The following is a 279958-nucleotide window of genomic DNA, read 5'->3' as shown; positions in this document are numbered from 1 at the left end:
AAAAACATCCACCTTTTCAAAATCCTCTGTGTGCTTCACACTTAATAACTTAAGCTCTACAACTCAGTGGCTTAATTAAAAACACATTGTGTTGCTTAATTATTTCAGGAGGACCCAGCCTACTTTGATTTCCAGTCAAAGCCTGCAAAACCTCTGTGAAAGCTCGACTGTCACAAAAAAATTCAATTAATAAAAATGTAATGACTGTGAAGTGTTGTAAAGCAACGTCACAGTGAGTGCAGGAACATGACTGCTAAAATAACTGTAATACATTATTAAGCAACTCTTGCCATGGAATTTGCCTTCCTTGTAGTTATTGATTAGCAATCATATTCCCGATCACTTAGTCGTAAGCCGTCTGAGGACCTCCCCATTTGATCCGGCCTAAAATTATCCACACCTCTTGCTATTGCCCACACCATATATCACCCAGGAAGCTTCCTGAGCCATCACCTGTCTCTCTCGCTCTCCAGTCATCTTCTCTGGCTATCTTTAAATAGCTCTTCAAAGCTCTCAAAGTCTCTGCTTCTCAATGTCTCTGCATTTTTATCAGCTGCTGCGACTGCACTCTAAAAAAGCTTTAACCCAGCCCTGCTAACTACAAGCAAGGCAAGAAACTCCACTGGTGTTGACTAAGGAAGACTTCCAGAACTTATCTTAGCAAAAGCTGTGATGCTTTGTGGAATATTCTGAATGCAAACACTGAGATGTTTCATTGACAGTTACTACGTGGGGTTTTCTTCCTTCAGTAGGCTTCCCACCCATCCCCAATGCCCGAACTCTCACCATTGAAGCCATATTTGTCCAGGTTCTTCTTGAACTGGTCAGGAGTGAGACCAGTGTTCTCGTTCACCGAGAAGTAGGCCAGGCATTCTACCGGGGTCTTCGCGTGTGCGTTCTCCATCTTCTCTGGATAGACAAGGGATTGGCCGACTAACCGTGTCTAGCCCCGCTCTTTGACTTCTTTGTTGTTCTCTGCTGTTTTCACCCTTGTTCCACCACCCTCACCTAGACGTGTGGCACCCTCCAATTCAGGAGTGCTGGACTGACAGAAAGAGCGAATAAGTGCATGCATGTTCAGGGATTTATATGACTACAAGGCCGGTGATTGGTCGGGACCCAGTTATTACACGCCTCCAAATTCCAGCGTGTGTGCTCATGGTAAGGGGTGTGAGGGTGGAGCTCGGGGTGGAGCAACGGGGAGGTGAGATGGTGGACTTGGACAGAAACTCGGGAAAAGGCTTGGATCTGGAAAGGAGGCAGTGCAAGAGAGAGAGAGAGACGGTGCAGGGGCTTGCGGGGGAGTGGGGGTGAGGGTGGAGGCGATTTGTACCATGGATGAAAATGAGATCTGTTTTTGGAACATGCATGGTCAGTGGAATAAGACGAAGGGAGAAGGTGAGAGAGCGAGACAGCAGATCATCCAGAGGGGTGCAGGGGAGGGGGGGGGGGTGCACATTGAGTGACGGCTCAACTGGTTTTTGCTGAGGAAGGTGGACGAGCCAGAGACACACAGGCTGAGACATTGAAGAAGGGAGATGGTAGACAAATAATTTAGCACAAAAATTAGCTTGCATTTCTACCAACAGAATAAAAGTCAGACAAGTTGGCACATTTACGCTTCACAGTTCCACCGGGCGAGCTCCGTACACCAGAGCTGCATCATCTGCTGCCACCAACATGTGCACAAGCATGTGAAATAACACAGACACCAAGCCTGATGATCGACCTGGTTGAGTAAGACATGGGAACGATAGTGGAATGAAGAAAGTGAGCGTGTAGTAGAGGAATGGGCGCTGAATGCCAAGAGGACGGCCAGTGTGTCATACTATCCCGCCACAGAGGAGAAGCCCCGGCTGCAGATACAGGAGGATCGAGTTTTATTTTCTCTTTTTTTATGAGCAATGGTTGGCAGCAGGTTGATACGGCACAGCTTAAGTAGATGTGTGGCTGATGATCCCACCACAACTGTTATTCAGTGAGTCACAATGGCCTCTTGTGGTGGAAGCAGAGCATCAAGTTTATTACAGCTAATATGCTCCTTTTTTTTTTTTCCCACCTCATGGTTGAGGGAGATCAGCTCATACATTTTTAAGCCATAAATCTGCAGGTTAAATGAGGATGTGTATATATTTCTTTTATCATTTGTTTGCCTGCCTCTGAAAACAGCACGTCACTACGTCTTTATATAATGAAAACCTTTTCCATAAATCTGAGTGTTACGATGCTGAGCACAGATCTATTGATTTACTGTTTGTTATAACAGCAGTTATTACTTCTGTGGACAGGAATCTGTGCTGCTATTCATAATCAATAAAATGACAGGTGCTGGAGTGCGAGCAGCAGTAATCATTGCTCAACATGTTTAACAGCTACTGCAGAACTGCTTTAGAGTAAACAAAAATAACCAAAAGATTTTTGTTTTGTTTGATATTTTAAAAGATGTTCATGAGTTGTGCATATGATTTCTTTATCGCTATGCAAAGACACAAATTGACTCCTGTATTTGTGCGTGCATTTTGCTACCTCAGTTACAAAACACACAAAACATCCTCGCTGATTTACATTTAAATAAAACAGAATCCAATCATTTGCAAATCTTATAAACCCACATTTCATTCACACTAAAACATAGAAAAGATTTCAAATGTTTAAACTGAGACGATGTATTATTTCATGAAAAATATTAGCTCAACACATCTCAAAAAAGTTGGGACACAGCCATGTTTAGCACTGCGTAGCATCCCAGCGACTTTAACAACAGTCTGTAAACATCTGGGAACTGAGAAGTTGGTGGACTTTAGGGAGAGAAGTGTTGTCTCATTCTTGTCTGATAGTGCAGCGGTCCCCAACCGCGGTACCCGTCCGTAAGCCGTTTGGTAGCGGGCTGTGAGAGTTGAGGCTAGGGTGTGAAATTTATGGTTTTCAGGGTTTTATCGTTAACTCGGTTTCCCTGGGTTTTTTGCTGTGTGTTTTGAATAAATCTTCCTTTTTTTGGTACTGGTACTGGTTTTATTTTGTTGTATTTATCCGCGACACCTTAAAGGCCAGTCCGTGACAATATTTTCGGACATAAACTGGTCCGTGGTGCAAAAAAGGTTGGGGACCGCTGTGATAATGGAATTTAGCTGCTCAACAGTCCTGGGTCTTCTGTCTTTCATCATCGACTTGTTGAAGTACATAAGGCATTCCCCGAAATAAGATGGGAGCATATGTTGCTCTGATACCAGTTATAGACTTTCCAGATGTGCTAGCTGCACGTTCCATAGACACCAATGCACCTCATACCTCATACCATCAGAGGTTTTGAACTGAGTGCTGATTATAAGCTGGAAAGGCCTGGAAATTACGGGCATCCAAATTTGATCTTCTGCCATCTTTGTTGCACACAGACATTTCTTCCACAGTGATATTATGTTCAGTAGATGGTAAAATATTCAAGCATTCAAGGCTATTTTACTTTGATGAACATTATTCTGAAATTATTCCACCGTTTTAAGACAGTGTTTTGCAGATTGGTGAACTTTTCCACTAAGTTTGCTGCCCCCGTCCCGACTTTTAGGAGACAATAATAAAACGTCTCAGTTTAAAGTTTCATACGTTTTCTATGTTCTACTGTGAATTAAATGTGCGTTTAAGATATCTGCAAATTATTGGATTCTATTTTTATTTCCAGATCACACAGTGTCCCAAGTTTCTGGAGTTGGGATTATATATAAATCCCTTTATATAAATATAATACAGTTATATACATTTTATAATTAAATGTCAGTAAAACTTCCTGTTTGTGTATGACATAATCACAAGGTCATATGTACTGTCTTCAGCATTAACCCTTTTTATTGGTTAGCTTCTGTTGCTGCTTCACAGACAACCTGTGAAATTGGAATCCGTTTCCCATCAGCTTCTGGTGGCCACCTGCCACGTGGACTTCTTATATGCTGCCCAGAGTGCACATAATTCAAATGTTAATAATATTTATTTTCTAAAGTGTGATGACAAATATGAGAACTTATGTTTAGACATGTAGAAAAATCCAATGAGAAGAAGGAAAGTCTTACCAATGAAGTTAAACTAACTAACAGAGGGATTATTTTCATGTCATATTACATTTTGTTTTGCTTCTGGACATATTCAAAGACATTGTATTTGCTCGGATCTGCCAGCGTCTTATATCCGCTTCAGCAAGTCGTTCACTGAGCCTCAGCTGTCATATTCTCATCGTGACCTCTGAGATTTCGGGGTTGCAATAGGGGTCGGCCTGTCAGTGTCTTCCTCAGGCAGAGCAGTGACATTTAACTCAATATCCCAGAAGGATAAGGTTTCTCCTTTGCTCCCTTCCATCTTCCGCCTCTGTCCACGACTGCGTGTGCAGGGACTACTACAGCGTAAACCCTGAAAGCTGGGACACCCATCACCTCAGACTCCCACTGTGGCGCTCGCACGCCACGCCCATGTGCCAGGCGGAGGGATCACCATGTGCTAGGCTTAAACCATCAAGCCCCCGCCTCTGACCTCCTCCACTTGTGAACTCTATACATGTTCCCAGATCTGTAGTGTTAAGCACCGGGGTGGTGCAGCTGGCCATCTTATGCAACTAAGTCTGTCTCTGCTGACTTGCACGCCACAAGCAAAGGGAAAGGGACAAGGTGATGTTTGTCACCTAAAGATATGGAGCCAGGAGACACCGACATGCCTCCTAAAGAAGGTTACTGCCATTAACACGACATTCTGTGGAGTGCACACTGTATGCTGATAAATATCATGCATCTGGGAGACATAATGAAGTGAACCAAACATTTTCACAGACGTCATAACAATCCTTTAATGACTGACTGGAAAGGCAGGGTAATATCAATGAGATTTTTTTTTATATAACTTACTATAGTGTACCCTGAAGTTCTTTGGACAACTTAAAATGTAATAGTACGGGGCATGTGTGGTATTGACAGCATGGACATAATTAGTGCTGAGCAATAAGACTCTTGATAAAAGAGCTACAGCGTGGGTGTTAGGTGGATACTTGTTACAGCATTAGCTAATAGTAATAATAGAAGTGGCAGCTGAGTCTCTGAATCCGGAATTCCTCTTGGGATATAAATAGAGCAGGTGACACTGTGCTGCTGAGCATGGCACCACTACAGCTTTGCTGCTTTTTCATTTCAGAACACCGGATCTTCGATTTGGGCTTGTTAATCAAATTTTTGGCAGGAGAAAAACATGAAAAATGGGAGTGTCGGGACACACTTCGACTCTGCAGTGTGATCAGTATCTATGAGGTAAACTGGGCCAAAGAGTTCCCGGTTGTTCGCACCATTCCACACACTTAAGGCTGTACTATATAAGCCACAGGGGAGCTAACAGGAAAGTGAGCCTGTTGATCAAAAGTGGCTTTCATTTTACTGGAGTCACGTACATGGCTGGTGATGCATTTTTAGAAGCCAAATGGCCCAATTTTACTGGGACATTTAGGAGTACCCAGCACATGACCCCATTAGTTTTGCAGATTTAACTTGATAATGATATAGAATGGGTTCAAGTGCGATCCACTGTTTATCCTCGGGTAAGAATCTTGTCACGCTTTTCTGTGTTAGATCATATACAGCATGAATGCAAAGCTTTAAACTACACTGGTTTAATAGGAGAATACTTCATTTCCTCTTAATTTGATACAATAGAGGAGAAAACAAGTTAATGTTAATTTTATACAAGCCAAAATCCACCGTACAGCTTTCAATACTTTTTCAAGCTCTTCATTCTGTTTTTAGTGGTGACTCAAAAAAAACTGAGCTGCAGATCTGCACTTCTACAACTACTATTACTGATTCACATTTCAAAGTAATCATATGTAACTCGTACTCAATCTCGGTGCAGCGTTTCAATTGGCCCACTGTCTGAAAGAAGCTGCTTCCTTTCCTTTTAGCCAGATTGCTTCTGATTGGCTGCCCCAGGCAAACAAGTTTAAGGTGCAGGTGGGCGGGGCTTCTGTTCTACCAGCCAGAGCTTTGCGCTTGAGATGTTCATACTATGCATATGTCCCCTCTCTCTCTGTCCTCGTAATGAGCACTGAGCTTCTGGCTCACTTGCATATATGCCGACTCATTAATCAAAATAACATTTTTATTGCTAAAATATAATTAATGTCGTTATTCATCAATTTTCAGATTTACTGTTTTACCAATAAAAAGGAAGAAGAAGAAAATAGTAAAGCATGTCATGTTAACTGCAATCCTTGTATAATTCCTGACTTAAATTTGGGTTAAAAAAAACGTGAATTCAGTAAATTTTTTTATTCACAGATTTTTGTGTTGTTAAGCACATTATAACAACAACTAAGAGGGAAAAAAAACGGTAACATCCCCTTTAAAAAATATTATTTTGGGGGTTTAAAACAGTGGCACTTTTTCAATGTAAGTGAAGACCACTATCAATTTAAGGAAGCATAATTTTTAAGTTATACAGGCATACTTTTATAAATGGCAATTCCTTTTCATTTTCATAACAGTTTAAACAGAGTTTTACTGCTGTCTCGTAAACAAAATCCTTCTGGAGTTTTATAGTAGGACCCATAAATTAAACAGGTTAGTATTCCAGGCCAGCATAGCTGCATGAATGAGTATGTACAGTATTTGATATCATCTGAAAGATGAACTCTTAAAATCCATAACACCTTCAACATCTCATCTATTTTGAGGAGGGGACTCTTATCTCACCAAGACACTATTTTTGAGTTGACTGCTGCAGCCAAAAAGAAAAAGGGTCCTTACCTATAATGTACGAGTATTTTTTAGCTTTTTTATTTATTTATTTATTTTAACCAACACGCATCAGGAACAAGGTCACATTCTGTTCTCAAGGCTCATTGACCAACAGAGAACTCGGAAACATAATCTTACACAAGCAAAGTCGTTAGAACCTGAGACCACACAGCTACTGACAGATTAGGACGACCAGGGGTGACCTTAAATCTCCATCATCCTGCTATAAATGTACGGACGATTGTCCTGAAGAATTTCTACAGGCGGAGAACTTGATAAACTTAAGATATATATTTCAGCCCTATGCACAACCTTTAGTCTCAATCTTAAAATGTTCAACTTTCTTTAAATACAAAAAATATATAAATGTATTCCTTTTATAGTCTAAATTCTTAAGCAATGTTTGGAAATAATTCACTGAATTGTTCCGTTTCTGTTACGAAAAAGATTAAGTATGTAACAAAATAACAGGATGTCAACTGAAACTAAAAAGGTTCTCTTTCTTTCAAGCCCAGACCGAACCCCCTCACACTTGCCCTTTGCCCCTAAGCTCACTTGCGACGTACGAAGAGGGCAAAATGGACAGAGCGTCTTGGAGAAGGGTGCTGATGACAGGAAGACGAATGAATGCAAAAAGATCCTGAGAAATGTCCAAGTAAGAAACAAGATCCTTTTTTGATAAATATAGAATGAGGTCTGACAACGGAGATACGGTTTAACACAGCCTCTGTCCTGAAACACAGGGTACATATTACTGTTATTAAAAATGATTTAATGGTTACCACATTTCGAACACAATACCCCTACTACAGAAACTGCAAACCACCACAGCTTCCTTCTATGAGGAGCACTGAACTAAACCAGGAATGAGCTGCTAAACTTCCCTTTGATGAAATGTAAAGCATTTTTTTAACCACTCAGTAATATGTCTTTGTGTGTCTGGGTGGCTGTGTCTGCTCTCAGAGGAACTTAACACTGCCTCCCTGTGGGTAACTGCTGATATGTCCAGACAAATGCACAGGAAAATGAGTGATAGCAGCAATTTGTGCACCAGAACATGACACCGCATTATTTTTGAAAGCAAAAGTGGGAATATTGGGCCACCATACTACTATCCTTTGTGTATGACTTCGTTTTTTGTTGTAATAAGTTACTTTCCCAATATAAATAAAAAATATTACCATGAAATTATAAACTAACGCAGAACTATAAGCTACAGTTATACAACTACTGCATGAATTTGTTTTAGGAAGCTGGGCAATATTTTTTTTACTATTTCTTAAAGTTATCACCAATTCTCTGGGATTAAAGCTGGGCATAATGTTTTCAGCACAGTTGAACAAACAAATTCATACTAACCTGTCAGAATATTGAAAGTCAAGCGATTCGAGAAAAACCTAGACTCCTAAAGCTCCCCTGGGATCTTTTCAGGCCTTAAAAAAAGAATCCAAGTGGCAGGAGACTTTCACAGGTCCTTTTAAAGAAGATTAGGTGAATAGGATAAAGACGGTTAAGAATCAATGTAGAATGCAATGTCTAAGCAGTGGATTTTGACCTAGGAGAGTGACGTTTGAAGCCTTTTGATTTTTGTCTAATGGTACATTCTATTCTTGACTGATGGGAGAGGATTCGAACAGAGATGGAATAACTAGCTTTTTTCTGTCTATCACAGCTTATATAAATGTAAAAAAATGGATAGATACGTTTTTGCAACCTAACTTAATATTTCTGCATTGTGACTACGTGTATAAGCAAGCTAAATTTAACACTTTTAAGACTAATTCAAACTGGGTTAAGATTTGTAAGTGAATTTCTTGATAGAAGCTTGAATTCACTGCTCCCTCAGTGAGGGAAAACATCTCGTCCTGAGGTAGCAAACCGGCACCAAAGCACGAGGTTATCATTTTTTTCCCCCCGGTAATCACAGATCTTTACCAGGAAGTCGAACTTTTGTGTCATTTATCCACAGAACATTTTCCCATATTTGTTTCGCCACATCCAAGTGGCCTTTTGCTGCAGGTGTTTTGTTATTTCGGTTCAGGATTACACGCTGGTATCTGCCTCGTATCATTTTTACATGATGCCTTCTCCCAGAGAGATAATTGCTGATTTTGTAGACATAAAACAAATCTTTTTAGTCTTCTTTTTAGGTTCTGTAATTTTGTAGTGAAGCACTTTGTGATATTTCTTTTAAAAAGGTATCATACAAATACAATTTTACTTTTGTCACATGGGTGTTTAAAACATTTCTGCAGTATCTTCTAGCTTTACACACCTCTGTCATGATTAGTTGTAAGCTCGTGTAAAAACATTTGTGATACAGACAAACAACCTCTCATGCAATACTAGAAGACCACGAGACTTTGTACACCTTTATTTACATAAAGAGTGACCTTTATGACCCACGCCTCTAATCTCATCTCCTTTATAGTTTTTGGAGAAGTAAATAGCACTGTGAGTGATTATTGAGCATATTCAGTAAAGATACGGGCAGACAACTGTGGAGCCTTATTAGTTTGGTGAGACTGTGTTTATCTTTAATTCTATGAGAGATTAATGCACAAATCCTGGAAACTCACAGTTTTCTTGTACATAATGTACAATGTTTAATGCTCATTGTTTAATCGGGCAGTGTTTAGTCACTGTAACTTCAACAGTAATTACAAAAAATAGGACAAAAAAGGTGTCTGATCTTCAATAATTTTCAGTGAATAATACAGTTTTTGTCAGTTTCTGCCCTCACTTCAGACGACAAAGGCGCTACCAAGATTTTCAAAAAGAAACTAGAGTTTAGCCTGTTAATGTTAAAACACCTGCAGCTTTTGTAAAATTATCACAGGATTTTAAAAAAAGAGCTCTCTACTATTCAGACTTAGATACTTTAAGATAATCCCGTACTACGACCACTGAGTGAATATCAGTTTAAAGCCTGGTAATTTCATGTAGTCCACTTGGCTTCTCTTTTATTTTTCAGAGGCCAGATATCCCTAAAACAAAATCACACATCAAGCACTAGAAAACTGTGCAGTAAAACAGTTTTCTGAGGTGTTAGGAGCGGTGTGGGTTTTCCATCCAGATGGCAGATTAGTGGCCAGACTTTTTCATGACCAGAAAAAACAAAAAACGAAAACAGGAATAGCGGTGTATGTTTTTTTGTTGTTGTTTTTTTAACTAAAGCACTTCAAGAAATTGATTTTATTAAATATTACTTGCCAACACAAGAGAAAATGGCATTGATGAACAGAGATGATATACTTCCCCCCCTTTTTTCTAGGTTTTTTTTTGTTTTTTAGCTCTAGGAAATGTTACAATTAAAGTGAATAATGCAATATTGCACTCATATTGACAGTAGCTGATCTCAGAATAGCAACATAAGAGATTAAACAGTAACACAGCATCTGACAAAGAGACACTGACGTGTAATTTCATCTGCATTTAGCTTATTTTGTCTTATTTGTGTTTTTTTCTTTAACGGTATTTCTATTTTCTGTGGTAAAATTATGCTGACTGTCTGCTGCTGAGTTCATCAAAGCAAAACAAATTGTGTTAACTTTAAGCTAGTTAGTACAGATTAGTTAGTACTTACCCCAAAAAGTTGATTCTGTTCATCTGGACGTGTTTCCAGTGGGAGAAACGTTTTGTCACTCATCCATGTGACTTCTTCAGCTGACTGCAGGTTTCCCTAATCTTATAAACAGTACCTTTGCACAATAACTGAAACCAGCCCACTAGCTAGTACTTACCTCGCTCACCTGATTGATTACTTAATAGAAAAAGCTGTGAGTAACTTCTTTACAACAGTTAACAGTTATTTACACATTAAAATTATTTACAGTTAAAAACAAGTTGGGGAAAAAGCGACACAAACCCTCTAAATTAACTAAATTGGAAGTATTTGTAAGGATGGACGAGATGACCGTCACAGAGTAGAGCATGCGCACAACGGTGATACGTTAATAGTAATCCACATACAGATTACATTTGGTCTGGGAGCTCTTTGATTTGGCAAAGAAATGATTAAGGAGGGTTTACTGCTTCACTATGTTTACTTATGTTTAAAAATGCTGAAATTTCTACCCTAAAAGATGTTCATATAGATATGAAGATATAGATACTTTTAAGTATATGCAACTAACTTTAAATAATGTAATAGTGCCTCTCACACAAACATATCTATGCTACATACTCACTTCCCTTTAAGTAATGGTATCACTTAAACTAGTCAGCTGGAATATAATATTTGTGGTATGGGAAATCAGGCAAAAAGCATTCAAATAATGGACTACCTCAGCAGACTTCAAGCAGACATGTGTTTATGACAAGAAACCCATTTAACTGGTGTGAAAATCACAACACTGAAGTCACCTCGGGTTTCCCATGTATCTTTGTCAACTATAACTCCAGGAAAACAAGAACTGCTGTCCTCGTTCATAATACAATTACAGTCACTCACAACAGTACAATCGCAGACACAGATGGATGTTTTGTAATGTCAATACTTATTCCCCCCTGACAATAGTGAATTTCACATAAATTCTTCTCTATACTTAATAACCTACCTGGCTCAGAACACATAATAGGAGGTGACTTTAATGCTGTGCTCATAAATATGGACATTAAGATTATAAGCAAAACTCTAAACAAGAAATAAGTGACTGTACCTGGCAAATGTACAACATAAGAAAAAAAAAAAGTATTGTACAGTTGATAAAAATAGCCTAACCAGATTCAAAGAAATGTGCAACTGAGTAGGTTGATTTTTTTTTTTTTTGCTAGGGCACTAGAGTTTATTGATGAGAGAAGTAGCAGGATGAATTCATGAAGTGTACAGGGCTATCCTCTCTGCTCAGGTTCAGCAAAAAGCTTCTTTCAGCTTCTTCAGAAAGCTGAACTTACTTATGAATATGCATGAAAAAAACAAACCCCAATGACACCACAACACAAGAAAGCAGTTTAAGGCACTTACAATGGAAAAAAATCAAGCACTGCAATAAATTCACTCAAAAACTCAATACTTGTGTGTGGGCTGTCTATGTATGATCTTCATCTGAGCATGTAGCATGAAATTATTATTATTTTTTTGCTACAGTATCTGTCTGCACAGACAAAAATCAGCATAACCTGCATTTAAAGTGACGAATCGGGATTTCATGTATGACATACAACATAATTGAGGAGGCAGCACAGCTATTTCACTGTGTACATAAATGTTTAATGTATATTTGTGTATGTGTTGTGTGTGTGTCCTTTGCCCACCCGCTGCCTATTCTTTCTTAAATTTTATTTTTGCATTTAAATTAAACATAACATGCTTATACAAAATCAACCAAGAACAATTACTGTTTTTAACATTTGTGAACTTATAAGCATGAAAGGAAAAAAAAAAAAAAAAAAAAAAAGAAAGGAAAAAAGAAGAAAAAGAAGAGGAAGAAAAAACAAAAAAAACCAAAAAGAAAACAAATAAAATAATTCACGCGGAGTGTGAGGCATGAATTATGATCAGTTATTTTTTTAAGAATTCTAGAAATGGTTGCCAAATCATACAAAAACTCGCCAGTTTCCCCTCTCTATCAAATCTTATCTGCTCCACCCTGGCTACAGACACCATCTCATTAAGCCACTTGTTAAAACACGGGGCCGAAGAAGACCGCCACTGTAAAAGAATAAGTTTCTTTGCAGCCAGCATACCCATTGTAATTATCTGTTTTTGTGAAAAGGAAAAAGATTCGACTGATGCAAATGATCCAAGTATAGCCAATGTACCATCACGTGGTACTTTTTTCCTAAATTGGTTTGAAAACCACATAAAAATCCGGCTCCAAAAAGCATTCAAAACCGGGCAATGCCAAAATAAATGTGCAAGGGAACCTTCACCGACTTTACATCTGTCACATAAGGGGGATACAGAATTATAGATCCGGTTAAGTTTAAGTTTAGAAAAGTGTAGTCTATGAATGACTTTAAACTGGATTAGTTTATATCTGGCATTTATTGAGCCTTTCTGAATATTGGACAAACAATTTGACCATTGGTCTTCAGACAGAGGGACCCCGAGGTCTTCAGCCCATGTTTTCTTAATTCGGTCGGAATCAACTGGGATTGTAAAGCACTTAACAAACTGAGATATCAAATGTTTAAAATCTGCTTTCCGAATTATATCAAAGTAAGTATAACTTCGTGGCTTCAGTGGAAAGTCTGAAAAGTTTTGTTGAACAAAATTCCTTATTTGAAGATAACGAAAAAAATGTGATTGAGGTAAGGTTGATTTTTTTTTTTTAAATGTACCAAAAGTGCTGCATACTTATGCTTTAAAAACAACCACAGACTATTTACAGAAAATGAAAAAAAGTGTACCAATAACAGCAGGGATTTAAACAATTTATTGTGGAGCAGTGAAGGTTAAAGTCTAAAGTGTAACAGCTGCTGGGAGGAAGGACCTGCGATAACACTCCTTTGTGCACCTAGGACGCAACAGTCTGTCATTAAAGGAGCTCTGCAGTTCTGCAACAGCTTCATGCATTTAGTGGGAGACATTGTCCAAAAATTGTGTTATTTTTGCCAAAGTTCTTCTATTTCCTACCACCTGCACTGGGTCGAGGGGGCAACCTAGAACAGAGCTGTTCTTCCTGATGACCAAACGCTTCTAAACTGCTGTAGATAAGCGTCTGTTCTAACAGACAACTTGGAAATCAAGCTAATAAATGTGTTGGAGGAGAATGGGTAGGATACACACCTTTGGCAGGTCTTCATTATAAACCACGCTTAGTAAATTAATACAGATTAAACATTCATTAACCAATGGCCACCTGATAAATACGCTCTCTCTTTAGGGTCTGGGGGATATTTTGTGTTGTTTGGCGATGCTATGTTCTGGAGAGCTCTCTCCGATCAGGTCAGGGAGCGATTCAGAACCTGAGAAGTCAAAATAATAACCTGCTATACCAAGAATCATCCATGCTCTCATTAGATATGCTTGATTACTCTTCCCCCCTTTCATTTATCAATTTTTAGATGCGTGTGTATATATATATATATATATTATATAGTCATTTTCTTCCTTTTCTTATGTGCATCTATATTTGCTATAATTGTATCACTGTAAGTGTGTTGATATAATTATTGCTGCTGTTGTCACCTATTTTATCTTTCACCCGATCCATGAGGGATTTGGTTAGAAACACTTCCCATGTGGAGGTTCCTTGGACATTATGCGCACTCCACTCGCCCCGTGTTTCAATTATTGTATCGTCTGTGTTTGTAAGTTGACCATGTCCTTGTCCTGGATCTGTCTCCAAGTTGCTGTCTTGTTTTGTTCGTAAATAAAACATTTTAAAAAAAAAAAAAAAAAAAAAAAAGGATATATTCCCCTGGTGTAGATGAAGTATAATAAAGACTAAAGAATCAACCTTTAGAACAGGTAAATGGAAGAAAATTTAAAGTCTAACAAATATTTTCATATCCAGTAACATAAACATAGTTTATCTTGTCTTTTGTATCTCATGCCCTTTACCCTATTACCTTGTGCCCTCTCTTATTCCCAGTTTGATAGCCATTGCTGATAATATTTAAATACTTTCACCCTCTGCTGCCTTTACTCTTTAACAACACTTCACATATCTGTTTCAAATTAAAAGCCCTCCAGAATTTCAGTGCACAGAAACCTCTTTTTGGAAAAGACTTTTATTGTGAAACATTTACAGGAACATGTTTAAAAAACAAAACTTGCAACTTTTCTGTGATGAAATGCATTGTCTAAGATAATCTCCGGGTACAAGTATCTCCCTCTGCCAACCAGTTAGCCCATTACACCAGAGAATAAATAGAATATGACCAGAAAGAAATGAGACTGACAGATGAGTTTATAATCTGTTCATTCTTAATAAAAGGAAAATTCTAATAAGATTTGTTAATACATGCATTTATCATGTTTGAAATTAAAGTCACCTCCCAATTCATTTAGAGCCTTTAAAATAACCGCCCAAGCAACTAAGAGTACTATTGTATACCGAAGCAGATACGGAAAAAACGACTGAGAGACAGTACAGCTCAGATTCTCGCTTTATTGGTCAACTTGATGAAAGACTACAAAACGAATTCACAAAAAATCTTTCAAGTAATCAAATCTGTACAAACCTAAACTGGACTGTTTTTTTTATTTGTCGTTGTTTTTTTGTGGGGTTTTTTTTTCCTTCTTTTTTTTATTTTTATTTTTTTTTAAAACAGCTCTGGCTCATATGAATCTGACGAGTCATATGCACGTGTGTGGGCATGTGTGCAAATGTGCGCTCGCTCTGATAAGGTGACAAACTCCTCCCTGTTCAAGCATATTGTGATCATACTCCAACAGGCAAGACACAGCATGCACACACACGCACACACCTGTGTTTTCGATTTTACAGTACAGAGGACAGGGGAAAAAATAATAATATATATTTTAAAAAAAAATAATCCCCCTTCCACAAGTATGTACGTACACACCATCTGCTAACAAGAGCTTGCTGCCAAATTCATTACATCAGCAATCTCCCACCTTCTCCCAAACCCTGTCATTTCAGTCAAGTTACTGTACAGACAATGTGGTTTCAGCCTTTCAGTGGGAAGAGTGGTCAGAGAAAAGGGAGGGGGGGGGGGAGAGCAGGGATTATAAATCTCTAATATTCTCACACAGAATATACACGTGCACACATGATTTTAATGCTCACCTGCAGACGTTTGTAAGCCTGCACACGCGCACACTCACTCAGACCATCTGTAACATTAAACGTTTTAAGAAGTACAGATAAAAAAGGAAATAAAAGCCCTGGGTATAGGTTTGATTTCTGGCTGTTTGGTGAAAGAAAGGAGAAGAAGAGGTAGAGAGGGCAGGACAAGGGTCAAGGGCAAACTACTGGTGTCATTTCTTAGCTTTCCTAGGTGGAGTGACTGGGCGACCGGAGCCCATGCCCCCGCCCCCACCATAGAACAGCTTCTTATCTGCAGGTTTGAGGATCTGCACAAGGAAAATAAAGAAGAAGAAAAAAACCATGAGTGAAAAATGACAACAACCTTTAAGATTAGCAAGTTCAATCAGTGATCAGTTTCTAGTTTACCTGGAATGAACACATGAGGGTCTCATCTACACTCATCATAGCGCCGGCATTGTCGAACTCCCCGCAGTAGTTTGGGGCGGAGAACAGAGTCACAAGCTGCCTCTTTGCAAAGAATTCATATCCGTCCTCAACCACCTGAAAACCAAACAGGTTAGCAAACTCTCACACAGGATGAAGCACACAGCAGAACAATAGACTCTGCTACGGATGATAACACATGACATTATAAATGCCCCGTTACTAGCACAGCTTGACAAATAAGAAAATTACGCTAACACATCTAACTGCTGAACACAAACTAAGCGATAACTGCAGCCATGTAAGGCCAGCATCAGTACTGATGGAAACTACTCTAAATATCAACACATTAAAGATATTTTTAAGACTAAAATCAAAATTTAGCTGCTGAAGCTGGCCTGAAATCCAATTGTGCTTAAATGGTTAAAAAGGTTTTTAGCTGCTGTGTCACTGCCACTATCTAAACACTTCCCCCTGCAGCACTTCCACATGACATTTCTTAAAATACACAACAGCATCTGTAAAATTATTGTTTGATAAATGTTGCAGCCTTCTTGTAGCTTCAAGGAAGAGCCGCTTCAATGCTAATAGCTCCTTTACCCACATGACACACACGCCACGTGCACCTCGCCAGATGAAAACAATACCTGGTACCCTGCTGCAACTTCTAATAAAGACCAGACAACCCTCCAGCATCTTTAAAGGCAACCAAGGGTGGAAAAAAACATCCCCAATCAACTCCAAGCAGTTAAACACTTAACTATGAGGCTCAACCAAATCCTGTAAGTTATCAAACCCTTTCACTTGTGTTACTCATTTTTACTACCATGAAACTGAACCATTCAATTACATTTTTTGGTACTGACCTGATGGGCTCGACAAATGAGGTCCATGTCATGTTTGTGGAGGAACTTTGTCACCACATCTGCACCAAAAGTGAAAGAGACACCGCGGTCGTTCTCACCCCAGCCCAGCACATCTTTATCGGGGTCTGCCCACAGCAGGTCGCACAGTAGGCCCTGGTCAGGAACATCAGTGGGACGCATGACCCTTCTCACCTGCTCCATGGACTGGAGGTCTGGAGACAGACCTGGAAAATATAAATGTCCAAGAATTAAACTTCAGTAGTGGGGAAAAAAAAAAAAAAAAAAAAATCAGCATCTGATTTTAGAATTTGTTTTTGTAAAAAATGTTTGCATCCTGAAAAGATTCAAAGAGCAACCATAAAAAGAAAATGAATATCACATGCTGCAAAAACCCTGTGATATTCCTGGCGATGTTTAAAGGTAAATTTAGTGCTCAACTTTTAAATCAGAAGGTACAGAAAACAGAGAGGCCGGGCATCCGATGTTAACTTCACCCATATCCCAGCTAATAAGATAGCACCATCATGCAAGTAGACTGGATTGCTTCCTTTTAACAAAAGCCCATCACTGGAATTACAATCCAAAGCCACGACACTCCATGGTAGTTTTGCTCACACCGACTGTTTCAACGCACAAACACCACCTGAAACATCCTCACAAGATAAAGAACTTAGTTTTCTGAAGAAGAAATTTTTAAATGAGTACTTTCTATTGAATAATGTAGGATGTTTTTAATGAATGTAACCGTGGATATCTGACAGAGTGCCAACAGGACATGACTGCCTCTGCTGCAATAATTAGCCTAATTTCTCTTGTGAATAGAGCACAGCTGGCACATCAGTGTCTCCCTACAGGCCCTTTAATACAGAAAGCAGCATACGCTCTGAAAGCCATTCTTTTCTACGGCTTTTGCGGTGGAAAAAATTGTTTGCTGCTGTGTCGACTAAGAGCACTGACTGGGGAGAGCTTGCATGTGCCACGATGAAACGTACACTGGGGGTACAGAAATGCAGAATGACAGGGAGCGGGGAAATGCAGAACCTATGAAGACCTTGAGTGGCCACAAAAGATTACGCAGTACAAGCAGACTGCAGCGGTTTTTCGCTGGCTGCTCAACTTGGGTGTTAGCGCAGCACACGGCGCTTCCTTACCACTGACTTTGAGGACCTGTTGACAGGTCCTGACAGATTAAGAATTATTTAGTGTCTAAGATGTCTGAATGTTTAAGAAAATAAACTGCAGTAATAACTAAGAACTGTATCATATCATGATAATGATCCATAAGAAAATGTTTCATACGACGTTTTAAGAAAATGTCTAGTGTCAGAATGTGTTTAACTTTTTTTTTTTTTACATTTTGAACATAAATATGACAGCAAACAGATTACAAAGAAGTGCTTGAATTAATCAATAACATTTGGTAAATGATTAAAAAAAAATAACATCTACCACAGAGAGTGGTAGAAATAAAGCAGCAAGCAGCAAGTGTCCAAAGAAAAACTTTGAAAGACTGTCAAAGCCTGGAGAACTGTTTCTCAAGACCACTTTATAAAGCACAGGACATCCTGGCTCCTTTAATGCAAAATATAAAGAAATGACGGGTGGCTCAAGACCTTTGCACAGTACACGCTTATTACAAAAGGGATTGATGTATTAAATGACAGTCTGTTAAAGCTGTACCCGTTTTTAGCTATATCTGTGTACTGATCCAGGAGAAGGAATTACAAACACCGTCACCCCAAACGGTCGCAGCAGATGGCCGACCCTCCCTGAGCCTGGTTCTGTTGGAGGTTTCTTCCTGTTAAAAAGGAGTTTTTCCATCCCACTGTCGCCAAAGTGCTTGCTCATAGGGGGTCATATGATTGTTGTGCAATATAAAGCGCCTTGAGGCGACTGTTGTTGTGATTTGGTGCTATATAAATAAAATTGAATTGAATTAGTCTAACAAATTAAGATCCCGCAGTACTGCTAGACCATGACCATTATGTTGACAGATACAACAGAGCGGAGTCTAGTCTTTGTGTGTTCGCTCTGGATAGAAACCAAATTAACTGTTTGAAGAGGATACCTCCATGGCAACAGAAGATCTTCTCATCAACAATGGCTGCTACAGGCAAACAGTTGAAGCAGTCAGTGAAGGTCTTCCACAGTTTTATGTTGTATCGCCTTTTACCTGTGGGAGGAAATTACAATTACTCGGTCACAATCTCATCATAAGAGCTATAAAATCAGCAGCGCCACTTGTTTCAAGCTGAAAACACATTTTACATAAGCTGAGCTCTAAATAGAACAAAAAACATGTGACTGAATCACTGTTCCTACTGCCTGATCATGCTCCTTAGCCTGGAGCCCGGAGTACTGAGTGTTGCCCATGTTTCACCATCAATTTAAAGGAACTCACAAGGGAATAGATATCTTGTGTACACTGTGAATCTAAGAATACTTAATTAGTTAATAATCTACAGACAGGTTTCAAAGTGTCAGGTATATTTTCTTAATCGCAATTAAAAAAATAATAATAATAAAAAGAAACTGTAACCACCACACCTGTTGCAAGTGCTGATAAACATTACTTCACTAATTACTTGGCGTTTCTTTTGTTTTTTCCTCCTTATGTGTAAATCTGCCCTGTACAGTCTCTTCCTTCTTGTTTTTAATGTGTAAATCTGCATCTGCCTGTCACTTAGCTGCTGAAATACTTTCCTATTTTTCATTTCTATTCTATTTAGCTTTTGGTGTATTAAGATATAGACACATATACATCCATTTCTCTCACCCTACATCTATTTATCTATATTTTATATATTTCTATATATGATAAGTTTGATGTTGTGTACACGTGTTTCCTCTTTTTACAGTTTCGGTATCAACAAACAAAAAAGAAAAACCAAGGTGTCCTCTTGACCACACCGAGGTCTGCTGTGTTTTGGCCTACACTTTTCTATTCAACTGGTAACCACAGAGAGCAGTCGCACAACTTTCCAAATTACTGTCTGTATCTGTGTGCATATATCATGACTTACACTCGTCGTAGAAGCCGTATATTCTGTTAATAGAGGCGCACTCATGGTTTCCTCTCAGCAGAAAGAAGTTTTCTGGGTATTTGATCTTGTAAGCCAGCAACAGACAGATGGTCTCCAGGGACTGCTTGCCTCTGTCTACGTAGTCGCCCAGGAACAGGTAGTTGCTCTCTGGTGGAAAGCCTCCATATTCAAACAGCCTGAGCAGATCATAGTACTGCCCGTGAACATCACCTAGAGAAACAAGCAGTGTCAGAGTGGAAACAGCAATGTTGTTCAAAGGTGTGATTATCGTGCTCAGTATATGAGCACAACAAAGGCTGAGGGAGTTGGATGGAGGTACAACATGACTAGAGACCTTGAAGATTAGCACTTTATACCATGACTGACAAAGTGTTATTTTAAATAAACACTTATTACAGAGTTACCTTATGTGTGTGTTTTGTTATGAGGCTGCATTTAGTACGAGGATGCTTATGATTTCTACTGCAGTACAGACTGTTCCAGTTCCTGAAACCTGTTCCTTAAACTAACATTCAACGCAGTCAGTCAACGTTAAGGTACGGCAGGAAAACTCCAGGGAAACTTGAAGTACAAAACAGAATTGAACCAGCAAGTCAGTACCACTTTATCCCGTGAGCTGTTTATGTGGCAAGATTACAGCCATGAAGAATTAAACACTTCTTTTTTTTTTTTTAGAGCCAGTCTGTTTTTAATTAACTATAATAACTTAGCATTTGGTCATGTGAATACTAGAGCATAGTATGCACATAAGCTGACTCATAATGGTCCAGCACTCTAAGCTTCAACAGCTTGCTATGTTGTTTGACCACCCTCGAGAATTCCCTCGACTCCAAAGAACGCCACTTAAGCCTCACCACAAATCTTGAGGGGCGCCTCAAGTTCAAGCAGGATTGGCTGGCTGAGGAAGATCTCCCGGGATTTGAGGCAAAGACCACGGATTTCATTCTCTGTCAGCTGAACATTTTTGCCAGGTCTGGAGCCTTTCACTGTAAGGGGAAAAAATGAGTCAGAAAACAACAGCAGATTCTTACACTGTTTTTAATAAGAAAGGGGTAAATTATTACAAGTGGCTATTGGGTGATTATTCTCATTTCTCTCTGAATAAATGCAGCTTAAAGTGTAATTTGTAGGGCATACTGCCATGGACAGTTGGCTCATTTCATTTTGTGCACACTGTAGCAGTGAATCTGCTATGTTCTTGATTAGAAGCAACATAATTAGAATAAGATCTCTCAAAATAAAGGAGAACAAATCTGTGGATTACACATTTTACAGTGGTAATCAGAGCACTCATTTATAATCATAATCTGCAAATGTCACACACTTTTTCGTGAAGAATCTTGTATGGCTCCAAATACAGCCAAACCAAACATAAAGACAAAGACATTCAGAGGCATCCAGAGGTCGACCTATATATATAGTGAACAGTGATAGTTAACAAATCAAGACTCAGTAGCACCCTGGATGATTTTACTGGTGTTATGGAGCATTTGCTCTCTGTCCTACAAAACAATAAAAATGTGATTACAAGTAACAAAATAAAATGACCTCACCCTGCTAGCATAAAGGAGTGACCTTTTAAATTTAACCGTATAACCACTTCAGTGTGTACCCAAACGATGTCTGCACAAGTATAAAATGATGCATATTTCTGCATCATAGTATGTTTCAATGCAAGTTTAACGAGACCAACTCTCACAATACAAATGGTGCGAATACATAACTGTGTTCAAAAATATATATTCAACCCGTCTCTCTTTTGTATTCAATTTCCGTTGACAACATTCAAACAAATTAAATTTACTGAGAAGTGCTATGCTTCCTTTGCAAGAAGCGCCGGATGAACTGAACTTGTTTTTACGGCGTTGGCGGCTACCGTTCCCTAGCCGCAGTTGGCTAAAATGGCTACCTCTTTGAATAAATATCGAGCGAAATACTTGGTCTTACCTTCGAGGAGACGCTGTATAATGGAGTCGATGTTCAACTTGTCGGCTTCTGCCATGTTCTGCCCCTGTTCCGGCCGACTTCTAATAACTTCTACGAATTCAAGAGGTACTGGGTATTAACTGGTTGCCGAATTATAGTTACCTGAACTAGTTTAGTGTTAATCGGCTATCGTTAGCCCGCTAGCTAGCTAACCTTGGGGAAGAATCGGCTACCTCAAAATTTGAGGCGAGATTTTGAAATGTTAACGATGTGATGGCTGTCATGTACTTCGGAAATCACATTAATCGACTAATTCCATTTAGGCATTCGAATTTCGTTTAGTCTATTTGTATTTTCTCGACTACGTTATTGTGCGGCAGCTACTAGCACCATGCCATCGACAAAAAAAGCTGCTGGACGAGCGTTAGCTCAAAGCGGTGTTGAACGGAAGTGGGCTGACCGCTGTCGTGCCCCCATTGGTTAGCTTTAAAAATAGGCGGAGTTTGTGACATCCTATCTACTCCTTGATTGGTTGTTTTCCGTGTCTATCAGCATTTACTTATCTCAAACTAATTTGTAAAAAAAGGGCACTGTTTCTTGATTATGTTACGTTTAGGCTACTGTAAATTAAAGACTTTATGAGTGAAGACTAGAAAAAAGCACATTTTTCGCGTTTACTCAAACAGCGTGTTTGTATTAGTTTCGTATTTGTTGCGCAGCAAAAGCTACTCCCACGGAAGTGACCATGATTGGAAGAACAGGCGACGTATTTGGGCGCTGACGCAATGTCCCAGCGCCTGGCAACACGCAGCGAGTGATTCATTGTAAAGTTGGGAGATGGCTTGGCTAATTTGTTATTTCACTAAGAGATAAACATGTCCCTTAGCCGGACAGCTGCTAACCTATATATTTTACACTAATAATTCGGTTTGTATCATACAATCATCCAACCATGAAGTTGCTCCATAAAGATATTGAGAAAGATAATGCCGGGTGAGTGAGCGCTGATGGCTAATGCTAGTAGGCTAACCAGCTTGCTGTGTTGTAGCTGACTATACATGTGTCAGTGTAGTGAGTTGCATTCCCGTGTACACTCAGCGAACGGGAGAGGTGTGGGTTTTGTATTAGTAAGTCAACCGACCATTTAGTCTTAGTATGTGTTAAAACTGAACCTTTACTAACATGTTACAACTTCTGGTTTAGCTTTAGCTTTACAGACTGAATTGACAAACCACACCTTAGGGAGTAAACCAAACAAACTTGTGTAAATAAATATAGTAATACACACTATGTACTTTGGGAATTCCTGTGCCATTTTACCACCTTCGCATCTTAAATTGGGAGCATATCTATTTTTAAAAAAATTGTATACCAAAACCACACGAGTGCAGATCCTGGCTTATTGATCACCAACGCTTCATTCAGTCAGGTGACTCTGGTGCCCGAGGAGGCGGAGGATATGTGGCATACCTACAACCTGCTCCAAGTGGGGGACAGCTTAAGAGCCTCGACTATCAGGTAATAATCAATATATTACACAAAGACACAGGTGAAGCCCTGTAATAATGCAGATTTCTTCATTTTTTTCTTCATTTCATGGGTTTGTAAAATATGCTGGCAAAAGAAGTTAAAGATTAGACACTCACTGCAACAATTAAGTTGCAAAAGAAAGGTTGTGTGTGCAAGACTGCTTTGTAGAAATACTTTAGAAATATACGGTATTCATGTATCCTGATTATTGTATGAATTTTGATATTATCTAATTAAGGTAGATATTAATTAGACCACACGTCCTCCATTATGATAGTAAGTCACTCGGTCAAACTAAGCTAACATTGTCTCAGGATGGTGGCGCATGGGATCAGGCCTCTTGTTTGTAGTATTCCTAGAGTATCGGAATTTATTCAATAAAATATCACATTTAGTCTTCGTGTAACAATACAATATCACCACGTCAATTTTTCCCCTCCACCTATAATCTTTAATAAAAGTTCTAGTTATATCTGCGGTGCAAGTTTCCATTTTTGAGTATTTGTATCGGTATTCCATTCAGTGTTGGTGGGATCATTGTAGTTGATATACCACAATGTTCAAGCAAACAAACAAACAAAAAAACACCCACATCCCTCAGGCAGCATTGATGTAGCTGTAACTCAAGTTTATGCCTCTTTGTGACTCAGTGTGTGGAGCGATGCTCTGACACCGGCGTGAAGTTGTGTTTATTATAGTCATTCTGTGTTATTCAAGGATTGTTATAGCTTTCAGCATTACTCTTCTACCTTAGTGTTTTGTTCTGAAAAATACACAGCTCATCATCAGTGCAGCAACTAAAGCTTCGGCTTCTGTCCTTTTCCTACAGAAAGGTGCAGACCGAGTCCCCTACAGGAAGCGTGGGCAGCTCGAGAGTCCGAACTACTCTGACGTTGTGTGTGGAGACTATCGACTTCGACACCCAGGCCTGCCAGCTGAGAGTAAAGGGAACTAATATAGAGGAGAACCAATATGTCAAGGTCTGAGATTTATAAACACTCTGGTAAATGGGCTGGGTGAAATATTTACTATTTTTATTTTCTGTTTCCTATATGAACCTGTCTGAAATTTAAAAAAAATGCACTTGCCCTCCGTCTGTGGACAATACAACGACATCATTGGCACCTTTTACATATTCTGCACGTTGTAGCGAAGAACAGTAGGATCAGCTGGCTAGCAATAGCAGGAGTCAATGCAGCCTTTGGAAAATGGTTTAGACCAGACTCCATACTTATTTTCCAGCATCTGAGTGAAGACTGGTTGTTCCACTGTGTCAGTGGGGTTATGTCAGGACTGACATAAAAAGCATCGTCTGTCTTTTATTATAAGTGACACCAAAATGTCTGGAGATGTCTGGAGCCTTGAGCTCCTCCATACCTGTTTCATGCCCTGGAGGTCAGGGCTGTGGCTCCCCACACCCTCTAGCACATAGGTGTCAAACTCTGGCCCGCGGGCCAAGCCATACCAAATTACTATTAGAGCTGGCCTACTGGTATTATACAGCTAATATATATATATTGTTTAGTATTAAGCTTTGCTTGTTCCATATTCAGTTTTTCAGCAAAACGTGTTTGAGTCTATAAGAAAAGATTCATTCTTATATCTGGAGGAATAAATATATTTCAATAAATATTAGCGTTAGCCCGCGACTTTGTTCCAGTTTTGAATTTTGGCCCACTGTGTATTTGAGTTTGACACCCCTGCTCTAGCAGATCATTACATGAAGGAACCTTTTAAATACAAGCGCGCTCATTCTCACAGGTGTACACACAGGTGCTCACAGACACAAAATACACCCTTTTTGGCTCCTATCTCAAAGAACACTGTGTGCTGTAAATCTTACGTGCTGCATAATAATGATATATTATTATGATATATTATCCAGATGATATATATATAGAGATATGTATTTTTTTTGCCCCCCCCCCCCTCTTTTCTCCTTTCTTTGCCCTTCATCACTATTCCTCTTCCCCGCTGTCTTTGTTTCCCCCCCCCCCCCCCGGTCATGTCTGTCCTGTCTGTAACAACTGAAAATAAAATAAAATAAATAAATAATAACAACAAAGGTCAATCAAATGGACCAATACGGCAAGGCAGGGATGGTCCACTTGGTAAAGTAATTCCGTTGGGCTTCTCTTTTTGCCTTCAGACAATAATTCTGATGGCAAAAGAGCCAAACGGGACAGGCAAAAAAATTATAAAAAAATAAGTGACACCAAAACGAAGCAACTAATGTCAGCTGCTTTTCTGCTGTGGTTTTCTTCTTGACACCAGATCCATTACCGGTATCTGATTTTTAGGTTGTGTTTTGTTTTTTTGTTTTTTTACTTTTATAGAGCATCGTAGGTTTGTCTGTTTACTTTTCACCAAGAAAGCTCCCCCATCAACAGCTGTCTCAAGAACCAATGTTTCTGTCTTTTACGGTCTCTGATTTTATAACTTTGTCATGTTGCACAAAAGCAGAAATTAACCGATTTAATCTGACGTACCACCCAACCCTGGGATGCAGGCTAACTTGTGTTTGAAATGAAAAGTAGTTGTGATTGTGTTGTATTTTTTTGCTCTTCAGATGGGGGCTTATCACACTATTGAGCTTGAGCTCAACAGGAAGTTCACTCTGGCTAAAAAGAACTGGGACAGCGTCGTGCTGGATAGAATTGGTAAGCAGATGCTACCTCAGTACTCCGACCACCAAAACAACTATAAACTGTTTACTGCTACTGTTTAAAGCATGTACTTCCTACTACAACTAATCACAAAGACTCTTAAGCTGTATATAAATACATACATATAGTGTATATATATATATATATATCTTACTTACCTTTCTTAAAATCTCTCAAAATCTTGTTTTCTGATGAACATGGCTGCCCCTCATTGAGCCTGGTTCTGCTGCAGATTTCTTCCTGTTAAAAGGGAGTTTTTCCTTCCAACTGTCACCAAGTCCTTGCTCATAGGGGGTTATCTGATTTTTGGGGGTTTTCTCTCTAATATTGAAGGGTCTTAACCTTACAACATAAAGGTGACAGTTGTTGTGATTTGACACTAAATAAATAAAATTGAACTGATTATAGCAGATAGAAATTTCTTGGCTTTGGTAACTGTTCTCAAAATTTCTGCAGCTGTTTGGCTAGTTTTCTCATTTTATTCAGATTTGTTCAAATTCAACAGGCTGTCAACAGTTCTCTTATAAGATATACTTTGAGTTAATCGTCCATTACAAATTTTACTCCATAGTGTAGGGGTTTACACATTCACGCAACAAGGGTCCACAGTTCGATCTCAGCAGGCGAATAAAAGATCAGCTCAAAGTAGCTTTTACTATTTTTATATCAACCTTTTTTATTCTTGAAATAAACAGTCATAAACAAAACAAAGACCTTTTCTTTTTAAAATTCTGGTCAAGCAGTGAAAAGCTTTTTCCAGATGGCAAAAATTGTAAGCCGAGTCAATAAAATCACCGAACACTTTATTTGGAAAACCACCATAGAAGATGTTGGAAATTTTGTCAATTACGTTTTAAATATAACTTCTTCTTTTTGTTTCCATTATATCATTGTCTACGTTTTAGATCAGGCATGTGACCCAACCCAGAGGGCAGATGTGGCTGCTGTGGTAATGCAGGAAGGCCTGGCCAACCTGGTGCTCGTGACACCTGCCATGACGCTGCTTCGTGCAAAAGTGGAAGTCACCATTCCCCGTAAGAGAAAAGGAAGCTGCACACAGCACGACAAGGTAAAAGTGATTTATAGGCAACTGATCAGCTGTTAGCGAATCGGGAGCTCTAAAAGCAAGCAAACGGGAATGAAGTGACGTTTTGAAAAGGGCACAGTGCCAAATCTGAATATGAAGATACAGCTAAAATGTACACAGTGTGCCAACCCAATTATAATTTTCATATTGCATGAGTGTTTTGGTGTAGATGTCATGGGAGTTAAGAGCTTACTGACTAAAACAAAGTAGGCAGATATACATATTCAAATACATTTAAATGTTTTTAAATGGGATTGAGTGGAGTTCAAGTGGATTACATTTCTCTTTAGCCTCAGGAAGTCAACCTCAGTTTTTTTGTTTGTTTTCTGTGATATTTCTGTGATAGTGTAACAAAAAATTTGGTTGTCCCCTTTCTTTGGGGATGTAACACTGAGAGAGTTTTTCATCCTGTGTGCTTACTGTCAAAGTGTCTGTTTGCAGGGACTGGAGAAGTTTTATGAAGCTGTGATGCAAGCCATTCTCCGTCACATCAATTTTGATGGTAAGGCTGTTGTGTGCACGTAGACACTTCTGCCTTTTTTTTTAACTTATTGTAACAGTTCCAGTTTAATGTTTGCTGTGAAGCTTTCATTCATGGTGATGTGCACCATTGTGTTTTGTTCCTGAAACTGTTTATTAATGTTATAACTTAAGAAGACTTTTCACTCTCACTGGATATTTTTCAGTGGGATCATACATGTTTTAGAGTAGTAACCTCTATTTTCCTGTAAACATAAAACCTTTTATTAAATTGCTTCTGTGTTTTACTACATATATAAATCTAGACAGATGTGGATGTAAACTGCTGGTTCAGGTAGTTTCTCTTTGCAGAAGATATCATTTAAAAAGAGTTGAGATTTAGATTTTTTTCTTTCTTACTTTCTGCCAGTTGTGAAGTGCATCCTGGTGGCCAGCCCGGGCTATGTGAAGGACCAGTTTACGACCTACCTCTTTAATGAGGCGGTACGGCAGGACAACAAGATCCTGCAGGAGAATCGGCCCAAATTCATGCTGGTCCACTCATCGTCAGGTCATAAGTACTCACTCAAAGGTAGGAGCTGCTGCCACTTGACAGCGAAATGAAATTGATCTCATCATAAGGTGCAAACTCACTGAGACAACGGTTGTTTTGCAGAAGTCCTTTCTGACCCCACTGTGACAAATAGGCTGTCTGATACGAAGGTGACTATGCATCCTGTGATTTAAGAGTTTGTGCATATTTGTGCATATGATTGCTAAACTGTGCACACAGCTTTTTAAACTCTGAGCAAAAAACACATTTTTTTATTATAAATTGTATTAATCTGTGTGGAATTATGAATTATTTTCACTGGAGACATAAATAATTTTGACCTGTTGTTTTGTATCTTGCTCCTCAGGCAGCCGGAGAGGTGAAAGCCCTGGAGGACTTCTATAAAATGCTGCAGCATGAGCCTGACCGAGCCTTCTACGGGTGCGTGCTTGATGATGGAATGTAACAGTTAACTTATATTGTTAACACTGATTATAAACAACCTGCATATCTTTGCATCCTCACAGCCTCGCTCATGTGGAGAAAGCTGCTGAGGCCCTCGCTGTCGACACCTTGTTGGTAAGCGACAAGTTGTTCAGGTAGGTGTGCATGAGGGATGCTTTTGACAGGCAGTGTTATTCTGCCTCGTTGCTGCTGTTGTTTATGTGTAACATGTTCACTAACATACTGATGAGTACGTTCAAAGAACTTTTCCTTTCTGTGTTTTTATTTTTGTCATATCAATATAACGTTACTAGGGTGGATGCACATACTGAACACAGCCAGGATCAAATAATGACGTCAGCATATGTACATGTATACGCTCCGAGCAGTCAGTCTTTAGACTGCTCTTCTTTAAACACTTGATTTATGACAGCTTTCTGGGACTTCTATGTTATAAAAAAAAAAGAGGATATCCTTAAAATCGTCATTACGGGCCCACCGTTCTCCCAATTTCAATGCTTAATTTGTTTTGTCAGGCATCAGGATATCCCCACCAGGAGTCGCTACGTTCGCTTGGTGGACAATGTGAGAGACAATGGTGGCACTGTCAGGTAACTTTGTAAATACTATGTTTGTAGACTTAAAAACTGAATTTTTGTTATGTACTATATGTGACAATTTTGTTAAAAGTAGAAATGCAGGCTCCTGTAGATTTACATGCTGGCTAGAACATGTTTAAAGTACTTTTTCTCTCTTTTCCATGCAGAATATTCTCAAGCCTTCACGTTTCGGGTGAACGTAAGTTATTGCTCCCTTCCTGTAGTTGAAGTTAACTCTTTAGCTCTCTCAGGCTCTAAGGAGCTGTCGTTTTTCAACTTGATGTCCTGTCACGTTTGTTTTCAATGCGTAAAAAAAATCCCCCATAGATTCCCATTACTATCACTACAGCCACAGTACTGATACCAACAGTGCCATCTTTACTTCCTCAGTTTGACAAGTAACTTCTCACAGTCCTGTCCCTCGCTAAAAGCTGAAGTAGTTGAAGTTCATGAACCTGAACAAGACTTTAGGAAAACTGCAACAGCACTAAAGTATTGAACTGCTGTCATTACGTTAACATTAGTCGGTTAACTGTTAGCAATTACTTGCGCCTAGGGGTGACAATCTGGTCTTCTTCTATTGCTGGTCCCAGATCTGGATATATTGGAGGGTTGGGCCACAACCTAAAAATGCTCTTGTTGTTCATATGTGAACCTTACAGTTGATGTTAATATACAGTTTTTGAACTACATCAGGCAACTTCTAAAAAAATGCCTCTTAACTTTTTTTAGCATTTTCTTCTGGATTTGATTTCTCATGAACATTTGCAATGGATTGCATAGGATTTTTTTTTTAATCTGATACCATCATGGTTTAAATCCATGTCTGCTAATTTGTTCTCCTCTTCTGCACTGGTTTTGTTGATGTATAGCTACATCACTTAAGCCTCAAAAAACTGTATCTGGCCTGTATGGTCATCCCTGTCGGAGCACCACTGAAACAAATGGGAGCATTTCTCTGCACCTTTTTTTCTGCAGGGTTTGTTACTTAACATGAAATCACTAATAAGAGTAAAATAATGAAAAATAAAGCGTAGGATTAATTTACCGCTGTCAGTTGGACTCAGTGAATTGATGACGCCACACACATAAAGTGATAATCTCACTCTTTATTGATGTCTTACTCAAATAAGAAGTCAAGAATTTGTGCTACAACTGCACCGATTGGATTTTTATAATTAAATATAAAGCCAGTCCGCAGTACAGGATGTGTCACCTTTTGATTTATTCTGGACTGTCTCACCAGAACTGACTCAGCTGAGCGGGGTGGCTGCCATATTGCGGTTTCCCATCGCCGACCTTTCAGACGCCGAGGACAACAGTAGCTCAGATGAAGACTGATCCACACAAACACCCCAGACTTCTCCCGATACCCACCCTCAGTTTTGCAGATAAACATGGGAATGTTCAATGTGTTATGAAACAACGAGTCGTGAGAAATTCCACCCCTGTAACAGCCACATCTTTTACAAATCAAATGAACATGCCTGATTTTCTAAAGTGGCCATAAATTCACTTAATTTTGATGCAGTTTTGATGGTTTTTAAGCTAAAGACCGAAAATCCTCAATTCACAAGAAGGGCAGTAAGATGAATCTAACATTTTTTTTTTTTTGCCAAGTCACAAAAACCCATTCATTTTAAATGATAGCAATAGCAAAATCAGTGACTTCTTGAGTCAAGTGTACATACAATATATCTTTCTTGCAATTAAACAGCAGAAGCATGCAACTACTCCTGTTATTGCTCTCGTTTATCACCATTCATGGGTTAAATACAGATTGGACCAAGATATAAAAATAGATATTTTCTTTCTCACAGTTATTTTTTTCTTTCATTTAAAAAACTATTTAAGGGCATTACACCCCAAACTACTGCATATCGACCTCTATAAATCAAGTATGTTCAGGATTTTCAATTAGATACAATGATGTGATTTACAGTTAGAACACTGTAGGTTCCTCTTATTCTTCTTTGGCAAAATGTCAAATTATGAACTTCCCCTGTGAAGAATTTCAGCAGCTAGGACTAAAGTGCATTTTTTTAAATGTAACTTTAAGAAAAAAAACACAATTTGCTTCTGTATATTAACTTCATATTTATTGACTTTCCCTTTTAATTTAGCTTTTTATGTAAACGTTACATTTAAGAATAGGGGTTTTTTGTGGGGACTTTTTTCCCCTTTGCATTTTTCAACCTTATTTTATACACATCAGTATTTAATTGTCAGATTTATTGAAGCACTTCTGCTTCATTATCTGAATAAGGGGCTGTGATTAAATAAGTGTGAATGTAACTTCTAACTAAAGCTAGCTACTTTAGATAGGCTAGCTAAGTTAGCTAACGTAGTTACGTTACCTAGAGTGGGGTTATCTAAAGCTAGCTAAACTAGTTAGCTAGAAAATTAAATAAATTGATAAGTTAGGTAATTAGAGAAATTATACATTGAAAATTAAATGGGAAGGTAAATAAATGGGGGAATACAAATGGAAATATGGAAATAAATCAAAACATTTATTTTTATATCTGATTTTATAAACGTATTAATGGCTATATTAATTTACAGTAGTTATTTTTGGGCAGTTAATGGCATATTTCTTTAATATTTTAATATATATATATATATATATATATATGAGTATTGATTTTGGCAGTTTCGGCCCTCCATATACTCCTCCCTCACTGAATGCTAAATTCAAGTGTAGCCTTGACTGCAAGCATGCGTGAACTAGCTGCACTTGGCATCACTCAGCAGGACACTGGTAGCTCTTAATCCAGGCTAAATCCTCCAGTGTGCCCCAGTGTAGGTAGATAATTGAACAGATAACCATGACATGCATTATCTGGTGGCTGTTGCCCCAGTTGTCAAACAATCCTGGTTTGAAGCGCTCAGGGATCTGGACAATGTTGACAAGCCCTCCCAGTAAAGCTAAACAGTCCATGATGACAAAGAGACGCAGGGAATTTGGGCTTCCTACCCCGCTGCCATAAACCCGAAACAGGAAGAGGCTGAAACGGAACAAGGCCTGCCAGACAAACGATTGCAGGCGCCGGACGTTAGTGCGGGCAGTGGTGGCACAGTAGATCCCGTGGGCTGACAGGAGGATATAGACCAGCAAGGCAGTCTGTTGCACGATTGGGTAGCAGAGGAGGGTGATATGAATGATAGGAATTGCCCCTGGAGAGATAATGCAAGGTTGCTGTTACTGGCATTGTTGTCAGCATGGTTATTTTTAGTCAACACTAAAAATTGTTTGGTATCTTGTTATTTTTGCTGTTGTTTTTCAGAAGAAAATGTTAACCATTAGGTCGAACTAAAGGAAAAAATCAGGAGTGATCCAGGGTTCCTCTGAAAAACACAAACTTTATGGCAATCAGTCTGATATTTATTGAGGTCTAGCCTTAAAGTTGTGGATAATCCCATGCACTGTTAAATGAGGCTTGACTTTGACTTTTTATGTAGGCTTGAACTATCTTTGCAAAAGACTTTACATGAGACTTTTAGGCTTATTGACCGACTTAAGTGATTCTGGGAGGAACTGTTTAATGTTTAATATCTTTAATCTGCCTGAAGACTTAATTGGTTGTTTTTAAGACCACCACAGTATTTTGTCCATTCTTATTCACGTTCACACTCCTGTCAGAGCTTTGAGGTCTGCTAATCAGACAATCCTCAATACTCCGACATCTAGACTAAAGGGTTAAAAACTTGGTCGTTGGTGGGACTACTGCTAGAGAGAGTTGCTACTCCACATCAAAAGAGGCCAGTTGATTTGGTTCAGGTATTTGACTAGCATGCCTCCTGGGGACCTCCTTGGTGAAGTGATTCAGGTATGTCCCACTGTGAGGAAGCTCTGAGGCTGACCAGAAAAGATTATCTCTTAGTTGGCTTAGGGAATGCCCTGGTGTCTCCCAAGAAGAACTGGAGGAGGTGGGTATCTACTAACACCGGTACCCCTGCAACCTGGACCCGGATAAGAATTAGAAGATATATGGATAGATTTTAAAAGAAAGAAATGTGGATGCAGGGGCACCCCTGAATTGTATCAAAACCATAGTATTCAGCATTTCTAAAATTTTGTTGTAACTTATCAATGCTTGTTAATGGCTTGAATTCCAGAAACTTAAAACTTGAAAACATCTTAGTTATGACCAGTAAGCCCCTCTGGTCCCGGTCTTAGCATCAGGAGCAATCTCTGCGGTTACATTTACTTTCTTTCATCAACCTACCGAGGGTGTTAACTAGGCAGACGCCGACCATGTCCAGGGAGAGCAGCGTGTCGTACACGTGTTCTCCTCCCACGTGGTTCATGAACAAATGGTAGACCACTGATCCCATGGTGGGACAGAGGCAGGCCAGATAGTGGACAACACATATCCAGATGCTGTCCACCTCCTTCCAGGGGATACTAAAAGGTAGCAGCACCAGGAAAAGGAAGAAAGGAATTCCTGAAATGACAGGAAGATGGAAAAAGAACATCATTATTTTTCTGAAATCTGCAGAATATAAAAATAATTTGTTGAGTATTTTGAGGTATGTGCCACTGCTGTAGGTTAGTGTCAGCTTAATTTATAGTGGCATTTTAAACACAGTACCTTAGTGCAACACATAGAAGTACCGCCTGTTGCAGAACAATATGAGGAATTCAATGGACCGAAACTGTTCCTCTGTCTAATTGTAATTTTTACTAGAAATGAGTAGTTGGTTACATACATAGAGAAGCTCGAGCAGCACTCTAATGCTAATACGCTTCACTTCCCCTTAGTAAGAGTGTTAGGCTTAATGAACTTATGGGATAGCCATGTTGAAAATGGGGCAAGAAGACGACAAGGCCTACTGAAGTTCAAGGCTATGAAGTTTCTAGTTTGTGCATGGACCAGTTTCCCTTTTTTGCAGTTTTTTTCCATGAGCCAGCCTTGAAAAGTTTCACATTAAAACCAGAAGTTTTAAAGATTTCTTAACACATATCTTATTCTACAGCAGCTCAGAATCTGTGCAAAGTCGTCTTTGGATGCTTCACTCAAGATCCGTATGGGCATTTACAGATCAGAGGTGTCGGTCACCTTCAACGGCCCAGTTAACCAGTGGACACTGTCAGGGCTCTGATTCCCAGGGCAGATTACAGCTAATACCCCATATCCTCATTACCCATCCTTATCAAGTGTGTTTGTATCTGGCCATAAGTGAGAGTTGACATGCGTGGCCTGTTTAGTTTGCGGGTTAATACGATTCAAGGTGAGAGAAACTTGCTTTGCGTATAAAGTGTAAAAATATATTTCAATGATGATTCAGGTATAGTAAGAACGGCTGCAATGGCATTTTCTTATTAAGTCCAGAATAAAGTTTAGGCATGTATGCACCAGTTGAAAGAAGCATAACTGCTGGACTTACCGTGTGTGTAGATGTTCCCCAGCTCATTGTGCATGTAGAAGAGGCTCCTGACGCACTCTTCAGCTGTGGACACCGGCCGGTAACCCGTCAGGACATATTTGTTGAACTGAAGGTGAGCAGGAGCCTTTGCAAAGTCCAAGAGCCGCGGTCCTTTGTAAAGCACCATCATGACTTCCTGTAGCCAGTGCCCTCACATTTAGCTTCCTCACCATTTAGATCATAAAAAGGGCGCACTCGGGACTCCCGGGCTGGTCTTGACTACGACCAGCCAGAAACTCTGGTCCTCAAAACCCATCATTGGACAGGTATAAGTCCATGCAAGCAACCTGTTGAGCTGGCTAAGTGGCATGATTTTGGACCAATCAGCGCACGGCCTTTATTCCTAAGCTGGGTAATCCCCCAGAAAAAGCCATGTGCACTTCTGCAGCTGCTCCTCCCTTGTAACTGACTCACACCTAACCAGCTTCATGGTTTACGTAACGCACTTTAACAAAACAGAAGTACTTCCCTTATGTACAGTATTGCATGTGTGCTTCTGTCACTCACGTTTGCCTACAACTGCACCAGGCTCAAGGATTACAAATCCTTACTGGGCGGTTGTTTTCTTCGTGACTCTTAACCAGCACTGACGATTCCTTATTGTGTCCACTTATTATTTGAAAACAGGTTTGCAAATTACAGAGCCAGCAGTGTGTGTAAAACATGCACAGGTCAGTAAAGAAACAACTTCCACATTGAGGTTCTTTTGGTAGTTTTAATAACTCAAATACTGTACAATAACAAACACATGATTGCCACAAGTAGTAAAAAAGAATTTCTCATGTAAAATAAATTAGATGGAGTTATTGTTTTTAGAAATATTTCAACTAATTTGAGGGGCTATTAAAAATGCTAAACAAAATTACATTTCAGTTGTAAGGATAACAGTAAACATGGGACAAAAACGTGAAGGACAAAACTAAACAAGACACCAAATTATCACTATTATATTATATCACATACAACAGCAACAATTAAGAGAGATTCAATTTGTTGTTCTCAGTAGAGCTAACCTGTGGGAGGGGGCAAGAATACAGGAGAAAGGTGAGCAGGCTGGTTAAGATAAATACAGCACATAGGAAAAAACAGGTCTGTTCTCACCTTGATGCCCAGTATCCCCAAAGAAGCCATTCAGTTCATATTTGTTGTCCTTTGCTCCTAAACAGACAGAAATATTCAATTTTATTATTTAATATGTAGTGATTCAACAGCCATGCAGCTGGTACACAGACTGAACTAAATAAATCGAATGCAGAAGGACTACAACTATGACGAAATGTACTTTTACAATTAGCTTCCACACTCCCTTTTTTTGATGACAGTGTGACAAAATGTCAACACTTGGGAGAAAGACAAGAGCAGAAATATAGACTGGATGGTCTGTGCAGAAGTGTCTAAAGCCTTCAGGCCTTACCTTGTGGCTGAAAATGCAGTTTGAGATGCTGCTGGATGTGTATCTGACGTGGCAGGTCATCGGGTTGCTCGGACACCTGAGTCGTACCCTCTGATTCTGTAGCGGGTGCTGAGTCGAGCGTGAGGCCGGCTGGCCCTTCTAGGTCGGGGAAGTGCCGAACATCACCGGGCATCGCGTCAGCTGTGAATGAAGACTCTGCAGGGAGACGGGAGTGGACAGACGGATAGGCCAGGTTGGGGCTGGGGGTGGGGGCTGCAGGAAACACAGCAACTATGAGACAGTGCCATAAAAGGGGGGAAGGGGCAGAAAAGATGCATGAAAAAAATATATATTAATGTAAACCTAAATATCAGAATTATTATTTATTTTTATTACCTTGTGGTTGCACTCGGCCATTTATGTAGCCCAGGTTTTCTGAAATTGTCAGATGAACAGTGACGTGAGCAGAGTGAAGCCACAACAGATACCAATGCAGAATAAGCTTTTATGCCCACCGTATCCATCAATGAATCTCCCCACGCCTTCAGCTGCAGGCCCTGGAGTGGCCAGCTCTCCTTTCACTGTGAGTAAAAAAGAAAACAAAGAGTAGATGAATGAAGCAGGTGATGTTGGGGTCCATATGTTCTGTGAATCTCTCAGAGATCAAATCCTTTTTCTGACGCACCGTAGGATTTTCTAGCTGAATTGGACTCAAGCGGCTGGGGCTCATAAATTAAACCTGCTGCACCTGTTTAAGCCAAAATGAAGATAAGTTATTTGTACACTTCAAGCCTGACTGGTCGGGTAATTAATGACAAGTTATGACCAGTTTTACCTTCAGCTGCAGTTTCAAGAGGCTGTGACTGGTAAGCTCCCTGATTATCTGTTAAGAAATTATCACCAAATCATCAAGTTGATCTTATTTTAAACAGTTAAAACAGAAAGCAAAAGAAAAAAACACATAAAACAGATATTATGTACCATATTTCCCAGAAGATTTAGCTTCACCATCAAAACCAACAGCCTGTGGTAGATAGGGACCCTCAGCGCCACCTTAAACAAAGATGAAAACATGAAGGTGATAATTAAACCAGATAAAAGCTGACAGGTACATGGTGGCACCATGTTTGCTCAGTCTCACCATATTTTCCTTTCACATTATGTCCAAGCCCGAGTGGGTCAGGTTGATATTGTGACACAGCCAGACCTGAAAAGAAAAATCATAAAAAGTGAAATACAATAAAAGAACAAATGCATGGATGTGTACGGTGGTTCCTCTCTGTGCACAGCCTGTCACCCTGTGGTTTTCACAGCTCTGGTTTATTTATTCTTTATTGTAGTCTGCATTTTTGTGGACTCATCATTGAGAGCTTCATTTAGAAAACCACTGCTGCTTTCATGTCTAAGCTACAGTCAAACTTCAGCCCAGCTTAGCATAAAGATTTCAAACAGGGGGAACACCTACCTTAAAAATACTGTATTAAATATTATAATCCTTTTCATTCCTGTATTTTTCCGCTTGTGTTTTACAGGAAGGTTTCATAGGTTTGCACTTGTGTTTGAGAGAAGCCATTTACCTGCTCTCTCTTTAAGACCCCATTCCCTAAAACAACAAAAACTTTCTTCTGATTCGCTGACTTCTGCAAGCTTGCTCAGGGGCACCACCCAGTGTTTGTAAGCTGCACGAGCTCTATGATGTTGGCGTGCCGCGTGTATAGGAGATGACTGCGGTAAGAAAAGCGATGAGGTGATACGAGGTCATTTCAAAAGTAGAGGAAAATGAATCATTAGTATCACATGCAAATGAACACATTATGCCGTTTAGTTAGCTTTTAGTTAGCCATCTGTTTGTGGCAACTAAATTCACCTTAACGACAAGCCAATCAGCATTTTTAAAAGGCTTTTTTTTTTTAAATGAATTTTATTTGTTTTAATCATATTTACCAGTAGATTTTGTTTCCGGGCCCAGTCCAGCTGGTTGAGCTTCATAAGGCAGCCTTCCATAACCTTCAGCGGAACACAAGAAACAGAAAAACAAAAATGGTTAGAGGATCGTGACTGAGGTTTAGATGTTTACCAGGTAATTCAAACTGAAGAGAACTTAGTGACTGTCATTACTCACCATATTTACCAGCTGTATTTCCAGCGTTGCCAAGGCCAAGTAGTTGTCCACCATTGGGGAACCCTCCATATCCTGGCATAGATGGAAAGAAAACTGTTTAAAACGACCACAACCTTTTTACGGGAAGCCTTTTCACAGCTAAGAGTAAGTTTTGAATTTATTTTCCTCTCCCCTTGGGTTCCTGGTTCATTTCTGGATAGACTAGAGAGTGTTTCCTGTTGGATTAGAAGAATGATTAGCCAGTCTCCAGGTATAGGATCCATGTGTAAGTTGGCACTAACAGTACCAGTAAGTGTGTTGAATTTATATAATTCAGAGGATGTTCTGAATCGCAGGAATGATGGAGAGAAACTGGAGCCTGGGCTAAATTTCAAGTGTTTTTGCAGAAGGTCCAAATACTTACGTAAATCAAATCCTAAAATCTGGTGAGTGTATGTTTTAAAGACTGCTTAAAAGAAATATGTTCTCACCATATTTTCCAAATGGCTTTCCGTCACCTGCAGCACCATAGGGGCTAAATCCATAACCTGGAAAAAATGGGACAAGTGTGGTTATACTTCCTCTTTGTTGTGCACAGTTTCAGCCAAGCCACAGCACGGTGACAGACGTACCATATTTTCCTGCACGATTAATTCCCGTACCAACAGGCTGCCCAGAAAACTGCAGCCCACCGATGCCAATACCTGAATCAGAGCAAGCAGAACACGTGATCAGATGGGACATAAGTAATGAGAGACAAATACTGTTGAAGGTTGAAGGTTGTGCATTGCAGAAAGGCACAATGTTATTAGATATAAACTCAAAGATGTGTGCTTTCTTTTTTCCCCCTTTCCCAGCACCCAGTTTCTGTCCACCAAGGGCAAATTCACTCATTCCTATAACAACAGGAAAAACTCTGCTGTTTATAGGTCTCTAAAATTTATTTTTTTGTGGATTTTAAACAAAGATTAGTTGTATTTTGTTAAAATAAAATACATGTGAACATGTTAAGTTTTACTAGGCACCATATGTATTGCCTAATTTTCCATTTGGACCAAGACCTGCCGACTGACGCTCAAACTGACTCATCCCTACACAAATGCATGAAAAATATTTCAATTTCAATCAAAGTTTTACTCCACGGGAGAAAGGAGACTTCTTCTCTGTCTGATATTCTACTCACACGTGCTTAGATCAGTTTTTCCCATGGTGACATGGTCTTACCATCTACTCCAGCAGCAACCACTGGAGCTCCATTGTATGGAATCTGTCCTGTGCTACCTGTCCAATCAGCATCACTGGAATATATTTACCTTTTGTGTCATATTTACCTAATATACTTCACGATTATCTTATATTTAGCTATAACTAACTACCCACCCTTATCTATTACTCATTACCATACCTGATTTGCCATCAGGAACAGGCACAACTTGTCCAATGCCTGGAAACACAGAGAAATGTTGCCGTTTACACAAAAATTAACTTCTGCAAAACAACATTTCTCAACTAAATGTCATAAAATGCTCTTACTTGCATAGTCAGGCTGTAAACCTGCACCGTAGCCATTTGCATAACCTGCAGCAAAACATAAACTATGTTAGCTGTTAATATCCAACAATGGCACTCAAAATATGGCCCAACAGTTCCAGAGAGAAACAGCAATTTCAGTAAAATTACAATGGCAGATTTTTAAAGATGCAAACTTCCTTACGCCTAACTACTCATCATCTTATACACTGATACAATGCACTAAATCTAACGCGTTTCCATTTAAAAGTTCACCTCCAAAAGTATGTCCGTTCCTATATTCACCTCCAAGGTAGCCTCCTCGTCCAAAACCTGAGTGAATACAGGAAAAATATCCTCACTTCAGCTGAGAACAAACCCCCCCCAAAACAAATACTCCAAATTCTACACAAATCAGATTGTACTTTAAAAATTACATCAAAATTTTTCTGTTTGTGATCAAGACATTTACTGCTAGCAAATATTACCTGCTCCGTATCCATTGCCAAGTCCAGGGAACATTTGGCTTCCTGCAATAAAACCTTTTGGAAAAAGAAAATTCAAATTCTGTGTGTGTGTGTGTGTGTGTGTGTGTGTGTGTGTGTGTGTGTGTGTGTACACCAAGGAAGAAAACACATTCATGTAAATGAGGAATTACAAAATAAACGCCTTGAAAATAAAGCTACGATTCCTGACATTGTTTTGTGAAACTAAAAACTAAGATCACTGTTAACAGATTTAACCTGTTAAAGCCTGACTCATGCAATAATTGTCAAAAAATGTTGACAGTTAAAAAAAAAGAAAGAGATTCACCACTTAAGCCCCAACGCCTAACCGATCTCCTGCCTTTTCCCCCGTATCTGGGGGCGTTAGGGCTTAAGAGGTTAAATAATAATTTGCATATATACATTATCATGTTTTAGGGAGAAAAATCACACTTATGATGTAAAACTCTCAAAGAATCAAAGATTTGACTATATGTCAAATATGATAAGTTTGGCTTTAAATGATTAACTGTTGAGTCAAAGAAGATTGCTATTTTGAATAACAGTCCTGGATGTAAGTAAATAAGTAGGCAAATGAAATAAATAGGTAGATAAATCAATAAATACACTAGATAGCTGATTGCAGCATTGGGTTGCACAGTGGGGATTGCAGATGCAGAGCAACCATCAGCTGGCAAAAGCTCATTTAATAGTGTAATGTACGAGATCACCTGAGCCTCCATCTCATACCTGGGACTCACCTTGACTTTGTGACCTGCCTGATCTAATGTTATGTTTTAAACCAATAAGCACACAGCTCCTTTGTAAGTATTACACAGACATTTAAACTTGAGGACAGTGTATTTCTCTCTGCGTTGGCACCATTTCCTTTTTGAGCATCTGCTCCTGCTTCATAACCTCAAAGCAACTTCAAGAAATCAATATGAACAACAAGCAAAGATAATGCTATACCTGTGCAAAATGGTCTTATTATTATTATATATTATTAGACATACCTTTGGTGTTTGTGCCCATAGATGCTCCAGCACCTGTGTTATAATCTGAAATGACATCAGAAACCAAAGTTAAGACTTGTTTTCACTCCCTTTAATATTTAGACTTTTTTATTTATGAGTGAAGAGGTTGCTGTAACAATTTAATTTCCTTTTGCCATACGTTTCACATGGAGAAACAGTGGAAATCTTAGCAAACATTTTAGAAAACAGAGAGCTTTAGAGCTTTAAATATAGTGCATGATAATCATATTAAGACACACTGGTACTATAGTAAGAGACTCTCAGTTTACCAGGTCTAGGGATTTTCATCCATTGCCCATTTGGTACTCCTGATGGTCCACAGTCTGTAACAGCATGTAGTATCATAAGCACAACAACCACCACACATATATGAACTTTAGACTTGAGGAATCTACCAAACAGGCAGACTTTGTGTTCGTAAAAGAGGATCAGTAGTAACACCAGCAGCTTAAATGACTGCTAAATGTAATCACGTTGGTGATTATTATTATTATTGATCAGTAACTGATTGTATTATTATTATTATTACAGTTTACTGATTATTAAACACTGATGTCTTTCAGTGCCTCATTGAACCTCTAACATGAGGAATTAAGGCAGTTCTGACAGAGCTGGAAGCTTTCTTTTTGTTACTCAAAGAAAAGAGAGAAATGTTTACCATGTTTGGTTGGTTTAGCTCCTTGACCCTTGGAGACTGAAGCTCTTCCACTCTCTGAAAAAAGGAAACCAAAAGGTCAGGGTGTGATTGGCATTGCTCCATCTACAGTCGCTCTTTCAGGTGTTGCGGCATCAACAGTTAGCAGTGAAAAAAAAAAAATCAGATTAGTGGGTTAAATTTGCAATTCAACTCATGCACTGAATATGCTGTAATTAAATTCGTAACAAAAGTTAAAATGTCACAAAACACCCTTTAATCTAAATGACATATTTTATATTGGTGAACTTTTCAGTCATGTACTTCCAAACAATTAAAGCATATATTGTATATTTGTATATGTATATTTGCTCCTGTAGCTGTACAGCTAGTTAAAATTAGCTTAGCATAAAGTCCAGAAATATAGCCTAACAGCTAATCAAAGGAACTAAAACCCACTAATCCTCACCAGCATGTCACACCTCAGCAGAAAGCTTTCAGTTGTAGCAAAACAGGTTTTTATTAAAAGTTGAATTAGGTGCACCGCCTGTCTTTCAATTTACCTCTGGGAGCAGTGAAAATATCAATAAAGCAAATAAACAAATTTCCCAAAACATTACTTTAAAACCATTAGATATCAATTTTTAGGTGAGGGGTTTGGCATTAAAAAGAGAAAAAGTCCAAACAAAAAGGTTGGTAATTTTTTGAAGTCAGCACTGAAGAAAACATGCAACACAACAACAATCATTTTTGAAACAGAACCAGGACCAGCAGCAACGATTCACTCTCAAACAAACGACTGGCATTTGTGTGTTTGTCACCTTGAGGGGTCTGGATGGTCTGTAAATGTTCATCGAGCCTAGTTTGAATTCAACTACTAACATGGTACAGAGTGAACAGTGCGGTCAACCCTGTGAGATCATAACAGCTATGATATCATCAGAATACTGAGAGTTAGGAAAAAAACACAGCATTCATTAGACATCTACGCATGCATTCCACGTCTAGTAATCACACCCACTTAGTTTGAGACTTAGTTTACCCGTTGCCCCAGTTTCCCCTGCAGGGTGACCTTTGACCCCGGGGTTATCAATCTCTGCCTCAGCCTCATGTTTGATGTTGGCTTCTTCTGGTGCGACTTCAGGCACAACAACAGTCGCTGTTTCCCGAGCGGCGGCGGTTTCTGTAATTTGAGCTGCCTCTGTTTCGGGAACAGCTTTGGTGCTTTCAGGGGCAGCGTTCCCCTCACCGGTGCTGTCTACCCCCAAAATAACCTCTGTCTCTGCAGCTTTTTGCTCAGGCACAGCACTCCCAGTCATATAACCTAGAGGTCATAAATGTCATCAGCATTTATGCAGATTAATCGACTAAACCTGCGACAATGAGCTTATCGTTTGTAGTGTAGAAAATGTCGAAAATCGATGTTTTTGTGTATCCACAGTGTGTGTAAACTAATGCAAACCAAACTAAATTATAAAAACTTTTTGTTACTCAGTTTTGTTAACCATAATGAAACTTCCAGTTCCATGAAAAAGGTTACTTGCAGTTCCAGTAATAACAGCGATAGCTTTGATAAGATTTCCCCTGAAGTTAAAGTACTACATTTATACATCTTCTTTTCTCTCTCTCATTAGGGTCACCACAGCGATATGTAATATGACATATTGGTGCTAGTATTAACCCTGGTAATGGTACTTGCCTTCTGGATAGACAGCTGCTGGGCCTGGTGCTGGTTTACTCTGGGAAACCCCCTGTGCAGGTCTGGCTATGGGGACCTTCTCTCCCTTGATCTGTGGACCTGTGGTTGAAGACTTTGAGTGTTTGGCAGGAAGTGCTGGGGCTGGTTCTGGTGGAACCTGAAGGACCAGCGGTGTCTGCTTGTAGTTTTTTTCTTGTGGCAAAGGGGAAACAAGCTTTTGGTATTTCTCTTTTGACACCTCAGCATGGACACCACCTGTCGGGGAAAAAGGCACTGCGCCACGAGTTATTGCTTGTCGGAGGGAAAGGCCCTCCAGCGGTGCTACACTTGGCTGCTCAGGAGAAAGAACTCCACCTTTGAGGATCTTTCCACTGAATTCACCTGCACCCTTTCCATCTTGGCCTTTTGTATTCGGCAGCATGTTGTAACCTTAAAAAAAAATAATAATAAATTTAAAACCCTAACAGTCAGATGAGCCCCAGTGATCAAACACTTGGCGACAGTGGGAAGGAAAAACTCCCTTTTAACAGGAAGAAACCTCTAAGACCATAAACTAAAATGTACAAATGTTCAAATGTACACACCCAGCATTTGTCTGCTTAAGTTTACAGAAGCATTTTTGTAGTGCTATCTAATGATATGGGATCTCAGCCTTGCACCGAACACATGCATAGGAGCATTTACCTGCATTGGCTGCTTTAGGCAACTGCCCTTTAGTTACACCAGCAGGACCACCATATCCTGTTTAAACAGTGCAGACATTAGAAACACATGAGGGGCCATCAACAGATGCAAAAAGAAAAAAACAATTGATTGTCCACAACTCAGTTGTTTGGTTCCCAAATGCTGTATGTGTTCTGCAGAATTCGTACCACTGTCGAGTGTTTTTACGCCTTCACTTGGTGCTCCAAGTCCTTTAGTAGTTTTCTGAGGTTTTGACCCTCGGTACCCTGCAGACAGCATCAGAATCAGAACAGCACTGAAGCTTGGGCCTAGCTGCTGGAGTTTCAAGTATGAATTTGCCATCTCATAACTCAAACTTACCGTACGGGTTTCCTCTGTATCCACCCAGTGCACCATTTCTAACTCCGTGACCTAGTGCGGAATTGAATAATAATTTCTCGAGGCTGATTTTTATGTTTAAAAATGACCATTTTGACGTGAATAGAAATTAGCAAATGATAAACAATAAACAGTAGCTTGTCACCATTGGGTTTGGCTGTGTATCCTTTGAGTGCATTAACTCCAGGCCCTGCCGCAGCTCCATAACCTTAGTCAAACATGAGGTTATATAAATACACCAATGGCATTAAACCAGAAACATTTACTATAGAGCACCAGAACAGAAAATAGTAATTGGTTACCACTGGGTTTGGGTCCATATCCATTGGCAGCAGGTCCTTTCCCATAACCTTGAGATCAAAAAACTCCTTAAAGAAACTTCAAAATTTAATTTAACCTTGTAAAGCCTGAAACAGGAAATGACTGCCAGGCAATTAAACGTTTTTGAAACTGGGATGTTTACTGAACATTCTGACAAGTTGAAAGTAAAGAAAAGAAACTATATGAGTTTTAATCTTTATGATTTTAAGTAAATCTGACATTTTTGTGTAATTTATTCAGGTTTTTCAGGGTAAAATAATCACAGATTTTTTAGAAGCAACAAAAACCCATGTGTAAGGTATGATATACTTAGCCTTACAGAGTTAACCACATTTATTTTGTGATGTGCGTACAAGTATTACCTGGTTGTGGTCTTACTGCACCTCCTCTGTAGCCTCCATATCCTGTCAAATGTTCATAAAAGGAATATTAGTAATGTTCAAATCGATATTTAAGATGTGCATCAACGTTTTGAATCGTAAATTGAAATCTGAAAAAGAAGGAATGGTCTCACCGTTGGGTTTGGCACCATACCCGTATGGAACATTTCCGAAGCCTAAAGAAATACACAGGAGAAAAATGACAGTTGTTCTGAAACACTATCCATGTTTCACTCATAGATCCTTTCATTCAAGTTAAAGCTAAAGATTTATTTTTTTTTGCACCTGGATCAAAATAGTCAGAAACCAATCCCCCTCTCTATAAAGTATTTGGGAAATATGGGGTGGGTAATTTCACATTTTTGATTTGGCAGAAAAAGAGATTAGTACTCCCTGCAAACCAGGGGCCTTCTTTTTGTTAGACGAATGTGTAAACCACTACACAATGCCAGCCTATGCACACATGAGTGTAAAAAAAACATAATATTTGAGGGAGAATAGCATCGTTGGCAATTGATAGCTTGATGCTAATGGCATGGAAAAGTTTTCTACCCTGTTTGAAAATCCTGTTGTTGTTTAGCATAAGTCACCTTTAAGAATAAAGCTTGATACTTATCTTGACACTGACTTAGGTTGAAATATAACATTTTATTGTGGATGCACAGTTACCTGGCTTTGCAGACTTGGGAGCTCCACCATTCTGGGATCCATAACCTCAATAGTTTCACAAGCAGAAATTCAATATTTAACTTCCATGTGGCAATAATATTTATTTGTCCATGTTAACCTACCATTTGACATGGCTCCATTGCTGAAAGGTGCTCTGGCCCCAGCATAACCTTTACAATGATGAATAACAATGATGAATAATGAATAATGAATTTTATTTTATAGCTTTTGATTTGTACACCAATATTCACTCTGTGATCTTTACCGTTGGGTTTTGCTCCTTGTCCATTGGAAGCACCAGCTGCTGCACCATAGCCTACAGTTTCAACATTGCAACATGAGTTCATTTATGTTTAGTGTATAGATGAAGACATAAAGTTGAAAAGCAGAGAAGCATGTTGTTATTGTCCTACCTGGCTTCGGTCCCTTCATCCACCCATTTCCATACCGATGCCCCAGACCCAAACCAGCACTGCCATAACCAACATTGTAACCTAAAAACACAGATAACCAGTACATTAGCCAAACACACCTGTAGGACTGAGCGTGTGACATCTATATGACTCACCTGCCATGGGCTGAGCTCCATAACCTTTATAACTTCCAGCAAACTGAGGCATTCCCAGACCTTTGAAGGCTCCCTTACCCGGTCCTTTATTCATGTAGATATACCAATGTTACATCACCGTTTTCACCTTTGTGGACAACAAAGCAACTGAAGTTGCATTACCTGCCCCATAAGGTGGTCGGCCATATCCTTTCATAGGTTTACTTCCAGCTCCTCCTTGGCCTGTTAAATATTTTGAGTATTTAACATATATGTGTGCTTTTAAAAGTCAAAGAGTCCAGCTGCCTGCTCCCAAATGACCCATTTACTTTCTTACCATTTGGTCGTGTCCCATAGCCAGTCGATGGACCAGCTACAGCTCCTTGACCTAAAGAGTGATGATAATATACAAAATTGTAAAACTATTTAATTTCCTTTTTTTAAATCTGCATGCATTGAACTTCATGTTTTGCAAACAATACCTTTGGTGTTAGGCACATTTCCAGTAGAACCAGCACCATAACCTGCAACAGATGTGAGGTTCTTAATTTAATTAACACCTTAATCATGACCCCTCCCAGTTTTAAAACATTGTTATGTTTTTATAATTCGGGTTCTTCACTAACACCAAATACACACCAAAAACACTAACCACCGATAAAAACATAAAGAAAATATAGTTATGTTAAAAAAGAAAAATTCACATGATTCTGTACAGTCCTGAAAAACTAAAAACACCCTTTCTGCAGGTTCTGCAGCAAATGTGAGCAGCACTCTAAAACATTTTGACAGTTTGTTGCTCTGGAGCATTCATGTGTGTGTAGACACAACTCAACATCTTCCTGTTTCACCAAATTCACCTCAAAATGAGATCATGCAATGCTCAGAGAATCTGCAGAAAATCCAAGAGCTGCTTCTCAGACTCTGCATCTCTCAGTTAGCATGTTCGATTTTGAAGTTCATGACGTGATGATGATTTAGATTTTGATCCCCAGGACACCAACCAATCTGCAACAGCACGGTCCATACCCCAACCCGATTGAAATGCTCTCATAAGATCTTAAGAGAGCTTTGAATAAACACAAATACCCTCAAATCTCAAAGAACAAAAGTGACTTAAGGAGGACCAAAATTCCTCCACAAAGATGTGAGAGACTTCATAGAGTTTATAGCTGCTAGAGGCAGTTCTACAAACTACTGAATCATGGGGTGTTCTGAGTTTTGAGGACTGTGAAGTGAGAGTCCTTTTTCATATAACTGTCTTACCATTGCCTTTTGTTCCATGTGCAGCAGCTGCATTACCTACAAATAAGCAACACAACAGATTCAGAAACCTTTTTAGTCCCAGTATCATCATCTTGCTCGTTATTCTGCCACATAGCCACCACAAGAAGGCTTTAATAATCAAGACAATAGCATAAATGGAAACTATGCTAGTTTTATTAAAGTAGAGCAGTGCTGTTGTATTGGTTTACATGTTCGTTACCATTGCCTTTAGGTCCTTGCCATCCATATCTGCCATCCTGAGCGCCATAGCCTGCAAAAAGAACAAAGTTAAAATCGAATGTGATTTAGTGTAGATGTGTGAGGCCTTAGTTATAAAACATGTGTTATAGCACCTTTAGTTTGTTGTCCATTGGTGAGACTGGCTTTAACAGGATATCCTGCAACAAAAAAATTCACACAGTGATTTTTATCGTGCCATTGATCATTAAGTGGATTTTAAAAGTGGAGAAATGTCTACCATTGGAGTTATCTCCATTTTGGTGGGATAAAACTGCAGGATATCCCCCTGAATTAGAAACACAGTGCCAACAGAGATCCAATGTTAGAACAAATGACTGATTCTGAGATGTAACATAACCACTGAATGTGCTTCAGTACCAGCATCAGAGAAAAATCTGTTGTAGGAATATGAGTAACCATCAGCAGAAAGATTTGGTAAATGTACACAGTAGGTGTATGGACACAGATTTACTGTTTGCATCTGTAACCTCAGTAACAGCAATGAAACTGTGTTATCACTGACCGACTCCTTTTGTAGGATAGCCAGCATATCCAGTTCGTGGCCCCATTGCCCGGCCCACACCTTACAAAAAGAGTAAAGAGGACCTCAAAATCAGGCAAACGGTTTACTTCATGGTTTTTGAATCTGTGAAGATAATTTACCTTTTGATGGCATCAGCACTGCTCCTACACCTCCACCATTCTGCGGTGTCCTTCCTAGAAATAAAAAGTGTGAGCCGGTGAACAAAAGCTTGTGACTTACATGGACATAATGCAACAAAGGTGACACAAAATGGACAGGATGTGATGGACTCACCGTTGGGCTGTGGAAGTTGTCCATTGTGTACTCCAGCCACAGCACCGTAACCTTAAACACAAGACGCTGAGTGTAAGACTACCAGTTTAAAATTAATAATAGTAAGAAAAACATTTGGATTAGCAAAATTATCCTCTGAACACACCAATTTTTAACCCACTAATACAAAGCATTGGTCTCAGCCATTTATTTTGCAATGTCGGACTCTGTAGTTTTCTCTGGTCCCTTCCCCAATCAGACCAGGAGTGACATGTTTAGCCGCATGTTCTCCTTAAATTGCTGGCTGTCTGAGTGGTGTCCCAGAAACGATGTGGGCTTCATAGATAATTGGCAAACCTTCTGGAGGAAACCTGGTCTTAGATGGAGCAGCTCTCATTTCTAGAAATATGGACAAATTTATTAAACCCCCCAAAATATGACTATCCAGAGTTGGGACCAGGAAGCAGAGTTGCAGTCTTACACGCCTCTCTGCAGCTTCTCTCCTCCTGCTACCCCCCAAAAACCCATCTCCATAGAGACTGTGTCAGCTCCCAAAAAGACAAAAAGCAAACTAAAAACCAGCAACAAACAACTTAAACATAAAAAATCACAAGAAAGAACAATACAGTATCCACATCTGAACCAAAGAGTAAAACAGTGAAATGTGGATTATTAAATATTAGCTCTCTCTCCTCCTGTAAAAGAACCCACCCACCACTTTAATCACACTCTAGATCTTGTTTTAACATACGGCATAGAAACTGAACATTTAACAGTGTTTCCTGAAAACCCTCTCCTGTCTGATCATTTCCTGATAACATTTACATTTACAATAATTGATTACTATTTTTCATCCTACAGCTCTTACCCACTATATTTTCTGCCAACATTTCCAAAGCTGAGTGTTTCTTCTTCACTCACTATGTGTTGATAGGCCTCTCTCCGTTTAATCATTAGTTATTATTAATCTCTGGCTCCCAAACCAATCACACCAGATGGCCCCGCCCCTCCCTGAGCCTGGTTCTGCTGGAGGTTTCTTCCTGTTAAAAGGGAGTTTTTCCTTCCCACTGTCGCCAGAGCGCTTGCTCATAGGGGGTCATATGATTGTTGGACTTTTCTCTGTATCTACTGTACAATATAAAGCGCCTTGAGGCGACTTTTGTTGTGATTTGGCGCTATATAAATAAAATAAAATTGAATTGAATATTTTGCATCCTTAAAGTGTTTCAGATAAAGTTAAGACTACAAATTCAGATGAAGCACACTCCAATTAAAACAAAATAAAACCAAGAAAGTTTCCATCTTTCATCACTATCATGGTCACCGCATTGATGATAACTTAAAGAAAGGAATCGAAAACATCACAGAAGATATCTGGCAATGGTGTTATATAAAACAAGCATAACTCTGACAAGTGAAGCGATTAGACAATACATTTTTACCCTGTTATATGATCGGTAAAATCATCTTGGAGTCTATGTAATGTAAGCAACATTAAGAAATTTGTATTTTCCATGTTTTTAAAGAGTGGGTTGTTTTTCCACAGCATGACAGATTTTAATTTTTATGACCCTGATGAAGGCCACAAGCCCAAACGCATTGGTCAGTTAATAAAGTTGTTCCTCTTTATTAACTTGCCAGCGCATTTTCGGCTAAGTGTTGCTGGAGTTTCTGCGTTGTAAGTGCCAGAAATCTTTGCTGCAGATTTTAATTTTTAATCAGATCATTTTTCATTTGCTTCAGAAAAGTTCACATTATTCAGTTACATTAGATGTTTTAGTGTTTATAGTAAAAATGTGTAATTCCACTTAGATGCTGTTAGTTAAAAGTATTTTTATGCTTTTAGTTGCTTTTGTTCACATATTAAATTAGCGTCCTCCTTTATTTGCATATAAGGATCCAAAATAACAACAAAAATGTTTAGATGTCTTCCCTTGTTCACTTTTATTTGATTTGCAGTTTAGCCCCTCTCCAAAAGAACGGAGAACCGACTGTGTCAGAGGTAAAACTATTCTCTTACTTTCTCACAGAGGGATGTTAAATTTAGACCGCCGCTGCCACAGCAGCTTTGATTTCACAAACCGAGTCTGCGAGTAAAGACAAAACTAAATACACAGCTCCCTCACATCATCACAAGGATACTTGGTAGAGGGTCGACCAGACGAAAGAGATTTACGGCTCATCTTGCTCAGATTTTGGTTTAACACGATTGTTAGAAATTTGGCAGGCAAGCCCGACTAACATAACCGACTTTATGTTATTTCAGGACTCCTCGGAGTCCGGATAACTTGATTCCTGAGATTTTTGGGAGTGCAGCCAGGATATTTTGAGAGTCTTGCAGAAAACATAACCACATGTACACTTTTATTTATTCTGAAAGAATTGAAAAAATGTCTTTCCTGCATTTCCTTCTCACATCGTTAAAGGAAATCTTAAATTCTCTAACTGATTTTGTATTAAATTGAAACACATGGCATGGTTTCACTGTCATTTTGAATCCAGCCCTCAAAGGGTTGATGTTTATACAATACAATACAACTTTATTTATATGGCACATTTAAAGACCATAGATACACCAAAGTGCTTCTCAATGATACAATAATATGAAATAAAATTAAAATGACATAAGGACGTGATAACAAAGTGCAAAATACACTACCAGATAACACAGAGCACTTTAACTAAGTTAAATAAATAAGTTAACAAACGTAATTTAAAGGATTGAATAAATTCAGACATGCAAATATCAACTGGAAGATTATTCCGGTAATACAATAATATAGGTTAAAATTACATATAGGTTCAATTGCAAAGTACAAAGAATATGGTTTCCACTGACCATGGAAACAAACTACACAGTGTATGTCAATAAAGACTTTTAACATGGATGTTTCATTCATTAAGATCCGATGTTTCTTTTAGGTGTTCAGTCTATGTTTTACTCATGCAGAGACACGGCAGTTAAGGAACAGATACAGTTACAGGTACGGTTCATCTATAGCAACAGAGCGAGTGCATTTTCCAGTATTGTTCTAAGAGCTGCAGTTTCCTGTTGGTGAAAGGAGACTTGTCTTAAAGCTTTACTGCCATGTCATTGACTGCAAAGCCAAATTCTAGATTTAGGAAGAAGTAATTTAATTAAACCAAAATTAGGAATAAATATTCTGATTGTCTGGTTTTTACTTTCAAACTAAATTTCCTTCTTTGATATCAGGAAATATGGACGTCAGATGCAGGAAAGGAAATGATGGAATACAAACTGAGACATGTCTGATGTACAGACACAGAGCGGCTCCTCTGTGCCAGTTACATCATCCTTGGCCATATACCAGCTCATAACTCAATCCCAGTTTTCCTCACACTAAACTACACCCCTGGAAATTTTCCAGCAACTACACTTACTCTGGCTATTTCCTGCAGCCTATATTCATTTACATTTATCCTAACATGGTTTACCTGTAAAACAATTTGGTGACTGTATTTTGAATTGTTACAACTAACACATGGCAAAAACAGACACACACAAATAAATGTAAATCAAGCGTTAAACATCCAAACGAGATGTTATCAGATAATCTGCGCTTCAGCACACTCACCCCCTGTGTGTGCTGCCTGCACCAGCCAAAGGATCACTGCACTGTGAAGAAGAAGTTGTCCCATCATGCTGGACCTAAAAGACAATGTTTTTGAGACCCAGCGGGAGGATGAAGATGTTCCGAAGTGGGGAACCTAACCTGATTACGAGGGCCTAATATACACTCAGCTCTGAGGCGTCCCTCCTCTCACCAGCTCTGTTTGTGGCGGACCCTCCCCCACTTACTGGCAGATGCATCAGAGGTGTGCACACACTAACTGAATAATTGGCCTCTTAAAGTACATTAACACTTAACAGAGAGAAGCAAAGAGAGGGAGATTACCAGATTGGACATTGACTGATGACCTGTGGAGGGTGCATTACACATACAGGCTGGGCCAGCTGATAGTTTGAAAACTATACGTATACACCATTTTTAAAAGTATAAAGTGAAAGAAAAGAATCAGAAATGATGTATGCAGGAAATTTCAGTAAAGAAACCCTCAGTTTCAGGACAGTGTCGTTTATTTAATACAAACTAAACAAAAATGGAGAAGCAGTGTGTGAAAAACACTGAAAAAAGTACACTGGGAAACGTTTTTGCCTTCATTTGGTTCTTTTTCAGTTATTCTGATGTAGATTTGCTGCTGTAGTTTGGATTATTGTCCTGTTGCTGATCCAATATGAGCCAAGCTGTCAGGCTAATGGACACATTAAACTCTAGAGTACTTTGGTATAAAGAGGAGTTCATGGTTGACTCAGTGACGACAAGGTGCCCAAATCCTGTGGCTGCAAAACAAGCCCAAACCATCACCCCTCTATGACCGTGTCTGACAGTTAATATGTGCTGTTTGTGTTTTTTTCTTTGCCAAACATGTCACTGTGCATTATGGCCTCCACTTTCCAAACAAGCCATACCGGTACTTAATTATTATAAATGTACTGTCAGGAACTTTAACATTTAACATGCTTCCTGAGACATGTGAGCTGTAGCTCTTGGTTTTTTCCAGTTTCCCTGAGTATTGCATGTCTGACCTTGAGGTAATTTTTTTTTTTTTTGGGGGGGGTCCACTCCTGTAAAGATTGGCAGCTGTCTTGAAACTACTTGTTCTAACTATAAAATGATGGACTTCACCAACAATCGCTGCTAATGTCTTTTCACCTTCCCACTGTGTTAACACGCACCTGAATGCTCCAGACGAGCAAAATGTCAAAACCTCTGCTTTCACACAGGTGCCCACACAAACTGATGATCTGTTAATCAAATGCATTTGATTATCAGCACCTGCCTGCAACATGAATTTCTTTAGAAGCAGAGAGGATGTATTTAAATAATAACACAGTGTTCATCTGAAGAGTTAAGACCTGCTTAGGACAACATGATATTTAATGTCCTAATATGTGAAATATTAGAACTTACAGAGGTGCACTTTCTTTTTTCCATGATTATATGGATGGAAGTTTTTATGAATTATAAATGTATTAGGATTAGAAACTTTTTTCCTACTAACATCAGTGACATTTCCAAAACTACTCTCAACCACATCTAATCCTTTAATAGTGACAAACATTCAGCTGTAGGCTTTAAGTCGCTCTATTTCCACAGTGCCTGCAGTTTTGCGATGTAAACGGGTGAACAGTCGTCAGTGCAGTTACTTATGTGTCTATAGCATGAATGATGTTTCCCTGAAGGTTTGTCAAAATAGTAGGTGGACGACGACACCGGTCACTCTTGGATTACAAAAGCACCGTCGTACAGCATAGAAACAACCATGAACAGGAACTGAGCCCCATCCGTGCAGCCAACTATGGAAGGACTGATTAATGTAAATATAATCCATCATTCAAATTGCTGCACCACAGTGACAGAACACAGCCAAACTAAAGCTATGCATGCAGTGACATGAATAGGCAGCATTATAGCTCTGTATTTAGATTAAAGAAAGAAAATACGGTTACTTCTGTAAATATTTCCACAGACCAAAACTTCTATAAGTCACAAACAGAAAGCTCAACATGCAGCCCCTCTGAATGAAGCCTTATTTTTGAATGGACAATAATGACATCACTTCCATATGCAGAGTAGGCAGCTGGGAGAGATAATGATGATGGAAACTTGAGTGAAGTGAGCTTGGTGCTTTTTTCACATCTCTTTCAGCCTAGAACGTCTTCACAGTCCTGGCCTCCACACAGAGCGGCTTCATGTGTGTTTAAAGTGACTAAAAAGAGAAAGATCTCTCACCTTTCGCACAGATTCCTCACCTAAAGTCCAAATCCTCTTCCTGTGGGGTCAAGAAGAGGTTAATGTCTCACTTCCCAGCCCACCCAGACCTCTCACATACTTGGCTTCTGGACAAACTGAGCCAGCTTTTCACCACCTGGTAATGAATGTGTCTTTCAGTTCATCACTGATCACTCAGCTACCAAAGCTTCACCTGTAGGTTCTTGTGATAAGTATTAGTAATAGCAAGGCCCTCATATGTTTTATATGATACCTATTTACATATTGTGTGTAAAGACAATTTATAACTGTTATAGTTATCAGCTAATCCACAAGTTTATTTATTTTACATTTATTTACTTTATCCACCATAAGATGTTAATAATTAATTCAATTTCATTCATATAGTGCTGATTCACAAAAAAAAACCAGTCACTTCAGGTTAAGTGATTCTGTATGATAAAGCCCTGGGGGACAGTGGGGAAGAAGAACTCCCTTTTAACAGGAAGAAGCATCCACTGGAATCAGGGTCAGGGACCGGCAGCCATCTGGAGTTGTCTCGTTAATTATCGGTTTCCCTGATGACTCCTTGTATTCTGATTCCTGGCTCCAGTTTTTGTACTCCTTGTTTGAGTTCAGCAGTAAATCGGGTTTTCTGAATCAATCCCTGTTTCCCCAGTATTGTTGGGGAAACAGGGATTACCAGAGATCATGTTAGAGATTATGGAGACACACCATGTGAGAGTGAAGAGAAACATTAATGATATGCTGCAGAGCTACATGAACAGCTGAGGAGTGACTAATGATGCAGAAGAAATGCTCAGTGGATGATGGGATGTCCTGCAGCAGTCTGAGCCTGTAGTGGTATAACTACGGGATAGTTCAGGGCCACCGATCCAGCCAGAATGTTTTTAGCTGCCTGTTTCCTGAATCCCAAACTGGGAGCTGGTTCGACAGGAGACCTGAAAGCTGAAGGCCCTGCCTCCCATTTTACTTTTACAAACTAACGTTTAAGACATTATTTTCACTGATTATTCAAGACTTTAGTTGTAAGGAGAAAGGTTTTTAAATCAGTTCTAGATTTAACTGGGACCCAGTGAAGAGAAGCCAGTATAGGGGAAATACGATCTCTCTCTCTCTCTTCTCTGGCAGTACCAACGCTGCATCATTTTGGATCAACTGAAGGCTTTTTAGATTATTAGACCCAACGTTTTCTAAAGCTTATTCACAGCTCAGAATCACCCGTATTTACCTTATACAGAGCCACAGTTCATCCACTGTTGGAAACTGTTTCCGCTCCTCTCCATATTAACGCCAACTTTCTTCTCATAGGCTGCCCCTCATAAAGAGAAGGTTTAAACAGAAGATGGCAAAAGCCCTTCTCTGCTCACAACCAGATCTGTGTGCTCAAAATGACCAAATTAAGGAGATCCCTGCACACTGATAACGTACAGAGCAACAAACTTGGGGAAAAAAAAAAAACTGTCAGAGACTCTTTTAGTAGTTTCTTCAGTCTCCTGATTGATTGCGGTTTCAGCACTTGTACCATCACAGCAAACAAATCCCTCTAAACACAGATGCCGACCTCTAGTTCATTCCTAAACTGCCTTTACTGCACTTCCGCGGTGGACTTTGGTTTGACACGGTGGTCAGGATGTTGGCGTCTTGCTCTGTGTGCCATTAAAAAAAAATAACAACTGTGATCGGGACCACAGAGCAGCTTTTGTTCAGCAGGGATTCTCTGACTGCACACACCCATGTCTGCCACATGCATTCCTGTCCAGATGTTGATCCTGCAGCTGGTAGAGGCAGCCTGGCCAGCGAGGATCAACGTCAGCGTTTGGTTAACAGCCAGGGAGGAGGAATCTTTGAACACGAGCATCTGACAGGAGTTGGTGCTGGTAATCCAGCCTCACCTTACATCACTGGCAACAGCTGTGAGAGGTCTGGAAAGATCAAATGTGAAATACATGAAATACACTCAAGCACTTAAAAAAAGAAAACAACCAGTTTTTAAAAAGTTTTAGAAGGCTTCTTCAATTAGATCAATGGATATCAAATAAAATAAAATGCGCTCTTAAAAACAAAAATATATGCAACAGTCCACTTCAGGTGTAATTTTAGGGCCAGTCTTAATAGTTTAGCTTTCTCTGATCTGCATACTCAAGACTGTAGAGATGGACGGTGCAGTGAGATCACCAACGATATGCAGAGCCAGCAGAAATGTCTAAAGGCAAGATAAATTAGCTTAGCCTATAAATGCTGTAGTGAGTCATCGTTCATGTTTCCTGCCCCCATCCATCCTAGTTAAATTAGAGAAAACCTGTGCTCGGTCAACAGGCCTCCACCTCCAGGAAACTGTCTAGGACTTGGCTAGTGCAACCACTTGCAAACAGTATTACCAGGAATAACAGCAAAACGTGTAATGCACATTATAATCACTTAGTTTGAGATGTGGTGTCAGCATCAATCAGCCAATCACTGTGCCTGGGAATCTCCTCCCACTGCTGTTAAATAATTTTTTATTAAAACTTCTTTAGGTGATATTTGAATTTACTCCATCAATCCGCCATTTTCCCCCCCCTATCAGGCTGCTACAAAACAGATTCTTTAAAAGTGTCTTTGATAAAACATGCAGATGTTACAATTACTTTGAATGTGTTAATGTAAAAGTACAGAGGCTGTCCAGAAGACATGACAGGCTGTTAAGCGAGGAACTGTGTGGTATGAGGAAGTCAGGAGTGACAGATGAGGCTGGATTACATCAGTAATCAGCTCCAAGCCCCTTCGTGTATGCATGGTGATGGACAGGCTGACACAGGAGGTCAGGTGGGAATGGCCCTGGGCTGATATTTGCAAACACCGATCTCCAGTGTGAGTATGTAACAGTAACACGGGTGACCGTGGCTCAGGGGGTTGGGAATCGCATCTGTAACCGGAAGGTCGCCGGTTCGATCCCTGGGCTCTCTGTCCTGGTCGTTGTGTCCTTGGGCAAGACACTTTACCCTACTTGCCTACTGGTGTTGGCCAGAGGGGCCGATGGCGCGATATGGCAGCCTTGCTTCTGTCAGTCTGCCCCAGGGCAGCTGTGGCTACAACTGTAGCTTGCCTCCACCAGTGTATGAATGTGAGTGTGAATGAATAGTGGTATTGTAAAGCGCTTTGGGTGCCTAGAAAAGCGCTATATAAATCCAATCCATTATTATTATAGCTGCAGGAAGCAGAAGTAGCAAATGTGGGTGACATTCAATACCTGGAACAAACCATCCAAAGCAACAGGCAGTGCACAAGAAAGGTGAAGAAGAGTGCAGGCAGGGTGGAGTGAGTGAAGAGGCGTGCCAGGGGCGATTTCTGACAATGATCGCAGCAAGAGCGAAAGAAGCTTTACAAGACTGTAACGAAATATGCCGCGATGTATGGTTTGAATACTGTGGCACTGGGAAGAAAAGACACAAAAAAGTAAGGGTGAGGTGGTTTGGACATGTCCACAGGAGGGAAAGTGGACATACTGACCCACAGAGATGCCAGGCAGGAGGAAAAGAGGAAGACTGACTCATGGGTGTAGTTAAGTGACATGCAGAGAGTTTGTGTGACAGGAGGATGCTGAGGGTAGGGTGAGAGAGGCAGACAGTCCACTGTGATGAGCGGACCATAGCCAGGGAGCATTTAAGAAGTCCAAGATAACACAAAGATGAGGTCTGATGAGAGCAGCAGGAACCATTAAGACTGCAAGGAGCACAAAAATAAATAAATAAATAAATCATTTCACTTCATTTCTACAGACTTGAGCAATTTCAAAGTTTTTTTATTTATATTGCAAGTGCTGTACAAAGGTGCAGTTTAAATTATTCTGTTTCCAAATGAATAAATAAAATCCCTCTTCATAACATAAACCTTCAGATAGAAATTTACAAATGTATCCTATTACGTTCATTACTAGTATAAACAATGCAAGCCCTTCAACAAAACCCCAAACTGCACGGCACATTGATGGGCCACGACAACGTCCTTAAATGGTTTTCAAATGGTCAACCTATTGGTTCAGCTGTACAATCATACACTACTATACAATCCACACCCTGGTCACCAAGTGTGAAACAGCACATTTAGAAGTGACTGAATCTAAATGTAGAGGTTTAAGGTCTAAATCGGGAAAATGGGAGGGTTGCGATTTCATTGTAACGCTGATGTAACCTACTGGAAACCAAAGTGAGGAAAGTCAGATGATCAGATAAAAGGAAAACAAAACAAAACAGGGAAACCGTTCAAGTGCAAAAAAATGTGAGGGAACGGGTGAGGGGAGGGAATAAGAATCAAAAAGGTCAAAGGAGATTAAATATACACATATATAGCGTCCGTTTCAATGAGCACCGAGGGGGGTTTGTGCCTCGCCTCCTTTCACTCTAGTGCTCACAGCATCCTGGTCATCAATAGAACACCAGCCACCGCTGTCCACCTTAAGATGGAAGAGCCAGGCATCCAGTAACAGACCTGAATGAAGATATTTGGTGATGTTTGCATCCACGTCCACAATAGTTCTATTAAAGCAATTTAAATTATCATCCTCTGAAGCAAAAAGAACCTACTCCATGTTGCTTTTCAGCTGATGCACCGTACGCTTGTCCAGGTAACGGCAGAAGAGAGTGAGCAGGTTTGAGGGCAGAAGGAGCGGCTCCACAAGCGAACACTGGGATAGTTGTCCTGCCACCTGGAATATGATGTCAGTCCTAAAAGAGAAAACATCAGTCTCAGGAGTAAGCTTAAACCCGTCACTTCATTTGATATTAAAACCTAAAAGACTCCCACCAGGTCTCAAAGTCCCCGATGCTGGGCTCTAGAGGAACACCCGAGGACAGCAGCTTCTCTCCTTGGGAGAGCAGAGCGTACAGCAAGGACAGTCCGAACTGAAAGGGAGAAGAGAAATCCACCAATAAGAACAAAGACCTGTACCACTATCCAGGCAACTTCAGGGTTAACCCTGGATTCACTGCCGTTAGCCTCGCTTACTCAAATATACACTAACGATATTGTGCTTGGTCAGATGCTACAACACCATGCTTCATGTAAATGTGCTCATAGTCACTGATGAACCGTGGCTTAACTTAACTATCAACAAGTTAAGTCACCGTGTCAGGATAAGTGAAGCCAGAAAATAGAATGTCATCCTGGGTAAGTTGAACTTTCAGGGCCTTGTAGGTCAGAACACAAAAACAAAAGCACAGACCTTGTTCTGACATGCCAGCTCAAGACACTTGTATGTCGTTAGAGACTCCAAAGAGGTCAGATCTTTGAGGACGCCAATGAGCTGACTGAACGCCAGCCCACCGATCACATTTCGAAGAGGTGGGTAAAGCACAGGAAGGGTCTGAAAAGACAAGATTAAGCCCAGTTATTTTTATAAAGACACTTGATGTTCGTCATTTATGTGCATAACTCCAGCCTTGTGTGTTTATAGGTGGAGCTGTGCCAAGTAGGCCTGTAGAAGACACCAATTGTTTTTTTTCCATTTGCAAATCTCTCCTGTAACTGGAATATATCAAGGCTCAATATATTCTTCAATCTCACCCCGTCTGTGTAGACTGTAAAACCAGCTGTAACTGGTAGAGGCTGAGTAACATCAGGAAACCAAACAAGAACCAAAAATAAATATATCACCAAGTGGTGTTGCTAAGCAGACCATTCAGCTTACATTTCCTTTTGCACAGCTATAAAGCTGCCCTACCTCGTCTGCGTCTCTGCTCATCAGTGTTGGTAGGTTAGTGGTGACAACATGCAAGATTTTTAGTGCAGAATCGTGTTTCAAGAACGGCAGCAGACGGGCGACGAGCTTTTTGCCTTTGGAGACGAGCAGAAAAGGAATGAAGTCCCCTTCCGATTCCCTGCATCAAAATTTTTTTAAAGTGTTTAAAATGATGAAGTCACATGTTAGGATGCATTAAATGACAAACTGCATGACTCACAGGGGATTGTGGTGCTGCAGCTGGGAGTAGATGTGCTCCACTTTCCTCTGAATCTTTTCCACCAACCTCCTTTCTTCTGCTTCGGACAACAATGGAGTTTTCATCCTCTCAGTTTCCTCCACCTCTAACAGAACCATGAACAACTGCAGGACAGAAGCCATTTTACAAGAAGGCAAAAAAAACAAAACAAAACCAAAAAAAAAAAAAAAAAAAAAAACCTCACTGCTGTGTCAAATCAAGTCATAATCAGGTACCGTTTCTATTTTGTTAAGGATGTCTAATCGCTGTAGTCTGGTGTCTTTCTGATCCTTAAATGAGAGGAAATAAAGGTCAGTAGCAGGAAAGGCAGACCGAAAACACTCAAACACAGGGAACCTCCAAAATACACAATCACCTCAAGCAGACCCTGAGGCTGGACTGCATGAACAGCACTGATGGCTCGGCGAGGAGAGTAACACGTGGAAACTGCAACTTGACCCAAAGAGCCTTCAATGTGCACCACTGCAAGAACAAGAGACGCTTAACACATAAGCAGAGCAACCCCTGTAGAAACAGATGCATTCAGAAGGATCAAAAATAAGGCATCTATGAGACAAATGTTTTAGGATGGAAGCATTTTAGGCCTCGTGCACCTCCAAAAACATTCAAAAAGGCAGGACTACCTGCATGCACTATTCACCGACTCAAACGAGTCCAACAGCAGCTGGAGGGAAAAATGTTTGTTAAATCAAAGCAGCGTGGAGATCATGTCTCTCCTACTCTCACGGGCAAATTCTGGTACAAGCATCTCAACAGTCAATGAGAAACGCAGCCTGTGCCTCACTAACCCGGTGTGTAGGAGTCTGTTTTTTTGACGTAAGGCGTGGTGAGCTTAGGTGGCTCCCTCTTGCTCCTGATGCCCAACTCTTCTTCGGCCATCTTTGATTCTATTCGACGATAGTACTCCTGTAACAGTTTAAAGGTTCACCGGCAATCAAAAATGAAATGCTTCTTCGCTTCCCCTCTCCCATCAAAAAATTAAAGAGCAAAGCTTTTATTTCCTACCTGATAGTAGTAGTCTTCAAGGTAAGGATTCTCACTTTGCAGCTGGATCATCTGCAGCCGGGTGATCCACTCCTTTTCTTTGGCCGTCATGAGGTTACAGTACGGATCCCAGCCCTCTGGCTTTCTATAAGCAGGTCAGATTTGGCCGTAAGTATAGCGAATGACCCAACACGATCAAACTCTTCACTCCATGCACCAACCTTTGGAATAGCCGCTGTTTTTGACTAAGCAGTCGTTTGTGTTGGGGATGGAGCTGCGTGGCTGGACCAGGATACCTACTGGTTAGAGAACTGTCTCATCAGTATGCATGAAATCTCAGACTGTGCTTGGTTATGAGCACATAAAGAGAAGATTCATTTATACATATGAAATCTCCATCTTTCATTTCCAGAAGGCTTATACATCCAAGAACATCTGCCTGTACCTTGCAGATAAACATTAGCACCACTCACTGATATTTATGCATGACCACACAATACTCAAACTTTTATTTAAACAGATTAAAAGTCTCTTTTTTAAAGAGTCCTAAACTATGAGAGGCAGCTTTAAACTAACATGTTCTCTGGTGCAAACCTCACACAGAAAGGGCCCCGCCCAGGTCACACCCAACACCTGTGAGCCACCGTGATGCTCGTCTTGGACTTTTGCATCTCAAACTTCATGAACTCAAAATTTATAGTCAGAGTTTAACAGACTATACATTTTGTTGACCAAACCTGTTTCAGCAACATTAACATCAAGCACCTGAAAGGCTGTACTGGATTAGAGGGGCTGTAAAAAGGGGATGGCCTTGGTGAGTTGGCTCCGAAGCGAAGTTGCATCATTTTGGGAGTCTGAGGCGTCGAGGGGCAGGGGTGGGTTGGAGGAAACATGAATGCCCTGGTCTGCTTTAGTACAAAATAAAAGTCAAGATCAAATCAGATCTGCATAAAAACACAGAAATGAAGGGGTGAGCAATACTGAAATCAACCTGATTGTAATGCTGGCGTGGGGTCAGTGGCTGACGTGGGAAGAGGGGGGATCTTGGTACTATGGGTGGGTACACCTGCATGAAAAGAAAAGTAGAACTTAAAAAAAAAGAGAAGAAGTCCACAATTTACAGTGAGTCAGCTGATTGTTTAGAAGCAGTGACACACATCAACAGCATCTATCCAGTTACACAAATATCCAGGTGGTAAGAAGCCAGTTGCCCACCTGAGTGGGTCCTCGATGGCCAAACTGTCTTCTGGAGTACAATCCTCTGGATTCCCCTCGCCTGACCCCATAAAGGGGCCCGGCGGAGTATGGCAAGTCAACAAAGTTGGAGTTCAGAGTCTGACCTCTACCTCTGTGCCCAATTACACACACTATAGCACTGTCCTACAGAACACAGGAAGATGCAAAGATAAAAATACAATGAACTTGTCATTATATGTATAACACATTCTTAAGTGATCATAACCTCAAGTATGGATCCTGAGGTTCTTCTGGTTTTTCTGTAAGAGGGCATCATCATCTAGGATGGAAAACAAACATGGAAGAGAAGCATTAGCACCACAGAAGAAAAACAAAGTGTAGTAAAAGGATTAAAAGTTGGCACTTACATCATCCTCAAAGGGACGCTGGTACATGGTGGTCCCGCAGTCCACTATGGCACTGTCAAGACTCTTAAAAGAGCAAAAAATGGATCAAACGGAGGATTTTAACGTTTTTAGTGCAATTTTCTGACAACACACAGATTCATCTTTGTCACCTTAAGGCTCGGTCGGCCCTCGATTATTCTCATCACAGCTGGGTCTTCAAACATCTGCCCCCTGCCCAGAGCTGCTCTCTGTCCCCTACTTCTGCCGCGCTGCCTCAAGGAAGCCCGCGGAAAATACTGCGGCTTCTGTCGGGGAGGCGACGGGGCTCTGCGGGGAGACCACGGGGCTCTGCGGGGAGACCGAGGTTTGGGCTGTGGGGGAGGGGGTGTTGCAGGTGGCGGCGGCGGCGGCGGCGAAGGCGGAGCCTCTCCAAACTGAAGGCTGCTGCTGGACTCTTCTGTGGTCTCGTTTGCATCCAAATCTAGACATGCAGGCAGGGAACAAAGAGAAACAGACGTGGAAACACTGCTTTCTGATAGGTTAACAGGTTAGACTCCCAGTAACCCTGTAAAAACAATGCAAAATGCAACTTCACATATTTCTTTTAAGTGGTCAGAACCACAAAAGTCCTCTAAAGGCTGCAGAGGTTTCCTGAAATCTTTTGTCCCCAAAAGTCAAGTTTTTCCTTTTTTCCTTTTAATCAACCAAGTGTTTTTTCAGTTTAACTATAATAACCTTGCCTATTACTCTAAGGTGTCGTATGAGTAAAAATGGCAGGGTTTGCGAACAGGTAAAGCTCTCCAACTTTTATTGGACCGGAGTCGATTCAGGCCCCTGGGCCGTATGTTTCACAACCCTGGGTTAGAGCACAGCAGCCAAACAAGCACACATTATCCAAGAAAGCCCGATTCAACCCTAAAGGCAGCACCTTATGAGCCGTCGTGCATTTAAGAAGTGCATTTAAGCTACGTCAAAGAGGACTGCGCACAATAAAAAGGGATCAAGGAGGCTGAGCTGGAGCTGAACATTTTAAGATCTTCACAGCTCAGGTTGAGCGGTTTGGAGACAAAGTTGCAGAGAGGAGACGCTGAGATGGTTTGGATGTTGAAGATGGAGCGAGGAAGAAACAACAAGAGGTTTTTGGATGTAGTGAAGGAGGTTGGTGTGACACCTAAAGGAGCAGCTGAAAGAAGAAGACTAATTTCTTTCCACTTAACCTTAATCCGACCTGTAATATAAACATTTTTAGTGTTATTAAGCCTCAGTTTTAAGTTAGAAAGCCAAATTATCATGCTGGATGCTTACATTATTTTTTGATAGTAAAAGCTCACGTTTAACACACAGACACGTGGGGGGGGGGGGGGGGCAAGAAGTTTAAAAGAAGAACACCTGTAAGCACAAGCTACACACCCATCCCAAACGTCTCCTCATTGTGGACGTTTATCTCCTCATCTTCCTCGGCCATGGCCTGCAGAAGCCCCGAGTCCATATCCGTCCCACCTTCTCCATCACTCCAGTCCTCTCCATTCTCAGGCCACTGCGGCTCGCACACCTGCACCACATCCTGGTGCGTGGAGACAGAGTGCTTTTTAAGATTTATTAATGAAGAGAGTGTTTCTAAACAGCAAATAGGCCAACAAATAAATAAATCACGCAACAACACGTGTGGAGTTTTCAATCCAACTTTCACCATCTGTTCATTCCGGGCATGCGATGGCTGCCTGATTAAAGCACACACATTAAAGAGCAGCAGGTTGAAGCAGACTTACGTGTTGCTGCTCTGAGTCACTCATAATTCATTTCACAACTTCTTTCCTCTCCTGATGAAGTCGACGGATCGCGACGACCTTCGCAGCGTTACCCGCGTTCTCTCGTTTGACAGCGCGTGACGCTCATTAACTTTTAAGCGAGCTCACCTGTGAGGTGACGCGTAGGCGTGGACACGTCACACGCGGCTCCCAGCAGCTGTCAAGTCGCCTCTGCCCACGTGCCGCCCACATGTCGTCTGGGTGATTTTTTCGTCTTTTCTTCGTTTCTTTCTGCGTTTGTGTTTACACCCTGCCTGTAACTACTTTACAATTAATTACACACGATCCTCAGTGAGCGAATAGTGACCTCTGGTGGCCAAAGTCAGTATTTTCCTCACACACGGAGCGTTTATTCGCCCTTCGCTTCTCTTAATGGTCCAGAAGAAGAGGGAAAAAAAATCCTTGCACAGTTTCTCACACACAGCAGACATGTTTATTTACTCCGTGTCCATTTTATTAGGTACAGCTGTACAGCTGCTCATTAACGTAAATATTCAGCCAATCATGTGGCAACATGCTTTTGTGAATGTAGACATATTCAACCCTCAAACTGAGGATCAGAATGACGATTTAAGTGACTTAGAACATAATGGGTTCGTCTGGGTGTTTCAGAAACTGATGATCTACGGGGTTTTTCCCACATAACTACCTTTAGGGCTCACAGAGAACAGTTTGAAAAAGAGAAAATTTCCAGTGAGGAGCCGCTTGTTGTGTGAAAATAACTTTATGCCTATTTTGATGTCAGAGTTCAGCTGTTGCAACTAAGGTATGCAGGTGAACAGATGGGCTATAGCAGCAGAAGACCACACTGGGTCCCAGTCTGGTCAGCTAAGAACAGGAAGCTTCAGTTTCAAGGTTCAAGGTTCTTTGTTCGTCACATGCATAGTTATACAGGTATAACACATAGGGAAATTTCTGCTGTGACATTCAGATGGTAGGGTCAGAATTTGGTGTAACTACCATGAAGGCGTGGATCCATCCTGCCTTCCATAAGTGATGCAGGCTATTGGTGTTGTAACGTGGTGGATATCTTGGAACATGTTAGGTCTCGTTTAAACATCACAGCCCACCTGAGTATCATTCCTGACTCCATCCTTTTATCACCACAGTGTACCATCTTCTGCATTCTGCTTCCAGCTGGTTATTGTGCCATCTCACAAAGCTAGGTGTACTTAATAAAATAGCTGGTGAGTGTATATTTCTCCTCTATTTATTGTAAAGGAGTCAAAAACTAAAGTATTTACCGTCTCACCCTGCACAGCAAATGACTTACAGTAATTCTGTATAAATCAACTGCTTATCATACACAAACTTATGACTGAAAAATAAAAATAAAATTATCAAACTGCCCTTTCAACATCCAATCGTATAACCTATCAATAATCTTTATCTTCTTATACCTGATGCTTGTAAATTTTCTCACCAGACTTTTATCACAACCAACCGGTCACAGCAGATGGCTGCCCCTCCCTGAGCCTGGTTCTGCTGGAGGTTTCTTTCTCTTAAGAGGAAGTTTTTCCTTCCCACTGTCACCAGGTTCTTGCCAGTAGTGGAGTAGATCAAATATTTCTTTTTGCAGAGGAGCTTTTTATTTTTAAAGCTGACTCATGTGAATTTAAAGAAACATCAACACTCAAAAACAAGTCGCGTTTGCTTTAATTTTATTCTTTGGAATCATTTTTGGCATTTTGCACAGCGCAATAGTGAATGAATAATGAAAAAAAACAAAAACAAATGTAGCAGTCAGCATACGGTATAAAAATGCAGTTGCAGTGACGTGGATAATTTCTGCAATACAAAGCAAATATATTAAAAGGGGATTTCCTTGCACAACAGGAAAAATTCTCAAATGATGTATAAATTTATGCTTCTTTTTACACCTGGTAGCAAAACGTAATTTTCATTTCATTTAAACACACTGTGTTTTTGTTTCTGAGCCGTGATAAAGTTTGTAACCTCGCACTGAAAGTCCATGGTTAAAATAAAATAGGGCTGGTTTGGGTTGGATGATTCTGTCTTCCTCCTCATCTCTCTGCTGACTCAGATATTCTTCAAAATTTACAAAGAGTCCAGCTCCGCCCTAACTCCCACAGTAGCAAAAAAATGAAAAAAAAAAGAGAGAACTGAGAGTCACATTAGGGCTTCTTCTCAGGGCAGGCCGGCGAAGACCTGCTGGGCCCTCAACCAAAGAGCTTGATGAAGCAGGGGTGGCAGTAGGGTTTGTTCTCCTGCTCCTTGAAGCAGCCTTTGCTCAGCGGCTTCAGGCAGAAGTGACACACGAGGTGATGCGGGTGGAATTTGGCCCCCATTGCGGTGACGCAGCGCCCCAGGATGGGCTGCTGACAGGCCTGACACATGCTGCCGCGGGACTGGTGGTAGTGGGCCTCGCACAGCGGCTTGCCCTCGTGCTCGAAAAAGCTGCCGTTGACGAAGGGGCTGTAGCACTCCTGGAAACGAGAGGAAGCGACACAGCGAGACTCCGTCACAGCGCTGACTCATGCAACTCTAATTACAGCGTTTTCATGTGAAATGACAACTTTCCCATGACATAATTCCAGCTTATTTGTGTTTTGATTTGTTTTTTGCATGAACTTCCTCATTGAGGTTTCATTGCACAGCCATCGTGATCTATTTGCCACGGAGCAGATTCAGTGTGTCAGCTGTGGGTTAGGAGACTCCTCAAAGGATAAATATGAGCTCACTGGTCTCATAGATGTTCAATCTGGGAAATTTAGAATCGGCCTTACAAAGAAAAAAATCAATCACTGAATCAACTCACTTCTATTTGAGGTGCTCCTAGGACAGGAAATATATCATTAAATGCATTTATTTTCACAGCAAGGTTGTGTTTAAGCTAAAAACAAAACAAAACCCTGTTTCGACACACGACCACGAACACACTGAATCTTTTCTAGTGATGCTCCACCAACAGGAGCAGTCTCCAAGCATTCATCCAAATTCAGCTGAAATCAGGCAAGAAGGAGAACAGAGAGCAGCAGCAAACATAGACGACATAAATGCATTTATAAAGGCAAATAAAGGTTAGGAGAAATAAGTAAAACTGAGGTACCGTTTAAGCCATGACATTTAGCAAGCTGTTATTTATAAATCCAGAAAAGCTTCCCTTTAATTAAGACGCCTTCGTCTGCCACATCTTTGTAGTAAAAGACAGATGTGGCCAGTGTTAATATAAAAGTCCTGGTAATGTCTTACCTGTGCATGTGGCATATTTGTGTTCTGCTATTCTATCACCAATAGTCTTTTTATTGTCTAGGTTAGACGTAACCTGGCTGTGAAAATAAAGGTATTTTAACTTTATTTTGAAAAGGGACTTCCTTGGTATTAAAGGATGTAAATTCCTCTTAATCTCCTCATAAACTCTCATGGTGTTCTCCAACCTTTCTGACCTTTTTCAGAGCAGATTAACCTGAAACGACCCGTAAGCCTAACGCATCAATTAATGCTGCAACTCTTGATCAAGTAAAATGCAACACTCACCCGACATACAAAGCACTGTGGGTGCCAGAGAGAGTTTAGAGCTGAGATGTAGTTTTCCAGGATGGGCTGGCTGCAGCCTTGACAGCGGGAAGCAAACAGAGTCAAGAAGCACTGCTGGCAGTACTGCTGGCCCTCACGGTCATGGAAACCTGCAGAGGACATCGCCACAGTTTGACTCAGCTCAAGAGCTCTTTTGATAAATGTCAGATTTACTGTATAATATCACAGATTTAAAAAGGAAAATCAGTCCAAACCTTCTCTATGTGACTGCGGTCTGTGCAACATTACATTTTATTGATCTGAACTAACAACAGCGGCTGTATTTTTCCATCTCAGAGCTCGTGCTGCTTTAAATTTGGCCATTTTCTTGCCAAGGAAATACAGAGACTCAGTGTTTTGCCTCGAAATTCACAGCAGAGTGAAACTGCCGATATAACCCCGATCCCAAAAAAATGTTAGGAAACCGTGTAAACTGGAAATAAAAGCGGAATGCAGAGATTTGCTAATGTTTTCGACCTCATATTTGAAAACAGCACAAAGACAAATTGTCAGATGTTGAAAGTGGTCATTTAAACCAATTTTCAAGCTCTTAACACTATCATGAACCAAATCACTGAGAACCTGCACAGACAATTTAGGAATAATGTATCCAAAGTTTTTACAAATTAAAAGGAATGTAAGGTTTTAATCAGTTAACTTGCACAATGTCAATAAAAAAACTCACAGAAGAAATCTCTGTGGGAAATGTACAACCTCAAAAACAAAGCGCTGTTATCTTCTGACCCTTAAGTAGTTCTGCCTTACAAAAATGACAAGATTGCTGCTTGGCTTCAGGAATACTTCTGAAAACTACTGTCAGTCCATCCCTGTCTCTGCAAATATATTTTAAAACTCTACCATGCCACGAAGCTCCCAGCACACAGGGTCAGTGCTGATGTTAATTCCAATCTGCAGTTACTGAGACAGCAGAGCGTCGCCGATCTTGTTGCTCCTCAGCAACTTTGCCTGATCTGCCAGTTCATGGCTGAGCTGCTGTGGTTCCTAAATACTTTCACTTTTAAATAAGCACCACGTAAACTCGATGGTGGAATATCTGAGGAGGGAGGAAATTTCACAATCTGACCTCTTGAATTCGACGAGTTCTTTAGAACGACGCATTCCTTTACAAATGTTGCAACGACAGACTGCATGGTTATACACCAGCATTCAAAGATTAAGAGGTGTGGCCTTAAGATAAGATAAGATAAGATAACCTTTATTAGTCCCACACGTGGGAAATTTGTTTTGTCCTTAAACCCTTCAGTTATATAACGTGATATGAACGTAGACACAAAAACATGGCCGCCTACAGTCATGGACACTGCAACTTTGTTATCTTTTCAAAAAATGAGTAAATTTGTGCAAATATCTGAATATCTGTCAAGACCCCACTAGTCATGAAACATTCAGACAGGATGTAGCCTTTTTTAATGTAAGGTTAAAATCAAATGTTTTAGGGTCTCTTATGGGAGAAAAAGCACCAATGAAGTGCAAACTGTAAGTTATTATAAACTCTGAAACTGGTTGTAATGTTTAAAATAATCTAAAAATTTAATAAATGAGATAAGATGTGCTTTATTTAGGTAGGAAAAGGTAGGAATTTCCTGAAATATATATAGTATAAAACTTTCAATAACATTATAAAATGCTGTCTGAATGCTAATGGATGTATGGTATAAAGGGCTTCATGTAAGTGTGGCCTGACTGCAACGTATTGTTACCCCTGACAGGAATTAACAGCACCACCCATTACCTTCCTCCCCAAAGGCGCGGCTGCACTTCACACAGCAGAAACACTCTGGGTGCCAGTTCTTGTCCAGAGCCGTGACCATTTTCTACACAACGATTAAAGTAAAAAAAAGAGAACGTTACAGAGCTTTAGGTGGGCTGGGATATCGATCTGAGCTCTTTAAATAAGCTCAGAGTTGAGTAACAGAAACATGTTCCCATCTCAGCGGCTCACGTTCAGTATGGGTTTGTTGCAGTGCGCGCAGTGCGGGGAGAACAGCGTGAAGTAGTCCGGCTCGCAGTACGGCCGCCCGTCCTTCTCGAAGAAGTTTCGACTGCCCAGCTCCGTCTCACACTCGGTGCACACGAAGTGCTCAGGGGTGCCACACCTTCCCCAGAGCTGTCACCACCTGCACAAACAGCCAGGTCAACTCAAGTGAGGGTCTTCCTCATCACATGTCTGACAGATATATTCTGACTGCTCACCTGTCCGACAACCGGCTTTTGGCAGGCTGAGCAGTTTCCCTTAGAGGACGTTTGCACTCCTTGTCGGGTCAGGTCTGATTGGAGGAGCCCCAGCATGCTGTCCAGTGAGCCTCCTGATGAAGGAGGCTGAGGAGGGGCAGCGGCCGGCTGCTGCGGTGATGCTGTAACGGGCGCTGGAGTGACAGGCGCAGCTGGCTGAGAGAAGACAAAGCACAGAGTCCTTGTGATGTTAATTCTTTGGGAGTTTATCATCACTCCACAGATGGTGGAAATGAATTTGTTTGGAAGAAACCAATGTGAGGAAAAGTCAAATCATAACAATACTGCACATAGTTTGAGCCAAGGCTCTACACATGTCTCTCTGCTCTGCCTGGAGACTTTAGCCTGGTTAGTCATGGATATGCAGTGGAGACGTTTCCCTTTTAAGACTCTGTTCCCACAGCAGTCTTGTTTATCACTCACAGCTGGACTGCATACTGAAACTAAACAGCCTTATAATGACAGAACTGCCTACTCTGCTCGCAAGCCGACTCACCAAAAAGGAGAGAACTAGATTATACGCTGTTCCAAAAGCTGATCTTTAAGCTGACTACCGACAATCTGAAGCTATTTTAGACTCTGGAAAAATTAAGACCAAGACTAATTTTCATCCACAAGCCATATCTGGTGACTGATCTGTACCAGCAGGCATGTGCTGTGGCCAGCAGGCTGCACAGTAACAGTGTAGCCATTATGAAGTCAACTCAACCTCTACAGGGATCCAACACTAATATTAGCATTCTGTAAAAGTCATATAGTGAGCGCTGCTGTGAATTTACAAGTAAAAAGTTGACAGGTTAGCATTTTCATGCAGCTGTGGGTGACTCTTACGGTGCTCTGGACTCTGAAGTCAGACAGCGAAGCCATCAGCTTGTCCAGTTCCAATGTGGCCGATGTTGCAGAAGGCTTCGCAGAGCTAAAACACCGAAATCAAACCCACAGATTACACACATGATCAGAAACATGCTAAAATGCTGCACACTCGCACATGTGCAAATATGGATTTTTACTTGCAATAAAAAAATAATACTGCAGGTTTTTAAATGTAAGCAGATTTTAAAGGGGTGTGTCTGCATAAAACAGACCTACTTCCTCAGTCGTATACAGTGATACTCAGACAGATTATACTCTTGCTGAGATATTTATTGTTAAAAGCTTAAAACTCTCTTATTTCCCTGTGGATTTGGTACCTGGAGGAGGAGGTTGGTGCTTTATCCTTGATATTATCCCTCTCATCTTTCTTAGAAGAAGGGAACTGAGCCAGGATCTCATCTGACAACAAAACAGGATCATAGATAAGAAATCTGATTTAAACACGAGGATTTAAAACACACGCACACATGCTAACCTGTGATGTTAAACTGGGTGGCGTTGAGTTCCTGTAGCAGATGGTCCAGTTCACTCAGACCTCCCCCCAGCAGCGAGGAGGAAGAGAAGGCCAGAGGAGGATCTGCGCTTCGGGGAGAGCGCGGTTTACACACTGTGCTGCAGGGAGACAGATAATATTAACAATAAAAGGCATTAAAAAAACAAAGTATAAACAATGTTGTTGGACTCGTTATGCGAGGAGGAGAATTCTCTCGCTTGCTTAAAAACCACACATTGCTTTGCAAAGAGTGATGTAAAGAAATGAATGAGATTCCTAACAGGGTTTGGGTTCATACATCAACATGCTGACACACCATCTCTCCGTGTAAAACACTCTATCCCAGTCCATCAAAACTTCACATGCCAGCTGTGCTCAAAATGTGCAACTCTGCAGCACATCCTGAGCTGCTTCCCTGAGACAGAGGGACACTTTAGGCACCCCGATTAAGTCCTGAGGGTCACCCAATGGAAAAGAAGCCATTACCATCAGCTAGCACATCTGGGACCGGCAGCTGCTGGTGGATTAGAACAAACACATTTTCATCAGATCATCACACCCAACTGGCGGAAACCAGTTGCTGTTGTGTTAGAGTCCTTGGGATATTTCATTATGCTAGAGGCTAACACCCGCCCAGGATTATTGCTTTGGTGGGTCTTTAAGAAGAAGCTCCCTAAGTACGAGCAGATAGCTGAAAGCAGGGAAGCTGCTGTCCTTGGATTTCATTACACTGGGCATCGAGGGAAAACTGAGGAATCTGCAACACCACACATGTGGTAGAGAGAGCCTCGAGATGGCTGTGGCAAGAGAGGAAAACCATGGAACAAACAGGTAGCAAGCCATCTGGACACAAGCTGAGGTCTGATCACCTTCAGCTGGGCAATTTAGAGGAAAGAGCCAAAACAATAATGATGATGTGTTGGCTTGTGGTATTTTGAACAAGGCTAAAAGCAGTAGGAAATTTAGATGCCTTAAACCTGGTTCAGAATTACATGTCATACAGTTAATTCTTCTTTTATTAGGTACTCCACGCTAGTTCAGGTCCTTCAGAACTGCTTCAGAAAGGTAGAAGCCTGGGGGATGCTAGTGTTAATTCTGTGAGGCGTAGATTTAACAAAGTGCTGGAAACATGTCTACATGCCAAAATACACTGAGTTGCTGCCGTGTGATTGGCTGTTTAGATATTTGTGTTTACAAACAGCAGAACAAGTAATGAATTTGCCGGTGATCCTGTGAGCAATGGAAAAAGACATCTAGGAAGGAGTTACCTGTATAATTTGTCTGGGGTGGAGTTCTGTGTAGTCTTCATTGCTGAAGAAACGGTCTAAGAGACAAAACAGACGAGTGATCAAACAAACTTTATCAAAGCCTCGGCATAATCAGGAAGAAAGAAAACTGGTATGAACGTGGCCCGGATTGACCACCTGCTGCGGGGTGTATGCAGGAGGCGGCGGCCGGCTCTGGGCTGGGTCCTGGGTGGTGGGATCGGCATTTTGAGGCGGGTCAGAGGTGAGCAGGACGGGACACCGAGGTAAAGGGGAGCCTGTGTTCTCCAGATCAGCAAGGAGGGCATCTGGAAGGGAGAGAGAAGTTTCTGTAGCACCACAGAAGCCACATTTCATGTCACAAACATTCATGGTCGTCACTAATGGTGCCAAGTTTATTTACCAAGTATTAAAAGTCAATCAAGAGATTCAAGTTAAGAAAGTAATTTAAAAAGCATGCAAAGTATTACGCTGCATGACAAGAAGGTATTAAGTTGAGTTAAACGACAGACGAGACGAAACACATACAAACGCATGCACAGGCAGCTACGTACCAAACACAACAATACGAGGACTGAGAGGGTAGTTAAGCGGCTCAGGCACTCCTGAGGAGACACAGACAGCCTTTTGTGACCAATACAGCAGCAGCAACTCAGCCCACACACCGAGACACAACACGGAGGACAGCGAGCGCTGGCGGACGCTCGTCACTCAGAGGACAGGACAGTCAGAACCGGCGCAGCTCAGAGATAGTCCACTGACGGTGAGGTCGCTCAGACGCTCAAGCGTTCCTGCATTCATATTCTAAACATGCCAGTGTGGAAAGGAAGCAGAGGAGGAAGAGTGTTTGGCAGCTGATATCTGAGTCCACTCCTCCGCCCACACACACTCACACACTCACTCTGAAGTAGAAGCTGCACAGAAACTAAACTCACTCAAGTGTTAGCATCTACAGCTGTGTGACATCACTTATCCTGACAAGTAACCGAAGCAGACTGAAGATGAAAAAGGACTTCATATGAGTAACAGTGGTTTACCATGTATGTGTAATGACATAGCAACCATTTATTGTGAGTCCTGAAAGGGTACCGGTCCCTTTTTTTTTAAAACTTTTATATTATCAAAATGAAAATTTTGGCCTTCCTTTCCAAGAAGTTAAAATAAATAAGAAAGGTCAGTCCAGTTGTAAGCTGGTTCCAGACTGACGCAGAAGACTTGTGTTACCTCAGGGTTACTGAAGTCAAGCACACAGGAGTGACACTTTTTACCAGACAGAGGCTTTTTGTACTGTATTTTAACACTTTAACATGATAGGAATGGAAAACAGACTTATAGATAGAATTCCTTAGCCAAAGCCAGACAACAAAATATCCCGACTTTTGATCCCGTGTACAAACAAATCCAATCATGTGGCTGACAAACATCCTGTCTCGAGTGCTTGAAGAAAGGCATCTGGACTTAGTTTGTGAAGATGTTTTGCCTCTCATCCAAGAGCTGACGGAGAGTCCCAGGTATTTAACAGCTACAGGGGAGGCAAAACATTCACCCTGTGGCAGCTGGGAGAGGCTAAAGGGCCCCCGAGACTCTGAACTGGATAATCGGAAAAGAATGGATGGATGGTAAAAAGTCCACTTGCTTTAATTTCTGGACCTGGATGCCTGAGAACTCAAACTTAATGTCCTCAATTTGTAAAGCCCAAGCTAACGTAACCATAACAACATCATTGTGACATCATCGGCAGATGTTAGAAATGTGCAGGTGTACGACGTGAGAGCGTGCAAAGTGTTCGAAAGCACTTTATCTAAAAAAACTTTGGAAGCTTGTAAATTAGGTCTGAGGATCCTGATAACAGATGGTGGATATTTAAAATTCCAAATTTCTTTAAAAGACCTTCAACTGTTTTCAGTAAACAGTTTACAGTGATGCAATATCTATTACATTTTGGTTAAAAGAAAAAAAAAAAAAGTACTTTCTTGGGGGGGTTCTGGTACTTCTGTATTATTACGAATCATGCAAGTCAGAGCTTTGTAGAAAACAATAAGGTTTTCCAGTCTTGATTACTACTTGGAAGCAGGTGAATGGTCTTTCCATGAAACCTCCTCCCAAAGCCACGGATGACACATCTCAGGCACTCCTCAGATGTGGAGTAACTGCTTCATCTAGTATTATCACACTCTTTCTTGTATTGCAGCTGTGACTCAGTGTGACAGACGAGCATTGCACAACTGGTTTTCTTAGTTATTGATGTAGAAAAAGAACAGCATTTAGTCACACTGCCAGATAATTCCGGCCTATTTAATGGATGAAATTTGACGTGTCCATTTTCTGCATACTGATTTACGAGCTGCAGGTCAGAGTTCATTCGTGGCTTTGGAGAAACCGTCACAGGGTGACTTCCCATCTAAAGCAGCTACGCAAGGCTCGTCACATTATGAATCATGAATTTCTAATTCAGAATCTGGTGAAGTGCTATGTTCTAAACCTACGCTGCTCGGCCATGTGTCACAAAACTTGAGTTTGCCCGGCCCGAGCGCACCGCTGTGGTCATTTCTACCCCCGGATGATTCACACTTCTGGTACGACCATGCGGTGAGAACCGTGTGCATATACTACTGGCCCTCCACCTCCCTGCTGTGCTGTGTGTCTCTCACACACACACACAGACACACACACACACATACTCGAAGAGGCTGAGCAGCACATATAAGGAGCTGAACTTCTCTCAATGGGAATTATGACCATATTTAGAGCGGCCTGCAGACTTGTTTGTCTTGGCCGTAGGCCTCTCTAACAAGTGGTCTCTCTCTCGCCGAAAGCCTCGCCAAATCCGATGCGTAAACTTACAACACTGTTGGACGACAGCGCAAGCCAAGACTCTCAAACATGGCGCTCAAGCCCAGCACCTCCGTGTCACCGTGTGCAATCCGATCCAGATGTGCCCAGATGTGTACACCATGCCATTTCCCCCCCCTCCTCGTGTTGCTTGAGAAGCACAAATGCTCCACTCTTGAAGCGTACTTGGTGAAAAAACAGAAGAAACTCCCAGAGAGAATGGGCAGCTGAGGCAAAAGCCATGTCTATTTTCCTTGAACTCTGTGGCTTTTACAAATAGCAGCATTGCCCCGGGCTATTTCAGGGCCTTTCCAACACACAGCTATTTTCTGACACAAAGAGTCAGCTTCCCATCATGTTGTTTTAGAGAAAAGAAGACATTTGCTTCCAGTATCATTCAGAAATGGGGGGGATGCTCTCTGATGCTGTCTTCTCTCATGTCTTCAATTCCTTCAAAATGGAAAACACTCTCTTCAACATTATGTGGCACTCCATCCATCCATAACTTGTTAATGTTAATGGACGGACATGCCTGCTCTGGACCCCTTTATATCTAATTTTCAGAGCTTTTTATTGTATTTGCAGGCCGTGCAGGAAGACCCGAGTGAAGGTCGGGCAGATGTAGAGCAGTGCACGGGTTCATGTGTTACCTGCATGTATTTGTGGGATATGTGCCCCTGCACAATGAAGGTAAAACACAGCTCTACAAACATCTAAAATATTGGCATGTATGAGTTATTATAAGAAATTTCCTCACTGTTGCTGACTGGGAACTTGTACCACTCATTTTTATTAAAAAGTATTTCCTACTGCTTTCCATTGCTCCTTATGTTACAGCCCCTCTTTTCTACATGTCCTTGTAAGCCAGGGATCTGTACTCTATGACTGCCAGAATCAACAGAGACCTTATTTCCTCTGTTTGGGCACACCACCCCTTCCCCACAGATCCCTTCAAGATATCTCAACATGTAGTTACAAGGCATGAAACGAAGAGCAGCTGTAATACTCACCCAAATCCTCCATGATAGGATCTCAGCCGACTGTTTCCCTCTTTGTGACACAGCGCAGACACCATTAATCAGTAGTGATGACCGTGGATCACAGCTGGATAGAAGGTCTCGGCGCTATTGTCTGCGTCGGTCCTGAATAACTTCTTGGGCACCGTTATCCGCCAACAGAAGGAGGAGGAGGAGGAAGAGGAGGAGGAGGGCGTCCCGTCTCTTTTTTTTCCAACACGGCTCTCTTCCTGTGTAATGCCTACCAGGACCTCAGAGCGAGGAAGGCGTAGTTAAATAAATGCGGTTACAAACTCGCATTCCCCGGACACGAGACGTCACCCTGGACATTCCTAGTCCATATTTGGGATCGAAAATTAAGGATTTAGTGGCTCTAAGAGAGGACGCGCCGCTGCTTCTGCTGCAAGCGTGTAGTTCTGAAAACAGAAAATATTGGAAATGACGCTCATTTCTCCGGTTTTGTTTTCGTTTTCAGGGTTTTAATAACAGGACCTTCCCATTTTTGGTTTCTTTACGTACTTGTTTCATTTCCGTGTGCGTGCATAGGACTAAAAATCCAACACAATATTAGTGAGATATTAGTGATTCACACTTTGAAAGGGTTTTTTTCTTTTCCTTTTGGGTGTGTGGGGTATTTTTTTTATAAGGCTATAGAAAAAGAACAGAAACTATTAGGCTCAAAAATACGCGTATCCCAAAGCCAGTTTTCAAAGTTTTCTCCGCTCAGTGTCAGGATTGGGATATATCCAGTTTTTTATTTTATTGAATTTTATTTCAATTCTTAAGTCAGACTTATTCGAATTAATACACACTAAAAATTTAAATTAGGAGAAACGGAAAAGTCACCTGAAATAAAAGAACTTAAGCGATAGTGTACAAAGCAATAAAATAAAATAAGAATGTGCAGGAAATGACTTTCGTTGTATCCTTTGTCAGCACAACCAGCCTGGTGAGGCTTTTTATTTATTGGAGATGTTGTCTCTGTCGTCTTACTCTGAAAGTAAAACTATTACTAAAACGTTTTCAAATAATAAAAACTTTTTTTATTAACTATTCTATTTTATATTTTGGCAACTGGATGCAGGGTTAGTCAAAGCGTTACAAAGCGTAAGTTGTAGAATTGACAGCAACCTGTTTACAGTGAAACTAACTTGGAAATAATTAAGATTTTTTTAAACTAAAACTCCCATCTTACTGGTTATATGGTTTTCACACTGAAACTGCACAGCTTATGATCATCTTGTTGCTGTATTTCCACTTTGACATGTATCACTCACCTTAATATCGCTGCAGACCAAATCCATTCCCAGCGCTCCCTGACAGCACCGGTCTCACCTAGCAGGACAGAAAAGGTGGCAGAACGGGACCAAGGTACAGAGGCCCAAACCAACAGCCCTTCCTAAAAATCATCACAGATCAAAACCTGGACTCCGTATGAGAGTGCTCCCTGACACCATTTTTGTGATTGTTTTATGACAAAAGCTTTATTTAGAAAAATAAAGGCTAAGAATGAATGTGTCAGACTTTTGAAGGAGCACGACACTGGTAAATTATGTTAAGGTTAGTGATGTAATGTTAACTATACTCAGATGGTGGTGGTGATGCAGAAACTTCTTTCACGGTTAATGTTTAGACGTGCCACTGCAGGGCGTAGTAACCTATGGTCGTATTACAGGTGGCGGTCTGGCAGCTGTGCATCAGCTGTGTTTCACTCTCATGGACCCTAAATAGAACTAAAATCATCTTTAATGCCATAATTTCTACTTGTGGTGTTTTCTGCTACGAAAAGTCCAAAGCCCTAATCCCTGCTGCATTCCTCTGGTTCCAGGTAAGCTTTTTACTCTTGCAGCTTCAGGTTGTTTTAACATGACAGTGATATGGTGAAAAACAACCCATTAAGTGACTCATTCCAGTCACTTAACTGGACCTCTACACTACATTTTTGCAGGCAATGCCTTTTGGAGAATTTTAATTAGTGTAGAAGTTAGGACCAAATATCAACAGCTTAAAATAAACCTGGTGCTTTTTGGATACCTCCTGGAGGTTTGAAGGGGGGCGTTTTTGTTGATTTGAGCTTTAATTTTACGGTGAATCTATATTATAAAAGAAAAACTGTCCATCCTGTTCTACAAATCCCAGAAAGAAAATAGCAGTTTCACAGTTTTTAACATATCACAGAATAAAAAGCACAAGTGTAAATAATACAATTTAAATATGACAATTTGTTATACCTGCTTACTGTGCATGCCGGCTCACATATGGGCTGGACAGAGGCATTGTTAACGTCACTATCACACCTGTATATGAGTTTTGTGACTTCTACATCATCAGTGATTTCGATTTTACCCCCAAAACAGAAACACATTTTTTGAGCGATACATAAATCAAATGAAAAAGCAAATATGATGCAAATTAGAACTCACATATGCAATTTAATATTTAAGTTCTCTTTTTTTTAATTTGTCAAGGATCAATAAACACTCCTTTGTCAAAAAGTTAAAATTTTCTGGAAATTATTTCATGGTTCAGGCTTTACATGGTTGTAAGAATCACTGCTACAGCCCTGCCCAGTGCCTCCAACACAGATCAATACACTGAATTACTGATTTATTCATTAAATACTGACACAAACTTAAAAAACATAAAAAAACAAACAAACCAAAAAGCAGTCAGAGTAAAAAACCAAACAGGAAAAACTTTTAATTAAGCAAGATCACAGTTACAGGCTATGCATGTGTAATAAGGGGAAGATGCCACGTAAGTGTTGGTGACTTGTGATGTGTGCATTTACAAAATGAAAAGTTTAACACAAGAAACGCTCCTCCTGTGTATATACTGTATGTCACAGACAGAATATCCTTTGACCAAACAACTAAAGAAGAAGAAAAATAATCCCTCTGCTGTCCAAGAGGTACCTGCCTTTGGTCTCAGTGCGTGAAACACAACAAGGGACTAACGCGTGAAACAAACCGAAGAAACAAAATGATGATGAAAACAAAAATGAACGCAACTATCTTACAGACATTCTTCCTGGTTTACGATCGAATCAGAAATGTACAACGAAAAGTGGGAATCAGACCAGAGAAACGAATCAGTGGTAGGTCTATCTGCTTCTGTGAATGTAAAGCCTTTGTTTTGAGTTTGTTCATGCATTTGCTGATTCACACACTGGACTTTTACCCATGCATGTTAATTCTAGAGCACTGTGACACACAACTACGCCTCCACCCTTTCCAAAATATTAATGATAATAATTAGAATAACTCAACACATACACACACACGCACGCATACACACAATCACACTTTCCAAACCAACTTCTTCACTCGGTGCTTAGGAGCAAATTCAAGGAGCTGAACTGCATGTGATGTGGAAATCAATAGAGTTAAAAAAACAAACAAACAAACAAACAAACAAAAAAACAACAAAAACGTGTGGGGGGGATGTTGAGATGACAACATGAAGGTAACATGGATAGGCTTGGTTACCTAAAACGTCCCCATCCAATCAAATGAAACTATTTTACACATCCTCCACCCCGCTACTTCTTCACCGCAGTTAATCTGCACACTGCCATTTCCATCCTTCCCGCCGATGCTCGCTTCCTGCCTCTGCCATCACTGCACTGCCTGTTCATTAGCAGTGCTACCAGAGTCCTGAGGCTTCATCACATCAGGGAGTTCCGGGGGGCTGGAAAAGGCCTCGATGTGCAGCTGCTCAAACATCTCATCTGCAGGGCACAGAGACAAGGAAGCATGAGCTCCATCGTGACAGCAGAGTTTAATGTGGCTGCACATAATAAAAGGTTGCTGAAATGAATCTTTACTGTAGAGCAAGTGTATCCAGGGGAAAATCCTTCAAAACAGATTCATGCTCATGTAACTAAGGACAAGCTTTGCTCAATGCACTTAAAGGTAGAAGTGCATAATTTGAGCCACAGCTTTAAGGCACGGGGACTCGGGTTACACACAACACATTTTAATGCCGCTGAGGGCCCTTTGTGTATGCTCTTAAATATAACTGCTGGTAAATCCACGCTGAAAATCTACAATGAGTCTTCTTGAGTTAGTTACAGAATAAAATCACACCTTAATTTTTAAGGAATGAGTTTTGAAGGAGAAGCTACCTTGAAGCTTTCTTTTAAGTGACACACAATACACTCATTCAGTGATGCGATTTACAGTACTGTGCAAAAGTCTCGAGCCACCTCTCATTTCTTAAATAAATACAGTATGAGAGGCAAAAAGACTAAAAAAATATATATATGTATTTTTAAAAAAATAGAAAAGTAGACATGTTGTTGTGCTGAAGACCACAGATTACAGTGCAAAAGAATGGATTAGTCAGTTATTCTTCATGGTTGTCTACTGAAAAACACTGTTGCTAAATGAGATCAGTGATGGTTTATTAAGAGAATAGCACAAACGTTTTCCACCACTCGTGCTACTAACATAAAAAAAAAAAGAGTCATACTTCTTGGTAAAACAGAAAACTACTCTTTATGACAGAGGAAAATTTAGTACACATCAGAACTGAGAACATCACTTGATTCTCAAATTGTATTCCTTCTCAATAATTACACTGTTTCCAGGATTACATGTAGCATATAACCTTTTATGAATCTTCAACTCAAATACTTTAGAACAGGGGTGGGGAACTCCGGGCCTCAAGGGCCAGTGTCCTGCAGGTTTTAGGTATCACCCTGGGTCAACACACCTGAATCAAATGATCAGTTCATTATCAGGGCTCTGGAGAACTTGAAGACATGTTGAGGAAGTAATTTAGCCAACAGAACAAGCAACAGTGCTTAAGTGTCTGTCTTCCCAGAATGATGCTAGGGCCAGTGCACTACTTATATAATGTAACTGTGCAAAAGAAAAGGAAAAATGCCTTTAATTTGGCACAGGACTTATCAGAGGAAAGCAGAGTTTCTGTGACAGTTTGAAGGAGATTGCACAATGTCAATTTCCAAGCATCACAACCTGGGGAATAAATAAAAACCCTTACTTGAGCTTCAGAACAAAAACTTCAAGATTCACCCTTCCTAAAGAAATAAAAAGATAGCTTGCTTGCGAATACTTTGAGTCCTTTCTTTGCTCAAATGGAATTAAATCTGTTAGGTTCACATAAAAACACCAGCGCGTCTGACATGAACAAAGCAGACTGCCAACATGACACATTAGTTCCTTAAGGAGAAAACAGTGAAACTATAAGCTGGCCAAGTATGTTGCCTGACTCAAATCCAAGAAAACACTACTGGGGTATTTTTAAGACAAAAGGAGAACAACACAGGCTCTCCATGTTAAAGAAACTGTCTCTAAAAAAAGGAAGAACATCTCTATATAAAAACAAGGAACAATGGTATCATCCACCAAATGTAAAGGTGGACATCTCAAATTATCTCAGTAATAAAAGGTGTGTTTCCTACAGGTGAGTTCCTATAGTGAAGCCCGTATTTTAATAAAGTAAACTGAGGTATTTTTAGCTGCTCCCTTATTTCCCAAGAAGCCGCCTTAATAGAGGGAGCCACATGTTTGATTTAGAACAGATTTTACACCAAATACCCTCCCTGACGTTACCCTCCCATTTATCTGGGCTCGCACTGGCAGTACACAAGCTTGCAACCCCCTGAGGCAGGATTTGTGTCTCCTCAGAAGGTCATTCACATGTCTTAACCACTACACCGCTACTTTAACACTGTAACTCTAAACTGTTCTAATTTTAAATAAAGAGTAAATACATGACAGTTCAACTCTGAGAACGATTTTTATACTAAGATATTTAAGCAATGGTTCATAGGACTGTACTCATTTTTGCTGTGTAGTGTACCTCTGATCTTTAAAACCAAACAAACAGCATAACCACAACATACCATTAATACGAAAGGCCAGACCGACTGTAGCTGGGGCTTGAGGTCTGGCAGTCTGGTTGGTGAATCCACAGTCACCCAGAGTTTTGCTATCCTCTAGCAGCTGATCATCCTGTAATACAAAAATATCATGACCTCAGAATATAAGAAGATAGTCCAACTAATATGCAGAGCGTGTTTCTGATAGAAAATATTTAAGTAAGCAATGTTTATTTACAGAGTTACAAATTACTGCACAGGAAAACAAGTGAAAACTGGGAATAATCACAATAAAATATATTAGATACTTAAAACATAGTTCAATAGCAATACAAAACCAAAAATATTACAACACAATCTAAATACTTAAACCAAAAAGGTTTCAACGACTTTTTCATGAAGTCTAAAGAGCGAGCTAAATATAGCTGGAGTGGCAGACTGATCCATAGTCTTGGCTGCCACAGACTGAAAGGCTCTATACCCCAGTCTACAATCTTATATGAGGAACAACTAATGTATTTTGAGCAAGTGAGAAGCAGTGTGTTTAATGAGAAACTGAGATTAGTAGTCTGAGCTTGATTTAGTGCTCTGTATGTAAATATGAGAATTTTAAAACGAATTCTAAAATCAACTGTGAGCCGACGTAAAGAGCATAAAACAAAGAGAATGTGAGCACATCTGTATTAGGGTCTGGATGCAGCATTTTGTATCATTTGGAGGTATGAAAGAGATGATTAATCTAAGCGGGTAAATAGGGTGTTCCAGTAATATAGGCACGGAGACACAAATATATGAACAATTTTCTCCAGTCCAGCATGGAAGACCATAGCTTACAATTTGGAAATCTTCCTTTAATGAAAGAAACCAGAAAATGACATAAAATATTACAGAGCGATTACAAACACTAGACTTCAAAGATGAACAAAAGGAGGCAATCGCTTGACAGGTTCTTGAATATATTTTAGGAGGAGTTATAATCCTGGTCTCAGTCTCACTGAAGATTAAAACAAGGTAACTGCTGGAAAGCCAGACATTAAATCATTATAAACAATTAGCTAGGGTGGACAGTCTATCCAGCTGGTGAGGCTTAAAAGACATTTCAGCATGGAAATGACAAGTAATGCCCCCGAAAGATTTGAATGATCCCAGCTAAAGGAAGGATGTAATAGGCCCAGGTTTGAGCCTTGTGAAACTCCACAGGTTAGAAAAGCTATTTGAGATCAAGCAATATGAGCACAGAACAATGTCCCACATCAGATGCCAGCTTTTAAAAACCTGCCTGAAAGGGATCAGAAATCTGTCATAGGTAAAAGAATCTAAATAGATTTTCCACAACTGCAAATTTTTCTAATAATTTCCTATTCAATGGTAATTTTGAAATAGGTCAATAATTACCAATATTTACCATGAGGTTGAAGTTTGTTGGGGTAATATTCAACTACTGTGAATGTTAACATTAACACTGGCTACATTCTGGCAAAATTAAAGTGCACATTTAGTCTTTCTGATGCTGTAAGCTCACTTTGTAGAGTCGCTGGTCCTCGGGTGGTCTTTTAAGTATTCCCTCGACAATACGCTTCAGCTCATAGACAGTGGTGGACTCCTTGGCATCTGTGAAGATTGTGGTCTTGTGACGCCGGATCATTAAGAACACGTCCTGAAAGGAAAAGAGGGGGGCACACAATGTAAAAACCAGCTACAGTTGCTCATTTACCAAGAAGTTGAGGATTGGGTTCTATGAAACGTTACTCCACATTAAGAACGTCTATCCACAAAGATATAGTTCTTGAGTAAATATACATTATGACCAACAATAACCCCGTTTTACTAGACAAAACATCTCATTAGGCCACGAAACTCGTTAATATTGCATGCCTATCCGGAAACTGCTTAAACACTTAACCTGACTGTACAGTAAACGCGAAGATTGTTAAAAGGTTATATTACATGAAAATTTGATAGCGGATTCTGTAATAGATATTCTGATAAGTGTCACTTCGTTTATTCATACGCTAGCAAATAACAGTGAACAGTGTGAAGCAGACGTAGCTCTGGGCTAGCGCGATATTAGCCGACACGTCAACTGTTTTGACAGTTCGGTGGAAAACAGCCCTAGATAACACACGGAATAGGTCTGACAAATACAGTACACACTCAGCTAACCACATGATATTGCCTGGATTAATTAGCTACCTAGCGTTACAGCATTTCCAAGGTTAGCCGAGCTAAGTTCCCTCGCTAGCTACACCCCCTCGGTTATGGATGGAAAGGCTAAGCTAGCAGAGCAAAAGTGAAATTAACATTTCTATAGCCAACAGTATCCGCTGTTATTATCACGTTAATACGTTTGAACACATCGCCGAACGTTAATAGAGTGTCGAAATCTACGTACGACTCTCCCGAACTAATCGGCAATAATATTAAAGTTACCATTTCAAGTGGTCAGCTAGCTAGCCAGTTACGCCAGCTCTGTGTTTTGCAGCAAAAGCCCAGACTGCACTGCTCTCGGATATTGCGCAATGTACATGCGCAACTCGTACATTCCGTATTCACGGAGACCAGCTACGCAGCGCTACGTGAGAGTTTCAGAATTTGGCGCGAGTTAGGTTGACGCTTGAAGGGTGTACGCGCAGGGTTTGGATAGAAGAACGCTGTTTTGAAACCTGTCGTCAAAAGTGGACTATGGTCTGCGAGGTAACGTTTTTTAATTCCGCTTTAACTAAATAGTTAAATATAAAATGTCAGTTAGAGTAAGTTATCTTCACGCGGGTTAGCCAGCTAATCAGGCTGTGTTGTCATGTTTGTTTTGTTCCGCCCGGGGTTAACGTTAGCCACAAGTGTTTAGCTGCGGTGACAGTTGTCATTGCTATAAACTAATGGACAGTATTTGTGCTTCGAGTAATGTTACGTTAACAAAGCGAAAAGTTATGTTGGAAAAATTAATCAGTTGTGTTTTATCAGCGGGTCTTTACTTTCCCCCTGACACCAGGGGCTGGGCTGGGCTGGGCTGGGAAAAGGAATACCTGTCTTCCTACAAATGGGTTTAGTATCAATGGATCGAGAGGACTGTGCCGATACCGATATCAGACAAAAGCTCTACAACCTGTCAAACCAGATGTACCAGGAGTAGTGCTAAATGGGTGGGGATCAGTCTACAAAGACCTATTTTTTTTTTTTGTTGTTGTTTTTAGTCTTCATAAATAATACCTTTTTGCCTTTGCTCTGTGGAGAACTAGATGAAAAGAAACCATTAAAACTGAGCACTAATTGTGAAAAAAAATCAACTTCCAGTTCTGGTGAGGAAATTTATAAATACCCAATGTGGGAATGAATACCATGTTGATTTGGAGCTTTTAATGATTTATTTGAACTGTTGTTTTTCCAGGGTGGAAGGATTGTGCAGCAAACATCTTTAATTACCAAAAACAAAAAACTGGGTGCACAAGTTTGAATTTATTTGGGATTTTCTGTAATCCTGTGTGTTCACTTGTGTTGTCAATGATCCCAATTACATATCAAAACTGGTTTAGGAATGGATAAAGCAGGCTAACCTGGAATGGCCTTCCCAAAGCTCTGACATCAACCCTGTAGAAAATGTACTGATTAGGCTTAAAAGCAGAGTCTGTGCCAGGAAACCAACTAATTTAAATGAATTCTGTCAAGACGAGTGGTCAGATATCCAACCACAATTATGCCAGATGCTTGTTGATGGGTACCAAGGGGGTCTAATCGAGGTGCAACTTGCTCAGGGACATTTAACCAAATATAAGTGGCGGAATATACTCTTGACCTTGTGTGTATTAGAGAAAATCTAAAATAAATCCAAACTCGTTTACCCAATTCTTCTTTTTTTACAGCCACTTAAGATGTACGCTGTTAAATCATTCAACTATGAAAAGAGAGTGTATGTAAAATTCTCACCACATCTACATATATGTAGCTGTATGTATTGCTTATGTTTACAATTTTTACTCTTGACTGTTACAGCTTCCTGTCTTTATAGTAAAGAACAGAAAAGGTTGACACAATGTCTGTGGCGGTGGAAACTACAGTGCCGAGGGTGGCTCTCCCTCTTCCAACCCACTTCTCCCACGCGGAGCAGTCCTTCTCTCTCAAAAAGCGCCGGCTGCCTTTTTCCTCGTCGTCTACGTCAAACTCATCCTATTATTCCCCTGCTCGTCTCTCAAATTCTTTGCCTCCGCTGCCACCATCTAAAGGATGCCCCCCGCTGAGCAGAATGTTTCCTCAGCATCAATCCCCCTGGACACCCCTGTCTAATTCCCTCAGTAAATCTCCAAATTCTGCGTATGATCCCAGCAAACAGCAGTCCTACTTCAATCAGTGCTTTACTAACTTGGGCCTGCTGGGGAGGGGATCATTTGGAGAAGTTTACAAGGTGAGCAAAACACAGATTTAAATAAAGAGAGTTATATAATAACATAATATATTTGGTGTTGCTGTTTCTTCACATCAATGAAACTGGAAAATTCAGGATTTTAAGTATTTGTTTGTTTATTTTTCCAAAAGTTGTAATTTCTGGATATTTTCTTTTCTCTCTCCAGGTGCAAAGCAACAGAGATGGTCGTCAGTACGCAGTCAAACGCTCTGCTCAGCGCTTCAGGGGTAACAGTGAGAGGAATCGGAGCGTCAGGGAAGCCAGGAATCACGAGCACCTGTGTCCTCACCCTCATATTTTGAACTTCGTGGCTGCCTGGGAGGAGTGCGGCCGACTCTACATCCAGACAGAGCTGTGCAGCACCAGCTTGCTGCATCACGCTGAGAACCAGCCTCCTGGCCCAGGTCTGCCCAAAAACAGTTTGTATCAGCTGTGATTTTGTATAAAACTTCTACATCCTCGTTCATGCTGACTTGTGTTTTTTGCTTGTAAACAGATGAGCCTGCTGCTTGGGCCTACCTGTGCGATCTCCTCTCAGCACTGCAGCACTTACACTCTCATGGCTTCGTGCATCTGGACCTCAAGCCCGCCAACGTCCTCATCACCGCCTCTGGTCGTCTGAAGCTGGGCGATTTCGGGCTGCTGCTTGAGCTCAAACAGATGGGAGCTGCAGGGGAGAAATCAAAGGACGATGTTCAGGAGGGTGATCCCAGATACATGGCCCCCGAGCTGCTGCGTGGGGAGTATGGACCTGCTGCAGATGTTTTCAGGTACATATGTGATTCATTATGTACAGATGTGACTGATCTGATTTGAAATAAGTGTCTAAATATTATCGCATCCTTTTTTATTTAGTTTGGGGGTTTCCATACTGGAGCTTGCCTGTAATATCGAGGTTCCAAATGGTGGCGAGGGGTGGCAGCAGCTCAGGCGAGGCTGTCTCCCCACAGAGTTTACCAACGGTGAGATCTGCTCTAGGAGGCCTCATCAATTTCCTCGTCTGATATAATGATTTTTCTTTTAAACGTCCATGTGTGATTGCAGGCCTGTCAGAGGAGCTTCAGACAGTCCTACAGATGATGCTGGCCCCAGAGCCGTCTGAGAGACCCACAGTCTCTGAGCTTCTTGCCCTCCCCTCTGTTAGGAAACGCAGGTGGAGGAGACGCATGTATCTTATGGCTGCTGAGACGATGCTGACACTGGCCTCCCTGTGTCAGGTAACAGAATCACTAAATCCTTTAAATATTAATCTTTTAGGATTGATTATTTTGATTAACAGTTTAGTAAAATGTCCTTGTAAGGATGCCACAGCATTAAAAATAGAATAACTTTATTGTCCACATAATGGGCAGCTGTTTTCGGTTCACCAAGCCACAAATCAACCAATCAGTTCATGAATCCTGGGAGATATTGGCCCACATTCATAGATATGCATATCTATAAATTCAATACAACTATAGAAATACACCACAGCATCTTATTATTTAGCATGCTGATTGCATTTGGTACAAATGATCCCTTATACCCCTTTAGCTAGAGGGACCCTATAAAGTTGTCCTGAGGGCATTAATTCAAAGTCAGAATAATGAGGGTGTTCACGGTCAGCAACAATAGACCGAGCTTTCCTGAAGATAGTCTGATGACACAGCTTAGCCAATAAAGTTTGTTGTCAACCAATCATTTTTCCAGAAATTCTGACAATCCTGTTTATTTTCTTACTGTGTTCCTGTTTGCCACAGTCAAGTTACCAAACCAGGCTGAGATACTGAACGTAAAATCAAGCTGACAAACTCTTTCCAAAACGTTGTGCCTAACTCTGAAACCTCTCGACGTCCTGATAACAATGAATCTCTGATTAGCTTCCTTGTAAATGGATAAAGCATTAATCATAAAGTTGATCTTGCCATCAATATATCAATATATATAAAGTGGAAAACCTGTCCATCGGGTCTGTGTTATTCAAGACAAACACGTGTTGTGGACATTAATCAACAAATAACAAGATTTAAACCTCTCTTTCAACCTATGAACCTGAACAAAATAGTTAGAGTTCCTATAAAAACAAAAGACAATCATCAGCATATTTTAACATTTTCACATTCCCTGCATGTCATTTAAACAGAAAATAACAATAGTGATCGAACACACCCTTGAGGATCCCCCGTACTAACAATGGTTTCACCAAATAAAACACGATTAATACAAAGCTTTTCAGATGATCAGTTAGAAAATCTCTAATCCAGTGAATCAGTCCTGAAGTTAATTTAGCCTGGCCAATTCCAAACTTTAGCCTTTAAAGTTTACTTTCCTCAACCTTGACAAATACATTTTTCTATATTTTCTTTTCTTCATAGATCGTAGTCTCCTTTGGGTGTAGATTCCTCTCCTTCTTTCGCTTGCCCTTCCTCCCTCATTGGAACAATCCAGCTCCCTGCACTCCTCCTAAAGACAGTTGGGACAGGGATTTAACCCTGCCTCTCAGTGCCATGCATACTGACTCCGGGACCCCAGAAGAGGATGCAGTGTTTTTTCATCCCACAGACCCAGAACTGTCCCCCACCTTCTCACAAAGGTAGAGAATTATCACATCAATAGGATGGAAGAAAAATTTTAAGTGAGTATATTTGTTCTGTTTAACTCTCCTTTTTTATCTTCCTTTGTTTTCATGTCACAGGGTAAAATCCAGATTGTCTGTAGAGAGCACATCCACGCCTCTCCCGGGCTCGCCAATGCGCTATCACCAGAGTCCTGCCCACACACCCACTCACTCAAACCTTAGTGGCTGGTTCTCATGTAAACTTGCTCAGACCCCTTCCAGCATCCACACTAATGGCTCCTGCCGCACACTGACACCCAAAGTGAGTCCCATACATGCCGAGCTGGACGCAGACCCCTTCCAGAGCTTACACTCTCCATCCACCAAGTCCTCACAGCGGCGTGGGCGCAACTGGGTCCAAGTGGAGGAGGCCGTACCTCCTCGACCCAGCTTGGAACCAAAGAACCTGCTCAGCTTGTTTGAAGAAACTGCTCTGGAGGGGGAACGATGAACACAACACTGCCTTTATCTCATTCATGAGTTTTTGTGTGAAAAATGTAATGTGACAAAGACCTAATGTATTAATGTAATAAGTTTACTAGCTTGTAAATATTTTTTTTGCCATTTTGTAACAGCTTCTTTTAATGTGCATTTGAAACAAAAAATGAATTTAGGGGAAAAGGGTTGGATGTGTACTCAGACCTTAGAACACTTTTCTTTCTTTTTTGGTTTGTGCCAGTGTAATCAGTTGCTGAAACGACTCGTGACTGTGACTCTGCGTTGTTTACCTCGTGAGATACAAAACAAAGCTAGCAGAGTTTGAACTTGTGGAGCATGTTGTGACTATAAAGCACCTCAAAATATGACATGACTGGTGTTTCTTTGTTCTCTAGACTTGTGTACATTACAGTTTGATATAACAGGCTATCCTTTGAGAGTAGTCATCTGTTCTCTGATTGGATAGTAAAATTTGTGATTGACAAGACATTGACCAATCAGCTGAAAGGAAGAAAAATCGGGTCAAAACTCGTACTTGTAAGTTGAAACTTGAGTGCAGTTTCCCACGTATTTTTTTTTTTGTGCTTTGTATCTGTAACCAGACCTTAACAAAAACAACTTGTAACTTGTGTAAATATTTTTACACACACAAATCTTTTTCTTACGCACACACAAATTCTTATCTACAGATGCACAAATATATATACGCATTCTGATTTACAAGTACAAAATATTTATGACCATAATTTGAGCCCATAGGACAGTCAACAGAAACACATTTTTCATAGTGCATGTTTGAGGTACAGTATATTTGAATTTTAGTAAACGCAGTACAGCTTTGTGGTGTTATGTTTTGAGCCCTTACCAGTAGGTGGCAGCAACGGGCCTCAGGAATGCTTCAAACCCATGAAGGGGACGCTGCCGCTTTATTGCTGTCGCGCTGTTTATTAAACCGTTTTAACACCTGACCCGGTTTACAGCAGGAAAAGCTTCACACAAAGATGTTCGGCGGACGCACTGGCTGCCATTTTTAATCTACCTGCAGGAATCATTTTAAAGGGAAACGATTACCTGCATGAGTGTTAATATTTTAAACAATTCACGATTGCAGTTTGAGCGGCTGTTGAGACTGCGCATGCTTCATGGGATCGCATTAAACTCAAGGTATGTGAGCATTCGGCTTGTTAATAACTGGTAGTAAAAATGCACTCCCGTTTTTTCTGCTTTCCTCTTAAATAATACATTCTGCTATTTTTTTTTTTTTTTTTGTTCTTTGTTGCATAAATATCCAATCGCCATTATTTCTTTCATTTATCTAAGTGGAAATGTGCAGAACACATGTTGCATCCTGCAAAAGTCTGTTAAATATGCTCCTTAATTTTTTGTCTTCTTAGTCCTTAAAGATGGCCAAAATTGAGCGCCTTAATGTTCGAGTGGAAAAGCTCCTGTCTAAAGTAGTACAGGAGGTTCTGGATGTGGTGAAAGAAACTGTGTGCGAGTATCAGGAGAAAACTGCCAGAACCCAGAGAGAGAATCAGAGCCTGAAGAGGAGACTGCAGGAGCTGCAAGACAGAATTAACCTGGAGAGCAATGGTAAGAAAACAAAGGATCCAGCTGTGAGTACAAGTGGTGAAACAGCTGGATTTAAACTTTTTTAAAGTAGTTTAATGTGTGTCTTCCTGCAGGATTGGTGCCAGAAATGTTTTCATCCATCCCAGCAGACATGAAAGAGAAAGAAGAGGTGGTCATCCCTGTTGATAAAGACACTGAGTCATTAGGTGCTTCCTGCTTTTCCCCTGACCGTGCAACAGAAAGCCTGGGAAATCTGAAAACAAAGACACATGATGGACAGTCAGCCTCACTATTAAACCACGAAAAACCCTTCATTGCACCTCTGCATTCTGAAAATGACCAGAAAACGAAAGTAGAGCCTGCATCAGATAACGATGGCTTGCGTATTGTGAATTATTTTTATTGCGATCCATCAACGAGCACTGCAGGACTCGGAGGTGAGTCTGCAGTTTTCTACATTGATTCAGAACGTGACGTACAGGAGCCAGCGAGACACATCAGTGCAAACGATGCCGGAGAAGAAAACCAAACCAACACAGAAGTGGGCTGCTCGTCCTCAGCAGAGAAACTGCAGAGAAACGTCCGAAAACACTACAGCTGCTCTCTCTGCGGTCGCACCTTCAGGCATGCAGGTGACTATAAGAAACACAACCGGGTGCACACAGGGGAGAGGCCGTACTGTTGCTCGGTGTGCGGCAAGCGCTTCAGCCAGTCGGGGTACCTCACAGTACACCTGCGCTACCACACAGGAGAGAAGCCGTTTGCCTGCAGCCAGTGCGGGAAAAGCTTCAGTCACTCAAGTAACTTAAAGAAGCACCAGCAGACTCATCTGTGAAGGCTGGTGGGTTTTTCAAGGTCAGCTAAAAACATATAAAGTGGTTAATGTGCCTTCTTCACAGAATAGACTGCCTCTTAGGGAGCACTTGTGTTTTCCTGAGCTGCTGTTGTTGGTCAGATTTTGTTTGTTCCATTACTAGATTTTGAAGCATGGAGTCTGTAGTGTGTTTCTGTATTGTGATCTCCAAATAAAATAATTAGCTGATCAAATTCTTTTGGTCCTTCTGTGTGGTCCATTGCAATATTTGAGACTGGTGCACAATTTCTTTTGAATCAGTCTCAAAACCAAAATTGTATTGTTCTGAATCATCAGACTTAAAGGCACCTACTGGAAGCCACAGCTCATTTCTAAAATATATCCACCAATGGGGATCTCTTCTACTTATTCAGTTCAGGGTCACTTATTTAATTTGATTACTCTGTGATGCTGTAACATATTTCTTTAGCAGGTATGGGTTATTAATGTTACCAAAGACCCACATGGGAAACTGAGACTGTTTTGGAGGACCTCAGCAATAGGATGAACTGAGTTCTCTTCAGAAAATAATTTGATCTCTTTATAATGTGCCACTGTTAGGAGTAGATTACAATTAGGGTCCTAATTTTGGCTTCTTGTAATAATTCTTGAGGTGTAGAGACAGTATTCATGCTTTTGTTGTGACTTCAGATATATATATGTGATATTTTATTTATTGGCTCTGTCATGTCACAAAACAATTAAGGGTTCAGGATGGCCTAATATAACAAAATAATTCACAATATCACAATTTATTGTATGATAAGAAGAAGAAGACAGAAGCGTTTCACTCGGACTTTTATTTTGAAAACAACCCCTCTGCACACGTGATCAGAGTTCTGCTTCCGGATGTTAAAGATTGTTTTTGCTGTTCGTGGATCTGCTTTGTTACATTTTGTCAGTTGTTTTTTTTTTTTTAAATAAATTATCTTTACAAGTTTGATAGGATAAATTACTTGTCATTAAAATCGATTTATTTATGTATATTTTTGCTAACACGATAACCTGATGACCAAGTGTTTGGACCTCTGGGATGTTTAAACGGAAAACATTGACATACGAAGCTAACTTCGGGACTAGCTTACAGGTACTCCTGGAGATTTAAAAATATTGTCGTATCTAAAACTGATATTAGTAACAGTTACAAGATAACACTGCCACGTATTTCAGGTTCTAGAAGATTAGTAACCATCATTTTACCTGTTTACAATGTTTTAAATCTCGGACCAAAATAAGGTGAATGTAGCTGAATGGAAGTGTAGTAGGAAATCATTTGATTGCGTTGCATGACGGTTTAATAACAGGACAGGTAATCACTGGTTTCTGAAAGAACAGGTGGCTCTAATTCGTTGTTTGAAATAACAGTTAACTGCACCCATCAGTGCTGTCATATACAATCACTGGGCACTTTATTAGGTACACCTTGTTTGCACCGGGTTGGACCCCCTTTTGCCTTCAAAACTGCCTTAATTCTTCATAGCATAGATTTTATTACCGGGTAGGCTGTAGTGTTTAAATTATGCTTGGTTGGTATTAAGGAGGTCAAAAAAATATTCCCCACAATGAGCAGTTAAGCAGGTGTACCTAACTAGGTGGTTGATGAGTGTAATCACCTAGCGGTAGCATCAACGGTATTGCTTATCATACATTTCTCCTTAATTAATATATAAAAACAGATGTGTTCTCATAAGTGGTGTTTCATTTCAGGATGTCTAAACTTGAGCGTTTGAACACCCGGGTGGCCAGACTCCTGACCGAAGCCGTGCAGGAGGTTCTGGAGGTGGTGAAGGAGACGGTGTCAGAGTACCAGGAGAAAACAGCCAGGACACAGAGAGAGAACGAGAGTCTGAAGAGGAGACTGCAGGAGCTCCAGGACAAGATACCAAAAGAAAGCACCCATGAGAACACATATAATTTTTGTGAGGAATTTATTATTACAGATAATGTAACATTTTTGTTCTGCTTAAGGTCTCTTATTCATGATTGCAAATTTCACAGCTGTCCTGACTACAAGTGGGCCATCAGCAGAGGAGTGCGACACAACAGCGAAGCAGGATCGGCGCATCATTCAGAAGCATGACTCGGATGTTGTTGCTCTCGCAGAGCAAAACAGCAACCAGCTCAACTATGTCTTGAAGCAGGAGACTAAAGAAAAAGACAGCCACAGCGGTATTCAGACACAAGCTGAGTCCAAGTTGGCGCAAACGTCCACAGACCACCACAAAGTACAGCTGGCAGATGCAACGCACAACTTAGAGGGGCAGCGTATGCCGTCTGAAACCAGGGACGCCGGCGCAGACCCTTACTCCAGCGCACTGTTTGGGTTAAACATGGCTGCTATCAAAAGTGAATCAGAGCCCACAGACTGCATGTCATCACAACAACCATGTCTTCAATCTCAGTACACCGGCTGCATGGATTTAAGCTGCAACTCCTCTCGTCACACCTCTACCGAGACCCTCAGGCCGCAAGCTAGCGCCGAGCCTTATGGACTCGTTTTTGTTCGTTCAAATCACATGGCACACAGGAGGCATGGATTAGCAAAGAACACCAGGGCCGGTTTGGACGGCAGACAGATCAGGATGGAGCACCTCAGGAGAGACGGCTTCCACTTGTGCGTGGTCTGTGGAAAGACGTTCAGCAGGGTGGGGAACCTGAGAATCCACCAGCGCTGCCACACAGGAGAGAAGCCGTACGGCTGCGTCCAGTGTGGAAGGCGCTTCAGTCAGGCGGGAGACCTGAAAAAACACAAAAGGGTCCACACGGGTGAGAAGCCGTACTACTGCAGCCAGTGTGGAAAGAGCTTCAGTCGAGGGGAGAACCTCAAAAGACACCAGAGGATCCACATCGGAGAGACGCTGCAGTTGCAGCAAGCGTGTCAGGAGCAGCGGTAGTGATTACAGCACGGAGTCGAGTGCACATCAATAAAATCAGCAGAGTTTTTTGTTTCTTTTTTAGAGATTTTTAAAGGTTGATTTTTGACCTGTGATCCTAGTTTTAGAAACAGTTGCAGTGTATTCAAATTGTTGCTAACTGGAGCTGTTGGACGGCTCCTTTGTTTGTCACGCTAAGCATGGAGAAGCCAGGCGTCTGTTTTTTACCCTCTTAACCAAATAGGGGAAGTCTTAAAAAAATGCATACTCTCTATATCTGATATATCTGGTATATCATATCCGTGCAGTGTTACTTTGGTGACACAACTCAACCGAGTGTTGAAATTGTAATAACAGACGGCAGCAGATGGGCTTCCATGCATTGTTGTAACTTGCAAGAATATATGTCAGTGCTCAAGAGAAGGATCTTAAACAGGAAGCTTCTGTCACCTTTCAGCTAATTACATTCTCAAGGTGCTACACAGGACATATAAATAAACACCGGGCATCAGTGTGGTTTACACAGGGTGTATCAAAAGAGTCATCCAATTTGGAAAGGCTGTATTTTTTAAAGAAACAGTGTTTCAGTCATTACAGGTGAACGACTGAACAGTTAAAGCACTTTGACAACAGATTATTCCTTTTGATACACCCTGTGTAATGAATAAAGCTAGAAATGTAAAAAGAAAGGCACAAAAGCATGCAGGTTTATATATAAATGTGAGCTTTTCATTTAGATCGAGAGATGTTAAGATTTTATTGGAGCTACATTTGAAACAGCTTGTAAAGAAACAAGAGTCTGTAAATCTTCAGCGATACATTTGTATGGCCTGTGAAATCTAATCGAACTTATGTATGCTAAAAATGTGTTTATATGTATGTCTTGTGAAGCTCCGAGGGAATGTGACTTCTAAAAGTTGGGTTGTACCCAAATGTTTCATAAACACTGCTGCTTCATTTAAAAAAATTTGATTATTTGCATTTTTTTTACATGTTTCTATGATATTATGAAGAACAATAATAAGCATTTTATAAGATTCAAATAGATGACCCCTCCCTGAACCTGGTTCTGCCAGCGGTTTCTTCCTGCTAAAAGGAAGTCTTTCCTCTCACCAAGTGCTTGCTCATCATGCTGGAAAATTGCCACCAGATTGCTCTTGGATCACGGGAAGAAGTTGGGCTTGGAGGACATTTGTAGGATAGTCAAAGTAATGATAATGATAATGGATTGCATTTATATAGCACTTTTCGAGACCCTCAAAGCGCTTTACAGTTCCTCTATTCATTCAGTCTGACATTCACACACTGGTGGAGGCAAGCTACAGTTGTAGCCACAGCTGCCCTGGAGCAGACTGACAGAGGCAAGGCTGCCATATCGCACCATCGGCCCCTCTGGCCATCACCAGTAGGCGGTAGGTGAAGTGTCTTGCCCAAGGACACAACGACCGAGGCTTGTCCATGAGTGGACAAGCAGAAGCCCAAAAGCTTTGATCGGCTTGAGAACTCTGATCATGCAGATCTCAAAAGCTGATATCCTGCATGCCACAAAGAATTGCAGAAGTTATGAAGAAGATGATGAAATGCTTGTGATTGTGCTTCTGTGCCATGGAAAACATGCAGGGGTTAAAGTTTCATTCCCACATCTTCGGTTAATGAGTAATGAATGTGCTGCAGTCTGGCGGTCCTTCCAGCTGATGCCATGGAGATACTTACTTAGGAAGAGTACTGTAGCATAAATGGAGTAACTGTGTTTAAAGTGGCAGGTAATTTCAAAGAGCTCAGCAATAAACACACAAACTGTCTGTGCAGCTTGGCTATGCAAGCTAAAGATACAGCTGCTATTTTTCAGAGAGAGAAAAAAGTGAATCTGTAATAAGATCACCCTCAGAGATGGAGAAAAATAATAAGAGGATGACGAGGTTATTTTCAAAAGCTATAAACTCAGAGAGCGACAGTTGACAAGCTAGAAATTTAAAGCTTTACATGTATTGTTACGTTAATGGTTCTTGTTCTGTTTTTGGTTTTTTTATCAGAAGCTAGATCTGTGCAGGATGTTTTGCTGTAGCTGAACGGTTATTTCAAGTTGTGAAACTTGAATTGGAATCATTTTGTGTTATGTAAATGGTATGAAAATATTACACAGTTCAGTGCAGGCTAAACTGCTATGTTAGCAGTGTTTACGTCCAGTGTACAGTACTGTGCTGTGTTGTGCTGCTGTAGAGCAGGCTGTGGTATTCGTGGCCACTTAAATTAGGTGAAGCAGTGGTGGAGATGGGTAACCAGGTGAAATATATGATATAAAACTCAGGTAAATTTACTTTGCTGATGCTTTTGCACTGATGAAATTCACCTTTATTTAAGTGAAATTTAACACAGTTTGATTTAAAAAAAAATGTAATTCTGAAGTTTAAAAACCACCAAGGTGGATCGAGGCTGATGATGCTGTTTAGCTTAAATTCTACCTTTCATGTTGCCTTTATACCGGCCAGGTGTTGAAATAACTGCTTCATAGGTCATGTTAAAATCACAAAAAACAGTTACTCTATCAGCTGACAGCCTGTACCCACAAAGAGAGAGGAACTCTAATGGCACTCACAATGAAAATTAATTTGTAACTTATTAGTAAGTGATTCATTAGCTCATGCTGCACTGCTTCAGTGGATCTTAGGGTTTTGCAGCCTGTAACCCATGGAAACATGTAAGAAATAATCTAAATAAGAAATGAAGCAGCAAAGTGTTTAAAACACAGAGTTTTGGCTATACAAAAAGGAAATAAATATGTTCTTGCAAGTTAGATGGTGTGCAGGAGCCTCTTTGTCTCCTATGGTACCAGCATTACAAATGCTATATTGATGTGTCTTCTAGGTCTGACTCCGTTATAACAGTTTCCTGTGAAACGTTGGTTTGAAAAGGAGGTTAACTCGACGAGTTGACCTCTTTCGGTCACCTGCAGAATGTGTCATCATTTCGGTAAATGTCAGAGAAACCTTTTAAAAATCTGAATTGCATGATTGTCATTAAAGCTACCCGACTTTCCAGACTGATTAAAGGCTTTCTGATGGTTGGACATATGTATTGCAAGTTAAACTTGGTTTGTGAAGCAAAGGCAATAAACTAATTTATTACCATTACCGATGGCTCAGTGAGTGACATTTTAAGCAAACTGTTCTTCAGCAGACTGGTCAGCAGCCACAGGTATATTGTGTAAGTAATTATCACATGCACCCACTTGGGTTTTTGCACAGCATGTGTCAGCAGGGTTTTTCTGCTAAAAACAACAGTGACCACATAACCTAAAGCAATCTGCACATCAACATTGTTTTCTGAAGCGGCGGTTCACTCAGAAGCGTTTGAGAAACCACAGGTGCTGGCACAAGTGAGATTCAAATGCCACGAGAGAATATGCATTATGTTAACACAGTACTGCAAAAAAGTCTTAAACCACCTCTCGTTTCTTTATGTTTTGCTTCCAAGCAGTCAGACTTTTTGTCATTTTTTAAATGGTCTTGAGTAAGAGTTCTCCAAGCTTTCTGGAGGTTTCTATTTGGACATTCGCTGCTTTTTCACTCCAGTCCAGTCTTTGTATTTGGACATTTTCACAGGAAATGTTTTCCTTTGTTTGTTAAGCCACTTAACACTGACCTATAAAGCGTAAAAATGTGCATAATTCAAGGGGTGAACCACACATAACAGACAACTTAGCAAAAAATCCGTTTTTAATTGTGTCTGTAGTTATTAGTGGCTTAAAAACGTCATATTTTTAACGGCATAAAATATTACCAAAGATAAAAGTTTAACAGGCATAAAATTGCATTTTTGTACCAGCCGGCTCATTCCCAAAGAGCTATTAGTCAAAACCCTGACATAACAGTGTGGTGTGCAGTGTGTCCTTAAACTGGACAAGTGGAGGAGAAATTAGGAAGTAGCAGACTTACAAAACTATCCACAGAAGATAAACAATATCTGAAAATGCTTTCCTTACATAAGAGGATTTATGGAGTGATGAATTAAAATGCTAAAGGTCAGGAGGGAGACACAACAGTGAGTCTTTACAGTCACTGAAACACGGTGGTGGCTCTGTCATGTCTGGAGCTGCATTTCCACAAATCACAACAACAGCTACCCCAAGCTGCATTATATTGTAAGGTAAAGGTCCTACAATAATATGGAGAAACCCCCAACAATCATATGATGGAATTATGGAAGCAGAAAAATACCATCAGATTTGATCCACCATAAAATGCCACGTGGGAAATATCAGCTTGGTAACAGCTTCACTTTTAAGCATGACAATGATCCAAACACACTGCCAACACAGTAGAAGCACCTGGATGGAAAAAACACAGTGGATTGGCCTCCCCGGAGCCTGGACCTCATTATTACTGGAGCAGTGTGGGGTCACCTTCACAGAGAATGTAACATCCAACATCCACAAAAGAGCTTTGACTGTGGATCAGGGGTGGCTCGAGACTTTTGCACAACACTATAATTTTGTTTATCGTTCATTGTGTGCATTTATGTTATCAAGTTTTCACCAATCAAGAAGACCATTTTCATTAATCAAGAAGGTCGATTTTTGATCCTCATTCGTATGAAATTTTAAAGTACTTTTAAATAAAAACAGCGTGAAGCAATGCAGGTTTTGTAAGAGGGCCCCTCTGCAAGACGAAACCGCTGAATTACACAACAGCAGTGCCAAACTTCAGCATTTGAATTGCTTTTAGCTGCATCAAAGGAGCCGATTTTACAAGTATGACACATTTACAACTGATTTGGGTAAACTAACAGGGTTTCTAGCCTAAGTGATAAAACCCGGGGACCAGCCCATTTATTTAAAGTGTTTACGTGTAGCTGCGCTCACCTTACCAGGAAGCGATTGATTGACTCAGACGCTCACAGAGGAACGGCTTCATTTTCCCATTTCACAGAGGTGAGTAAACAAGAACCATGTGGATATGAGAAACTCATCGGCCTCTCCGTTTCTCAACTTTTAGGCGTATTGCCAACGGAGACTGGTGTTGAGTAAGTTTGTGTTACTACAGGCGCGCATAAACGCCTTACTTAAAAAACTCGTCTTATTCATGGCGATCGCCATGTTTTCGGCTGAATACGAGCGAAACACGACTGTATTTAAGTTTCTGTTGTAGAAAAGAAAGCAGTCATTCTTATTGTTGAGTATGAACGCCGAGATATGAATGCATTTCCTTGTTTAAAACGCGGAAAAAGGGCGCTTATTTGGCCGCTGGGCGACAATGGGTCATTAAAATATTGTTAACATAACTTCTCCATAATTATAAATAGTCACAGCAATAACATGAGGAAGTACATAAAGTCTTTCTTTTTCTTTCTTTCGATCTGTGGTGTGTGCGTGGCAGATTTTGCTCCGGGCACACTGAGATGTTGAAATGAAGATTGATGAAAAAGTCCTCACCTATTTTGAATCTTGCAACTCACCTGTGGATAAGGAAGGGTACCTGTACAAGAAGGTAAGACGCCCTGGCTCAGGTTTACAGGGAACCTGATGAACGTATTGTTTTGAAAAACAAACAGAAGGGGTAGTGAGGTCATCTAAAGTAAATAAACTCAGAGGGGATTTTTTTTAAAACTGTTTTTAAGTCCAGCTTTCAAAATCTCTGTGACATTTCACCTCCCACTGGGTTGCCTGTTTCCTCAAATCAGTTATGTAAGAAATTGAGTACACAAGGCGTTTGTACAGCAGTCAGTAAAACACAACTGTCACACACAGGGTGAGATCAAGACTTCCTATCAGAAGCGCTGGTTCGTGCTGAAGGGGAACCTCCTCTTCTACAAAGACCGGCAGACCGACCGGGATCTGGTCGGAGTGATTGTTCTGGAGGGCTGCACCGTCCAGCTGTGCGAGTCCGAGGAGAACTTCGCCTTCTCGCTGGTGTGGAGCGGGCCGGGGCTGCGGACGTACAAGTTTGCCGCGGAGAACCAGGCCAGTCAGGAGAGCTGGATCAAAGCCCTGCTGTCAGCCAGCCACAGCTACCTGGCCCTGCTTGTAGTGGACATGGAGTCGAAGTACAGAGGTGAGGGAGGCAGAAAGATGGAGCGGGTTTATCTTTGTTGGGGAGAGGGGGGGGGGGGCTAAAGAGAGCAGCCTTTGTTCTGGAGGGCAGCTGCGAGAGGCGTTGCATCACTGTCTACATCAGACACCTGGTACACTGTGGTACATACTGTACACACGCACGCACGCACACACGCACACACACGCACATATTATGATCTCGCAGCATCAGTCGCATCATTATGATCACTACTGATGTTTTATCTATTAACAGAGTAGTAATGAGAGCACAGTTCATTTCAACCAAGTTTTTATTGTTAATATTTGTTATTGATCGTTCTGCTTTTGTTCTAAAGATCGGTCATAAATTTCTCATAGCCACCACAAAATCGACCTCATGTCATATACAGACACGTCTCATTAAAACAAAGTTGAAATGCTCTCACAGATTTGGGGGCGTTTTGCTTAAAAACTGGCTAAAATGACGGTTAGTTTCACCTGTTAAGTAGTAATTGACTTAAGTGGTAATTAAGTTAATATCAGTCATTGAATCCGTTTATGGACCTGATGTCCTGACCATGAGGTGTGAGCATAAAGCTCCCGTAAAACAGAAAGCGTACTAGATTTATGTTTGGTGCTAGAGCGGGCGTCCAACTGGGAGGTTGATGGTTCGATCTCCAGCTCCTTTAGTCTGTACACTGAAGAATCCTCGGGCGAAATACATTTATCAGTGTGTGTGTGTGTGTGTGAGAGAGAGAGGTACAGGACTAAAATAAAAACTAGATTTTTGAAAAGAAGTATAAGTAACTGAAATGATTTTGTGAATAAAAATGAAAATATAGAGGAAATATTCAGAGTTTCTGTGTGATAGAACTCTGTGACACACTTTGAGTCAACCACCACCTCTGACACGCGCCCTTCTTACAGCTATAATCAAAAAAAGACTAAAACTAAAACTGAAACTAATAAAAACTAAACTAAAACTAGACACAAAGATCAAGTTAAAGAGGTTTTACAAAAACAAAAAACTAAAGCTTTAGTTCAGGGGTGTCAAACATAAGGCTCAGGGGCCAGAATCGGCCTGCCAAAGACTCCTACCTGGCCCACTAGAGAACTTTGGAAAATGTGAAGGACAACGTTAAATGTTTTTAACTGTTTAAACTTTTAACTGTATTTTTTTTTTTTTTAAGTTTACAGCTTTTCCAAGTGATAAATACCTCCCCCATGGTCATTCCTGCAACACTACTGTCAATAAAGAAACAGATAAACAATTAAACAACATGGATTTCCTGGTTGGTTTTTTGGTTTTTTTTTATTGTATGCTATAGACATTAATGATTTTTACAGCAGGTTCACAGTAAAAAGAAAAAAAAAGACATTCTGTTATTTCCCCCAAATTTCCATTTTATAATTACAACACAGTCAGAGCTAATTTTACATATTTGTTTTTACAGTTTGAGCCTAAAGCAGCATTTCTTTTATCATGTAGAAAAACTGACAGAAAAAACTTGGATTAGCACCTGTTTGCTTAGCATGTACGACACAGTTCTTTATTTGTGTACATTTTCTGAGCATGTAGTGATCAGTAAGAGATTCTCAGTATTCCAGAGCCCACAGCCGGAATAGATCACCCACTGATTGTAGAGTTAAAGGTTAGATTAAAGCGTCATTGAGCAAGTGGATGGAGCTCTGCCATACACATGCAGCATGAGCAGATTTTGTCTTTCCCTTCATGTGCATTCAGCTCCTTAATTTCTATATTTCACTGTTTTTTTCTTCAGATGCACTTGGTGCACTCTCCAGTAAACCAAGCAAACCTTTTGTCATGCCAAATTTCAGCGCCATCCAGCCTGCTGCCGTCTTTGTGACCTCAAACACCTGCACCTCATCTGCGCTGGGAACAGCACCCAGCCCGAATTCCTGTCCAAACCTACAAGCTCTTACCATTTCATCCAAGACGGCCAGTAAGAAATCACCCAAACTGCGATCGAAGAAGAATGCCAACGCGGTGCCTATGTTTGATCCATTTCAGACGATTGGGGAGTACGACTTTAACCAGCTGCATGAAGATTATGGAAAGGAAGTAAAGGAACTGATTGTCATGTGGTCAAAGAAAGGACACGGCGGTGCGAATGTTCAGGAAGAAAACTTGATAGATTTTGAATGATAAAAGTTGGCTTTGTTTCTAACCCTTAACTTATAGAGAAGCTTTATCATTCATACGTGCACTGGATTAGAAATGTGTCGGTAATATATAGTTGACATAGTTATATTTGTTTTCTTCCAGAAACATGCTGTTTCTTTTTTACTTTTTCATAGATTAGTCAATAAATGATCTATGATCATCTGTTTTATTAACCTTTGTTTGTCACTGCAATGATGTTATTTCCTAAGTTGGCATTTTTATAAAGTCACACACCTAAAATATGACCTCCATCTGCTCCAGCTAGTCTACTGTCTCTATACTGGACATACTATGGCTAACCAGTTCAGGTGAAAACCTTCCTCTTAAGACATGGATGTCAAGCCTGTGTTACACTGTGGGCCACATACACCACATTTTGATTTTAAGGAGGCTGGATCAGTAAAACTGTTCTTTCTGTCCTTTAATGTTTAACTACACATTTACTAAAGAAATGCTGCTGTGGCAAATGAAAGAAATGTGTCCGCACGACTCTTTGGGATTAAACTGTAAGAAATAAATGTGTTAAATTACAGAAAGGATCCTGGTAGCTTAAAACTAGACTGAAATTTTCTGTTAATTCACAGAAAATGTAAATTTCTTTTGTTGATTTTTTTTACTGTGAACACATTGTAAAAACAGAGTTTTTCCTTCGCACAAAGCTTTCCAGTGGGCCGGATTTGAGTCTTTGGCAGGCCTTATGTTTGACACGTCTGTCTTAACATGCCCGAACAAATTTCACCGAGGACAGAGAATGAAAGAAACTGTGAAACGGTGATATAAAATTTGCTTATTAATAACAGCTTCATTACTTCAGAGCTGATAATACCTGGCGTGTTTATAAGAAATAAATCTGCCAGCCATTAAAAAGGCCTGAGTTAATCTGTAGCTGAAAGTTGGCCACATTTCCATTTTAAATCAGGAATTGTCCGATCGAGGAAACATTTCCCTTTGGGCTCTATTATTATTGATGACCTAATGAGTCCATTTTGCCTCACAGATTTAAACAATTTGACCAGTGACAAGGTAAAAAAGGACTGACAGTTGGCTGGGGGGCAACACAGGCCAAGAAGGGTGAAGTCCGCTAAATTTTAGAAGGGGGTCGAAATGGCTGAGAAACAGAATGGCAGGAGGGCAGCAGGGCTATTTCAGTCTGTACAGCTGTCTTGTCTTCGTAGTCTTTGCTCGGTCTTTCTCCTTCTGTGTCTGCATCGCTTCTTTTTTCAACCTTCGAGCCTACAGCTGAGCTGGCTGCTTATTGGCTTCACATACAACACATTTTTTGCCTCCTCCTTGCCAATCGGGCGCTTCGTTTTCCATCATTACAAAACATTGCAGATAATTTAGGTCATATTTTGCCACGTGAAACGCTACGCCCACGAGCCAGCTAAGACTCTGGATTGCTTCACGCCAGCGCGGGATACCAATACATACATACCTAAGCTGTACAGTTGTGTGATTGATGGCCAACCAATGATACTCATATATGGGGTTTAGTGGGTGGGTCACTGTCCTCCTATCCTAAAACAACTATACTGGGAACCTCGAGGAGGAACCCAAATTAGTGCACCCGTGGCGGTAAAGCTGGTCATTTAGTCCAATCATCATTTTGCCTGTTTCTTTTTTTTCTTTCTTACACTTGAATCAGTAAAACAGAAAATGATTCACTATCCTGGGTGTGAGCACCTGTTTTGTCTTTAGTCCCTGTAAAGGTGGCCTCTGTGATCTATTTTATTCCCCTCCCAGTCACACTTTCAATGTTATTCTTTCCACTGAGCATTTCCAGCTACTTGAGGCAGTATTAAAAGGACTGTTTGGATTTCTCACTGATGCACGGTCACTTTTTCCAGAGACCCAGTGGTCGTGTGTCATTGCTGGACCTGGACCAATGTCCGTCAGCCAACTGTTTTCAGGTTTCACAACTGTTTATACACCCTGATGGCCACTAATGATCTGGCCATGGCCACAAACCTCAGATCAAACCTATCATTTAGACAGGTGATGACTTCAGGAAATGTTAGCTGAAATATTGAGCAGCACTGGAGTATTAATTAATAGAAGGCAGCGGGCCGTGCTGACTGCGGGGTAACTGTCCCATCTGTGTTTGTATTAAAGCAGTAAAGCAGCGACACTTTGCCATCACGCACTGGGCTTTGAAGTCTCACAATAGATATATAAAGTTGACAGAAATAGCCACGACAAAGACTCAGTAAGTAAAATGGGGACGTTTCAGTTGTCCTTTACCGTGTCCCGTCTGTCCATATTAGTCCGCACATGACACCAAAGTCACTGTTGGCATTGAATTCACCTCATTCCAAGACTTCTGCAGCCTATTTTGGATCATCAGTAAACCGATCCCCCCAGCCACCTCCTTGCTCCTCCCTCTTTTTCTTACTATACTCCAGCTCTATTTTCCTGCCAAACCTGATGGTGTGGCTAAAGTTAGCCCCCTATGGGCTAGTATATAAGACCCCAGGCATTCAATACCTACATGTCAGTCACATCGGCTTGGTGTAGGCTTCTCTTCTTGACCAACAACAACCTCACAAACTTGAGAGATGGTGAGTGTGGCCACTTCATAGGGTTTAAAAAAAGTCTTTAGGATGTTGTCTACATTAAAATGATGAGATGGGCGTATCATTAAGATATTTGCTATCTGGACTACCAACATCCCAGGAAGTGAACTTGAAGGAGTGCCAGTGTCAGTGTTATCTGCTGCCTTGAGCTAAAGTTCGGGAGGACCTATTCCTTATTATTGTAGTCCTCAACACATTACATGGATTCTAAATTGGGTGATTGTTTCAAAGTTTATAATTTTTTTAAGAGGGGGAAAAATTCAGTCATTACCACAAAGATAGATTCAACTGGCAAAACTGCCAATCCAAGCTTAATTTATCAGGAAGAAATTTGATTTATTTATTTTTCTTCAGATGATGATTTTGAGAGTTAACCAGGATCTGCTTCTTTAGTTCATGTCATGTATGTATGGCTTTTCTTACACCTCACATCATATCACAGGCACCCAAGAAAGCCAAGAGGAGGCAGCAGCAGGGTGAGGGTGGATCCTCCAACGTGTTCTCCATGTTCGAGCAGAGCCAGATCCAGGAGTACAAGGAGGTAACCTTTTCCTCATCACACCTCAAGCTTTCTATCAGTACCTTCTAAGGTGGTGATGTAACCAAGCACTCTATCATATGACCTTGAATGTAACGTGAGAGAGCTGTCAGAAGATATAGATCTCGTCACTTTAGCGGCACAACAGCAAAAAATGCCTTCATCAGCACGGCAGGACAGTAAATTTCAGCTCTCCTGTTGACAGCAGTTACCTCTGCTCTATGCTAGCTTAGGAATTCTCCTTGGAGACACTCGCTCCGTGACTCCACTGGAATGTGGCCCAACAGCTGGTGCACAGGGGAAGGGGAGCTCAGGGTTGAAACTGAAGGAATTTGGGGGGTTTAGCACTGTGATCAACAAGGTAAATAGTGTCGTTATCAGTAGATTATAGAAATCAGGATTCATTTGTAGGGGTTTTCTTCAGTAACAGATCTAAATGAAAGACAATACAATGTCAACAGTAGCTTGGCAGGCCCTTAAGAGGCCTCAGAAGCAGAGAGAACATTGGTAACATGGTCATAAGATTTAGTCACAAGGCAAAAGGATGACAGCTGCAATCAATACCTTCTCCTTAAATGTCGCAAAGGGCTTGTCTCACATTCCCAAGCCATTTTAACACCTTAGAAAGACAAGTGGCTGACCAGCTGCCAAGTCCCAAAAGGTTTGCAATGCCATCTTTGGTTTCATTGGGTGATACGCCCTCCTATGTGGAAGGAGAAGGAGCTAACTGCTCCACATTTACACATTTACATTGGCAGAGTGCCTCGCACAAATAATCATGAAAAACAAGCTGGATAAAAAGGACTTGTGAGAAATGTGAGAATCTCAGTTTTCACTGGTTTTAATTAAGTGTTATTTTAGCTGAAGTTTGGCTGAACTCTGATCTAATCTCTGACTAATCTCCCGGTCTGTGCCAGGCTTTCACAATCATCGACCAGAACAGAGATGGCATCATCAGCAAGGACGACCTCAGGGACGTGCTGGCCTCCATGGGTCAGCTGAATGTGAAGAATGAGGAGCTGGAGGCCATGGTGAAGGAGGCCAGCGGCCCCATCAACTTCACCGTGTTCCTGACAATGTTCGGCGAGAAGCTGAAGGGTGTGTTGGCACATATCAGTTGTCCTTTGTATTCTATTTCATGAAATACTTGGTGCTGTAAGGTGATGGTTGTTATTTATCTAAACAGTTAATGTTATGTGATTAACATAATTCTGAATTATTATTTTTTTCTATGTCTTTCTTTTGATAGGAGCTGATCCTGAGGACGTCATCGTGAGCGCTTTCAAGGTCCTGGACCCCGAGGGCACTGGCAGCATCAAGAAGGAATTGTAAGCTTATTTGCGTTTATCTTCCATCTCTTCCTGCTGTAATCTTTCATCTTAATCTTAAATTTCCCGCGTTTTCCCTCTCCAGCCTCGAGGAGCTCTTGACCACCCAGTGCGACAGGTTCACCGCTGAGGAGGTGAGCTCATCGGACTTGCAGCGCGATTTGGCCCTTGTTTTTTGCCAGGCTGTAACGCATTTCTTCATTTCCTCTTCATCTGCAGATGAAGAACCTCTGGGCTGCCTTCCCCCCTGATGTGGCTGGCAACGTTGACTACAAGAACATCTGCTACGTCATCACACACGGAGAGGAGAAGGAGGAATAAATCCTCGACATCTCTTACCTCTGTTGAAACCCACACTTGTCCATACCCTTAATTCTTCCTCCTCTCCACCAATGAAACATCCTCCTCGCACACACTCGCGCCCGGGTCGGCTCTTTCTTCTTACGAAAAGACTTGTCTCCTCTATCGAGATGTTCAGTGAGAGGATGGGAGGCTGTGGGGGTGTTTGTGTGTGAGTACCAACAGGGGAACATGGGATTATTTTCAATAAAAAATAATCTTGTGACACCGAAACGCTCTCTCTATCTCTGTCCCTGCCTCTTCTTCCTCCATCTTTTCCCTCCCCTCCTCGCCCATGACTCATTCTGTCCTCCTGTGTTGAGGCCAACAGTGCATGCATCATACCTACATATATATGCATATGCAGTTCAGTGTGGTTGGTCAAAACGTCTCTTGGGTGCTGTGGTGCATGCACAGTCACTTGCTTGAAACAGGCGAGCAGTCTGGCCCCAGCGGTCTGTTAGTCTCAACCGGGCACAGAGTGTTTAATGGATCCCTCCTTCTGTTTGTACCGGCCAGGAGTGCACAGTAAAAGAGTGGGAGTACTGCGCTATAATAGTTTGCCTACCCCTCTCTTTTATTTTGTCACTCTTTAAACACAGGTACGAAAGGAAAGGTTACAGTAATAAGAGGAAAGCACGATTTTAAAAGTCTTGTAAATAGAGAAAGAGATGGTGAAAGACGGTGGTTGGATGGGCGGCATAAAAAAGCTAAACAAAAGCAAAACAGCTTTGTTTTTGATTTTTCTTTCCCCCCACCTCACCCTCACTGCTGTTTCCACTCCTGCTGCTGTGACTGTGTCTGTGTCTCCACTGTAACAAACAAAGAAGTACAAATAAAATCCACTATCTTTCGTACCACACTGTGTCTCTTGGTTTAAGTGGGAGCGCGGGTGAAAGGACTGCCGGGTGACTGTGGAGCACCGACTGACTGTATTATGCATATGGTGAAGCATTATCAGTGTGAACTTTATCCATCATCCCATTTCTCAATATAAATCTATGATCCCAAATCAGGGGTGGGTGCCACATTTTCAGGGTAAAGGTACAAACCAACATAGTAAGCAGAAGAACTGTAGTCTACCTTTGAATCTACTTCAATCCTTGATTCCAATAAATGTGACACCCTGTGAGTAGTAAAACCAAAAGTTGTTGGATAAAATAGCGACAAAATCAGATTTTCAAATGATTTAAACTCAAATATTAAATTTAAAATATTATACAGAAAGTTCCAGAATTTTGAATCGTTTTTCTTGAGACAGAATTGCAAAGAATTTGGGAATTTTGAACCCCCACCCCCAACCAGATCAAAAAGAACAAGATTTAGACGCCGGATCGGTTGGGGTCCAGGTTATTAACAACCACCTCTGGTGCTGTTGGCCAGTGGGGTGCCAGTAAAAATTGAGCCACTGATGGCCAAAGACAAAGGAAGACAACAGGGTGAAGGTGTTAGGAGGCAGCAGGGGGAGAAGGAGAGGCAGGAGTGTGGAGATGGTGAGTAGGGACTTTAAATCTAGGAATTAGGAGAAAGGGAGAGAGCTGGCTGATATATGATAGAGAGAATAAAGGCAGACATATTGTGTGTCATATATTGGATAAAGGATAGTGACTATGACGCTGCCAGCCAGGAGGAAAAAAGGGAGATCTATCGAGAAGGTTCCAATAAAAAGACATACAGAGGGTTGGGGTGTCTTAAGAGGATGCTAGCTTTAGGGTGAGATGGCAGCAGATGATCCATGGAGACACCTAAAGGGAAAAATGATGGTAGAAGAAGACTATCTACAGCTCCCAAAAGGTTGATTCTGTTCATCTGAACGTAGCGTCGTCAGTGGGAGAAACGTTTTGTAACTCATCCAAGTGACTTCTTCCGTCAGTTGCAGTCTCAGCTGAGACTGAAGAAGTCACTTGGATGAGTTACGAAACGTTTCTCCCACTGACGACGCTACGTTCAGATGAACAGAATCAACCGTTTGGGATTCACTAATCTGGTTGATTGAGCATGCATGAAGACAACATCTACAGTTATTTATATTATCAGAAGATTCAAAATATTTGGAGATAAGACCAAAAAACAAAACAAAATGCTGTGGCAAGCAGCAGACGTGATTTCCTTGTGAAAACCTTAATTAGAGAAATTATAAAACTAAAAATTGAAAAAAAAATGGTAACAAATGGTTAGTATTATATGCAATAAAATAAACATATTATTATTATCATAACAATTTTATATATTATACTTTACATTATTACTATATTACATTAATATTATTATTTAAAAATCAAAAGATCAATGGGTCACGTGACCTGGTGACGTTGCCGACTGAATCAGGATGTAAAGGTTTTTGCGACTAAACTTACCTCCTTCAAAATAAAAGCAACCAATCTTAAGATAGTAGCCAGAATTTATCAAATAAGCCGTATTACGACGTAGAAATTATGTTTATGAGAAGAATTTTGGTAAGTTATACTAGCTGAGACCTCTATGATATAGGCTACTACAACTTGAGTAAATACGCTTCCGGGAAAGTTGTTTTAATTTTGAAATGTCGACAGGAAACGCTGTTCGAGTTTGAAACTTGGCTGTGCTCAGGGGAGCAGAGGAAGAGTGGGCATTTCCCGGTCCATCAGCGGTACTGTAACACATTTCAGGCCTGGTTTGTCCGCACAAACTGGGGATGGCCCCGTGGTGATGCGCGCTGTAGGCTTCACGCCGCTGTCGTCCGGTCGTGCCTTCGTGAATCCTGACGGGCCCAGAAGAACCGCCATGGCCTCTGTGGTTTCACTCCGCGGCACATCTGTCACACTCCCCGCTGTGGTCACCGTCCTCTTGCTCCTGATGTCGGTGACCACTGTGCAATCCTCTCAAGGCGACAAGGAGCCGGTTTACCGAGACTGTGTGAAGCAGTGTATCCGCGCAAACTGCACCGGAGCTCGGCTAAACGGCTTCCTGTCTTCCCAGCCGCAGTACATGGCGCTGACAGGTGAGTTGCTCTTGTCGGCAGGTAAGTTAAGCTAACTTACCTTGCTAGCAATAGATTTTTCCATCAGTGCTTATCAATATTGTGGCAACTTGTACATGCATATATCTGTATAGCAACATTTGCTAACTGACCCCCATTAATTTGCTGTTTACATTCATTATATTCACTCGTGCATGCAGGTGCTTTGTACTGATGCCTACATGTGTGACTTTTAGTCTTCACATGCCTTTAAAAAGAAAACTGTGACCTTGTTTCATGGCCTTCAACACTAAAAACCAGATTTTCAGGCTGGTCAAGCTCTCCCAACAGCTCTATTGTCACCCCACCCTTCTGCCATTATTATCTTTTCTGTGCTGTGGCTACACAACTAGTTAGCCAAAAGGCAACCCCTTTAAATATTTAATTAATTGTTTTCTTTTACCTCTATGCTTAAAGTTGTATAAAATATCCAGGGAATGCCTTTTGTAGTTGCTTGTGTATTTAAGTTTATTCACTGCTATACAAGAATTGAAACCGCTTCCATGCTTATTTTATTGACAAAATACACCTCAAGTATGGGCTATAAATAAACCAAACAAAAAACGTGTGAATCTTGTTGTGTTGTCTGGCACGTCTATTTGATTTATAGCCTATAGCACATTTAAACAACAGACGCTGACCCAACGTGCTGTAGAGACAGGCACATTTGCATTCCAGGTTTCCAAAACACCTGGTTTCAAATTACATGAAAATCTGAAAGATGTCTTTTGTTGTGTCTGCTGGAGGTTTCATCCTGTTAAAAGGGAGTTTTTCCTTCCCAATGTCACCAAAGTGCTCATAAGGTTGATTGTTGGGGTTTTCTCTGTATTATTGTAGGGCGTTTACCTTACAATATAAAGCACCTTAATTCAACTGTTGTCGTGACTGGGTGCTACAAGTAAAGTTGAGTTTATTTGAATTGTGTTAACTAATTTTTGTAGAAATTTTAAAAAAATTACAGCGATTTAATGGTCATTAAACTGTGTTCAGAGTTTGCAAATTAATAATGATTCAGATATCGTTATTGGTGTCAACAATGCTGGCCCTGTATTTAGTTGTATCCGATCAATACCAAAATTTGCAGCTCTGACGTGCTTGCACTCGGCTCCTCTCTTTGTTCAGGTTGGACATGCCGTGATGACTGCCGCTATCAGTGCATGTGGACCACAGTCGGCCTTTACCAGGCTGAGGGGTACAGGGTCCCACAGTTCCACGGCAAGGTTTGTTGCTACCTACCCAAGGTTGATCAATAAAGGATATGCTGTCCACTTTTATGTATTCTGTGAGATTTCATTGATTTCAGTCAAATCTGAAATTATGGACGAATTATTTTTTTCCCCTACAGTGGCCGTTTGCACGCTTCTTGTGTTTTGAGGAGCCGGCATCCGCGTTGGCCTCTCTGCTGAACGGCCTGGCTTGCCTTCTCATGCTACTGCGCTATCGGAGCACGGTGCCACGACAGAGCCCCATGTACCACACCATCAACGCCTTCTCCCTGGTGAGTTGATTTCTGTATCCGGATGTGATGGAGAACATTAAAAAAGTGTGTGTTTGTGTTTATTGTACTTCAAAAGGGCAAAAAGTCAGTTATCTTTGTTATGCTTGATCACCTAAAGGACAAAGTTGTCTATATGCTGGCTGTGTCTGTACACCGATTGGATAGACTGATTTTATTTTGTGGCTGGAAATCCCTGATCTGAGTCTCCCATCACAGTACATCACAAAGGTGCTCTACTGGATTGAAATGTAGTAACTGTGAAGGCCATTTGAGAGGATTTGACCTTTGAGATATGTTGCACTATCTTGCTGGAAGCAGCTATGAGATGATGGTACACTGTAGCCATAAAGGGATGGACATGGACATGTTTATGCCAAATTGTGACCCTACCATCTGAATGTTGAAGCAGAAGTGGAGACTCATCAGAAAGGACAAAAGTTTTCAATCTTATATTAAATCTTCTTCTATAAATCGTAGCCTCAGTTTCCTGTTTTCAGCTGACAGGAGTGGCAGCCGGTGTGGTCTTGTGCTACTGTAGCCCATCTGCTTGACCCGTTATTTATTAACTGCCCAGCATTATACCTCAAGAAATAGTTACTAACTTAATAGAAAGCGCTTCTAGATTACCTGGCCAATAGGTTGCATTTAATAGGTTGTGTTTTTTAAAATGATAAACAAAAAATGCTTTCTATCAAAAACTTCTATGTCTGATGCAGAAATTATCCAAACAATGAGTTATTCAGACTTTAATATTTAAATCTTTGTGGGGGGTTTTCAGGTATCTCTCAATGCCTGGTTCTGGTCCACAGTGTTTCACACGCGGGACACCTATCTCACTGAGGTAAGGGCTTTTAAACCTCTAGTAACTTATTACCCTAAAAAGAAAAGAAAAAAAGAGTTGATTTGTGTGTATCCTACTGGGGATCTCCCACCTTTGAATCCCGTTTTGTTCCATTTACTTGTGTTCAGTCAGCTTGTTTTCTGCCAGAAACACTGTTTAAACAGTGTTTTACAGTTTGACATGCAGTCACATGATCTAGTTTTAATAATAATAAATAAAAGCTTTACTTTAATGTACACCGAGAGAGGAAAACTGCTAATGTACATTTCCACTTGCCAGACCACCTGTTGAGATGAGCATTCTGCTCTTTGATTGGTTAATGAGCTTAGCAAATGAGCAACATCCTAATGCCATTACTGATCAACCTTCGAGCTGTGCGCGGTGTAGTTTCTGTAAACAAGCACTGGTTGATCTTAAGTTAAGATTTTGTATGTTTTTCTTATAGAAAATGGACTATTTCTGCGCAACAGCAGTCATTCTTTACTCAATCTACCTGTGCTGCGTCAGGTAAGCAAACCTTCCACACCCATCTGGCATCCGAAACCACATTCTAGATGGTAATCATTAATCCTGGTTCAAATATCTTCTAGGATAAAGTTGGATTAAAAACGAGAGAGAATATTTGTCAAGTGTGGTCGTTATAACTCTTTGTCTTACTTCGCTGAATATGCTCACGTTACTTGCCTTCCTTCCTCTCTTTGCCAGAACGTTGGGCCTAAAGCGACCCGGTGTGTCCAGCATGGTTGGAGTCCTGCTCATTTTGGTCTTTACCTCACACGTGTCCTACTTGACCTTTGTCAGTTTTGACTACGGCTACAACATGGCTGCAAACGCCACAATCGGTAGAGTCCATTTCCACAAGTAACCTATAAGCCTGTATATGGTTGATATGTGAGGAATTCATTCCCTGCTGTCCTTCAGGCATCAGCTCTTTCAGATATCTGTGATTTAATGCTCTCTGCTCATCTTTTTTGGGCTTTAAAGGCATGGTAAACCTCTTGTGGTGGCTCTGTTGGTGCTGGCAGAACCGGCGGACCCTGCCGTACTGGTGGAAGTGCGGCCTGGTGGTGGTGCTGCTCCACGGTCTGGCCCTGCTGGAGCTTCTGGACTTTCCCCCACTGCTTTGGGTCTTAGACGCCCACGCTGTTTGGCACCTCAGCACCGTCCCAGTGCATTTCCTTTTCTACAGGTTTGTAAAAAATATGCGAGAGATGGAATTGCAGAGAAAATAAGTGTTTTGGCACTAATACTGAGAGAAATGTTAGGGGACTCAGATGCAACTACCTTATGGTGAATAATCGATACTTTGTTCTTCCTCCAGTTTCCTCATAGACGACAGCCTCTACTTACTAAACACAGAGAAGTTGGGTGTAAAAGTCGAGTAGGAGGAGCTCTTCGCCTCTTCACCTTGCCTACACCTTCGCACCTTTCCAGTCAGGGCAGCGGGACACCCGAACACTGAAGTAGCTCAGCCTCCCAGATGACATGCATGATATCTCCGCAACGTTCATCAACGCAGACTTTGTTTACATTTTTTTATTTTCTTATATTTATTTGGGGTAAATTCTCATTTTAAAAAAACAAAACAAAAAAAACCAACCACACAATGTGACGCTCACTCCACTTTGCCTTGTAATGATGATGCGTGCTACCTTTCTTTCACCGTCATTCGTAAGCGCACGACAGGATGAAGGAAAAAAGTATTTATTTCGACCCAGAGCAGACCCAACTCTTCACTCCAAACGCTCCTTGGGTTTTTGCGTAGTTGTGCGAGTTCCCAATCCCATAATTTTGACACTCACCAGCGTCTTTGGACATCCAAACAGCAGTTCGATGCGCTGACAATAGATGGCACCCTATCATTGGTCGGGCCTCTCGGCGTGGCGGAGCAACATGTGTTGGGTTCCGTGTGTGCCAAAAGTGGACTGGCAGACACAAGCGAGGTGCCCCCCGGTGAAGGGGGGCCGGCAGCTGATTGTTCCAGAGTGAGAGAAGCGGGGGGGGGGAGATGTTGGAGGCCATTCTAGCTGACTGTGTTTTTCTCCCTCCCCCCTCACACCTTTATTTTTGTGCCTCTCTTGTTTCCACTGTGCTTTTGTTTGTTGCCGTGTCCTTCATTGTCACTCAGACTTTTATTTTTGTTTTAATCACCTGCCTTTACGTCTTTTTTAAAAATTCTGATGTTGACCAATTTGTGCTTCAGTTTATTGGCAGTTTTGCTCACTTCGGTTGCTTGGTTTTTCTTTTTTTCTTTTACGTTTTGGTGATTTTTTTTTTTTTTTTTTTTTTTTTTTTTGAAGTATCGTAAGTGTTTTTAGTTTTATTCACCTGGATTGCCTTTTAGTGTGAGGAATGGTTGAGTTAGGAAAAATGAGCAATGCAACAGGAAGCTGTATGTTTTTGCTTTTTCTGTTTTTTGTTCTCATTTTTTCCAGCATAAAGTGTCTTATTCAGAGCTTAGTTGATGTGCGAGTGTGTGTGAGTGAATGAGTTGTTGTACACCCATTAATTTTGACTTGGTTGCATTTCTTTCTGCAGTATTTTAAACCTCCTCCATCCACAAATCAGCCTTACACACTGCATTATAACTTGGGTATCACTGAGCATGTTAAGCTTTGAATTCATTCCATGTACATCTTCGTCCTTCAGAGCGTCCCTTCCATGCGTGCACTTTACACGGGGGTGTGCGTGCACTTACTGTGCTTGTGTGTGTGAAACTGCGCCCATGCCTTTGTACTGCTGTGTGAGAATGTGAACAATGACCAGTATGTGTGTACATGTTGCCTTGACAGGACATTGTATTGTGGGTTTTTGTTTTGTTTTTTTTTTGTTATTGTTGTTGTTGTCGTTTTTTAGCATCATAAACTGGATCACCGAGTGTGAGCGAGCTAGATCACGCTGATGTGTGAGCGCATATATGTTGAAGGATTGCTGCATGAATGCGTGTGAGAAGACGGGTATATTTAGCTTCGCTGACAGCCTGCGATGGGGGTGGGGGAAGACAAGAGGACAAAATGCACAGAGAGGTTTGGGTGGGAAAAAGATTCCTGAAATCACGACAGAGACACTGAACAGTTATGAATAGAACAATCTATATATAATGCATAGAGTGTTTATCACTGCAGCAAAATGGTTTATATTCTCAGTAATGCAAGATCTGTCAGCCCCTTGAGCACTTTTAACACAAAATCTTTGCTTTTCTACCAAAGTCCCTTTGTCCACAGATGAGAAAATTGTGTTTTCACTGGAATTAAAATCTGTTTGAATAGCTTAAACATTTCCTGAAGAACTGGTAGAAAACACTCCAGTTTTTGCTGTGATTTCATTCCATTGTTCTGTTTCTTTCTTGCCAGTAACCGCATCCCTTCTGTCATTCGTCTGCTGCCCCCTGCCTGCTGCCCTGTGCACTGTCACCTCTCTAACCAAGTGTACTTTCCTCCACCTCACATCTGTTTGACCAAAAAAATAAAAAAAATCTTCAGTAATGGAATAAATAAAATTGTTCTTTGTTGAGAAGAAATTAAGCAGGGGTTGTTTTTTGTCTGCACCTAGGATTTATCCTGTCTTTATATTGCACAAATTCAACTTTACCCCATGTCAATTAAATATGAAAAAAAGAATAGTATTCAAAATGCTAACAAACAGAGTATGCGGTATGTGTGCATCGAGGAATGCAGTAAAATATGCCAATGGTATTTGCTCTCTAGCGTCTCGCTGCTCTGCGATGTGGCAAACGCCATTCAGCAGCTGTTGTCCAAGAGCTGCCGCTTCATAGCTGTCTTACAGAAAACATCTCTCCATCTGTAGACTGAAAACGTTTCAGCGGCAGAGGATTGTAAAGACACCATTTTTGGGATTTCTCTGCGTTATGCTGGTGTAAATGTTTCTAAAGTGGATGCATGAATGGTAAAAATGCACAAGCAGAAAACATTCAAAGTACTACAAGTGCTATCAGGTAAACACACTCTGGTGGATCACGTTACAAGCTTTGTCCTTAGTGAATACAGCTGAATGTTGCAAATGTTTATGTCCATGAGGGTAGGAAAAATAACTGAGAACTACTGTAAATGTTAATTACATAATATCGTATTTGATTCTTTGCTGAGCCCAAAGTCTCGTTGGTTAAAATCATGAAGTGTTATGATAGTGTTTGGACTTTTAGTGGATGTGTTCCTGTGAACTGTGGTGTGGTTTAGCTAGCACGGGTCCACAACCTGACCTAAGTCTTTGTACCGATAAATAACCTCTGCTCTGCACTCGCCTTCAGGGTTTTTGTTTTTTTTTTTGAATGTTGAATAGAGCAGTGTTTCAGTGACTGTGAAGTGCAGGGACAGAGGGGACATTACAACAAATCTGATATCCTTTTATAGTTCAGAAAAGATGTGATGTAAAGTCTCATATGATGTTATATTTTACAGTAAAAAGATGTTTAAGGGAACTCTAAAGTAGCAGTTTTAATGGCAAACAAACCTAAAGTTTTTTTAATAAGCACAGTGCAGTCATTTTTTACAGTAAGAGTTTGATTTTGTAAGTTACATTTGGAATAATCTTTTTTTTTTTAATGGTGGCAAATCCAGCTGTCAGACACACCTTCCTATTATACACTCTTTCCCCTTAATTCTTCATGGTATCAACTGAAAAAGGTGCTGGAAAAATTCCTTAGAGATTTTGGTACATATTGACATGACAGCATCGCGCAGTTGCTGCAGATTTGCCACATCAATGATGAGCATCTCACATTCATCCACATCCAAAAAGTCTATTGGATTGGAATCTGGTGATTGTAGAGGCCATTTGAGAACAGTGAACTCATTGTGATGTTCCAGAGACCAGTTTGAGATGACTGAACTTTGACACCTTAGGCATGTTGTCCTGCTGGAAGCAGCCACCAGACGATCACACACTGTGGTCATAAAGGGATGGGTATGGGTGGAAACAACAAGGAGGTAAGCTGCAACCTGAACTGTTGATACAAGACATGGTGAAATCATGGTTTCATGTTGTTTGCACCACATTCTGACCCTACCATCTGATTGTCAAAATAGAAATTTAGACTCATCAGACCCAGCAGCTCTTTTTATGCCTCTGTTGTTCAGTTTTGGTTTGCTTGCCTTCAGTTTCCTGTCCTTAGCTGACAGGAATGGCACCCGGTGTGGTCTTCTGCTGCTGTAGACAATGTGCTTCCAGAGATCCTGTAACTAGAGATTATTTTAGTTACTGTTACCTAGTTGTAATCTAGTTGTTCTCCTCTGACCTCTGACCCGAGCTGTCTACATGCCTAAATGCACTGCGCTGTTTATCCACTTCACAGGCCTGTGAGTGTCTCTTACAAAGCACTGATGTATTTCCATTTCCTCCCACGTATACTTATAAAAGTTCAAGTAATCCTTATTTTTTTCTTGTATTTAGGTGGAGGAGTGAAATGTTACGCTAAACCTGTGTTAAAATACATGAAATGTTCACAGCTAGAGGTATCAACAGAGCAGGAAAAGTGAGCAGAGAAGTGACATGTATAGTCTGTGGTTCGTCCCTCCCCTATTACACTGCAGTCTAAAGGGCTTGCTGACCTTGTACTATTTGTGCCAGTGATATATGCACAGATACCTTCATTGTGTCTCTGATATAATCAAGACAGATTCCTTTAGACTTGTATTTGGATTTATGAGCAGCAGTGGGAAACAATATGGTTTTCTTGTCCTTGAAGAGTCCCACACTGTATTTCTTATTTCTTCTCTCATGCCAAATCTAAATACCTGGCCGGTCAGGGGAACTGAACTATGAGTGAATTTATGATGTTCTTTGGTAATGACTTCTTTTCTGTATATTTTCCCTGGGTTTTACTGCAGTTGTCCTTGGACTCTCTCACTTGAACACATTATCTCTCACCCACTTCCTGGCCTCCTCACCTTTTAACCCATGCAGACCTCTTTTTTTTAACGCATGTTTTATGTGTCCCTGAGAATTACAGCCATGTTTTCTGAAGGGATTTCCACCATCGAGTGCGATGAAAATTGCTGACCACTGCATCAGGTTTTATTGTAGCACAGCTTGCTTTCAAATGCAGCTAAAACGAGGAGTCACATACAGAGCCAACAAACACTTAAAGTTTAAGACTTAAAGTTCACTGCTGGGAAAATCTTCCAACCAGAATACTGAACTGACTTTTTTTTCTGTGGGAACTAAATATTCCAGCCTCACTAGCAACACTCAGCTTTGCGAACGGTCCGCAACTTGTGGTCCGTGTGGCTCAGTGTGTAGCTTATTGTTGTTTTCTGATAGCTCTGTGCAGGAGGCTGGACTCTGACCCGGGCTTCTGTGGGTGGGGAGAGACGATAGATTGGGATGAATAGAGTTTATTCTTCCTCCTTCAACTCCTGATTTGTGACCGTGAATGAAGAGCATGAGAAAAGCAGAAGAAATATGAAGACACTCCAAGCTTGTATCACGCAAAGAATTCACCTTTTTTTTCCCTGATCTAAAATGTTGATTTGATTAATTCCTTAAATATTAATAAAGTTTTAATAGTCAAACATATTGATATACAAAGCAAGACTTAAATCTAAAAATTTGCCAGTTTGCAAAAATAAACACATTGATATCAGTCAGTGTGATTTATAATGAAATAATGCAGCTAAGAGTGTAATCGTTGCCTTTTCACATTTAATAAATCAGACAGGGAGTTTTTCAGCATCTGCAAAACTCAGTGAAATTCAAATTAAATATGTTTGAATTTGGCAATTATGTGTTTTGACACAGTTATTGTAAAATGTGTTGTTCTTTTAAACAGGCATTTAATACTACATGTTGATTTGGTGAAATATCGTGTTAGTGGGATAATTGTTAGGTAATGTTTCTAAATAAACTCTTGATGTGGGTCTATCCATATATGGTAATGCACATTTAATGTAATTTTAAAAAAAAAAAGGCAATTTAACTTTAACATTTTTCAAATATCCGGATGTCCCCTTTTAATCTGAAATGTATTCACATTGTAGGGTTTCATGGATGTTTGGGGATCAGTATTACATCATGGATGTGGTGTAACGAAAGTGACTTTATTTAAGTGCTCATCATAGAAAAATAGAAAAATGGGATGTACAACAGAAAAGACTAAAATACATTTTTAAAAAGTAAGTGTCAGAACAACCAATAAGAAGACACAATAAGACACAAAAATCACATGCGTCTAAGACTCCATGACAACTGTATAATGCCCAGCATTGGAAGAGAGCATGGACCTGTAGGAATCTATACAGTACAATGTAGCATTTTAAAACGAGTTACATTACATCCACTGAATTTTACCGTTTATATTACAGAAAATTACCAGGACATTGTCTGCTTTTTAATGTGTTTTTTTTTTAACTGTGTAACTTAGTACTTTACTCAGATAAAGTTCTAATGCACTTATATGTAAATGTTAAATATTATAATATCTACACCTTACCATTCATTTTAAATCTTAAGTTACTTACTTTTTTTTTTTTAGATAAATTGCATTATTATAGATCTGCCATGGTCCTGGGTTTTGGACCCAGTATTTTAAGTTGTCAGTTTATGTTTTCAGTTCAGGAGTTTCTTTATTTTCTTGTAATTATAGTATAATCTGGAGTTAGTCACTGTTTCTTTGAGATCTAGTTTCTTTTATTAATTTATTTTTTTATATCTCATTCCTTGTGCCTTAGTTTATTTTCTCCGGTGTTCATTTATGTTAATTTGCTGTGTAAATGTGTGTCTAGTCTGTAATTGCTATTTTCTTAGTTTCATAGATTCTGTTTACTTGTGCCTAGATTTCTTCCAGTAGTGTTCACTTCGCTTGATTAGCACTCAGTGTGTGAGTATTTATAGTCCTGTATTTCCTTTGTTCATTGTTAAATTGTCTGTTTGTTATCCCCTTGTGTTTCCAGTCGGATTTAGTTTCTCCTGTTATTCCTCTGTTATTTATGTTCTCCTCGTGGACTTCTGGAATGTGTTTTGGACTTTTCTTTACCTTTAATAAAGGTAATTTTCTGTTTTAAATCTGCCTGCCTCAGAGTCCTGCCTCCATCCACAACCTGCTTATCATAACAAGCTGCCCAGAAATATATCCGTAATTAAAATCATCCTGAGGTGCAACAGTGATATTTACATCAATTAGTAAATAATTATGATCAAATTTTTAATTTTATAATGTGTATGAATCTGAAAATGCATTCTACATAATCTGCACATTTACTGGAGGCGCTTTAAATGTATGATGGTTATACAGCCATTGCATTACTAAGTTACTTAACAATTATTACTACGTTTACATAATCAAATTAATGTTTTTAACTTTCCAAAATAATCGACCAACAGAAAATTATGTTTAAACTCTTGTAAAGCACCACTTTTCACGTTATACAGTCGTAATAGGGTTCAGGGACTGAAAATCACAGCCAGACTTTTCAAAGTCAATGCTCTATTCAAAAAACATTTACCCCCAAAATGCTAACTTTGAGTAATTTGATTACATGTAAATGTACAATGTAAAACATTTAATGCAATCTGGTGAATGAAACTTATTTGATTGGTATGTGGTCAGCTTATACCAAGCATACTTTCCTTAATGGTTAATTATTTGAATAAATAAACCTTTGAGTTTACATATTTCAAGTGCATTTTATTCAAAATTAACGCTTCATATTTGAGGGTCAAGAATACTTTTTGAGAGCCCAGATTTTGCTTCTCATAAACACAGGGTGCATCTAAAGAAATCATCCGATTCCAAAAGGCTAGGTATTTTTTTAAGCAATGGACAAAGATGTTAGTGGTATTTTTTTTTTAAATACATTACTGAAAATAAAGTTTAACATAACAAAACTTACAATGTTCACAAGTGTTTAATGCGTCCTCTTCTGGATGCATGGCACATGTTCATACGAAAGTCAAACTCGTCCCATACTTTTGCGGGCTTGTCTGTCCAGTGAAGGGCTGTGGAATTAAAACACTTTGAAATCAGAAGATTTTTTTTTGTTATTCTTTCTTGGATACACCCTGTATGCGGACCCCCACCCCTCTGTGGCACCCTACTGTAAAAAATCCCGGAAACGCCCCTGCATATAACCAATTTGACTTTTCCCCTTTACTTGCAAGCGATAGTAAGGGATACTGACATTTTTAAAAAAGGTGGTAGCATATTCACAGATTATGCATGAGCGGGGTAAATGGTTTAATTGCTTTAATTGTTCTCCATATTTTACACTTTGATCCACTTGAGCCCTCTGGGGAGAAATAAGCGCAATTAAAGTTTGAAGGTCATTTTTAGGCATAATTAGAATGAAACGTGTTATAGGTTAAATAAGTCAGACAGGAGTGAGGGCGGGTTGACTGAACCTGCCACTCCCCGTTCAGGCCTTCACGCCACGGGAGCGCGCCTGCGCTCCTGTTACGCGCTTACTACCAACAGGCAGGGAATTCATGGGAGGAAGTAACTGAGATTCGGACACGAACAACAACTCCACACGGTGCCAGAAACGACAGTTAGCTCTAAATGAGATGCAAAAACTTAATCTCTGTTTCCCCCAGATGGACTAGAAGCGCCGGGTCTGCGCAGATGGAGGCGGCGAGAAGTTTGCTGTTTGTCGGGGCCGTACTGCTCGGAGTGACGGGCGCTTCAGGCAGAGAAGGTGGGTAACTTTCAGCGCTTTCCCCCTGTCAATAATGCCTCCGCCGTTGGCAAAATAGACCCACGGAGCTTCGGGGAGATGGCACTGGAGTGTGCTCGCTGTAATTTCAGGAAATGCTGGAGGTTTTTTCTGGTCCGGAGGACTACATTCCTCCGTGACTCCTCAGCCGGGTCCTCTCTGCTCTCCTGGGATTTATGAAGGGCTGCTTATGAGGAAAAATCACACCTGTCACAAAACAGCCTCGCTTTAGATTTACAGTTTGGACCAAAAATAATAATAATTTAAAAAAAAGATTCAAAGACTAAACAAATATCTCCAATCTTGCAACACGTTGACTTGCTCAAATAAACACAGAGCAGAGACTCAGGTAAGAAATATGAGAACCTGCTTTACAGCTTTGCGACACAACTGACTTGTGCACTGCAGGCGGACGGTTCGTGGCTTTGCTGTAAACACAAACAAAAACAAGACACTAAACAGGCAGTGCATTGTGGGCCAAGGATCATGACGATGTCAATTATTCACTCCTGGCTCTAAAAGGGAGACATTGTGCGATAGAGGGGCCACTTGTCACACTTGGAGCTTGAGTACATGCCAGTAAAACAAGAGCTAACTGGAAGGTGCAAACGAGCTGCAAATCATATTTTTGCTTGTTTTTCATTTTATTATAGGTTTTGGGGGATAATAATAATTTATAATATGAAATTATATATATATTTAATGCTTGATCTGATGGGCAGTCTGTACTTGGGCTATTTAGTTTGTTAACTGAGAAAATGATTGATAGTGCAGATTAATGGGTGCATATGACCCTTTATAGATCGATTTTAGGTGTATTTGGGGAGATCAATAACCCCCAGCTAGCTGCTTTTAAAAGCAGTTTTATTGGCACATGCTAATGGCAAAAATGAATCTGAACTCAATAACAATTTATTCTGCAGTGCTCACTTTATTGACATGCAGCTGTTGGCTTTCATTGATGTGCACAAAATAAAGAAAGAGCCCCCTTTGGGGTTTTTCATTCATGTCAGCCTCACAACAAAAATGACTAATGTAAGTACAAACAACTGTCTGTTTTATTAGCTGCTCTCTCTCTCTCACACACACACACACACACACACACACACACACACACACACACACACACACACACACACAAACAAAGCCTTTAGTCACAGGTGAAGTGATTTTCATCTATGACTGCATTGTTGGTGGGAACTGGTTGGTGCACTTTACTCAATCTGTGAAGCATCAGTTCAGGGTGAGCGCTCCGACTGGCTCCAGAGTGAATCTCAGCTGTCTTACTTTCAGTTATGAAGTATTGTAAAAGTGTTATATCACGCACACACTCTTTCACCTCCCTGTCCCCGTGCCTGTGTGTGTGTCTGTGTTCAGTGGCCTTTCTATCCATAGAGTTCGTGCCCTTGTCACACTCCAGTGAAGCTCACTGTGTGGCGATTAAGTCTTACTGAACTGGCCTCAGTGATCGGCTAACTCAGCCTGCTGTGACTCACCAGTCTAGACCGCGTGTTAGTGATCTAACTCACCCGGAGAGGAGAGCGGGACCACCGGAGAGGCATTGTTGCCGTCCTCCGGGGAGACTTTCAGCCTCTTCTTCTGTTTATCTTCTCTTCACCCGGCTTTTAGTGGGAAAAACCTCTGAGGAAATAAAGTGTTAGATCTGTGAATCTGCACATCTTACATCAGTGTGACACTCAGAAATACTGCTGACATCTTCTAAACTCTCAGTATTTAAACGATTGCCTCAGCTACCTTGTTTGTGTTAGCAGAATGAAATCATGGGGAAATAATTAAAAAACAAACGTGTTATTTTCACTATTTATTAACTTCCCTGTAATTCATAAGAGGTCTGTAATAGTGATACTCAACTTGCGGCTCACAGGCCAAATCAGGCTCGGCATAGGGTGCTGGCCAGCTCTCTATAAAACTAAAGAGGTTGCAGTTATTTTTAATGTAGTGTAAACTTTCAAAGCATCCATAACTAAAATGCAGTGGCATCTCGTGAGCGCGTTGAAATTATTATGCATCACAAGAGCCAAAAAGCCCTTCCAACAAGGCCATTCATTTGAAAATAACTGATTTAAAAGAAAGGAGTTTGCTCTTTTTACTGCCCATTCATTCAGTCTGATAAATATTTAAAAAATTCTGCCTATTAAACGACCATTAGTTTGATGTGTTGTTTGTAAAAGTGCCCTCTAGGTAAAGCATGTAATGTATCCCATGTCTGCAGGACGTTGGAATTAAGGAGGTATGGGTAAAAATGCCCGTTTCAAACCCTCGATTCCAAACTTAGAAACAAAGAACCGTCTTGTATTTTTAGTACAATATAAACAAAAACCATAACATGTTTTTCAGGGTAATTTCTGAGCATCATAAAATAAGGAGTTGATGAGAGAGATCATTCAAATGAAAACTAGCACAAAATTGCTAACTGTGAAGCTAGCACATTCATCCTTAATGGAGAAGTAATTATATTTTGGAGTGGTGTGTGCAGGTGGGCGACAGATCAAAGGCAAAACCCAAATGTGCATTGGGAGGAAAGACTAATTCAAATGCTGCCACAGAGGTGCACCGCATGCTTACTATTGACCATTTGCAGCACGCGCGTGCTTTAAATGTCACTTCCACACGAGCCTCTCGGGACCAGCTGAATGTTTTTGTGGAGCAACTTTAGGATCATTAATGAACCTATGCACAATGTTATCTTCAAGCTATGAAACCTGAGTTACAAGCCCTTGAAGTACATAGGGATGGGTTGAAGTTTGCCTGCATTTTCAAGCCCTCATGACTTCAGCAAGTAGACACATTCATTTAAGCTCTGCAGCCTAGTTCATTTTAGAGTGCGTCCATCTAGAGACAAATTGCATTTCTTGGTGATGGGTGGCCGGTCAAAACGAATTAAAGTACCTAAATTTTGATATTGGGTTCATCCTCTGGCTGTGAATCATTCTGGTTCGAAATAATTTGCGATTAATTTTTTTTCTAAGTGTTTATTTGCAAATCTTTCAAATTCTCCTCTAAGGAAGTGACGTCGGAACGTGATCTAGACACTTCTGAATATCTAAATGTTTTGAAAGTAATTTAAGTATTTTTTTTTTTTAAAATGCTGGATTTTACGGGGTTCCACTGGTGGCTCTATAGTGATGTGATTTACCTGACTAATGAACAAAATATCCCAGTTTGATCCCGGGAGGGGACACTGATCCCTTTGAGGATGTGTCAGGAAGGACACTGGCCATTTTAAAAAAAAAAAAAAAAAAAGGAAAGTCAGATCCGGCATGTAGAGCTACCATCTGTGGTGACTGCTTGTAAATAAAGGAGCAGCTGAAAGCAGCTCAAGCTGGATTTTGTTACACTTGAACCTGTAGAAGATTTAGGACAGATGTGTTGGACCAACATCAGGAATAATGATGCTCGAACGCTCCAGCAGATTTCCAGAGACCTGGGAGAAACTGTCAGTGACTTTTCCTTTAATTTGTCATAAAACCCTTCTGGAATTCTAACAAAGAGTAACTGATTTGTACACAGCACTGTGTACACTATGTTAATAATGAAATGTATCCCATTCAATTTATCGATCAGTTATCCTTCTGTGGAACTCCTTCATTAACAGCACTTATCTTTTAGCCTTTTATTTGAAAATAATAGCAGAAATCGACTTCTTGATATTTATTTAGGCCAGTTTTGAATGGAAGATGTCCTAATTTTCCCTCCTCCTTATTCCAGCGCTCTAATCCAGATTCCTTCCTTTATGTGGTTAATGTGTAGAAAGAGGTCGGGACACTCTGAGATGTGGCGGTGCGTTCGTGTTTTGGTGGTTTTAGTCTGTGGCGGCGTGAGCGTACGAGGAGTTCGTGGCTCCAGCGCAGCACAGAGCCTGTTCTGCTTGTCTGTTGAGCAATACCTGTTTTTTTTCTTTCTCGACCGCAGAGTGAAGCGATAGAAAGAATGCGCTGTGGGGAGGCTGGGAGAAATGTGGAGTTTATGCAAGACGCGTTGCTAAGGATTAGGGCTGCGGTGCAATCAGGGCTGCCGTGTGAAAAATCTGAGCGAAAGTCCCGCTGGATCAGATCGCTCTGTTTGCGGAACTTTGGAGGATCTAATCCATTAGACGAGAGCACGAGGAGCAGGCTTTTCCGCTGTGATTCAGCCCTGTTCCCGCAACAGCGGCGGCAGCATCGCGTTCCTGTTGCTACACACACACGCACACACACTGGTAAACACACACGCACCTCCACACACTCCCTGTGCTAACTGGCATGCAGCCACACACAGGTGTGGCTTCAAGCTGGCTTTCAGTTTTCAGTCTCAAGCAGCCCGTTTGTACAAACACACACCGCAGCCTCTCAGGAAGCCTGATTCAGATCAAATCAGGAGTGATTTCTTACACACCGGCAGTACTTCATGTTCTCTCACTTTCCTTAGAGCTGAAACAACAAGTGCTGACATTTTAAATATCTTGCACTTCAAGTTATAAAACCTCCTCTGACTATATAAAAAGTGTTTGGATTGCTTGGCCACATGCACTTAAAAGTCCTGCAGTACTAACTGCATTCACTCATGAATTCATTTAGTCACTGCGTCAGCTCTCTTTTCCAGATAGAGCGTGACTTTGTGCTTAACAGGAATGCCACGTACTGTGTGTTGTTACAGGGACTGGACGATCAACTTTCTGTTCAATCAATCTTCACCAGCTGATTCACCAGCTCAGCAGTGTTATCTTTTTATGTGCTAACGACAGCCTTGGCCGGGGTTCGCTGTGTTTTCCAACTGCCCATCCGTACGCACGTCACGTACGCATTCCCAAGAAGCCGATAACCGTTTGAGGAAGTTTCTATAAACTGGGCGCAAAGTTCACTTGGACTCAAGGATGCACTGATTAGAATATGGCAGTCAAAGGTCACTGCGATCCAACAAAACATCTTTTTTTCTTTCTTTTGTTTTGGTTGTAACTCCAAAACTACTGTGCACAGTGACATCATACTGTCCAGACTTGCCCATCTGCTGGCTTCCTTCCTTTCATCACTACATTTGTGTTAAGTCTCGATGGAGGTGGACTTAACTAATGTTTGGCATACCACAGAGCTCAAGGTGGTAATACTAGTTTTCTAAAGTCAGAACTGGTAAATAAGCTGCTGTGCTGAAACTGCTAGTGGCGGTTAACCATGAAGTAAACAACGTGTAAAAGACAAAGTTGTTATTTCCACCACGTTTCACATGTTAACCTGACAGCAACTCTATCTTTAACAGGTTGTCCCCTAAGTGCGAGGCTTGTTTGACGTATACAGACACCTTAAGGATGCTTTGAGATTAATCTGCTATGCTAAACTGCTGTTACACAAATTAGGACATGTTAACAAACCTAAAAGTAGTTGGATGAATTTAAACAAGCAAAGGTAGAGTCACTGGCATGTAGAGCGTTGTTTTCCATTTTCCTGTCAGTATTCATGTTTACCTGTGCACAATTTCAATCCGATCATGTTGTGCATTTACATGCATCAACGGTTTGAACAGAGGAAGTCATCAGTTTCTCTCCTGTCTCGTGTGTTTGCCTTTTGCGTCATTTATCTTTTTCAAATGGACCCACGCTGTGTTGTCGTTGTGTTGACATATAGCAGGCATTCGCAGTAAGGATAAGGTACCTGTCCATACACACTGATTCGATTGAGGTCGGTATAACCTACCTGTGTCAATTGAAAGGAAATTTTGGTCCAAAGGAGCATTATCAGGTCATTGTGTTCACATGAAGCATTTTTATATCATTTAGACTTTTATTCCAGTTATTAGTGTCCTTGTAATCATGGCTAATGACTGAGCTGTGAGCAGATATGGAGCTAATGTGATTTATCTTACCCTTTTGAGAATAGTTGCTGAGCTCCTCTCCTATTATAAATGTATAAACACTGCACACTTCATTACATCTTGCTATTACCAGCTGGACTTCCTTTTGCTTTCAGCACTGCTGTAATTCTTTGTGGCATAGATTCAACAAGGTGCCGGAAATGTTCCTCAGAGATTTTGTTCCATATCGACATGATAGCATCACGCAGCTGCTGTAGATATTTTGGCTACACGGCTATCTAATGATGTGAACCTCTTTCACCACCATGTCCTGAGTGTTTTGGGATCTAGTGGCTCTGGAGGCCATTTAAGTACAGCGATCTAATTGGTCATGGTCAAGAAACCAGTTTGAGATGATTTGAGCTTTGTGACATGGTGTTTTATCCTGCTGCAAGCAGCCGTCAGAAGATGTGGTCATAAAGGGATGGCATCAATACTCAGACAGGCTGTGGAGTGTAAGCGATGCTCACATGGTGACCCAAAGAAAATGTCCCCTAGAGCAGGGCGACATGACCAAAAATATTTATCACAATATACATTTGAAAATTTGCGATAACGATATAACTGACGATATAATTGACACGAGACAAAATACTTTACAACTCCTCAACTGCCAAAAAAAACCCAAAACATCAATGTATTTTCACTTACACAAGCAGCTTTTTTAAAAGTGCATTAAAGTTATATAAAAAATTTGCAGTGCAAATGCAAATTCCTTGCTGACAGTTTAACCAAAAGGCATTTCCAGTGGAAACTGGCCGACACATCCTCAGCATAACCATGTATAATATCCACAAAACTTAAAAAGAGGTTGTCTGTGAAGGTTCTCAGTCATCCAGGTCATCGTAGTCAAAGGAGCTTGCAAAGAAAAGCGTCTGGACTTCTTTAAGTTGCTTGAAGACGTTTCACCTCTCATCCGAGAAGCTTCTTCAGTTCTAAGGTCAAATGGTGGAGAGTCCCAGATATAAACCTAGTGGGAGTAACCCCCCACACCTTGCTTTCAAAAACATACACTCCTCATCCTGAACCTACACAACCCAGAGAAGAAAACACACCTGAAGTCAGTCAGGAGAAATGGGTTAAGAACTTTTCAGACAGGATTCTCACCGAACCTGAAAAGAGAGTATTAGCCAAAGGACTCAATTTTGCCATTTCTCCACAACAGTTGCCCATAGTGGACCTCATCACAGCCACAGAATCTGCCATACGGATTAATAAATTATCACAGACAGAAGCAGAGCAAATCAGGATGAAAGTCTCAGCCACGCTCTCCAGTGCCAAAGTCCCTCCATCCAACCTCACAATACAGGAAAAGAAGGCCGTCGCTTCCCTGAGCAAAGACCACAACATCACTGTTTTACCAGCTGATAAGGGAAGATGCACCGTGGTCCTAAACACTACAGATTACCATACAAAGATCACTACTCTCCTCAGTGACAACAATACCTACGAAGCCCTAAAGCGAGACCCCACAAGCAGCTACAAAAAGAAAGTTATAGCTTGCCTTCAAGACTTTGAAAAGGACAAAATTATTGACCGCCTTACATAACACCGCCTTTACCCAGGGGATGCCATACCCTGCATCTATGGACTTCCTAAAATCCACAAGGAAGCTGTCCCACTCAGACCCATAGTCAGTAGCATAAACTCAGCCACTTATAACATTGCTAAACACCTTGCTACCATCCTTGCTCCTCTCGTGGGGAACACCCCACACCACATCAAGAACTCCACCGACTTCAGCGACAAGGTCCAGAAACTTACCCTGGATCCAGATGAAACCATGGTGTCCTTTGATGTAGTCTCTCTCTTCACTTGCATACCCACCACGGAGGCCGTGGAGACTGTCAGAAAACGACTACAAGAAGACAGCTCCTTGGAGGACAGGACCAACTTCACACCCGATCAGATTTGCACACTGTTAGACCTCTGCCTCACCACTACATATTTCAAGTACAACGAAGGCTTTTACAGACAAAAACATGGCTGTGCCATGGGCTCCCCCGTGTCACCTATTGTAGCCAACCTTTACATGGAGGAAGTGGAAAGGAAGGCTCTTGGCTCTTTCAAAGGAAGAGTACCCAGCCACTGGTACAGATATGTGGACGACACCTGGGTCAAAATCAAGACACAAGAAGTGGAATCCTTCACTGCGCACATTAACGCTGTGGATAAAAACATCAAGTTCACCAGGGAAGACACAAAGGACAACTGTTTGCCTTTCCTGGACTGCGCTGTGCACATTGAAGAGAACGGCAAACTCAACATCGAAGTTTACCGGAAGCCCACACACACGGACCAGTACCTCCTCTTTGACTCCCATCACCCTCTGGAACACAAACTTGGAGTAATTAGGACCCTACACCACCGGGCAGAACATGTTCCCTCTAAGCCTGAAGGAAAAAAGAAGGAACACACACATGTAAAGGAAGCACTCAAAACGTGCGGCTATCCTAAATGGGCGTTCTTAAAGTCAGCAAAGAGGCACAGAAAAGAAGATCAGACACCAGCGAGGGAGGATAAGAAGGACAGACGCAACAACATTGTCATCCCCTATGTAGCCGGTGTATCAGAGAAACTCAGGAGAGTTTTCTCCAAGCATGACATCCCGGTGTACTTCAGACCCAGCAACACGCTCAGACAAAAACTGGTTCACCCAAAAGACAAAACGCCAAAACACAGACTTAACAATGTGGTGTATGCTGTACAGTGCAGCGAGGAATGCCCAGACCTCTACATTGGAGAGACCAAACAGCCACTTCACAAGCGCATGGCACAACACAGAAGAGCCACCTCCACGGGACAAGACTCAGCAGTCCATCTGCATCTTAAGGATAAAGGACACTCTTTCGAGGATGCCAATGTTCACATTTTGGACAGAGAGGACAGATGGTTTGAAAGAGGAGTGAAAGAAGCCATCTATGTCCACTGTGAGCGACCATCTTTGAACAGAGGCGGGGGTTTACGACACCAACTCTCTGCCATCTATAATCCAGTTTTGAGATCCCTTCCCAGACGCCTTAACGCTCACTCACATCCTGGGCCATCTGACCTCAGGAATTCGCATGATAAGGTGGGGCCAGGTTTCACAATGAACATACCCGAAACTCTGGCTGATCGGGACCCACACCCAGTTTCACACCTTGGCTCAGGCGATTAGAGGATCATCAGGGGGTCCTTTTGTCCCTCTGTGGGGGGGAAACTCCCACTAGGTTTATATCTGGGACTCTCCACCATTTGACCTTAGAACTGAAGAAGCTTCTCGGATGAGAGGTGAAACGTCTTCAAGCAACTTAAAGAAGTCCAGGCGCTTTTCTTTGCAAGCTCCTTTGATTAAAAAGAGGTTACACACACACACAATACTGTAATATTATGTTGAAGCACAGTACGTATCACTCCGCGAGGCTCCTGACTACGATAGCTGTAATGCTCCGACAATCCATCAAGCAGTGCGGCTTCGTAGCTTAGCAAAGTCGTACTGAAACATTTGACAGATTTTCGAGCGCCGTGTACGACATAAAATTGTTTCGAAGTCAGTAAACACAACCAGAATTCATACATAAGGCACACGGGATTATAAGGGGCACTGTCGATTTTCAGAAAAATCAAAGGATTTATTTTCCAAAAAACACGGTAATAACGACGGCCCGCTAGCATGCTCTACCAAAAATAGTGCTTTGTTGTGTATCTGACGGACGAAAGCTAAACCAGTCCCACACCACTGAAGTTGCAGCATTTTTACAAACCAATTCTGGTTCATCTGTTTCATTCAATGATCCACTTTCGCTCTTCTCATTCTGCGTCGCTGCCATGTGCGTATGTAAACAAAGGCACTGCGCATGCGCTTTTTACCCATATTCTATCGCGATATTTCATTTTCTTATCGTTGCCCAACATACACCGGTATTACCGTGAACGGTATGATATAGCCCAGCCCTAATATCCCCACACCGCCTGAACTGGTGGTACAAGCCTGTCTCCACTCTTGTCAAGTTCTGGTGTGGCTGTGAGAGCTGTAGCCTCAGTTGCCAGTTCTTAGCTGACAAAAAGGGCACACAGTGCGGTCTTCTGCTTCAGGTTGGATGTTTTATGCATTCAGAGACGCTCTTCTGCGTACCTTGGTTGTAACGAGTGGTTATTTCAGTTACTGTTGCTTTCCTATAAAAAAACAAAACAGTTTGACTTCTGGCTCTGATAAAACACTTCCTCCACTAGATATAGTCTCGATTTTGAACCACTCTGTGTAAATCCTACTGATAGCAGATCAGCAGTTTCTGAAGTACTCAAACCAACAACCAGGGTCATTTAAATCATCTTTCTTTCCCATTGTGATGCTCAGTTTGAACTACATGCCTAAATGCATTGAATTGCTCCTGCTGTGTATGTGTATATATCTGTGTATCCATGCTGATTCAGTGTGAAGTAACTTTGAGGGGTGGCATTATTCAGGTGAATGTATTGAAGATTATAACATAATAGCACAGTTGAATCTATGGTTTTCATCATGCTTACGTAACAGGGTGTAGTTCAGACAAACTGGGTTTCAAATAAATCTCTGTGTGCACAGATTTGACTTAAATGTTACAGAGGGATATGTCAGTTACACTGTGTACTTATCCAGAAATAGCACTGCTGATGTTTCCATGGCTTCAACTGTAGTGCAGCTGCAGCTGTTTTAACAACAGAACTAATTAGAAATATCCGGCGGGTAATTACATCGCAGGGCTTCATTTAAATGATGTCCAAAATGCATCAACAGCTGTCTGCAGCGCTTCACTACTGAGTGAGCGCGTGAACAAGTGGGCAGTGGGAGAACAGGCATGGTCTCAGATAATCGGGATCCTTTTAGCCTCTGTAATTTGTGACCGTAATTAATTTAGACTGGAGAGAGCGTGAGTAGGGTCAGAACTCAGTGAAACAGACGGGAATGTAGGAAAAATACCTCCCTCGCTGTTGTTGCTCTCTAGCAAAACACCTGAGCAGTGGAAGTTTCCAGTGGCAAATTGGCATTACATGCTGTGCAGCAGGCAGCATTAATGCGTGTACACGTGACACGGCGCGCAATCACCTTGTGAACTGGAAGGTCACAGGTCACCGATGTAGCTTTGATCAAAACTCGGTGCCAGTCACCACAACATCCCCCTTTTTACTGGGAAAATCCAAAACTGTGTGTGTCATCTTCTAGCTATGCAACCACACACCTTTCTATTAAATTGCACTTCCCCAGAGGATGATTGCAGTTGAGCAACAGCTCAGAGAATTTAAAAGACACGAGTGATCAGAGAGGATGTGAGGACAATTTCTTTGATAACTGCTTAGATAAACCTTTGAAGAGGCAGGAAGTGAACTTCGAATGGGGAAAGTAAAGGGTAGCGTCTTGACCGCGGGCAGGCTGAGTAACGTGAGCGATAAAAGGGAAAGTATTTTAGGCCGGGAGCTCCTCACAAGTCCACGCACACACAGGCGTTGCTGAGAGACTTTTGGAGAGCAAACAATGAGGGAATAAAGGGAGAGGAAACTGAGGACGGGCTTTACGCACACTTTTCAGAAACGGATAATGTGCTCTGTTGAGCTCTGTGTTACAGCACATTTCCCTAATCCCCAAAGCCGGAGACATCCAGCTTTTTGCTTTTTGTCACACTCGGGGAAAGCTGTTTGTGTTTTAGAAGTTCTGTCTTATTGAAAATGATTAAAATGCCAGAGGATGAGAGTACATCTCCACTCTTGGCTTGACTTCCAAAACTATTTTCCATGATGACATAATTGAAGGAGTCGGCGATTAGTCATTTGATTTGTTATTTGACACAAGTGGCAGAGGCTGGGTGTGTATTTTTGGCAGCCGCACGGTTAATCATAGACACATTTACTGCAGTAGCTCGCTGTCGGATTATTGCGGCCTTTATTAATGCTTCAGTACTTCTTTAGCTGAGTTGCAGGAGGGGTAATATGGGTCTGTGCGCTCCGCCATCTCCAGGAATCTTTACACGTGGCAGACGCACACACATGATAAGACGTATCTCCCGAAGTCTGTTGGTAACCTCACTGTGTCATGAAAATCGGCCTTGTCCCGGCTGCCAGGACTTCCCGTTCTTCCTGTGGTGTGCCTGCTTCTGTGCTTTCCAAAATGGCAGGGAGAGAGATGGCTCAGTAGTGAGGTTGGGGGGCTTCAATGAAGAAAAGTGGGTTGACTGTTGAGGGGCTGCTGGAAAGGAGCCAAGGGAAGTCATTTATAACTTCGAGAGAGGAGGGACTGTTCACCGTGTGACTGCTTGTTAAGGCATGAGAGCTATGTGTCTGCAAATGCCCCTGTGAATTATAATGCTGTATGACCCCCGAATTCAATTCTGTGTGTGACCCACTGAGGGGAATCTGCTGCCAGGGGAAAATATATCATATATGTATACTAAGACGCAGACGGAGGCTGTGCGTGCGGCTCGTATTTCTATTTAGGCTGCTTGTGAATAGATGGAGTCAAGTTATGTGGAGTCCAAGCCTTACATTCATTACCACGTAGGTGTCTGTACACATGAAAAAAGGAACCAAAAAAGAAAGGACTGTTGTAAACGTTTACATTGAGATGTCCAAAAAAACCTCAACATTATTAAAGCAGTGTGGGATCGTCTTGAGAGAGAACAGAACAAAAGAAGCCAACATCCATAAAAGAGTTTTGCATGTCCCTCAAGAAGCCAGAAGAACTATTCCTGTAGACTACTTAAAGAAATGACAAGAAAGCTTGACCTAGAGAGTTCAGGCTGTATTGACTTGAGTTGACTTTCGAGCTTGTTAGAATTGTGCAAACTCTGTTTTTCCTTATTATACTGCACTGCATGTGTTTGCCCATGTTCCAATTTTCCAAGTGAAATAAAAATAAATGAAGGTTGGCTCACAGCTTTTGCAGACTACTGTATGTCATTTAGTTTTTTGTAGGGATGATATTTTAACCCATAAAATGCAAGAATTCTGCCGAATGAAAAGTTGAATGGCTTCATTCATTAAAGAAACTAAACGTTGCATTGAAGAAAAGTGTTGTTTTTTTTTTGTTTCTATATACTGTAGGTTGTAGTTCTTGACAGGTCATATAAATTGCCACTTTGTTTCTTTGCCTTGCAGTCTGTCGGGGTACAGACATGAAGCTGGCCCTGCCCTCCAGCCTGGAAAACCACTATGAGACTCTGAGGCTGCTCTACACCGGTTGCCAGGTTGTTCATGGAAACTTGGAGATTACACACCTCCATGGAAACCCTGACCTCTCCTTCCTGCAGGTATAGTTTGAATGGAAACGCAAAGAAAATGTTAATACAGTTAATAAGCTTGGTTAGCTCCAGTGTTCCTCACCTTTGTCTCTCTTCTTCACCAGGGGATTGTGGAGGTACAGGGTTATGTACTCGTTGCTCATGTTTCTGTGAGCCTGTTGCCCTTAGACAGCCTTCGGATCATAAGAGGCAGCCAGTTGTACAACTCCAGCTACGCGCTGGCTGTGCTGGATAACACTCACGCCGGTCAGGGGCTGAGGACGCTCCGGCTACGTAGCCTCACAGGTCAGAGGTTTTCCTCAAATCCGGTGTAATTTGATGTGACAAGTCTGGAGCTCAGACTCATTTTCTTATCCTCAGCCGCCAGCTTTAAAACACTGAAGTGTTTCACTGGAAGATTGGTCAGAACAGAGGCCCGTTTCTCTCAGCATCTGTTGTCTTCTATAAGTTGTGGAGTCACTTTTATGTATTATCTGTCCTGCAGAGATCCTGCTGGGTGCAGTGTATATTTGGGGGAACCCCCAGCTGTGCTTCCCAGACCCCCAGAACATCAATTTGACGGACATCTTGGATGAGCAGAATGGCCGTGCCAAGGAACACCGACTGCAGCCTCGGCCTCCTAACTGTGAGCAGCTGACTGACTCTAATAGTGAACAAAGAGAAACATCATGCAGCGATTTGTCGATGTCATAAAGTCATTTTACATGTCAGATGTTTCCTGGTTGGGAGCATATGTTGATCTAAAACCCGTGTATAGCTTTCAGCACTGATGGTGCCTTTCCAGATGTGTAAAGGCGCCATCATTACGTTGAGGAGCATTATTCCAAAATCTTTCCACATTTTGAAGACACAGTTTTTTGCAGATTAGTGAACCTCGGCCCGTCTTTATTCCTGAGAAACTCCTCTCCTCTCTTTTTATACCCAGTCATGTTAGTGATCTGTTGCCAGTTAACCTCATTAGTTGCAAAATGTTCCTCCAGCTGTTTTTTTTTTTTTTTTTTTTCTTGCTTTTCCCGCTTTTTGTTGCTCTGTCCCAATTTTTCGAGACATGTTGTTGCCACCAGCTTCAAAATATTTTTCATCAAATAGTAAAATGCCTCAGTTTAAACATTTGATGAGTTTTCTTTGTCTCACTGGGGATAAAATGTGGGTTTGTGAGATCATTGCATTCTGATTTTATTTTACATTCTAGCGCTGTGTCCCAACAATTTTGGAAGTGGGTTAATAAATCCTAATGTGGGCAAAAATCGTTTATGTTGGTTTTGGATACTTTACATAGATTTCTTTTATAGAGTTTGACCTTCCAGCAAACGGCTCTCATGAACCGTACTGGTGCCTTACATAACCACGGATCAGCCAGCATGTCTGCATGCTCTTGAATCTTTGTCTTTCTTGTAAAATTGTGGCTCAGCTTTCCCTGGTTTTTATTCCTGGCTTTCTTCTGGTGCAGGTCCAAGTTGTTCGCCTGCATGTGGGAAAAGATGCTGGGGAGAGACTCCTCAGGATTGCCAAACTCGTGAGTTAAAATCACACACACAGTCATGTTATGTAGTTTTATGTAGACAAAAGCAGAGCAGATGAAGTTTTGCTGAAATGTTGACTGTTTGTTTTGTGTGTGTGTGTGTGTATGTTTAAAGTGACCCGAGCTAAATGTGCGTCTGGCTGCCAGCGATGTAAAGGTCCTCTACCCAACGACTGCTGTCACCTGCAGTGTGCAGCTGGATGCACTGGACCCAAAGACTCAGACTGTCTGGTAAACAGTCCTGTTGTTTTTGTTTTCTTATCTACAGTGTAATCTCCTTTTTTCCTTTTCCTTACTGGAGAAACATGTTTCCTCCTCCTTCCTCTCTGCAGGCTTGTCGTCACTTCAACGACAGCGGTGTATGTAAAGAGAACTGTCCACTGCCCACCACCTATGACCCCGTCACGTTTCAGTCCCAATCCAACCCACATGGGAAGTTTAACTTTGGAGCGACCTGTGTCAAGACGTGTCCTTGTAAGAGTTTGCCTTAAAAAAAAATCTGCTTAACCAAGAAAGCTGTCACACGCTCGCTGATTTTTTTTTTTTTTTTTAAATCCCTGCCTCCCATCTTGGACACTTTGTCTCCTGCCCTGTAGATAACTATCTGGCGTTGGAAGTGGCCTGTACTTTATCTTGCCCCCCAAACAACCAGGAAGTTGTCGTCACCCAACCTGATGGGACGGAGACGCAGAAATGTGATAAGTGTGAAGGAGACTGTCCCAAAGGTGAGGTAGCCATTCTGTTTTCTCCTGGGAAATATCATTCTGTTTACAAACACACGCACACAGTGGCAGCTTTATTAGATTTACCTGCTAATTAGTGTGAATAAAAACATCCACTTGGAAGCGGAAGATGGTTCTAGATTTGAGTTAACTCGACAAATCGGAATGAGGTTCAGTAATCTGGTCCGCCTGTCTGTTCATGTCGTTAGTTTAGCTTGTTAGTTTCTCTGTCACCTTTATAACCTTGCTAGCATAATTCTCCTGTCTCTGCTTCCTCATACCAAGCCTCCAGGATCTATGGTGCTCATTTTCATCTTCATATTTTTATTCTTGGATTCTCCTGGAGCAGCTTTGCATGATTCAATGCTCGCAATAATTTTTAGTTATGTTATAATGGACCTTGGTGCAACCGTTCAGCTCACCCACTGTCTGAAAACAAGTTGTTATGGCTCCTGTTTTTCTGATTCACTGCCCATCGTAAACAGATTTAAAGATTTGAACAGCAGGTCGGTCCGGTCTGTGTGCAGGTGACGACAGTATCCACTCTCACTGACATCATACCAAGCCAAGAGCAGAAAAACTAAGTGTTCAGAGCTGGTTGAATGTTATTGTATACAGTACTGCTCAAAAAACTTCACATTGTCAATAAATCACCGCTGCTATTTCCAGTTTTCATAGCAAAATATAAGTAAATGAGGGGTGGCTTAAGACTTTGTTCCTTTAATGCAGTGCAAATCTGTTTCATTCAGCAATGATCACGTCCTAGTTCATGTTGCTGGGTGATTATTAGTCATTGTTGTTGTTAAACTTTAGTCTAATTAGAAATGCTGCTTCCAGTAAAGCTCTGGTTTGGTTTAACGTCTGTTGTTGTTTTGTTTTTTTTTCCCCTTCCTGGTTGGTATCATAGTGTGTTTCGGCCCGAGTACAGACAACAATGGTGTCACCGACAGCAGCAGCAGCATCGCCGTAGTAACGCCTTCCAATGTGGAGGAGTTCAACAAGTGCACGAAGATTTTCGGTAGCCTGGCCTTCCGCTCTGAGAGCTTCTCATGGTGAGAGACTTTTACATTTTTAGAAACGTGTAAAATTCAGTAAAGACAACAAGCAGCTTGACACCAGAGACTGTATTCCGCCACAGCGCCACATCCCTCCCATTCAGCACTTCAAATATTTAATTTTGCAGCAACAACTTGTACACAATCCTTTTGCCGCCCGAGCCTATCCCTGCACATGTAACCAGACCGGCTTTAAACTCAAGTGTTTTGACGTTGTGTCAACAGAGGACAAAACTGCTCCAATTTGTTTCTACACCAGTGTCATTCAAGAGCATTTCAAATAATGTAGCGAAATACCAACAGTTAATACAAAGCTTGTAGGTTTGCTTACATGACTTGTAACTTGCTGAGGTTGAGATACTACATGTTGATAAAATTCCCCGACAGCTGATTTAAGTGAACGCGTGTGTGGTTTCTGATGTATTGTTGAGGGTTGTCAATAATGGGTTAGTGTGATCTGAACCTGCACAAACAGGCTTGCATTCAGCATATTCCTCCTATTTCCTCCTGTGGATTGAATCTGTATCTCTGACTCAAGATCACCCAGACACATCGTCTCCATGACTTGTGTGGACTGGCGAAGGCATTTCTCACAAAATCCAAGCTTAACCTGGAGGAGATATTAATATTGAGGACAAGCCAAGAGAAAATGAAATTGTTCCCAATAATCAAAGTGGCTTTTAAGTCTTACTTAAATCTTACGCTGTCCAGGGATCCTGCGAAGAACACCTCAGGCCTGACTTTGGAGCAGCTGAGTGCCTTCAGGACTCTGGAGGAGATCACAGGTACCACAGTGTTTGTTAAACCCTATGTGAGCTATTTATGAAGTAACATTTTATCTGTTTCTCACACCGAAGTCTCCTCAGTTGGAATGTTTTCATCACCTCTGTGTGATCTTTAAACTTGCAGGTTATCTCTACATTGATGCCTGGCCAGAGCAGTGGACCAACCTCAGTGTGTTTGAGAACCTGAAGGTGATCAGAGGCACGATGCTCTACAAGTAAGACTTTTTAAAACTGCTCGTCTGTTGTTCTGCATGCTCTCCACTATTTCCCTTGTCATCCTGTTTGCACAATATGCCTGTTGTGTAACCATACTCAATCCACTTTACTGCAGTGTTTTTGTTTTGTTTTTTTCCCTTCTGTGGTGATTTTATTATCAGCTTTATTATCAATAAACTTACCAACGAGCTGGAAACAAACATTAGGTGTGCCTGCTAAGCGTATTTTTCTTCTCATGCAAGTGAGCACGATGGAAACGTGGATAAAAAAGTCAACTAAATGAAGAATAATAGTAAGTTTAAGTAATTTAAAGAATCAATAAACTCCACTTCACCATCCGGATCGTCTATATGTGCCTTGAACAGCTCTCCTGTAGTATTAAGATCGTTATATAGATGCAGCACGTTTAATTTTCTTTCCATGCGGTGCGTCACTACATGCCAATGTGTCCACCCAACACTGTGTCTTTGTTTGTGTTCAGTTTTTTTCGACTGTTTCTGCTTCAGTTGAGGCAGTCTGTTCATTTTCAGGGTAATAAATGCTAATTATTAGCTAGCACTGCTGCCCTGCTGGCCAGTGTCTGAAACTAGGTCACAGTTAGCACCATCTGATCACCGTGCTGGTGACGTGTGCAACGTTACGATCAATGTTCTCCAGGTGGAAGTGACCAATCACATTTTTGTGGAGGGAGTATGAGCAAGACAGGCTGTATAACACATGGTTGATGTTGAGAAAGAGTCTGTTTTAATGCAGCTTTTAGCTAAAGCTAAAAAAATTCCAACTGACAACTGTTTTATTATTTTCGATTGAAACGAATGTCTGAAAATGTTAGCTCCGCATTCACTTTTGGTTTCACACTGACCTCGGTCTCCATGGCCTCCGTTTGATCCCTTCATCCACAACAAGTGCGACTTCATGTGGACTTTGTCACTCAGCAGTTTGGCGACAGGACAGTTCAAGTCATGCTTGAGTACTTTTTTCCTCCCACTTGGAAGTCTTTTTTTTTTCCTTTTACACAGTTTTACAAACATGGAACATGATGTCAGGGACTTAAACAGATTAATAACATCATCCAAAGCCATCGAATACACTGCAGGAAAATATTTCTATCAGAGCTTTTACACTTGGATTATAAGCTGTTCTGAATCTTGTTATAACAAACCCATTTTTCCCCCCACTGTTAATCTCCTTGACTCTTAGTTTGAAGAGTCAGAGCCATCTTATCCATTGGTTGTTCTAGGAAAAGGTCGATGTTTGGTGGTGTTTTCTGAAGCCAGCATTTTTTTTTTTTTCCCTTTTTTACCAGCAGTCTAGAAGTCTACAGATGTTTTAAGGAATGTTTTGTGGATCCCGGGACAGAAATGTAGCATCCACTTTTACATCCAAAACCTCTGAATGGAAGGGCAGGATCAGAATATGTGGGCACGGTGTGGCATCATAAATTTCTCAATAAACTTTGTATTTTTTCCAGACTTGTACTCATCAGTGAACAACTGAATAATTCCTTATATATTCTCCATGTGGGAGAATTTTGCACTTGGATTTCTCAGGTTTTACACTGTAGGGCAGTTGTAGAGACGGTGCTGGAGCTACATTGATATGATGCTCTGCTTTGAGTCCCTCCAAAATGACCAAGATCCTTACTCTGCTCCGAAGAGCCCAAACGCTATTTGTAGGAAGCTTGTTTTCACAGAAAGATACCGGGATACAGCTGTGTCTCTTTTGCTGTTTGCTTCTTACACTCTTCTTTATTTAAAGCTTTGTTTACCACTCAAATTCTTCATCTTCTCCCTCTCCATCCATTCAGGGGTGTGTTTTCACTGGCCATCCAGAATCTGCACATCGAGTCTCTCGGGTTGCGGTCGCTGCGCAGCGTCAGTGGAGGTTTGGTCTTGATTTACAACAACACACAGCTGTGCTACACCAACTCACTGCCATGGCAGAATCTCCTCCATCCCACCCAGGGTCCGCACCGCATCGTCAGCCACAACCAGGACCCTGCAGTCTGTGGTAAGTAAAGCCACAGACCTTTTAGTCGTGCAGCTGTCTTAAGCTTTTTTTTTTTTTTTTTTTTTGTGGTCTAATGCAATAAAAAAACTACAGGGTGAATCATGCTGCATTGTCTCTATGTTTTCAGAGAAAGAGGGGAATGTTTGTCACCCCCTTTGTAAGGCGGGCTGTTGGGGTCCGGGGCCCAGCCAGTGCGTGTCCTGCCAAACTTTCCAACGTGGCACCGAGTGTGTAGAGCAGTGTGATCTCTATCAGGGGTAAGAAGGTTTGCGTGCGTTTGTAGAGGTGTGGCAAAACTAAATCAATGCGAAAACAACTGATAATGTTCTTTAATTGTTCAGTGTACTATTTGTTTTATTTGTAATAATTCCCAGAACTAGTTCCTCAGTAAATATATCAGAAAAACTAATGATGTTTAGTTTTCAGATTAAAAACGTTTAATTTAACGTGTGCCTTGAAGCAATTTAGGATCTATTATCAGCGATAACGGTGTGTTTGAGTTTGATATGACGTGCATACATGCACATACAAAAGCAAATGCAAGATGGCAGAGCAAATGAGAAAACACACTGGGCTGTATACATGCGCACAAAATGAACCCAGTACGACTATTAGATGGTACATTTGCTTAGTTAGGAATTTACGTCTGCTAAGTGCCTGGCAAAAGCAGGCTTAAAGTAAATGCTCAACCTAATTCAGTAACGCTATTATTGAACGTCGTACAGTCTTTGTTCGGTTAGACAAAAAAATTTACTCTGGATGCTGTCTGTGTTGAGCGCTCAGTGAATCTGCGTTCGACTACTCCGCCTAGGCTGCACTGTCGAGCCTAGGCGGAGTAGTCGAACGCAGATTCACTGAGCGCTCAACACAGACAGCATCGTCAGAAGGAAGAGCGCAGGGCAAGCTAGCAAGACAGAAGTTAAGCTCTCCTTGTAACATGGACCCTCATTCAGATCTGGCGTTTGGAATTATTTTGGTTTTCATGTGACGTATGACCCTGAAGGTAAGCGAGTCATGGACTAAAATAAAACAGTATGTTGGATGTGCCACGCAATGCTCAATTACATGGGTGGGAACTAGTGTGTTAGCGCAGTTAGCTCGTTAACGTGTTGGCCGTCTAGCCCCATGCACGGGGCGATCGGCGGTAGCTCGTTAACGGAGATTTGCCGTGTTGTGGCGTTAAGGTCATTTCAACGAGATTAACCTGAAAGCACTAGTGGGAACACAACGAATATGACTGCACATTTACGCTGACATCATCCTAGTGCAAAGACAAAAACAACAAGCATGCTACTAACTTTAGCCGAGTCATTTAGACAGCTGTTAGCACATGATTCTCCTTATATATGTTTAATATGCTGCTGAGAATATAGCCCAGAAGAAGCGTATAGTATAGCTTTTATTTTGGAAAGAGACATTTCTCTGTAATAAACTCTCTTTTCCAAAGATGAGTGATTCCTCAATCAGATACAGGGCTTGCAATATCGCTAGCCCGACGTCCCGGGGCTAGCGGTCGGGCTACCAAAATCTATCGCTGCCCTGCCCATAGGAAGGAACAATATATGTCAATGCTTTTGCATTCTTTCAGAAATGTAGCTGGGTAATTATGTCATTGGCATCGGTGAGCCACTGTCAATATGTGACATATTGCAATCGCGTTTGAATTTGCGCTTATTTTTTTGCTTTCACTTTGCAATCGCGCGAACTGTGTATAGAGAGCGACAGCACTGATCTGTGAGTGATGATAATTTGTGCACCAATTCCTCTGACATCGTCTTAGTAATCGTTAGCTTACTATGCAAACATGACAAGTGAAATCTCCCGCAGCAAGCTTAAACATGTGAGAGGTTGATCGCGCAGAGAATCGCTGAGCTTATGTGAGTGCGTGTATAAAAGCAGCAGGATATATATTTGACTACGATGACCTGGATGACTGAGAACCTTCACAGACAGATATATATTTTAGTTCTGCTGAGCCAAATAAGACAGGTCAGGGTGAAGAAGTGACAGCCAAAGAAAAGCTTACCACAAAACGGAGAAGTTATGACAAATCAGACTATAAGGCAAAAAGAAAGTGCAGCTTTATGGTTTCATGGACAAAAGAATTTCTGTGGCTGCAATATGATGAGCTAAATAACCAGGGCTGCACATAAGTGGTCCGCAGGTGCGCATTCGCTGTCAAAATAAAAAACACGCACAAGGGTTAGGGTTAAATTTAAAAACTGTACTTTTGAGTTAAAATATATATTTATAATTTTAATAAATGACAAATTAAAAAGGCATGAACATTTTTTTTGTATCGAAAAAATATCGAACCGTGACACCAAAGTATCGAACCGAACCGAACCGTGAATTTTGTGTATCGTTGCACCCCTACTAATTACAGTGTCTTTTAGTAAGACTCAAACAACAGAGGTTATTATTATTATTATTATTATACACTCCAAATTAAGCTAGTGATTTTGTTATTTACAATGCAACCAAATGCAAAATCATACCCTGCTCTCTTGCCTATTTTGCCTTGAATTGGATCGGATTTAAAAATTATCACCACACTATGGCTTGAATTTAGTCATCGCGACCATAACCTAACAAGGAAAGTAGAAATGTTATGTGTTTAGTTTCATAGAGTTTCTAAATAAAAAGATTAACAAATCTAACTGATTAAAGACATCATAGCCGTAAATACCTCTGAGGTCACCGTAGTATGGAGTGAGTGGTGTGCCATATATATTGCTCTATAACATATAAATGCGTTTATAAAATAAAAGCAGTAATACATGGAATATTCGGGAATTCATACATACAATTTCTATCTAGGTGTTAAATTAACATGTTTAATGTTGTTTCTTCAATGTAAAGCAGAACAAAAGTGTAAAAATTTAATTATTTTGAATCTGTGATGGAAATTGTATCCTGGACTGGAAATTTACAGTCCAGCATGATGTGATGTTTGCAGAAAGTTGGTGAAAGTTCATACGATACTTCACAATTGTGTATAGAAGAAGAAGAAATGTCGTTGAGCTCATCGGGTTACTTGCAGCTGGCGTCTGTTTCTGAAGTTGTGTCTTCTCAGGATGGTGTCAGATGCTTCAGATAAATGCATTTAATTTAATCCTGGGATGTTACCTTACGTGCATCTTGTGCTTGCTTTGCAGGTCCGTACGTGAATACATAGATGGATCTAAGTGTGTTGCCTGTGATCCACAGTGTCGACCCCTCAATGGCTCAGAGTCCTGCCACGGGCCGGTAAGAAACATAGACCAAAGTGTAATACGGCTAGATAGGATTTCTAACTCCTTAAACCCCCATTTGGAGCTCAAAAGTACTTGTATATGACAGTTTATTTAACCTGGAGATGTGTCATTTGTATGAATAAATACAAGTTTATGAGGTTCTGTTTTCCTTTTTCACTTTTCTCAAGATGCATGTGGCATCACTGCAGGATGCATATTGTCATTGCATAGCTTGTTTTTGATGGTTCATTGTAGAGCTGAGATTACTGAAGCATTTTTACACAGGGATAATGTTGCTTGCACCTTGCTTGCTTTAAAATAAATTATACTTTAAGCTATTTCTAATTACAAAAGTTCTTAAATTGGTCTAATTTTAGCTTAAATTGAATCCTTTTAGCTGCTGTGGTGCTGTAAGTAGGATGTCGACGTCACACTGGGCTGTAGAAACTCTGTTATTTTTTTATGTTAAATAAAAAAAATAAACATTGTTAAATATCGCTCTGTTTGCATCTCAGGGTGCTCAACATTGCACGGAGTGTCGGAATTTCCAGGACGGCGAGTATTGCGTGGATCGGTGTCCCAGTGGCGTCAAGGGCGATCTGCATACTGTGTGGAAATACAGCAATGCCACAGGACACTGTCTGCCATGCAAGACCAACTGCACGCCACCGTGAGTGACGCCACATTTAAGCCCCAACTCACACACACATACACAAGCACGCAGTGAGACTGACTTCACAGACGGTGCTTTTCTCTTCCAGCTGCACTGTGAAGGATGAACAAGGCTGCCCCATTGATACCAGGACAGGGTGAGCGCACTAAACAACTTATTTCAGTTAGCTTTTCTGGGAGCTGTTACAAATTGAACTTCGATTTTTATGGATGGGCGCAGCGTTAAACTTTCTGTGTCTGTGTAGACCTGGCACGTCCATCGCGGCTGCAGTGGGTGGGGTGGTGCTCTTCATTATCCTGCTGGCTCTGCTGGTCTTTTACTTGAGGAGACAGAAGAAGCTAAAGAGGAAGGAGACAATGAGGAGGATCCTGCAGGAGCACGAGGTGAGGGACGATGTGCCAAATTAAAATGTGTGTTTTGCTCTAGCGTGGAGTCTTTATCTGCTATTTTCCTCCTTCACGTGCAGCTGGTGGAGCCTTTGACGCCGAGTGGTGCTTCACCCAATCAAGCTCAGATGCGTATATTGAAAGAGACCGAGCTGAAAAAACTCAGGGTGCTGGGTTCGGGGGCCTTTGGCACTGTTTACAAGGTATGGTCATCACGCACATCCATAACCACGTTATTTGCTGTTTGTTCAGAGGGTGGTGAGCTTTGTTCGAGATGATTTTGATTACTGTTTCAGGGAATTTGGGCTCCTGATGGGGAAAATGTGAAAATCCCAGTGGCCATTAAGGTTTTGCGTGAGAACACCTCACCAAAAGCCAACAAAGAAATCCTCGATGTGAGTATAAGCCAGGCAGAAAACCTTGAGGAGTTACAGTGGACGGAAATGAAGTTCACACGCTCAGTACATCTGCTCTCTCTGCTTCCAGGAGGCATATGTGATGGCGGGCGTTGCCAGCCCGTACGTGTGTCGTCTCCTGGGGATTTGTCTCACCTCTACTGTGCAGCTGGTCACTCAGCTGATGCCGTACGGCTGCCTCCTCGACTACGTCAGAGAGAACAAGGACCGCATTGGTTCGCAGTTCCTACTCAACTGGTGTGTCCAGATTGCCAAGGTACAAAAACAGGAAACAAGGTGTTGCATTTCTGTTTTCATGCTTGTACTTGTGTGACCGCTTGCAGTGATATAAGCGGAAGTATATTTTGTTCATTTCTCTCTTATCTTACTTGTCTTTTCATATTTGATGTGGTTCCAGTTTGTTTATTTGTGGACACATGTAGGGTGATGGATCTGTGTGTTGGTGTATGTGTGTGTTGGTGTAGGGGATGAGTTACCTGGAGGAGGTTCGTTTGGTCCACAGAGATTTGGCAGCCCGCAATGTCCTGGTGAAGAACCCAAATCACGTGAAGATCACCGACTTTGGTCTGGCCCGTCTGCTCGATATAGACGAGACGGAGTATCACGCCGATGGAGGGAAGGTGAGATGGAAGCTGTGACTTGCAGAGCATGTTCTCTGCGGGCGTTAAGGATTTTGTTTATTTAAAAATGCTCTGGAAATCTGTGTTTCCAGGTGCCAATCAAATGGATGGCCTTGGAGTCTATCCTGCACAGGAAGTTTACTCACCAGAGTGATGTATGGAGCTACGGTAGGCATCAACCAGAGCTAGGAATTTTAAATTGATCCTTTTCTTATGAATAAATCATCAGAAAAATCTTATCAAATACATTGAAGTTTAAATGTGAACCAAAATATATTTGCAAGCAAGTAAAGTGGGATTTTGATTAAAATGTGAATCCAGAAATGATGTTTGCTGTTTGAGCCGAATCATATGGGTGGGACTTACGTATGCTGAGAGATGTAAGAAGCATCTCCATTGGCCAGTCTTAGCACTGGTTCATGTAGATGGCTTTTGTTTAACAATCTGTGGTTTTGTAATGGCTTAAAAGGATCCAAATTAGCTGATAGAGGGACACAAAAAAATGCAATTGGCATGAATGCCTGTTCAGACCTAAAGTTTTTGCCGTTACTAAGCTAGGTCTTCTCCAAAGATTCCATTCCTTGTTGGCCAGCTAAGAATTTTGCCCACAGTCAGTATAAAGCAAAAAAGGCTAGACAATTAATTTTGTCAAGGGGCCACGTGGGTCTGTTGTGTAGCACCCAGTTGGCCCGGCCCTCCACAACAGTACTATTTCTCATGGACCCAGATTCTGGGTTGGAAAAATCCAGTGCAAAGTCCCTTAAACCTGCAGTCTGTCTGAAGGCTATCAGATGGCAATAGCTGGTCACAAAAAGACTTCTGGTCCTGTAGAAGTCTATAGGAAAATGTAAACGGTTTCCTTCTGTTTTATGTTCTTTGTTATCCATTTCAGGTTGCATTCGATAGTCTAGGCTGTGCTAACAAGTTAGTGCTAACTAGTTGGATGAAAGATGAAATGTTTCTCCCACAGAATCAACTTTTTGGGATAGCCTAACTATTGTTTTACACCAAGCTAGTCATCTTAGCATAAATGTGTAAAGTAGCATCTCTGCCATAAAATCTTCCGCCATGATCCAGATACCTCAGTACTCGAATGCAGGAACTTTGAGAATGACATCACTCTTGAGTTGGCGCATTCCAGGAAAAGAGAGGAAAAACAGGACTTTTTTGGTTCTTAGCAAAGATAGAGCTGTTCAGGTATCACTAGCAATACAACATAATACTGTTTTCTTGTAAATAAAAACACAATCATGAATAGCACCTAATTGGTGCCCTGCGTATGGCTGATTTAGCAATTCAAAAATGGCCATCTTAGATTGCTAACTCAGGATATGTTGGTCTGCTCTGACCTTTGGAAATCTGAGTTGAGGGGGCGTTCCACAAAAATCTTACTGTCTTCAAAGTTTTTAAACAGCTAGTTAGCACAGCCTAGAGTTATCTGTCCTAATTTCTGTTTTGTATCAAATTAGTTAGCTTAGCCATGTGTGTTATAAGGTAGCATTTTTTCCTACATGAAACACGAAAAAAAGAATCTAATAACACTAGCATTAACAATAAACTCGTCTCACATTTACATACAGGTAGTTATTACAGTCTAATGCTAAGTAGCGCTAAATAGCCTAACTTCCATTTTGAATTGAGCTAAATACATTAGCATAAAGGAGTGGGGAAATTTGTAGAGTAGCATTTTGCTACATGCTACATTAAATAAAAATAAAAACACGCCTTGACATAACTGCTGTTATGATTTGGCTCTATATAAATAAAACTGAATTGATCTTCGTCGTGCTTTATTGCGGCTTGTCGGTGGTGTGAAAAGTACACTCACTGGCTAACAAGGTGTCAATCACAACAGTTAGATCTACCCTGAAATTCTCATCAAAGGGTATGATGCATGATGTCACAGTATCTTATATGCATAAATCCAGTTGAGACTGGCCAAGAGAGGTTCTTGTATGATTGAGTGATGGTCTCACCCATAGACTAAGCTTAACAGCAATCCAAAGTGTTTAACTTAAATTTTAACCATAAATATATTTCTTAAAACATTTAGAGTTCAGTGTTTCCATAGTTTTTCTGTTTTTCTTGAATGCATAATGGTTTTAAAACTAACTTCATTCACAGATAACTTGGTTTAAATCCTTATAGGTGATTTGTATTTTAGAGTAAATGTTGCGTTGTTGTTATTTAATTGCAGGGGTAACTGTCTGGGAGCTGATGACGTTTGGCTCTAAGCCCTACGACACGATTCCAGCAAGAGATATCCCAGAGGTTTTAGAGGGGGGCGAGCGGCTTCCCCAACCCCTTATCTGCACCATTGATGTCTACATGATCATGGTCAAATGTCAGTACCTCTCACTGCAGCAGTGATTTTTGCATTTTGTCTATGTTGTGATGTTGCCAAGATTTAAGCATTTAATGTATTTCCTGGTTAAAAACTGCAAATGAATCTGACTTTTATACACGTTGTAGTTTATCTCCCCGTCTGTCAAAGGATTTAATGTTGTTGAAGTGTTCAGTTAACCATTGTTTGGTTGGCAGGTTGGATGATTGATCCTGAGAGCAGGCCGAGATTCAAAGGCCTGGTCAATGATTTTAGTGCCATGGCTAGAGATCCTACTCGCTATGTAGTTATTCAGGTATGTAAATGTTTTACTCATGCTGTTAATGTTTTACTGTGTGTGTGCGTGTGTGAGAGAGAGCGGCACTGATAGTTATTGTGTCCATACTATACAATTATTTATCTAAAACTGCTACTTTTTAGATGTGGTTACCTTTTAAAGAGTGACACTTTTAATTCCATCCAAATAAATAAAGATGTACATTCCTAGAATGTTTTGGGGTTTTTTATCCTATGTTGTTCTTTCATCGTCTTTCAGAATGATGAAGAGATGAGCAAGTGCAGCCCAGTGGACAGTGAGTTTTACAGGATGCTTCTGAGGGAAGATGAAAATGGGGAAATGATGGATCCTGAGGAGTACCTGGTGCCAAATACAAGGAAAGGGGACGAGCCCCTGGCCAATGGACTATCCAGACACCAGTCATACAGGGTCAGTGGGGTGGGATGGGGTGGGTAATTTTGTCTTTGTCTATTTTATATAACTATATGTATCTATATCTATCATACATAGATAGATAGATGTTCTTTTTGATTGGTCCATTTGCTGGCTTTAATCACAGACAGACAGAATTTACCTGTTATGTGATGACAGTTGTACATGTTGGCCCTTACATCTCAAGTTTTACTTGATAGATCCCCTTCCACTCAGCACTATTTGGCCAGCTGTGGCATTAAATTTCCATATTTCTATTAAATCTCAAATTTCACCAGCGCTATAACGTGTTACAGTAAATTTTCTGCATGTCAGAATGAGAAAACTATGCACGTTGATGACTTTTTCTGCTTTCTGGCAAAGCTCCATCTGCAGTGTGTCAGTCGCAGACTTTCGAGTTAATCGAGTTAATAAATATGTGAAATTGACTCGGCTTGATTATGTGCTCTGCAGCAAAGTGTGCCGCAGGTTCCAAATTGTGATTAATGTAGTGAACGACTTTAAGGGTAGGTGTCCTATATTCATGCAGCATTGTGGCTGCTTCTCTGTTGCTTGTAACATTATACAAAGACGCCCTTTATAGCTACGGTTTCTAGCTATTAAAATTAGAAACTGTAACTCGCTATTAAAAATAATTTAGCAGAGGCAGGGACACGCAGACCAGAGGGTGGGGAATCCCCACCCCCAGATCAGATCAGTCTAAGATAATTTTCCTAATTTATTCTGGAGTGACAGATGAGAAGTTTTTAAGAGAGTGTCCATCCTTCAGCATGTGTGACATAAGAATTAAGAGTCCTGCTTTAATGTCTGTGTGTTTGAAAGAACTCATGAATTGTCTGTTTAATAAACAATGAAACCGATATGAACATATATTTGAGGATTTATATATATTATATGAGCAGTAAGTACCTGATACTGTGTGAGAGTGCGACTTTTTCTGTTAACATGCTGTCATATCGTACATTCCCAATATCTTAAAGGGTGGTTGTTTTTCTTTCCAGCAGAGCAGAGATCATAGCTTAGATATGGACCCTTCCAACACTGCTGGGCCTCGGAACCTTCACTCCTCCCTGACTGGAATCAGCCACGCCCAGTACCCAACCTTAACAATGGGAGCGAGCACCTCTAACAGTGTGTGGCCTCAGTATCCAATGCTGGCTCGCAGCACCTCAGCTGGAGGTCAGTCTGACTCTGTCTTCCTGGATGCACCTACAGACGGCCACTCCTTGGCACCAGCCAGCCCCGGACGCTACAGCAAAGACCCCACTTTCCCCAACGGGAGCAAGGATGACCTAGAAACTGATGGGTGGAATGGTTTTCCCCATCCTTATCTTCACCACTCACTACCCCGGCGGAGTCACGCCATTCAAAATCATCCCCTGCCAGGTGAGTCGTGGTCGTCATAAAGAAGGAAATGTCCGTAACTCTGATTATGTTCTGACTTTTCTTCTTCTATTCACCTTCTCAGAGTACGTCAACCAAGAAATTCAGGATCTCAGGCCAGGGTTCCCTGAGCGGCCCAGCACACTGCCTCGAAAATCCAGAATAGACCGCCGGCTTCCTAACGGCCTAAGTTCAGGTCACAGTGTGGAAAACCCAGGGTATTTGATCCCAGTGAACTCCACCTCTCCGGCCTTTGACAACCCATACTATCTGGACCTCGGGCCCAAGGCGATTCCCGGGGCTGTGGCGGGGGACGGCCCAGCAGGACTGGAAAGCAACGGAGGAGTAACCAGACATATGAACGGTTTTGTGACACCGACTGCAGAAAATCCAGAATACTTAGGATTAGCAGACACTTGGAGTGGGCATACTTGAGGGTAGGGACGGTGAGGCTATAAAGGAGACACAGACGGAGTCTCACTGAGGGAAACTGGAGAGTGGGAAGATGAACATTTACATAGCAAAAATAAGCGGAGCTGCGAACGTGCAACTGGAATCTTCTCACTCTGTCTGGAGAAGCAGCGGCATCCGAACTGATCGAGGTTGTCCCTAAATGCCACGTTATTAGTACCCAGTTGTAACACGCATGGACTCAACACAGTGTAGCATTCAAGTGGTGCCTGTGGCACCATTTGTATTCATGTCTTCCTCTAAACAATCTGTGACTGTTAACTGCCAAAAAGAAGTTTTTTCTTCTTTTGTAAATAACACCATAAACAAAAGAGTTCAAGAAGGTTATCATGATTGTTTTTATGGTCATCTTCTTTTAAGTTGTTTAATATCTGTAGATTTTCCACTATATGTGAAGCTTTTTTATTTTTGTGCATTTCCTTCAGTTCCCTGTGGATATGCTACTGAGTGCAGCTGAACAGTGAAGAAAGATGTATAACACTTTTGACAAAGTGAGCCGTGATGTGCGTTGAAGATGATGCTTAGTATTCTGGTCAGTTTCTCGCAGACCTGACGGGGGTCTCCAGCACTCTCAAAGCCATTTTGTTTTGGACAGAGAAGGCCCTGCAGCCCATCTGGCCTGTAGACATGCTCCCTGAAAGAAAGGCATCCTGTATGGAGAAGACAGAGGCATTGTGCCGCACTGATGTATGTGGTTGTTGGTGACCGTGGCTGTAGCTACTTTGTGGTACGAGTCATCAGCTATTGAGGTACGAGGAGACATTTTTAAGCTGCAGAAATGTCTAAAAAAAATGGGAATAAGTGGTTAACTGTTCAGGGATTTTAGTTTTTCTGAGAAATATGGAGAACTACTGACTTTGAAGTCATAATAAGAACACACTGTGTACATGTCAGACAACTCTGTGTGCACCCGCCAAGCGCAGTAAGCCTTTAGAGATTTTAGTGGCTTTTCACTGTGCAAGAAAGCTATCAGTAAATATCCCACAAGAAGTGAAGAATCTGCATAACATATAGACATAGCCTGTGTGTGTGCGTGCGTGCGTGCGTGCGTGCGTGCGTGCAAGCAATCCACTAGACCCTGGAGTGGATTCTGTGGAGGCGTTGCTTTTGAATAATCAATGCATGGCTCAAATTCCACTCACTGAGAGCTCACTGACATCCCAGTTAATAATAAGCAAGATTTTTTTTTTTTTCTTCATGTTAACTGGTGTAGGGTTGAGGAGGCGGGGGTGGGGTGGAGTGGGGTGTCAAACTGAGTCAATGGAGTCATTGTCTGACCCTCGTGTCTTCGTCCGAAAGCCATCGCTCTCCGAACTCGCGCACCCAGAGCGGCGACGTTTGAAAGGAAAGGAGTTGTTGTGGTTCACTGAGGCTTGTAATCCTGGAGCGGTCTTGAAACAAGCAGGCGAGGTCTCTCTCTTTTTTTTTTTTTCTTTTTTTTTTTTTTTTTTCTTCCTTCTCTGCCTAGCATACTAAACCAAACCGCATCCACCTTACAACTACTACTGAGTTTGAGGCTCTTTTCACATGTATAAACTGTCCACATAATGGCTGGAGCAGGACATCAGTGAGACTTTGTTCTGAAATGAGCACTGCCCCCTCATTCATGTCAGTTTTACTCTGAAAGTCTTTGCGGTTCTTGTTTTTTGTCTTTTATTTTGACGTTCTCATACGGGTTGTGAAGAGTTTTGTTCCAGAATAAGATCTCTATTAAATATTACGCCTGATTTTTAAACTACAGTTTCTTACACACACAAAAATGTATATACTGGATTTGTTTTAAACCCCTTAGCTATCATATTACACTAACCTGATTTAGAATTAAAGTTTTGAGTGAGGTTTTTTATTTTTTTTGTGGATATACAGTGTGGTGTTTTGGAATGAAAACCTTCATAGGTGTCATTGCGGTCATGTGGAAACCTCATATCTCCACTAAAAGATCTGATTAAGGTTTATTAGGAGCATTGGTCCTGTTGTATTTTTGTTAACCTAAACACTGATGTATACATTTGTATACAGTTCAGATTTTTAAGGAGGGCTGGAGTCTACCCCAGCTGCTGTGGAGATGGGATTGTAACCCGTGGATTGAACTCGTTCAGATCCACTGCCTGTGATGAGACTGGTGACAGGTCCAGGGTGTACCCCGCTACAACAGTCAGGATAGGCTGCAGGCCCCACCACAACCAGAATTCCATAACCAGAAGAAAATTAATGGACTTTCTGGAAGATTTGGAAAGAGTTTATGTTTATTTTAGATATTAAAACAAAAATCCTATAAAAGCAGGAGAATATGTTTTTGTTTGTTTGTTTTTTACCAAGCCGTAAGATGTGATAGCACCGCTCACAGATGTTCCTTCCTTGTTTATGAATGTATTATTTATCTGGTTGCCGTTAAACCACAATGATGGCACTCATAAATAATGAACTGTATCTGGATGACTCCGACTGCAGAATCTCTCAGATGACGAGGTGAATGTCGAAACTCAAAGCTTTTAGTCATAGTTGCTTTTCTGATTGGAAAAAGCTAAACGTACAGCACCAAATGGCAACAGCAGTTGCCTCAAACTTTGGTAAAGACTCGACAACAATACAGAGAAAACCCTAAAAATCAGACAAACCCCTATGAGCAAGTATTTGGTGACAGTGGGGAGGAAAAACTCCCTTTTAACAGGAAGAAAAGGCACAAAAGAAAATTTAGGCCTCTGCCTGTTTTTTATAGTTGTGTTAAACATCAACTCAAAGCCTGTTGATAAGTGTCCAGTGCAGCTGAAGCAAGAACCTGCACGTTTCATTGACAGGTTAACCAGAAAGGAAGGAACAGCTAACTAACCAGATTGTGCTGAAGGTTTTGTAAAATTAAATATCTGTATCAATATACATTTGGAGAGAAATATATCTTTTGTACTTTGCATTTAAGCAGATTTATCTTTCTGTTGGTCAGTAAATCAGTGGTAGCTAATTTGAATACATTGATGCTCTGCTGTGGGCAGGGAGCAGAGCAAAGTTATTTCAAGAAGAAATGGTCATTTTTTTATATGGAAATGTTTGCGTAAGGCGAAACAATAAAACATTTAGAGTGAAAAACGAGTCTCCTCTGTATCCAGTTTATTTATGGACCCACATTGAGCTGTGCAATCTGAACCAACATGTCAGGGGATCGAGAGTTAATAATAAGGGTGAAAAATGTCATTCAAACCCTTTTGTTGAAACATTGAATGCATTAAATTTGTCTATCAGCTCTAGAAATACTGAATGTTATTCACACGAGCTGTTCCTGCCACCTGGTGGTGGGGAGTGGAGCTGCTTTTGAGTCCCACGGGGACATGGTTTAATTTTGACAAATCAGAGCATTAAAAACTGAATAATTAATGTAATTTTGAGCTGTCTAAAGCAAACGTGGCATACTGGACCTGAGGTCTGCATTTTGGACTTTTACTGGTGAGCTTACGACCAAAACTAAAACACGATGGTAAGTTAAGATGTTTATGCTTGAGATATAGTGCAGTTACTTATGAGCTAATGACTATCACCTGGCAAAATGCAAAAACATTTATATTAAATGTTTCTTTAGTGACTTTCCTTTTTCCTGGTTATGTTGAGGAAATGGAAGCATTTTGTTCACACTTTATGGCCTTCAGGAAACTTTGCATATGTTGTGGCAAAGAAAAAACAAGGCTGTTACACACTAAAGTCTACCCTGACTGTCTGGTTTATACATATGTAATTCTTCCATTTTTATTTGATTTATTTAAAAGTTTCTTGATACTAACTTTTCCTAGATTCTTAGAGCAATCTGGGAAATTGGTGGAAGCTCATTTGGCACACTGGTGATACTGACTGTAAGCTAGTTTTTGGTTCTCGTGCATCACAGTGTGCTAAGTAGGGTTTGACCTTTGACCTGGAGAGGGATCGATTCTTTGTTGGAGCTGAAGCTTACAGCCCTCTTAACCTTGCTGCACCACGGGGGACTATCGTCCATCAGATGTTATCGGTGGTATGTCAGAAGGTACCTCACTGCTCTTCTTTTGTGAAAAGGCAAACCCGAGTGGGCACTGTAGATGGAGGTTCTTGCCTTCTCCTTCCTCGTGCATTATGTTCTGAGGGTTCCTCTTCTCCACTTAAGATTTCTTCCATTGTTTTCTGCTACCATCTTTTCTTCATAGTATGTTCAATTTCTCGTGTCTTCTGGACTCGAGTAGCATCAGTGTTTCCTTATCCTAACCCTAACCTTCCTTCTCAGCTGTTTTGTTCCAAATCTTTCTGCTCCATAGTAATAGATCTGATCACCCGTTTTCTCTAGTTTATTCTCCAGCTCCTATTTTGGATTCAGGAGACAGACACCTTCTCTACTTTTAAGATTAGGCTTAAAATTTTCCTTTTTTCACACACCTAGAGTTTTGATCAGGTGTGTCCTAATCCCAGATCTTACTATATTTTTTTGGACTTGACATTCATAGTTTTGTTTGCTCAAGAAATTTGAAGATCAACAATCTTTAGTTGTTGTTATAATTCAGTCTATAATTTACCCTCTTGTAACTTTGCTTCTACTCTGTAGTGTTATATTAATACAGTACTATATTACCTGTGAACATAATCCAAGAAGTTAATCATTTCACAGCACAAAGAAACTGGGAAGACGGTCAAGTAATATATAAACCCTAGAAGCATTGTTTTGGCTCAAAGGTAAAAGGGTTTAATGGCAGTAGTTTTATTCTCGTTGTTAAATACATAAAAATAATTTAACCTTATAAGTATAATCAGGAAGCTCTACCTAAAATGTACCATTGAGGTAGAAAGTTAAACGGCTTCATGGTCCAACCACTTTCTGCAGGTCTTCTACCAACAGGAATCATTAAACATGGAGAAAGTACAGTCTTTTAAAGAGAGATGTAAACATATAAAAACCTCACTGTAGCTGCAGGTAGGCCCACTTTACTGCTTTTTAAAAATAATATATTATTTCTTGTTAGATTGCCTGCTTATGTTGTACATTTGTTCTTTGTGAAAATGCTTTTATTGTGCATCAGCTTTGACTCGTTTACAAAATTATGTTTTAATCTGCTACATCTTTTCCAACTTTGATCACTCGAGAAAAGTTGATTAAGTTTGACCGACACGAGCTGTGACACTGGCACACAACGGCAAAAGTCACTGTATCCATGGACGAATAATGAAGAATAGTTATTTAAAGTAGTCTCCCAGGTAGGTCACACCCCTGACTTCTGACCTTTAACTATACCATGTGAAAGAAAGCTTCTTCTTTTTTTAAAGGTAGCCAGAGCATTTACTCTTGTTGCTGGTTAATAAATAGAAAACTCGTTCCTCTAATAACTGTTAAATCTGCAGGATCTAAGATCAGATGATTAGTCACTTAAAAAAATAATAAATCAGTCCATGCCAAGCTTGAAAAATGATCCTCGCTGTCACTTGCATATTCAAATAAGCATTTTCATAGGAGAAACAAATTATGTGCATCTACACAAAATCATTCCCAATAATAAGAACGCATCGTGAAGGTAAGATGACTTTGAAACTGGAAAAGCAAGCGTCTTCAGATTTTTGTTTCCTCGGGAGAATCTCATTCATTTCTGTTTCATTTCAGGCGCAGACGATCAGTGAGAACCTCTTACTGCTTCAAAATGCTCTCTCAGAATCTAACCTTCAACTCCAGCGAGCCTTTGGAGAGCAAGTGGGGACACTGCGCAGACGTAACACCAGGTATTATAGTCTGGGTGTTTTTCAGCGCTCTCTTCTCTCTGGTTGGATTTCCTGCATGTGCTGCTGTTCTCTGGGAGCTGTTTCAGAGACACAGAGCTGGAACCTCGATCACCCCTAATGATGTTTTCATGATCAACCTCACTGTCATGGGCCTGGTCTTCCTATTTTTTGTCCCACTTGGCCTGACTAACTTCCTCCTCTGGCGCATCATGTCTTTCCAGAGCTTCATCAGTTTTCTCTATGCTCTAAACCTGGCTGGACGACCTCTTCTAACAGCATGCATCTGTCTGGACTGCTACATGGCTGTGTTCCATCCCATCGCCTACAGCACAAAGAAGAGTCTGACTCCCCGGGTCCTTATGGCTGCTGCTGCGTGGACTGCTACGATGGTTCAAGGGTCCATGTCCATAGTTGATCAAGAGCTAAACCACAGTGCATGGGCCACATTTGTGTACCTCATTGCGCTCCCCATAATTGTAATCTGTGATGCTTCCATCCTCTGGACCCTGAAGAAGTCCTATCGCAGCGGGGGACATCTCCACCCCAGGAAGAAGAAGGCTCTCCAGATCATCACCAACAGCATGGTCATGACCATCACCTCATATTTCCCCCCAGTGCTGCTGTACGTCTTTGGGCATCTCATTGTCAGAGATGACAGCGAATACGAGTGCGTCTTAACAATACCTGCCTTGATCATCCCGACAGCAGGAAGTGCAATCATGCCTTTGCTGTATTTGGGCAATCTGGGGAGGTTGAATAATCTTTGCTGCTAGGAAGGATTTGCATATATAAAGGTGTAGTACAGGTCTGGCACGATAAAAGCAGAACAGATTTATTTTATTTTTAATCATTTTAAAATTATTAAAGCAGAAAATAATGGATTAAAAATAGAAGTTGCTGCAAAAATGGCAGAAGAATGAAGCAGAATAGTAATTCAGCAGATAATATATAATATAAAATATAATTTTATGCATTTGCAGTTGATTCCACAGACATTAAAAATAACTTGAGTTGTTCCATCTTAGTGCACTCAATGCATGTATCATCCAGACTGTTTCAAAGAACGAAAAAAGTTACTCCTCTCCACTGCTCACAGATGTAAAACACATATATCACATATAGCTTTTGATGCCTCTTGTTAATTTTAAATTATTACTTTTCACATTGTTACAACTATATTCCATTTTTTAAAATAAATATCTATGTATGATTATATATAAACATATGGATGTACTTTGTTGTGAACTGGAGAAATGCACCTTTGGTTTCGCTCGTATATTTGAATAATGCAAATATATACAATTTTCACATTACTTAACATGTTATTGTTTCCTACGACTTCTGCACTGAGTTATGAAAACGATGTTTGCTTATACCTGCACACCTGTGTGAAGATGAGTGTCATGAAAGATGACCTGCCTGCGTTCAAGATTTACATTTGTAACGTGATCATTCACCCGATGAAGCCCATGTAAATCAATCATGGAAAATAAGTTCTTGATTTCCCAAAGTTTTCCAGTCTATGGGCTTGTAAATGGGAGCAGGACCTTTTTTCATACCTCTTTATTGGACTTTTTCATTCAATTTATCAGATTAAAATCTCAGTCTGAGATTCTAGAGTTTGTTTTTCTCTGATAGTATCTGTATCTAAAAGCTAATAAAGGTTTTATGTCACCAGATTCTCTGCCGTTTTACCACCTACGACTTTGTTCTAAAGTCTTGGGTTATCATTATTATTATTATTATTCTAATTAACAATGAATAGAGTATATGTGCAGTGTATTAATGGAAACGACATTCAATTAAAAGTTCAGGTTCCCAAAATGTCACTATGTAAAATGTTGTTTAAGATCAGAATGCAATCATTTACAAATCTCATTAAACTCAATTGTATCCACAATGGAACATATGAAACATTTCAAATCTTTAACTGAGAAAATACATTGTTAAAATATATTTTTAAAAAAGCTGGAGAAACATTTTTGAAATTATTTGGTTAACTGGTAACAGGTTGGTAACATGACTGGGTTTAAAAAAGAGCATCTCAGTGAGGCAGAGCTTCTTAAAACAAAGATGAGCAGTGGTTTGCTAGTCTACTTAAAACTATCTCTACACATTGTGGAACAAATTTGGAATAATGTTACTGAATGTAAAACTGTGAAACTTTAATTTCTTATTAGTCACATGAGGTAATATCATCAAAAGAATCTGAGAATCTGGAGAAATCTCTGTGCGCAAAGGACAAAGCCAAAACTCTATATTAGATCTTTGACCCTTGCAGCTGCAATAAAAACAGGCTTGATTCTGTCATTGAAATCACAGCATGGGCTCAGCAACACTTCCAGAAATCACTGGCTGTGAATACAGTTCACTGTGTTATCAGCAAATGGAGGTTAAAGCTCTGTCATGCAAAGAAAAAGCCACATGTGAACACGATCCAGAAACCCAGCTGTCGTCTCTGAGACAAAGCTCGTTTAAAATGGATTGACACAAAGTGGAAAACTCTTCTGTGCTCACACGAAGAGTGTCTGTCTTGCTTTTAGTGCTTTCAATTAATCAAAAGGTTTAAAAGCAAATCTTTCATTTTTACATGACAGGGCCATGTGTTACATGAGTTGATGCTAAAAATGGCCTCCTGTCCTAAAAATACTTCATTTTCTCAGTTTAAACAGTTGATCTGGTTTCTGTGTTCTAATGTGAATTAAGTGTGGCTTTATAAGATTTGCAAATCATTCTTATTTACATTTTACACAGTACATCAACTTTTCCAAAAATGGGTTGTATAAGAAGATGAAAGCTTTCTTCATTTGGTTTCCATTGTTGTTTTATTTCATTTTTTTCCACATAGAAGAGAAAAAAAGTACATATAGACTCACAGAATCACAGAAACCCACCCAATAGAGGTGGCTTGGGCACTTTCTATGATCTAAATGTGCACAAGACAAAAAAAAACAAAAACAGTCTGAATAGGGCTTATCTGTAAACTGAGCTGTTTTTAGTTTTGACTGTTTGAAAATTTTTTGTTTTCTTCTACAGGACTGATTTGACAAGAGAAATGTGCAAAAACGATTAAAAGTGGCTTCAATTAGAACTTGCACCGTCCAAGCCTTAAAAAATCGAATTTCCCAATATTATACAGGTAAAGCAGAGGCATGACAGCAGATCCCCAAGAGGATGAGAGGGTAACTAGATAGTCTAAGATACATTGACGAATCGACAGCTTGGTGATCAGGTACCCCTCAACTGAAATAAGAACTACTGGAGGGAGGTAAGAGATGATGACCATGGTCAGGCTGAAGATGATAGTTTGAATGGCCCTTTTTTTCTGGGGATTGATGTTGTTTCTGCCAAAGTCAGACTTTATTAATGTATAGAAAATAAAACCATCACAGATAACAATTATGATAACAGCAATTAGATATGTCACAACAGGAAGCATGCTGTTAAATAAATTTGAAGAAAGCGAGTATGCAATCCCAGAGGCGAATGTGAGAGTCCAAACAATGCCAGCCATCACAACCCTGGGAGCCAGACCTTTCCTCTTGTGATAAGCAACTGGATGAACCACAGCCAGATAACAGTCGAGACAGGTACAAGCCATCAGGAGCGGTCTCCCACACATATTTAAGGCATAAACACCGCACCAAACTGACATGAAGTCCCACCCCAGCCAAATGAAGTTATTTAGTATTCCAGGTGGAAGGAAGACAAAGAAGATAACATCCATGATCGAGAGGTTAAGTATGAACAACTCATTTGGTGAGAATGGATTTTTTCTCCTGTGTATTTTAAACATCTCCCAGAGGATGGCAACAGTGGAAGGAAAACCAAAAACAAAGCACAGTGCTGAGACAACATCCCAAGCATAAAAGGCCGGTTCAGTGCCATCACAGGATAAGTTAGACCTTTCAACTCCAGCCAGGGCAGAGCTGTTGGAGGGAGGCTTGTATCGAAGATGAAGTCCAAGCAGCATTATTGAACAGTGGCTAAAAGACCTGAAATATACAGTACAATTATTTACTATAGTTCAAATAAATAAATACAATAAAGGAAAACTTTTAAATCAGAGTATAAGCTTAAAGTTAAACTTCTCGTTCTATTGACTTCAGATAACTAGCTGAGTGTTAGTGTCGGTGTCACTACTAGTAGTGTGAGGAGATACATGGACCCTACAGAGGTTGCTCAGGTAGTTCAACCCCTCCCTGCAGAAGGTTTGCTGTGTCTCCCAGCATAGACTCAAGAGCATAAAAAGGCTGTAAGCAACTTGGATTATAAAAAACAAAAATGTGATGTGAAGTCTTAATATAATCAAACAAATGTGCAAAAGATTCTGAGACTCGGCATCTTTGGTCGGCAAACAACGGAAAATGTACATAAAAATAATCATTATTAAACAAAAACGCAAACAAATGAGAACTGTACCTTGTTTTGAGGTTTTATGAAGGTGTTTGTGCTGAGGTCTTACTGTAATGGGCTGCCTGGACGTTTCAAACTCATCTTTAAACTGCTGTCTAAACATGTGTCCTGATTTCCTGACAGTGGAAATTTTGCAAATCATATTAAAAAAAAGTGTGACGACTGAGGTCATGAGCTTTAAAGACCACAGAGAGAGACACAATGTGCCCAGCGGATCAGTGCTGGAGCAAGAGCTGAGATGTTTTTCCTGTAGGTAATATATTAAGAAGTGAGCCGAAGTTCACACTTCATATGTGGATAGATTATTATTATTATTATATTATTATATAACATATAACATATATATACATATAATATAACATCAATGGGCTTACTGAGTGTATCACAGACTACATAACTTTCTGCACCGACTCCATTGTTCCAGCTCAGACTGTTCATTGTTACCCAAATAACAAGCCGTGCATGACTAAGGACATCAAAGCCCTCCTCAACAACAAGAAGAGGGCTTTCAGAGAGGGCAATAAAGAGGAGGTGAGGAAGGTCCAGGTGTAACTAAAGGACAAGATCAGAGAGGCTAAGGACAATTACAGGAGGAAGCTGGAGTGGAAACTCCAGCAGAACAGCATGAGAGAGGTGTGGAGGGGCATGAAGACCATCACTGGATTCAGGAGCAGGGGAGCTGAGGGAGGTGAGAATAGAGCTAACGAGTTGAATCTGTTTTTCAATAGATTCGACACCACAGTGTCTGCTCACACCCCCACAACCTCACCTGTGGTCAGCCTGGAATCCAGAGCCACACCACTGTGCCAGCCTCTCTCTTCACATGGCGCTGTTGCCTCCTGTGAGATTCCTGACACCCCTCCCCCACCCATCACCTTCACTCAATACCAGGTTGAGATGCAAATGAGGAGACTTCACTGAGGCAAGTCTGCTGGACCAGGCGGAGTGAGTCCTGGCCTGTGCCCCCCAGCTGTGTGGAGTCTTTCATAAACTGTTTATGCTGAGTCTGAGTCTGCAGAGGGTCCCAGTGATGTGGAAGACATCATGCCTCGTCCCTGTACCAAAGACGCCACGTCCCAGTGGCCCCCAGGATTACAGACCCGTGGCACTGACCTCCCACATCATGAAGACCCTAGAAAGGTTCATCCTGGACCAGCTGCGACCCATAGTAAGACCACATCTGGATCCCCTTCAGTTCGCTTATCAGCCTCGTCTCGGAGGACGCCATCATCTACCTGCTCATTCGGGTCTACACCCATCTGGACCAGCCGGCGAGCACTGTGAGGGTCATGTCTTTTGACTTTTCCAGTGCTTTCAACACCATCAGGCCGACCCTCCTGGGTGATAAGTTAACAGGTGGATGCTTCTCTGGTGTCCTGGATTGTTGATCACCTGACAGGAAGACCACAATATGTACGTCTTGCACAGTGTGTGTCTGACAAGGTAATCAGCAACACAGGGGCACCACAGGGGACTGTCCTCTCCCCCTTCCTCTTCACCCTCTACACCACAGACTTCAGCCACTGCACAGAGACCTGCCATCTTCAGAAGTTTTCTGGTGACTGCGCGGTGGTTGGATGCATCAGCAGGGATGATGAGACAGAGTACCGGGCTGTGGGCGACTCCTTTGTCACGTGGTGTGAGCAGAATCATCTGCAGCTCAATGTGGCAAAGACCAAGGAACTGATCGTGGACTTCAGGAAGACCAGGAAACACTTGACCCCTGTTTCAATCCAGGGGGTCAGTGTTGACATTGTGGAGGACTATAAATACCTTGGAGTACACATTGACAATAAACTGGACTGGGCTAAAAACACCACAGCACTTTACAGGAAGGGCCAGAATCGTCTCTATTTTTTGAGGCGACTGAGGTCCTTCAACATGTGCCGGAAAATGCTCAGGATTTTCTACGAGTCTGTTGTGGCCAGTGCGATCCTCTATGCTGTTGCATGCTGGGGGAGCAGGCTGAGGGTCGCAGATGCCAGCAGACTCGATAAACGAATCCGTAAGGCCAGTAATGTTCTGGGGATGGAGCTGGACTCCCTCAAGGTGGTGTCGGAGAGGCGGATGTCCAACATTGTCCAAAAGAAAGACAATGTTGGATAACACCTCCCACCCACTCCATGACATGCTGGTCAGTCACAGGAGCACGTTCAGTGAGAGACTGAGAGTACCGAAAAGCACCACTGAACGACACAGGAAATCATTCCTGCCTTAACAAACTTTTTACTGCAACAGCTACACCCTTCTTGCACATGTTCTTACTTTTTCAGCTATTTAATAATAAGTGACTTTAAAACTATTACGTTTTTAATAGTCTTAAAGTTATTAAACTTTAAGACTATTAAAACACAGCAGCATAGACAGACACACTTAATTTAAAAACTGCTGTTTGCAAATAAAAAATCAGCAAAATTAAATTTCAAAACACCTTCCCTCTGCATAATAACAGAAGAACATGCCTTGTTATTCTATCTTGTTGGTCTAATGGGAGAAAAACCTCCTGAATTGCTTAATTAGAGTCATTATTGCCCACCTATTCTCTACTGCGGAGGAACTCAGTCATCAAGAATATATCAGCTTAAATACATAATACAGCCATTCTCATTTTATTATTAACACCTGATAAAGCACACAGGTCCCAAACACAAGTCTTAACTGTATATTATTAAATGTATAGGTTTGTTTTCCCATGGTTTTGTTATTCCAACTTTTTTTCCTATTGGCCCAAATAAAATATTAGATCAAACGTGTAACACACATACAGAATTATATAAAAGGGAAGACCTGTAAATATGAAGTTAGAGAATCTTATAAACATTCGACAACAGGAGACAGATACACAGAAATACAGCTAGTAGTTTTGACTGTTTGGGTGGAAATAAATACTGATGCTTAAATTACAACTTGCAGCATCCAACCTTTAAAAAAATCCAATTTTCCAGCATTATAAAGGTAGAGTAGGGGCATAACAACAGATCCCAAAGTGGAGGTAACTGTAATAGGAATAGCAATAGTACATATGAACATCTTTTCACTGGGCATCAGAGGTCCCCCGATTAAAAAGAGAAGTATTGGAGGAAGGTAAGAGATGACTACCATGACTAGGCTGAAGATGACAGTTTGAATGGCTCTTCGCTTCTGGGGGTGGATGTTGTTTCTGCCAGGGCCAGACTTTTTCAGTGTATGGATGATGAAACTATCACAGATAACAATTATTACAAAGGCAATTAAAAATACCACAACTGGAAACATGCTGTAGTACAACTTGTAGACAAGAGAGTATGCAATCCCAGATGCGATTGTGAGAGTCCAAACAATGCCAGCCATCACAACCCTGGGAGCCAGACCTTTCCTCTTATGGTAAACGACTGGATAAACCACAGCCAGGTAACAGTCGAGACAGGTACAAGCCATCAGGAGCGGTCTTCCAGATGAATTTAAGGCATAAACACTGTTCCAAACTGCTTCAAAGTCCCAATACATCCAAATAAAATGATTCATTATTCCAGGTGGAATGAAAACCAAGAAGATAGCATCCATGGTGGAGAGGTTAAGTACGAAAAAGTCATTAGGTGATAACGATGTACTTCTCCTGCATATTTTAAACACCTCCCAGAGGACTGCAACAGTGGCAGGAAAACCAAAAACAAAGCACAGCACTGAACAAAAAGCCCAAGCATGTACGTTTGATTTAACACCATCACACCAGGAAAAGTCAAACTTTTCCCACACAAATTCAGATGCAGCTGAGCTGTTGGACACACGCTTGTATTGAGGATATATATCTAGCAACATTGCTGAGCCGAGCAGTTGAGAGAAAAGATGAAAGATCAGCGAGATAGAGGTCAGAGAAGTATTTGCAGTGACGTTCTAGTGCTATGTGCTGCCTGGACAAATGCATCAAACGTTTTGGAACTGCTGCATATAAATGCGGCCAAGCATCCATCAAATTAATGATGTGGCGTTAGTGGAGGTTTTGCAAATCATCTTGGAAAAACAGCAAAGGTACATCACCCAGGAGATATAGACAGAAAGACAAAAGACATAGTTGGGCTGGCATAATGATTCAACAACAACACCAACAATAGAGTGAAGAATTGCTTGCGGTTTTGTGAATTTGTTGGCCTCTTTGGCACCAAAGTTCACCATGTTCGTTTAGTATAGCATGCTAACATATTACACCTTCCTGGTAGCAATTCATGATACAGTGATTTATGGTGTTTTTTGTTTATTTCATATATATTCACCACGTCGTTCTTTTGATTCAAAAACAGATTTTCAGGATCTTTGAATACATACCAGAACAGCTGAGCAATGCCATAACTGCTTGTCTTAAAGGATATGAAAAATAATATACAATTAAGTGTTTTTAACTAGTGAGTACATTTAGACTGTGAGTGACTGGTGACCTATCAAGAGCATACCCCACTTTTCACCCTCTGACAGCCAGTGACTCCAACACAACCTTTACCCTGATAAGATAAGATAACCTTTATTAGTCCCACCCGTGGGAAATTTATTTTGTTACAACAGAAAGTTGACCGTGCAAAGTTACAGTAGCAAAAATTAAGAAACAATCACTGGAATAGGATAGGATAATAAGAATAAGATCCTGTACACAATAGAATAGAATAAAATACTATATACAACAGAATAAAATACAATGTTGTCAGAAAAAGGGAATCGGACTTAGTGTTATTGCTATTGCACATGTGTGGATGTGTGTGTTTGGTCAGCTGAGAAGTCCTTGTTGTGGAGTCTGACAGCAGTAGGAAGGAAAGACCTCCGTCCCACATCGTGGGTGCCGCAGCCTGCCACTGAAGGAGCTGCTCAGTGCTGTCAGAGTCTCCTGGATGGGGTGGGAGATGTTAAATTGTAAGAATACCTTTTTTCTCACAGCTCCCTTGTCCAAATCACACTGAGTTTTTCTAGTAGTACAAATGTGTATTTAATATACTACTTTATGTTGTGTAGTGAAAGGTCGGAGAACTGTATGTTCTCTTTCATTGCAACTAATCTAATGACATGGCTAATAACAATTTTTTAAAAAGCCATATTCTATAACAGATGCCGACCAAAGGTTTTAATCAAAACTATAGGTCTACCACAGATCTATGATAAATTCCAGCCAGGAGCTGAGTAAATACTGAATGTCAAATGTATTTGGAAGTGATGCAAATATAATCCGAATTTGCACACAGTGTTTTGTAAACTCTCACAGAAGCATGCATGAGGACTGGGCAAACAAATGTTTCGGGTGTTAGCTGGAAAAAATAGCAATGCTGTCAGTGCTGACAAATAATCCTACGCATACTGTTAAGGGTCCTCCAAGTTCACTTTCAAATGATAAAATAAATTGTTGTGTTCTGGTGAAAATTACTAATGTGTTCGTGGAGGCGTAGAAACATCTGGATCTTTTAGTAGAGTAGGTATCACAACAACAAATGGGAGATAGCTCCCTCAGGTTCATTCAAGGAACTGCTGTGTTAAGGAATTTCTTTTATTTGGGTTTTATTTGCAGCTGCTCAGGTCTGCAGTGCTACCTTCCATTGCCTCTGGTAAACTTACCACTCTAACGTCAAATAAATATTATAAAACACAAAGTAAGTTAAGAATAATTTTTTTTTTTAAGATGAACAAAAGTGGCACTTAAACACCGTAAAAAACCAAAGCAAAGACGTGAGATTGATGATCATTTACATTTTATTACTAACTCAACTTGCTTATTTTTCAGTAATGTAATGTAACATATAGTTAACAGCACTACCTGTTTAAATCGCACGAGAATCAAAGCTCTCTTTTCTGAAACACTCCTTTCTGAGTCCTTTTGTTCTTTCCTGCAGTAATTGCAAATACCCCTGTTGGTCCTTGAAAGCAGCACTAGCCGCCTCCATGACGCTCATCATTATACTATTTTTGTCCTCCGGTTGCCGCCATTGCTGCCGTATTATGAACTAGTGATGGGATTTCCAGCTCTTTTTAGAGAACCGGCTCTTTCGGCTCCAAACCGGCTCTTCGGGTTGTTTTGTTGCTTTAATTAATTAATTATTAACAATAATATAAAATATAAAATTATGCACAAAAGGAATTACTAATGTAAAAAAAAAAAAGTGGTTTTATTTATATATGTTTATATATAAATATATGCGGTTGCCCCTAGAGACAAAGCACGTACAAATTCCAAAACACATTTCTAGCGTTAACTTAACCTCCAAACAGAGCTCCCTAGATCACTTAAATTACACAATTGAAAGCATATGTGTATTGTTTTTGTATTTATACACAAGCACTCATATATATTCAAATTATTTAAAAAAAATGTTCATTTACCTGTTACTACCACACATCAAATACGGTCGTTGGTACTTACTGGCTTGTGTAGCCACTAGGTAACAAAAGCTCAACACTGCGCCCAGCATCCTGGAGCACTTCTGTTGTGTTTTGTACGTGTTTTGGAGTTTTTACGTGTTTTGAAGTTTGTATGTGCTTTGTCTGTAGGGGCCACAGTAAATATACTTTTATTTATTCACTCCACATAAAATGTAATAAATAAATCATATAATACAAAAACCAACTATTCACATTTCAACTTTTAAATATTTAAATTTTCAGCTTTTTCCTTTTAAACAAATTTAAAGTGAAACAACACAAAACACTGCAAACCACAACACAATTAAATATAAATTATAATATGAAAACAAAAAGAACATGCATATTATCTGTCATATGGACCTGCATGAATAAACTTTCTGAATCCTTTATCATCTGCAACTGAAAATAGTTGTGGATGATTACTATACCTTTCTAATGTGACGTTGTTGTCCCGGCTCTCTTTCTCTGTCTCTCCCTCCTGCTCTGTTCCTGTGCTACTGAGTGTAACTACCGCCCCTCCCCCCCTTTGCCCAGCGCAAAGCACAAGGCTGCGTGCGGAGTGAAGCGGAAAAAAAGTGCGAGAGAGAGGGTGAGAGAAGAAAAAAACAACAACCCACGGCTCGCGATAAGGAGTCGGTTTGCGTCGTTCACATTGATTTTCCATTGACTGCCAACAACCACTTGCCAACTGGTTGGGAAATAGATATTTTTACTCACAACCAGTGGTTGCAAGTTAGTTCTAGACCAGTCTCTAGAGATGTGTGACTTGTTGTGACCCTTATTCACTTGACCATACATTGTCACACATCCAAAATGACAGATCTGAATACAACCAGAAGTTTGTTTGCACACCCACAGGTATCGCCCCCTGCTGGCCATAAAAAAGCAATGCAAGTTTAAGCCCTTTCGCTTTGGCTAGACTTTTCAGACCTGGAAGCTAAGTTCATCTTTTATACTGTCTATGGTATTAGAACATGAAGTTAAATTTAGACAATGATGTTTTGTCGATTGGCAGGTGAGTAATACAGAGACCCGTCTGGAGTGTCTGCTCAACAACAACAAGAATTCAGATTTCTGTGCACCGCTCACATCCTTTGACTGGAACGAGGTGGACCCAAACTTGTTAGGTAAAAACCTCAGTGCATTTAATCGATAAACCCAAATTACAATGTTTGAAACTGAAAATAAAAAATGTTGTGAATGTATGTTGTTGTTTTTTTCTGTGCAGGTACTTCCAGTATAGACACCACCTGTACAATCTGGGGGCTGGAGACTGGACAGGTGCTGGGGAGGGTCAACTTGGTGACGGGTCACGTCAAGACACAGCTCATAGCTCATGACAAAGAGGTAAAAGTTATGAGATGATCCATCAAACTTTATTGAAGCGCTGTCCTTTAAAACAAACATGTTAGAGTGACAGACTCATGTGGGCCACTGTCTGCTTGTATCGCAGGTGTATGACATCTCGTTTAGCCGAGCAGGCGGGGGCAGGGATATGTTTGCCTGTGTGGGTGTGGATGGCTCGGTCCGCATGTTTGACCTCCGACACCTCAAACACAGCACAATCATCTAAGAGGGCCCACAGCATCACCCATTGCTCCGACTCTGCTGGAACAAGCAGGACCCCAACTACTTAGCTACCATGGTGATGGACAGCTTGGAGGTTAGTGTTAGAATTTACATCGGTCATTGTAAGTGCCGTTTATATTCCACCACAAGCGGACACGGTCACCGCCTTATGCGAGCTGCATGAGGCACTCACACAGCACCAGACACAACACCGGGACGCTGCGCTTATTGTGACGGGGGACTTTAATAGCGCCAACCTCAAACGCGCAGCGCCGAACTTTTATCAACACATCACCTGCACCACCAGAGGTGAAAGGACACTGGACCACTGCTACACTACGGTCAAGGACGGCTACAAGGCACAATCCCTCCCCCCGTTTGGCAAATCTGATCACGCCGCCATTTTCCTCATGCCAAAATACAAACAAAGGCTGAAACAGGAAGTTCCGGTTCAGAGGAAGGTCGCGCGCTGGACGGACCAATCGGTGGCCGCGTTACAGGACGCACTTGATGACGCAGACTGGGGCATGTTCAGGAACAGCTCCGACGATGACGTCAACGTGTTTACGGAAGCGGTTGTGGGATTCATCGGGAAACTAGCGGATGATACCGTGGAGACAAAGACTATCACAACGTTTCCCAACCAGAAGCCGTGGGTGGATAAAACCATCCGCGACGCTCTGAGATCCCGCACCGCTGCCTACAACACGGGACTCATGACGGGGGACATGGACCCGTACAAAGCCGCGTCATATAACGTGCGGAGGGCGGTGAAAGAGGCGAAGCAGCGCTACGGGAGGAAACTAGAGTCACAACTCCAACAGAGTGACTCTAGGAGCCTGTGGCGGGGACTAAGGACAATAACGGACTATAAAGCACCAACAACCGGTATGACGAACGCGGCCGTGACTCTGGCAGACGAGCTGAACACTTTCTATGCTCGCTTCGAGGCTGCAGCTAAGGTCTCCAACAATGCTAGTGTTAGCGGCGCTAACGGCTGCAGACAGGAAGATGCTGCCAGCACCGGAAACGTGCTCGTCATCTCCGAGCATGAAGTAAGGAGAGCCTTCAAGAGAGTGAACACCAGGAAAGCAGCAGGACCAGACGGCATCCCAGGTCGTATCCTAAGAGACTGCGCATACCAGCTAGCTCCTGTGTTCACTGAGATATTCAACATCTCTCTATCTCAGTCGGTGATCCCCACATGCTTCAAAGAGTCCATCATTGTTCCTGTCCCGAAGAAACCCCACCCTGCTTCTCTCAATGACTATCGCCCTGTAGCCCTCACCTCAGTAGTGATGAAGTGCTTTGAACGCCTGGTCAGAGACTTCATCATTTCTTCACTACCAGACACACTGGACCCACTACAGTTCGCTTACCGTCCAAATCGTTCCACAGACGATGCCATCTCTCATCTCCTCCACACATCACTCACTCACTTGGACACTAGAAGGGGGAATTATGTTAAAATGCTCTTCATAGACTACAGCTCTGCATTTAACACCATAATTCCCTCCACACTCACCACCAAGCTGGAGCATCTGGGACTCAGCTCATCTATGTGTCTGTGGATCTCCAACTTCCTAACTGGCAGACCACAGGCAGTAAGGATGGGCGGACATGTCTCAGCCTCCACCACTCTCAGCACTGGAGCCCCCCAGGGGTGTGTTCTGAGCCCCCTGCTGTACTCTTTGTACACATATGACTGTGTGGCCACTACCAGCTCCACCACCATCATCAAGTTTGCTGACGACACCGTCGTGGTGGGCCTGATCTCTGATAACAACGAGACGGCCTACCTGAAGGAGATTAGGAATCTGGAGAACTGGTGCCAGAGGAACAACCTCCTTCTAAACGTCAGTAAGACAAAGGAGCTGATAGTGGACTTCAGCACTAAGCAGGAGAGGAACTACCAGACCCCCGTCATCAACGAGTGCCCAGTGGAGAGAGTGGACAGCTTCAAATACCTCGGAGTTCACATCACGCAGGACCTGTCATGGTCCTGTCACATCAACACCGTGGTGAAAAAGGCCCGACAGCGTCTCTACCACCTCAGACGCTTGAGAGACTTCCAACTGCCCTCCAAGGTGCTCAGGAACTTTTACTCGTGCACCATAGAGAGCATCCTGGCGGGAAACATCTTAACCTGGTTCGGGAACAGCACCATGCAGGACAGACGAGCTCTACAGAGGGTTGTGCGGTCAGCTGAGCGCACCATCCGCTCCGAGCTCCCTGACCTGCACTCAATCTACAGCAGGCGGTGCTGGACCAAGGCCAGGAAGATCGTGAAGGACCTCAGCCATCCCAACAACAGACTGTTCTCTCTGTTGAGGTCAGGAAAGCGATTCCGCTCCCTGAAGACCAACACAGAGAGACTGAGGAGGAGCTTCTTCCCGCAGGCGATACGGTCTCTCAATCACACCACCACACAGTACTGACCCACACATACAGTTCTTACACACACTGGACTTTCTGGACTTTGTTTTTGCACAACACTGGTCACTATATTCTTCATTTCCGGTTAATACTTGTACAGCTGCTGTTATTGTGTATATATTATTTATATTTAGATTTCTTCATACATTCTTATATAGTTCTATATTGTGTATTTTGTTGTACAGTTATTTTATTTTCAACTTTAATTTATATATTTTATCTTATTCTTCCCAGTTAAATTTACCCTTCATTCTAATTTGTGTTGTACAGTTATTTCATTTTTAACCTTAATTTATATTTTATTCCTTCCTAGTTAAATTTACCCTTTTTAATTTTTCATATTTATTTCCTATCTTATTCATAGCCTTTCCTTTTTTTTGTTTTCTTTAGGTCACGAGCAGTTGTCCAAGCATTTCACTACATATCGTACTGTGTATGACTGTGTACGTGACAAATAAAAATTTGAATTTGAATTTGCTGCTCCATTTAAAGGGCTCATGCTCAGATCATGAAACTGCACAGTGGAAATGTCAATCTAACAATTTTTTCCTTTTCTTTTGTATTGAAAAGTCAATTTAAGAGAAGCTCTAAAAATGTAAAGCGTCGCTGTGTATCCTCAGGTGGTGATTTTAGACGTGCGTGTACCCTGTACTCCGGTAGCCAGACTCAACAACCACAGGGCCTGTGTGAACGGAATCGCCTGGGCGCCACATTCCTCCTGTCACATCTGTACTGCAGGTAGGCAGCTGTAGCAAAACACTTGATTGTAGTTTTTAGAGCACTGCATAAAAAATAAGGCAGCTGTAGTAGCCTTGTAGGGGATATCGTTATTTAAAGGAAACCTAGGCCTCTGGTACATTTGATTGGCCCTCCTAAGGTCAATGGGAAATTAAGATTTAGATGTAAATAATTATAAAACATGCAGTCTGTCCTACTTTAGCCACCAAACACTCTTTGATAAACTCCCCATCAGATAATGCTTTACAGTTTTTTGCAATTTTTTTTGTGGAAAATCACAATACAACTGTGTTGCTTTTTATTTTGAAGGGGGTTCTTCTTTTATAAAAAATTAATTGTTAAGCTTGTGTTATTTATTATGCAGCTTCACTGTAAATGCATTTTTTTTTAATATCAGCAACACAGCCCAGTTACTCACCTTTGTAGGGGGTCTAACACAAGAGTTCGAGATTACAGAGGAGCTGGCAACAATGCACTCAGTGAAAGGGACTAGAGTTACTGCACTGTTCAGATCTGACGGGAAATTGTCTGACTTTTGAAATGAAAGCAAGATAAAGTGACTAAAATGAATTCTGAAATTGGTACTTTTGCATTGTATTACAACTCAGGTGTTGTGTAAGTGAGTGCTAAAAATTAACAATGTTGCTAAAATAGTTAACTTCATCAGGGCAAGAGCACTGAATCAGAGTTTGTTGGACTCTGACTTGCAGAGCACTTCAGTCAGTATCACTGCTGGATCTTTTCTTCTTCTTTCACACAGTCCACTATCCTTTGTCTTCAGAAAACTTAAAGATATCCAGTTGTCTTCTTTTCAATTCTTTTCAAGCTTTTCATGACCCAGATGAGTGAAAACCTACACAGACATATTGATTAAATAGTGATACTGTGTTGGCCCACTTTGACCAGTAGTTCAGCTTATTGGCGCGCCCCTCCACAATGGCCCTAGTTTCCCCTTGGCCCCTTGAAAAAATTAATTGCCCGCCCCTGATCTGAAATGTGAATGTCACTGCAGTAACTGAGATTCAACACAAGAGGGAGCCCTTTAAGAACGAGCTGAGCAGCAAAAGTCTCAGATTTTGTATTTTATGCGAAAACATCTTCTGAATCAGAGGTTGGATTTGAGATAATGACTTTGCAGAGTGTGTGATACTTTGGGAAGAAGAAACAGATTAGTGAAGGTTTCCACCTCATTGACTAATTTCTTGTTGGAAAGAATCAAGTAAAGTCATACTGTTATCTGGGGCAGATTTTTTTTTCCATCTTTCCTTCTGCCAAAAAAGGAAAGCCTGGTTGCAGATATTACCAGACTCAGAACAGGAATATGTTGTGTTTACTCACATTATTTTCTCCCAGACTAAATAAGATAAATTGATTGAAATCTCATCTTCTCGTCCTCTGTGTAGCGGATGACCCCATACTGGCCTACACAGCCGAGGGACAGATCAATAATGTCCAGTGGGCTTCCACCCAGCCTGACTGGATCGCTATCTGCTACAACAAATTTTACTAGTTAGTGAAAAATATTAGTTAATTTTCAATTAAGTGCCAGCAACACATCTGGAAACAGCTGGGACAAGGCCATGTTTACTACTGTGTGTCATCCTGTTTGCTTTCGGCAACAGGTAACAAGAGGAAAATGGAGAGGCAGAGTTTCAGTAATCTGCAAAAACGGTATACATTTTGGAACAGTGTCCTCTATGTAAAATTCCCACTTTCAAATCACATCATCTACAGTACAATATATCTCTAAAAGACACTGCATTAAAAACAGGTAAAAACAGGGCTCAGGAACACTTCCAGTAATCACCGCTGGTGCCATCCAAGACCCTACAATAATACCGAGAAAATCAACACCTAGTCTTTCTTACAGGGAAGTTACTGGTACAAGATCAAAGATGCTAGCTATGTCAGTAACGATTGTTTAATTCAGCTTATCTCTATTCCCTCTTCATTATTTTCTATTGTTGCTGACATAAAATTAAAATTACTTAACACAACTTTGCGGGTTTATGCAATGCAGTGCATTATATTAAAGATACTTTATGTGAACTAAATTATCAGCCACACCTCTTAATCTTTGAATTTGGATATTTTTTCAGTCTGATTGCTACAGGTGTATAAAACCAAGCCTAACCTGATTAATCTTGGCCAACATAATTCTCTAAATATTTACACTAAACATAGTGGACTCAAAGTGTCAGTATTGGGTCAGGTTAGAGTAAATGGGTCTGCAGGGAAATTCTTTAGAATTTAAAAAGATCATTATCCATACATGAACAGGATACATGAACTCACTAAGGTTGCTGAGGTGACATTTCTGGATTAGCAGTTATCCATATAAAATATAACAACCTTTCTGTTAGTTGTTCATTCAAAAGAATTAAGTGTTTTCAAGTTTATTTCTTTAGGCAAGTGTGAAGGAAGTACACCGCCCAGCCAAAGAACAAGTCACATGCTAATATTTCATTGGGCTGGCTTTAGCTTTGATGATGGCACACTTTCCCCATGGTTTTAAGAAGTGATAATTATTATTCATTTCCATCCAGAATTGCATTAATCTTTCACCAAAAAATTGTACTGATGATGGGTGATGGGGGAGTCAGACTGCTAAAGTCTTCTCCAGCACACACAAAGATTCCCACTAGGGTTAAGGTCTTGCCTCTGTGGTAGCCAATCTATCCTCCATGTTCCCTGAACCGCTCATTTTAAACCTGGTGAATCCTGGCATTGTCAGATTGGTATATTCCCGTGCCATCATCAGAGAAAAAAAATCATTCTGTATATTCAGGTAGTCAGCTGACCTCGTTTTTTGGGCACATAACATTGGTGAACCTAGACCCCGAATCCAGTGGGAGGGTCTTTCGTATTTGGTTAGGTAAATCCACATGGTGACTGCTGTTTTTTGGCTGGGCAGTGTATAAAATCCTTGTTTGCAAGCACTGTCTGTGTTCAACACTGTCCAATGTCCAAAGTAATAGTAAAGTAAAAAGTGTAATTATAAATAATTCTTCAATGACAAACGGATGGACTGGTCACAGAGCTCCTTCTAAATGTCTTTAAGAAGTAGGTGACACTGACTGTCAGACGATGGGGAGGACAGGATCCGAGAGGTGTTTCTGGATCTCTGCCAATCGTGATTGTATGTCCAGGCTCTCTGGTAGTGAGGGGTAGCGGAGGTTACCACACAGCCTGGAACTGTCCATGAGGGAGGATTTGACTGATGGCTGGGGTAGCTGAGGAGTTAGCCCAGTATGTGTGTCAGTTTCAGGGGTGATAGCCATGAACATGGTGTCATCAGATGCCGCAGTCACGTGGATCCCACTGGACAGTGAGTCCTGGGATTTGCTGGTCTGCTTAAGGTCTGTCTCAGCTGAGGTCTTAGTAAATAAGCACAAAATGTTGAGATGAAAGAAGATGAAATGCGTTTCAGATATATAACAGTGTTTTTCAGATATTTGGCCTAACTGATGAATTGTCATGGTTTTTTTTGGTTTGATACCATACCTGTGTCAGTGCCAAGCTGTCCATTTGTATGGGGGAAATGGGATACATGTTATGCAGCACTGGAGTTCCAGCCCCATACAGACCAGGGGAATCAGCGTGGAGAGTACTAGATGATACAGTGCTGTAAGCTGGAGGTACAGGGGCCATCTGTCTCTGGAGAAGCTGCAGAATAACACTGATGTCAGTTGTCATGCGAGTCTCCAGTCTGAGGAAATAAGAGGTACTAATTAAAAGATGGTGGAAGTATGAGAAGAATGAAGCAAAGTGATAATAAATTGCATGTCCAGACCCAAATGTTACATGCTTAAATTTACACCAGAAATAATGTCATGTTTACGTCCTGCTGATTTTGCTTGTTGCTGTGTTGGTTTTAAACTTTATTCCAAATGAAAGTTTGCATAATTAGAGGCATGCCATAGACTGACAGGTGGTTGCCAATGCAGGCTGCAATAGCCTACTGGATATTCTTAAAATATGAATATACCAAAGTTACAATCCGCCCCCGTTGAATGTGTTTGTAGTGCTGATGCCTTTTAGAGCATGTAATATGGCTAGCTGTGTAGATAGTTAATGTAATTAATAACTTAACAGATCCATGATGTCTGATTCTTGTTTTGGTGAGTTCAATTTGATTATTTTCTCTATATTTTACTTAGCATTAATTTAACATATAGTCTCAAAGCTGCAATCTACTAGAGATTGCTAGCATAAACTGATAACTTAGGGCTCAAAATGTTTGTGCAAATATGATAAATTTTGACTCCAACGTAATGTAATGTAACTTATCGTACTATGAAAACTCACTGCAGGGAAAAATTATTGCCTGTGCAATATGTAACAGAAAAGCTAACAAAATGATGTTATCTGTCCAAAATGCTATGTTGCTATGCTATGCTGGCTATGTTTCAGGAAGATTTTAGCACCTTATTTTCAGTTAGCTGTAGAAAAGTTAACTACATATAGCAAGCTAGTACTGAGGTTTTGGAAACATGTAACCACTAAACATGTGACATTAACTTTTCACCATTTTGCACATGCAGTGATCAATACAGTAGAATCAAATGATTAAGATTTCAATGACACCTAGGACTAGAAACTGGTCTGCAACCATTTAGTAACCACCAGTTGTGAGAGAAAATATGTAATCCTCCACTGGTTGGCAATTGGTTGCTGGAGGCTGGTAGCAGTTGCTGGGAAATCGATTGCTAATGGCCTAGTCATATGGGCTTACAGACCAGTCCACAACCATGTGGTAACCACCTGTCACAAGGGGAAAATGTATACTCATTAACCAGTTGTTTGATTTTTGGGGGTAACAAACAAAGAGTAAGGAGGGACTTCTACATAATACAAAGTCGTTGGAGAGCCATGAATATTTTCCCCTCTGCTGTTGATTTCAATTGAGTTCTGTGCTGAACACAAGACATGAAAACTGGAATTTAATTTAACTTTTTGCATAAAGTCAGATTTCGACAAAGAAAAATTCAAAAAGTGCTCAAAGTCTTAGATGGAACTAAAAAAAGTATGGCTTGGAGTGATGCTCATATGGAAATGAATATAGTATAGATAGTTTTTGAATTTTTTGCTTGTTAAAGAAACCCTCTACAGATATGTTAATTGTTCAGGTGTAGAAATGTAATGCTCAGGGTTACGTCAGGATTCCTTCGCTAAGCCATTGGTTCTATTACTTACAGCAAGGCTCGTCACGTTGCTGATGTATACATGCAAAATGAATTTGTGCAAATTTTCAAGATTCTTGGGTGATGTAAATGTTAACTCATCACCCATTTTAAGATAAGACAGAAAATTCATTGACTGAGGGAATTTAGGCAATGCAACATTTGAGCCAAAGTCACTGTCACTCCTCGTATCTTTTTCTCAGAAGTAGCAAAGATCAAAAGGTGAACGGTAGCAAATGCACCTGTTGAGCTGTGAATGCAAAATTTCAAGGCGTGTCTCAAGTTCACTGGGCCTTTCTTCTGTGAATGGTGGTGGGTGGCATGAGTTGCGGACAGAAGGTGATCGCCAGGCTTGACTGGAAAACTGCTGTGATTGTCTGTCTGACCAGTATTGATACATCCCTGGCACATTCAGAGATGAGGCTGAGGAAAATATCAAGACAGTGCTTCAAAGTGACACATTTAAAACAACCAAAACCTTTCAAACAGGGTAACAATCAAGACTGCAGTTAAATTTATATCTTGCAATTGCATGACAAAATCAAGACTGCCATCTACCTTGGGGACCCCGGTCAAACACTGCATCCTTCCCCACTGAGGTGCCACTTTGGGGGTGCAGTTGTAGTGCAGATGAAGAGTAATCCTGCCTGTCAGCTTCTGCAGAGTAATGCTCTGTTTTGGCACCATGGGCAAAAGGTTTTTCAAAGTCCTCACTTGCCTGCGAACATGGCGATCCACAGCTACAACGGTCCTCCCAGCAGGCATGAGAAAATGACTGATGGCAGGCCTGAAGGGGATACGAGTCTTCATGATCAATTCCATCTGTTCAAAGAAAAGCATTTCAGTCCTTCAGTTACAGTTTTCCCACGCATGACACCCACAGTTTGGGGTGTCAGGCAGCCAGAGATGGCTCAATTACAAGTCAAGTTGAAACACAGGTGGTGGTGGTGGTGGTGTAACACTTTTCAAATCTGTAAGGCCTGTTTTACAGGCATGTCTAAAGCATCTTTGGATTCCATGGATAATCTCAGTATGATTCCATGTCCATCCATTTAAGTCAGGATTTGAAATGGCTTTTCACATTGTTTGCTTTGTTTGCACGACTTTCTATGCATTTCATATCTCACCTGGCCTATTTCTGCAGTCCAGTGAGTGTATTTTGCATCTTGGTTTGTGGTGGTATTCACAGTCATCACCAGAATCATCATCTATTATTACTGGTGGCTCTTGATCAGCCTAAAGACGACAGAAAAAAATATTTATTATCTCACCAAAGTGACAGTATAAAATATCTGTTTTTAGCATTAGGTGAAGTGTGTTACAATAAACTGTCAATGTACATCTCTCAGGTCAAAGGTTATCTCCAGGTTCCTCCAGAAGTTGTCTGCAAAGCTTGGGTACATATCCAGGACCTCAAGAAGGTCATCCCTAAGGATGCGGTGCAGTTCACAGTAGGTGATGGTGTGTAGGTCTGAACTTGATTTCCCTGGCTCATCATAAAGGTGGATATGCTCACCAAAGATGTCATTCTTCTCTGTAAGAGGACAAAGATTTATTTGATTTGAGAAGGTCATTTTTGAGAGGACTTAAGGAGTAAAATAATGTATGGTTATATAGCTTTACCTAATATGGCCACCACTACATCATCTCTGGTGACCTGGATGGAACCATGTGAGATGAAAAAGAGAGAGTCGAGGATGTCTCCATAGTGAATCAGAGTATCTCCAGGAGGTGCATGGACTGTTTTGAATCTCACAGATAAGACACGGAGACATGCTTGGCTGCCTCCTTGGAAAGCCTTGCAGTTCTGTAGCAGAGAGCGGTGCAAGTGCAAACAGATGTCTGCCTGCAGAGACTGTGGAAATCCCTTTAACACCTGAACAAAGAAATACGGTCAGAAGATACATAACAATAAGACAGATAAAGAACATCAAAGGAGCATTACCATTTTGTTTACTTACAGCATTCATGTCTATTCCGTTTGTGTATGTCCATGCATGCTGGAAATACTCCTCTAGTCGTTGGCGCAGACTACCTGGAATCTGATGGAAGCGGATAAACTCTTTGACTCTCAGCATCTGGGTGTGGTACCGGGTTGTACCAGTGTACAGCCGCTGGATTATGGCAGATACATTGCCAAATATGCTGGCGTACATGAGAGCTGATACAGAAGAGAAAGAGGACAAGAAGACAAACAGGATTGGGTCATTTCAGATGTAATAATGATAAAGTTGTACCAGTACCCAACTAAAGACTTACATACAATGACCATGGGTTATTCAACTTACATCCAATGACCATGACACAGATGGAGAACATCTTCTCTGAGTTCGTGTTTGGAGACACATTACCGAACCCCACACTCGTCAAACTGCTCAGGGTGAAGTACAGAGCTGTGACGTACTTGTCTTTGACTGAAGGACCAGAGCTGGAGTCGGTTTCATTGTAAGCCTTTCCAAGTTGCTCAGCCAGGTTGTCCAGCCAACCAGTCTCAGTGTACGGCCTCTCCACAAAGCCAATGGCATACCACATGCACGCTAGCCAGTGGGCGATGAGTACAAAGGTGCACATGAGCAAGAAGAGGACAGCAGCACCATATTCAGAATATCGGTCAAGCTTTCTTGCCACACGGACCAATCGCAATAGCCGAGCTGTTTTCAGGAGGCTTGTTAAGGTTGCCATCTTTGGTATCCATGAACAAGAGGGAACATGTAAGACAGGGATGGGCAGATAAAAGGTCAGACAGCTTCAATAACTTTTGAAACTCAATAGGGAACAACTTTTAAAGTTTAGACACTTAAGGATAAAAACCTTTGAAGCTTTACAAAGAATCAGAATTCTTACCTCGTCCGAGCTTGATCTGAAAATGAGAAGGTCAAACGGGATTGCTGCAAACAAATCAATAGGGAACCAGCCTTTGATGTAATGCTTTGCTATCTGGCTCGGCTGCGTGACTACCTCGTCATTTTGGTCCACATAGGTCGTCCGAAGGTTGATGATTATATCCACAATAAACAGCACGTCCACCATAAGATCTGCCACATTTAGAGGGTTACATGTGTAGCCACAACTCCTTTGGCGTAAATCCCCATTTTCAGCCAACAGGAAGGCAGCTGAGTAAGGAGTAATAACAGCTGTGTAGAGGACCAGAAGGAGAATAATCCAGTCCCAAAATGCCTTAAAGGGGCCGTAGTGAAGCAAGATCCACCATGTCGTTTCTGGTACCTGGAGTTTGTATTCAGGCAGCACATCAGACTCCAAAGAGAGAACCTAAGCATATAAAGAATTCATCAGTATGCTTCTTTACCTATTTCACAGGGAAATCAAAATATTTAACGAGTGCTGTTTTAATTGATTTTGAGGAATATACTTCTTCTCCCAGAAGGTGAATAAATATCCATCATGTACCCAAATCCCTTCTTTCTTTGATGAAAAGAACACCTAATCTTTTGCATGCAAAGGAAAACAGTAAACCTAGATTTCTACAAAACAAATATTAGTGTTTCTATTAAATCTCTCTCATAAACTAACCAACAGACCTTGTTAGAGCATGTACTGTTTTGACCAGGTTCTCGTTGGAGGCTGCGTGCTTTAGTTTTGCAACCTTGTAGGTCCAACAAATCCTTGACCATCCTGTCATTAGTGTCTTTCAGCAGACACAAGACTTGCAGAAAAGTTAGATCCAGATAAGGGAACCATATCCAAAATTTCACAAAACCTTAAAGATAGATAAAATAACAACATCCTGTTATCAACAGTCTAAGAACTGACTGAACGCAGGATGTTGGTTTGCTGGAAGGCAATAATGATGAGTTGGTCATGTGCTTTCACTGTCATTGAGTTCTGCCTATACCCTCAATATATTATTTAATCTCACCAACTTTGCAAATAACTCTATGAAAAAGACAGATAAATTAGATTATTGACAGTCAGAGAGACAGGGATTACCGGGTACCCCCATGGAAGTTCACATGCCCCTTCCATTTGTTTTGAATCCATCTCACATGATCCCACAGAGCAGTGATGCAGGTCACTGAGCTTTAGGGGTCCAGCAGTGTTAACAGTAGGTGTTAATTTAACTGTGGCTCAGTTTTAGGTTCTACTTCACACCCAATGATGAATACAACCAGTCACCTGATCACCAACTGATTTTAAAAGGTTAATTAACAGAAGTCTTCCAGCGTGGAAACTTTCTAGAGCCCATCTTGTTCTCAGTATTTAAAAACATGATTACTTTCACATCCAGTGATGGACTGAACCAGGTCAGCAGTGAATGTGATCATTAATGGCAATACATTTCAGTCATTTGGATCTCATAAATGGGACCTGCAGAGCCCATGTGAGGTTCTCAGCTGCCATACCTGTGTGACCTTCTCTGTGACATTGGGCGAGCGCTCCCCCACCTTGAAGGAGCCGCGGAACTCCATTCGAGGAGTCGGAGATGAACGGCATTCGGGGCTCCTGATGGTCGGTCCCCCACCCTTCATGAGGTCTGAGTCAGACATTGAGCTTTGCTGTTCTGTATATGATTAGAGAAACACTCCTTTATATTTAGACTAAAGAGATCACATCCAAGCTGGTTTCAAAAATATTTTTTTGATCATTTTCTATAAAGAATTTTGACTTTTTCATAATATTACAATAGTTAGTGTATTAAGATTACCATTATTGTAAACCTGATGTAATTTACTTTATTATGCTTTTGTTTATATAAAGACACTTATTGAAAACTTCTTGATACAGCTCTGTTTCCTAATACAAACTCCTCTGTACTCTAAATTTCCCAGAATGCAAGTCTAGCTGTGCCCCTCCCAAAATACTATGCCCTCACATAGTGCAAGGAGTCAATACTTTAATCCCTGTATGGCAAAGGCAGGATTTACATAGCTGAACAATCTTTCAATAGTCGATCAAATCTTCAGTCAAACATCACTAAAAGTGAACAGGACATACCTGATTTGAAACTTCAAAGTAAGATGTTCCTTTACCATATATACGCATCCAAAATATCCATCATTTCAAACACTTTTTGGACAAGTGTCTTCGAAAACATTCAGTCTCCTCTTTCATATTTGAGTAAAACAAAAGTACTCGGTGTTTCTGTTGTGGCTGCAGATGTCAGTATTGAAGCCTTCACTCTGGCACGCAGCGGAGGACTGTCCTGCTGCTCGCATGCGACTGTGCAACTTTCCCCGACACTGGAAACCAATCAATGCCACGCTATAGCTGAGAAGAACCGACCGGAAAATCGATGACGAGCATTGATAACAGAACAAATGGGCTCAGAGCCATTACACTAGATCTCCCTGTTGACATCAAATTATCATTTCAGCTTTCTAATTTGGTTTAAATTAAAATTAGATTATATTTTGAGTATAGTTCAGGCTGCATGATGTCAAGTTGAAAAATTCAAACCAAAGTTGGGAATGGTGTTCACTCCATATGTTCCATGCAAACTGCTGAAGTGCAAGCTTATTGATTAAAATGTTGACACTACAGTTAATACAAGGGAGAAATGACCCATTATGACATTGTCCTTCAGCTGTAACCTTTAACATCTGTATTTCTTTTATTTGGTTCTTAAAAACGTTATATCATATTTTCCTCTTTTAAAACATTTTTGATGACAAAGGAAAATATTTAACAGTAGACAAGCGATGTATCACGCCTATACTTTACATGCCCTAACTGAAAAACTGCCAAATGTTTTCAGAGGTCAACCTAATCGATGACCCGATGGCACAGGGCCAAGAAAAAAGTGCATCAGGAAAGTTCATTGGTCAGATGAGGGTCTGTTTTGGCCAGTGATGGGGTTTCTGTCCTTTGAGGTCCCTTATGATGCAAACAGATACAATAGCTTGCAGAACCAACTTTAGCAGAAATACTAGTTATTCATTTTCTTTTTTGACTTTATCAGTCTGTCACATCATTCTTGAGAAATTTTTCTCCAGCTCTTCTTTACAACATTGCTTCAGTTCATTGAGTTTTGCAAGTATTTGTTTTGCACAGCTCTCTTAAAGTTCCTCCACAACATTTCACTCAGACTGAGGTCTGGGCTTTGACTGGACCATTGCAGCACCTTCATTCTTTTATTTTTCAACCATTCTGTTGTAGATTTGCTGATGTGCTTTGGATCATTGACCTGCTTTAGCTGTCAAGTAGATAGCCTTACATTTGACTGTAGAATTCTTTGGTATACAGAGGTGTTCATGGTCAACTCAGTGACCTGTAGCCACAAAACAAGCCCAAATCACCACCTCTCCACCACCGTGTTTAACAGTTGGCATGAGGTGTTTGTGCTGTGTTTAGGTTTCCCCACATGTTCCACTTTGGTCTTGTACAAAAGCAACAAAAAACTATCAAATAATGTAATATCAATATTTGTTATTCATCTCAGGTTATTTTAGTACCTGCTAAGGAAATAATGCATTTTTACATCCTCACACGTTAACTCTTAAAAAAATAAACATACTCTTTCAATTCTGTATCATACGGCTGAACGCTCTTTATCTAACTGCCTGTTTTGGACACTTTAAAGGAAAGAGACGCTACCATCACCGGCCCTGCTGGTTTGCTTACCACAGCCTTTGTTTTTCGCAGTGATACCTAGAGCTGAGCTGAGTCTAAATTTATTTTAAATCTTTAGTTACTAGTTATTTTGCAGATTTGGACTAATAATTGGTTGTGTTCTGTCCTAAATGCAGCTGCGTGTCTTTTAATATTTCCAGAAAGAGATCTCATATCCCCTAACTTTAATATATCTTCACTGACTCCCTGTTGACTTTCGAGTCAGTTTTAAAATTTAAATGGCAATGCACCCCGGCACATGTTAAAACTTTTACTGACCCACTCTTTCAACCCTTAGGACTTTGGAACAGACTGCTGGTGGCGTCTCATTTTAAAATGAGTGGAAACCAGGCCTTTGGGGTGGGGTGGCATGAGTTGCACTTATCTCTGTTTTACTGATTCAGAAGAGGCTTTTAAAAAAGGCTAGACATTCCTACTCAGACAGGCATTTGAGTAATTATATGTAAGACTTTGTGTTGTTCATGTATCTGATATAGTGTATTTAATTTTTTTTCATTTGTTGCCAGGCACTTTCTGACTTTGGCCTTGAAAGGTGCTTTACAAACACATTTCTCTTAATGACGAGGTATTATGGATGAAGCAGGGACTATAGGAAGCCAATCAATTAGATTTTTTTTGTGGGCCACTTAAAGTGTGACCTTCTGACCTGGAGGCCCAGAGGATAAAAACATGTTATGACCTGTTGTTTGCATTTTTTCACTTTTTTCAGCATGTCTATTGTGCATGTTTCTACTGTGACTATTATAGAAAACAGATTTTAGACAAAAGCATTACTCAAAGCTGTCTCTCATGTCTGGATGAGGGCTGAAGTTTTATTTTAAACTGATCCGTGCTAATCCGCAAACACTTGTTCCTTCTATGAGTTCAAAGGTTAACTTTGAGGTCATGTTCGATCAAAAAGGACTCATTAAAACACCTCTTTTAATAACTTTTACAAACCTACATGAGGAATTCTTTCGTCAGTATGGAGATGCAGTTCACTTCCCACAGCACAGTGTATTTCAGGATGGCTTCCCCCCCCACATACAGACCACATCCATAAGGCTAATACAGTCACACTTTCAGACTCAATTTTAATTTCAAGACTCTGTTCTTACTGATAACATGCAGTATCGGCACCCATGAGGTGTCAGCTGGCAAATCCTTTGTCTCCAATATTCCACAGTTAGTGTCCACCTAGTGTCCAGAGACTGTCCTCAGCTGTGAGCCTGGATGTTGTCCCACACTCTGACTACATCTGGACAGTCATTGAGGGCTTCTATTAGAATTGAAGCAGCATCGAGGTGATCCTCGTCCAGGGGTGCGTGTGTGCGGGGAACAAACTCCGGCCCAGAGGATAAAACCTCCATTCCTAGCTCCTTTAACAAGGCCCTCACCTTATTCAGGTCAGCCACATCACAGAGAAACTAAAGACAAAGAGGTAGATCAAGCTGTTAAATAAAATTTGTACCTATTATTATAATATTGTAATTATTATTATTTTATTTTTTTTAGATTTCTACATTTCAGAGACCTTGAGTATTTCTTTTTTCATTTTGTATTGAATGCACAAACTGAACTGTATTTAACCTGAGGACAGATCTGAAGGTTGTGTGTTCTACTGTACTGTATGGAAAACTGAAAAAAACATCTGTTTGTCGGTATCTCGAAGAATTAAATCATTCCAATCAGTTATTTAAAGGCACATATCAAAACTGAAATCATTTTCCTGGAGGTTGATGTCTGACCTGCAGCAGGGGCTTCTCCTCCTCATCCTCCGTCTCTTGGACGTCTTCGGCTCCAGCCTCGATGGCCAGCTCCAGTGCTCTCTCCGTGGTGATGTTCTGACCTGGCACGACCACCACTCCCCTCCTCTGGAAGTTATGCCGGGCTCCGTCTGACAGCATCCCCCTGAGGATGGAAGCAGAATTAAATTTTTTTTTTTTTTATTCCGAAGGCTTACAAACAGATACGTTTACTTCTTCAATAAAAGAATAAAAACAATAAGAACATGTTAGTAGTAAACAAGCAAGCTTAAATACATCTCCCTGCTGTTTTTTCATCACTTATACCAGCAATACAATCTTTAATAAAGACATACATTACAACATACTATTAAGCTTTCATCACTGCTGTTTCCTGCAACTAGAGGGACATCTACTGGCTACTTTACAACAAATCTTTTGTATAGTGTGTGTAGAAACCTGAAATTTCCTATAACAATCTGATATTCTCTGTCCATGTTCTTTGTTTTTTTTTTCTAATCTTTAAAAATTAAAACACTGCTCCTCTGGCATGTTTTGAATATTTTATCAAGGTATTCTCAGGTAATCTCTTAAGATTTGTTAACACTGATTTTGCATACAGCTGGGATTTGTTTTGTGTGAGAGAAAATTGATGCATCTGTTAACCTTAAGTACATGTCGAGCAGGTTAACACTAAAACCATCGGCGATGGTGTGAAAACGCTCGTAAACCTGACACAGTTACAGAAAGGTGAGACTACAGGAAGCCAGGCCTGACCCATTCTTGTTAAGCAGGCGTTTGATTTCCTGGTGGGTGCGTGAGTTGTTGTCAGTTAGGACTTCGACCAGCAGCAGACACCCGCCGGGTCCCCGAGCCTCAAACATGTGCTGAGATGCTGGCTTGGCCTTTTCCTGCAGAGACAGGACACAAGACGAGAAGATGACTGCAGCACAGTATCACAAAAAATAACACATACAGTTATGTTCTTAAGTATTTGGACAATTACACTTTTTGATATTTTTGTACACCACCACATTAGATTTTCACTGACTCTTGTATTTACAGCAGGCTTTAAGATTTCTGTGCTGGGCAAACTGCAAATTAATAGTACAACACATTTAAAACAACTGTTACTGGAATCAAACTAAAAACCAGGGAAAACAGGTGAGTTCTGAGTAAGAACTCAAAGGTCTCTAATGATGTTCTGGGGTAGGTGGTTCCACAGGGAAGAGCCTAAAGCTGAAAATGCCAGATGCCCTTTATTTTTTAGCCCTGTGATAGGAGCATCCAGAATCATATGATTAGAAGACCTTAGTGCTGTAATGGAGTGTGGATGGTTAAAAGCTTAGATAAATAAGGGGGCAGGACAATTCAAACAATTAAAAACAAGCAAGAAAATCTTAAAAATTAAATCTAAAAGAGTGGATAAAACGGGGACTGTGTGTTCTCCATTGACTTGTTCTTAACTGTGTCACATTTTATTGATATATTTATAGATTTTTAATGACCCTCACCTAAGACTGCTACCCGGCTAAACAATGCATAAAAACTATTGGATGCAGGTAACCTGCAAACATGCTCTGTGCTCACACTGGGGAGGATCTGTTTGAAGTGGCACACCACAGATGCTTTCTGTATCTCTGTGCCAGTAAGGTTATCAACCTACCGCACTCTTGACTGCAACATCTATGGATGCTTTGGGCATGTTCTTGCTCCTGCACTGCTCCAGTATGTGGGCCAAATTTAGATTCAGCTCCGGGTTAGATCCACCTTCTGAGGATGACAACCAGAAGTGAAATTTTATCCAATCAGAAACCGTAAAGCAGTGAAGCTCCAATTAAACAAAACAAAACCCCTTCTCACGTACCTTTGACAGCTATTCTTATCATCATACCAAACTTCATAAACATCCTCCCCCTCGCCTCATCTTTTGGTCCCTTGACGTGCTTCACCTTTGACCACTTGTTATGTCCGGCACACAAAGCGGGGCACAGCTGCAGTGTCCGGGCAGGAGTCCTCCTCCACCCTGAGGACACCACACATGAAGACGGCGGGAGAACTGGCTCCAGAGACGGGAACCTGCTGGAAGCCGCGGACACAGGGGGGCGGAGAGCTCTCAACAGCAGCAGCACCGGAGCCGCCATGCCCTTCACACACACAGACACACAACTACATGAATGCTCCTGCTGCACATGTGGAGCAAAGACTACGTTTAATGAGTGAGCTGAAAGTCTCCGTCTGAGGGAGAGAGCTCCAAACTTTGCTGTAACCACAGTAAATAATAAAAACTGTCTGAAGTTTTCCAACTTACGAGCTGACAAGTCAGGAGAGCACGCAGCTGCCTCTGCCCTTGTTGTCAGACCGGTACTTCCGGGTTGAGATGACGTCGGAATCGGACCTGTCAAAATAAAGGCTGTTAAATTATTTTAAATCATGACATTTGTGATACAGTAAATTCGTAATAGTGTGCATTACTATACATATATTTTTAAATAACTGACCACAGGAGTTACGGAAATGTTAATAGAACATTTAATGAATTAATAACTACATTCCCACTTACCAATTTTGTCTTTAGTAGTTGTAAAATAAATTTAAAAAAAAGATTTTTATTTATTAAACGCCAAATGACAACAACAGTCGTCTCAAGGCGCTTTATGTTTTAAGGTAAAGATCCTACAATAATACAAAGAAAACCCGAACAACCAACAATAGTCAGAAAAACAAAAAAGAAAGGATTACAAAACACACACAACAAACACAGAAAATATTCATTTCCATTCAGTTTTATTTATATAATCCCGAATCGCAAATGTTGTCTCAAAGTACTTTATATTGTGGAGTTAAGATTCTAGAATAACATGACGCACTTTAAGCAAGAAGTTGGCAACAGGAAGAAACCTCTGGTAGAACTAGGCTCAGGGAGGAGCAGGCACCTGCAGCGACTGGTTTGGGATGAGAATAAATAAGAAATAAAAATAAGAAATAAACTGCACAAACTTCATCATTCACTAGTTCAGACAGTTGGAAAATGTGGGCGAGCTTCTCATCACATAAACAACTCAAGTGCAGCACATATGATAAAGTCTGACATCACAAAGTGAACATCTGACATCAGCAGGAGGTCACAAACCAGTAGCACCCCCAAAACAAGATGGTACTACCTCACTAGAACAACTTCAAACCAGTAAAAAAAAAAGTAGAAAAAGTAGAAAATAAAAGATGACAGAGACACCTTTATTGATAAGTCAGAGGTATTGTTTATCTAATGCAGACTCATCTTCACTTTCCTATTTATTTATTTATTTATTTATTTATCTGTTGCTTTATTGCTTTTTAGATGCATGGAACCAGGAAAACATATGATAGAGTAAAACCATGGCAATCTAAAGTGTCTCTGGGTTTTCTGATTGTGACTGAGGACCACTGAGTACAGCAGACTATCACCATGCATACAAATATAAGTTCTTCAAAAATGCCTGTCAAAACAATGTTTGTCATATAATTTGTGCATTTGTCATTCATGCATATCAGAATATATATTATGTAATATATATTACTTTAACTGGTGTGGTAAGTAGTTCTATGAGTCTGGTTTGTATCACTGCTTTCTAAAGTCTCCCAGTGCGGGATACTCATGCTGTAAACCAAGTATTAAATTATGTTACTAGTAAAAACTAAGAGTCCTATTAGTGGGAATAGAAAAGACCAGGTTAAGGCAGACAAACAAGCCAAATGTCAAGCACAGAGAGATAATGACAGCAGAGGAGAGCAAAGAGTTAAGTGAATGGAAGCCACAGCATATCAAGGCCAACCCATCTCATCCCAACAGTCCTAAGAGCCGTGAAGGAGGAGGTTTCCTCCTCAGTGCTCCTCTCTTCCCCAAAGAGAGATCATCCAACCACAGACAGCCCCTCAAAACTCATTAGTAATGTCAGCTGAGCTTCATGCAGAAAACTCTGGACCTCAAGAGACTCCAAAACACAGTTCCTGTTGACTAATAAAGGAGCACAGATGGGACACGAGAGAAGAACATTAACTTTAGGACAAAGTTCCTTCAGCACAACCTGAAGAGGATAAAATGATCTGAGAGTGAAAGGTGTGCTGTTCTGTTTCAGCTGGAGAGACATCATGTTGTCTGCACAAGGAATTATTGTTTTTTACTTTTTCCACGGTGTAATAACAGCCTCAGCACTGGTAAGTTGACTACATTCATAATATTTAAATTGTTTAATTATTGAACAGTTATTCACTGATGGGGTTCGTCAGGGGAAAATATTTTACTCCTGGTTTGCTGCTATTTCTCTGCTGCTTTACTGTTAACATAAATGAGGTCAAATAAGTGCAATTTAAACCCAGATATTGAATTTTCTTGATGATTTCTACTAATGTAAGCTTTTTCAAAGCAAACTTTACTTAAAAGGGCTAATAATGATCTTAAACGGATTGGAGCAGTAGATAAATTCTTAGTCTCACTTGCGTCTTGTGTCCTAAATTTAAACTTTTCACACAGCAGCAGCATATCTTACACTTTATTATGACCCTGAGTCAGACATGACACATCCGCACTGCTGCAGTTTGGGCCAAAGTTAGAAAATTTCATGTATCTGTGACCCGCTTTGATGCTTTGAATTAGATTTATCTAATGCTTCAGGAAACATGCCAGACATTCAGCAGCAAGACTGAGATGACAGTGTCTTCTTAGTTAACTGATGAGGTGATAAGGAATAAGTTTTCCAGCAGTCCTGCTGAGGAAAATAAAAAGTATTCTAACCCACCTCCATTCCTCTATTTTGAGTGAATCTCGCATCAAACCATGAGACAACTGAGACAAATGATAAAAAAGCTCATAAGAAATTTAATTGAGTAGAAAAATGCTTCTTTTCACATAAAAAGTGGATATATTAATATAGTTCTTCTCGAGGCTGAGAAAAAAAACTTTACATCACAGCAGCACAAGAACCATCCCTCTCCTTTATCAGAAGTCACCTGTGGTCTGCTTTACCTCACAAACCATAATCAGCTTTGACCCTTTTAACCTTTCGCTGACTGAAGCATGCTAACAGTGACCGTAAGTGCCCTTCTTCATCTCTGGATCTCCCCCGTGTCCATCCTGAGGGTTGATCTCGGACAGGATAACAGGATCATGGAGGTGGGAGGCTAAGGCTAAAAAACTGTTTGTGTCGGGAGAAAAACAAAAAAGCTCCCCTTCTGTATTAAGAGGCCCAGATAACTTCTCTGTGAGATCCAATCCACTCAACAGTGAAGGGTTTGAACTACACAGGATGCCTGGATAATCTAAACCAGGGGTCTCAAACCTACAGCTCCCAGAGCCACACGCGGCCCTTTTATCAATCTCCAGTGGCTCCCTGTGACATAAAAAGTAAATGAATATTTAAACATATAATATGTATTTTAAACATTTTAATTATTTATTTATCAACTTTCTTCCTATTCCCAGTTTTAAAAATGTGTTGCTTATAAGATTAACACATTTTAAAAGCCCTCTGTAGTCTGTGTTGCCACCTGGTGCCTTAGCTTCTTAATGTTGCTATTTCTTAATTTCAGTTATGTGGTTCAGAACCAAGCACTGATGAAGATAAGCAGCTAGTCTTGAGTTCTCCAATGCAAAAAATTAAACATAATCTTGAAAATAGAGCGATTCACAGCGTGTCAGTGCTACCGGCTCACCTGTGCGCTCGATCAGGAGCAAAAAGGCAAGAAATGAAAGTGCAGTGAAATTGTGGAAAGATATTTCTAGAAGAAGCCGGATGTTGTTGCATTTACAGGTCTGAGGGTTGATTGACTTGTGTAGCTGAACCTTTGAAATTCATTTGCACAACTACAGCTATTACCAACAATGGTATTCATAACTTTATAGTCTGTGTTTCAAAGTTGGTCCATACATGATATGATAGACCATTTTTCCTCCACTTTACATTGTTCTGCTTAGTCATTATATTGCAAAAGTAACATCTAATAAAGTTTTATAAATCAATTTTTCTTTTTTGCAGATCTATCATTTCCTAAAATCACTGAAATAAAATTAAAAAAACAAGTCAAAGTACCAAATCCTCAGAGTTACACGTTGTTAAAGATTTTAATTATTTACCATTAGTATTACTTCTGTTTACCAATTATTATCTATTAGCAATGTTGACAACAGGATTTCTCACCTTTATTATAAAGCAGACATATGTTTTGCATCTTTATACACTCAAAAAATATTTATGCCCAAAATGGTAACTTTAAGTAATTAATCTTGTTACATAAGCACAATGTTTAAATGATTATTTATCTGAATAAATAAACCTCCGATTTTCTATATTTACTCAAAGGGTTGCTTGACAGTAAACATTAATCAAACCTCTACAGCGAATGATCGCTGCTCAGCGTCCAGCGTTACTAGAAACAAACATTTAGCCAGCTGCAGTTTATTTCACTGTAACGTTGTATTCATTTACCTACATGGTAATTTATAAATCAACTAAATCGTTTTCTTTAGCATGTGAGAGTCAGTACTCACCTCTTTTATTCAAGCCAAAGTCCACTGAATGACAGTAGAAATTACTTATATGGTTTTTTTGTTTTTTGTTTTTTAATTTCTATACTAGATTTCTTTTCTTATTTATTTTGTTTTTCAATGTTTTATTTTATTATTTTGTACTTCTTGCTGACCCCTGTGCTGCTGTAATTACGGGATTGATACAGTCTGTCCGTCTATATGACTTCCAGGCCATTTGATTCACTACAAGGCCCTTAAAGCATCAATTAAAAAAACTGAATTTTAAAGGAGAAAAAAGGACTTTCCATAATTTGAAGAGGTGGCAGTTTGCTTTGTTTGTTTCTCTTCCTTTGCAAATCTTCCGTCTGCTCCGCTGCTCCCCTCTGCCAAACCGTTCTCATGCTCTGCTAGTTTTGATGCTCAGTCGTGAAATGCACCCGGGAACACAAAGCTGCTTGTGCTGACCAGCTCACACAAGCATGGCCCCCGAGGATGAGATCCCCGTGTGGCCAGCGGCAGCCCAGCTGCTGTGAATAAAGGGCCTGGCGGGCCATCATCACATATCGCACTCTCACACAACTATTTCACAACACCTGGAGGCAGCACATCAGATCTTTGGGAGAGGTTGTGGTTGATGAATCACTTCAGAGAAAGTTTCATGAGGATCATCTCAAAACGATGCATAGATGGGTTATATGGCCCTTCAGTATAAATAAATGACATGATTTATGCTGATCATTATGTATTAATCTTGTTTTCTATTGTTTACCATTGAAATGATGTATATGCAATAATGTATCTATACGTAGTATTACTGAGAACTTGGTGGGCGTGTCTTCATAATTCATGTGATACTTTTTTGTTCATTTTTTACAGATTGACTCTGATGATGTCATCACACGGGATGAGCAGATCTACCTTCTGATTGGTGCTCATGCCAGATGTGAAAGGAGCATCAAGGCACAAATGCCCCTCATTAAAGGTTTGGGGATTTCTTTTTAAACACTATACAGAGTGCCTCTTTATGGAACTGCTTTCCCCCCGGTTTTGAATACTTTCTATGACTTTGTGAGCCTCCAGTTAGAAATAAAAAGCAGTCAACACTGGAAGTATGTCTGACTTTTAATATTTCAAAGAAGGTCCTGTCAAATAAGAGCCTTTTTTTAACAGGCGGTCAGTGAGTGCACGTCCAAACACACAATTAGATCAACTATTTATTGCATCACTTGTTTATTTAGGATCAGATGCAACACCCAGTCCAATATCCTGCTTTCCAATATCTCTTTTATTACACAGCGAGGCATTTTTAATTTGGAAATGCGATGGAGAAGCTGATGCTTGATGGAGAAGCTGATGCTTGATAAGCTGATTCAATGCGGTATTATTAAATATTACAAATCTTCTCAGGAAATGTGACTCAAGCTTTAAGTGTTACATTTTTTATTGATTTACCAATCTTGAGGAAGCATTGGAAGCAAGTATGTTTGTGCATCAGCTCATTTACAATTTTACCTCCAATATTGAAGGAAATCTATATATGGAGTGCTAAAAGTGCCATAAAAAGACAATAATGATATGATGTATTATTACAGGTAAAAGCAGCCAAATGTGATTTAAAGAAGTTTAAATTAGCTAAACTTTGTCTGGTAGCAGCATTAAAATCCTATTTAGTATTTCGGTAACTAAATGATGTAACATTATGGTCATGTAAAAAAGATTAATAGGCATATGGGTATACTTTTGTGTTTATATGTATTTTTTCTGTTTCTGTTTATTTCAAATGCACCAGTTATACTCCCCTTAACTGTGTATCACATATATACCCTTACAGTGGTATTAAATAGGGGTGGGGTGAAAAATCGACACAGCATAGTATTGTAATCTGTTGTGTGACAATACTGCAGAGCTGTATTGAATTGTTTCACATAAAAGGGAGCTTTCCTTCCCACTGTCGCCAAGTGCTTGCTTGTAGAAGTCATGTGATTGTTGGGGTTTTCTCTGGCTTTACCTTACAATATAAAGCACCTTGAGGTGACTAACTTTGAGGACATAATTAACAGTTTAAAAAAAAGGTGATGAATTGGAATATAATATATTGCAGTATATTGCAAAAAAATACAAATTGCAATACACTGATGTTGTGGGTTGTTCTGCGATTTTCACCTCTGATATTAAACATGGAGAGGTTTTAGATAATGAGGGCAGCTTATGTATAAGTTATCCTTGTGAGTCAAGGAGGGGCCTGTTTCAGATAAAATATGAACTGAAGTTTAGATCACTGAGGATTATTTTAAGTTTTGAATCATGCAAAGCTACTCAAGAGCAGTCTACGAATAAAAGTACAGCGTTAGGTGGCACAATGTGTGAACTATACACAGATCTATCAGCTTGCTAACACTTTTTTCACACCATTGTTGAAGATGGCGACTGCACCCCAGAGTGGGATGGGATCATCTGCTGGCCACAGAGCACAGCAGGTCAGCTGGTCTCAGTTCAGTGCCCGGAGTACATCTATGACTTCAACCACAGAGGTAGCAGAGCTCCAGAGATACTAGCATCTGATCATCTACACAATATAAAAAGCATCCTTCAACCTCAATAACCAGGAAGCAGTAGTTTTGAGAAAAATGCAACTGAAAAGTATAAAATCAAAGATTTCCTTATTCAAAAAATGAATCATTATGTCCTGCCCTCCCATGGACAGGGCGAGCCTACCGTCAGTGTGATGTGTCAGGCAACTGGGAGCAGGTGGCAAGCATCAACCGCACTTGGGCAAACTACAGCGAATGCACCAGATACCTGACCTTCAATCACAGAAGCCACGAGGAGGTGTGTGCATTTGATCCAGTGCTGGGTTGAATTAATCTGTTTGTGCACGTTTATCTAACAGCAGAAAAGAGACAGAACTTCTTTAGAAGACAGTACAACAACGGCCATACTCTTTGTTTTGTTTTGTTTTGTTTTTTTAGCTCAGTATTGCAACTTTATTACGCCCAGGTTACAAATGATCTTTTACAAGGTTTTATGTTACAATACATCGTATCTTTTTACATCAAGTTTTTGCTAGTATTTTTAGATTCGAATTTTTCTCTATAAGGGATAGCCACACTCCCCCTATGCTAGTCTTTGTGTCAAATCTCTATGTTTATAGCTTTGATGGTTCACTAAAGATTCTTGTGGTAATGTGTAAGTGTGCATTTGCATCTTTACATGACAGAATATGTGTAAACCGGCCATATTCTTACAAAATACTCTAGGCCTGTCTTCAAAAGACCTTTTCCCTCCAATGTGCTAATTGTGCTGAAGATACAAAATTACCAATGTGTTCAAATCTGTTCAGTCACTTCTGTTTCCAGATATGAAAAGATGCTTTGCTGTGTTTCAGAAGGTGTTTGAGCGACTCCATCTCATGTACACCATCGGCTACTCCATTTCTCTCGCATCCCTGCTGGTGGCAGTCTTCATTCTCTGCTACTTCAAGTAAGAAGAAAACAGCTTACGAGCTTTGATCCATAAACCTGTAACCGAACAGCATCTCCGGACTTCAGTCTGTTGCATCCAAAGACGCCTTCCTCTCTTTCAGGCGTCTCCACTGCACACGCAATTACATCCACGTTCACCTCTTCACCTCCTTCATCTGTCGAGCGGTCAGCATCTTTGTGAAGGATGCTGTGCTTTACTCCATATCTGATGGCAGTGAAGCTGAGCCCAACTTTACAGGACAGAAGCCCCATATGGTAAATTGTAACGTCGCATTATTTCTTATCACCAGTTATTCAGTTTTGTTCATTTTTTAAATACTTCATTGTGATCAAGACTATCGGCTGTATGGCAGTCAGCACAGTAGCGGTAGTTCACAATGGCATGGCCTGTTTGCAAAGCTAAATAAACCATATTTGCACATAAGCACTCAAAACACCTCGCTCATATAAGAACTTTTTTTCTACACTTATCTAACATTCATACTCTGATGGATGCATCAGAGAGCACCGTGGGCTTAGTATCTTGCCTAAGGATGCTGGGTCTCTGACAGAGTGTTTTGAGTTTGTTTTGGTCTTGGGATTCTTTCTTTTGGAATGAAGAGATTTTCATTAGTTTTCTGCATTAGTTGCTTTTGAGTTCAGTTTTCCTAGTGCCTCTGAGTTTTTAGTATTTATACTTCCAGTTTCTTGTTTTTATCATGTGAATGCCTCTTTCCTGTCCAGTCTGTCCTAGTCTCATCTCTCATCTCTGTTTTCTTACTCTTACTCTTTCTTTCCGGTTATGTCACCGTGTTCATCTGGTCTCTCTGTGTTTTGTCTTCATGGTTGTCTACAGTTTTTGTCTTGTCTATTTAATAACTTTGTAATCCTGTCTCTGTGTGCTCTCCATTTGTCTCCCCAGCCTGTCATGTCTCCTTTTGAGTTTATCCCAAGTCCCAGTGTCAAGTTCACATGCCTTAGTCTGAGTCTCAGTGTGTGTGTGTGTGTGTGTTACTTCCCGTTTTATTTTGATAGTCCTCTGTCTCATATGTGTTATGTTGAGTTATGACGTCCTTGTCTTGTTAGTTATGATTCTGTTCCCACGCGTCTCCACACCCCTTAATCACACTCGTGTGTATTATTTGTCTGCATCTTCCTCTGTTCTTCATCACGTTCTCCTTCACTTTATGTGTGATCTCAATCAGTCACTTTTATCAGTTTCTACTCTGCCTAGTCATTGTTTATCTTTTGTTTCCTCCACCTTAATAAAGTTGACATTTTGAGTCTAAATCCATCTGATCAGTCCTGCATCTGGGTCCACTCCCTGTTCGCCACACACTCATTACATGACAGTTACAGCACATTTCTCATTTCTTCATCCACAACAGGAATCCACCACCCACACCTGCTGTAATGGACTGAGATCTGGTGATTTGTGCCAAATTCTGACCCTACCACCACCTGCCCTACTTTTGTAGCAGCAGAAACCGAGACTAATCAGACCACACAACGTTTCAGCCTCAGTTTCATGTTCTTAGCTGACAGAAGTGCGGTGATCTTTTCTGGTGCCGTAGCCCAAGGTTCAACACGTGCCTTAAGAGATGCTCTTCTGCATACTTTAGTTCCCAGAGAACTGACCCTCAGTAGAAACTCAGAGATGGTAGTGTGGGAAATTCCCAGTAGATCAGCAGTTTCTGAAAAACTCAAACCAGCCTGTCTGGGACCAACAACCATGCCACATTCAGCTGCTCAATTTGAACTTCAGCAGGTCGCCTTGACCATGTCTACATCGTGCACTGAGTTCTCTCGTGAGATTGTCTGATTAGATTTTCGCATTAACAAGCAGGTGAACAGATATACCTAACAAAGTGATCAGTGAATGTATTATCACAAGTTTTACTCATATTTTCTGTTTTTGTCATTAGGCTGGCTGTAAAGCAGCTGTTACTCTCTTCCTGTACTTCCTGGCAACAAATCATTACTGGATCCTGGTGGAGGGGTTGTACCTCCATAGTCTCATCTTCATGGCCTTCCTGTCTGACAAGAACTACCTGTGGGCCCTCACCATCACTGGCTGGGGTAAGTGACACTGGGGCAGGTGACACTTTGGACTAATGCCAGTTTTTCTAATAGTCCCATGTGCTCGTCATAGGTGTTCCAGCTGTGTTTGTGTCCATTTGGGTCAGCGCACGAGCTTCACTGGCAGACACTCAGTGAGTCATGTGATCCATTTATCTTATGTTTACGTTACACTCCTACAACAAATGCTCCCTGTAATAGATTCATTGCTCTTTCCAGATGCTGGGATCTCAGTGCCGGAAACTTGAAATGGATCTATCAAGTCCCTATTCTGGCTGCGATTGTTGTAAGAAAAGGGGATTTAAATCAGAAGAGCATTAAAGACTGATATTCTGAGTATATTATTTTAAATCTGGATTTCGGTTTCTTTCCCTGCAGGTGAATTTTCTCTTGTTCATTAACATCATTCGTGTACTGGCCTCTAAACTGTGGGAAACCAACACGGGCAAACTGGACCCCCGACAGCAGTACAGGTAACCCTCCAAGGAAAATAGTGGATGTTTTTAATCTCTGGACTTTAAGCTCCCATCTGTTTGACAAGAAACATCAATGAAATAAACTATTTGTTCTGCAGGAAGCTACTCAAGTCCACATTAGTCCTCATGCCTTTGTTTGGAGTTCACTACATGGTGTTCATGGCTCTTCCCTACACTGAGGTCACTGGGCTGCTGTGGCAGGTGCAGATGCATTACGAGATGTTCTTCAACTCTTCCCAGGTCAGGACACATTTATAAAAACAAGCACTGCATGCAATTATATGCTGTAAGCTCAACTGCAATGATAATGAAAGCTGATTCTTTTGAATAAAATCTTATATCTTTGCAGGGGTTTTTTGTGGCGTTTATCTACTGTTTCTGCAATGGTGAGGTAATAAAGCTACAATACAGAATCGACTCATATTTATATTTTTTTTTTATCTGGTATCAAAATAAAGTAACTAAAATTAAATAAATCTTGTTCCCAGGTGCAAGCCGAGGTAAAGAAGGCTTGGTTAAGACGTAGCCTGGTGCTAGACCTCAAGCAGAAAGCGAGGATCACCAGCAGCGGCGGAGGCAGCTGTTACTACGGCGGCATGATGTCACATACCACCACACACAGCGTGTGCCTGTCTGCTGCCAATCCCAGAGCTCTGTCCTTTGCTGGAGGGGTGGTTGGCTCAGGTGGAGCCTCTGGTTCTGGGGTCAGACCCCCACTGCCACGTCAAGTTTCCACGACTCCCCCCCACCATCATACCAACCTACGTATTTACACTTCGACTGACAGCGAGGCCTCAGGGCCCCAGCAGGAGCTGGGTGTGTGGAAACCAGAAGGTGCTGAGTCAGGAGGTTTTGCCAGAGAAGCCAAAGCCAACAAAGGAGATGATGACCGCAAAAGCCACCGAGAAGAAGATCTAATCAGCTCCTTATCTCCCAAAGAGCTGGAGACCATCTTGTGATTGCTGCTACTTTGAAATATCATGGCAAGCTACATGTTTTCTCATTAAGAGTACTGCTTTATGTTTTGTTATGTGTGTTTAGATGAGGATTTTGAGAAATAGGGGAATCCAAAGGCATCTTAATTTGGTGAAAGGGTGCTGAAAGACTTTAGTTACTATAGAAAAGCAAATCTGAGGACTAAGGCTGGGAAGTTTTTAATGGCTCAGAGCCATTGTTATATTTATAGTGGTAAGTGTCATGGTTGTGTGATAAAAATAATGATAATAATGCAATACTGGTCTCGATTTCAGGGTTGCAACATCATAGTATGACATAAGCTGTCATGGTACAGTCGAGCATCCTTTCATAGGCTACCATTAGTAACTGGACCACAATTTAAGAACTCTAAATCTAATTTCTCATGTCATAAAGACAGATGTTTTTGTGTGTGGATGTGTTGTGGATTTTTCAAGCTGATGTGAACGGAGAAATCCTAAGCTAAAGAATTCAGTGAAGTCAAAGGACAAACCTGGATGTATAAATAGGGAGAATTTTTTCTCCCTCTTCTCGTCTTTCCTGTGTTGCATTTTTCACACTGACCTCCTTGTTCAAACTGCACTTCCTACAGCCCTTCCCTGCCTAAATGTACACCTCCACATATCAGCCACACATTAATGAGGGTGTGAACGCTTTTTACAATCCAAATGTCACAATGAGATTAGATTTAAAGGCACCTAGACAGCATGTCTGGACTTATTTTCATGTTTGTTGCTGTCCAGGTTTGCAGACCTATTTATCAGTCTGACAGGACCCTGAAGGCTGATGCGTGAACCTCTCGCCCCATGCAGGCAAAACTCCAACTCCTTCTTTCGTGTAACCTCTGCCCTGAACGCCCTCACAACACTGTCCAGAATTTCACACACTCCCCTCAATCTTTGACTCACAGACAGAGGCACCTGAGCCGTTTGGAGACCTGGAGCAGGAGTGACAAACCTCTAAGCCACAATCCACCGGCATTCGCAGAGAAACAGACAGAAAACCATACCTGTACATATTTTAGATGCCCATTAAAAGAGAATCATGTTCTGTGTTTATGATGTGTAAATTTAACACTTGTATTTTAAGAAATGTTTTGGGGAGTATTTTAAATAAACTGTACAGCAGTAATGGAAGTGACTTATGGATTTTAATTATCTGGCAGTGGCAGTGAAACATAACTGAAAGCTAAGGAATAGCTGCATAAAGAAAAAAATGACCAAACACAGAGAAAAACAAGAAATATTTAATTGAATTCAAGAAAGAAATAATTGAAGCATGGTCTAGTTCATTTACATAATGCCAAATCACAAATGTTGCCTCAAGATGCTTTACATTGTAGGGTTAAGACCCTACAATGAAACCCCTCCGTTTCACCAAGCACTTGGCAACAGAGGGAAGGAAAAGCTCCCTTTTAACAGGAAGAAACTTCCAGCACAAAAATGCTGAGGGAGAGGAAGCTATCTGCCACGAGCAATTGGGGGTGAGGGGAGGGAGAGAAGACAAAAGACAAGCTGTGGTTGAAATATCTGATATGATAATAAAGCGATTATGGAGGATACTAGAATAAAGTCTCTTCTGAAAAGGTGATTTTGGGAGACTGAGGGGAGTGGACAGCATGAAAAGAACATCCGACTCATTTAAGACATAAGAAATGTGCTTATTGTTTACAGTGAAACATAGTCTGCCATAGCCTTCAAGTACATTATTTCCAATATTATAAAGCTCTATTGTGTCATAAATATATATAATCCCAGTCAGTGGCATGTCCAAGATTTTTATTCCTCAGCCATACAATTTTATGGATTTAGACTTTTTACTTCAGTAAAAGTTATAAAGTGACATAGATTTATTCTGCACAAGTTGTATAATCAAAAATATATTCAGAGTAAGAGAAAAGTTTCTCATGATGTAGAACGGCATTTTTAGAATCATTATATACATGCTGCATCATTCATTTAGGCTATGCTTATGATTTTACTCATAACTAATGAATTTTAAATGAACTTTTCACACATTTTGTGTTGTCAGACATGTGGAGCAGACACAGATCTGTGTCTTAGTCCAGGACCAAAAGCTCACAACCCCCACCCACCAACCAACCTGTGGTTGCTACCAGCTGTCGTTTCATTCGAGCAGAAAAGGTTTGGGGCCAACGTGTCTGCACCACTGCTGTGCTGACACTAAATCAGCTGAAAACACGAGCACTTTCCTCTAATAGCAAGAGCAGGGAAATGACGGGAGGATGTTGATTGGAAATTACGAGAGGAGGAAGTGAGCCAGCACGGTGACCGCAGTGGTGGTGATGATATCAGGTTTATTGTGCTACAAAGCTTTTACCAGGAACAGTTATTAAACAAGAAAAGAAAGAAATTTCAGTCTCAAATACATCCAAAACAATCTTTAAATAATGCAATATATAAAAGGTCCTAGCACATCTCTTATTCTATATCTATTTATAATAATATAGAAAATTATCATTTATTATTGATGCATAAATTAAACATACAGAAAAAACGAAATAAACCTTCAACGTGTATAAAATGTGTTATATGTTCGAAATACAAATTGATAAATTTAATGATTGTATTACTTTCCATACACAATCTTAACAAATAATTATAATAATATTAATAATAATAAAATGTGCATTTCAATCACTACAGCAAATTAAATTTCCAAAATTGAGATAGAGCATTTGCTATCTTAAAGAGATAAAATGATGAGGATTTTGAACAATACATATATTGCAAATATAAATATTAAATATTAAATATCTATTTTAGGGTTTTTTTGTAAAATATAAATTTGTAAGCACAAAACCAAACAAACAAACAAATAAATAATCCCTGGTCTTTATATATTATGTTAAGCTCTCAAAGAAACTGCGTGTCGCTGGAGCCGGTGACGTAATTCGGTCCGCACGACACGAAACGATCCAATGACGGCATGATGAAGTCAGAAAAGTGGGCGGAGACAGAAAGAGGGGGCTCGAGCAGACACAATTCAGTCCCGTGAGCAGGTCACAGAAGTAAACATAAAAACAAAGCCCACGCTCCGCGCGCTCTGGTGTGTCTAATGTGTCGAGCAGTTTCCTCCGTCGTCTCACAAAGTGCCGCCGCTGTCTGTCAGCGGCTTTGACGCGGGCCGCCAGCATCCTCTCCGGCATCCACAAGTGAATGAGGAGGGCCGGTGGCCCACAGGGAGGGGTCGTTTGCTTCCAGGGCTGCCTCCTCCTGGATGGAGCAGTCAGCGATGGCCATGGGAGATGTCTCGAAAAAAGCATCGACTCGGAACCTCGCGGTGGAGAGGAAAAACCTCCTCACGGTCTGCAGGTGAGTGCATTATCCAACACGCCTTATGTTGTATATGGTAATGGACATTTTTAATGCCCTCAATGCTGCATCAGAGAGTGGCCTCTCTGTGTGACTTTTATCTTTGTCAGTGCAATTTTTATCCCAGTGCTGATGGTGTGGTCGCTATGACGACACCCTTCCTGGAGCAAGGACTAGCTGGCACCCTAGGGACTTAAGGCAGGATGGCAGTATAAGATCTTTACATAAAGTCCTGCTTGGATTTTGTGATTTTGGATAGAGATTTGTTCTTCAGTAGGGTTAAACACACAAACACTGACCTGACGGTGCAGGCACATAATGATCTCTAACGATTATGGTTATGTAAAGGGACAGAGCATTTAGCCTGTAAGTCAGCAGGCATGCTTCCACTTCATCCAGCAGTAGTTGTGCTATCATTCAGCTCAGTCATGCATCAGCTTCAACGTAGATAGACATCCACAGCCCACAGCACATTTAAAGCTGCTGTGACTTAAATTTGGATTTTCCCAATGCATAAAATATTTTATATAATCTAAAAGGGGTCAGTTGCCAAGGTGGACATAGGAGTGTTAGCTCACTTCAGCTCCACTGCATATTGTAGCTTCTTATATGTAAATTGAGAGCATTAAAGTCAGTAAAAAAAAAGGCTAAAAAAAAAAAAAGTAAGCAGGACCTCTGTGAGCCAATGACAGGTGAATCTAGGTCAGGTCCCCGCCCTGCTGTTTGTAATACACAGGAAATGCAGGGATTGTGCTCGTTTTGAGGATAGTCAGCCATTTATTATCCAGTTGAAGCAGCTGAATGAGGCATTGTTGCCTTTGGAACAATGGGGAGTGAAATCACTTGCCTCAGTGGCTTGTGATAAGATAAGCATTGTTTATAGATGTGAACGTGGCCAGTAAAACATAAAGATGGTGACTCTGCAAAACATGACCAGTATTTAGCCATAATATTTTCTCTCTGTTTACAGGAGATGGTTAATTTCCTTCTCACGGCTCACTGCATATCTTACCGTCACTGGACAAATAGTATTTGACAGGTGTTCTTGTAGAAAATAGTCCTGCTGAATTATTTAGTGTCCAGGAAAACATTTAGTGGTCACTGCTGAAGAAATAATGGTGCTTAAAATAAACTGAAAATTCTTTGCCTGTGAGCTTTTATATCATTTGTGGGTGTATATTGCTGAAAATATACACCCACAAATGCACAGTGCTGGGAAAAATATTTCACTACTTCCTGATTTCTTTTCTTTTTTTTTTTAATATTAGACAAAGATAACTTAAAAAATACAAAGTGAAATTCTGAATGATGATTTCCTTTTATTAAGGGAAAAAAATGCTGTCAATTTTCAGGACATAGCTTAGCCCTATGTAATTGTGAACCTGGTTAAATCATGCATTTACTGTGATTATCCACATTTTTTGGAAAGCTGAGTTCAGTTTCGTTCACCATTGCAAGGCCTGATTACTGCATGACATGGTGAATCAAGAAATAACCTAAATATAAACATAAACCTGTCTGACAAATGGAAGCAGGCCAAAAGACCTCAAAAAGCAATCTTGCCACAATCTAAAGAAACTCATGAACAGATCAGAAACAAAGTCAATGTCAGGTCACAAAAGAACCCAGAACAACAGCTAAAGAGCTTCAGGTCTCATTTGCTCCAGTTTAGGTCAGAGTTTATGATTCAACAATAAAAGAGCGACAGGGCAAACATGGCATCCATGGGAGAGTTCAAGGAGAAACCAAAACTAAGGCTCGTCTCACAAAACATCTTGATGATCCCCGAGACTTTTGTGGAAACATTCTGTGAGATAAAAGTTTAACTTTTTGGAAGGTTTGGGTCCTGTTACATCTGCTGTGAAACTAACATAGCCTTTCATGAAAAGAGTACATCGTAACAAGAGCCAAGCATGGTGGTGGTAGCGTGATGGTCTGGGGCTGCTTTGCTGCTTCAGGCTTGCTGTAATTGATGGAACCATGAATTCTGCTCTCTACCAGAAAATCCTGAAAGAGAATGTCTGAATGACTCAAAAACAAAACAAAACAAAAAAAGAAGAAAAAAAGGAGGTTTTTGGAGTGGCCTAAAATAATCCAGACTTAAATTTGAGATGCTTTGGCATGACCTTAAACAGACCTTTGATGCTGGAAATACGTCCACAGCGATGTGAAATACTCATTTCCTGATATCACAAACTTATGCTGTTTGTGTCATGGTCCGGAGTCTGTGGACTCCGTGTTCATGTTTAAATTCATTAATATTCTGTGGTTTTGTTTATTTTGGGTTGTTTGTGATTATCCCTAGTGTTGTGTGTCCTCTGTGCTCTCCTGTTCCACGTTTCAAGTTCCTATGTTCTGTCTCCTAGTCTATTAAGTTTGCCTGTTTAGAGATTTATCTGTGTGTTTCCTGTTTTATTGTGAAGGTCCATGTCTCTTGTCAGTGTTTCTAGTTTCGCTTCCCCTTATATCACTAGCTGTGTCCCAGTTCCATCCTTCAGAGGCCGCATTTGAAGGTCGATTACGTCACAGCCAGGCGATGAGGGCTGTCCCAATTCAAAGGCCGCTCCAAATGAGGCCCCCAAATGCGTCCTTCATTTTCCTGGATGGATGGGTCAGGTGTATCCTTCGTGGCCCAACCTATCCCAGAATTCAGAGCGCAGCCCAGCCAATTCCAGTTTCCAACAATGGCGGCTTAGTTTTAATATTACTCTTTCTGGGTCACAAAATAAACTTTTAAGATATTTTCAGGCAAGAATGTAGCTGTGTAAACTTCAAATATCTGCTCGGTTTATCAAGACATCACATATTTGCAAAAGGGCTCTGATTAGGGTTGCCAACCGTCCCTTAAAAAACGGAATCGTCCCGTATTTAGAAACAAAAGTACACGTCCCGTATTGAGCTAATAAGGGACGCACTTTGTCCCGTAATACAGTGAGAATCAAAAGTAGTCTATAAATGTTAATGGAATTAATGCTTTGTTTGAAAACATAATTCCCAGCCCCTCTCCTGCTTTGTGACCAATGAGCTGACAGCACACTTATGACAATTCGAGTATGACCATTCAGATTACCGCTCATCTCATTGGTTGAGGAAAGGTCGCTTGCGGAGAAAATACTGGAAGACAACAGATGACCACAACAAGAAGCATGGCCAACAGGGAAACAAACGCCGACACTGCGGTGCAAGTCTCGGACGACAGTACACCTAAAGCTGGGCAGACACTGTGCGATTTTTTTCAGTCACGTTATTCAGCTCCTGCTCAAACTGCACGATTGACTCGCAGGGGTTAGAAGTTGGTAGGTCACGATGCAGGGTCTCACACTATACCGCCCGATGCTCTGATGCGACCTGAGTGCTCACACTGTGCCTCCATACAATGAAGGTTATAACAGAAAATCTGTCGCTCCCTCTCTCTCCCTCTGTCTTTCACTCACACAGACACGCACACCGCCACCATCAACTTTGCTAAATTTCTAATGAAAAACATTAATCAGGCAGCTGTGATTGAGCAGCAATGTAAATCCAACTATTTTCACGGTTGTTGTGGTCGTGATAATTTTGTGATGCCACATCGAAAAGGCTCGGATGAGCTTTCCAAAGTTCTACAAGTTGTGCCTCCATCGCTTGTGTCCAGATCACACGCTGCACAGCCGTGCTGCTCCATCTTTTTCACCGACGTTTACGTGTTTGCGCTGAGCAGTGTGAGCGGCTGCGGTGACACCCTCACGAGCGATTGATGATCGGGAGCTGGTCGAGGTGTTAATCGCTTCTCGTTACCCCACGTATACTACACGATGCACGATGAAGGCCAAAATCGGGCCGATCACCAAATCGGTCGCACGACTCAAAAATCGTCTCAAAATGGGCCAAAAATCGCACAGTGTAAGCCCAGCATTAGAGCAGCAATGTTTGTTCGCTCAGAGAAAGAAAAAAAAAAGGCTGCAAAAGTACAGGGAGGAATGGGAAAAGGAAAACACCTGGCTGGAAAAGTGCACGATAACACCTATAAAGCGCACTGCACTGTGTGCCGGCGCACTTTTTCCATAGGCATGTTTCTAATGGTGGGCACATGAAGAACATGAGGGGCGTGAAAGCTCGGGGAACCCTTAACCAATTTTTTGTCCACCAGGCCACGGCAGAAGCAGATATGGTATGTAGTAAACACTGGTTTGTTTTTTTTAAACCCTCTGGTTAAGGTTAATATGGGCATGTGCAGTGAATATCAGCGCTATGTGGCCAGAAGTGTGATAATATAATTTATTTTGTGTAATAAACAACTGCAAGGATAGATGATTACAACAAATAGATGACTAATACATAAAAGCAATACATAGATGAATAATGATGATGAGTTAAGATGCGTAATCATGGGAACAAGCGGGTTTACAAACAGGAGCAGCTGATTAGCATTAGAAAAGCTGAAATAATACCTCAAGCCAATTGTACTAAATGCACTATATGTGCACAGTTACAAGAATATTTTTCGTTCTATTGCTTTCTATTAATTTATATAATTTTAAGTTAAGCAGGACAGAGTTCTTTTAAAGAAAGATTTACTTATATTCTCAAAAGTTAAGCATGACAGGCTTCTGTTTAAGAAAGAGACCTGTTTTACTGTGTTAATGTTGTCATTTTGAGCTAAAAATAAATGGCTAAATGATCATTTGTTTCCCATATGGTCATATCACAAAGAATATGCATCTGCTTAAATCAAATTCAAGTCAAATGGTTAAAAAATAATTTCACACACAAAAAAAAGAGCTACCACACTGGGAAGGGTGAAGACAACTGGGCTGCCCGACCCTGGCCACAAGGTGTCCCTTATTTATTTTTCAGGGAGTTGGCAACCCTAGCTCTGACGTTTTCACAGATGTCTGTTACCCACTAGAGCCATCGAGAACACCAAACTCCCGCCACATTTTCAGACCCCGCGTGGTCTTTCGCTACTCAGGTTAAACATATAAGTCACTTAGATAATGTAAAAATACTATTGTTTGGCCTTTTTTCAGTGTTTTATTTGTTCCTTAGTAAATCGTTTTGGCTGAGATTAAAGTTATACTTTTCATGCAGCTGAATAAACGTCAAACAGAAAACTGATTAAACAGAAATGTGAGATGATTGAGAATTTACTCCAATGTCCTGTTATATTTGAGGGAGCAAAGAGCAGACTGCTGAGTTTATTCAACTCCACCGAGACAGCTGGTGACGCAAATCTGAAGGCTAGACCGTCCCATTTCACAGCCTCGCACTTCCAGCCTTCTCAGACTTCGAAGGACCCGGCCCACGTAGACCATGATGGCCGGGTTCTTCGAAGGCTGTGGCCTAGAAGTTGGGACACAGCTACTGTTATGCTAACGCTAGTTGATGTTAGTATTGTTAATGCTAATTAGCATTAGCAACAAAAAGCAGCTTGCTAATATCTGTAATATCTTGTTCCCTTGAGTTTTAATAACCCTCTATTTTCTCCAAAGTCTTTGTTTTTACAGTGTAATGAAATAAGAAACAAGCTCAATGTACAAGAATCAAAATTAAAACAGGATAATAGGGTAAAGTGGATTAAAGTAGTTGCATGCCATGGAGACTAGATGACGCGGATAAGTGACCAGTGACTCAGCTAAAAGTTTTCCCTATACATCACCACAGTTATCAAGATTTACAGCCAAAATTTAAAAGTAGGATATTTATGAAATTATGGATAAAATCTTGCCAAATGATTTATGATTATTATCATTATTGAGTTATGTCTCTCTGAACTAATTTTATTTGTTCAAATCTTCAACACATACAAAAGTTAAAGGGTTTTCACAGGAAGATCCTGGAAGTCAGGAATGTATTACGGGAGACTTATGTCATCAGCTGAAATTATCTAGTATAAAGGAAGTTGTTTCCTGAAAGTGCTCGATGAACATATTCCTCACAGTAAAAGGATGACATCAGACTGAAGTGTAGAAATGAGACTCTGCAGGAAATGGAAGGTACATTGTCAGAGATCACATAATTACATCCACACTCAAATGGGATAGAGATACGCTTGTACAATTTCAAATAGTTGAACTCTGTGCTCTAACCCTGATTATAATTACGGGAAATCAGATTAGTAATGGTTGATTGATTGATGACACAGTCCTGATACTGTAACCTAAGGAATATTGCGGGAATTCGATCAATATTGAGTTTTAGTGACACTCTGACTATTTTTCTTTTTATGCTTTTATTTCCTCTTTGTTAGACTACTGTACTGGTCTTTTAACAGATATCAATCAGAAAGCATGAAATAGACTTCAGACTATGCAAAATCAACTGCCAGATTGTTACCAGAACCTTGAAAACTGAACACATCTTACCCCAGTGTTGATGACTCTACACTGGCTGTGCATTTCTCTAGGAATTGATTTTAAGATTTTACTTATTACATTTAAAGTCCTTCATTGCCCAGCATCAAAATATACAGTCAAACTGCAGTTCTTCTACCAACCAGTGCTCAGCTGAGATCCTTGGTCTGAAACCCATTAACAGTTCCCACCTCACATGTAAAGACACAAGTCGATTGAGCGTTTGAATGTTTGCTGTTGGGGCTCCTCGATTGTGGAATGACCTGCCTGAGAGAATTCAGCTCACCTCATCAGTGTCTTCTTTTAAGATTCACCTTATTTTATTTTGATGTTACATTTAAGTCTTGTGTTTTAATTGATATGTAAATTCCATCCATCGATCTATCCATTTTCTTCCACTTATCCGGGGCCGGGTTGCAGGGGCGGCAAACTAAGCAGAGAAGCCTGGACCTCCCTCTTCCCGGCCACCTCCTCTAGCTTGTCTAGGAGAACACCAAGGCGTTCCCAGGCCAGCCAAGAGATGTAATCTCTCTAGCATATCCTGGGTCTACCCCAGGGTCTCCTCCTGGTGGGACATGCCCAGAACACCTCACCTTGGAGGCACCCAGGAAGCATCCTTGTCAGATGCCTACACCTACACTGGCTCCTTTTGATGTGGAGGAGTAGCAGCTTTACCCGTCCCAGATGGCTAAACTTCTCACCCTATCTCTAAGGAAGAGGGCAACCACCCTTCAGTGAAAGCTCATTTCCACAACTTTTATCTGTGATCTCATTCTTTTGGTCACTACCCAGAGGTCATGACCAGGTGAGGGTGGGGACATAGGTCGACCAGTAAATCGAGAGCTTCTTTTTTACGCTCAGCTCTCTTTTCACCACTACGGACGAGTACAGTGTCCGCTGATATGTTCATTGTTTTGTATAATTTCCTCCTTGTTTGTTCTTTTATTCTGTGTTTCTGGGAAGTACTCTGTAACTCTAGTTTTGATAAGTGCTGTAAAAATAAACTATTATTAAGCTGTATCATACATAATTACTTTATGCCCTGCCCTAACAAGCTAACACCACCCAGATATTTTGCTTTTATGAGTTTCATTGACCTTTGTTAATCGTACAGTACAGATTACAGCATAAGTTTTGAACAAGGAAACCTAGAATATTTATGGAGACAAGTTATCTCTCTTTTCTGCCATGGTCACAGAATACATTTAGACCCTTGTGTACAAAACCTAACTTGTACATTAACTTGTGGTATATCTGAAAGATTACGTGTTGACAGAATAGGACAACGTGGAGTATTTTGTTCAGTAAGGTCAGTCTGACACCGAGATCAGAGTCTTAAAATGTTCCCATTGTTCCCATTTTACCATTCACTGATCACACAAGTACATCACATTTATGACACCGGACCCAAAAATTCACATAACAACATATATATTTAACCATTTTTCTTCAAATATAGAAAGTAACTTTCTTACACATTAAATTGTTATCATACAGAGACAAGAGTTCAGCTTCCTATAAAAACAGCACAGAGCTCTGTAGTCTGGGGAGAATTGTGTGATTTTTCAGTGCTTACTATTTACTCTATATTCTGCCAAATTAAGCAAGCAATTTGGCAGAAGATAGAGCGATTCCACAGTCTTATCATCTCCTGTTTTCTCTACACTGATCCAAGGATCCATCCTGTGTCATCTGGAACAGCCATCACAAATTTTTGAACACAGAAAAATAAACGTAGAGCGCAATACTGTACATAATCTGCTCGTGTACATTCTTTAAATCTGTGCATATTCCTGTAATTTTTGTTTTTATGATATTAGAAATCATGTAAGAAAATGAATAGTCATTCTAATTGTACTCATTAAAAAATGTTCAGTCTGTTTTTTAGGGTTAAACCTAAGAGCTAACTAAATGTATCACAGTGGCAGAACACTGTGTTCTTTCGCGACTGCATCCTTAAACAGACTTGTGTGGTTTATCAAGTGCGATTCACAAATGTTTAGCAATAGTTTGATGTACAACATGTTCTGCCTACTGTAAACTGAAACAAAGACAGCGGTAACCCATCAGCGTTTTTCCTGACTAATCTTTTCCCTCTATGCTTGAATAAGTGCTCGAATAAGTGCTCTCCTCGCTGCTCTCCACCACACACAGGTTTTCAGTTAAGACCCTGCTGGAGAAATACACGGCCGAGCCCATTGATGATTCATCAGAAGAGTTTGTCAATTTCGCCGCCATCCTTGAACACATCCTCAGCCACCGTTTCAAAGGTACTAAACTGAGGAGATAACATACTAGGGCTTAACGTCCTGTTGAATCAAGGCTCTTACAGTGTTTACTGAAACTTTTCTGTCCTGTTTAGCAGCTTCGGCAAGCAGAACCATGTTGTTTTATTATTCGCAGTAATATATGTGTAGTGTAACAACGTGTTTTTCAGTGCTTACTAAAACTAATGCACTTCACATGCTTGTTGTGTCAGGCTCTAGTAGCTGGTTCGATGGTCAGAGGAGTTACTGGGACTACATCCGCCTGGCTTGTGCTAAAGTCCCCAACAGCTGCATTAGCAGCATTGAGAGCATGGAAAACATCAGCACCTCACGAGCCAAGGCAAGACCAGCATACGATGACAAAAAAATTACAAATAAATAAGAATATGTAGTTTTATTGGGACTAATTTAGAAGTCATTTTTGTGACTCTCCAGACTAATTTCTTTAGCTTTGGTGTTCCTTTCAGGGCCGAGCCTGGATGAGAGTAGCTCTGATGGAGAAGAGGCTATCTGAATACATCGCCACTGCTCTGAGGGACAGCAGGACAACCAAGTTAGCACCTCTCTATATAATAAAAATCACTTGATCCTCGTACAAACATGTTCCCACCTAACTGCACTTGTCTTTGTGCTTTAGGAGGTTCTATGCAGAGGGAGCCATCATGTTAAGAGAAGAAGCTACAGTGCTAACAGGGATGCTAATAGGTCTTGGAGCTATAGACTTTAGGTGGGGCGTCCTGACTTTTAGGTATCAGACTGATACTTTTAAAATCCTTATGCATGTATAAAGTTTCTAATTTCTGATTGGTTTGTCTCCCTCAGCTTCTGTTTAAAAGGGGAGGCCCTGGATGGGAAATCTCCTGCAGTGATTGACTATACTCCATACTTGAAATTTACACAAAGGTACACCAACCTTCATGTATTTCAGAGACACTTTGAAAGTTACAGAAACACCACTGCACAGCCCATTCAAAGTCAATAAGATACTGATACTGGCTGCTTGTGTCACAGCTATGATTACCTGAGCGATGACGATGATCGGCAGAGTGTTGACAGCAGCGCGAGTGACGACAGCGTCCCTGAACATCCTTACATCCCCCTGGTCACAGACGAGGAGAGCTGGAGCACAAAGTGTCGCAAGATGGAGCAGAGGTTCAAGATTGTCAATGCACAAAAGGTGGGCGGACAAACATGATGTGTTTCTATCACTGTTGTTTGATCTAAATCTAAGGTTAATAAATGCAGATAAATACGTTCATCGTTTCATGACTCTATTAATCTGTCAGTTAATAACAAAGATTATACTGCCGAATCGTTTCTACATTACTATGATCGTTCACAGATGGTTGATGTCTAATATGAGTATCCGAGGGTGAATGTGTTTTTTAAATTTTGGCTCAGTCTGAATGTGTGTTGTCAGGGTTACCTGGAGGAGCTTGTGCGTCTGCGTGAGTCGCAGCTGAAGAACACAGAGATGGAGAACAAGAGGCTAAAGGCCCGGCTGGAGGAGCTGCAGACCCAGAGCCAACAGGAGAAAAGGGAACTGGAGGCCATTGTCTTGGAGCTTCAGGAGCAACTGTGAGTGAAACACACAGATGGCTAGCATGTTTAAGCAAATAGCTTTAACACAATGCCAGCTTAACTGATGAGCACTCTTCACTGCAGAGTACCGTGGACTGTGTTTGCTTTTCAGTGGTTCTATTGTTCGGACTTATGTTTTACCCTCACATGTCTCAGGACAAGCTTGATTCCATGTGACTCCAACCACTTGGCGAAAAACCTCTCAATCCCACTCGTCAACCAGTGGCCAACACTCGAGCCGTTCGACAGCCAAGAGGACGTGAAGCTGTTTCGCAGGTTTGCTACAGGCAGCATGGTTACTTTGTCTCGTTGTTGTAATTTGACAATATACACAAACTCTGTAATAACAATAATATACACCAGCCAGTCGCATTTTTAAGTTACACCTTGTCCACTGGCTGGGACTTCCTTTTGTCTTCAGAACTGCTTCAGTTCTTCACAGCATGGAATCGAAAAGTCCATCTGCTTCAAGGTTAGACACGTTGTTCACTTTTTCAGACCATTCTCCTTAAACTCTACAGATGAGGAAATACATCAGAGGACGATATTCAAACGTCTATCGTTCCATGTTATAGGCTATCGTTTATTTGTTTTAATTGACGGTTTGCAATAGTGACCATGGCAACACAGAAGGACTAACCAAAACAAATCGAGGAGCTCATTCCTAAACAGGCAGCTACTTCTGTAGCTGCAACAACAGATACGTGGACGAGCCGAACAACATTCCTGTATGCGCTTAACGGTGCGCTTCCTCCGAGACTGGACACTCTGCAGTAGATGTTTGCAGACAGGCTGGTTTCCATACAGGAACAGCAGTGATACCCGGTGGCCTCAGGGAAGCTCTTGCGTGACTCTGAGGTCATCTAGTTAGTATCGCTATTGGATAGGGGTGCAACGATACTCGTATCGATATTGAACCGTTCGATACAGTGCTTTCGGTTTGGTACGCATATGTATCGAACAATACAAAATTTGTAATTTATTTTATCAACTTTCCTTCTGACGATGCTGTCTGTGTTGAGTGCTCAGTGAATCTGCGTTCGACTACTCCGCCTAGGCTGCACTGTCGAGCGCAGATCCACTGAGCGTTCAACACAGACAGCATCGTCAGAAGGAAGAGCGCAGGGCAAGCTAGCGAGACAGAAGTTAAGCTCTCCTTGCAACATGAACCTCCCCCACCCTCATTCAGATTTGGCGTTTGGAATTATTTTGGTTTTCATGTGACATATGACCCTGAAGGTAAGCGCGTCATGGACTAAAGTAAAACAGTATGTTGGATGTGCCACGCAATGCTCAATTACATGGGTGGGAACTAACGTGTTGGCCGTCTAGCCCCATGCAGGGGTAGCTCGTTAACGGAGATTTGCCGTGTTGTGGCGTTAACGTCATTTCAACGAGATTAACGCTGACAGCACTAGTGGGAACACAACGAATATGATTGCACATTTACACAGACATCATCCTAGTGCAAAGACAAGTGGAAGCAGACAAAAACAACAAGCATGCATGCTACAAACTTTACCCGAGTCATTTAGACAGCCGTTAGCACATGATTCTCCTTATGGGGACCTGATATGTTTAATATTGTGGCGAGTTCAGACAAGGAGGAGACAGAGGTGTCGTTTGGTCTTGCTTCCCGTGAGCTAGCCAGGGAGCACAGCCGTTTATTGACATCTGCAGAAGAACACTGCCGCTAGGTAACTGCTCAGCGTGGCAACCGCACAGCAACAACACACGGAGCGCCCTCTGACCCCGGAAGGACACACCGTCGCAGCGAGAGGGCGTCACCCATCACTATGGCAACATAAACAAAACATAACTGTACAAACAGAACCCCGAACAGCCCTGACCCGCTACATAGCCCCCACCTAAGGGGTCAGTCGTCCCCGACGACCCCATTGCCCCACACAAAGTCCTGCAAATGTCCAGGTGCCTTCTTTTGGCGCACCGGCCGGTCATGACCGGCGGGGGAAAAGTCACTCGGGTCAGAACATGGGGTGCCACCATCATCCCACTTCTGACACCAATGTGGCGAGCTCAGACAAGGAGGAGAAGGAGGTGTCGTTTGGTCTTGCTTCCCGTGAGCTAGCCAGGGAGCACAGCCGTTTATTGACATCTGCAGAAGAACACTGCCGCTAGCCAACTGCTCAGCGTAGCAACCGCACAGCAACAACAACACACAAGGCGCCCTCTGACCCCGGAAGGACACACCGTCGCAGCGAGAGGGCGTCACCCGTCACTATGGCAACATGAACAAAACATAACTGTACAAACAGAACCCCGAACAGCCCTGACCTGCTACAATATGCTGCTGAGAATATATCCCAGAAGAAGCGTATAGTATAGCTTTTATTTTAGAAAGAGCCATTTCTCTGTAATAAACTCTCTTTTCCAAAGATGAGTGATTCCTCAATCAGATACAGGTGTTACCGCGCCAGATCCGCGGCCCCGAACCGTAGTAAGGAAACCTCTGGCAGTTACTTGAAGGTTCCGTAACTGACTCGTAGCCGGCAACAGCTTACTATACAGGTCAACTCCGCTAGCAAAAAGATCGAAGGAGGCGTAGGAAACTGCTTCACCGAACTTTATTTCTTCTCTAAGGCACGAACACCGCATACAGTGGGCTGAAACAGTTTACTCACAGCGAGCATCGCCGACACAACTCTGGCTGTCGAGGGAGTTATTATATTCCTTTTATTTATTTTCTTTTCGTCTCTTCTGTAGCTAACCGTTACTTTTTCCCCTTCTCCGCTCTCTCTCTTCACACACACACCAGGCAGTCCCGCTACACACATCCCGAATACATTTCCCATCAGGCTTCATCCTTAAAGGGCCATGCCTGTAACACAGGGCTTGCAAAATCGCTAGCCCGACGTCCCGGGGCTAGCGATTTTTCCAGTCGTACTACCAAACTCTATCTCTGCCCTGCCCGTCGTGCTATTGTAGGAAGGAAAAATATATGTCAATGCTTTTGCATTCTTTCGGAAATGTAGCTGGGTAATTATGTCATTGGCATCGGTGAGCCACTGTCAATATGTGACATATTGAAATCGCGTTTGAATTTGCGCTTGTTTTTTGCTTTCACTTTGCAAATGTCCAGGTGCCTTCTTTTGGCGCACCGGCCGGTGACGACCGGCGGGGGGAAAGTCACTCGGGTCAGAACATGGGGTGCCACCATCATCCCACTTCTGACACCAATGTGGCGAGCTCAGACAAGGAGGAGACAGAGGTGTCGTTTGGTCTTGCTTCCCGTGAGCTAGCCAGGGAGCACAGCCGTTTATTGACATCTGCAGAAGAACACTGCCTCTAGCTAACTGCTCAGCGCGGCAACCGCACAGCAACAACAACAACAACACACAAGGCGCCCTCTGACCCCGGAAGGACACACCGTCGCAGCGAGAGGGCGTCACCCGTCACTATGGCAACATAAACAAAACATAACTGTACAAACAGAACCCCGAACAGCCCTGACCCGCTACAATATGCTGCTGAGAATATAGCCCAGAAGAAGCGTATAGTATAGCTTTTATTTTGGAAAGAGCCATTTCTCTGTAATAAACTCTCTTTTCCAAAGATGAGTGATTCCTCAATCAGATACAGGGCTCGCAAAATCGCTAGCCCGCTAGCGATTTTTCCAGTCGGGCTACCAAAATCTATCTCTGCCCTGCCCGTCGGGCTATTGTAGGAAGGAAAAATATATGTTAATGCTTTTGCATTCTTTCGGAAATGTAGCTGGGTAATTATGTCATTGGCATCGGTGAGCCACTGTCAATATGTGACATATTGAAATCGCGTTTGAATTTGCGCTTGTTTTTTGCTTTCACTTTGCAAACGCGCGAACTGTGTATAGAGAGCGACAGCACTGATTGGTGAGTGATGATAATTTGTGCACCAATTCCTCTGACATCGTCTTATCAATCGTTAGCTTACTATGCAAACATGACAAGTGAAATCTCCCGCAGCAAGCTTAAACATGTGAGAGGTTGATCGCGCAGAGAATCGCTGACCGTTATGTGTGTGTGTGTGTGTGTGTGTGTGTGTGTGTAAAAGCAGCAGTATATATATTAGTTCTGCTGAGCCAAATAAGACAGGTCAGGGTGAAGAAGTGACAGCCAAAGAAAAGCTTACCACAAAACGGAGAAGTTATGACAAATCAGACTATAAGGCAAAAAAAGTGCAGCTTTATGGTTTCATGGACAAAAGAATTTCTGTGGCTGCAATATGACGAGCTATATAACCGGGGCTGCACATAAGTGGTCCGCAGGTGCGCATTCGCTGTCAAAAAAAAAAAAAAAAAACGCGAACAAGATATGAAGTTGCAACGCGTGTTTGCATACATAAGATTTTCTGGAGGAGGACAGACATTTGTTTACAACTCTTAAAGATGTCGAAGAAGCTCCTTTAAGCAATTATTTTGGTGTTCCTCCACCTCCAAACAAATGTCAGAAGCAGTCCGAACCACAAAAGAAGCGCGTATTCTCGGAAAAGTGGTTGCAGGAGGTGAGCTGGCTTCAAACAAATGATGAACGCACAGAGATGTGGTGTGGAATGTGCCGTGAAAATACCACTCTAGCGGACAAAAACAGTGCTTTTTATATGGACGCAAACGCGCGTTGCAACTTCTTATCTGGTGCGCGTCTTTTATTTTGACAGCGAATGCGCACATGCGGACCACTTATGTGCACCCGTGTAAATAACATAATGTTCTGCCGGGTGTGTTGTTGGTTTTCTCTCGATTCCTGAGTCGACAAGCGCCTTTGTTACTGGGACCAGTCATTTTAAGAAAGGCCCCCATTAGAACCCATGAGAAATGCAAGAAATGCATTATTGCTCAGTCTGCAATATCTTTCCCAGAACAAACACCAATTGCAAATAACATACTAAAAATAAACCTGAAAAATCTGTTTAGAACAGCGTACTATGTTGCAAAGAGTGAACTACCACTGGCAAAATTTAGCAGTCTTTGCAAACTTCCAAAAGCAAATGGCCTAGATCTTGGTTCCACTTGTCTCTTACCCGTGACTTCAGCGGAAATTTCAAATTCAGGATCTGACACAGACTGATTCATGTCCTACACAGTTCTTACAAGTTCATAGAAATTTCTGTTCAATTAGAACCAAGTATTTGAGTTGATGATTGTAATTTTTATACAATGTTGTAATTTGTTTTTCAACAATTTTTTTGATTAATGTTTTGTTTCCTTTACAATATTATACTTTAATGTATAATATTGTAAAGGAAACAAAACTGGAAACAAAACATCAATCAAAAAATTGCTCTCTTTTTTATTCGGGCTAATTACATTTATTTTGGGCTACCGTCTAACCAAAAACTGAAGAGTCCCTGCCCGAAGGGCTACCAGGGATTTTGAAATTTTGAGAGCCCTGAGATATATATATTTTTTTAATTACTTTTGTTTCAGCAACATTAAATTTAAAAACTGTACTTTTGAGTTAAAATATATATTTATAATTTTAATAAATGACAAATTAAAAAGGCATGAACATTTTTTTTGTATCGAAAAAATATCGAACCGTGACACCAAAGTATCGAACCGAACCGAACCGTGAATTTTGTGTATCGTTGCACCCCTACTATTGGATAACACTGCGTACGGCCCATATTTATTTCATTTTTAATTATTTGATTTAAATGTGAAAAATAAATAGTACTCTTGATGGACAGATTATATAAACTATTCACTAAATTTACAGAAAATGCACTATATTGTGGTATATATCATCAGTTGTGTGGGAAAATCCCGGCAGATCAGCAGTTTATGAAATACTCTGGCATCAGGTGTGCCACGTTCAAAGTTTGACCTCCCAGTCCATTGTTCCCTTAGTGGGCTGGTTTCAGTCATTATGCAAATGTACTGTTTATAAGATTGGGGAAACCTGCAGTCAGCTGAGACTGAAGAAGTCACTTTATGAGTGACGAAACGTTTCTCCCACTGAAAACGCTACGTCCAGATGAACAGAATCAACCTTTGGAGACGTTCAAAGTAATTTAAATCACCTTTCTTCCTCATTCTTATTCTCAGTTTGAACTTCAGCACATTGTTTTGATCATGTGTACATGCTTAATTGCACTCACTTGTTGCCATTTGACTGGTTTATAAAATAATTGTGTTGATTAGCAGTGCACCTAATGAAGTGGCTGGTGGGTGTATAATATTGTTCCATCAAAGATCAGACAGCACTTAGCAGTTTGTGTAAATCACAAGCAAAAATCAGATGGCGTAGTTATGTCCATGTAAACCTGTATAGAAAACATTTTAATTTTTTAATTCAAAATTTGAACCTGGTTTGAGCCATATATAAACATTTGCCTTGTTTTCTCTTTCAGGAGGAGTTTTCCAAGCACAGAGCTGCTGTCAGTGGAGGTCAGCCTGGATTCTGACTCTCAGAGGACTCATGAGAAACAGAATGGGAGGGCCTGGTGCACAGGTGACAACTCAGACACACAAGCGATTAAATATGTGTGTACAGTTAAACTGACCCTCCCGTTATATGTTTGTCCCACCCTCCCAGAAAAGGACTACACCCCCTCCATGATGGGCCTGTGTGGGTCCTTGGCGTCCTTCCCAAGCTGCAAATCTCTGACTAGCCTGAAGTCCAGCGAGTGCCTGGTCAACATCAGCACAGAGAACAGTCCTGCCCTCTCTCCCAGCTAGGGGGCACCAAAGAAACACTGCCAAGAAACATTAAGACGCTCCGGCGTGAAAATAAAACGACTGTTCTCGGTGGGCGGACAGATGCTTGACAGACTTGAGTCCCTTTACTTTTAAAACCCAGCACTCTCTCAGCTTACACCTGTTGTGGAAGAGCAGCCTGCACGCTCTCTGGGCCTGTGCAGCCAAGATACAGGAGCAAGCTGCCGCACTGCCTCATGGCCTCCTACAGCGTCATTGCCTTTCATTGTCGTGACATCATTAAGCCTCCTGCACTGTAAAGCAGCTGGTTTAAGTCTGACCCTCCTTCACTTACAGTCACCCATCTGAACCGGTCACCTTCATCGAAGCTCGCTGTAGGGTCGTTCTGTGTGTCGCTGTCCTTTTGTCTGTGTCTTATCGATCTGTCAGCCTATCTTACTCTGCCTGTTGAATAACACTCACAAGATGGGTGAGCTGCTATATCCTTATGGAGAAACAGCCCTATTATATACTGTTACAGGAGCATGAAAAGATTTTAAAACAGAAGCTTTTAATGTGGCGAGTCAGATGGTTTATGATGAAGATTATTTAAAAAAATAAATAACAGAAGCTACTTTATGATATTAAAATCAATGACAGTTTAGACCTTATTCAATCATACGCTAGGTTAGACACACAGGCTACAGAGGATTGTGGAGATGCCACAGTGTGAACATTTAAAAAAAACAGAAATCTGTTGCATACAAACGCAGAGTTTATTGTGACTATGCAGAATGAGTGTTGTCCTTGTCTTTTTCTACAAACCTAGCTTGATAGAATAGTTTGAGCAGGAGAGAAATAGTGAATGTGCAACATGCGTATGCCATTTTTTTTTCTTTCTGTGAGCTTTCCTTTTCTGTTACAGTTACGTCCATGACATACTCACCTGTGTCAGTCACACATGTGTAAATTGCTTTTTAATGCGGCGTTTTTGAGAGTTGGGAAACGTTTAAAACTGCAATAAAACTGCCTTTTTTTGAAACATTAAATGTGCTTATGTATTTAATGGATATACCATCAGCATATCTACCGCTTCGATCCAGGCTGAAATCGCTCAGTTCCTATCCTATGAGAATAGTTCCTCTAAGCACTACAGCTAATCCTCAGGGATGCTTTCTGTTGCGCCACCAGCAGGTCAGAGTTTTAAATGTCGAGTGAAGAATCCTATAATCTATTAGATGGACTGTCATAGCATTTTGTACAGACATTAATCAAGGTGCTGGGATTATCTACCACACTGTTGTACATTAGCCCCTGATTTATATAATTACTAAGTACTTTTGCATGAATTGTTCTTTTAGCTTCTGAGTTCTCCCAAATATTTTGTAGCACCATAAGGTTGACAAATCTGATCTCTGATAAAATTTGGACATCATGATATCGTGTTACCTAGACTTTCCTGCACATATTGTCCATGATCTGACTGCACTTAGACTACACCTATCCAGTGACATGTTGATTTTGGCATAATGGGTTGTTTTAATACTCAGACACAAATGGGGAAAAAGAACGTACATATCATAAAAAAGAATCTGGTGCTTAGCAGGTCTTAAAATTGGGTATATACAACCTCATGTTAAACCCACAGCAGGTTACTAGCAATAACAAAAAACTTTTTTCAATGAAAATAAAGAAAACAAATCTTTTTTTCACAGTCAGTCGCGATGATCTGGGCTTGTTTTGATTTAAAATTGGAAAAATTGGTGTACTTTCATTTTCACACTCCCTCCACATAAGCTGATATCACAGCTGATTATTTTACTAAAGGTCCAAAAAGCCTCCCTGTCATCACCCTCGTCCCCCTTTGGCCTGGGTCACGCTTTGTTCTCATGTCTTCCCCTTGAGACCTGACTTTGTGAAGCATGACATCGCCTCTCTTTAAATAAGTTTGAGATAGCTCACATGAGGTCAGAGGTTAGGCTCATTTATTCATTAACACAGACAAATACACAGAGCTGAGCAAACAGGAGCTGGAAGTCCTTTGGTAAATGTTGGAAAAGCATTACGTGGAAGATGCATTCCAGGTCGACATACTGTCCAATTAACTCCCAGGCTGTAAATGAATTGATGCCTGTGGGGTGGTGCTACGCTGTGTTTAGTTATTTGTCTTTGTCTTTGGTGGTTTTGTGAGAGTGACATTAATTGCTGGCTGCAATTTATACTAGACAGATGAGCATTGGACCCCATTCTGGTGTCCCGGCAAGCAAATGTGTTATCTAAGCACGGGGACAGGGTCCCGTGTAAGACAGGCATGTTTCAGGACAGTTAGCTTTTGCAGAGGGCGCCGGATGGTGAGTCTTACACTGCTCTGGCTTCTAAAAGTGGCATTTTGTTATCTCAGCCCTCTTCTTCTGTCCCACCATCGGCACTCCCTTTTTACACAGTCAGGATATTTATCTTCCACAATGCACACTGTCTCATATACGCACACACATACGCACCCACACCACCCATAACCACTTCACAGTCCACCCAGATGGTGCACACACACCCAGCTGGGCCTCAGGATTGCATGAAGGGGAAATTAGTCTACAAATAAACAAATGTATGAAGTTGATGATGAAATATTTAGATGACCGCTCCGGGGGGAGTTTGCATGTTCTAGCTCATTTAGTGCAGATAACATGGACTTTATACCAGAGAGAGCTCTGCGAACCATGTCACACTGTTGGAATTTGTTTATATTTCTCCTACGTTTATTCATCCATTGGTGTTGGTGCATTTCTTTTTTTTAACATTGTGTGTATTTAAAAACAATCTTTTGAAAGTTTTCTTTAATTAGCCAAGTCTTGCTTTTTTGGTCAAATAACATTATTGGTAAAGGCTAATGCAGCGTAGATCCCAGAGAAGTGCTGCTGTAAGAAAGAAACTAGCAAATTCGCATGAGGTTTATGATGTTTACATATGATAAATTAAGGAAATCAAGGATGTTACAGCAATATTATTTTATTGTTGTACTGCAATGAAGCAAACCAGTGGAGGAGAACACAAATATGTCAAAATAACATGAAAATCAGAGCTTCAGGGAACAGAAACAATGACTCTAATGTATGTGCATAATGACCGATCAAATAACAGCATGATCTTAGACAGGCTCTCCTGACCTACAGTTTCTCTCAGCTAAATACCGGCCATTTTTTCTTCCAGTAGAGCAGTGATTGTCGCTGCTGTCTGCATTCCACCTGATCCCAGGGTTTAGCAGGAATTCCTACGAAACAGACTGCAGCTTCACCCTGATGGCATCAGACAACCCTCAGCTCAGTACTTCTTGGATTCATTTACATGTGTACTGCCTGATTAGGGCAGAAAATACATTTGATCATGTTTATTCAAATATCACTAGCTGCCCGATGCGCCGCCCGGCATAGGAGGAACTAAGTGCTAAGTGTGTAATTCAAATATCAAGCATTCATATAAAGCCATACCCCTCCCCCAGTAAGACCAGTCAGACCACGTCTCTCTGCACTCCTGCTTGCACCCCTCTCAGGAGACAACCCCCCCCCCAAAAAAAACCAAAAAAAAAAAAACCCAAAAAAAAAAAAAAGCAAAAACAAAGCCACAACTGAAGACTATTGAAGACTATCAAGCCTGACTTCAGAAAGCCCTCTCATAATTACCGGACTGTTTTGAACACACTGTTTGGGACATATTTGAACATCAGCTGAACACACGGAGTCGGTTCTGTTCTGCATCGAGGTACTGTGCTAATAATACCGCTGCCAGAAAACCTGGATGACAGGGAAGCTCAGGACTGTCTTCAGAGACCACGGCTCTGACTGTTAGATCAGGTTGCAGAGCTCTGTACAATCCTGCTAGAGCTGAGCTGGAGAGCGGGATAAAAGAGGAAGGTGGAAGATCACCTCATCCACTAGCTACAGGGGCTTTGAGGCCTCACACAGCACTCAGTGTCAGCCTCTCAGTCTCCCCAGACTCCAGAGCCCAGGCAGTCACCTTACAGCAACATCAAGTGAGGCTGGTGCACAGGTCAGTGAACACAAGGAAGGCCTCTGATCCTGACTGGATTCCTGGGAAGGTGCAAACAAGCATGTGCAGATCAGCCATCACAAGCCCTCATCCCAACCTGTGTGAAGTCTGCAACAGTCTTTCCTGTACCCAAACTAATCAGCCACTGACTGTCTCAGTGCTTACCACCCAATAGCACTTACAGCTTTGTCTTTAGTAGTTTTAATATATATTACTTTTTTATATTTGCAGTGTAAATGACTACATGTTTGCGCTTCATTTCTCTTTACATCTGAAGGTGGAGCTGCTCTGCAGTGACATTATTCAAGGTATAATGAAAACTACAATAAAATTTACATAATTTGGAGGAGTGAGAAGCAACTATGTACATTTCAGTGGCCCTCCCATAGGCGTACTTTACATTATTATTTCCATTTTGTGTTATTTTATACTTCTACTTCACTTGGAGCCAATTATTTTTTCTTTCATTAATGAGCTACTTTTATTTTTTGGGAGCTGTAGATATATTAGTGCTGCAATGACTCTAAGTACTTCAACGCATTTTCTTTTCAGCTTTTATGCCGGCCATTTGAATCAATGGCCTTATTTTTACAACAGCAGGTGTAATAACAAACGAATGTTGCTCTTAATTAAGAGAGTGCTCTGTAGATCTTTCTACACAAGTAATGTTTACTTGCTAGGCCAGAAAAGCCACTAGCATGGCCCTTTAATAATACATGTAAACTACTGCAGCAGCTTTAAAGTATGCTGATTCATGTGTCAAGGTATAGCTACAATAGTCGGTTTTCTCCTTTAAAAAGTTTTAAATTTGTTTTTAAAACACGAATTTAACATTAAAAAATAAGCTAACCTCAGATATGAATTTGGGGGCGGGGACACCAAACTTCATGGGCCTAAATATGAGGGATTGATGGCGCACTGACAAATAGGATTGAAATCTGAGGCTTCCCGACCAATCAAAAAGTGAGATCTGGGAGCAGGGTCCGCCCACACACGTAATTAAATCCACACCAGCGTGGTGCTGGAACTGTTTGGAGTTTGCGTTGAAACAAGAACGTAGAGGGCTAGTGAGCTGTGCTCAGCCTCGCATCCTTCACGGCCACCTTTAAAAAGGAGAGAGAAAACAAACACGCTCCGGCCCGACAAGTTGTAATGAAACACACTTTAAAGTTTGCTCGGAAGCCGTGGGAGTTGACGTAAAAGTGACTTTTTGAAACTGGAGCTGCTTCCTCCTTCGACAACGGGGTGAAATATCTCAACATCCTCACAAAGAAACTTTGCTTGCTAGGCTGCTAACTCGCCACACAAGCCAGCAGCAAGGAGACCAAAAAAAGTATGCTCAGCGGCGAAGACGAGAACACAAGCTCGTATTGACGTTTTACTGGTCGAGTTATAGTGGTATGTGCTCGGACATGGCCTCTGAATGACTCGCCTTGAGTTTTGGAACGGTTTTTCTTCGAGTAGTCATCACCAGCACCAGAGGAGAAAGAGCCGCAGCTGGTTAACTTTAGCCAGCCACCACCATCACCAGAGCGCCCCCACATCTCTACCAGGCAGGACAGCCACAGCTAATAACAGTCATTTAGAGTTAAGTGGACCCAGATTTGACACTGTAAAGATGTCCGGTCGAAGTGGAGCTGGACACACGAGGGGTGCTGCTTTGGGTCCACAGCCGCTGAAGGCAACTGTCCCATATCAGCTGGCCAGCAAACCGAGACCCAACAGGATAGATGGGAAGCCAGGTATGAGCTCAACACCTTTTTCCACCTTATCCTTTCAAGTTTAAGACCTCACGTAGTGTCACGATAGGTGTAGAAAGCTGGGTACGAGTTTCTGCAGTCCTGCGCAGTTGCAGAGCAGCTTTATCTGCTAGTTGCCCAGTAGGGCATTTGCAGACTTTAGATAAGATGTTCAAACTTGTGATAGCAAATTCTCAGTAAAAGAGGGCAAGTTGGTAGCCGGATCCAAGCATAATATAAACTGTCTTAATCAGTAACACGAGCTATAAAATATGTTGGGGTTTTTTGTGTGTGTGTGTGTGTGTGTGTGTGTGTGTGTGTGTGTGTGTGTTTTAAGGGAAACTTTGCTACTTCTATATTAAAGTATTCAAAATCTGTAGTTATAATTCCGAAATTTAAAAAATGATAAAATATATTTTATAATTTCTCCTTGTCAATCAAACTGACTATTTGGTGTTGTTAGGGTAATATCCAGATATTGGTAGCCCCAAATATAAAACTATTTAAGTATTTTTAGCGTCTTAAAGAGCATTTTTGTCCATTTTTAAGAGACACTACTGTCTTTTGTGTATCATGTGTAGATGGCTGTGACATGAAGTCTCTTGATGCTTACTGTCAGTACGTTAAAACCTTTAAAATAGATTTAAAGGCCAGTGTGTGTGAAAAGTAGCATTACATGTGTGGCTTTCTGATGTGAAGGTGAAAATGATGCAATGCGTTTAAAATAAGTGTCTGCCACTACAATGCTGCAAGTTTCCTGAGGAAAAACCGATTTGTGTGGATTATTTTTAAGCTTTTTATAAATAATAAGAAAATATCTCTGCGAAACTGACAGCTAGAAAGGCCAGATCCCACCAGCTGAGCCCGGGCATGAGGCGGACGATGTCTCTGGACGCCATCATCGGGCCGTACCTGCAAGGACACTGGCCCAAAGAACCAGAAGGCCCGAGCTGTGTGCCCCGAACCAGGACAAATCCACCCAGGTCAGCGCCACAGGGAATAATGCTTTCAAGTGTGGGAATTATGAGTGTCAGAAAAATGAATGGAATGGCATTTATCAATGATGCTTCCTCAATTTAGAGCTTTTTTTTTTTTTTTTTTTTTTTTTATGTTTCTCAGTTTTGTTTTTGTTTTTTGGGGGGGGTGGGGGGATAGAGGTTAGGTCACATCACAAGGTTAGCTTGCACTTTTTGCAGCGAAATAAGTTGCTCTGAGGTTGAGGGAGGGTGGGGGTAGGGGGGTGTCCGGTGCTTGCACAGCGATTACAGAGTGAGAACTACAGCCGCGACAACAGTCCCCGAAGTCAGCTGACGAGGCCTTTTTGGCTGCACCCATCCTCTCTGCTCCGTGCAGGCACTCGCCACTGCACTTTGGTTGCCCACATCCTTCCCTCCCTCCCTCCGTCTTTGTTTTTCAGTTTCTCCTGCTCTTTAGCTCGTCTGCAAGTTTGACAAGTCTGTGGGTGTGGATGGTGCGATGTGGCTGCACGTTGGCCTTTTAAGCATGAGACGCTGATCTGTACTAAGTGTGAAACCAATGATTAAAATATGTGAAGTGTTGCTGTAATATTTCATGTTAAACGTGACCTGTTTAACGTGAAATATTACAGCATGATTTATGCAATTGCTGTTGGCTTGTGTGGTGCTTTGGCTCTACTGAGGAGATGTGAGAAGTAAAATCATGAAAGAGAGCTCCACGTTGCTAGCCACATGTTTTTGATGGTGCCTTCAGGTGACAGCAGACCATATGTGGACTTGGGATGGCAAAGCTGCGCACCTCCATTGTGCAACCATGGCTGCTGCTTAAAGCAGAATCTGCTGCATTTTAGGTCATTTGCTACACAGAGAGAAGGATTATGGGTATGCACTTGATGCAGATGTGCTCTTGCAGTCCTACAAAAAAGCAATCTCCTGTAGACTGTCAGGAAAGGTGCTGTAAATTGCCTAAGAAGTGAGCTTAGACAGAAAGGGACAGACGGTGAAGTTTATCAGATGGGAAGGAGTAAAAAAAAAAACTAACCAGTGACCAAAAAAGCCAACTGTGGCTGCAGTGGACAGTTTTCACTTCAATACAAAACATTTCTTCCTGTGTTACGAGTTCGATCTACTCTGCGGCAGGGGCTAAGCTAAGTAACAGCAGAACCCAGAAGAGTAGCCCCCCCCCAAACAAGTTATTCCGTATAATTCTGACACTGCCCCCTGGTGTCAGTATACAGTTAAAACATGAAAGCAGGTCTGCAGCTTGAGGTGCAACTTATCATCCAGCTAAGTACACAGTATCACAGATTGTAGTTGGTCCGCCCTCTAGCACTATGCCATTTAAATGCAGCTAATGATTTGTGCAATGACGGAAAAATAACAGCGAATTACCACTGAAGAAGCAGAAGCTGTGTGATGTCTGCGATGCCTGCTTTTACAGTTCTGGGTTGCTGGAATTTATTATCTTGTGCTGTGAATACTGTGTGAAATATTTTCTCATGAGATGTTTTATCACACTTGTGACGTGCATCTGGAAACAAATGGCATATGTAATGGTCTCTAATTGTGTCTGGCTTGCACTGAAGGCAAAGAAACCACGAAGTATTATAAGAAATGCGAATTTTGAAAATGGCCTCAATCTGTAATTAAAGATTGAGTCATCATTGCTTTAAGTACATAAAGAAATTGTACACAAGGCTCTATAGCCTTCCCTTCATTTTGCATATATGATCATATGACAGCTTTAGACCAAACCCTAAAAATACTTAATAAAATGCATATTAAAGACATGTGATTGCACATGAAGAACATCAGTTCTCATGGCTGCTTTCTTCCCACCGCAGACCCCAGACTCATGGTCCGATAGATCCCACAGCCGGCGAGGGAGCAGCAGCCACAAGCGATCAGCATCATGGGGCAGCGCTGAGCATTTGCGAGAGGTCAGTTCAACTTTTAATTGCGCAACATCCATTTGTAATGCCTGGATTTGCTAAACTTGACGCTTTTTTTTTTTTTTTTTTTTTTTTTTTTTTTTTTTTTAATTAAAAAGGGCAAGTTCTTGAAAAAGTCTTGACTTTTATTGACATTGTTGCGCAACAGGAGACTGAGGTCATCTGCAACGTTCCCCTTTTTATACTTTTTAACGAAGTCTCACTTCTCATGATCTCACTGAACATTGAGCCAACATAAAAAAACATAATAATAAAATCCTTGTTTGTTGATACTAAGCGTTCGACATGTGGGATTAAAGGACTTCCTTTGTGTGTTTGCACGTAGAGGTTGATTAACATGTGTTTGTTTCAGATCGCTAAACTAAAACAACAACTGCAGCAGTGCAGCAAACCTGCAGTCTCGGGGGCACATGACAAAGACCGTCAGCGGGGCTATCCTCAGGGGGGCCGTAGCCTTGGAGCTGCTCAGGTACCTTAGCATCAGCAGACACAAGCACACTGAATGAGTTACTTGAGGTTTTAGTGCAGATGTCTCTAGAAGTAAATTTAGGTGTATTTGTTTTTTCTTCTGTACAGTGTATGGACACCTGTCACTGATTTACATTCACAAGAGCGCATTACTAAGCTATGCAGGTCTCTGCAGGAAGTGAATGAAATAAAACACTGAGGAAACAGGAAGATCACTACATCATGCTAGCTTCTGCTTTTCAGATTGTAATGCACGGTTCTGCTTTTCAGCACAGCTGGTGTGTGGTCCCACACTCCACTGGGCTGTGGTGATTTTTTTTTTTTTTTTCTCAAATAAACCAAAGTGGTGATGAGACAGCCCCATGCAGTTTATGAGAACACTTGTTAGTTTGATTATCAGCATTGAGCTTGCTGGATTTTTGAGATGTCTGAAGCAAATGACTTTTTGAATGCCCGTGTGCTCTCAAAAAGTAAGAAAGTTTCAGTTTTCTTTGTTGCTTTTTTGTTGTTGTATTTTTAATGGTAACAATTAAAAAAAAAAAAAAAAAAAAGTACATTTAGCCTGATGTTTTTGGAAAATATGGAAATAAAAGAAGCTGAAGGGAACTCTTAAAAAAACAAAACAAAAAAAAACCATCCTGGTGTTTGGCTCTTAGGAGTAGTGCAATAAAATTGTGTTCACTTGTTTATGTGCTCAGACTCAGCCTATTCCCATCCCCCCTGCTCCCCTGTCTACACTGGTCCCTCCCCTGCGCTGCAGCGTGGAGGGCCTCAACCAGGAGCTGGAAGGCATGTTCATCAGCCAGTCACTACATCCATTACAGAGGGTAATTAACACCTACAGAGCCCACACATGCTTGTTTACACAGCATGGACATGTGAAGATGTTTAGGCATTGTTTTATTTGCAAAGAAAGGCGGGTTTCAGAGGTGGCACATGTAGTTTTCTGCTGAAGTAAAACTTCTGCGTTGGCTGATTTTCGTTTAATTAAACGTTCTAAAAAGTGCAGTTTCCTGTCTCGACAGCTGCTCGAGGTTCCAGATGGTCATCGGGCTCCGGTGCCTCTGCAGAGCTGCAGCAGTGGATCTCAGAGCGACCCCCCCACCACGCCCCCGCCATCGTCATCCTCCACCTCCTCCTCACCCTGCTCCTCTCCCAACTACATCTGCACCTCTCAGCCCAACTCAGATGCTCCTCCAGACCTGCACCAAGGTCAGTTTGTCAGACATTTTAGATAAGAATTTAAATTTTTATAATGGTGAGAACAAACGTGAAAGTCTTGATTTGCTGACCACTTTATTAGGTAGGTATTGGGTATTAATTACCTTAATTGTTCATGGCATAAATTCAGTGAGGTGCTGGAAACATTCCTCACATTTCGGTCCACATTGACGTGACGTGTTAAACACATCAGGGGATGGTACACTGGTATTTAAGAGCTGAAAATGGTCATGAGCAGTACTTGGGTAGTCTGTGGTATTTAAACAATGCTCAGTTGATACCAAGGGGTCCAAAGTGTGCCACAGAAATATTCCCCCTACACCAACCGGCATGTTGTTACATCATACATGCAATGGATCCACACCCTGCCATCTGAATCGAGACTCTTCAGACCTGGCAAGGGTTTTTTTGTTTTTTTGTTTTTTTGTTTTTTTTTTTTAATCATTTATTGTCCATTTCTGGTGAGGCTGTGTGAGGTGTAGCCTCAGTTTTACTGTTCTTAGCTGCCAGGAGTGGCACCCGGTGTGGCCTTCTGCTGTTGTAGCTCCACTCTAACATGTTGTGCATTCAGAAATGTTCTTCTGCATACTTTGGTTGCTTGAGTTACTTTTGCCTTGCTATGTCCTCAAACCAGTCTTGACCGTTCTCCTGATATTGAGGTGTTTTACCCCAGAGAACCTCTAATCACTGGTTGTTTTCTCATTTTCAGACCGTTCTTTGTAAACTCTACAGATGGTTCTGTAGGAAATTTCAATAAATCAACAGTTTTCAAATTACTCAGACCAACCCGTCCAGCTAGAACAACCCTGCCACATTAAAGTCACTTAAACTCAACTTTGTTTCTCATTCTGCTGTTTGAACGTCAGCAGGTCATCTTGCCTAAATGCACTGAGCTGCTGCCTTGAGATTTGCTGATTAGATAACTGCATTGATGAGCAGTTAAACTGTGTGTTTTTAAAAAGTGTCTGGTAAGTGTATTTCTAGCAGACGCATGTAGACATAAAATTGCAGCACTGATGTATAAGTTTGTGGTGGTTTCAGTAACGCAATTCAGCTCTGCCAAAAATATGTCTGCAAAATGCAAATATGGCATGACCTGTGTTCTTTATATTCACCATGGAAGTTATTGGTTTTTTTGGTGTTGGCTTGATGGACTAAAGAGTTGTAGTTGTCTTAGTTTATAGTAACAGTTTCCCTCTCACTTATAATTTCTTTATAGGTTCTTTCTGACATTGATCATGGACTTGGCAAGGAACATATGAATTAGGTGGCATCTCTAGCTGAGACCTTGAAATTTGACTTCCTTTAGTTGTGCATCAGGAAATTTATAAATTGATTTCTAAATGTCAAAAGAATGCAAACTGCTATTAAGGTTTTAATTTCTTTTCAGTCCTTTGTTTATTCTTCAAATTGAATCTCAATTTGGGGAACATGGGTGAAGTGAAACCCTATGAATAAATGCCTAAGTGATTGTTAGGGAGTCTGTCCCATCCCCCTCAAAATCCTGTGTTTGTAATGTACTGCGTGCCAGCAAATTATTAGTTGATGATCATCACCACATTGTCTGCACGAGCCTTTGAGTCCAGAAAGGACTTCAGACATAACACAGTGTATCTAGGCTTGGAAAGGATGGGCTCTAGCTGAAAACTTCATAATGTCGATCAGTCATAGCCAGAAACCAAGCTGAAGACAGTTTGAGAGAAAATGACAAGACAATGTTAAGGGGGTGAGGTTGATAAGAAGTGAGTAAACTGTTTCTGCCCCTCAGAACATTCAAATCATATATATATAGATAGATAGATAGATAGATGTATCTAGATCGATAGCTATATCTAGATCTGTAGGTATATCATTCTCACAAATATGTTTTCTCTCCTATTTTCAGGCTCAACAGACAGTGGGCTTCTGTCTCCGTTCTCCTCCCAGAATGAGGCTGACCTTTCTCCTCTCCTGAACGCCTCATCTCCCGGGCCCAACAAAAGCTGCTGCTTCCAGAGAAAACCTCCAGAGGGCTGTGAAAGGGTGAGAGTGTGGGAGGAGATCAGGTAGGTTTTTATTCATTTTGCTTTGTTTGCATGCTAGAGGGAGACGGATGAATCACCTCTGGATAATGAAATATAATTAGACAAATACTGTATACTCCCTGTCATTTAACACTGTCAGCATGTAGATGCCCTCTGGTGGTCACATTTAAAAAAATAAACACTAGAAAAACAAACTAATTCAGTGTCTTTACCCAAAGTTGAATGTGATTTCCTGCATGATGTCATAGTTTTTAGTTGAGTCAGTTTACCTTGTACTCTGTTAGAGTGAGTTAGTGGCATTAACTGTAGATGTACGAACAGTCCCCCCTCAAAGCAGTTTGTTTGTTCAGCTTGGGAGTTTTGTTCTGCCAAACCGACAAGTTGATGATGTTGCAACACTTCATGTTGTCAGCACTAAAGCATTCGAAGTCCTCCTTGTTTTTAACTTGGTCCGAATCTTACAGTGTGAAATTACTAGTCGTTACTCATTAAAAGGAATCAACAATTACAAAACTCTGTTGCCTGGTATTTTAGTTTTTCTTTTCTAGTGGGTCCGTGACTTCTAGGGGAAAATTTTGGCTTGAGTAAAGCCTCGTGCATGTTGACATGTAAGCACAAGCAGCGACTACATAGATCAGGGATGTCAAACTCATTTTACATTGTGAGCTGCATACAAGTCACTCTGATCTTAAGTTTGCTGGACCAGTGAAACTTCCCTTTCTGTCAGTGAAAAGAAGTTTAACCACATTTAATCCCAGAGATATCTTAACATTAAAAAAAGAAGTGCAGAGTCAACATTATGTCTCAATTTTTCCACATGATAAAGAAATGCTGCTGAACTAAATGAAAGAAATCTGACTGTGTGCACTGAATGTAACCAAACTTTTTGCATCACTTTTATGGACATAAGTTTTTCTTCTCCTTTTCTTCTTTAGCTCTCCACAGAAACCCACGATGGCCCTCATCTCCTCCTGCCCCGACCCCAACAAGGTAAACTTCACCCCCTATGGGGGTTCAGCCTTTTGCCCAGTCAGCCTCCCTAAGCCCCTGCTCCCCTCCATGGACATGTTTTTCAGAAGCTTTGGCTCTCCAGCAAGCAACTGCTTGAACCAGGGAACAAGCTCCTGTCAGATGGTCTCCTCTAACACCTGGGCTGTTCGTCCAGATCCTCCTGCAGCCACCACTGTGATGGGAGAAAGTTCTGGAGAGGGACTAGCTTTATAAAAACGGCTCCAGGTCGTTTATTTGGAAATGAACAGAGTGGTCTGGGACAGATGTCTAGATTTCTTCTTTTTTTTTTTTTTTTTTTAAATCTTAGCTCATTCTTTTGCCACACAGGTACAAACAAATAACATTGTTGCCCTTTTCAGCCATGCGATGGCATCACTAATGTTCATTAGAGCTTCATTGAGACTTGTGCACCCCTGCAAAAGACTTGAATTTATATTTCCAGCATCAACTCTAGTTGAGAGCAATCATAGTTTTAAAGGCTTAAATCTTGCACAACCACAAATGGGTCATCTGTTTGTGCTGCTGGAGCTTCCCCTACAACACAACACTGCTGCAGAGAGCTGCTTTTGAATTAGGCATAGCAAAAAATGCTTATGGGAGGAATAATTGAGTGTTTATACAAACTAGTAACAGATAAAGTGCTATTTATGTGCTGCTTGTTGTTATCTAGGATGCTCTGTAGTGAGCTGATCAGCAAAAAAAATAAACGCATGCGAGCCATTGTAATCAGGTATTCACTCGTCATGTTGAAAGTGATGGATAAATGTTAGCAAATTTGAGACTTTCAGATGCAGCGAGATTAAAGGAAACCACTGGATGTCTGAAAAGGGCTTGATGTTGAAGGTTATTGAGAAAATGAGTCACAATGCAAAGGAGAGTGCTCTGAGTTTCCTTAATTGCAACACTTCTAAACTAAACAAATTTAGTTCTGTTATTACCCAAAGATATTTACATTTGTCTTAGCCAAAAATAATTGAGACACTGTGCTGTCTTACAGCAGCACTGCTCACTTATTTTTCTCTAAACTTTCACTTGATTTGTTTGACTGACTGCTCACTTCCTGCACAGTTATTTCCTCAAAGACGCCGCAACAGTAACTTTGTTGATACTGTTCCTTATTTTTAAACTGCATCTGTTTAATTATTTTTTTCATCTTATCAAAGATATTTATCTGCTGTTCACTTATTTCCTTGCACCAGTCACTAGTGTACGAAGCGTGACAAATCAGTGGGTACTTTGTTTTTACCTGATTTAAAGGACAACATGAAATGACATTTTGGTTGTTGTAAAGGGAATTTTGTAGATGTAGAAGTTCAGGTAGCGTCAGCACCTAATGGCTTCATCACATGCATTCTTGCTTTACGAGTACTTTCTTTTTTAAAATGTCTTGTTTACTTGCAAAAAAGGGTTGCATGTTGTTTATTGACGTTCTAGATCTGTGCCTGATGGTACGTTTTAGTTTTGAGGTTTCACTGCCTAGTTGACTACCTAACCAGTTTTAGTGGTATAGACTTGTCGTCCTCAGTTTCCCTGATCATTTTGTTCTGCCAAGCTGACAAGTTAACGATCATATAGTTTTATTTTCTCGCAGACATGTTTGCACAAGTTGAACTACTACTTTTGAGTCGCAATTCTTATTTTTATACTCACTTTTGTACTTGGTTGTATATGTATGTGTAGTGATGTCTGTTTTTTACCCTTTTTCCCCAAATACCTGCTACATAAGCTAAAAAGGAAAAAAAGACCCTTGTCATTTTTAGTTTTGTTCTGTCAGGCAAATGTCACATGTATCGGGTGGATTTTTATGCACTTCCAGCAGAGGGTGTTACAGAGGAGAGGTTTCCTCCATAATTTAGCCTCTGATAGTTCTGTTTGCATGTGAACTGAAAGTTGACTATTTTGATCTTTTGACTAACATCTCCTAGTTTTAGCATCTTGATGAAATGCTGATGGACTGAAATATTCTTATTCCAAATAATCAAAGATTTTTTTCTTTCCCCGGTTGTGGATACTGGGAATGTTATCTCAGGTTCTGTGTTTTGTCTACATAAATACATGATGCTAGCATGTCTTCTGTGTTTATTACATTCATTTTAGCATTTTAGCTCTTAGTGCTTTGCTTTGAATTCACCACACAATCTATGCAGCCATGGTGTTAAAGAGCAGACCTATTGGTGTGAAGTCCCGTGCGTATACTGCCAAGTTTTCATTTCTTCTACAGTTAAGAAGCTACTTTCAAACCTTGTGCATCCATCTAGTCATACTGGAATATTTGTTTCTAAATTGGGTAAAAGAAAACACTAGAAAATCTTATAATGGTACCGTGTGTCATTATGTCACCATACACTGGACTCTTCACTATTTTCTGGGGCAGGGGAATTGAGAACTGCCTGACTAAGACGTGTAATTTCCTCTTGTCTTGAGTCACATTGATTTCTTCAGTCGTTACCTTTGACTCACCACAATGCTTCTCAGTTTTTTGTTGGTGGTTTTTTTTTTTTTTTTTTGTTTTTTTTGGTTTTTTTTCCTTTTCCAGAAAGCTGATTATTGGTGGCACAAACATTAAAGTTTCAGCAGTTTGGTTCATTGTCTCAAGATACAGTGCTCAGCATAAATGAGTGCACCCCTTTACATTTGTCAGAAAACCTTTTAGTTTCCTTTCAGAATCAACATTTTCTATGAGATACTATAATACAAAAATACTCCCACAAATGTGGGCCATTGATTGCAAACAAGATTTGTTAATTTGTTAGGAAAATCCTTTTTTCTTTTTTTTCTTTCTTTTTTTTTTTTTTGCGTGTGCAGACTCATTCAAGCCCATGTTGCAAAAACGAGTACACCCCAATTATAGTCTAAGGAGAAAAGCCACACTTAAGACTACAAAATTCGAATTACCAGGCATTCAACCAAAGGTGAGTCTAATGATTCATTTACGAGGTGTCCAGCAGACAGGTGACCATAAAAGGGCATTACTTAACAAAGAAAAGCCCTTCCCATTTCATACTGCCAGCAATGGCTTCGCATGGAAGAGAAATGTCACAAAATCTGAGAAAAGAAATAATTTCTTTACACAGAAAACGTGAGGGCTACAAGATCAGCAAAGCTTTACATATCATTCAAAATACTGTAGCAAAAGTGATCACAAAATGTAACAAAGATTGAAGCGCAACCATCTTAGACATCCAGGCCGTCCACGGAAGTTAACATCTCAATGGGAGCGTCTCCTGATGAGAAGGAAGGGTTGAAGAAATCACCATGCAAGTTCACTGCAGTTAGCTAAAGCAGTAGAAAGCCAAACTGGAGTGACAGTTTCCCGTGACACCATACGGCATACACTGCAGAGGAATGGCATGCATAGGTATCGTCCATGAAGGAAGCCTCTCCTAAAGCCCATGCACAAAAAAGCACGGCTAGAATTTGCTAGGGCCCATGCTGAAAAAGATTAAGACTACTGGGACTCTATACTCTGGAGTGATGAGACAAAGATCACTGTTTTTGGAACTAATGGTTTCAAAACTGTATGGTGTCATAAAGGTGAGGATTTCAAAGACAAATGCATGGTGCCTACAGTGAAACATGGTGGTGGCAGTGTCCTTATGTGGGCCTGCATGAGTGCTGCTGGTGTTGGGGAGCTGCATTTCATTGATGGTATCATGAACTCAACAATGTACTGCTCTATTCTGAAGAAGAAGATGCTGCCATCACTCTGTGCACTTGGTCGTCATCCACTTTTCCAACACGACAATGATCCAAAACACACATCTAAAGCTACTGCTGCATTTCTGAGGAAGGACAGGGTGAAGGTGATTGAATGGCCAAGTATTTCTCCTGATCTGAACCCAATTGAACACCTGTGGGGAATTCTGAAGCGGCAAATTGAGCATCACTCTCCATCCAACATCCAGGCTCTAAAAGAGGTTATTCTTGAAGAATGGAAAAAGATAATGTTGCAATATGTCACAACTTGTTCATTCCGTGCCTAGAAGACTTGATGCTGTCCTTGAAAATCCCGGTGGTCATACAAAATACTAGATGTAGTAGTTTGTGTTGCGGGGTGTATTCATTTTTGCTTCATCCAATTTTAGTAAAACTGAAGATTTTGTGATCTAAGTTATATTATTAACCTTAATTTCATGTTATGGAGTTAAACAAGTGTTCAATAAAACTCAGCCTTGTGAAAATTTTGGAAATTGTTCTTTTGTTCATTGAGCTACTAATTTAATTTGTGCTTTTTGAAGGGAGTGTACTCATTTATGCTGAGCACTGTATCTGAATGTCTACATGCACCGAGTTGCTGTCATGTAATTTCCTCATTACATATTTGGTTAGTAAACAATTGAACAGGTGTGCCTGAAGAAGTCACTGATAATATACACTTTGTAAACCGATCTTTTCATGAGCTTTGCTCTGCATCTGTCACAGAACTGAAAGTGAAACCATTCTGAGCAGTTTGTGACCTTTTTATTTAAACTTTTTAAGGATGTTTAATGTAACTGTAAATCTAACCTGAACCAGATAACCTCAGACAAGCTGTAAACACCTCCAAATCCCATCGCAGCTAGATAAAACAGCATCACGTGCTGATACTTCTCTTAGTCATTTCCTTTATATATATATATATATATATATATATATATATATATATATATATATATATATATATATATATATATATATATATATATATATTCGCGCGTGCTGGTCTGAGCCTATAGATTGATCTGACCGGTCCAACTTTAGCTGGTCAAAATAAATAAAAATGGAGGTGGTGGGTTTAAAATCCACTTGAGCAAACCCCCCGTAGCGCTCAGAGATATGAGCCCAGGTAGGGGGTTCGCACAGCTGCTGTCGTTGCATTGTGGGATTGGCTGACAGTAGCGCGTGGAGGTGGGGTGCAGTTCAATTGTACGTTCAGGCCTGCAGGAGATCCTCCGGAGAGGCGCGCCTTCAGCCCGCAGATATTCACGTTAACGGAGCCGGTCAGCGGGAGGACTGTCCACCATGTCTTCATTCTTTGGGGTCGTCGCCAAGCAGGTTAAGAGCCACCCAGCTGTAAGTCTCAGCCACTCGTTTTATTTTTACGGTCGTTATTACCAGCCTGTAACCAAGGAGACGGTGACATTGAAACTTGCCTATCAGAAGCTTGAAGCTGCGCGCGCTCCCGTTTTCCCCCAAGATCTCTCCTTAATTACCTGTTGTGGGATCAGCTGTAAAGGCTCAGGAAAACAGTTTTTGTGACTTATCCACACACTGACACCCTAAAGTACGCATTCGTAGAGTATTTTAATATTTATAAAAGCAAAAATAATTTCATATACAGCTCTGAGTGCGGAAATCTCAAATTCCTCGACAGACTCACAGGTTTCGGTTAGAAACATTGGTAGAAACATTTTCACGTCACTACATTCTTATTGTTTTAATCACTATATTCGTGTAATCCCGTGAAATCTTTTCTTGGGTTTTTCACCCGCAACCTCCTCATGACAGAGTTCGTTTTTGCGCTCTGGCATCCGCAGAATCAGACAACCGCATCACCTGCTCCGACTGAGCGTGATACACTGATACTGTTGTTACTGAAATGTTATAATGATGATAATCTAAAGGTTCAAATCTGTGTGTCTGCGCGCGCGCGCGCGCGCGGGGGGGGGGGTCGCTTGTTTTACGTCACCGTGTCTGTAGCCATGCGAAAGGGTTTGTAGTGGCAGCACGTATAGCGGTGGAGTAGTTTCCATATTAGCTTGAGTGAAGGCCAGATAAATGCATGTGAGGGTTTATTTCTCCAAGGACGACGGCGTGAAAGGGTTTGGTTTGTGGCAGCCTCCATATTAATAGACCTCTGGATGGAAATGCTTTGTCCCCCTCCTGCTCTGTGACTGAGCAGCCTGTTGCTCCCTGCTGGTGAAAACTCTTCATTGTTTAAACAATCCTCTTATGTCATGAGATAACAATACCAACATGGAAATTCTGTGCATTTTATACATCATAGACTGTTACTATAAAAGCAGCACTGCCTCAGCAAGGCTTTTTGAGGACAACTGCACATTTTTACCCACAGCAGCAAGGTGAGAAAGTGGCCCCGGTTGTATTAATAGCTGTTAGACACATGCAACTGGCCACGGGGTCAAAGTGTGGTGATATAAGCAGGGACAACAACTATTTGCCCTTATCTTAAAACTTAATAAGACACATTATGTCTTGGCAATGCACAGTAGGAAAAACTGGACTCCTACACATGGTTTGTAACAGATGAAATGCTGAATAAGATCCAAAAGGACGCAGATAACAAAGATCTATCAACGTTTTATAGATCAAACATGGAAACATACTCTTTAAGGCTCCACACTGGAAATCCTGCAAGATCTGCAGCTGCAGAGGAAAGCAGAGTCCGTCTTGTCTGTTCCCATCTTTTATGTCTGCAGTTTTAGTTTCTGACATCTGGTAACCTAATCTAGGACTACCACTTCCAGTCAGAGAGCAACAGATTTACACAGATTTATAGCAGCTTCTCCTCCTCCATCCTAAACTCAAGAAGGAAAATGTGCCTAACATTTTTTAAACTCTGTATATTGTTCTCTTCTGGTTTTGCTCCACTGGTATTGATAAAGCAATAGCTTTATTGACTGATTGATGCCCTTTCTCCAAAGCTGATCCCCCTGTTCATCTTCATAAGTGGAGGGGCAACCATGAGTGTGTTGGCCCTGACCAGGGCGGCTCTGAAAAACCCAGAAGTGTCGTAAGTATCTGAGACGATTTAAACTTATAGAAAAGCGGGCGTTTTCACTTTCCTCGGTTACTCGGGGATGTGTTGTTTCGATCACGGCTTTTCCTCTTGTCTTCAGATGGGATCACAAGAACAACCCTGAACCCTGGAACCAAATGCAGCCCAATCAGCAGTACAAAGTACGAGCCGTTTTTCTTAATCCTTTACGTCAAGTTATAGAGCAGGCATGTTTCTACAAAGGACAGGCCATAATTTTCTGTTATCTTGCGTCAAAGTCCATATCTCAGCAGTCATATGATAATGCATATTTGTTTTTATGTGTGTGTGTGTGTCCAGCTTCTTGCAGTAAACATGGATTACTCCAAACTGAAGAAGGACAGGCCAGACTTCTAAGCCATCCGTACGAGGAGCCTTTGCACTATTTTTTAAAAAAAAAATCAAACAACCTATGACAGCAAATGAAAGTTTATTTCCAGTGTGCTGGGCAAAGGGATCATTCACCTATAAATGACTATGAATGAAACAGACAACCACCTGTTTTACTGATTGTTGAATATAATTATCAGTTTGCTGCCATAAATTATTAAAGACTATTTAAATCTTTAACGCCTCCCTTGCATGCTTATTACAGGCAAGAGCTGAGGGGAAAGATTACAACACATCAGAAAATGTGAGAAACAAGAATGTGCTCTTTTAGTGGTTTACAAAGAAACTATATTAGAATTTGAGACAATGAGAACAAGTGCCACCTGATGTTTGTTTATATTATATATATATAGCCTTATATTTAATGCATATATCTCAAATTCTAAATGGTTTAACCATCATCTGCACCTGGTCTTAGATTTGAACCTAAAAGAAGAAATTCTTATTCTATTGACACAGATTTTACATTTTAATGTCTAAAGTAAGTTTGAATTTTTAAAATCCAGTGTTGAGCCATCCCTTGTTTGTGTGTGTTGTTTTTGTTTTGTTTGTTGCTTTTTTTATATTTTGCTTCCAACTAGACTTCCTTGTAATTTTTAATGTGGTCTAGAGCAATTCTTGAAAAGTTCAAAGCTTTTGCCCCAATTTCCTTAACTAAATCTATGAAAAATGCCAAAGATAACAGAGTGTGAGAGACATAAAATTGTATTTTTGCACCAACATAGTGATTCCCAAAGAGCTATTAGTTGAAATCTTGGCATGGTGTGCAGGTAGGACGTTCTTCAGGAATGGAAATGGGGAGAAAAGCCTGAGGTATGCCAAATGAATCCAAATTTGAAATTGGTGGTGGTAGTGGTGTCCAATCTTATGATAAAGGGTAGGATAAGTTTCTCAAAATGAAACATTTTTATAATTTTCACCCCTTGTGGTAACTAACATGTTGTTTTGCAGGGAATTATGATATTATAAATTCTCTTGAGAACTGTGTTGCTCTCACGTTTATTTTCCAGTTTATCGCACTGCACTCCACTGGTCAAAACTTAGTGCACACCTGACAGAAATTCAAAACACCTCACTGCAGCTGACAACTCACAAAGGGCGATCGTGGCTCAAGAGTTGGCTGTTCGTCTTGCCGGTTCGAGCCCCAGCTTGGACAGTTTCGGTCGTTGTGTCCTTGGGCAAGACACTTCACCTACCGCCTACTGGTGATGGCCAGAGGGGCCGATGGCGCGATATGGCAGCCTCGCTTCTGTCAGTCTGCCCCAGGGCAGCTGTGGCTACAACTGTAGCTGCCTCCACCAGTGTATGAATGTGAGAGTGAATGAATAGTGGAACTGTACAGCGCTTTGAGGTTCTCGAAAAGCGCTATATAAATGCAATCCATTATTATTATTATTAAATGTGTATAGGGAAAAATCACTGGGCCATGTTACCATATATTAAGTATAATTTTATGTGATTTACTTTTCGATCTGAGGTTTTTAGTAATAACACAGATTTATCTAAAAAATATATATATATATATGTATGGAATGTATGATTTGTAATATATCTGGACCATAATGCAGAAGAAACACTTTTTACTCCCTCTTCTTCAGTCTTGTTATTGTATCTTCTTAGCACAAAAATTATGGTTATGCATTCTTAATTTCATGTTGACTGATTATGAGTATGTATCATATCTGTATTGTTTTTTAAAAATTTTTTGCCTTAGATTATTATCTCAAAATGTCGAGTCATTAGCTCAAATTTTCGACTTCATTTTCAGAAATTTCAAGTTATTTTCTATGTTTTGTTTTGAGATATTTTCACAAAAGTTTGCATTAAGATAATAATAATAATAATAATGGATAATCACCCACAATTTTTGAAGTATGGATGACAACTAAACTAAACTAAAATACAATACAATACAATAAAATAAAATAAAATTTCAGTATTGAAAAAAATTCCATACCTCTGATTTTGTAAATTATTCATTTATATTATTGCTTTTTCTAAAAAACAATATTAAAATTTCATTTTTAATTTTATTCATTTATTTCATTGCGATCTCGAGGTTCAAAGCCAAATCTCTCTTCTCGCGAGATTTCACTTAAAAATAACGCGGGACCGTATGAGAATTGAGTCCGTTGAAACAGAAAACACAAGGCAAGGATCAGAGCATAAATGACGTTCGGGTGAAAGCTGAGATAAACGACACTAACTTCAGCTCAGCACCGCTTGTTTGGACAGCGTCGTTGTGGAAAAAGTCATTTGTTTGACATTTTTTGACGTTTAACTGCTCGCAATTGTCTGCTAGCTGAGTTCAGCTAACCAGCTGACTTTGCTCCTCGGTGGCTAAATGGATCCCACGGAGGATTTGTCCGCTCGGGTCCTGCTGAAACATATTCTCACCACCGAGCCACCCAGGACCCCTGTCACACGCAGGTACGGTTCATTTTCTGGGAGAGAACCACGAAAGTCTTATTCACTGGCGTTTTCAGCATTAATGCTAGCTAAGCTATTGCTAACGACAAACTTGTGGTTGTCGCACGTTAGTGTCAGCCCTTTATATTCAGTATTATTAATCGTAAAATGACTTGTCTCCAGTAATTCACAGGAGCCGAGTAGCAGCGGGACCCGGTGGAATAGCAGGCTCAGCAAGAAAGATGCTGGTCCCCAAACCCCGCAGGAGATCCTTAGGCGGAGCATGAGACATAAGCTCCATGAGGTAAAATAGAGGTGAGCAGGGTAGTTGTTATTCGTGGGCATGTTAAATTTATTAACTTTGTCCCTTTTTTCTAGAGCATAACCAGAAAATCCCTCCCCGCCACTAAAAGGAGGACTGCCTCAGTTGTGTTAAAAAGGGCAAACATGCCTGCCACATCTTCAGTACTGATTAATGACGGAGACACTCCCAGACACATACTCATGAACATCCTGCGGACAGGTGTGTGAACTAGCCTTCTTTTAATTCCTGGTTGGTTTTGCTTTTGCTTATATGTTTTGGTTTTCAGAGCCGGTGAAATCCCCCGTGGTTCATGAGACAGAAACATCTGAAGAGCCGGAGCCACCTTCAGCCAATTCGACCATCTCCAAAACGCATCCCAGGTGAGCTGTGGGTTACAGGGTGATTGATGGCATTACTGAATTAGTCCTGGTTGTGATGGAAAATAAACTTTTGAGCTGAATTGACTTTCAGTATGGAGCTGTCAGGGCTGGACCTGCCTGATGTAACAATTGGCCCAGCAGCCAGCACTGCAAAGGGACTGAGCCGAAAGAGACCGCGCAGGAGTTTTAACACAACGGCTTTTGAAAAACGACTTAAAGATGGAGATGGTAAGATTGAAACGAGTATTGAGGAGGTACACTGATCAAAAATGAGGTTGTGGGGTTTTTTTTTTTTTTTGTGCTTCTGCAGCAATGTGAACACTTACCGTGTATGCTGGATGTTTGTTCTTCCAGAAGCTGAAGAGGAAACTGAACTATCAATAGATGACAATTCATCACTGTCTGTGTTGAGGTAAAGTGTATAAAGAATGCAAAATATTAATTCTAATCAGGGATCGAACCCATGACTAGATTTAGAATTAATGATCAGCGTGTGAATGCACACAATGTTTGTTTTTTATGTTTTTTAGTTTATGTCCAATCTGTTTTTCAGCTCTGCTTCCTTGAATTTAAAAACTCCGTTTGTTGACGCTAAGACTGAGAAAAGAGGTCTGCAGAGAAGAGTTTCAAATCGTCGGAAAATCTCAGAGGAAGAATTTGGTGCTGCTGTAGATAAACGACGGATGGGAGGTGAACACTGCGCTCAAAATACTTTATTACATTCTTCTAATGGACACAGTTTTTTCAAAGATTTCTTTCTGAGGCACAGCAGCCATACAACCATATGGTGTAAAACACAGAAACTTAACCAGAAATGTAATATAATCTCACACACTGTTGTTACCAACTGGTTAATTTGATAATTGATTCATTCATTGCTAAATAATCTCACTATCAGAATTTTTCACCTTGAGAACTGTCACTGTATTTTGACCTGCTATTGAGTCACTTTAAATATCACCTTCTTTCGGTTGCTCACTTTAGGGGTCACCACAGTGAATTTGTCAGTGATTTGCATCCATCTTTATCCTCAATCCCTTTATCCCTCCTCTGCACATGTCCAAACCCCCTCAGCTTTGCCTCTGTAACTTTGAGTCCAGACTTTGACTAAACCTGAGTTATACTCATTTCTAATCTTGTCCTTCAGACTTCTTAACATCTTCGGCCCCAGCTTGGCCTCTGGTCCTTTATTCAGACTGACGCGTATCTCCACCGTCTTCTTCACCTCTCATACATTTTGTAGATGAGTGCATGTGAAAATGTTTCAGTAAGTAAAGCTGTTACCAGACTGCAAAGAAACAGCTGCTGTGACCATGTCTCAAAAAGAATCGTGCTGAAGGGAGGTTTTTATAAAAAAAAAAAAAAAAAAAAAAAAAGTGGAACTAGATTGGATTGTAATTTTGTTTAATGCCAGTTTTTATCACAAGATTGTGTAACAAGGCCATGTAACCTTTGATTAAGTTGCCGGCACACATCCACCAACTATTCAACCTACCTACACGTAAGGTGCTGCCCCCTGCTGGTGAAAGTTTTAGTTAAATTCTGCAGAGGTTCAGTGCAAACCTACGACTGAGTATAAATTTAACACTTCAGCCCAGTGACGTGAGAACAGAAGTACAGCATGAAAAGAATTGTAGGTTATTTGCACCTGCTCTTTACCTCCACCTTACATTTTCCTCCTTCCTGTCATCCAGGCATGAGCAGCTTTGGACCTGTGGAGCAGGGGCTTGGTGAATCTACTCACTCTGAGGGCTTCACCTTAGGTCTAAGCAAACTCAGCGAACCAGATATCACAGCCGATATCGTGAACTGTAACACTGCTCTCTACGCCCAGGCTGATGCCATGACCTCCAACTTTTCTATCATTGCTACTCAGGACAAACCTACAGTCGTGGCGTCTCAGCTGCAGAAGGACATGAGGGAGATGGAGCCAGAGGAGCAAATGGAAGTGGAGCAGAGCAAGCTGGAAACTGACCAACTGTGTGTGTTTCCAACTGAAGATGAATCTGAAAAGAAGGAAGCAAGGAGAACAGTTTACAGTAAACCTGAAGATGTCTTGGCAAAATCTGACGGAGATGAAGATGTAGTTAAATCTCGGACCGGTGTAAGCGAGGATGCAGCTCAGTTTGAAGACGTTGAGGAAAGAGCAGAAGTTGCTCTCAATTCCGAGCTTGAACAGGGTGTTGAAGCAGGGTCACAGGCTGAAGAGGAAGCTGAAGCAGATTCTAAAACTGAAGAGGAGGAGGAGGAAGATGTAGTTGACTCTAACACTGATGGAGGTACAGCCGACTCGCAGATTGAAAAGGGTGATGACGCAGGTTCTCAGTCTGAAGACGAGAATGTGGCTGAGGATCAGACTGAAGAAGAGGAAGAAGACAAGAGAGGCGTAGAAGAATCTCAAACTGGTTCCCAGTCCGAAGAGGGAGCTGAAGCATCTACTCAGTCTGAGGAAGAGGACGTTGTACCAGACTCTCAAACCGAAAAGGATGAAGAGGACGGTGGCACTGAATATCACACTGATGAAGTTGTAGAAGCCCTGCCTGAAGAGGATGTTAGTGGTCAATCTGAGAGAAATGAGCACGTGACCAAGTCTGAGAACGAAAATGACTTTGAGATCTTCAGCGGTGAAAATGAAGAGGAGGCATCAGCTCAGCTGAAACATGACTCAGAACACATCAGCCGGAGGGCTTATCGCTCTGAGGGCGGTCTCATTGTGCCGGTTACAGAGGCAGCAGAGGATTTCCCTAATGCTACGTTTGCAGGTAAAAAGAAAAAAATCAATTAATCAATCATTTAGCATTTAAAAATCTGTATGATTGAGATTAAATATTGTTTGTGGTTTTGTTTGTAGGATGGCCTGATGCCAAATTCAAAGGACATGGCACTCTGGATTTGCGCACCAGCTTTGAGATGGGAAGCCATGAGAGTGGTCAGACTCACACCGGAGACCCTGATGTGGCCGAATCCTCAACCCAAGGACAGGCAGAGGCCACTGGGACAACGAATGAGCCTGAGGCTGACAAAGAGAACTCATTTCCTCTGTCAGAGGGAACATATGACATTGAAGATGGTAGGAGTGAAACTGTGCCTGATGAAGCTCCAGCTGAGGATGCTGCTGAACCAGAAGAAGAAATGGAAGAAGAAGATGATGACGATGATGATGAAGAGGATGAAGGTTAGTTTCTCTTTTAACATGCACTGGTAAAATATCTATTTAAGCATTCAGAATGACTAAGAAATCTGTTTTCTGATAGCTTCAGACTTCCCCTGCAAGACTCCAGCGTTTGTCAGACAGAAAATTAATTTTAATCGTCCTGATCCTTTAGCATCACCTTCTGTTCTAAAGAACAATCAGGCCAGGTAAGCTGCATGTCTTATTTACACTTAAGTGTGTGTGTTTGTGTGTCCTGTGGGTTTCAGTCAGGACTGTTTTTAGGGAGAAAGAAGTACCTACTCAGCTGGGGATATGGACCTTTCAGCTGACACAGTGCTCTTTTAACTCCCTAAAAGCTTCTCTACTTTAAATAGAAAAACTGCTATTGTAGCACAGGTACAGAATCAAGTTTTTATTCGGCAATGCCTATCACTGACACTCTCTTCTGATCTCTACCAGTACCAGCGGTACAAGAGAACCTTTACCTGCAGCTAAACCTAAGCAGAGGAGAGTGAGGAAGACGAGGATCTCTAAAAAGGAAACTGTCCTTCCTAAGAGCTACCTTATGGGCGTCTTTAGGCAATTTGCCAAAACAAAAGTCTCTGCAGACGTCCACCCTGTCCTAAATGAAATGTAAGTAACACACTGTGTTTCGCCATTAATCACATGCAGTGTCTCTTTGTCTTTGTGAGAACTGTGTGTCGCTTTAATATAACAGATTTGTTGTAATTTTAACAGAATGGATAAATTCTTTGACCGGCTAGCTGAGGACCTGGAGACGTATGCTGCCCATGCAAAGAGAAAAACCATAGAGGTCGAGGACGTTGAACTTCTGCTGAAAAGGTATGAGGGCAGAATTCAAGACTTTTTGCAATCAGATGTTTTTAATGTCATAAAGCCCCTTTGTTTAATTAAGGAGGAAAAAATCAAAACTTAAATACCACTTAAAAATGTAGCGAACTACATTATACACAAAACTGCATTATGTATTCTTAGGAGGGTTTGAGGAGGCTCAGTACAACACTGCTATATAACTTTATGGAGCAAACATGTACAGATTTATTTAAATACCTTGTTCTGCATATATCAGTGTACATGTCAACTAGCTAGCTGTTTAGTTTGTCTGGTGTGTGTTATCAATAAATGAATAAAATGAACCAAAAAACAAAGCAAATCAAGAAACCTATACTGAGTGTAGGCCTGTCTTTCCTGTCCACTCTCCACTATCTAATAAAGGCAAAAGGCCCCAAAATAATATGTATTTTAAGCCAGAAGTGCACGCCTGTACAGGTAAGGCACTGACTCTACAGTATTAAGAGGGGGAGGAAAAAATCCACTCTGCAACGCTTGGATTATTCTGACCTCTAGATGGCAATGTTGAGCTCTTTGTAGTTTGAAGGCTATATCTGACTGTAATAAGAGCATAAGCCTGTAGAATATCTTAAATGCTGCCTATAGGTAGCACACCTCATTCATGATCTATTTTCTGACATTTCACATTAATCTTCTAACATGGAACTTAACCAGTATGTGTTTGTAACTTGCAGGCAGGGTTATGTGAATGACAAGGTGCCAGTGGAAGTGCTTATTGAAAAATATCTTCGCATGGACCAGCGAAGGCTTCTAATCCCCATCGCAACCAGTGGAAATGTTGTTATCCCTGCAAAGCGGAGGTGAATCTTTCATCTCCTGGACTGCTACTTGTTTTTCTGTACACTGCGTTCGAACAATGCCTTTATTGATTGGAGCATAAAAGCTTCTGTAAATGTGTAAATTATATACATGTATCTTTATTTTACTGCGAGTCTCTGGACAACTGTACTTTGTTGCTCTTAGGTATGTTTTCATGGGTGCAAATATGCGTGCCAACTGTATTCTCTACAATATGAAACAAAGCAGTGTCTAAACTTATAACAATAAAGGAAGCTGAAATAAAGTTTCACATATCTGTGCTTCACACATGTATTATTAAGGAAATACTCAGAAATATCTTGTGTTTGTGGATCGTGAGGGGCATTTGAATTATTTGTTTTTCCTTGATAAATTAGGATTTCAGCCCATCATGCTGTGCTTTGTGCTGCTTATTAAGAAAGTTATGCAGATATACACTGCTTTTATAAGGCTCAGAAAGACTAGATGGCCTAAAAATTGTGTTTTTATGAGAGTACTTGAAAAATGGAGAGAATGTGAGGACAGCACCGCCTGGTCCAGAGTGATTCAGCCTTGCTCACTAAATGAGGCAATCGATATATTTCATCACAAATGACTGGTTTAAAAAGGAGGACATAATAAGCAAGAAACATGCTGTAGTGGTAGACTTCCTCTGCTGCTAATAATGTTTTCCATAAAAGCTTAAGCTTTTGTTATATACACACTCAAACAGGCGCTAATAACGTGATGCTTCTTAATTCATTTTTACATTGAACAGCTGATGTCTATTTATCTCTGCTTGAGATTACAGGGCTATTTACTATTCTTTTTAAAATGGGCTCAATTAGTTTTGTTTGGATACATTATGTACATGTGAATGTCATGGTGATTTGGGGCTTTTAATGGGTTTTTTTAAACTTGTTTTTCCAGGGTGGAATGATTGTACAGCATACATGTTTAAAGACTTTAAGTGGATACAAGTGGGCAGCATGGTCGTATGGGGTTTAGCACTGTTGCTTCACAGCAAGAAGGTCCTGGGTTTGAATCCATCATCTGGTCGGGGGGTTTTCTGTGTGGAGTCTGCATGTTCTCGCTTGCTCCCACAGTCCAAAGACATGCAGTTACTGGAGTTATTTTAACTGGTGATTCAAACTTTCCCATGGTTATTGGTCTTTCTTGCAACACATTGGTGACCATTGGAAATATACATACTCTCCCACTAATATTTGGTTAAATGCCCCTTAGCAGGTTGTGTCTCAACCATAACCAAAGGGTTATGGTTGAGACACAACTTGCTTGTGTCACAGATGCCTGTGTCACAATTCTAGCTGGATATTTAATCAGTCTTTTTGGAGGAATTGATGGAATTCTCAATAGGGTTGACATTGGAGTTTTGAGACAGCCATTCTAGAAGCTTAGTGTTAGCCTGCTTTATCGATTGCTTTATCGAATCAACGTAACATGTGTTTGGGATCATTTCCCTATTGCAACACTCAGTTGTGTCTATGTTTCAAACATCTAACTGTTGATTTAAGGTGTGCAATGTACCAGCACCACTGGGAGCAGTCCCAGAGCATGATGCTACCACCAGCACGCTTGACAGCTGGTACAGTGTTCTTACTGTTACTTCTTGAAACATCCCTCTGTTGTTGTGGCCAAATAGCTCATCTTTTTCTCATTTGACCATAATACTCTTCCCTAGAATGGATTTGGCTTGTCCATATAGCAAATCTAATTCTAAATTGAGCTTGAAGGTGTCAGATTTGGAATAGATGTGCATTCTTGGCCAGAGCTGTTGTTCTTGAACATCCTAACCAATTTTCTCTCTTATCCGAGGGTCTTCTTCCAGACCTTGGCAAAATGAGACATCAAAATAAGTTGTACTTTAATAGAGTTTGAACTGATTATCTTGGATAGTGCTGTTGTTTAGAAATGGCTCCAAAATACCTTGCTAGCTTGTGTAAATCTACAGTTCATATTAAATCTTCAGTGAGCTACTTGGACTTTCCTATTGCTCTGAGTGTTGGACACTGTAAAACCTTAAGCAACACATAAAAGATTTAAGTGAGTGTATGTTTATATTTGAGCCTGTATGTACAATGTTGACCCTGTGTCGATTAGAGAAAACTCAAAAGACTTAGAGACTTCCATCTGCCACTGAGGGTGCTTAAGAACTTCTACTCCTGCACCATTGAGAGCTTCCTGATGGGAAACATCTGCACCTGGTTTGGGAACAGCACCAAGCAGGACAGACAAGATCTGCAAAGAGTGGTGCACTCGGCTGAACGCATCATTTGATCAGAACTTCCTGACCTGCTGTCCATTTACACCAAGCGGTGAAAGACTAAAGCCAGGAAGATTATGATGGACCTCTACCATCCCAACAATGGACTCTTCTCACTGTTGAGGCCTGGGAAGCGCTTCTGCTCCCTTAAGGCCAAAATAGAAAGAATGAGGAGGAGCTTCTTCCCCCAGGCTATTCGGACCCTGAACCAGGTGTAGGACTGGACTCTGCCACACGCATCACATCACCACACGCACTCTGGTTTTTTTGCACACTTCTTATAATTAATAAGTTCTTCTTTCTTTCTTCTTTCTTTTTTATTCATAATTTATTTCATAAACTGTTATTTGCACATTTTTACTGTAAATTTCTAAGTTAAAACCTGTAAATTTTGTAGTAATCTGTAAATCTTACTGTCATTTAATGGTCGGGTATTGCACAGCAATAAGCATTTCACCACATGTTGTACTGTGTATGGCTGTGTGTGTTAATTCAGATAAAATTTGAATTTGAATTTGAAAATGGAATTAAACTTGTGCACCCAGAATACTTTTGTTGTTGTACAGTCATTACACCCCAGAAAAGAATAGTTCAAACAAATAATTAGGCTGAAAATAAATAAGCTGAAAATCACCGTGACATGATGATAAGTGTTTATGAACTTCAGACCACATTTATAGATGGATACATAGCAGTGGTTTGTGAAATTACTCCCAGACAGCAGGGTGTGCTATTTGTGAGACACTGCTATAGCGGTCCAGCTCAACAGCCAGCTAGCTAACAACAACACAAGACTCCGGCCAACTAGCGTTGTAATTAAATCCAACATTAAGGTGAGTCTAGCGGAAAATAAAAAGAAAGCTGTGAGATAGGGATTAAGGACTCAAAGAAACACGACAAAGGTAGTCGTGTAGCATTTTTAGCTGCAGTTTGCGCAGTTATTTCCCCGACCTTTTTGTTTGGCTTAGGTTAGCTGCTAAAGGCAAAGGGCTAACTAGCCAACTAGCTCTCCCCGCTTAAGCTGTGGTGCTATTGGTGCATTGTCTGGATTACCGGCAGGATTTATGTATTAATAGCTATGCCAGAGACTGTCACGTTTCTTTTTTATGACCACAATGGTCTGCATTCGTAATTAAAATGCGGTGCCATTTCAAAACGAAATACCAGTGTCGATTAGTGCACATTGTTAGCAGGTTAACTACCTGCTACTGTCACCGCCTACATTAAGTGAGTTTAACTTCCCGGCATGAACTAAATTAAAGTACAGGCTCTTCAACTTCAAAGAAATACTCAGAAAAATACCATGTTTAAACTTTGTGGTGTTGCATTCAATTAGATTTGGAATTCACAACTGGGCCTCCGTCATACTGTTTATTGGAGTCATTCACTCACTGCTCAGTCAGTGCAGGCTGTTTTAACTCGAAAGGTTTATCCGTGGAAGTGCTCATGTGGTTATGACTTGTATTCCTGTAAAGTGTATAAACCATGCTGCTCACAAAGTGGTGAGGTGACCAGCTGTCAGGGATTGTTGTTTGGGTGGAAATTGTGAGTCAAAGTTCACTGTGAACACTGATTGCCTTCTCGGTTTAGGCACAAAGTAATGAGTGAGTCAGGTCAGTGTAAACAAACAAAGTCTTAAACCAGTCATGTTATTTATGTGTTTATCTCAAATCTAAAGGAGGACGTCTACATCTCTGATGCAGCTTACATGTCTTTCTGGCAGGTAAACTGAGTTGTAAACTGTGGCTTTGAGAAACTTTGTTTTTAAGAAGCCTTTCCCCCCGCCAATCAAATAATTTATCAGAACATAGACTTGCAGCTCTATATTTTGGTGATGCTGAGTATTACTTGCAGTGCAGGGCTGTCTTGCAGCAGTTGCACTGATTCCAGCAATGCATTTCTTTTGCCAAATCAAAAACCTGCCGTGCAGCAGACTTGAAGTGGCCTTTAATCTGTTTTTTCCCTGAGCTCATCTTTTTTTTTTTTTTCCACCCCCCCTATACTTAACTCAGTTGAGCTGAGTTCACCTTTAGTGGGATGACCCACTAAGAAAAATCCACTGCCTGTGAGCTTTCATTGCTATTTTGTTAAAAACGCATAGGTTGCAGAGTGACTGCTGCAGCTGAAATCTCAAATAGGTTTTCAACTTAATGCATATGATTGTGATTTCTGAGTCACAAGCATTGGCTTCATCCCTAGGAAGGGCTCAGTGATGGGTTTAAATTACTACAATCAAAAGAATATTTTAATTAATATTTGGGTGATTTTTATTTTAAAAATGCAGACCACTCAGTCAGACCACTGACTGTTTTGTGTTAATGAATGGCATCTGTGCTACTTAATTTTCCCTTCTTACATAATAGACATGGTTGACATGTCAGGATTTGCGCTAAAGGGATGCACTCTGGGTTTATTAGCTCATTAAGATGTAGGGGATTATGTATTATAATGAGCACACTGACCCTAAATGCAGGTCTATGTTAACTTATTTCATTTCAGTTGAGTACTGTGTGGTTAGATAAATGTCTCCAAAGGATCATTTAGTTTTTGAGCTTCAAAACCCCCCCAAAACTAAACCAATGTTTGATACAAAATTAAGCAAATTGAAAACAGTAATACTACTCTGATACTCCCATGTGTGTTTGGAGGTTAAGACAGCAAGTGTATCTGTTGGTAACAATATGAACCAGGTGACCAGCGATCTTAGCAATGCATTGAGGCCTGTCCTCCCTTTAACCCTCATGTACGTGGTGAAGCGAGTGGGGTTTTGCTTGGGAAGTACAGACAGGAGCCGAAACCTGGCTGCTAATGCTTTTTCGCCCTGTCAAATCCCCTTCAGTGTAATTGCGGGTCTGCGCAAAGTTGAGGATGAGAACGAGGCAAGCTGATCGCTGTAGCAAAATCAATAGTTCATACCTCTCCGAGATTGAGTTTTTAGGAAAGGAGGAGCACCGTGACCGAGGGCAGAATATGAAATCGCTCCCACAGAGGCCGAACACGCGCCCTGCAATCGATCCCCGGTCCCTGTACCAATTATAGTTTTAAGGTTTTCTGTGGCTTACTGCAGTCCTCAAAGACCAAAGCTTTGGAAACAGACATTGTGTTCACTGACACTTCGACAAGGCCTGCAATTTTTTTTTTCCATCCCCCCCCGTTGAAAATTGCTGTCTGAAATGCCTCCAAACCTCCAGTCTTTAATTTAGAGTAGAGATTGATTTGTCCTTTTTTTCGTCTTCTTTTTTTTAAGTCAGGTGAGTAAAATGTCAGGAAACACATAACTGCCACAGTGTGTATTCCACATCTCCACAGGTTTTTATTTATTATTTTTATCACCTACAAATAAAACATGTCCAGTATACAGCAGGATCATTTGCATTAACTGCATTTGGTCTTATTTGAATAGGAAAAATATTACTAATAGTTTTTACTTACCATTGAAAATGCAGCAACAGTTACACTTTTCTTACCATGATTTTAATCATTTATTTATTTTTATCGCATATCCACCTTCATTTGTTGGTGATGGACTCAGTCCTCCTTTGCATAGCGCTGCACAGATATACGGAGAGCTTGTTTCTGCTTGACTCGTTGCATTTCTCTTCCTTTGTCTCTAAAATATCCTGAAGGTGCTCTTTTGGATTCAAGTTAGACAACATACTTTTTGTCTTAGTTTTTGCCCCCCACCCCACCTGTGATTTTTGGCACTACGCTTTGGGTAGTTCCTCTTCTGACAGGCTTCTGCAGACTAGGAGTCATTCATTGTGCCGTCTATAAACACCTTAGCTCTCATGCAGTCACACATCCTCACAATCCCACATCCAGAGCTCCCAGTGTTGGGGGTTTGCTTTGATTGTGATAATTCTGGTCAGGCGCAAACCAAACATACTGGACCCCATCTGAGCTGAGCAAATTTACCGCAGTCTCAGCTGTCCTCTCAGTATATACCAGGATCGGTTTTTGTGTTCGCAAAGTAATCGTGGAGTTTTGTGTTGAACTCAGATCCACTTTATAGTCTATGTCACCCTTTGCCAAGATTTGTTTTCCTATTATTTTGTTTTTATGTTGTGCAGTTACTCGGTGGGTTTTTGTAGCCAAAGCTGTCATGTTGGATGATGTCAGCAGCTCTGTGAAGTTTGGCCTTTTTTGTGTTTGAAAATTGAAAAGGCTTGACAATTGACAGGTTAATGGAGTTTTATTTCCTGTAACATCTCCCAGGCTTTGAATGTACTTTTGCAATCTGCTGTGTTTTGATTCCAGGTGTTATTATTGTAAGAGCCTTGCCCTAGCTTTTGCTAAAATGATTGGACTGTATATTGCCAATATCAATATAGTTGCTATATCTTACACAATACTGCTCTTTTTCTGCTTACATTTTTTTTAAAGAAAAGACCTAAGCAAATGAATAATACTTTTTAATTTGCTTATGCCCCTTATGTTACCATTATAAATGGACAATATGGTGGTGGAGTGCTTAGCACGGTCTCCTCACAGCAAGAGAGCTCCTGGTTTGAACCCGCTTGCTAGCTGTAGCTTGTCTGTATGGATTTTGCCTGTTCCCACTTTACCTGCATGGGTTTTCTCCAGGTGCAATGGCCTCCTTCTACAGTACAAAGACACACATGTTAGGTCTTTCAATTTATTCTAAAACTAGATGTAAACGTGAGTGTGACTGGTTGTCTATCTCTATGTGTGGGCCCTGTGATAGCCTTGAAAGCTGTCCAGGGTGCACCTTGCCTCTTGCCCAGTAACAGCTGATGAGACGCTACCTGAGTCGGATAAGCGGTTAAGATAGATGGGTGTAACGTCATAAAATAAAACCTTTCTGACAGTTTACTTGAAATGTATGAACACTGTATGTATGAACACTTTGTATGAACACTTTGAATGAGCCCATAACTAAACAACCAGAAGGAAAATGGTTAAGATAACTCCATGTGTGGACTCTAAGCTGCAGTCAAGCACAACAGCATGCTTGAGCCAAAGCGATGTGAATGATAAGCTACAGCAAACTAAAGGAAACTGCATTCCTCCAGTAGGCGTTAACACATTGTTTTTGTCCCTGCCCTTACATCTAAAAGCTCTGCTGTACTTTTTTTAAATATGTCAAAAATGTTAACATGGTTATTAGGGAATAACATACATTAGCCAGGTTAGCAGTTGTAGCATTTGTCTTTTAACATTAATTGCACAGGCTCAGTGGACTGCCAGAATGAGTTTTAGTACTTCCCCCTAACTGGTGATAAGTGTTTAGATTATCAGGTGTAAATTAAGCTGTATGAATTTATCACAAACCCTTTGACCTCTGTGAATGACATTTTAAAGTTACGGAATCATTTCCATTTATATAGTGTATTTTCACACATCACAAATTTGTCACAAAGGACTTTACAATCTGCACAGCACGTGTCATCCTCTGTTCATAGGCCCTCCATTCAGAGATGGGAACACGCCACAAAAAATATTTGACAGGATACTGACAAAGACCAAAGAGACTGATGCAAGTTAGTATCAAGAGCTTTTTAACACCAAGTCCTAATGAAACGGCTTCATCTGATATACAGCAAACCAGCTGCTGCATGCAACTTGCAGTGTACACTAAAACAACACGAAAACTTGCCAATTTAAAATAAGATAAAGCAACAAACCTTTTTGAAATAGGGTTGCAGCGTACTCCTTCTATTACTTGTCAGTGACAAATCTATAAAAATGTCTTAACTGTTAGGTGTGTTGGATGAACAATTCCTGCAGTAAATGCTGTCATATAGTGTGCGTCTATAACCTTCCTGACAGTAAAAGGCACTCTCTGTTTCACCTGCTGTGTGGCTTTAGTGCAAAGCTACAGCAGCAGATAACGTCCTGTTTAAATTAGCAGTAACTCTGTTGCCACGTTGACCAAAAAAAAAAAAAAAAAATTTATTACATGCACATATAGCTTTATAGACTCGCTGTAGACTGAAGAAATGAGGATTGTCAGTTTTTGGGTTGAGCAATAATTGTTTTTAAAGAAAATAAACTCTAAGACCTGATAGGCTGATGATGAGTTCAGCTGTTTCGTTATGAGTGCACTACCCTAAATCTGTGTGTCTTGATTAAGAGGTCCTGCAGCTCTTGAAATGTGCAGAACCTAAAGTTTCCATACAGTGTGCATCTTCACCTCAGTCCACAAATCTATATTTGATTGCTCTCTCACACCTCAGTTTGATTTTCTTTTGTCTCCATCCAACCTGTTTTCATGGCAATTTATCTTGGTGAATAGTTCCTTGGACGGTGTTCCATCTTTCATTCGCTGCCTGTTTTTTCTATTTGGCCTCTCTATCACTTTAAGTTTAATTTTCTTTCTCTGTACTTTCTTCTGTGTCTCCATCTTGCCAGTTGCCACCGTCAAAAACATATGAAGTATCATACCCCAGGAGAAGACTGAATTTCAGCCAGCTCTCTTGACTGTCTGCAAATACTAAAGTTAGTCCTGAATCCAGTATTTAATTCATTGAGCCTTGAAGAACTTTCACTGTTGGCATCTCACCTGCATTCGGTGTAATTATCAGAATCAGAAAGCTTGGCGGTCCCAACCTTCCCACTTGTTACACCAAGTTTTGGTCCCAAATTGAATTTATGGATGAAGACGTAAAAACTTTAAAGGCTCCGCGTGTGAGACACCGGTAGAGACGGATGAACGGTTCAAGGACTGTTGAAATGGAAATAAAAAATGGGGGGGATGGAAACAGATTAACAGAGATTCGTGTTGTGTTAACACAACACCAATAAACCAGAGGCACTCGGAGGTAAACACTGCAAACACTGTCTGAAACCACAGAAAAGCTCCTCAAATGCGTTATAGATGCAAAGGCATACAGGGAAGGACTTGGTCCGCAGCAAAGGGCACGATATTTGGAAAAGTTGAGGTTTATTGGTGGTGCAGATCCAAACGAATTGACTCCTTCATTTGGATCAATGACGACCTGGAGAGTCTTCCGTCTATTGCATATCCTGATATCGTCAACTATCTGGTTTTCTCGCCAAGCCCATACACAGCAGAAGACCTTAAATCTTATAAAATTTGGAGGCCTATAACCAGATGGTGTGTGAATGGGTGAGGGAGATGCAGTATCAAGTCATCAGCGACAGATGTGTTGTGAATGCCAAAGTAAGTAATGCAATAACATCTTTAATCAACCAAACCTTAACTGTATGATATCATCCCTTACCAAAAAGTAGCATACTTCGAGTATATTTTATTAAGTATGCTTAACTATAGAAAAAGAAATGAGCAGAACAAATTCGAATGTTGTCTAGATTTTTGCCTTGTAGATCCTGGTTTAGCTTCACTAACCGCAACCGCCTCCTTTCCTCTAATAACTTTCGGCATTGTTCTCCCTGATTTGTAATAACTTTTGGCAGTCTATAAAACTGCAAATGTTTTTCACAGTCTGACCGATTGGTACAGCCATCAACACGGCAATAATTCACCATTTCCTTTCGTTCGACGTTTAGAATCTGTTTGATTGCGCGCGCTTTGTTTAACTCCAGTATCTCCAATATGGCGACTTCCGGTTTGATGACGCACCGTGAAAACCCACTATACAATTCTGTGTTTAGATGTGGGGAACTATTTTTTTGTGTTATATACCATATAACATCAACAAAACTAGATTGTTAGATCAAATTTCAAAGCTTTTTAAAGCCCCGTTTGTCTTAATTTCCCACAAAATAAAAAAAATAAACGGATATTTATTTAAATCTTTTAAAGGGCACCTACAAAAGAGGCGAACGGTTGTATTAAACTTTCCTTAAAGAGGGAAAATATTGCACTTGTTCTTTGTCTTTTCAGTTGTGGATTGATATTTGACTTGTAGGTTTTTATTGATGTTTAGATTACAATAGAGACATGAAGCAGTCAGGCCCCTGTGCCTTATGGTTGACACCACCTTTTTACTAGGAGAAATGGGGAGTTTGGAGTTAAGCTTTGGACTCTTTGTTGTCTTCCAAACTTCCTCAAGCTGTTCCCGGGCAGCTTTGGGAGTGTGTGAATGTCAAGGCAGAAAGGCTTCTCATGAATTGGATTAAAACAAGATAATCAATATAAAAACTTTAATGTTGTGGCTTATTTGTGTGTAAGGAATGAAGTCTGTTCTGTGTGTGTGTGTGTGCGTGTGTGTGCATGTGTGCGTGCGTGCATGCGTGCGTGCATGTACTGATCTGCATGGCGCTTCTGTGTGACTTTAAGTTAATTAGGGAGCGTGGCCGGTGGGTCCAAACTCCTAGCACAGTCCTAGGAGACGGCTTGTTTATTTACAGTTCATTTTTGAGACTTAATTGCAGCTGCAGCAGTTATTGATCTTAGAACAGGCATGGTGCCATCGATCTCCTGCTGTCCTCCAGTGGGTCAGGGACAATTCATCTAACTCCAAGCCAACAAACCTCAGTATTGTGCAGCAGGGGCCACACGAATGAAATGATATTCGGTCCTCACCTAGATTAATGAAAGATCCAGCGCCAGTGTCCTGTCTCTGTGAACACTGTATGGCTTAAACTGTTCCAGGGAATAACTTCAAATTTGGCTCAAATGTTCAGGCTAAGGTCGAGGTCACTTGCAAACTTTTACTTAAACTCAAGGATGGCTTGATCAGAAATTCAAGGTCCCTGCAACCTCCCATTTTTTTTTTTTTTTTTTTTTTTTTTTTTTTATTTATTTTTTTTTAAATCCACAACTCATGAATTCATGCACTAGTCTCTACAGTCTGGATATAAACTGCAGCTCAAGTGGTTGATGGAGGCATCACAGTAAAATGTTTTTTTTTTTGTACAGTGTGTGAGTGAAACTTAAACATTAGTATGGTTCAGACTAATTCATCACATTCTCTGCCTGCAGGGGGCAAACAGCTTCCATGTGACGCGCACCGATGCAGATCGACGTCTGGGCTGAACACTGACGAGTGGAAGTGACAGATTCCTCTTCCTCACCCTCTTGCCCCAAACATCTGTCACACTGGCAATGTCAAGAGTCCCGAGTCCCCCTCCCCCTGCGGAAATGTCCAGCGGGCCTGTGGCCGAGAGCTGGTGCTACACTCAGGTGAAATGACTCTTGTTTCAGGCTCGCTGTCTGATTGAACCTCGGATTAATGAATCTAAGCCTTTTCTGAATGTATTCTTCCTTTTAACAGATCAAAGTGGTGAAGTTCTCTTACATGTGGACCATCAATAACTTCAGCTTCTGTCGTGAGGAGATGGGGGAGGTCATCAAGAGCTCCACCTTCTCTTCTGGGGCCAATGACAAGCTGAAATGGTGCGTCAGAATGAGGGCTGCTTTGTTGCAAACATTTGGATAATCCCGCTCAGACTGACACACACAGATGTAATAATCTGTCTGATGGAAGTCCTTTCAAGCTGTTTACAAACAGTCAAGCAACCTGCTCAAATATCATTTCAGTTAGAGCCATCCAAGCTCTAATCTCTCAGAAATCTCTCACTGTGGATTCTCATGGAAATCCAAAAAAGCGTGGCTAACATTTCCTTATGTAGCATCCTAGCTTTAATCAGATTTCTTTTTAAAATCTCTCAAAATCTGTACAAACGTAACATAAATGTAGATTTATAACACAGGTTTAGCCTGATTTAGCCTTAATGAATGACCTCTAGTACAACTTCAATAAAAGAGCCTTATACACCAAAACAAAGAAATCATTAAGCTTTCCTGGTGTGCAACTTCTGCACTTTCCTTGCACAGCATAATAGTCTGGTTAGTAGAGCAGGGCGATATGACCAAAAATATTTATCACGATATACATTTCAAAATTTGCGATAACGATATAACTGACGATATAATTGACACTAGACAAAATACTTTACAATTCCACAACTTTATTAGTGCAAAAAAACCCCATCAATGTATTTTCACTTAAACAAGCAGCTGTTTTTTATGTGCATTAAAGTTATATAAAAATTTAACAGTGCAACTGCAAATTCCTTGCTGACAGTTTAACCAAAAGGCATTTCCAGTGGAAATTGGCCGACATATCCTGAGCACAACCATGTATAAAATCCACAAAACTTAAAAAGAGTTTATACACACACAATAGGGTAATATTATGTTGAAGCGCAGTACGTATCACTCCGCGAGGCTCCTGGCTGCCGAGGGAGCAGCCGTAATGCTCCGACAGTCCATCAAGCGGTGTAGCAAAGTCGTACTAAAACATTTGACAGATTTTTGAGTGCCGTGTACGACATAAAATTGTTTCGAGGTCAGTAAACACAACCAGAGTTCATACATAAGGCACACGGGATTATAAGGGGCGCTGTCGATTTTCAGAAAAATCAAAGGATTAATTTTAAGTGTGCCGTATTTTCCAAACAACACGGTAATAACGACGGCCCGCTAGCATGCTCTACCAAAAATAGTGTTTTGTTGTGTATCTGACGGACGAAAGCTAAACCAGTTCCACACCACTGTCGTTGCAGCATTTTTACAAACCAATTCTGGTTCATCCGTTTCATTCAACGATACGCTTTTGCTCTTCTCATTCTGCGTCGCCGCCATGTGCGTATGTAAATAAAGGTACTGCGCATGCGCGTTTTACCCATATTCTATCGCGATATTTCATTTTCCTATCGTTGCCCAAAATTACACCGGTATTACCGTGAACGGTATGATATAGCCCAGTCCTACTGGTTAGGAATGACACATACTAATAAGGGTTAATACATTTTTACATTGACCTTCTTGTTGAATCTTCTGTCCCCATCAGGTGTTTGCGGGTGAATCCCAAGGGCCTGGATGAGGAGAGCAAAGATTACCTGTCCCTCTACCTGCTGCTGGTCAGCTGTCCAAAAGCCGAGGTGCGTGCCAAGTTCAAGTTCTCTATCCTCAACGCCAAGGGAGAGGAGACCAAAGCCATGGGTGAGTACAGAATATTCAGTGAAACAGACACATTTTCAGATTTTGTAGGCGTTAATAATTTTTCTGCATTGAGCTTTTGTAAAATAGTTTCTTCTTAGACTTTCCTTATCGTGGCTTCTCTGTGTCTGCTCTGTCTGCAGAAAGCCAGAGGGCGTATCGTTTTGTCCAGGGGAAGGATTGGGGTTTTAAAAAGTTCATCCGGAGAGATTTCCTCCTAGATGAGGCCAACGGCCTTCTACCTGATGACAAGCTCACGCTCTTCTGTGAGGTACGTGGCTACATTTTGCTGTTGCCTTTTCTTTCTGACCTTGCATTTTTGACGCATTGCGTTTCATTACATTTGTCCCCTTGAGGTGAGTGTGGTGCAGGACTCTGTCAACATTTCTGGTCAGAACACCATGAACATGGTAAAGGTACCCGACTGCCGGCTAGCAGACGAGCTGGGCGGCCTGTGGGAGAACTCACGTTTCACAGACTGCTCCCTGTGTGTGGCTGGCCAGGAGTTTCAAGCACATAAAGCCATCCTAGCAGGTACAAGCTTCTTCTTCATGTTTATATATTGAAATTTATTCAAGTTTTTGCTAATTAGCGCCATGACTGCAAGTTGTTCTTTTCCTGTTTCCTAGCACGTTCCCCAGTATTCAGCGCCATGTTTGAGCACGAGATGGAAGAGAGCAAAAAGGTAAACCCAAGGTCCCAAAGCTTTTCTTTTTTTTTTTTTTTTTTAAAATCCTCAGATTTTCACTGCCGTGATGTGAGGTTAAAACGAGTGAAGGATTGCGTGCTGTCAAATGGCTGCAGCACAGAGCCGTTTGGTGAAACTGAATGATAGCACAGCTGAAATGCAATTGTCCTGCCGATCTTGGGGGTCAGGATTCATCCTTCACTGACAAAGCTGCAGACGCACAGAATAGCTTTTTTTTTTTTTTCCTTTTTCATTTTTGCACAGGTGACTGTAAGAAATGAGATTGCAGGAGTGGTTGGCATAAAATGGCCTTTATGAATTTATTAAATTACAGATAATACTGAATTCAGCCAAACTGAACTCTTTCAGTAATTTAACCACAAATGCCTATGGGTATTATTAAGTGACTGCTAATGTAGGTATAAATAATGGATCACACTAGGCTGATACGCAAGACAGTCTCACACTTACTTGATGACTATGCAAGTGCACCCCAAATATTTCAATAAAAAATGTTCTCTTGCTCATGTAAAGCTGCTTAATTACTGATTTCTGCATTTCAGCAGTATAAATAATTTTTATTAAGAATGAGGTCATTGTTTTTGACCCAGTGTGCTGATCTTCTCCTGGACCTGTGCCCCTCTGAGCAGCTACATGTTAGACGCACAGTGGACTGTGACTGTGTTTAAACTAGATAAGCAGATAAATGATGCCATTAAATGTTTTTTGTTTTGTTTTTTTACCACTTGAGGCTTTTATACGAGATCAAATCTGCTTTATTTCTAAATGTTTTTGAGCATCCTTTAACACAGTGTGTCTGGAGAACTGTAATGGGCTTTATGTTGGCCTTAGTAACGCTTCTTGTGATCACAGTTGGTTCAAAATACCACAGGCTCATTTCCTCTGTCTTGGTTTCCCTCCACTGGCTCTACGTTCATTTTTAAGATTCATTTTAAGATTTTATTATTTCTTTTTAAAACCTCTTAATGGATCAGCACCACTATATATATTTTTACACGTGACCTGCTGAACTACATGTTCCTTGAGGTCGCTGAGGACCGGCTGAAAGTCCCAGAAACCTGTCTGAAAACCAGGGGTCAAGCTTCATCAGCTATCATCCCCAAATTATGGAATTATTTCCCTGTACATATTTGCCTGTTTTTAAAAACGCATCTTAAAACTCATTTTTATTCCTTGGCTTTTAACTCGAGGAATAAAAAAAAAAGAGAAAGTGTGTTCTTACCCTCGTTTATTATTGTTTTGTGGTGCTTTCATGCTTTGTAACTCTTGGTTTTTAAAAAGTGCTTTATAAATAAAATCAGGTTGGATTTAAATTTTTCTGGTGTGATACAAATGTGCTGTTGAAGTGCAGTTAAAGCTCATGTCATCGATGCTTCATTCAGTCTCCATCCCTTGTGTCTTGTCAGAATCGTGTGGAGATCAACGATGTGGAGCCCGAGGTTTTCAAAGAGATGATGTGCTTCATTTACACAGACAAGGCTCCAAACCTGGACAAAATGGCAGATGACTTGCTTGCAGCAGCTGATAAGGTAATATAAGAGTGGGAAGCTGCTACCCGACACTCTGTGGATGTGGGAAAGCCTGTTGCCTGTTTGTAACATGGCCACATACTCAGGATTTCTACAGTTTGAGGCACCTGCACGTTGAGGCCACAGAGCTCGTGCGTGACTAGTGTTGCTGTTGGCTTTCTGTGAACATGAATGGGATAAAATAAAATTACAAATGACTGAATTGGTAAAACTCAAATACAACGAGCCATTTTCTGGGGTTTTTAAGGCTCGGAAAAAATTTGATTTACCTGCCATTGGGGAGTAACCTGGTGTTCAGTGTCTTTCCCAAGGGCACCTTAACATGTGGGGATTGAACTGTCAACCGGTGCAATTAGTGGACAATGGAGGAATTTGAGCCCACTGAGCATGTGTATGAGAGACCTTTTGAATCGAGCCCACAGAGAGCTTGGATCGAATTCTGTTAAGAAAAAAAAAAATCATTCGGGGGGGTTGTGGCCCTCAGAAAAACTGCATTCAACAATTCACCCCACCTGCTTCTGCAGTGACTGTGGCTATAAAACAAAAGGGCTTTTTTACACAGTGTGCGTCACATGACCAGTGCAGAAGTTACTGTAATGAGGTTTGGATGCTACCACACAGCTCAGCACTGTTTCTGAGGGCTCTCTGTCAGTTTTTGGAGAATAATGAACAACTACACATGAAATGCTTCATCTAACATGTTTTTCCCTCCTTTCTTCTCTTGATAATCTAGTGCAGACAAAACCTTATACAACTACAGAGCTTATAGACTGTAATTAGTCCTAAGTATATTTTGCAGAGAGCTTTCAGAAATCCCTTGAGGTAAAGATAATTAGTTGCATTAATGCATGGCATGATACAAGTGTACCCAGTAAACCTTTTCCCAGTAAGACTTTATGATTTCAGTGAACAGTTGGATGATTTAACGCTGATCTCACTCCTCCATGACACCAAATGTGGAGCTGGCTTTGAGACAGTTTCCCTCAGAGGTCGAGCATTGAAATGTTTATATCCTACTCTCCTATTTATCTCTTTAAAACATAATATATTTTATAGATCAGACCCCACTGACAACAAGACTAAATGAAGCTTTGTGTTTGAACACTGAAATGGTCAACTGTGACAGCAGAGACCACATAGATACTGATGGAGAAGAGGAAACTGCCAATCTTCTTGTATCCACTCTTTTACAGTATGCTCTGGAGAGACTGAAGGTCATGTGTGAGGACGCGTTGTGCACTAGCCTGTCTGTGGAAAACGCTGCTGAGATCCTGATCCTCGCTGACCTGCACAGTGCCGACCAGCTCAAAACGCAGGCCGTCGACTTCATTAACTAGTAAGTTGAAGAAAAAAGAGCTCATCGTCACATGCAATAGGGTTTCCAACACCTCTTTCACGCACTCGCAGGTCCTCCACATCCACTGTACATCCTGTCTCTGTCATGTCAGTTTGGTTCTTGTCGTTCTTCTTTATCTTGGCATCATTACAGGTAGTACCTGAGCTCGCCTCATCTCTTGATGGCTCTGTGCCAGTTAGTGATTTTAATTTCACATATGCCCCCATGGAGTGGTCTGCCTGATATTATTAAACCCTGCCATGGCTTTCATAGGGATCGGGGCAACCTGACTCCTCACTAGTCTGTTGTCACCTCCTCTGTTGACTGAAAGTGTGATATTAACACACGTCTGTGCTGATGGTGGGCTCAGATATTACTATTATCTTTCTTTTTTTTGTTAATGTAGGGCCGGGCGATGTGGCTCGACAAAACATGATTTAACAACATTTCTGCTAACATAATATAATATAATATAATTATATCTTTTCAATATGGACTTCTTTGTCCCCAAAACATTTTTCCATCAGAAGGATTCAAACTCGCTGTGTATCCATAGAAGCATAAATGAAGGGAGGATGTTGTATGATTGAGGAACTGCATTAGCATGTGATTCCGCTTAACTGCTACTATGTGTCCATTTAATTGTTATTTATCAGGCAAAATGGGAGAATGAAAGAGTTTCAGTTTGTGGTACAAAAGAAAAACTGAGTCTGCTTTTGAATAGGAGACAACAGAATGAAGTGTATGGAAGCAAACGGCTAGTTCTGTGACCGTCAGGGCTATAGTCTGTATGTACAGGTGTGGTCAGATGTTTCCACAAGCCTATGTAATGGTGTTCCCAAAGCTCCGACCTCAACCCTGTTGAAAATTTGTGAGCTAAGCTTAAGAGCTGGGTTTATGCCATGAAACTACTCTGCCAAGACGATTCAGGCTGGATCATGCCAGAAGTTTGTTGATGGTTACCAAAAGGTGCAACTTGCTAAGAGACATTTAACCAAATATTAGTAGAAGGTATGTATATATTTGAGGCTGTATGTGTTATTTTCACCCTGTGTGGATTAGAAAAATCCAAAATTAAAATTTGTGCACCCATCTTTTTTTTTTTTTTTTTTTAGGCATAAAAGATGAGAACGAAATCATTAAAAATCATAAAATTACCATTATGTTTACACTATGTTTACCTTTAACTGAAAGTGTAACAGTCTGTTGGGAAAATGCCCATCGCTTCCCTTGATCTGTGACCTCTGTGAACACTTCACTGATGACTTTGTGCTCTCACTACTTTCAGGTAATAATGAATAAAAAGTATATTAGAAAAAAAATTGTCACTATAATCTCAGTCATGATGTGGGATTACACCGGTTTAGGCTTCCAACTCTCCCTTAAGCTTTAGTTGAACTCCTGATTCTGGCTCCTACTTTAAGGATAAACTTTTAACTGGAAATGGAGATTTTGTATCTTTTGAGCACTATTGTAAACCAGCAGCTGGAGTCACCACAGCCCAGCAGTCATTCCTGTTGTCATTCTTTGAAGTCTGAAGGCACAGTAATTGGAGTAATTGGAGCATTGTTGTGTAAATTTTCCACAAAGTCTGCATGATAACTAAAAATTGGCAAAGCCACGTTCACCATCTGACAGGGAAATTTCAGTCAATCAGCCTCAAGCGGACCTTGGCAGAAGTATAACACCTGTAAAATGGTTTCACGCAGTCTGTACTATTCACAGGAAAATTGGATCCAAACAATCTGCCATTATTTAGGATTTCCAGATTGCCTGTCTGTACATTTGTTATGCATGTGTTTACTTAAGGAAAACTTGATTTGTAATCTTTTTTATTTTCTTCCTTTCTCATCTCATCCACCAGCCATGCTGCAGAGGTGATGGAGACAGCAGGCTGGAAGTCCATGGTGGCGTCTCATCCGCACCTGGTGGCTGAAGCGTATCGCTCCCTGGCTTCTGCTCAGTGCCCTTTCCTCGGACCCCCACGCAAACGCCTCAAACAGTCCTAACAGTCCCACAGGAAGGCATCCACACACACTCATACAAACTCACACCTTTGCACATACATGCACTCACAAAAACACACAGATCCCCCCCCCCCAACCCTCAAACACACAGGGACAACCTTTCCCCCTTGCTGTTACCTACTACACTACCTACAGCCTCTCCCCAAATCTCCCCCTTCTGCCCCATCCAGAACCTGCTGTATTTAGTCTCTTCTAAAGATGGAGGGAAGGAGGAGGAAGAGATGGACGAGAGGGAGAAGTGGGATTGTTAAGTGGATGTTTTGTTGTTTACAAAGGAAAAAGAAAAACCCACAGCACCCTCTCCTTTCTCCTCGGCTCTGGTTTAGTGAGGTCTCTTTTCCGTGAATAAATCCAAAATCCTTGGTAGTTCCTACTTTGGAATCTGTTCAGGAGGAAGAACTGGACACATGAACCCAACAGGAGCCAACCGTTTTTGAAACTTGGAGGCTTGAAGGACTATTGCAGATGAGGTCTTTTAAGTGTCTATTTTATCACATGGCTTCTTTTTTTGCTCTGTTCTTAGTGTTTGGAGTAGAGCCGTGAGAGAAGCCCAAAAACTACAGGACACGTGGGCCTGTGAGGGACTAAAGAAGATGAAATGGGCCTTTCAAACTAGAAGACCCCAAGAAAGACAACCAAGGGCTAGTCAAAAAAACAAAAAAAGAAGCAGCAACAGCAGATATGGGCCTAAAATCATCAAATTTTCCCAAAGAAAGTGGGGAAAACATTGCACTAAATTCACAGGTCACCCCCGTGTCAACCCTTACCAGCAGTAAAGTAGAAATACTGTAGGCAAGCACACATTGATGCAAGCTTCTTGGACTAGAGACCCAGCTGGACCACCAAGAACAAGTACCCTTTAAGAAGATTTATCAGCAAGTGACAAAAAAAACCAACACATGATCTCCCATGTAGAACTCTTCAAACTTCATCTGCATCTGTTTTCATTTGTTTTGTTTTGTTTTTTTTGTTTGTTTTTTAATTAGTGGAGAAAACCAGTTTAAAAAGGATACGGAAAATAGCAACGCACAACTGGATGTCATTCTTGGGGAAATTTGTTTTGTGTCTGGATCTCTTTGTAGCCCTTGAGAGAAAATGATGTCTAAGGTGTAGACAGACAAACCTACTAGAAGACAACAAAGGGAGGTTAAGAAATGGTTACATTAGAGTCCGATAAGGCGTGTCGATGTTATTTTATGAGAGGTATTTTTTTTTTCCCTCAAAAATGTTATTTCTATTTTTTTTTCATAGGAATTTGTACAGACACCAGTGCTTTTGAAGCTGTGTTTAAACAAAAGCATTTTCAACAGAGAAATTCTTTGCAGGCATAAAGACTGAAGGGAAATGAAATTGAAATGAACACGTTTTAATGTTCAGAATAGACATAATGTGAAACACATGCACACCAAGGTAAAACCATATGAAATACATTTTTGAAGTTATCATTTTAACCTGGTGAAAAATGGTAATTGATAGAAGGAACCATTGTTGTTTCTTTCCTGTAGATATCGCTGAATATGAGAAGTGACACTTAGTTGTTGCCATTTTTTGTTCCCAAAAGAATAAACCACAACTATTTTGTATTGAATGCAGTGCAAGCTTTGTCTGGGTATTTCTCTCTGAGTTATGTATGTTGTAGTCAAACGTTTGCTTAAAGGCACATAAACCTCCAAAGGAAAGAGAATTTATGGAGTTTTGCCACAGAAAAATATTTTGAAGTGAGCACAGACTTTATCCTAAATGTCTTAGATCGTTAGCTATTAATTATTATATATAGACTATATTCTGTCTCCAATACCCAAATTCTGGCAGATGTTGTTGCAGTCTATTATTACTCACTGTATAGCAGCATAGGAGAATAACAATAAATCATAGATATTGTTCATAACAATGGACGTTATAAAAGATATGTACAGTCAAGGTAAAAAGAAGTATTAAGGTTTTACATAACAGATGTTGTGTAACAATAATAATCTGATCCATAGGTCTTGTGGTTGGATGAACCGTAACACGTGACGTATTACACCGTGTCATTTTTTTTAAATTTAAAACTAAGTATACCTCTTGCTTCCATAAGAATTTACAGGGTAAGAGGCAACCAGGTGCTGGCAATTTAGCAAATGCATTGAATGTGAACATTCAATGCAGTGCAACACTGAGAAACTGTGGAAAGGAAAAATAGAAATTAAAAAACAAACCCAAGAGTTAGGTGTCACCCAAATTTCATGACATTACTATTAGAAAGTGTGGCTTGTTTTAAAGAATTTGCAGGAGCACACCTTTTCTCTCTAAAGAGAACATGGCAGCACAGCCAAGTCTCATCTAACCAAACCACGAGACTTTGGCAAAAAATCTTTTGAACAGTGGTATAGATTGGCCATAATGCACAGCGCCATGTTTGGTGAAAATAACAGCATATAAGCAAAAACACCTCAAAAAAAAAACTGTCAAGTACAGTGGTTGAGGGGTGATGCTTTGGGCTTTTTTTTGCAGCCACAGAATTTAAGGACCTTGCAGTCTCTGAGTAAACCATCTACTTGAAACCAAACACAATAATATTGAGCCCAGCAGCAAAGCGGCAAAATGACTGAATTTTTTTTCTAAAGTGCTGGATTACCCTTGCAGGAACTTAAGAGAACTGTATAAGCAATCTCAAAAAGCAATCTGAAAATCTCAAAAAACTGAAGGGGGGTACTGTCTTTGTTGCTATGACGATATTCTCTAGGCCTGACAAGAGAAACCAACAGGAAATACCTTAAACCAACAGGGGACCGTAGATTGCACAAAGAACATTTAGTCCATTTTTTTAAAAGTGTTGGTCACTGTAATTGTCAGCAAGGAGAATTATCTAGGTTAGTTTGCGATTTCAAATCACTCTTATCCATATATTATTTTCACTTTACTGAAAACTTCCTGGTGCCGCTCTGCAGAGAAGCTGAAATCAAATGTCTGCATAGAACTTTAATATGTCTTTGGTAGTGGATGGTCCTCCCACCACTCTGTCCTTGCTAATTTAGAAAAAGCAGTATGCTGCATAGGATGCTGAGACTCCGTAATATGGTTGACTGCACTTGCAGCTGTTGACAGAAGCGTTCTCCCTGCTGTTTCCAGCCACTCCGGGAGCAGCTGGAAACAGTGGTGGATGGTGAGGGGTGTCTTTAACCTCTGTCACCTACTTAATCGAGTTAGCGGCCTGTGTCTGGGTCATTAAACATCCATCTGCCCGGCAGAAAAGGTTAGTTGCCAGTGCCTTGAGTGCAGTGATCGAGCAGATGTGTTTAATTGCACCTCCTGAACCGTTTCCTGAACCATACCCCTGCACTCTCGCGTGCACCTTAGTTTCACTCGGAGCCACTCTGGGTTTAAACTGCAGACATAGTTTAACAAGGTTATAAGACTGAGGTTTATTCAAAGACAGTCTGACATGCCTGTTTAACCTGCCAGCTGTTCAAAGATAATGCGAACCTGCACGTGTGGGCAACGACAAGCATACTTTGTTAGCAATGGAAAGCAAGATGTATTGGAATAACACAAAGCTTAAACCTGTGCGCTTCATCTTTTATAGCCTGCAGCTCTTCTGAGTGGGTGAGTTCATATCAAAAATCATATAAAAATATAAATAAATTCAAATTATTACACGAAAAGAAATTAAATTCTTTATTTAAAAAAATTACAGTGGCATGAAAACAATTTTGAAGGACTGATTTGCAGGACCACAAGTATCTATGGTCCTGCAGCTTTAGCATACAAGAACATTAGAGGATGACTATATCTTGGCTTTTATTAAACCAAAAACTTACCATTGTCTGCTTTAACCAAAGAAACATGAAAAAACAAAGAAACATGAAGGGAATAGCTGATTAATCTGCTGAGTACTACCACTGCCTTTTTGTTGGTAACTACAGTTCAGAAAAAGACAAATATCAAGATTTTTGTGAGTATTTTCATAACACTGTGGTTTCATAAAACCATATATTCAAAGGAATAATTAAGAAAGCAATTGCCAGGTAAATCACTCACTTTTAGTTGCACCCTAACCTTTTTTTGTTACATGATCTAAAACACTTTAATCTTAACGCAGGCACATTTTTTGCACTAAAAACATAGAAACTAAAGTGAACTTAAAAACACTTTTCAACCGAATTTCTTGAAGAACCTCAAAATGATCCATCAAACTGGCTCATAGCTGCACTAACTGGATTTCTCTATAGAGGCTTGCTGAGACATCACTCTCCAGTGTCCTTTAACCTGCAGGCAGGTAGGCTGGACTCTGCAGGCTATAGTCCGGGCAGACTTTCTGAACCAGTCTGTAGTCTGTGCTGTAGAAAGACACGTAGATGCAGATGACCTGGAAAGGTCTGGAGCACATCCAGGTGACGTGGCTCTGGGTGTGCTCCTGATCACATGTCTTTGATGGGTCGTAGTTGCACAGCATCACCTTCTTGTTGCGTTCGGTTTTCTCGGAGTCCACTCTGCAGTTGAACGTCTTTGAATCCTTGGGATGGATCACGCTTTGGCGCTCCAAGTCGAACTCCACCTCTTTCGTCGGTGGCACGAGGCTGACGGACACGTTGCCTACCCCCGTGGAGTTGTGGCGGAAGTAGATGCCGAGAGACCCGTTCCCATGATCCACAATCTTCCCCAATATCAGCAAATTCAGTTTGACCGTCTTTATATTTGAATAAAAGTCCCCCCAGATGAAGGTCTCGGACCATTTAGATGTTCCATGAACTTTCATGATGGGCTGAAGCTTTATCTTTAATGATGGGTTGGAGTGCGGCTGTGAGTTTCCTCCAAGTATTTCCCCAAATCCCTGCTTTGAAAGAGGGATGAAGGGGTTACGGGGCAGCTTGGTGTGCTGAGTTAGACTCCGGGACTGAAGCACAGAGTTCTTCTGCTGTGAAGAAGCCTCGTGAGCCCTGCTGGGATGAGGTGGTGCTCTCTTGGTGAAGGTAAAGTTGCTGTGTGTCTGGTGTGGTCCAAGAACCAACTAGAAAAATAAGCACAGGAGAAAGTTGTAGACTGACCCCATCGGGAAGTAAAAGTGCTAGCATGAACAATAAAAAACAAATCAACAAAAAAAAATCCCAAACGCTTTGGAAATATTGTCTCAGAATTGCTTCAATTAAATAGAATCTCATTTGAAAGAACTGTTGAGTTTTTGAGAAGTATTCTTAATATTGTCAGACTCACACACCACACAAATATTGTTAAACCTCACTCATCAGCGTGTTTTAAGAAACTTAAGTCTGCAAAGAAAGTCGTCATTAGGATAATGCATCAAATCTAAAATATGTAGAACTTGAAATATTTGCAAAACCCTCTTAAAATGCAGCATAACTCAACTTTGAATGTATAATGTGTTTAATGCTACCATTCATTTCACTCACCAGACATATGGTTCCTTTCAAAAGTATCCAAGCAAAGCACTGACAGCCAAACTTCTCCATTGTGCATAACCTTCATGAGCCATCCACTGCTGCGTTTCATTCAGGCAAAGTGAACTTTCCGATATCCTAAACAGACACTTTCTTTAAACTCTCTCCCAACTGGAAACCTTCACTGTGCTGCTGCTTCCCCTCACAACACACAGACTGGGAGGCTTTCTCAGAGCTCAAGATTTTGACACCCAGTTTTGCTCTCTCTCTTTCTCCCTCCCCTTCAATCCTCCCTCCCTCCCCCTTTCACACACACATAAACACACACCCTTCTGTTTGAGAATATGCACTGACTGCAGCATCTGCCAGCCCCTGATCCCCTCCACTTCTTTCTCTGACTGAAAATCTTCTTGCATCTTATTGCGAGGAAAAAAACAACAACTAATCAACACTTTCATAAAATGTTTTTTTGTTTTGTTTTTTTGTTTTTTTTTAAATCAACCTAATCCAAGACAATGTGATACTGGCATCTTGTGGTTGTGTGATAAAGTGCAAGGATGATGCTTTGCAGTAGAGCTACATTAATAACCACAAATTACGTTTATTTCTTTGTGTAGGAACATGCACTATAGCTAAATCTAAACACAGAAAGGAAGATGCTGCAGGTGAAGAACTATGGAGTAAAAGTAAGCTGAATTTGTGTCATTTTTGTTAGGAAAGTAAACAATGTGTTTGCTGATTGTCTCTTGTATAGGTTAATTTAACTTAAATTAAAACCAGAAAATAACTTTAACTTTTTACAGCCTGTAATTAAAATTCTGAGAAGAGAGAACAGTGCAGATGAGTTTCTGGGCAGTCCATGAGATAAATATAATCAGAGTAGGCCTAAGTCTACTGTTCGAGAGTTCAGGTGCCACTAGAAGAAAGACTTTTCGATTTGTCTGGAACTCATCCACTTCCACATATTTCCTGATTGTTTTGTTTTTTATTATAGCATCAGTGTATTTAAGCTATACTGAAAGCCATCTCAGACTCCACAATAAAGACTTTAACTGATCAAACACACACATCCACACATGTGCAATACCACTAAGTGCAATAATCTTTTCTGGCATCGTTGTATTTTTACTCAGTTGTATATAGCATTTGTATTCTATTTTTATCTTATTGTATATTTTATTCTACTGTATATAGTATTTTATTTTATTCTATTCTGTAGAGTTGTGTACTGTATTTATTCTTATTGTATTCTAATTTTTGCTTCATAGCTTTTGCACTGTCCACTTCCTGCTGTGACAAAACAAATTTCCCACATGTGGGACAAATAAAGGTTATCTTATCTTATCCTATCTTATCTGCCGCTTGCCAGAAAAGCCTTGAATTCATAGCCCCAAGCTTTTAACAGCAGGCGAACAGCCATCTGCTCCATTTCTAACATACCTGTCTTCATTAGTGGGCACTTCCTGCTGTGGCCTCCAGATGCCACCATTAGGCAACATTCAGTTGTCACCAGTTGTTTTTTTTTTTCTACATTTATATTTGAAATCATCAGGAAAAGTAAAAAAGAAAAAACTTACTTAAACATAATAAGCATTAAAAAAAATAATTCAGTGGTCATAAATGCATAAATGCATGGATTTTAGTCAAACAAGGGCCAAAAACTGCAGGTCCTGGGCTGTTCCCTTGTGGTGGCGCCAAATGCACACCAGTTCTTACTGAAACCCACGTGACAATGCCCAACTTTACAGCGTAAAAAAGAACATTTACATTTACAAGAACTTTTTTTTCTTAATTATTTATACTTCTAAGGCTTGACAGTTAGGGCACGGCTGCTTTGATTGATATTGAAGAATTGATTTGAAGACTGGCAACTCTGACAGTTCACGGTGACTTGAATTCATTGGGCCATGGCCGCTCCTCTTTAATTATGATGTTTGTGCCTTCTGAAGAATTTTGATGGACATCTAATTTTGACTGCAGCACACACTGAGTGTTCTGCTGGATATATCTGTGGGCTGCATATGTGCAGTTTATGAATGAGATTTGCTAAGATCCCTTATGTTAGCACTCCACCCTCTTGTCCGAATTTAGTTACTTCTGGCTCCAAAAATCCAACATGGTGACAAAGAACCCTAACCACAGTCAAACTGGCTGAAATTCGGGCAGGTGTGCAGCAGTGTGTGCACCTCTGACATAGTTTGCAGTAAATAGGAGCGACTGGAGAGTCTAAAAGAAAAGTAGAGAGATCACTGAAACAAGTGGACATAATTTAATTAAGCAAAGAGTTTGAGCAATAAACTATTAGCAACTAGACTCTGATGAAGCAGAGCGGAGTGAGACAGGTCTGCTGGAGTCTAACACTCACTGTGGTGGAGCGAAAGCAGGTGGAAACGTGTATGGGAGATGAGGATGATGTAAGAATGAGAGGTGGGCTCCAACAGCGAGAGTTTTTACAGTTTTTTCTGAATGCTTAAATCCTAACTGTGATTCCTGTAGCACAATTTCTAAAACTATTCAGACTTATAGCAAAACCACTCACTGAGTTTGCAAAACTAAAAGCACAAAAACTGCTTTGCACTCAGTTTGCAATTTTGTAACACACACTTTGCAAAACTGTAGGCACAATTCACTGCACAACACCCAATTACCAAATTTCCAACACACTCCTAGCGAAAGTATACACATGTATGGCTATCATTAACACTAATTTGCCAACTGTCTGGCACACTTTCACATGTGAAAACTGTTTTAGATAATTAGTTCACTTTGCAATCAGCCTAAGCACTATAAACAGGCCACAGGTAAGCTGTCTATGTGGAGTACAATGGAAGGAGCAGTAAGAGTGAGAAGAGTGAGAATCAGAGGAGGCCGAGGGAGAGGACGTGGAGGTGAAGAAGTTGGAGGAAGAGGACGTGGAGGTGAAGAAGTTGGAGGAAGAGGACGTGGAGGAGCAAGAAGAGGACGAGGAGGGGAAAGAGGAAGGGTAAGAAGAGTAAGAAACAGAATAACTGATGACACCAGAGCTACAATAGTGGACCATGTCATCAACCATGGGATGACCCTGAGGGAAGCTGGCCAACGTGTTCAGCCTAAACTGAGCCGCTACACTGTGGCAAGAATCATTAGGACATTTCGAAATGAGAATCGGTAAGTACTTTGTAGCACTGCCATACTCTAATGGGAAACACAACAGTACCATACATGCAAAAATACTGAAATTGTTACTTTACAGAATTGCTAGACGTCCAGATGTTGGGGGCAGAGGCAGAATGTTCACTCCAGAGCAAGAGACCCATATAGTGAGCATGGTGATTGCCAATAATGCAATAAGACTGCGTGAAATACAGCAGCGCATAATGGATGATGACACCATCTTTCAAAATATACACAGTGCAAGCATTTCTACACTAAGTCGTGTACTTGCGCGCCACAGAATAAGAATGAAGCAAATTTACAGAGTTCCTTTCGAGAGAAACACAGAACGTGTAAAGCAACTGCGATATGACTATGTGCAGGTAAGCTAGTGTCATTGGTTCTGAATTTGGAAGTGCATACTGTAGTGCTGTGCATGGGCCTGATGTGTTGCATTTGTTTTGTCTTGTCCAGAGACTGATGGAACTAGAAGCAGATGCAATGGGACATGAGCTACTTTTTGTAGATGAGGCCGGTTTTAACCTCAGTAAAACCAGGAGACGTGGCAGGAACATTATTGGACACCGTGCCATCATCAATGTCCCAGGACAACGTGGTGGTAACATAACCATGTGTGCAGCTATAAGCCAAAATGGTGTTGTTCACCATCATGCAACCACAGGCCCATACAACACTGCACACATTATTGCATTCCTGGACACCTTGCATGACATGCTCACTGTTCAGAGACCAGAGCAGACCCGATATGTCATCATATGGGACAATGTTAGTTTCCATAGGGCTGCTTTGGTCCGCAACTGGTTTACAGACCATCCATCCTTCATGGCACTCAACCTCCCTCCATACTCTCCATTCTTGAATCCCATCGAGGAGTTCTTCTCTGCCTGGCGCTGGAAAGTGTATGACCATCATCCTCATCAACAGGTAGCCCTTTTACAGGCAATGGAGGAGGCATGTGGAAATATTGACCAGGCATCATGTCAGGCCTGGATACGGCATTCAAGGAGATATTTTCCCCGGTGCCTTGGACTGGAGGATATCGCATGCGATGTGGACGAAATTTTGTGGCCGGACCCAGAAAGACGACATGATGTAGGTTGATTGTCTTTTTTTTTTTTCCTTTTATTTGTGGAATTCCTATTTTGTGTTCTGACTTTGTCTTGGTTTTGATGAGTGTGAATAAACACCAATACTTGACGTTTGGATCCTTGTATGTTTACATGACACTATGACAAAGGCGTGACCTCAAATTGACATCTGTACACAGAGAAAGCAAAAGCCAGATGTGTTTTGTATTCATACCATCAGTGTGCAGTTGGCGCATTGTGTGCTTAGTAGATGATGGCTTGTGTGTACTGTTTGATACAAAAACACCATTTTTACAAAGGTGTGAAGGGTTAATCTAGCTGTGTTCGCTTTTCCAAGAGAACTAAAATGTTTTGATAATTGGGTGACAGGTTTTTTTTTTATTTGTGTGTAGAGTTTTGCAAAATTAGCCAATAGTTACAAAAAATGTGCTTAAGCAATCAGAAAAAACTGTAATTGACAGAAAGACAGCACACTGCTGAGATTTAAATCAAGAGGCTGACTGGAGAAGAAGGGATGGAAACTAAAGTAAGATTTAATTTATATAACACCTTTCAAGATGAATTTCATGACGGATTAGTAAAAACATAAAGATGAAAACAAGTTAACAGTGACAAAATGCTTAAAACAAAAGGACATTATAATGGTAAGGATCTACGATATGAAGGCACCTGTTTCCAATCAGTAGCTACATCAGATGTTAGAAGCTTAGATAAGTCATAATAAAAACTGACATCAAGAGGCAGAGTGTGATGTTGGGATGTCCCTGATACTTACAGAAAGATTTCTTTCTTAAATCCCATTATTTCTATTAAAAAAAAAACACACACATTTGGATTATCCCCTTGTAGGGCCCCACTGAAGTAGGAGTTTGGGAGTGCTCACAAGCTTTTTGGCCAAATGTTGAGGCCAGTAATAAATGGGTGACATCAAAGATCAGCTGACCAGTCAGTCGTTGCTGTCTCCATGTTGAAGGGCTGGTGGGGATTCATCTAAAGGTCACAGTGACAATAATGCTATACAAAGCTAATAAAAACCGTTTCTTACTGCAGCTGTACTGACAACATATAGTGAATGATATATGGGAGTTTTAAAGATGTTACCTCGGACCGCTGACCTCTTCAGATAAGGTCAAACATTCGTAAAAACCTTTTGTCTTTAAAACTATGCTTAAAAGTCTAGTGCCTTTGTTTGTACTGGTAGCATTCAGGTAAAGGTACTGGTACATGTGGATTCTAAATATCACATTATAGTTTGCATTCAAATACTATGATTTGATTTGACAGATTTGACAGCTCCAACCCCCCTTTAAATTTCACCTCTGTCTTTCTTTTACGTTGACCCCAATATAAGTTATATCTTTAAAGAAAAGATTGTCAAGAGAAAGCGAATGAGCTGCTGTTAGTTAGAAATATACTGCAGTGTAATATTAT

The 279958-nt window shown here is 40.9% G+C and overlaps 26 protein-coding genes across 41 annotated transcripts in view; 15 read left to right on the top strand and 11 right to left on the bottom strand.

The window, feature by feature from the left end:
* Positions 1-1073, bottom strand: part of atp2a1l (ATPase sarcoplasmic/endoplasmic reticulum Ca2+ transporting 1, like) — a 12434-nt gene extending 11361 nt beyond the window's left edge. For both annotated transcript variants that reach the window (XM_040006506.1, XM_040006505.1), the window contains exon 1: positions 787-1073. In XM_040006506.1, coding sequence (XP_039862440.1) covers positions 787-904 — 118 coding nt within the window. In that variant the 5' untranslated portion in view covers positions 905-1073. The remainder of the gene's footprint in view (positions 1-786) is intronic.
* Positions 1074-14804: 13731 nt separating this feature from the next.
* ppp1cab (protein phosphatase 1, catalytic subunit, alpha isozyme b) lies at positions 14805-22151 on the bottom strand. The gene is made up of 7 exons (XM_040006588.1): positions 21723-22151; positions 20630-20761; positions 19755-19985; positions 18800-18904; positions 16732-16955; positions 15848-15982; positions 14805-15747 (listed from the first exon to the last, which is right to left on the bottom strand). The coding sequence occupies exons 1-7, from the start codon at positions 21775-21777 to the stop codon at positions 15652-15654; spliced, it is 978 nt and encodes a 325-aa protein (XP_039862522.1). The 5' UTR covers positions 21778-22151; the 3' UTR covers positions 14805-15651.
* Positions 22152-22385: 234 nt separating this feature from the next.
* On the top strand, positions 22386-30772 carry pelo (pelota mRNA surveillance and ribosome rescue factor). Of its 2 annotated transcripts, none has more exons than XM_040006587.1 (13): positions 22386-22694; positions 23127-23219; positions 24061-24211; positions 25801-25891; positions 26803-26966; positions 27426-27486; positions 27874-28035; positions 28120-28166; positions 28364-28437; positions 28524-28575; positions 28977-29051; positions 29207-29238; positions 30286-30403. In XM_040006587.1, the coding sequence occupies exons 1-12, from the start codon at positions 22654-22656 to the stop codon at positions 29234-29236; spliced, it is 1041 nt and encodes a 346-aa protein (XP_039862521.1). In that variant the 5' UTR covers positions 22386-22653; the 3' UTR covers positions 29237-29238; positions 30286-30403. The 2 variants fall into 2 exon arrangements, with proteins under 2 accessions (XP_039862521.1, XP_039862520.1); XM_040006586.1 differs by having other exon boundaries at positions 22393-22694; positions 28524-28595; positions 30286-30772.
* LOC120718174 (progestin and adipoQ receptor family member 4-like) lies at positions 30601-34811 on the bottom strand. The gene is made up of 3 exons (XM_040006592.1): positions 34431-34811; positions 33269-33487; positions 30601-32216 (listed from the first exon to the last, which is right to left on the bottom strand). The coding sequence occupies exons 1-3, from the start codon at positions 34597-34599 to the stop codon at positions 31783-31785; spliced, it is 822 nt and encodes a 273-aa protein (XP_039862526.1). The 5' UTR covers positions 34600-34811; the 3' UTR covers positions 30601-31782.
* Positions 34812-35278: 467 nt separating this feature from the next.
* On the bottom strand, positions 35279-38279 carry LOC120718173. 2 transcript variants are annotated; one of them, XM_040006590.1, is made up of 11 exons: positions 37985-38279; positions 37807-37869; positions 37004-37069; positions 36844-36915; positions 36698-36745; positions 36548-36610; positions 36378-36443; positions 36259-36297; positions 35884-36135; positions 35571-35627; positions 35279-35482 (listed from the first exon to the last, which is right to left on the bottom strand). In XM_040006590.1, exons 1-11 carry the CDS (start codon positions 38061-38063, stop codon positions 35478-35480), a joined length of 810 nt encoding a protein of 269 aa, XP_039862524.1. In that variant the 5' UTR covers positions 38064-38279; the 3' UTR covers positions 35279-35477. The 2 variants fall into 2 exon arrangements, with proteins under 2 accessions (XP_039862524.1, XP_039862523.1); XM_040006589.1 differs by lacking the exon at positions 35279-35482 and having other exon boundaries at positions 35521-35627.
* LOC120718189 (glycine-rich cell wall structural protein 1.8-like) lies at positions 38186-41788 on the bottom strand. Its single transcript, XM_040006613.1, has 9 exons — positions 41264-41788; positions 40974-41018; positions 39961-40014; positions 39749-39805; positions 39497-39541; positions 39369-39407; positions 38596-38667; positions 38455-38511; positions 38186-38199 (listed from the first exon to the last, which is right to left on the bottom strand). Exons 1-9 carry the CDS (start codon positions 41337-41339, stop codon positions 38186-38188), a joined length of 459 nt encoding a protein of 152 aa, XP_039862547.1. The 5' UTR covers positions 41340-41788.
* Positions 41789-58428: 16640 nt separating this feature from the next.
* patl2 (PAT1 homolog 2) lies at positions 58429-64901 on the bottom strand. Of its 3 annotated transcripts, none has more exons than XM_040006625.1 (19): positions 64739-64901; positions 64380-64533; positions 63140-63450; positions 62991-63053; positions 62849-62902; positions 62602-62766; positions 62378-62452; positions 62152-62294; positions 61608-61685; positions 61408-61531; positions 61191-61308; positions 60758-60864; positions 60618-60671; positions 60364-60506; positions 60126-60282; positions 59628-59768; positions 59210-59307; positions 58990-59130; positions 58429-58894 (listed from the first exon to the last, which is right to left on the bottom strand). In XM_040006625.1, exons 1-19 carry the CDS (start codon positions 64760-64762, stop codon positions 58861-58863), a joined length of 2184 nt encoding a protein of 727 aa, XP_039862559.1. In that variant the 5' UTR covers positions 64763-64901; the 3' UTR covers positions 58429-58860. The 3 variants fall into 3 exon arrangements, with proteins under 3 accessions (XP_039862559.1, XP_039862561.1, XP_039862560.1); XM_040006627.1 differs by having other exon boundaries at positions 61608-61682; XM_040006626.1 differs by having other exon boundaries at positions 62152-62291.
* Positions 64902-66421: 1520 nt separating this feature from the next.
* On the bottom strand, positions 66422-77464 carry LOC120718160 (transforming growth factor beta-1-induced transcript 1 protein-like). The gene is given in 13 exon segments (XM_040006524.1): positions 66422-67224; positions 68276-68424; positions 70068-70149; positions 70278-70421; positions 70423-70452; positions 70529-70723; positions 71399-71483; positions 71758-71839; positions 71916-72052; positions 73202-73257; positions 73358-73506; positions 73753-73803; positions 77041-77464. Coding segments are annotated over 13 exon segments (1440 nt in total). The 5' UTR covers positions 77054-77464; the 3' UTR covers positions 66422-66957.
* Positions 77465-79715: 2251 nt separating this feature from the next.
* Positions 79716-85444, bottom strand: LOC120718165 (elongin-B-like). The gene is made up of 4 exons (XM_040006532.1): positions 85325-85444; positions 84417-84551; positions 82919-83027; positions 79716-80776 (listed from the first exon to the last, which is right to left on the bottom strand). Exons 1-4 carry the CDS (start codon positions 85325-85327, stop codon positions 80664-80666), a joined length of 360 nt encoding a protein of 119 aa, XP_039862466.1. The 5' UTR covers positions 85328-85444; the 3' UTR covers positions 79716-80663.
* Positions 85445-85459: 15 nt separating this feature from the next.
* On the top strand, positions 85460-90690 carry pkmyt1 (protein kinase, membrane associated tyrosine/threonine 1). 3 transcript variants are annotated; one of them, XM_040006522.1, is made up of 9 exons: positions 85473-85588; positions 86752-86798; positions 86882-87290; positions 87457-87694; positions 87787-88060; positions 88146-88252; positions 88335-88507; positions 89645-89862; positions 89965-90690. In XM_040006522.1, the coding sequence occupies exons 3-9, from the start codon at positions 86922-86924 to the stop codon at positions 90335-90337; spliced, it is 1752 nt and encodes a 583-aa protein (XP_039862456.1). In that variant the 5' UTR covers positions 85473-85588; positions 86752-86798; positions 86882-86921; the 3' UTR covers positions 90338-90690. The 3 variants fall into 3 exon arrangements, with proteins under 3 accessions (XP_039862455.1, XP_039862456.1, XP_039862457.1); XM_040006521.1 differs by lacking the exon at positions 86752-86798 and having other exon boundaries at positions 85460-85588; XM_040006523.1 differs by lacking the exon at positions 86752-86798 and having other exon boundaries at positions 85476-85588; positions 86898-87290.
* A 499-nt stretch (positions 90691-91189) lies between these two features.
* LOC120718162 (zinc finger and SCAN domain-containing protein 21-like) lies at positions 91190-92992 on the top strand. Its single transcript, XM_040006527.1, has 3 exons — positions 91190-91488; positions 91719-91917; positions 92010-92992. Exons 2-3 carry the CDS (start codon positions 91728-91730, stop codon positions 92729-92731), a joined length of 912 nt encoding a protein of 303 aa, XP_039862461.1. The 5' UTR covers positions 91190-91488; positions 91719-91727; the 3' UTR covers positions 92732-92992.
* A 636-nt stretch (positions 92993-93628) lies between these two features.
* Positions 93629-98753, top strand: LOC120718161 (zinc finger and SCAN domain-containing protein 2-like). Of its 2 annotated transcripts, none has more exons than XM_040006525.1 (3): positions 93629-93836; positions 94457-94668; positions 94748-98753. In XM_040006525.1, the coding sequence occupies exons 2-3, from the start codon at positions 94458-94460 to the stop codon at positions 95641-95643; spliced, it is 1107 nt and encodes a 368-aa protein (XP_039862459.1). In that variant the 5' UTR covers positions 93629-93836; position 94457; the 3' UTR covers positions 95644-98753. The 2 variants fall into 2 exon arrangements, with proteins under 2 accessions (XP_039862459.1, XP_039862460.1); XM_040006526.1 differs by lacking the exon at positions 93629-93836 and adding an exon at positions 93858-94380.
* Positions 98754-100420: 1667 nt separating this feature from the next.
* LOC120718163 (sesquipedalian-1-like) lies at positions 100421-104307 on the top strand. 2 transcript variants are annotated; one of them, XM_040006530.1, is made up of 4 exons: positions 100421-100552; positions 100998-101108; positions 101369-101672; positions 103432-104307. In XM_040006530.1, the coding sequence occupies exons 2-4, from the start codon at positions 101028-101030 to the stop codon at positions 103815-103817; spliced, it is 771 nt and encodes a 256-aa protein (XP_039862464.1). In that variant the 5' UTR covers positions 100421-100552; positions 100998-101027; the 3' UTR covers positions 103818-104307. The 2 variants fall into 2 exon arrangements, with proteins under 2 accessions (XP_039862464.1, XP_039862462.1); XM_040006528.1 differs by having other exon boundaries at positions 100535-100644.
* Positions 104308-106261: 1954 nt separating this feature from the next.
* Positions 106262-109473, top strand: LOC120718164 (myosin regulatory light chain 2, skeletal muscle isoform-like). Its single transcript, XM_040006531.1, has 6 exons — positions 106262-106393; positions 106851-106949; positions 107864-108044; positions 108196-108274; positions 108360-108408; positions 108494-109473. The coding sequence occupies exons 1-6, from the start codon at positions 106391-106393 to the stop codon at positions 108593-108595; spliced, it is 513 nt and encodes a 170-aa protein (XP_039862465.1). The 5' UTR covers positions 106262-106390; the 3' UTR covers positions 108596-109473.
* A 1677-nt stretch (positions 109474-111150) lies between these two features.
* Positions 111151-117474, top strand: pgap3 (post-GPI attachment to proteins phospholipase 3). Its single transcript, XM_040006519.1, has 8 exons — positions 111151-111593; positions 112734-112831; positions 112957-113109; positions 113888-113950; positions 114396-114457; positions 114656-114792; positions 114935-115139; positions 115272-117474. The coding sequence occupies exons 1-8, from the start codon at positions 111302-111304 to the stop codon at positions 115333-115335; spliced, it is 1074 nt and encodes a 357-aa protein (XP_039862453.1). The 5' UTR covers positions 111151-111301; the 3' UTR covers positions 115336-117474.
* Positions 117475-123295: 5821 nt separating this feature from the next.
* Positions 123296-156347, top strand: erbb2 (erb-b2 receptor tyrosine kinase 2). 2 transcript variants are annotated; one of them, XM_040006517.1, is made up of 27 exons: positions 123296-123597; positions 136570-136721; positions 136817-136997; positions 137197-137337; positions 138163-138228; positions 138350-138465; positions 138567-138708; positions 138831-138959; positions 139864-140008; positions 140723-140796; positions 140921-141011; positions 142820-143022; positions 143150-143279; positions 146181-146271; positions 146774-146928; positions 147020-147067; positions 147176-147314; positions 147398-147520; positions 147614-147712; positions 147804-147989; positions 148198-148353; positions 148446-148521; positions 150551-150697; positions 150895-150992; positions 151233-151403; positions 152408-152792; positions 152875-156347. In XM_040006517.1, exons 1-27 carry the CDS (start codon positions 123462-123464, stop codon positions 153222-153224), a joined length of 3930 nt encoding a protein of 1309 aa, XP_039862451.1. In that variant the 5' UTR covers positions 123296-123461; the 3' UTR covers positions 153225-156347. The 2 variants fall into 2 exon arrangements, with proteins under 2 accessions (XP_039862451.1, XP_039862452.1); XM_040006518.1 differs by having other exon boundaries at positions 123297-123597; positions 152411-152792.
* A 2552-nt stretch (positions 156348-158899) lies between these two features.
* Positions 158900-159751, top strand: LOC120718188 (proteinase-activated receptor 3-like). Its single transcript, XM_040006611.1, has one exon. It carries the CDS (start codon positions 158900-158902, stop codon positions 159749-159751), a length of 852 nt encoding a protein of 283 aa, XP_039862545.1.
* Positions 159752-176892: 17141 nt separating this feature from the next.
* On the bottom strand, positions 176893-184301 carry LOC120718191 (potassium voltage-gated channel subfamily H member 6). Its single transcript, XM_040006616.1, has 11 exons — positions 184057-184301; positions 182540-182965; positions 181984-182377; positions 181657-181856; positions 181319-181571; positions 181036-181229; positions 180823-180931; positions 180254-180517; positions 179938-180118; positions 178017-178221; positions 176893-177889 (listed from the first exon to the last, which is right to left on the bottom strand). The coding sequence occupies exons 1-11, from the start codon at positions 184198-184200 to the stop codon at positions 177593-177595; spliced, it is 2667 nt and encodes an 888-aa protein (XP_039862550.1). The 5' UTR covers positions 184201-184301; the 3' UTR covers positions 176893-177592.
* Positions 184302-187075: 2774 nt separating this feature from the next.
* On the bottom strand, positions 187076-190407 carry LOC120718192 (translational activator of cytochrome c oxidase 1). The gene is made up of 6 exons (XM_040006617.1): positions 190319-190407; positions 189875-190154; positions 189674-189780; positions 188785-188918; positions 188011-188173; positions 187076-187689 (listed from the first exon to the last, which is right to left on the bottom strand). Exons 2-6 carry the CDS (start codon positions 190149-190151, stop codon positions 187480-187482), a joined length of 891 nt encoding a protein of 296 aa, XP_039862551.1. The 5' UTR covers positions 190152-190154; positions 190319-190407; the 3' UTR covers positions 187076-187479.
* Positions 190408-191865: 1458 nt separating this feature from the next.
* On the top strand, positions 191866-202653 carry pth3r (parathyroid hormone 3 receptor). Of its 3 annotated transcripts, none has more exons than XM_040006515.1 (13): positions 191866-192204; positions 195389-195494; positions 196933-197043; positions 197217-197341; positions 197901-197992; positions 198096-198249; positions 199899-200052; positions 200126-200186; positions 200272-200338; positions 200431-200525; positions 200627-200768; positions 200878-200919; positions 201017-202653. In XM_040006515.1, the coding sequence occupies exons 1-13, from the start codon at positions 192139-192141 to the stop codon at positions 201485-201487; spliced, it is 1686 nt and encodes a 561-aa protein (XP_039862449.1). In that variant the 5' UTR covers positions 191866-192138; the 3' UTR covers positions 201488-202653. The 3 variants fall into 3 exon arrangements, with proteins under 3 accessions (XP_039862449.1, XP_039862448.1, XP_039862450.1); XM_040006514.1 differs by having other exon boundaries at positions 197898-197992; XM_040006516.1 differs by having other exon boundaries at positions 197898-197992; positions 200878-200914; positions 201017-201164.
* A 1821-nt stretch (positions 202654-204474) lies between these two features.
* On the top strand, positions 204475-223890 carry rundc3ab (RUN domain containing 3Ab). Of its 2 annotated transcripts, XM_040006619.1 has the most exons (11): positions 204475-204838; positions 213325-213440; positions 213650-213777; positions 213905-213990; positions 214075-214164; positions 214260-214340; positions 214449-214614; positions 214858-215015; positions 215175-215294; positions 221367-221467; positions 221552-223889. In XM_040006619.1, exons 1-11 carry the CDS (start codon positions 204744-204746, stop codon positions 221692-221694), a joined length of 1284 nt encoding a protein of 427 aa, XP_039862553.1. In that variant the 5' UTR covers positions 204475-204743; the 3' UTR covers positions 221695-223889. The 2 variants fall into 2 exon arrangements, with proteins under 2 accessions (XP_039862553.1, XP_039862552.1); XM_040006618.1 differs by having other exon boundaries at positions 221367-223890.
* Positions 223891-227314: 3424 nt separating this feature from the next.
* On the top strand, positions 227315-237159 carry LOC120718187 (protein FAM117A-like). The gene is made up of 9 exons (XM_040006610.1): positions 227315-227438; positions 228017-228084; positions 228275-228418; positions 230257-230352; positions 230717-230833; positions 231531-231659; positions 231858-232044; positions 233939-234098; positions 235013-237159. Exons 1-9 carry the CDS (start codon positions 227315-227317, stop codon positions 235299-235301), a joined length of 1314 nt encoding a protein of 437 aa, XP_039862544.1. The 3' UTR covers positions 235302-237159.
* Positions 237160-238689: 1530 nt separating this feature from the next.
* LOC120718179 (cytochrome c oxidase subunit NDUFA4-like) lies at positions 238690-242236 on the top strand. Of its 2 annotated transcripts, XM_040006604.1 has the most exons (5): positions 238690-238700; positions 240004-240140; positions 241733-241821; positions 241928-241988; positions 242146-242236. In XM_040006604.1, exons 2-5 carry the CDS (start codon positions 240090-240092, stop codon positions 242200-242202), a joined length of 258 nt encoding a protein of 85 aa, XP_039862538.1. In that variant the 5' UTR covers positions 238690-238700; positions 240004-240089; the 3' UTR covers positions 242203-242236. The 2 variants fall into 2 exon arrangements, with proteins under 2 accessions (XP_039862538.1, XP_039862537.1); XM_040006603.1 differs by lacking the exon at positions 238690-238700 and having other exon boundaries at positions 239802-240140.
* Positions 242237-244334: 2098 nt separating this feature from the next.
* On the top strand, positions 244335-250439 carry cenpt (centromere protein T). Of its 2 annotated transcripts, XM_040006602.1 has the most exons (14): positions 244335-244665; positions 244828-244948; positions 245023-245167; positions 245235-245328; positions 245420-245556; positions 245683-245740; positions 245882-246018; positions 247023-248090; positions 248180-248503; positions 248583-248688; positions 248942-249115; positions 249221-249325; positions 250030-250208; positions 250263-250439. In XM_040006602.1, the coding sequence occupies exons 1-13, from the start codon at positions 244580-244582 to the stop codon at positions 250157-250159; spliced, it is 2685 nt and encodes an 894-aa protein (XP_039862536.1). In that variant the 5' UTR covers positions 244335-244579; the 3' UTR covers positions 250160-250208; positions 250263-250439. The 2 variants fall into 2 exon arrangements, with proteins under 2 accessions (XP_039862536.1, XP_039862534.1); XM_040006600.1 differs by having other exon boundaries at positions 250030-250439.
* A 2684-nt stretch (positions 250440-253123) lies between these two features.
* Positions 253124-270500, top strand: LOC120718180 (speckle-type POZ protein). The gene is made up of 10 exons (XM_040006605.1): positions 253124-253249; positions 261286-261486; positions 261578-261699; positions 263159-263310; positions 263451-263578; positions 263664-263841; positions 263937-263992; positions 265423-265545; positions 266739-266881; positions 268746-270500. Exons 2-10 carry the CDS (start codon positions 261409-261411, stop codon positions 268888-268890), a joined length of 1125 nt encoding a protein of 374 aa, XP_039862539.1. The 5' UTR covers positions 253124-253249; positions 261286-261408; the 3' UTR covers positions 268891-270500.
* A 2091-nt stretch (positions 270501-272591) lies between these two features.
* LOC120718181 (neurexophilin-1-like) lies at positions 272592-274581 on the bottom strand. Its single transcript, XM_040006606.1, has 2 exons — positions 274299-274581; positions 272592-273898 (listed from the first exon to the last, which is right to left on the bottom strand). The coding sequence occupies exons 1-2, from the start codon at positions 274356-274358 to the stop codon at positions 273152-273154; spliced, it is 807 nt and encodes a 268-aa protein (XP_039862540.1). The 5' UTR covers positions 274359-274581; the 3' UTR covers positions 272592-273151.
* Positions 274582-279958: the final 5377 nt, after the last annotated feature.

The sequence above is a fragment of the Simochromis diagramma genome, unplaced genomic scaffold, assembly GCF_900408965.1.
Source record: "Simochromis diagramma unplaced genomic scaffold, fSimDia1.1 OVJJ01000518.1, whole genome shotgun sequence".
In the NCBI taxonomy this organism is placed as follows: domain Eukaryota; kingdom Metazoa; phylum Chordata; class Actinopteri; order Cichliformes; family Cichlidae; genus Simochromis; species Simochromis diagramma.
Note: the sequence above shows the minus strand (reverse complement) of the source record. Positions and strands in the feature narration are given on the sequence as shown.

Bases quoted from the DNA above. Each gene is read 5' to 3' on its own strand.
- ppp1cab (XM_040006588.1), bottom strand. From the start codon at position 21,777: ATGGCAGAAGCCGACAAGTTGAACATCGACTCCATTATACAGCGTCTC. The intron at 16,956-18,799 runs GTATCCTCTTCA...TATATTTTCCAG, and splicing joins GATCTTCTGTTGCCATGGAG to GTCTGTCTCCAGACCTCCAG. The intron at 15,983-16,731 runs GTCAGTACCAAA...TTTGGTTTTCAG, and splicing joins TCATTTGTCGAGCCCATCAG to GTGGTTGAGGACGGATATGA.
- pelo (XM_040006586.1), top strand. From the start codon at position 22,654: ATGAAGTTGCTCCATAAAGATATTGAGAAAGATAATGCCGG. The intron at 25,892-26,802 runs GTAAGCAGATGC...TCTACGTTTTAG, and splicing joins CGTCGTGCTGGATAGAATTG to ATCAGGCATGTGACCCAACC. The intron at 28,438-28,523 runs GTGCGTGCTTGA...GCATCCTCACAG, and splicing joins CCTGACCGAGCCTTCTACGG to CCTCGCTCATGTGGAGAAAG.
- LOC120718174 (XM_040006592.1), bottom strand. From the start codon at position 34,599: ATGATGGTGCTTTACAAAGGACCGCGGCTCTTGGACTTTGCAAAGGCT. The intron at 33,488-34,430 runs GTAAGTCCAGCA...CTGTCATTTCAG, and splicing joins GGGGAACATCTACACACACG to GAATTCCTTTCTTCCTTTTC. The intron at 32,217-33,268 runs GTAGGTTGATGA...TTATCTCTCCAG, and splicing joins CTGCCTAGTTAACACCCTCG to GGGCAATTCCTATCATTCAT.
- LOC120718173 (XM_040006589.1), bottom strand. From the start codon at position 38,063: ATGCCAGGATATGGAGGGTTCCCCAATGGTGGACAACTACTTGGCCTT. The intron at 37,870-37,984 runs GTGAGTAATGAC...GTTCCGCTGAAG, and splicing joins AAATACAGCTGGTAAATATG to GTTATGGAAGGCTGCCTTAT. The intron at 36,611-36,697 runs GTAAAACTGGTC...TGGCTTAAACAG, and splicing joins TCTTGAAACTGCAGCTGAAG to GTGCAGCAGGTTTAATTTAT.
- LOC120718189 (XM_040006613.1), bottom strand. From the start codon at position 41,339: ATGATACTACATGCTGTTACAGACTGTGGACCATCAGGAGTACCAAAT. The intron at 41,019-41,263 runs GTAAACTGAGAG...ATGTCATTTCAG, and splicing joins GATGAAAATCCCTAGACCTG to ATTATAACACAGGTGCTGGA. The intron at 39,542-39,748 runs GTGAACTTTTAA...GTTTTGCTGCAG, and splicing joins GAACGGACATACTTTTGGAG to GTTATGCAAATGGCTACGGT.
- patl2 (XM_040006625.1), bottom strand. From the start codon at position 64,762: ATGAGTGACTCAGAGCAGCAACAC. The intron at 62,453-62,601 runs GTGGGCAACTGG...CTTTTCATGCAG, and splicing joins GCCATCGAGGACCCACTCAG to GTGTACCCACCCATAGTACC. The intron at 60,672-60,757 runs GTGATTGTGTAT...CTCTCATTTAAG, and splicing joins AGCCTCAGGGTCTGCTTGAG to GATCAGAAAGACACCAGACT.
- LOC120718165 (XM_040006532.1), bottom strand. The intron at 83,028-84,416 runs GTGAGCTTACAG...TTTGTATTACAG, and splicing joins AGGACCAGCGACTCTACAAA to GATGATCAGCTGCTAGAGGA. The intron at 80,777-82,918 runs GTATGTTGTGGT...TGTGCCCTGCAG, and splicing joins TCTGGCCTTTCGTATTAATG to ATGAGATGTTTGAGCAGCTG.
- pkmyt1 (XM_040006521.1), top strand. From the start codon at position 86,922: ATGTCTGTGGCGGTGGAAACTACAGTGCCGAGGGTGGCTCTCCCTCTT. The intron at 87,695-87,786 runs GTCTGCCCAAAA...GCTTGTAAACAG, and splicing joins GAACCAGCCTCCTGGCCCAG to ATGAGCCTGCTGCTTGGGCC. The intron at 88,061-88,145 runs GTACATATGTGA...TTTTTTATTTAG, and splicing joins CCTGCTGCAGATGTTTTCAG to TTTGGGGGTTTCCATACTGG.
- LOC120718162 (XM_040006527.1), top strand. From the start codon at position 91,728: ATGGCCAAAATTGAGCGCCTTAATGTTCGAGTGGAAAAGCTCCTGTCT. The intron at 91,918-92,009 runs GTAAGAAAACAA...GTCTTCCTGCAG, and splicing joins AATTAACCTGGAGAGCAATG to GATTGGTGCCAGAAATGTTT.
- LOC120718161 (XM_040006525.1), top strand. From the start codon at position 94,458: ATGTCTAAACTTGAGCGTTTGAACACCCGGGTGGCCAGACTCCTGACC. The intron at 94,669-94,747 runs GTGAGGAATTTA...CAAATTTCACAG, and splicing joins TGAGAACACATATAATTTTT to CTGTCCTGACTACAAGTGGG.
- LOC120718163 (XM_040006530.1), top strand. From the start codon at position 101,028: ATGAAGATTGATGAAAAAGTCCTCACCTATTTTGAATCTTGCAACTCA. The intron at 101,109-101,368 runs GTAAGACGCCCT...TGTCACACACAG, and splicing joins AAGGGTACCTGTACAAGAAG to GGTGAGATCAAGACTTCCTA. The intron at 101,673-103,431 runs GTGAGGGAGGCA...TTTTTTCTTCAG, and splicing joins CATGGAGTCGAAGTACAGAG to ATGCACTTGGTGCACTCTCC.
- LOC120718164 (XM_040006531.1), top strand. The intron at 108,045-108,195 runs GTGTGTTGGCAC...TTCTTTTGATAG, and splicing joins GTTCGGCGAGAAGCTGAAGG to GAGCTGATCCTGAGGACGTC. The intron at 108,275-108,359 runs GTAAGCTTATTT...TTCCCTCTCCAG, and splicing joins GGCAGCATCAAGAAGGAATT to CCTCGAGGAGCTCTTGACCA.
- pgap3 (XM_040006519.1), top strand. From the start codon at position 111,302: ATGCGCGCTGTAGGCTTCACGCCGCTGTCGTCCGGTCGTGCCTTCGTG. The intron at 114,458-114,655 runs GTAAGCAAACCT...TCTCTTTGCCAG, and splicing joins ATCTACCTGTGCTGCGTCAG to AACGTTGGGCCTAAAGCGAC. The intron at 115,140-115,271 runs GTTTGTAAAAAA...TTCTTCCTCCAG, and splicing joins GTGCATTTCCTTTTCTACAG to TTTCCTCATAGACGACAGCC.
- erbb2 (XM_040006517.1), top strand. From the start codon at position 123,462: ATGAGATGCAAAAACTTAATCTCTGTTTCCCCCAGATGGACTAGAAGC. The intron at 137,338-138,162 runs GTGAGCAGCTGA...CTTCTGGTGCAG, and splicing joins GCAGCCTCGGCCTCCTAACT to GTCCAAGTTGTTCGCCTGCA. The intron at 152,793-152,874 runs GTGAGTCGTGGT...TCACCTTCTCAG, and splicing joins TCAAAATCATCCCCTGCCAG to AGTACGTCAACCAAGAAATT.
- LOC120718188 (XM_040006611.1), top strand. From the start codon at position 158,900: ATGCTCTCTCAGAATCTAACCTTCAACTCCAGCGAGCCTTTGGAGAGC.
- LOC120718191 (XM_040006616.1), bottom strand. From the start codon at position 184,200: ATGTCTGACTCAGACCTCATGAAGGGTGGGGGACCGACCATCAGGAGC. The intron at 181,857-181,983 runs GTAAGTTGAATA...CTTCTGTATCAG, and splicing joins CTGTGTCATGGTCATTGGAT to CTCTCATGTACGCCAGCATA. The intron at 178,222-179,937 runs GTGCATTTGCTA...TTATTTCCTCAG, and splicing joins TTGCATTCACAGCTCAACAG to ACTGGAGACTCGCATGACAA.
- LOC120718192 (XM_040006617.1), bottom strand. From the start codon at position 190,151: ATGGCGGCTCCGGTGCTGCTGCTGTTGAGAGCTCTCCGCCCCCCTGTG. The intron at 189,781-189,874 runs GTACGTGAGAAG...TGTCATCCTCAG, and splicing joins GATAAGAATAGCTGTCAAAG to AAGGTGGATCTAACCCGGAG. The intron at 187,690-188,010 runs GTCAGACATCAA...CTTTGTCTTTAG, and splicing joins AGGAGAAGCCCCTGCTGCAG to TTTCTCTGTGATGTGGCTGA.
- pth3r (XM_040006514.1), top strand. From the start codon at position 192,139: ATGTTGTCTGCACAAGGAATTATTGTTTTTTACTTTTTCCACGGTGTA. The intron at 197,993-198,095 runs GTAAGAAGAAAA...CCTCTCTTTCAG, and splicing joins TTCATTCTCTGCTACTTCAA to GCGTCTCCACTGCACACGCA. The intron at 200,920-201,016 runs GTAATAAAGCTA...TCTTGTTCCCAG, and splicing joins ACTGTTTCTGCAATGGTGAG to GTGCAAGCCGAGGTAAAGAA.
- rundc3ab (XM_040006618.1), top strand. From the start codon at position 204,744: ATGGAGCAGTCAGCGATGGCCATGGGAGATGTCTCGAAAAAAGCATCG. The intron at 213,991-214,074 runs GTTAGCACCTCT...TTTGTGCTTTAG, and splicing joins AGGGACAGCAGGACAACCAA to GAGGTTCTATGCAGAGGGAG. The intron at 214,615-214,857 runs GTGGGCGGACAA...GTGTGTTGTCAG, and splicing joins AGATTGTCAATGCACAAAAG to GGTTACCTGGAGGAGCTTGT.
- LOC120718187 (XM_040006610.1), top strand. From the start codon at position 227,315: ATGTCCGGTCGAAGTGGAGCTGGACACACGAGGGGTGCTGCTTTGGGT. The intron at 230,834-231,530 runs GTACCTTAGCAT...TTATGTGCTCAG, and splicing joins GTAGCCTTGGAGCTGCTCAG to ACTCAGCCTATTCCCATCCC. The intron at 234,099-235,012 runs GTAGGTTTTTAT...TTTCTTCTTTAG, and splicing joins AGAGTGTGGGAGGAGATCAG to CTCTCCACAGAAACCCACGA.
- LOC120718179 (XM_040006604.1), top strand. From the start codon at position 240,090: ATGTCTTCATTCTTTGGGGTCGTCGCCAAGCAGGTTAAGAGCCACCCA. The intron at 241,822-241,927 runs GTAAGTATCTGA...TCTTGTCTTCAG, and splicing joins CTGAAAAACCCAGAAGTGTC to ATGGGATCACAAGAACAACC. The intron at 241,989-242,145 runs GTACGAGCCGTT...GTGTGTGTCCAG, and splicing joins AGCCCAATCAGCAGTACAAA to CTTCTTGCAGTAAACATGGA.
- cenpt (XM_040006602.1), top strand. From the start codon at position 244,580: ATGGATCCCACGGAGGATTTGTCCGCTCGGGTCCTGCTGAAACATATT. The intron at 245,557-245,682 runs GTAAGATTGAAA...TTGTTCTTCCAG, and splicing joins ACGACTTAAAGATGGAGATG to AAGCTGAAGAGGAAACTGAA. The intron at 246,019-247,022 runs GTGAACACTGCG...CCTGTCATCCAG, and splicing joins AGATAAACGACGGATGGGAG to GCATGAGCAGCTTTGGACCT.
- LOC120718180 (XM_040006605.1), top strand. From the start codon at position 261,409: ATGTCAAGAGTCCCGAGTCCCCCTCCCCCTGCGGAAATGTCCAGCGGG. The intron at 261,487-261,577 runs GTGAAATGACTC...TCCTTTTAACAG, and splicing joins AGAGCTGGTGCTACACTCAG to ATCAAAGTGGTGAAGTTCTC. The intron at 265,546-266,738 runs GTAATATAAGAG...ACTCTTTTACAG, and splicing joins TGCTTGCAGCAGCTGATAAG to TATGCTCTGGAGAGACTGAA.
- LOC120718181 (XM_040006606.1), bottom strand. From the start codon at position 274,358: ATGGAGAAGTTTGGCTGTCAGTGCTTTGCTTGGATACTTTTGAAAGGA. The intron at 273,899-274,298 runs GTGAGTGAAATG...TTATTTTTCTAG, and splicing joins TGAAAGGAACCATATGTCTG to TTGGTTCTTGGACCACACCA.